The sequence below is a fragment of the Schistocerca cancellata genome, chromosome 9, assembly GCF_023864275.1.
Source record: "Schistocerca cancellata isolate TAMUIC-IGC-003103 chromosome 9, iqSchCanc2.1, whole genome shotgun sequence".
In the NCBI taxonomy this organism is placed as follows: Eukaryota; Metazoa; Arthropoda; class Insecta; order Orthoptera; family Acrididae; genus Schistocerca; species Schistocerca cancellata.
In genome coordinates, this window is record NC_064634.1 from 524,608,261 (window position 1) to 524,896,618 (window position 288,358).

Sequence of the window (288,358 nt, forward strand, 5' to 3'; positions counted from 1 at the left end):
TTTTTCATCCCATTCTATAATCTAGACTCACAGCTGCCCGAGGCAGCAATAGTCCCATAAAGACAAGTCGGCTAGTGGACGATGTACTGAATCGGGACGCAATTTGTGTGGTCCATCGTCATTAGGTGGCCCTGAATGTTACAAATCACTATCAGTTTTTCGTCCGATTCGAAAATCTTTGACACAGCAGAACGGCCCTAAAGTGCCCGAGGCAGCAATAGACCCATGAAGTCAAGTCTGCTGGAGGACGATGTATTGAATAAGGACGCAATTTGAGTGATCCATCGTCATTAGGTGGCCCTGAACGTTACAATTCACTATCAGTTTTTCGTCAAATTCGATAATCTAGACTCACAGCAGAACGGCCATAAGGTGCCCGAGGCAGCAATAGACCCATGGAGACAAGTCGGCTGGGGACGATGTATTGAATCGGGACGCAATTTAAATGATCCATCGTCATTAGGAGGCCCTGAACGTTACAATTCACTATCAGTTTTTCATCCCATTCTATAATCTAGACTCACAGCTGCCCGAGGCAGCAATAGTCCCATGGAGTCAAGTCGGCTAGTGGACGATGTATTGAATCGGGACGCAATTTGAGTGATCCATCGTCATTAGGTGGCCCTGAACGTTACAATTATCTATCAGTTTTTCGTCCGATTCGAAAATCTCTGACTCACAGCAGAACGGCCATAAGGTGCCCGAGGCAGCAATAGACGCATGGAGACAAGTCTGCTGGAGGACGATGTATTGAATCGGGACGCAATTTGAGTGTTCCATCGTCATTAGGAGGCCCTGAACGTTACAATTCACTATCAGTTTTTCGTCCGATTCGAAAATCTTTGAGTCACAGCAGGCCTGCCATAAGGTGCCCGAGGCAGCAATAGACCCATGGAGACAAGTCTGCTGGAGGACGATGTATTGAATCGGGACGCAATTTGAGTGATCCATCGTCATTAGGTGGCCCTGAACGTTACAATTCACTATCAGTTTTTCATCCCATTCTATATCTAGACTCACAGCAGAACGGCCATAAGGTGCCCGAGGCAGCAATAGTCCCATGGAGTCAAGTCGGCTAGTGGACGATGTACTGAATCGGGACGCAATTTGTGTGGTCCATCGTCATTAGGTGGCCCTGAATGTTACAAATCACTATCAGTTTTTCGTCCGATTCGAAAATCTTTGACTCACAGCAGAACGGCCATTAGGTGCCCGAGGCAGCAATCGACCCATGGAGACAAGTCTGCTGGAGGACGATGTATTGAATCGGGACGCAATTTGAGTGATCCATCGTCATTAGGTGGCCCTGAAAGTTACAATTCACTATCAGTTTTTCGTCCCATTCGATAATCTAGACTCGCAGCAGAAAGGCCATAAGGTGCCTTAGGCAGCAATAGACCCATGGAGACAAGTCGGCTGGGGACGATGTATTGAATCTGGACGCAATTTGAGTGATCCATCGTCATTAGGTGGCCCTGAACGTTACAATTCACTATCAGTTTTTCGTCCGATTCGAAAATCTTTGACTCACAGCAGAACGGCCATAAGGTGCCCGAGGCAGCAATAGACGCATGGAGACAAGAATGCTGGAGGACGATGTATTGAATCAGGACGCAATTTGAGTGTTCCATCGTCATTAGGAGGCCCTGAACGTTACAATTCACTATCAGTTTTTCGTCCGATTCGAAAATCTTTGAGTCACAGCAGGCCTGCCATAAGGTGACCGAGGCAGCAATCGACCCATGGAGACAAGTCTGCTGGAGGACGATGTATTGAATCGGGACGCAATTTGAGTGATCCATCGTCATTAGGTGGCCCTGAACGTTACAATTCACTATCAGTTTTTCATCCCATTCTATAATCTAGACTCACAGCTGCCCGAGGCAGCAATAGTCCCATGGAGTCAAGTCGGCTAGTGGACGATGTACTGAATCGGGACGCAATTTGTGTGGTCCATCGTCATTAGGTGGCCCTGAATGTTACAAATTACTATCAGTTTTTCGTCCGATTCGAAAATCTTTGACTCACAGCAGAACGGCCATTAGGTGCCCGAGGCAGCAATCGACCCATGGAGACAAGTCTGCTGGAGGACGATGTATTGAATCGGGACGCAATTTGAGTGTTCCATCGTCATTAGGAGGCCCTGAACGTTACAATTCACTATCTGTTTTTCGTCCGATTCGAAAATCTTTGAGTCACAGCAGGCCTGCCATAAGGTGACCGAGGCAGCAATAGACCCATGGAGACAATTCTGCTGGAGGACGATGTATTGAATCGGGACGCAATTTGAGTGATCCATCGTCATTAGGTGGCCCTGAACGTTACAATTCACTATCAGTTTTTCGTCCGATTCGAAAATCTTTGACTCACAGCAGAACGGCCATAAGGTGCCCGAGGCAGCAATAGACGCATGGAGACAAGTCTGCTGGAGGACGATGTATTGAATCGGGACGCAATTTGAGTGTTCCATCGTCATTAGGAGGCCCTGAACGTTACAATTCACTATCAGTTTTTCATCCCATTCTATATCTAGACTCACCGCAGACCGGCCATAAGGTGCCCGAGGCAGCAATAGTCCCATGGAGTCAAGTCGGCTAGTGGACGATGTACTGAATCGGGACGCAATTTGTGTGGTCCATCGTCATTAGGTGGCCCTGAATGTTACAAATTACCATCAGTTTTTCGTCCAATTCGAAAATCTTTGACTCACAGCAGAACGGCCATAAGGTGCCCGAGGCAGCAATAGACCCATGAAGTCAAGTCTGCTGGAGGACGATGTATTGAATCAGGACGCAATTTGAGTGTTCCATCGTCATTAGGTGGCCCTGAACGTTACAATTCACTATCAGTTTTTCGTCCCATTCGATAATCTAGACTCACAGCAGAACGGCCATAAGGTGCCCGAGGCAGAAATAGACCCATGGAGACAAGTCGCCTGGAACGATGTATTGAATCGGGTCGCAATTTGAGTGATCCATCGTCATTAGGTGGCCCTGAACGTTACAATTCACTATCAGTTTTTCGTCCCATTCGATAATCTAGATTCACAGCAGAACGGCCATAAGGTGCCCGAGGCAGCAATAGACCCATGGAGTCAACTCGGCTGGAGGACGATATATTGAATCGGGACGCAATTTGCGTGGTCCATCGTCATTAGGTGGCCCTGAATGTTACAATTCACTATCAGTTTTTCGTCCGATTCGAAAATCTTTGACTCACAGCAGAACGGCCATAAGGTGCCCGAGGCAGCAATAGACGCATGGAGACAAGTCTGCTGGAGGACGATGTATTGAATCGGGACGCAATTTGAGTGTTCCATCGTCATTAGGAGGCCCTGAACGTTACAATTCACTATCAGTTTTTCGTCCGATTCGAAAATCTTTGAGTCACAGCAGGCCTGCCATAAGGTGCCCGAGGCAGCAATAGACCCATGGAGACAAGTCTGCTGGAGGACGATGTATTGAATCGGGACGCAATTTGAGTGATCCATCGTCATTAGGTGGCCCTGAACGTTACAATTCACTATCAGTTTTTCATCCCATTCTATATCTAGACTCACAGCAGAACGGCCATAAGGTGCCCGAGGCAGCAATAGTCCCATGGAGTCAAGTCGGCTAGTGGACGATGTACTGAATCGGGACGCAATTTGTGTGGTCCATCGTCATTAGGTGGCCCTGAATGTTACAAATCACTATCAGTTTTTCGTCCGATTCGAAAATCTTTGACTCACAGCAGAACGGCCATTAGGTGCCCGAGGCAGCAATCGACCCATGGAGACAAGTCTGCTGGAGGACGATGTATTGAATCGGGACGCAATTTGAGTGATCCATCGTCATTAGGTGGCCCTGAAAGTTACAATTCACTATCAGTTTTTCGTCCCATTCGATAATCTAGACTCACAGCAGAAAGGCCATAAGGTGCCTTAGGCAGCAATAGACCCATGGAGACAAGTCGGCTGGGGACGATGTATTGAATCTGGACGCAATTTGAGTGATCCATCGTCATTAGGTGGCCCTGAACGTTACAATTCACTATCAGTTTTTCGTCCGATTCGAAAATCTTTGACTCACAGCAGAACGGCCATAAGGTGCCCGAGGCAGCAATAGACGCATGGAGACAAGAATGCTGGAGGACGATGTATTGAATCAGGACGCAATTTGAGTGTTCCATCGTCATTAGGAGGCCCTGAACGTTACAATTCACTATCAGTTTTTCGTCCGATTCGAAAATCTTTGAGTCACAGCAGGCCTGCCATAAGGTGACCGAGGCAGCAATAGACCCATGGAGACAAGTCTGCTGGAGGACGATGTATTGAATCGGGACGCAATTTGAGTGATCCATCGTCATTAGGTGGCCCTGAACGTTACAATTCACTATCAGTTTTTCATCCCATTCTATAATCTAGACTCACAGCTGCCCGAGGCAGCAATAGTCCCATGGAGTCAAGTCGGCTAGTGGACGATGTACTGAATCGGGACGCAATTTGTGTGGTCCATCGTCATTAGGTGGCCCTGAATGTTACAAATTACTATCAGTTTTTCGTCCGATTCGAAAATCTTTGACTCACAGCAGAACGGCCATAAGGTGCCCGAGGCAGCAATAGACCCATGAAGTCAAGTCTGCTGGAGGACGATGTATTGAATCAGGACGCAATTTGAGTGTTCCATCGTCATTAGGTGGCCCTGAACGTTACAATTCACTATCAGTTTTTCGTCCCATTCGATAATCTAGACTCACAGCAGAACGGCCATAAGGTGCCCGAGGCAGAAATAGACCCATGGAGACAAGTCGCCTGGGGACGATGTATTGAATCGGGTCGCAATTTGAGTGATCCATCGTCATTAGGTGGCCCTGAACGTTACAATTCACTATCAGTTTTTCGTCCCATTCGATAATCTAGATTCACAGCAGAACGGCCATAAGGTGCCCGAGGCAGCAATAGACCCATGGAGTCAACTCGGCTGGAGGACGATATATTGAATCGGGACGCAATTTGCGTGGTCCATTGTCATTAGGTGGCCCTGAATGTTACAATTCACTATCAGTTTTTCGTCCGATTCGAAAATTTTTGACTCACAGCAGAACGGCCATAAGGTGCCCGAGGCAGCAATAGACGCATGGAGACAAGTCTGCTGGAGGACGATGTATTGAATCGGGACGCAATTTGAGTGTTCCATCGTCATTAGGAGGCCCTGAACGTTACAATTCACTATCAGTTTTTCGTCCGATTCGAAAATCTTTGAGTCACAGCAGGCCTGCCATAAGGTGACCGAGGCAGCAATAGACCCATGGAGACAAGTCTGCTGGAGGACGATGTATTGAATCGGGACGCAATTTGAGTGATCCATCGTCATTAGGTGGCCCTGAACGTTACAATTCACTATCAGTTTTTCATCCCATTCTATAATCTAGACTCACAGCTGCCCCAGGCAGCAATAGTCCCATGGAGTCAAGTCGGCTAGTGGACGATGTACTGAATCGGGACGCAATTTGTGTGGTCCATCGTCATTAGGTGGCCCTGAATGAAACAAATCACTATCAGTTTTTCGTCCGATTCGAAAATCTTTGACACAGCAGAACGGCCATAAGTGCCCGAGGCAGCAATCGACCCATGGAGACAAGTCTGCTGGAGGACGATGTATTGAATCCGGACGCAATTTGAGTGATCCATCGTCATTAGGTGGCCCTGAAAGTTACAATTCACTATCAGTTTTTCGTCCGATTCGAAAATCTTTGACTCACAGCAGAACGGCCATAAGGTGCCCGAGGCAGCAATAGACCCATGAAGTCAAGTCTGCTGGAGGACGATGTATTGAATCAGGACGCAATTTGAGTGTTCCATCGTCATTAGGTGGCCCTGAACGTTACAATTCACTATCAGTTTTTCGTCCCATTCGATAATCTAGACTCACAGCAGAACGGCCATAAGGTGCCCGAGGCAGAAATAGACCCATGGAGACAAGTCGCCTGGGGACGATGTATTGAATCGGGTCGCAATTTGAGTGATCCATCGTCATTAGGTGGCCCTGAACGTTACAATTCACTATCAGTTTTTCGTCCCATTCGATAATCTAGATTCACAGCAGAACGGCCATAAGGTGCCCGAGGCAGCAATAGACCCATGGAGTCAACTCGGCTGGAGGACGATATATTGAATCGGGACGCAATTTGCGTGGTCCATCGTCATTAGGTGGCCCTGAATGTTACAATTCACTATCAGTTTTTCGTCCGATTCGAAAATCTTTGACTCACAGCAGAACGGCCATAAGGTGCCCGAGGCAGCAATAGACGCATGGAGACAAGTCTGCTGGAGGACGATGTATTGAATCGGGACGCAATTTGAGTGTTCCATCGTCATTAGGAGGCCCTGAACGTTACAATTCACTATCAGTTTTTCGTCCGATTCGAAAATCTTTGAGTCACAGCAGGCCTGCCATAAGGTGACCGAGGCAGCAATAGACCCATGGAGACAAGTCTGCTGGAGGACGATGTATTGAATCGGGACGCAATTTGAGTGATCCATCGTCATTAGGTGGCCCTGAACGTTACAATTCACTATCAGTTTTTCATCACATTCTATAATCTAGACTCACAGCTGCCCGAGGCAGCAATAGTCCCATGGAGTCAAGTCGGCTAGTGGACGATGTACTGAATCGGGACGCAATTTGTGTGGTCCATCGTCATTAGGTGGCCCTGAATGAAACAAATCACTATCAGTTTTTCGTCCGATTCGAAAATCTTTGACACAGCAGAACGGCCATAAGTGCCCGAGGCAGCAATCGACCCATGGAGACAAGTCTGCTGGAGGACGATGTATTGAATCCGGACGCAATTTGAGTGATCCATCGTCATTAGGTGGCCCTGAAAGTTACAATTCACTATCAGTTTTTCGTCCGATTCGAAAATCTTTGACTCACAGCAGAACGGCCATAAGGTGCCCGAGGCAGCAATAGACCCATGAAGTCAAGTCTGCTGGAGGACGATGTATTGAATCAGGACGCAATTTGAGTGTTCCATCGTCATTAGGTGGCCCTGAACGTTACAATTCACTATCAGTTTTTCGTCCCATTCGATAATCTAGACTCACAGCAGAACGGCCATAAGGTGCCCGAGGCAGCAATAGACCCATGGAGACAAGTCGGCTGGGGACGATGTATTGAATCGGGACGTAATTTGAGTGATCCATCGTCATTAGGTGGCCCTGAACGTTACAATTCACTATCAGTTTTTCGTCCCATTCGATAATCTAGATTCACAGCAGAACGGCCATAAGGTGCCCGAGGCAGCAATAGACCCATGGAGTCAACTCGGCTGGAGGACGATGTATTGAATCGGGACGCAATTTGCGTGGTCCATCGTCATTAGGTGGCCCTGAATGTTACAATTCACTATCAGTTTTTCGTCCGATTCGAAAATATTTGACTGACAGCAGAACGGCCATAAGGTGCCCGAGGCAGCAATAGACGCATGGAGACAAGTCTGCTGGAGGACGATGTATTGAATCGGGACGCAATTTGAGTGTTCCATCGTCATTAGGAGGCCCTGAACGTTACAATTCACTATCAGTTTTTCGTCCGAATCGAAAATCTTTGAGTCACAGCAGGCCTGCCCTAAGGTGACCGAGGCAGCAATAGACCCATGGAGACAAGTCTGCTGGAGGACGATGTTTTGAATCGGGACGCAATTTGAGTGATCCATCGTCATTAGGTGGCCCTGAACGTTACAATTCACTATCAGTTTTTCATCCCATTCTATAATCTAGACTCACAGCTGCCCGAGGCAGCAATAGTCCCATGGAGACAAGTCGGCTAGTGGACGATGTACTGAATCGGGACGCAATTTGTGTGGTCCATCGTCATTAGGTGGCCCTGAATGTTACAAATCACTATCAGTTTTTCGTCCGATTCGAAAATCTTTGACTCACAGCAGAACGGCTATAAGGTGCCCGAGGCAGCAATAGACGCATGGAGACAAGTCTGCTGGAGGACGATGTATTGAATCGGGACGCAATTTGAGTGTTCCATCGTCATTAGGAGGCCCTGAACGTTACAATTCACTATCAGTTTTTCGTCCGATTCGAAAATCTTTAAGTCACAGCATGCCTGCCATAAGGTGACCGAGGCAGCAATAGACCCATGGAGACAAGTCTGCTGGAGGACGATGTATTGAATCGGGACGCAATTTGAGTGATCCATCGTCATTAGGTGGCCCTGAACGTTACAATTCACTATCAGTTTTTCATCCCATTCTATAATCTAGACTCACAGCTGCCCGAGGCAGCAATAGTCCCATAAAGACAAGTCGGCTAGTGGACGATGTACTGAATCGGGACGCAATTTGTGTGGTCCATCGTCATTAGGTGGCCCTGAATGTTACAAATCACTATCAGTTTTTCGTCCGATTCGAAAATCTTTGACACAGCAGAACGGCCCTAAAGTGCCCGAGGCAGCAATAGACCCATGATGTCAAGTCTGCTGGAGAACGATGTATTGAATCAGGACGCAATTTGAGTGATCCATCGTCATTAGGTGGCACTGAACGTTACAATTCACTATCAGTTTTTCGTCCGATTCGAAAATCTTTGAGTCACAGCAGGCCTGCCATAAGGTGCCCGAGGCAGCAATAGACCCATGGAGACAAGTCTGCTGGAGGACGATGTATTGAATCGGGACGCAATTTGAGTGATCCATCGTCATTAGGTGGCCCTGAACGTTACAATTCACTATCAGTTTTTCATCCCATTCTATAATCTAGACTCACAGCTGCCCGAGGCAGCAATAGTCCCATGGAGTCAAGTCGGCTAGTGGACGATGTACTGAATCGGGACGCAATTTGTGTGGTCCATCGTCATTAGGTGGCCCTGAATGTTACAAATCACTATCAGTTTTTCGTCCGATTCGAAAATCTTTGACACAGCAGAACGGCCATAAGGTGCCCGAGGCAGCAATCGACCCATAGAGACAAGTCTGCTGGAGGACGATGTATTGAATCCGGACGCAATTTGAGTGATCCATCGTCATTAGGTGGCCCTGAAAGTTACAATTCACTATCAGTTTTTCGTCCGATTCGAAAATCTTTGACTCACAGCAGAACGGCCATAAGGTGCCCGAGGCAGCAATAGACCCATGAAGTCAAGTCTGCTGGAGGACGATGTATTGAATCAGGACGCAATTTGAGTGTTCCATCGTCATTAGGTGGCCCTGTACGTTACAATTCACTATCAGTTTTTCGTCCCATTCGATTATCTAGACTCACAGCAGAACGGCCATAAGGTGCCCGAGGCAGCAATAGACCAATGGAGACAAGTCGGCTGGGGACGATGTATTGAATCAGGACGCAATTTGAGTGATCCATCGTCATTAGGTGGCCCTGAACGTTACAATTCACTATCAGTTTTTCGTCCCATTCGATAATCTAGATTCACAGCAGAACGGCCTTAAGGTGCCCGAGGCAGCAATAGACCCATGGAGTCAACTCGGCTGGAGGACGATGTATTGAATCGGGACGCAATTTGCTCGGTCCATCGTCATTAGGTGGCCCTGAATGTTACAAATCACTATCAGTTTTTCGTCCGATTCGAAAATCTTTGACTCACAGCAGAACGGCAATAACGTGCCCGAGGCAGCAATAGACGCATGGAGACAAGTCTGCTGGAGGACGATGTATTGAATCGGGACGCAATTTGAGTGTTCCATCGTCATTAGGAGGCCCTGAACGTTACAATTCACTATCAGTTTTTCGTCCGATTCGAAAATCTTTGAGTCACAGCAGGCCTACCATAAGGTGACCGAGGCAGCAATAGACCCATGGAGACATGTCTGCTGGAGGACGATGTATTGAATCGGGACGCAATTTGAGTGATCCATCGTCATTAGGTGGCCCTGAACGTTACAATTCACTATCAGTTTTTCATCCCATTCTATAATCTAGACTCACAGCTGCCCGAGGCAGCAATAGTCCCATAAAGACAAGTAGGCTAGTGGACGATGTACTGAATCGGGACGCAATTTGTGTGGTCCATCGTCATTAGGTGGCCCTGAATGTTACAAATCACTATCAGTTTTTCGTCCGATTCGAAAATCTTTGACTCACAGCAGAACGGCCGTAAGGTGCCCGAGGCAGCAATAGACGCATGGAGACAAGTCTGCTGGAGGACGATGTATTGAATCGGGACGCAATTTGAGTGTTCCATCGTCATTAGGAGGCCCTGAACGTTACAATTAACTATCAGTTTTTCGTCCCATTCGATAATCTAGACTCACAGCAGAACGGCCATAAGGTGCCCGAGGCAGCAATAGACCCATGGAGTCAAGTCGGCTGGAGGACGATGTATTGAATCGGGACGCAATTTGAGTGATCCATCGTCATTATGAGGCCCTGAACGTTACAATTCACTATCAGTTTTTTGTCCCATTCGATAATCTAGACTCACAGCAGAACGGCCATAAGGTGCCCGAGGCAGCAATAGACCCATGGAGACAAGTGTGCTGGAGGACGATGTATTGAATCGGGACGCAATTTGAGTGATCCATCGTCATTAGGTGGCCCTGAACGTTACAATTCACTATCAGTTTTTCATCCCATTCTATAATCTAGACTCACAGCAGAACGGCCATAAGGTGCCCGAGGCAGCAATAGTCCCATGGAGTCAAGTCGGCTAGTGGACGATGTACTGAATCGGGACGCAATTTGTGTGGTCCATCGTCATTAGGAGGCGCTGAACGTTACAATTCACTATCAGTTTTTTGTCCCATTCGATAATCTAGACTCACAGCAGAACGGCCATAAGGTGCCCGAGGCAGCAATCGACCCATGGAGACAAGTCTGCTGGAGGACGATGTATTGAATCGGGACGCAATTTGAGTGATCCATCGTCATTAGGTGGCCCTGAAAGTTGCAATTCACTATCAGTTTTTCGTCCGATTCGAAAATCTTTGACTCACAGCAGAACGGCAATAAGGTGCCCGAAGCAGCATTAGACCCATGAAGTCAAGTCTGCTGGAGGACGATGTATTGAATCAGGACGCAATTTGAGTGATCCATCGTCATTAGGTGGCCCTGAACGTTACAATTCACTATCAGTTTTTCGTCCGATTCGAAAATCTTTGAGTCACAGCAGGCCTGTCATAAGGTGACCGAGGCAGCAATAGACCCATGGAGACAAGTCTGCTGGAGGACGATGTATTGAATCGGGACGCAATTTGAGTGATCCATCGTCATTAGGTGGCCCTGAACGTTACAATTCACTATCAGTTTTTCGTCCCATTCTATAATCTAGACTCACAGCTGCCCGAGGCAGCAATAGTCCCATGGAGTCAAGTCGGCTAGTGGACGATGTACTGAATCGGGACGCAATTTGTGTGGTCCATCGTCATTAGGTGGCCCTGAATGTTACAAATCACTATCAGTTTTTCGTCCGATTTGAAAATCTTTGACACAGCAGAACGGCCATAAGTGCCCGAGGCAGCAATCGACCCATGGAGACAAGTCTGCTGGAAGACGATGTATTGAATCAGGACGCAATTTGAGTGTTCCATCGTCATTAGGTGGCCCTGAACGTTACAATTCACTATCTGTTTTTCGTCCCATTCGATAATCTAGATTCACAGCAGAACGGCCATAAGGTGCCCGAGGCAGCAATAGACCCATGGAGTCAACTCGGCTGGAGGACGATGTACTGAATCGGGACGCAATTTGCTCGGTCCATCGTCATTAGGTGGCCCTGAATGTTACAATTCACTATCAGTTTTTCGTCCGATTCGAAAATCTTTGACTCACAGCAGAACGGCCATAAGGTGCCCGAGGCAGCAATAGACGCATGGAGACAAGTCTGCTGGAGGACGATGTATTGAATCGGGACGCAATTTGAGTGTTCCATCGTCATTAGGAGGCCCTGAACGTTACAATTCACTATCAGTTTTTCGTCCGATTCGAAAATCTTTGAGTCACAGCAGGCCTGCCATAAAGTGACCGAGGCGGCAATAGACCCATGGAGACAAGTCTGCTGGAGGACGATGTATTGAATCGGGACGCAATTTGAGTGATCCATCGTCATTAGGTGGCCCTGAACGTTACAATTCACTATCAGTTTTTCATCCCATTCTATAATCTAGACTCACAGCTGCCCGAGGCAGCAATAGTCCCATGGAGACAAGTCGGCTAGTGGACGATGTACTGAATCGGGACGCAATTTGTGTGGTCCATCGTCATTAGGTGGCCCTGAATGTTTCAAATCACTATCAGTTCTTCGTCCGATTCGAAAATCTTTGCCTCACAGCAGAACGGCCATAAGGTGCCCGAGGCAGCAATAGACGCATGGAGACAAGTCTGCTGGGGGACGATGTATTGAATCGGGACGCAATTTGAGTGTTCCATCGTCATCAGGACTCCCTGAACGTTACAATTCACTATCAGTTTTTCGTCCGATTCGAAAATCTTTGAGTCACAGCAGGCCTGCCATAAGGTGACCGAGGCAGCAATAGACCCATGGAGACAAGTCTGCTGGAGGACGATGTATTGAATCGGGACGCAATTTGAGTGATCCATCGTCATTAGGTGGCCCTGAACGTTACAATTCACTATCAGTTTTTCATCCCATTCTATAATCTAGACTCACAGCTGCCCGAGGCAGCAATAGTCCCATAAAGACAAGTCGGCTAGTGGACGATGTACTGAATCGGGACGCAATTTGTGTGGTCCATCGTCATTAGGTGGCCCTGAATGTTACAAATCACTATCGGTTTTTCGTCCGATTCGAAAATCTTTGACACAGCAGAACGGCCATAAGTGCCCGAGGCAGCAATAGACCCATGGAGACAAGTCTGCTGGAGGACGATGTATTGAATCGGGACGCAATTTGAGTGATCCATCGTCATTAGGAGGCCCTGAACGTTACAATTCACTATCAGTTTTTTGTCCCATTCGATAATCTAGACTCACAGCAGAACGGCCATAAGGTGCCCGAGGCAGCAATAGACCCATGGAGTCAAGTCGACTGGAGGACGATGTATTCAATCGGGACGTAATTTTAGTGATCCATCGTCATTAGGTGGCCCTGAACGTTACAACTCACTATCAGTTTTTCGTCCGATTCGAAAATCTTTGACTCACAGCAGAACGGCCATAAGGTGCCCGAGGCAGCAATAGACGCATGGAGACAAGTCTGCTGGAGGACGATGTATTGAATCGGGACGCAATTTGAGTGTTCCATCGTCATTAGGGGCCCCTGAACGTTACAATTAACTATCAGTTTTTCGTCCTATTCGATAATCTAGACTCACAGCAGAACGGCCATAAGGTGCCCGAGGCAGCAATAGACGCATGGAGACAAGTCTGCTGGAGGACGATGTATTGAATCGGGACGCAATTTGAGTGATCCATCGTCATTAGGTGGCCCTGAACGTTACAATTCACTATCAGTTTTTCATCCCATTCTATAATCTAGACTCACAGCTGCCCGAGGCAGCAATAGTCCCATAAAGACAAGTCGGCTAGTGGACGATGTACTGAATCGGGACGCAATTTGAGTGATCCATCGTCATTAGGTGGCCCTGAACGTTACAATTCACTATCAGTTTTTCATCCCATTCTATAATCTAGACTCACAGCTGCCCGAGGCAGCAATAGACCCATGGAGTCAAGTCGACTGGAGGACGATGTATTCAATCGGGACGCAATTTGAGTGATCCATCGTCATTAGGAGGCCCTGAACGTTACAATTCACTATCAGTTTTTTGTCCCATTCGATAATCTAGACTCACAGCAGAACGGCCATAAGGTGCCCGAGGCAGCAATCGACCCATGGAGACAAGTCTGCTGGAGGACGATGTATTGAATCGGGACGCAATTTGAGTGATCCATCGTCATTAGGTGGCCCTGAAAGTTACAATTCACTATCAGTTTTTCGTCCGATTCGAAAATCTTTGACTCACAGCAGAACGGCCTTAAGGTGCCCGAGGCAGCAATAGACCCATGAAGTCAAGTCTGCTGGAAGACGATGTATTGAATCAGGACGCAATTTGAGTGATCCATCGTCATTAGGTGGCCCTGAACGTTACAATTCACTATCAGTTTTTCGTCCCATTCGATAATCTAGACTCACAGCAGAACGGCCATAAGGTGCCCGAGGCAGCAATAGTCCCATGGAGACAAGTCGGCTGGGGACGATGTATTGAATCGGGACGCAATTTGAGTGATCCATCGTCATTAGGTGGCCCTGAACGTTACAATTCACTATCAGTTTTTCGTCCCATTCGATAATCTAGACTCACAGCTGAACGGCCGTAAGGTGCCCGAGGCAGCAATAGACCCATGGAGTCAACTCGGCTGGAGGACGATGTATTTAATCGGGACGCAATTTGCGTGGTCCATTGTCATTAGGTGGCCCTGAATGTTACAATTCACTATCAGTTTTTCGTCCGATTCGAAAATCTTTGACTCACAGCTGAACGGCCATAAGGTGCCCGAGGCAGCAATAGACCCATGGAGACAAGTCTGCTGGAGGACGATGTATTGAATCGGGACGCAATTTGAGTGATCCATCGTCATTAGGTGGCCCTGAACGTTACAATTCACTATCAGTTTTTTATCCCATTCTATAATCTAGACCCACAGCAGAACGGCCATAAGGTGCCCGAGGCAGCAAAGGTCCCATGAGGTCAAGTCGGCTAGTGGACGATGCACTGAATCGGGACGCAATTTGTGTGGTCCATCGTCATTAGGTGGCCCTGAATGTTACAAATCACTATCAGTTTTTCGTCCGATTCGAAAATCTTTGACTCACAGCAGAACGGCCATAAGGTGCCCGAGGCAGCAATCGACCCATGGAGACAAGTCTGCTGGAGGACGATGTATTGAATCGGGACGCAATTTGAGTGATCCATCGTCTTTAGGTGGCCCTGAAAGTTACAATTCACTATCAGTTTTTCGTCCGATTCGAAAATCTTTGACTCACAGCAGAACGGCCATAAGGTGCCCGAAGCAGCAATCGACCCATGGAGACAAGTCTGCTGGAGGACGATGTATTGAATCGGGACGCAATTTGAGTGATCCATCGTCATTAGGTGGCCCTGAAAGTTACAATTCACTATCAGTTTTTCGTCCGATTCGAAAATCTTTGACTCACAGCAGAACGGCCATAAGGTGCCCGAGGCAGCAATAGACCCATGAAGTCAAGTCTGCTGGAAGACGATGTATTGAATCAGGACGCAATTTGAGTGATCCATCGTCATTAGGTGGCCCTGAACGTTACAATTCACTATGAGTTTTTCGTCCCATTCGATAATCTAGATTCACAGCAGAACGGCCATAAGGTGCCCGAGGCAGCAATAGTCCCATGGAGACAAGTCGGCTGGGGACGATGTATTGAAGCGGGACGCAATTTGAGTGATCCATATTCATTAGGTGGCCCTGAACGTTACAATTCACTATCAGTTTTTCGTCCCATTCGATAATCTAGACTCACAGCAGAACGGCCATAAAGTGCCCGAGGCAGCAATAGACCCATGGAGTCAACTCGGCTGGAGGACGATGTATTTAATCGGGACGCAATTTGCGTGGTCCATTGTCATTAGGTGGCCCTGAATGTTACAATTCACTATCAGTTTTTCGTCCGATTCGAAAATCTTTGACTCACAGCTGAACGGCCATAAGGTGCCCGAGGCAGCAATAGACCCATGGAGACAAGTCTGCTGGAGGACGATGTATTGAATCGGGACGCAATTTGAGTGTTCCATCGTCATTAGGAGGCCCTGAACGTTACAATTCACTATCAGTTTTTCGTCCGATTCGAAAATCTTTGAGTCACAGCAGGCCTGACATAAGGTGCCCGAGGCAGCAATAGACCCATGGAGACAAGTCGGCTAGTGGACGATGCACTGAATCGGGACGCAATTTCAGTGATCCATCGTCATTAGGTGGCCCTGAACGTTACAATTCACTATCAGTTTTTTATCCCATTCTATAATCTAGACTCACAGCAGAACGGCCATAAGGTGCCCGAGGCAGCAATAGTCCCATGGAGTCAAGTCGGCTAGTGGACGATGCACTGAATCGGGACGCAATTTGTGTGGTCCATCGTCATTAGGTGGCCCTGAATGTTACAAATCACTATCAGTTTTTCGTCCGATTCGAAAATCTTTGACTCACAGCAGAACGGCCATAAGGTGCCCGAGGCAGCAATCGACCCATGGAGACAAGTCTGCTGGAGGACGATGTATTGAATCGGGACGCAATTTGAGTGATCCATCGTCATTAGGTGGCCCTGAAAGTTACAATTCACTATCAGTTTTTCGTCCGATTCGAAAATCTTTGACTCACAGCAGAACGGCCATAAGGTGCCCGAAGCAGCAATCGACCCATGGAGACAAGTCTGCTGGAGGACGATGTATTGAATCGGGACGCAATTTGAGTGATCCATCGTCATTAGGTGGCCCTGAAAGTTACAATTCACTATCAGTTTTTCGTCCGATTCGAAAATCTTTGACTCACAGCAGAACGGCCATAAGGTGCCCGAGGCAGCAATAGACCCATGAAGTCAAGTCTGCTGGAAGACGATGTATTGAATCAGGACGCAATTTGAGTGATCCATCGTCATTAGGTGGCCCTGAACGTTACAATTCACTATGAGTTTTTCGTCCTATTCGATAATCTAGACTCACAGCAGAACGGCCATAAGGTGCCCGAGGCAGCAATAGTCCCATGGAGACAAGTCGGCTGGGGACGATGTATTGAATCGGGACGCAATTTGAGTGATCCATCGTCATTAGGTGGCCCTGAACGTTACAATTCACTATCAGTTTTTCGTCCGATTCGAAAATCTTTGACTCACAGCTGAACGGCCATAAGGTGCCCGATGCAGCAATAGACCCATGGAGACAAGTCGGCTAGTGGACGATGCACTGAATCGGGACGCAATTTCAGTGATCCATCGTCATTAGGTGGCCCTGAACGTTACAATTCACTATCAGTTTTTTATCCCATTCTATAATCTAGACTCACAGCAGAACGGCCATAAGGTGCCCGAGGCAGCAATAGTCCCATGGAGTCAAGTCGGCTAGTGGACGATGCACTGAATCGGGACGCAATTTGTGTGGTCCATCGTCATTAGGTGGCCCTGAATGTTACAAATCACTATCAGTTTTTCGTCCGATTCGAAAATCTTTGACTCACAGCAGAACGGCCATAAGGTGCCCGAGGCAGCAATCGACCCATGGAGACAAGTCTGCTGGAGGACGATGTATTGAATCGGGACGCAATTTGAGCGATCCATCGTCATTAGGTGGCCCTGAAAGTTACAATTCACTATCAGTTTTTCGTCCGATTCGAAAATCTTTGACTCACAGCAGAACTGCCATAAGGTGCCCGAAGCAGCAATCGACCCATGAAGTCAAGTCTGCTGGAGGACGATGTATTGAATCAGAACGCAATTTGAGTGATCCATCGTCATTAGGTGGCCCTGAACGTTACAATTCACTATCAGTTTTTCGTCCCATTCGATAATCTAGACTCACAGCAGGCCTGACATAAGGTGCCCGAGGCAGCAATAGACCCATGGAGACAAGTCTGCTGGAGGACGATGTATTGAATCGGGACGCAATTTGAGTGTTCCATCGTCATTAGGAGGCCGTGAACGTTACAATTCACTATCAGTTTTTCGTCCGATTCGAAAATCTTTGAGTCACAGCAGGCTTGCCATAAGATGCCCGAGGCAGCAATAGACCCATGGAGACAAGTCTGCTGGAGGACGATGTATTGAATCGGGACGCAATTTGAGTGATCCATCGTCATTAGGTGGCCCTGAACGTTACAATTCACTATCAGTTTTTCATCCCATTCTATAATCTAGACTCACAGCAGAACGGCCATAAGGTGCCCGAGGCAGCAATCGACCCATGGAGACAAGTCTGCTGGAGGACGATGTATTGAATCGGGACGCAATTTGAGTGATCCATCGTAATTAGGTGGCCCTGAAAGTTGCAATTCACTATCAGTTTTTCGTCCGATTCGAAAATCTTTGACTCACAGCAGAACGGCAATAAGGTGCCCGAAGCAGCATTAGACCCATGAAGTCAAGTCTGCTGGAGGACGATGTATTGAATCAGGACGCAATTTGAGTGATCCATCGTCATTAGGTGGCCCTGAACGTTACAATTCACTATCAGTTTTTCGTCCGATTCGAAAATCTTTGAGTCACAGCAGGCCTGCCATAAGGTGACCGAGGCAGCAATAGACCCATGGAGACAAGTCTGCTGGAGGACGATGTATTGAATCGGGACGCAATTTGAGTGATCCATCGTCATTAGGTGGCACTGAACGTTACAATTCACTATCAGTTTTTCATCCCATTCTATAATCTAGACCTACAGCTGCCCGAGGCAGCAATAGTCCCATGGAGTCAAGTCTGCTACTGGACGATGTACTGAATCGGGACGCAATTTGTTTGGTCCATCGTCATTAGGTGGCCCTGAATGTTACAAATCACTATCAGTTTTTCGTCCGATTCGAAAATCTTTGACACAGCAGAACGGCCATAAGTGCCCGAGGCAGCAATCGACCCATGGAGACAAGTCTGCTGGAGGACGATGTATTGAATCCGGACGCAATTTGAGTGATCCATCGTCATTAGGTGGCCCTGAAAGTTACAATTCACTATCAGTTTTTCGTCCGATTCGAAAATCTTTGACTCACAGCAGAACGGCCATAAGGTGCCCGAGGCAGCAATAGACCCATGAAGTCAAGTCTGCTGGAGGACGATGTATTGAATCAGGACGCAATTTGAGTGTTCCATCGTCATTAGGTGGCCCTGAACGTTACAATTCACTATCAGTTTTTCGTCCCATTCGATTATCTAGACTCACAGCAGAACGGCCATAAGGTGCCCGAGGCAGCAATAGACCCATGGAGACAAGTCGGCTGGGGACGATGTATTGAATCGGGACGCAATTTGAGTGATCCATCGTCATTAGGTGGCCCTGAACGTTACAATTCACTATCAGTTTTTCGTCCCATTCGATAATCTAGATTCACAGCAGAACGGCCATAAGGTGCCCGAGGCAGCAATAGACCCATGGAGTCAACTCGGCTGGAGGACGATGTATTGAATCGGGACGCAATTTGCTCGGTCCATCGTCATTAGGTGGCCCTGAATGTTACAATTCACTATCAGTTTTTCGTCCGATTCGAAAATCTTTGACTCACAGCAGAACGGCCATAAGGTGCCCGAGGCAGCAATAGACGCATGGAGACAAGTCTGCTGGAGGATGATGTATTGAATCGGGACGCAATTTGAGTGTTCCATCGTCATTAGGAGGCCCTGAACGTTACAATTCACTATCAGTTTTTCGTCCGATTCGAAAATCTTTGAGTCACAGCAGGCCTGCCATAAGATGCCCGAGGCAGCAATAGACCCATGGAGACAAGTCTGCTGGAGGACGATGTATTGAATCGGGACGCAATTTGAGTGATCCATCGTCATTAGGTGGCCCTGAACGTTACAATTCACTATCAGTTTTTCATCCCATTCTATAATCTAGACTCACAGCAGAACGGCCATAAGGTGCCCGAGGCAGCAATCGACCCATGGAGACAAGTCTGCTGGAGGACGATGTATTGAATCGGGACGCAATTTGAGTGATCCATCGTAATTAGGTGGCCCTGAAAGTTGCAATTCACTATCAGTTTTTCGTCCGATTCGAAAATCTTTGACTCACAGCAGAACGGCAATAAGGTGCCCGAAGCAGCATTAGACCCATGAAGTCAAGTCTGCTGGAGGACGATGTATTGAATCAGGACGCAATTTGAGTGATCCATCGTCATTAGGTGGCCCTGAACGTTACAATTCACTATCAGTTTTTCGTCCGATTCGAAAATCTTTGAGTCACAGCAGGCCTGCCATAAGGTGACCGAGGCAGCAATAGACCCATGGAGACAAGTCTGCTGGAGGACGATGTATTGAATCGGGACGCAATTTGAGTGATCCATCGTCATTAGGTGGCACTGAACGTTACAATTCACTATCAGTTTTTCATCCCATTCTATAATCTAGACTCACAGCTGCCCGAGGCAGCAATAGTCCCATGGAGTCAAGTCGGCTACTGGACGATGTACTGAATCGGGACGCAATTTGTTTGGTCCATCGTCATTAGGTGGCCCTGAATGTTACAAATCACTATCAGTTTTTCGTCCGATTCGAAAATCTTTGACACAGCAGAACGGCCATAAGTGCCCGAGGCAGCAATCGACCCATGGAGACAAGTCTGCTGGAGGACGATGTATTGAATCCGGACGCAATTTGAGTGATCCATCGTCATTAGGTGGCCCTGAAAGTTACAATTCACTATCAGTTTATCGTCCGATTCGAAAATCTTTGACTCACAGCAGAACGGCCATAAGGTGCCCGAGGCAGCAATAGACCCATGAAGTCAAGTCTGCTGGAGGACGATGTATTGAATCAGGACGCAATTTGAGTGTTCCATCGTCATTAGGTGGCCCTGAACGTTACAATTCACTATCAGTTTTTCGTCCCATTCGATTATCTAGACTCACAGCAGAACGGCCATAAGGTGCCCGAGGCAGCAATAGACCCATGGAGACAAGTCGGCTGGGGACGATGTATTGAATCGGGACGCAATTTGAGTGATCCATCGTCATTAGGTGGCCCTGAACGTTACAATTCACTATCAGTTTTTCGTCCCATTCGATAATCTAGATTCACAGCAGAACGGCCATAAGGTGCCCGAGGCAGCAATAGACCCATGGAGTCAACTCGGCTGGAGGACGATGTATTGAATCGGGACGCAATTTGCTCGGTCCATCGTCATTAGGTGGCCCTGAATGTTACAATTCACTATCAGTTTTTCGTCCGATTCGAAAATCTTTGACTCACAGCAGAACGGCCATAAGGTGCCCGAGGTAGCAATAGACGCATGGAGACAAGTCTGCTGGAGGACGATGTATTGAATCGGGACGCAATTTGAGTGTTCCATCGTCATTAGGAGGCCCTGAACGTTACAATTCACTATCAGTTTTTCGTCCGATTCGAAAATCTTTGAGTCACAGCAGGCCTGCCATAAAGTGACCGAGGCAGCAATAGACCCATGGAGACAAGTCTGCTGGAGGACGATGTATTGAATCGGGACGCAATTTGAGTGATCCATCGTCATTAGGTGGCCCTGAAAGTTACAATTCACTATCAGTTTTTCGTCCGATTCGAAAATCTTTGACTCACAGCAGAACGGCCATAAGGTGCCCGAGGCAGCAATAGACCCATGAAGTCAAGTCTGCTGGAAGACGATGTATTGAATCAGGACGCAATTTGAGTGATCCATCGTCATTAGGTGGCCCTGAACGTTACAATTCACTATCAGTTTTTCGTCCCATTCGATAATCTAGACTCACAGCAGAACGGCCATAAGGTGCCCGAGGCAGCAATAGTCCCATGGAGACAAGTCGGCTGGGGACGATGTATTGAATCGGGACGCAATTTGAGTGATCCATCGTCATTAGGTGGCCCTGAACGTTACAATTCACTATCAGTTTTTCGTCCCATTCGATAATCTAGACTCACAGCAGAACGGCCATAAGGTGCCCGAGGCAGCAATAGACCCATGGAGTCAACTCGGCTGGAGGACGATGTATTTAATCGGGACGCAATTTGCGTGGTCCATTGTCATTAGGTGGCCCTGAATGTTACAATTCACTATCAGTTTTTCGTCCGATTCGAAAATCTTTGACTCACAGCTGAACGGCCATAAGGTGCCCGAGGCAGCAATAGACCCATGGAGACAAGTCTGCTGGAGGACGATGTATTGAATCGGGACGCAATTTGAGTGTTCCATCGTCATTAGGAGGCCCTGAACGTTACAATTCACTATCAGTTTTTCTCCGATTCGAAAATCTTTGAGTCCCAGCAGGCCTGACATAAGGTGCCCGAGGCAGCAATAGTCCCATGGAGACAAGTCTGCTGGAGGACGATGTATTGAATCGGGACGCAATTTCAGTGATCCATCGTCATTAGGTGGCCCTGAACGTTACAATTCACTATCAGTTTTTTATCCCATTCTATAATCTAGACTCACAGCAGAACGGCCATAAGGTGCCCGAGGCAGCAATAGTCCCATGGAGTCAAGTCGGCTAGTGGACGATGTACTGAATCGGGACGCAATTTGTGTGGTCCATCGTCATTAGGTGGCCCTGAATGTTACAAATCACTATCAGTTTTTCGTCCGATTCGAAAATCTTTGACTCACAGCAGAACGGCCATAAGGTGCCCGAGGCAGCAATCGACCCATGGAGACAAGTCTGCTGGAGGACGATGTATTGAATCGGGACGCAATTTGAGTGATCCATCGTCATTAGGTGGCCCTGAAAGTTACAATTCACTACCAGTTTTTCGTCCGATTCGAAAATCTTTGACTCACAGCAGAACGGCCATAAGGTGCCCGAGGCAGCAATAGACGCATGGAGACAAGTCTTCTGGAGGACGATGTATTGAATCGGGACGCAATTTGAGTGTTCCATCGTCATTAGGAGGCCCTGAACGTTACAATTCACTATCAGTTTTTCGTCCGATTCGAAAATCTTTGACTCACAGCAGAACGGCCATAAGGTGCCCGAGGCAGCAATCGACCCATGGAGACAAGTCTGCTGGAGGACGATGTATTGAATCGGGACGCAATTTGAGTGATCCATCGTCATGAGGTGGCCCTGAAAGTTACAATTCACTATCAGTTCTTCGTCCGATTCGAAAATCTTTGACTCACAGCAGAACGGCCATAAGGTGCCCGAAGCAGCAATCGACCCATGGAGACAAGTCTGCTGGAGGACGATGTATTGAATCGGGACGCAATTTGATTGATCCATCGTCATTAGGTGGCCCTGAAAGTTACAATTCACTATCAGTTTTTCGTCCGATTCGAAAATCTTTGACTCACAGCAGAACGGCCATAAGGTGCCCGAGGCAGCAATAGACGCATGGAGACAAGTCTGCTGGAGGACGATGTATTGAATCGGGACGCAATTTGAGTGTTCCATCGTCATTAGGAGGCTCTGAACGTTACAATTCACTATCAGTTTTTCGTCCGATTCGAAAATCTTTGAGTCACAACAGGCCTGCCATAAGATGCCCGAGGCAGCAATAGACCCATGGAGACAAGTCTGCTGGAGGACGATGTATTGAATCGGGACGCAATTTGAGTGATCCATCGTCATTAGGTGGCCCTGAACGTTACAATTCACTATCAGTTTTTCATCCCATTCTATAATCTAGACTCACAGCAGAACGGCCATAAGGTGCCCGAGGCAGCAATCGACCCATGGAGACAAGTCTGCTGGAGGACGATGTATTGAATCGGGACGCAATTTGAGTGATCCATCGTCATTAGGTGGCCCTGAAAGTTGCAATTCACTATCAGTTTTTCGTCCGATTCGAAAATCTTTGACTCACAGCAGAACGGCAATAAGGTGCACGAAGCAGCATTAGACCCATGAAGTCAAGTCTGCTGGAGGACGATGTATTGAATCAGGACGCAATTTGAGTGATCCATCGTCATTAGGTGGCCCTGAACGTTACAATTCACTATCAGTTTTTCGTCCGATTCGAAAATCTTTGAGTCACAGCAGGCCTGCCATAAGGTGACCGAGGCAGCAATAGACCCATGGAGACAAGTCTGCTGGAGGACGATGTATTGAATCGGGACGCAATTTGAGTGATCCATCGTCATTAGGTGGCCCTGAACGTTACAATTCACTATCAGTTTTTCATCCCATTCTATAATCTAGACTCACAGCTGCCCGAGGCAGTAATAGTCCCATGGAGTCAAGTCGGCTAGTGGACGATGTACTGAATCGAGACGCAATTTGTGTGGTCCATCGTCATTAGGTGGCCCTGAATGTTACAAATCACTATCAGTTTTTCGTCCGATTCGAAAATCTTTGACACAGCAGAACGGCCATAAGTGCCCGAGGCAGCAATCGACCCATGGAGACAAGTCTGCTGGAGGACGATGTATTGAATCCGGACGCAATTTGAGTGATCCATCGTCATTAGGTGGCCCTGAAAGTTACAATTCACTATCAGTTTTTCGTCCGATTCGAAAATCTTTGACTCACAGCAGAACGGCCATAAGGTGCCCGAGGCAGCAATAGACCCATGAAGTCAAGTCTGCTGGAGGACGATGTATTGAATCAGGACGCAATTTGAGTGTTCCATCGTCATTAGGTGGCCCTGAACGTTACAATTCACTATCAGTTTTTCGTCCCATTCGATTATCTAGACTCACAGCAGAACGGCCATAAGGTGCCCGAGGCAGCAATAGACCCATGGAGACAAGTCGGCTGGGGACGATGTATTGAATCGGGACGCAATTTGAGTGATCCATCGTCATTAGGTGGCCCTGAAAGTTACAATTCACTATCAGTTTTTCGTCCGATTCGAAAATCTTTGACTCACAGCAGAACGGCCATAAGGTGCCCGAGGCAGCAATAGACCCATGAAGTCAAGTCTGCTGGAAGACGATGTATTGAATCAGGACGCAATTTGAGTGATCCATCGTCATTAGGTGGCCCAGAACGTTACAATTCACTATGAGTTTTTCGTCCCATTCGATAATCTAGACTCACAGCAGAACGGCCATAAGGTGCCCGAGGCAGCAATAGTCCCATGGAGACAAGTCGGCTGGGGACGATGTATTGAATCGGGACGCAATTTGAGTGATCCATCGTCATTAGGTGGCCCTGAACGTTACAATTCACTATCAGTTTTTCGTCCGATTCGAAAATCTTTGACTCACAGCTGAACGGCCATAAGGTGCCCGAGGCAGCAATAGACCCATGGAGACAAGTCTGCTGGAGGACGATGTATTGAATCGGGACGCAATTTGAGTGTTCCATCGTCATTAGGAGGCCCTGAACGTTACAATTCACTATCAGTTTTTCGTCCGATTCGAAAATCTTTGAGTCACAGCAGGCCTGACATAAGGTGCCCGAGGCAGCAATAGACCCATGGAGACAAGTCGGCTAGTGGACGATGCACTGAATCGGGACGCAATTTCAGTGATCCATCGTCATTAGGTGGCCCTGAACGTTACAATTCACTATCAGTTTTTTATCCCATTCTATAATCTAGACTCACAGCAGAACGGCCATAAGGTGCCCGAGGCAGCAATAGTCCCATGGAGTCAAGTCGGCTAGTGGACGATGCACTGATTTGGGACGCAATTTGTGTGGTCCATCGTCATTAGGTGGCCCTGAATGTTACAAATCACTATCAGTTTTTCGTCCGATTCGAAAATCTTTGACTCACAGCAGAACGGCCATAAGGTGCCCGAGGCAGCAATCGACCCATGGAGACAAGTCTGCTGGAGGACGATGTATTGAATCGGGACGCAATTTGAGTGATCCATCGTCATTAGGTGGCCCTGAACGTTACAATTCACTATCAGTTTTTCGTCCCATTCGATAATCTAGACTCACAGCAGGCCTGACATAAGGTGCCCGAGGCAGCAATAGACCCATGGAGACAAGTCTGCTGGAGGACGATGTATTGAATCGGGACGCAATTTGAGTGTTCCATCGTCATTAGGAGGCCCTGAACGTTACAATTCACTATCAGTTTTTCGTCCGATTCGAAAATCTTTGAGTCACAGCAGGCTTGCCATAAGATGCCCGAGGCAGCAATAGACCCATGGAGACAAGTCTGCTGGAGGACGATGTATTGAATCGGGACGCAATTTGAGTGATCCATCGTCATTAGGTGGCCCTGAACGTTACAATTCACTATCAGTTTTTCATCCCATTCTATAATCTAGACTCACAGCAGAACGGCCATAAGGTGCCCGAGGCAGCAATCGACCCATGGAGACAAGTCTGCTGGAGGACGATGTATTGAATCGGGACGCAATTTGAGTGATCCATCGTAATTAGGTGGCCCTGAAAGTTGCAATTCACTATCAGTTTTTCGTCCGATTCGAAAATCTTTGACTCACAGCAGAACTACAATAAGGTGCCCGAAGCAGCATTAGACCCATGAAGTCAAGTCTGCTGGAGGACGATGTATTGAATCAGGACGCAATTTGAGTGATCCATCGTCATTAGGTGGCCCTGAACGTTACAATTCACTATCAGTTTTTCGTCCGATTCGAAAATCTTTGAGTCACAGCAGGCCTGCCATAAGGTGACCGAGGCAGCAATAGACCCATGGAGACAAGTCTGCTGGAGGACGATGTATTGAATCGGGACGCAATTTGAGTGATCCATCGTCATTAGGTGGCACTGAACGTTACAATTCACTATCAGTTTTTCATCCCATTCTATAATCTAGACTCACAGCTGCCCGAGGCAGCAATAGTCCCATGGAGTCAAGTCGGCTACTGGACGATGTACTGAATCGGGACGCAATTTGTTTGCTCCATCGTCATTAGGTGGCCCTGAATGTTACAAATCACTATCAGTTTTTCGTCCGATTCGAAAATCTTTGACACAGCAGAACGGCCATAAGTGCCCGAGGCAGCAATCGACCCATGGAGACAAGTCTGCTGGAGGACGATGTATTGAATCCGGATGCAATTTGAGTCATCCATCGTCATTAGGTGGCCCTGAAAGTTACAATTCACTATCAGTTTTTCGTCCGATTCGAAAATCTTTGACTCACAGCAGAACGGCCATAAGGTGCCCGAGGCAGCAATAGACCCATGAAGTCAAGTCTGCTGGAGGACGATGTATTGAATCAGGACGCAATTTGAGTGTTCCATCGTCATTAGGTGGCCCTGAACGTTACAATTCACTATCAGTTTTTCGTCCCATTCGATTATCTAGATTCACAGCAGAACGGCCATAAGGTGCCCGAGGCAGCAATAGACCCATGGAGTCAACTCGGCTGGAGGACGATGTATTGAATCGGGACGCAATTTGCTCGGTCCATCGTCATTAGGTTGCCCTGAATGTTACAATTCACTATCAGTTTTTCGTCCGATTCGAAAATCTTTGACTCACAGCAGAACGGCCATAAGGTGCCCGAGGCAGCAATATACGCATGGAGACAAGTCTGCTGGAGGACGATGTATTGAATCGGGACGCAATTTGAGTGTTCCATCGTCATTAGGAGGCCCTGAACGTTACAATTCACTATCTGTTTTTCGTCCGATTCGAAAATCTTTGAGTCACAGCAGGCCTGCCATAAGATGCCCGAGGCAGCAATAGACCCATGGAGACAAGTCTGCTGGAGGACGATGTATTGAATCGGGACGCAATTTGAGTGATCCATCGTCATTAGGTGGACCTGAACGTTACAATTCACTATCAGTTTTTCATCCCATTCTATAATCTAGACTCACAGCAGAACGGCCATAAGGTGCCCGAGGCAGCAATCGACCCATGGAGACAAGTCTGCTGGAGGACGATGTATTGAATCGGGACGCAATTTGAGTGATCCATCGTAATTAGGTGGCCCTGAAAGTTGCAATTCACTATCAGTTTTTCGTCCGATTCGAAAATCTTTGACTCACAGCAGAACGGCAATAAGGTGCCCGAAGCAGCATTAGACCCATGAAGTCAAGTCTGCTGGAGGACGATGTATTGAATCAGGACGCAATTTGAGTGATCCATCGTCATTAGGTGGCCCTGAACGTTACAATTCACTATCAGTTTTTCGTCCGATTCGAAAATCTTTGAGTCACAGCAGGCCTGCCATAAGGTGACCGAGGCAGCAATAGACCCATGGAGACAAGTCTGCTGGAGGACGATGTATTGAATCGGGACGCAATTTGAGTGATCCATCGTCATTAGGTGGCACTGAACGTTACAATTCACTATCAGTTTTTCATCCCATTCTATAATCTAGACTCACAGCTGCCCGAGGCAGCAATAGTCCCATGGAGTCAAGTCGGCTACTGGACGATGTACTGAATCGGGACGCAATTTGTTTGGTCCATCGTCATTAGGTGGCCCTGAATGTTACAAATCACTATCAGTTTTTCGTCCGATTCGAAAATCTTTGACACAGCAGAACGGCCATAAGTGCCCGAGGCAGCAATCGACCCATGGAGACAAGTCTGCTGGAGGACGATGTATTGAATCCGGACGCAATTTGAGTGATCCATCGTCATTAGGTGGCCCTGAAAGTTACAATTCACTATCAGTTTTTCGTCCGATTCGAAAATCTTTGACTCACAGCAGAACGGCCATAAGGTGCCCGAGGCAGCAATATACCCATGAAGTCAAGTCTGCTGGAGGACGATGTATTGAATCAGGACGCAATTTGAGTGTTCCATCGTCATTAGGTGGCCCTGAACGTTACAATTCACTATCAGTTTTTCGTCCCATTCGATTATCTAGACTCACAGCAGAACGGCCATAAGGTGCCCGAGGCAGCAATAGACCCATGGAGACAAGTCGGCTGGGGACGATGTATTGAATCGGGACGCAATTTGAGTGATCCATCGTCATTAGGTGGCCCTGAACGTTACAATTCACTATCAGTTTTTCGTCCCATTCGATAATCTAGATTCACAGCAGAACGGCCATAAGGTGCCCGAGGCAGCAATAGACCCATGGAGTCAACTCGGCTGGAGGACGATGTATTGAATCGGGACGCAATTTGCTCGGTCCATCGTCATTAGGTGGCCCTGAATGTTACAATTCACTATCAGTTTTTCGTCCGATTCGAAAATCTTTGACTCACAGCAGAACGGCCATAAGGTGCCCGAGGTAGCAATAGACGCATGGAGACAAGTCTGCTGGAGGACGATGTATTGAATCGGGACGCAATTTGAGTGTTCCATCGTCATTAGGAGGCCCTGAAAGTTACAATTCACTATCAGTTTTTCGTCCGATTCGAAAATCTTTGACTCACAGCAGAACGGCCATAAGGTGCCCGAGGCAGCAATAGACCCATGAAGTCAAGTCTGCTGGAAGACGATGTATTGAATCAGGACGCAATTTGAGTGATCCATCGTCATTAGGTGGCCCTGAACGTTACAATTCACTATCAGTTTTTCGTCCCATTCGATAATCTAGACTCACAGCAGAACGGCCATAAGGTGCCCGAGGCAGCAATAGACCCATGGAGTCAACTCGGCTGGAGGACGATGTATTTAATCGGGACGCAATTTGCGTGGTCCATTGTCATTAGGTGGCCCTGAATGTTACAATTCACTATCAGTTTTTCGTCCGATTCGAAAATCTTTGACTCACAGCTGAACGGCCATAAGGTGCCCGAGGCAGCAATAGACCCATGGAGACAAGTCTGCTGGAGGACGATGTATTGAATCGGGACGCAATTTGAGTGTTCCATCGTCATTAGGAGGCCCTGAACGTTACAATTCACTATCAGTTTTTCGTCCGATTCGAAAATCTTTGAGTCCCAGCAGGCCTGACATAAGGTGCCCGAGGCAGCAATAGACCCATGGAGACAAGTCTGCTGGAGGACGATGTATTGAATCGGGACGCAATTTCAGTGATCCATCGTCATTAGGTGGCCCTGAAAGTTACAATTCACTATCAGTTTTTTATCCCATTCTATAATCTAGACTCACAGCAGAACGGCCATAAGGTGCCCGAGGCAGCAATAGTCCCATGGGGTCAAGTCGGCTAGTGGACGATGTACTGAATCGGGACGCAATTTGTGTGGTCCATCGTCATTAGGTGGCCCTGAATGTTACAAATCACTATCAGTTTTTCGTCCGATTCGAAAATCTTTGACTCACAGCAGAACGGCCATAAGGTGCCCGAGGCAGCAATCGACCCATGGAGACAAGTCTGCTGGAGGACGATGTATTGAATCGGGACGCAATTTGAGTGATCCATCGTCATTAGGTGGCCCTGAAAGTTACAATTCACTATCAGTTTTTCGTCCGATTCGAAAATCTTTGACTCACAGCAGAACGGCCATAAGGTGCCCGAAGCAGCAATCGACCCATGGAGTCAAGTCTGCTGGAGGACGATGTATTGAATCGGGACGCAATTTGAGTGATCCATCGTCATTAGGTGGCCCTGAAAGTTACAATTCACTATCAGTTTTTCGTCCGATTCGAAAATCTTTGACTCACAGCAGAACGGCCATAAGGTGCCCGAGGCAGCAATCGACCCATGGAGACAAGTCTGCTGGAGGACGATGTATTGAATCGGGACGCAATTTGAGTGATCCATCGTCATTAGGTGGCCCTGAAAGTTACAATTCACTATCAGTTTTTCGTCCGATTCGAAAATCTTTGACTCACAGCAGAACTGCCATAAGGTGCCCGAAGCAGCAATCGACCCATGAAGTCAAGTCTGCTGGAGGACGATGTATTGAATCAGGACGCAATTTGAGTGATCCATCGTCATTAGGTGGCCCTGAACGTTACAATTCACTATCAGTTTTTCGTCCCATTCGATAATCTAGACTCACAGCAGGCCTGACATAAGGTGCCCGAGGCAGCAATAGACCCATGGAGACAAGTCTGCTGGAGGACGATGTATTGAATCGGGACGCAATTTGAGTGTTCCATCGTCATTAGGAGGCCCTGAACGTTACAATTCACTATCAGTTTTTCGTCCGATTCGAAAATCTTTGAGTCACAGCAGGCTTGCCATAAGATGCCCGAGGCAGCAATAGACCCATGGAGACAAGTCTGCTGGAGGACGATGTATTGAATCGGGACGCAATTTGAGTGATCCATCGTCATTAGGTGGCCCTGAACGTTACAATTCACTATCAGTTTTTCATCCCATTCTATAATCTAGACTCACAGCAGAACGGCCATAAGGTGCCCGAGGCAGCAATCGACCCATGGAGACAAGTCTGCTGGAGGACGATGTATTGAATCGGGACGCAATTTGAGTGATCCATCGTAATTAGGTGGCCCTGAAAGTTGCAATTCACTATCAGTTTTTCGTCCGATTCGAAAATCTTTGACTCACAGCAGAACGGCAATAAGGTGCCCGAAGCAGCATTAGACCCATGAAGTCAAGTCTGCTGGAGGACGATGTATTGAATCAGGACGCAATTTGAGTGATCCATCGTCATTAGGTGGCCCTGAACGTTACAATTCACTATCAGTTTTTCGTCCGATTCGAAAATCTTTGAGTCACAGCAGGCCTGCCATAAGGTGACCGAGGCAGCAATAGACCCATGGAGACAAGTCTGCTGGTGGACGATGTAATGAATCGGGACGCAATTTGAGTGATCCATCGTCATTAGGTGGCACTGAACGTTACAATTCACTATCAGTTTTTCATCCCATTCTATAATCTAGACTCACAGCTGCCCGAGGCAGCAATAGTCCCATGGAGTCAAGTCGGCTACTGGACGATGTACTGAATCGGGACGCACTTTGTTTGGTCCATCGTCATTAGGTGGCCCTGAATGTTACAAATCACTATCAGTTTTTCGTCCGATTCGAAAATCTTTGACACAGCAGAACGGCCATAAGTGCCCGAGGCAGCAATCGACCCATGGAGACAAGTCTGCTGGAGGACGATGTATTGAATCCGGACGCAATTTGAGTGATCCATCGTCATTAGGTGGCCCTGAAAGTTACAATTCACTATCAGTTTTTCGTCCGATTTGAAAATCTTTGACTCACAGCAGAACGGCCATAAGGTGCCCGAGGCAGCAATAGACCCATGAAGTCAAGTCTGCTGGAGGACGATGTATTGAATCAGGACGCAATGTGAGTGTTCCATCGTCATTAGGTGGCCCTGAACGTTACAATTCACTATCAGTTTTTCGTCCCATTCGATTATCTAGACTCACAGCAGAACGGCCATAAGGTGCCCGAGGCAGCAATAGACCCATGGAGACAAGTCGGCTGGGGACGATGTATTGAATCGGGACGCAATTTGAGTGATCCATCGTCATTAGGTGGCCCTGAACGTTACAATTCACCATCAGTTTTTCGTCCCATTCGATAATCTAGATTCACAGCAGAACGGCCATAAGGTGCCCGAGGCAGCAATAGACCCATGGAGTCAACTCGGCTGGAGGACGATGTATTGAATCGTGACGCAATTTGCTCGGTCCATCGTCATTAGGTGGCCCTGAGTGTTACAATTCACTATCAGTTTTTCGTCCGATTCGAAAATCTTTGACTCACAGCAGAACGGCCATAAGGTGCCCGAGGCAGCAATAGACGCATGGAGACAAGTCTGCTGGAGGACGATGTATTGAATCGGGACGCAATTTGAGTGTTCCATCGTCATTAGGAGGCCCTGAACGTTACAATTCACTATCAGTTTTTCGTCCGATTCGAAAATCTTTGAGTCACAGCAGGCCTGCCATAAGATGCCCGAGGCAGCAATAGACCCATGGAGACAAGTCTGCTGGAGGACGATGTATTGAATCGGGACGCAATTTGAGTGATCCATCGTCATTAGGTGGCCCTGAACGTTACAATTCACTATCAGTTTTTCATCCCATTCTATAATCTAGACTCACAGCAGAACGGCCATAAGGTGCCCGAGGCAGCAATCGACCCATGGAGACAAGTCTGCTGGAGGACGATGTATTGAATCGGGACGCAATTTGAGTGATCCATCGTAATTAGGTGGCCCTGAAAGTTGCAATTCACTATCAGTTTTTCGTCCGATTCGAAAATCTTTGACTCACAGCAGAACGGCAATAAGGTGCCCGAAGCAGCATTAGACCCATGAAGTCAAGTCTGCTGGAGGACGATGTATTGAATCAGGACGCAATTTGAGTGATCCATCGTCATTAGGTGGCCCTGAACGTTACAATTCACTATCAGTTTTTCGTCCGATTCGAAAATCTTTGAGTCACAGCAGGCCTGCCATAAGGTGACCGAGGCAGCAATAGACCCATGGAGACAAGTCTGCTGGAGGACGATGTATTGAATCGGGACGCAATTTGAGTGATCCATCGTCATTAGGTGGCACTGAACGTTACAATTCACTATCAGTTTTTCATCCCATTCTATAATCTAGACTCACAGCTGCCCGAGGCAGCAATAGTCCCATGGAGTCAAGTCGGCTACTGGACGATGTACTGAATCGGGACGCAATTTGTTTGGTCCATCGTCATTAGGTGGCCCTGAATGTTACAAATCACTATCAGTTTTTCGTCCGATTCGAAAATCTTTGACACAGCAGAACGGCCATAAGTGCCCGAGGCAGCAATCGACCCATGGAGACAAGTCTGCTGGAGGACGATGTATTGAATCCGGACGCAATTTGAGTGATCCATCGTCATTAGGTGGCCCTGAAAGTTACAATTCACTATCAGTTTTTCGTCCGATTCGAAAATCTTTGACTCACAGCAGAACGGCCATAAGGTGCCCGAGGCAGCAATAGACCCATGAAGTCAAGTCTGCTGGAGGACGATGTATTGAATCAGGACGCAATTTGAGTGTTCCATCGTCATTAGGTGGCCCTGAACGTTACAATTCACTATCAGTTTTTCGTCCCATTCGATTATCTAGACTCACAGCAGAACGGCCATAAGGTGCCCGAGGCAGCAATAGACCCATGGAGACAAGTCGGCTGGGGACGATGTATTGAATCGGGACGCAATTTGAGTGATCCATCGTCATTAGGTGGCCCTGAACGTTACAATTCACTATCAGTTTTTCGTCCCATTCGATAATCTAGATTCACAGCAGAACGGCCATAAGGTGCCCGAGGCAGCAATAGACCCATGGAGTCAACTCGGCTGGAGGACGATGTATTGAATCGGGACGCAATTTGCTCGGTCCATCGTCATTAGGTGGCCCTGAATGTTACAATTCACTATCAGTTTTTCGTCCGATTCGAAAATCTTTGACTCACAGCAGAACGGCCATAAGGTGCCCGAGGTAGCAATAGACGCATGGAGACAAGTCTGCTGGAGGACGATGTATTGAATCGGGACGCAATTTGAGTGTTCCATCGTCATTAGGAGGCCCTGAACGTTACAATTCACTATCAGTTTTTCGTCCGATTCGAAAATCTTTGAGTCACAGCAGGCCTGCCATAAAGTGACCGAGGCAGCAATAGACCCATGGAGACAAGTCTGCTGGAGGACGATGTATTGAATCGGGACGCAATTTGAGTGATCCATCGTCATTAGGTGGCCCTGAAAGTTACAATTCACTATCAGTTTTTCGTCCGATTCGAAAATCTTTGACTCACAGCAGAACGGCCATAAGGTGCCCGAGGCAGCAATAGACCCATGAAGTCAAGTCTGCTGGAAGACGATGTATTGAATCAGGACGCAATTTGAGTGATCCATCGTCATTAGGTGGCCCTGAACGTTACAATTCACTATCAGTTTTTCGTCCCATTCGATAATCTAGACTCACAGCAGAACGGCCATAAGGTGCCCGAGGCAGCAATAGTCCCATGGAGACAAGTCGGCTGGGGACGATGTATTGAATCGGGACGCAATTTGAGTGATCCATCGTCATTAGGTGGCCCTGAACGTTACAATTCACTATCAGTTTTTCGTCCCATTCGATAATCTAGACTCACAGCAGAACGGCCATAAGGTGCCCGAGGCAGCAATAGACCCATGGAGTCAACTCGGCTGGAGGACGATGTATTTAATCGGGACGCAATTTGCGTGGTCCATTGTCATTAGGTGGCCCTGAATGTTACAATTCACTATCAGTTTTTCGTCCGATTCGAAAATCTTTGACTCACAGCAGGCCTGACATAAGGTGCCCGAGGCAGCAATAGACCCATGGAGACAAGTCTGCTGGAGGACGATGTATTGAATCGGGACGCAATTTCAGTGATCCATCGTCATTAGGTGGCCCTGAACGTTACAATTCACTATCAGTTTTTTATCCCATTCTATAATCTAGACTCACAGCAGAACGGCCATAAGGTGCCCGAGGCAGCAATAGTCCCATGGAGTCAAGTCGGCTAGTGGACGATGTACTGAATCGGGACGCAATTTGTGTGGTCCATCGTCATTAGGTGGCCCTGAATGTTACAAATCACTATCAGTTTTTCGTCCGATTCGAAAATCTTTGACTCACAGCAGAACGGCCATAAGGTGCCCGAGGCAGCAATCGACCCATGGAGACAAGTCTGCTGGAGGACGATGTATTGAATCGGGACGCAATTTGAGTGATCCATCGTCATTAGGTGGCACTGAACGTTACAATTCACTATCAGTTTTTCATCCCATTCTATAATCTAGACTCACAGCTGCCCGAGGCAGCAATAGTCCCATGGAGTCAAGTCGGCTACTGGACGATGTACTGAATCGGGACGCAATTTGTTTGGTCCATCGTCATTAGGTGGCCCTGAATGTTACAAATCACTATCAGTTTTTCGTCCGATTCGAAAATCTTTGACACAGCAGAACGGCCATAAGTGCCCGAGGCAGCAATCGACCCATGGAGACAAGTCTGCTGGAGGACGATGTATTGAATCCGGACGCAATTTGAGTGATCCATCGTCATTAGGTGGCCCTGAGAGTTACAATTCACTATCAGTTTTTCGTCCGATTTGAAAATCTTTGACTCACAGCAGAACGGCCATAAGGTGCCCGAGGCAGCAATAGACCCATGAAGTCAAGTCTGCTGGAGGACGATGTATTGAATCAGGACGCAATGTGAGTGTTCCATCGTCATTAGGTGGCCCTGAACGTTACAATTCACTATCAGTTTTTCGTCCCATTCGATTATCTAGACTCACAGCAGAACGGCCATAAGGTGCCCGAGGCAGCAATAGACCCATGGAGACAAGTCGGCTGGGGACGATGTATTGAATCGGGACGCAATTTGAGTGATCCATCGTCATTAGGTGGCCCTGAACGTTACAATTCACCATCAGTTTTTCGTCCCATTCGATAATCTAGATTCACAGCAGAACGGCCATAAGGTGCCCGAGGCAGCAATAGACCCATGGAGTCAACTCGGCTGGAGGACGATGTATTGAATCGTGACGCAATTTGCTCGGTCCATCGTCATTAGGTGGCCCTGAGTGTTACAATTCACTATCAGTTTTTCGTCCGATTCGAAAATCTTTGACTCACAGCAGAACGGCCATAAGGTGCCCGAGGCAGCAATAGACGCATGGAGACAAGTCTGCTGGAGGACGATGTATTGAATCGGGACGCAATTTGAGTGTTCCATCGTCATTAGGAGGCCCTGAACGTTACAATTCACTATCAGTTTTTCGTCCGATTCGAAAATCTTTGAGTCACAGCAGGCCTGCCATAAGATGCCCGAGGCAGCAATAGACCCATGGAGACAAGTCTGCTGGAGGACGATGTATTGAATCGGGACGCAATTTGAGTGATCCATCGTCATTAGGTGGCCCTGAACGTTACAATTCACTATCAGTTTTTCATCCCATTCTATAATCTAGACTCACAGCAGAACGGCCATAAGGTGCCCGAGGCAGCAATCGACCCATGGAGACAAGTCTGCTGGAGGACGATGTATTGAATCGGGACGCAATTTGAGTGATCCATCGTAATTAGGTGGCCCTGAAAGTTGCAATTCACTATCAGTTTTTCGTCCGATTCGAAAATCTTTGACTCACAGCAGAACGGCAATAAGGTGCCCGAAGCAGCATTAGACCCATGAAGTCAAGTCTGCTGGAGGACGATGTATTGAATCAGGACGCAATTTGAGTGATCCATCGTCATTAGGTGGCCCTGAACGTTACAATTCACTATCAGTTTTTCGTCCGATTCGAAAATCTTTGAGTCACAGCAGGCCTGCCATAAGGTGACCGAGGCAGCAATAGACCCATGGAGACAAGTCTGCTGGAGGACGATGTATTGAATCGGGACGCAATTTGAGTGATCCATCGTCATTAGGTGGCACTGAACGTTACAATTCACTATCAGTTTTTCATCCCATTCTATAATCTAGACTCACAGCTGCCCGAGGCAGCAATAGTCCCATGGAGTCAAGTCGGCTACTGGACGATGTACTGAATCGGGACGCAATTTGTTTGGTCCATCGTCATTAGGTGGCCCTGAATGTTACAAATCACTATCAGTTTTTCGTCCGATTCGAAAATCTTTGACACAGCAGAACGGCCATAAGTGCCCGAGGCAGCAATCGACCCATGGAGACAAGTCTGCTGGAGGACGATGTATTGAATCCGGACGCAATTTGAGTGATCCATCGTCATTAGGTGGCCCTGAAAGTTACAATTCACTATCAGTTTTTCGTCCGATTCGAAAATCTTTGACTCACAGCAGAACGGCCATAAGGTGCCCGAGGCAGCAATAGACCCATGAAGTCAAGTCTGCTGGAGGACGATGTATTGAATCAGGACGCAATTTGAGTGTTCCATCGTCATTAGGTGGCCCTGAACGTTACAATTCACTATCAGTTTTTCGTCCCATTCGATTATCTAGACTCACAGCAGAACGGCCATAAGGTGCCCGAGGCAGCAATAGACCCATGGAGACAAGTCGGCTGGGGACGATGTATTGAATCGGGACGCAATTTGAGTGATCCATCGTCATTAGGTGGCCCTGAACGTTACAATTCACTATCAGTTTTTCGTCCCATTCGATAATCTAGATTCACAGCAGAACGGCCATAAGGTGCCCGAGGCAGCAATAGACCCATGGAGTCAACTCGGCTGGAGGACGATGTATTGAATCGGGACGCAATTTGCTCGGTCCATCGTCATTAGGTGGCCCTGAATGTTACAATTCACTATCAGTTTTTCGTCCGATTCGAAAATCTTTGACTCACAGCAGAACGGCCATAAGGTGCCCGAGGTAGCAATAGACGCATGGAGACAAGTCTGCTGGAGGACGATGTATTGAATCGGGACGCAATTTGAGTGTTCCATCGTCATTAGGAGGCCCTGAACGTTACAATTCACTATCAGTTTTTCGTCCGATTCGAAAATCTTTGAGTCACAGCAGGCCTGCCATAAAGTGACCGAGGCAGCAATAGACCCATGGAGACAAGTCTGCTGGAGGACGATGTATTGAATCGGGACGCAATTTGAGTGATCCATCGTCATTAGGTGGCCCTGAAAGTTACAATTCACTATCAGTTTTTCGTCCGATTCGAAAATCTTTGACTCACAGCAGAACGGCCATAAGGTGCCCGAGGCAGCAATAGACCCATGAAGTCAAGTCTGCTGGAAGACGATGTATTGAATCAGGACGCAATTTGAGTGATCCATCGTCATTAGGTGGCCCTGAACGTTACAATTCACTATCAGTTTTTCGTCCCATTCGATAATCTAGACTCACAGCAGAACGGCCATAAGGTGCCCGAGGCAGCAATAGTCCCATGGAGACAAGTCGGCTGGGGACGATGTATTGAATCGGGACGCAATTTGAGTGATCCATCGTCATTAGGTGGCCCTGAACGTTACAATTCACTATCAGTTTTTCGTCCCATTCGATAATCTAGACTCACAGCAGAACGGCCATAAGGTGCCCGAGGCAGCAATAGACCCATGGAGTCAACTCGGCTGGAGGACGATGTATTTAATCGGGACGCAATTTGCGTGGTCCATTGTCATTAGGTGGCCCTGAATGTTACAATTCACTATCAGTTTTTCGTCCGATTCGAAAATCTTTGACTCACAGCAGGCCTGACATAAGGTGCCCGAGGCAGCAATAGACCCATGGAGACAAGTCTGCTGGAGGACGATGTATTGAATCGGGACGCAATTTCAGTGATCCATCGTCATTAGGTGGCCCTGAACGTTACAATTCACTATCAGTTTTTTATCCCATTCTATAATCTAGACTCACAGCAGAACGGCCATAAGGTGCCCGAGGCAGCAATAGTCCCATGGAGTCAAGTCGGCTAGTGGACGATGTACTGAATCGGGACGCAATTTGTGTGGTCCATCGTCATTAGGTGGCCCTGAATGTTACAAATCACTATCAGTTTTTCGTCCGATTCGAAAATCTTTGACTCACAACAGAACGGCCATAAGGTGCCCGAGGCAGCAATCGACCCATGGAGACAAGTCTGCTGGAGGACGATGTATTGAATCGGGACGCAATTTGAGTGATCCATCGTCATTAGGTGGCACTGAACGTTACAATTCACTATCAGTTTTTCATCCCATTCTATAATCTAGACTCACAGCTGCCCGAGGCAGCAATAGTCCCATGGAGTCAAGTCGGCTACTGGACGATGTACTGAATCGGGACGCAATTTGTTTGGTCCATCGTCATTAGGTGGCCCTGAATGTTACAAATCACTATCAGTTTTTCGTCCGATTCGAAAATCTTTGACACAGCAGAACGGCCATAAGTGCCCGAGGCAGCAATCGACCCATGGAGACAAGTCTGCTGGAGGACGATGTATTGAATCCGGACGCAATTTGAGTGATCCATCGTCATTAGGTGGCCCTGAAAGTTACAATTCACTATCAGTTTTTCGTCCGATTCGAAAATCTTTGACTCACAGCAGAACGGCCATAAGGTGCCCGAGGCAGCAATAGACCCATGAAGTCAAGTCTGCTGGAGGACGATGTATTGAATCAGGACGCAATTTGAGTGTTCCATCGTCATTAGGTGGCCCTGAACGTTACAATTCACTATCAGTTTTTCGTCCCATTCGATTATCTAGACTCACAGCAGAACGGCCATAAGGTGCCCGAGGCAGCAATAGACCCATGGAGACAAGTCGGCTGGGGACGATGTATTGAATCGGGACGCAATTTGAGTGATCCATCGTCATTAGGTGGCCCTGACCGTTACAATTCACTATCAGTTTTTCGTCCCATTCGATAATCTAGATTCACAGCAGAACGGCCATAAGGTGCCCGAGGCAGCAATAGACCCATGGAGTCAACTCGGCTGGAGGACGATGTATTGAATCGGGACGCAATTTGCTCGGTCCATCGTCATTAGGTGGCCCTGAATGTTACAATTCACTATCAGTTTTTCGTCCGATTCGAAAATCTTTGACTCACAGCAGAACGGCCATAAGGTGCCCGAGGTAGCAATAGACGCATGGAGACAAGTCTGCTGGAGGACGATGTATTGAATCGGGACGCAATTTGAGTGTTCCATCGTCATTAGGAGGCCCTGAACGTTACAATTCACTATCAGTTTTTCGTCCGATTCGAAAATCTTTGAGTCACAGCAGGCCTGCCATAAAGTGACCGAGGCAGCAATAGACCCATGGAGACAAGTCTGCTGGAGGACGATGTATTGAATCGGGACGCAATTTGAGTGATCCATCGTCATTAGGTGGCCCTGAAAGTTACAATTCACTATCAGTTTTTCGTCCGATTCGAAAATCTTTGACTCACAGCAGAACGGCCATAAGGTGCCCGAGGCAGCAATAGACCCATGAAGTCAAGTCTGCTGGAAGACGATGTATTGAATCAGGACGCAATTTGAGTGATCCATCGTCATTAGGTGGCCCTGAACGTTACAATTCACTATCAGTTTTTCGTCCCATTCGATAATCTAGACTCACAGCAGAACGGCCATAAGGTGCCCGAGGCAGCAATAGTCCCATGGAGACAAGTCGGCTGGGGACGATGTATTGAATCGGGACGCAATTTGAGTGATCCATCGTCATTAGGTGGCCCTGAACGTTACAATTCACTATCAGTTTTTCGTCCCATTCGATAATCTAGACTCACAGCAGAACGGCCATAAGGTGCCCGAGGCAGCAATAGACCCATGGAGTCAACTCGGCTGGAGGACGATGTATTTAATCGGGACGCAATTTGCGTGGTCCATTGTCATTAGGTGGCCCTGAATGTTACAATTCACTATCAGTTTTTCGTCCGATTCGAAAATCTTTGACTCACAGCAGGCCTGACATAAGGTGCCCGAGGCAGCAATAGACCCATGGAGACAAGTCTGCTGGAGGACGATGTATTGAATCGGGACGCAATTTCAGTGATCCATCGTCATTAGGTGGCCCTGAACGTTACAATTCACTATCAGTTTTTTATCCCATTCTATAATCTAGACTCACAGCAGAACGGCCATAAGGTGCCCGAGGCAGCAATAGTCCCATGGAGTCAAGTCGGCTAGTGGACGATGTACTGAATCGGGACGCAATTTGTGTGGTCCATCGTCATTAGGTGGCCCTGAATGTTACAAATCACTATCAGTTTTTCGTCCGATTCGAAAATCTTTGACTCACAGCAGAACGGCCATAAGGTGCCCGAGGCAGCAATCGACCCATGGAGACAAGTCTGCTGGAGGACGATGTATTGAATCGGGACGCAATTTGAGTCATCCATCGTCATTAGGTGGCCCTGAAAGTTACAATTCACTATCAGTTTTTCGTCCGATTCGAAAATCTTTGACTCACAGCAGAACGGCCATAAGGTGCCCGAAGCAGCAATCGACCCATGGAGACAAGTCTGCTGGAGGACGATGTATTGAATCGGGACGCAATTTGAGTGATCCATCGTCATTAGGTGGCCCTGAAAGTTACAATTCACTATCAGTTTTTCGTCCGATTCGAAAATCTTTGACTCACAGCAGAACGGCCATAAGGTGCCCGAGGCAGCAATAGACGCATGGAGACAAGTCTGCTGGAGGACGATGTATTGAATCGGGACGCAATTTGATGTTCCATCGTCATTAGGAGGCCCTGAACGTTACAATTCACTATCAGTTTTTCGTCCGATTCGAGAATCTTTGACTCACAGCAGAACGGCCATAAGGTGCCCGAGGCAGCAATCGACCCATGGAGACAAGTCTGCTGGAGGACGATGTATTGAATCGGGACGCAATTTGAGTGATCCATCGTCATGAGGTGGCCCTGAAAGTTACAATTCACTATCAGTTCTTCGTCCGATTCGAAAATCTTTGACTCACAGCAGAACGGCCATAAGGTGCCCGAAGCAGCAATCGACCCATGGAGACAAGTCTGCTGGAGGACGATGTATTGAATCGGGACGCAATTTGATTGATCCATCGTCATTAGGTGGCCCTGAAAGTTACAATTCACTATCAGTTTTTCGTCCGATTCGAAAATCTTTGACTCACAGCAGAACGGCCATAAGGTGCCCGAGGCAGCAATAGACGCATGGAGACAAGTCTGCTGGAGGACGATGTATTGAATCGGGACGCAATTTGAGTGTTCCATCGTCATTAGGAGGCCCTGAACGTTACAATTCACTATCAGTTTTTCGTCCGATTCGAAAATCTTTGAGTCACAGCAGGCCTGCCATAGGATGCCCGAGGCAGCAATAGACCCATGGAGACAAGTCTGCTGGAGGACGATGTATTGAATCGGGACGCAATTTGAGTGATCCATCGTCATTAGGTGGCCCTGAACGTTACAATTCACTATCAGTTTTTCATCCCATTCTATAATCTAGACTCACAGCAGAACGGCCATAAGGTGCCCGAGGCAGCAATCGACCCATGGAGACAAGTCTGCTGGATGACGATGTATTGAATCGGGACGCAATTTGAGTGATCCATCGTCATTAGGTGGCCCTGAAAGTTGCAATTCACTATCAGTTTTTCGTCCGATTCGAAAATCTTTGACTCACAGCAGAACGGCAATAAGGTGCCCGAAGCAGCATTAGACCTATGAAGTCAAGTCTGCTGGAGGACGATGTATTGAATCAGGACGCAATTTGAGTGATCCATCGTCATTAGGTGGCCCTGAACGTTACAATCCACTATCAGTTTTTCGTCCGATTCGAAAATCTTTGAGTCACAGCAGGCCTGCCATAAGGTGACCGAGGCAGCAATAGACCCATGGAGACAAGTCTGCTGGAGGACGATGTATTGAATCGGGACGCAATTTGAGTGATCCATCGTCATTAGGTGGCCCTGAACGTTACAATTCACTATCAGTTTTTCATCCCATTCTATAATCTAGACTCACAGCTGCCCGAGGCAGCAATAGTCCCATGGAGTCAAGTCGGCTAGTGGACGATGTACTGAATCGAGACGCAATTTGTGTGGTCCATCGTCATTAGGTGGCCCTGAATGTTACAAATCACTATCAGTTTTTCGTCCGATTCGAAAATCTGTGACACAGCAGAACGGCCATAAGTGCCCGAGGCAGCAATCGACCCATGGAGACAAGTCTGCTGGAGGACGATGTATTGAATCCGGACGCAATTTGAGTGATCCATCGCCATTAGGTGGCCCTGAAAGTTACAATTCACTATCAGTTTTTCGTCCGATTCGAAAATCTTTGACTCACAGCAGAACGGCCATAAGGTGCCCGAGGCAGCAATAGACCCATGAAGTCAAGTCTGCTGGAGGACGATGTATTGAATCAGGACGCAATTTGAGTGTTCCATCGTCATTAGGTGGCCCTGAACGTTACAATTCACTATCAGTTTTTCGTCCCATTCGATTATCTAGACTCACAGCAGAACGGCCATAAGGTGCCCGAGGCAGCAATAGACCCATGGAGACAAGTCGGCTGGGGACGATGTATTGAATCGGGACGCAATTTGAGTGATCCATCGTCAATAGGTGGCCCTGAACGTTACAATTCACTATCAGTTTTTCGTCCCATTCGATAATCTAGATTCACAGCAGAACGGCCATAAGGTGCCCGAGGCAGCAATAGACCCATGGAGTCAACTCGGCTGGAGGACGATGTATTGAATCGGGACGCAATTTGCTCGGTCCATCGTCATTAGGTGGCCCTGAATGTTACAATTCACTATCAGTTTTTCGTCCGATTCGAAAATCTTTGACTCACAGCAGAACGGCCATAAGGTGCCCGAGGCAGCAATAGACGCATGGAGACAAGTCTGCTGGAGGACGATGTATTGAATCGGGACGCAATTTGAGTGTTCCATCGTCATTAGGAGGCCCTGAACGTTACAATTCACTATCAGTTTTTCGTCCGATGCGAAAATCTTTGAGTCACAGCAGGCCTGCCATAAAGTGACCGAGGCAGCAATAGACCCATGGAGACAAGTCTGCTGGAGGACGATGTATTGAATCGGGACGCAATTTGAGTGATCCATCGTCATTAGGTGGCCCTGAAAGTTACAATTCACTATCAGTTTTTCGTCCGATTCGAAAATCTTTGACTCACAGCAGAACGGCCATAAGGTGCCCGAGGCAGCAATAGACCCATGAAGTCAAGTCTGCTGGAAGACGATGTATTGAATCAGGACGCAATTTGAGTGATCCATCGTCACTAGGTGGCCCTGAACGTTACAATTCACTATCAGTTTTTCGTCCCATTCGATAATCTAGACTCACAGCAGAACGGCCATAAGGTGCCCGAGGCAGCAATAGTCCCATGGAGACAAGTCGGCTGGGGACGATGTATTGAATCGGGACGCAATTTGAGTGATCCATCGTCATTAGGTGGCCCTGAACGTTACAATTCACTATCAGTTTTTCGTCCCATTCGATAATCTAGACTCACAGCAGAACGGCCATAAGGTGCCCGAGGCAGCAATAGACCCATGGAGTCAACTCGGCTGGAGGACAATGTATTTAATCGGGACGCAATTTGCGTGGTCCATTGTCATTAGGTGGCCCTGAATGTTACAATTCACTATCAGTTTTTCGTCCGATTCGAAAATCTTTGACTCACAGCTGAACGGCCATAAGGTGCCCGAGGCAGCAATAGACCCATGGAGACAAGTCTGCTGGAGGACGATGTATTGAATCGGGACGCAATTTGAGTGTTCCATCGTCATTAGGAGGCCCTGAACGTTACAATTCACTATCAGTTTTTCGTCCGATTCGAAAATCTTTGAGTCACAGCAGGCCTGACATAAGGTGCCCGAGGCAGCAATAGAGCCATGGAGACAAGTCTGCTGGAGGACGATGTATTGAATCGGAACGCAATTTCTGTGATCCATCGTCATTAGGTGGCCCTGAACGTTACAATTCACTATCAGTTTTTTATCCCATTCTATAATCTAGACTCACAGCAGAACGGCCATAAGGTGCCCGAGGCAGCAATAGTCCCATGGAGTCAAGTCGGCTAGTGGACGATGTACTGAATCGGGACGCAATTTGTGTGGTCCATCGTCATTAGGTGGCCCTGAATGTTACAAATCACTATCAGTTTTTCGTCCGATTCGAAAATCTTTGACTCACAGCAGAACGGCCATAAGGTGCCCGAGGCAGCAATCGACCCATGGAGACAAGTCTGCTGGAGGACGATGTATTGAATCGGGACGCAATTTGAGTGATCCATCGTCATTAGGTGGCCCTGAAAGTTACAATTCACTATCAGTTTTTCGTCCGATTCGAAAATCTTTGACTCACAGCAGAACGGCCATAAGGTGCCCGAAGCAGCAATCGACCCATGGAGACAAGTCTGCTGGAGGACGATGTATTGAATCGGGACGCAATTTGAGTGATCCATCGTCATTAGGTGGCCCTGAAAGTTACAATTCACTATCAGTTTTTCGTCCGATTCGAAAATCTTTGACTCACAGCAGAACGGCCATAAGGTGCCTGAGGCAGCAATAGACGCATGGAGACAAGTCTGCTGGAGGACGATGTATTGAATCGGGACGCAATTTGAGTGTTCCATCGTCATTAGGAGGCCCTGAACGTTACAATTCACTATCAGTTATTCGTCCGATTCGAAAATCTTTGAGTCACAGCAGGCCTGCCATAAGGTGCCCGAGGCAGCAACAGACCCATGGAGACAAGTCTGCTGGAGGACGATGTATTGAATCGGGACGCAATTTGAGTGATCCATCGTCATGAGGTGGCCCTGAACGTTACAATTCACTATCAGTTTTTCGTCCGATTCGAAAATCTCTGAGTCACAGCAGGCCTGCCATGAGGTGACCGAGGCAGCAATAGACCCATGGAGACAAGTCTGCTGGAGGACGATGTATTGAATCGGGACGCAATTTGAATGATCCATCGTCATTAGGTGGCCCTGAACGTTACAATTCACTATCAGTTTTTCATCCCATTCTATAATCTAGACTCACAGCTGCCCGAGGCAGCAATAGTCCCATGGAGTCAAGTCGGCTAGTGGACGATGTACTGAATCGGGACGCAATTTGTGTGGTCCATCGTCATTAGGTGGCCCTGAAAGTTACAATTCACTATCAGTTTTTCGTCCGATTCGAAAATCTTTGACACAGCAGAACGGCCATAAGTGCCCGAGGCAGCAATCGACCCATGGAGACAAGTCTGCTGGAGGACGATGTATTGAATCCGGACGCAATTTGAGTGATCCATCGTCATTAGGTGGCCCTGAAAGTTACAATTCACTATCAGTTTTTCGTCCGATTCGAAAATCTTTGACTCACAGCAGAACGGCCATAAGGTGCCCGAGGCAGCAATAGACCCATGAAGTCAAGTCTGCTGGAGGACGATGTATTGAATCAGGACGCAATTTGAGTGTTCCATCGTCATTAGGTGGCCCTGAACGTTACAATTCACTATCAGTTTTTCGTCCCATTCGATAATCTAGACTCACAGCAGAACGGCCATAAGGTGCCCGAGGCAGCAATAGACTCATGGAAACAAGTCGGCTGGGGACGATGTATTGAATCGGGACGCAATTTGAGTGATCCATCGTCATTAGGTGGCCCTGAACGTTACAATTCACTATCTGTTTTTCGTCCCATTCGATAATCTAGATTCACAGCAGAACGGCCATAAGGTCCCCGAGGCAGCAATAGACCCATGGAGTAACTCGGCTGGAGGACGATGTATTGAATCGGGACGCAATTTGCGTGGTCCATCGTCATTAGGTGGCCCTGAATGTTACAATTCACTATCAGTTTTTCGTCCGATTCGAAAATCTTTGACTCACAGCAGAACGGCCATAAGGTGCCCGAGGCAGCAATAGACCCATGGAGACAAGTCTGCTGGAGGACGGTGTATTGAATGGGGACGCAATTTGAGTGATCCATCGTCATTAGGTGGCCCTGAACGTTACAATTCACTATCAGTTTTTCATCCCATTCTATAATCTAGACTCACAGCTGCCCGAGGCAGCAATAGTCCCATGGAGACAAGTCGGCTAGTGGACGATGTACTGAATCGGGACGCAATTTGTGTGGTCCATCGTCATTAGGTGGCCCTGAATGTTACAAATCACTATCAGTTCTTCGTCCGATTCGAAAATCTATGACTCACAGCAGAACGGCCATAAGGTGCCCGAGGCAGCAATAGACGCATGGAGACAAGTCTGCTGGAGGACGATGTATTGAATCGGGACGCAATTTGAGTGTTCCATCGTCATTAGGAGGCCCTGAACGTTACAATTCACTATCAGTTTTTCGTCCGATTCGAAAATCTTTGAGTCACAGCAGGCCTGCCATAAGGTGACCGAGGCGGCAATAGACCCATGGAGACAAGTCTGCTAGAGGACGATGTATTGAATCGGGACGCAATTTGAGTGATCCATCGTCATTAGGTGGCCCTGAACGTTACAATTCACTATCAGTTTTTCATCCCATTCTATAATCTAGACTCACAGCTGCCCGAGGCAGCAATAGTCCCATGGAGACAAGTCGGCTAGTGGACGATGTACTGAATCGGGACGCAATTTGTGTGGTCCATCGTCATTAGGTGGCCCTGAATGTTACAAATCACTATCAGTTCTTCGTACGATTCGAAAATCTTTGACTCACAGCAGAACGGCCATAAGGTGCCCGAGGCAGCAATAGACGCATGGAGACAAGTCTGCTGGAGGACGATGTATTGAATCGGGACGCAATTTGAGTGTTCCATCGTCATTAGGAGGCCCTGAACGTTACAATTCACTATCAGTTTTTCGTCCGATTCGAAAATCTTTGAGTCACAGCAGGCCTGCCATAAGGTGCCCGAGGCAAATATAGACCCATGGAGACAAGTGTGCTGGAGGACGATGTATTGAATCGGGACGCAATTTGAGTGACCCATCGTCATTAGGTGGCCCTGAACGTTACAATTCACTATCAGTTTTTCATCCCATTCTATAATCTAGACTCACAGCAGAACGGCCATAAGGTGCCCGAGGCAGCAATAGACCCATGAAGTCAAGTCTGCTGGAAGACGATGTATTGAATCGGGACGCAATTTGAGTGACCCATCGTCATTAGGAGGCCCTGAACGTTACAATTAACTATCACTTTTTCGTCCCATTCGATAATCTAGACTCACAGCAGAACGGCCATAAGGTGCCCGAGGCAGCAATAGACCCATGGAGTCAAGTCGGCTGGAGGACGATGTATTGAATCAAGACGCAATTTGAGTGATCCATCGTCATTAGGAGGCCCTGAACGTTACAATTCACTATCTGTTTTTTGTCCCATTCGATAATCTAGACTCACAGCAGAACGGCCATAAGGTGCCCGAGGCAGCAATAGACCCATGGAGTCAAGTCGACTGGAGGACGATGTATTGAATCGGGACGTAATTTGAGTGATCCATCGTCATTAGGTGGCCCTGATCGTTACAATTCACTATCAGTTTTTCGTCCGATTCGAAAATCTTTGACCACAGCAGAACGGCCATAAGGTGCCCGAGGCAGCAATAGACGCATGGAGACAAGTCTGCTGGAGGACGATGTATTGAATCGGGACGCAATTTGAGTGCTCCATCGTCATTAGGAGGCCCTGAACGTTACAATTCACTATCAGTTTTTCGTCCGATTCGAAAATCTTTGAGTCACAGCAGGCCTGCCATAAGGTGCCCGAGGCAAATATAGACCCATGGAGACAAGTGTGCTGGAGGACGATGTATTGAATCGGGACGCAATTTGAGTGACCCATCGTCATTAGGTGGCCCTGAACGTTACAATTCACTATCAGTTTTTCATCCCATTCTATAATCTAGACTCACAGCAGAACGGCCATAAGGTGCCCGAGGCAGCAATAGACCCATGAAGTCAAGTCTGCTGGAAGACGATGTATTGAATCAGGACGCAATTTGAGTGATCCATCGTCATTAGGTGGCCCTGAACGTTACAATTCACTATCAGTTTTTCGTCCCATTCGATAATCTAGACTCACAGCAGAACGGCCATAAGGTGCCCGAGGCCCCAATAGACCCAGGGAGACAAGTCGGCTGGGGACGATGTATTGAATCGGGACGCAATTTGAGTGATCCATCGTCATTAGGTGGCCCTGAACGTTACAATTCACTATCAGTTTTTCGTCCCATTCGTTAATCTAGACTCACAGCAGAACGGCCATAAGGTGCCCGAGGCAGCAATAGACCCATGGAGTCAACTCGGCTGGAGGACGATGTATTTAATCGGGACGCAATTTGCGTGGTCCATTGTCATTAGGTGGCCCTGAATGTTACAATTCACTATCAGTTTTTCGTCCGATTCGAAAATCTTAGACTCACAGCTGAACGGCCATAAGGTGCCCGAGGCAGCAATAGACCCATGGAGACAAGTCTGCTGGAGGACGATGTATTGAATCGGGACGCAATTTGAGGGTTCCATCGTCATTAGGAGGCCCTGAACGTTACAATTCACTATCAGTTTTTCGTCCGATTCGAAAATCTTTGAGTCACAGCAGGCCTGACATAAGGTGCCCGAGGCAGCAATAGACCCATGGAGAGAAGTCTGCTGGAGGACGATGTATTGAATCGGGTCGCAATTTCAGTGATCCATCGTCATTAGGTGGCCCTGAACGTTACAATTCACTATCAGTTTTTTATCCCATTCTATAATCTAGACTCACAGCAGAACGGCCATAAGGTGCCCGAGGCAGCAATAGTCCCATGGAGTCAAGTCGGCTAGTGGACGATGTACTGAATCGGGACGCAATTTGTGTGGTCCATCGTCATTAGGTGGCCCTGAATGTTACAAATCACTATCAGTTTTTCGTCCGATTCGAAAATCTTTGACTCACAGCAGAACGGCCATAAGGTGCCCGAGGCAGCAATCGACCCATGGAGACAAGTCTGCTGGAGGACGATGTATTGAATCGGGACGCAATTTGAGTGATCCATCGTCATTAGGTGGCCCTGAACGTTACAATTCACTATCAGTTTTTCGTCCGATTCGAAAATCTTTGAGTCACAGCAGGCCTGCCATAAGGTGCCCGAGGCAGCAATAGACCCATGGAGACAAGTCTGCTGGAGGACGATGTATTGAATCGGGACGCAATTTGAGTGGTCCATCGTCATTAGGTGGCCCTGAACGTTACAATTCACTATCAGTTTTTCATCCCATTCTATAATATAGACTCACAGCAGAACGGCCATAAGGTGCCCGAGGCAGCAATCGACCCATGGAGACAAGTCTGCTGGAGGACGATGTATTGAATCGGGACGCAATTTGAGTGATCCATCGTCATTAGGTGGCCCTGAAAGTTGCAATTCACTATCAGTTTTTCGTCCGATTCGAAAATCTTTGACTCACAGCAGAACGGCAATAAGGTGCCCGAGGCAGCAATAGACCCATGAAGTCAAGTCTGCTGGAGGACGATGTATTGAATCAGGACGCAATTTGAGTGATCCATCGTCATTAGGTGGCCCTGAACGTTACAATTCACTATCAGTTTTTCGTCCCATTCGATAATCTAGACTCACAGCAGAACGGCCATAAGGTGCCCGAGGCAGCAATAGACCCATGGAGACAAGTTGGCTGGGGACGATGTATTGAATCGGGACGCAATTTGAGTCATCCATCGTCATTAGGTGGCCCTTAACGTTACAATTCACTATCAGTTTTTCGTCCCATTCGATAATCTAGATTCACAGCAGAACGGCCATAAGGTGCCCGAGGCAGCAATAGACCCATGGAGTCAACTCGGCTGGAGGATAATGTATTGAATCGGGACGCAATTTGCGTGGTCCATCGTCATTAGGTGGCCCTGAATGTTACAATTCACTATCAGTTTTTCGTCCGATTCGAAAATCTTTGACTCACAGCAGAACGGCCATTAGGTGCCCGAGGCAGCAATCGACCCATGGAGACAAGTCTGCTGGAGGACGATGTATTGAATCGGGACGCAATTTGAGTGATCCATCGTCATTAGGAGGCCCTGAACGTTACAATTCACTATCAGTTTTTCGTCCCATTCGATAATCTAGACTCACAGCAGAACGGCCATGAGGTGCCCGAGGCAGCAATAGACCCATGGAGTCAAGTCGGCTGGAGGACGATGTATTGAATCGGGACGCAATTTCTGTGATCCATCGTCATTAGGAGGCCCTGAACGTTACAATTCACTATCAGTTTTTCGTCCCATTCGATAATCTAGACTCACAGCAGAACGGCCATAAGGTGTCCGAGGCAGCAATAGACCCATGGTGTCAAGTCGGCTGGAGGACGATGTATTGAATCGGGACGCAATTTGAGTGATCCATCGTCATTAGGAGGACCTGAATGTTACAATTCACTATCAGTTTTTTGTCCCATTCGATAATCTAGACTCACAGCAGAACGGCCATAAGGTGCCCGAGGCAGCAATAGTCCCATGGAGTCAAGTCGGCTAGTGGGCGATGTACTGAATCGGGACGCAATTTGTGTGGTCCATCGTCATTAGGTGGCCCTGAATGTTACAAATCACTATCAGTTTTTCGACCGATTCGAAAATCTTTGACTCACAGCACAACGGCCATAAGGTGCCCGAGGCAGCAATCGACCCATGGAGACAAGTCTGCTGGAGGACGATGTATTGAATCGGGACGCAATTTGAGTGATCCATCGTCATTAGGAGGACCTGAACGTTACAATTCACTATCAGTTTTTTGTCCCATTCGATAATCTAGACTCACAGCAGAACGGCCATAAGGTGCCCGAGGCAGCAATAGACCCATGGAGTCAACTCGGCTGGAGGACGATGTATTGAATCGGGACGCAATTTGCGTGGTCCATCGTCATTAGGTGGCCCTGAAAGTTGCAATTCACTATCAGTTTTTCGTCCGATTCGAAAATCTTTGACTCACAGCAGAACGGCAATAAGGTGCCCGAGGCAGCAATAGACCCATGAAGTCAAGTCTGCTGGAGGACGATGTATTGAATCAGGACGCAATTTGAGTGATCCATCGTCATTAGGTGGCCCTGAACGTTACAATTCACTATTAGTTTTTCGTCCCATTCGATAATCTAGACTCACAGCAGAACGGCCATAAGGTGCCCGAGGCAGCAATAGACCCATGGAGACAAGTCGGCTGGGGACGATGTATTGAATCGGGACGCAATTTGAGTGATCCATCGTCATTAGGTGGCCCTTATCGTTACAATTCACTATCAGTTTTTCGTCCCATTCGATAATCTAGATTCACAGCAGAACGGCCATAAGGTGCCCAAGGTTCAGTTTTTCGTCCGATTCGAAAATCTTTGACTCACAGCAGAACGGCCATTAGGTGCCCGAGGCAGCAATCGACCCATGGAGACAAGTCTGCTGGAGGACGATGTATTGAATCGGGACGCAATTTGAGTGATCCATCGTCATTAGGAGGCCCTGAACGTTACAATTCACTATCAGTTTTTCGTCCCATTCGATAATCTAGACTCACAGCAGAACGGCCATAAGGTGCCCGAGGCAGCAATAGACCCATGGAGTCAAGTCGGCTGGAGGACGATGTATTGAATCGGGACGCAATTTCAGTGATCCATCGTCATTAGGAGGCCCTGAACGTTACAATTCACTATCAGTTTTTCGTCCGATTCGAAAATCTTTGAGTCACAGCAGGCCTGACGTAAGGTGCCCGAGGCAGCAATAGACCCATGGAGACAAGTCTGCTGGAGGACGATGTATTGAATCGGGACGCAATTTCAGTGATCCATCGTCATTAGGTGGCCCTGAACGTTACAATTCACTATCAGTTTTTTATCCCATTCTATAATCTAGACTCACAGCAGAACGGCCATAAGGTGCCCGAGGCAGCAATCGACCCATGGAGACAAGTCTGCTGGAGGACGATGTATTGAATCGGGACGCAATTTGAGTGATCCATCGTCATTAGGTGGCCCTGAACGTTACAATTCACTATCAGTTTTTCATCCCATTCTATAATCTAGACTCACAGCAGAACGGCCATAAGGTGCCCGAGGCAGCAATCGACTTATGGAGACAAGTCTGCTGGATGACGATGTATTGAATCGGGACGCAATTTGCGTGGTCCATTGTCATTAGGTGGCCCTGAATGTTACAATTCACTATCAGTTTTTCGTCCGATTCGAAAATCTTAGACTCACAGCTGAACGGCCATAAGGTGCCCGAGGCAGCAATAGACCCATGGAGACAAGTCTGCTGGAGGACGATGTATTGAATCGGGACGCAATTTGAGGGTTCCATCGTCATTAGGAGGCCCTGAACGTTACAATTCACTATCAGTTTTTCGTCCGATTCGAAAATCTTTGAGTCACAGCAGGCCTGACATAAGGTGCCCGAGGCAGCAATAGACCCATGGAGAGAAGTCTGCTGGAGGACGATGTATTGAATCGGGTCGCAATTTCAGTGATCCATCGTCATTAGGTGGCCCTGAACGTTACAATTCACTATCAGTTTTTTATCCCATTCTATAATCTAGACTCACAGCAGAACGGCCATAAGGTGCCCGAGGCAGCAATAGTCCCATGGAGTCAAGTCGGCTAGTGGACGATGTACTGAATCGGGACGCAATTTGTGTGGTCCATCGTCATTAGGTGGCCCTGAATGTTACAAATCACTATCAGTTTTTCGTCCGATTCGAAAATCTTTGACTCACAGCAGAACGGCCATAAGGTGCCCGAGGCAGCAATCGACCCATGGAGACAAGTCTGCTGGAGGACGATGTATTGAATCGGGACGCAATTTGAGTGATCCATCGTCATTAGGTGGCCCTGAACGTTACAATTCACTATCAGTTTTTCGTCCGATTCGAAAATCTTTGAGTCACAGCAGGCCTGCCATAAGGTGCCCGAGGCAGCAATAGACCCATGGAGACAAGTCTGCTGGAGGACGATGTATTGAATCGGGACGCAATTTGAGTGGTCCATCGTCATTAGGTGGCCCTGAACGTTACAATTCACTATCAGTTTTTCATCCCATTCTATAATCTAGACTCACAGCAGAACGGCCATAAGGTGCCCGAGGCAGCAATCGACCCATGGAGACAAGTCTGCTGGAGGACGATGTATTGAATCGGGACGCAATTTGAGTGATCCATCGTCATTAGGTGGCCCTGAAAGTTGCAATTCACTATCAGTTTTTCGTCCGATTCGAAAATCTTTGACTCACAGCAGAACGGCAATAAGGTGCCCGAGGCAGCAATAGACCCATGAAGTCAAGTCTGCTGGAGGACGATGTATTGAATCAGGACGCAATTTGAGTGATCCATCGTCATTAGGTGGCCCTGAACGTTACAATTCACTATCAGTTTTTCGTCCCATTCGATAATCTAGACTCACAGCAGAACGGCCATAAGGTGCCCGAGGCAGCAATAGACCCATGGAGACAAGTTGGCTGGGGACGATGTATTGAATCGGGACGCAATTTGAGTCATCCATCGTCATTAGGTGGCCCTTAACGTTACAATTCACTATCAGTTTTTCGTCCCATTCGATAATCTAGATTCACAGCAGAACGGCCATAAGGTGCCCGAGGCAGCAATAGACCCATGGAGTCAACTCGGCTGGAGGATAATGTATTGAATCGGGACGCAATTAGCGTGGTCCATCGTCATTAGGTGGCCCTGAATGTTACAATTCACTATCAGTTTTTCGTCCGATTCGAAAATCTTTGACTCACAGCAGAACGACCATTAGGTGCCCGAGGCAGCAATCGACCCATGGAGACAAGTCTGCTGGAGGACGATGTATTGAATCGGGACGCAATTTGAGTGATCCATCGTCATTAGGAGGCCCTGAACGTTACAATTCACTATCAGTTTTTCGTCCCATTCGATAATCTAGACTCACAGCAGAACGGCCATGAGGTGCCCGAGGCAGCAATAGACCCATGGAGTCAAGTCGGCTGGAGGACGATGTATTGAATCGGGACGCAATTTCTGTGATCCATCGTCATTAGGAGGCCCTGAACGTTACAATTCACTATCAGTTTTTCGTCCCATTCGATAATCTAGACTCACAGCAGAACGGCCATAAGGTGTCCGAGGCAGCAATAGACCCATGGTGTCAAGTCGGCTGGAGGACGATGTATTGAATCGGGACGCAATTTGAGTGATCCATCGTCATTAGGAGGACCTGAATGTTACAATTCACTATCAGTTTTTTGTCCCATTCGATAATCTAGACTCACAGCAGAACGGCCATAAGGTGCCCGAGGCAGCAATAGTCCCATGGAGTCAAGTCGGCTAGTGGGCGATGTACTGAATCGGGACGCAATTTGTGTGGTCCATCGTCATTAGGTGGCCCTGAATGTTACAAATCACTATCAGTTTTTCGACCGATTCGAAAATCTTTGACTCACAGCACAACGGCCATAAGGTGCCCGAGGCAGCAATCGACCCATGGAGACAAGTCTGCTGGAGGACGATGTATTGAATCGGGACGCAATTTGAGTGATCCATCGTCATTAGGAGGACCTGAACGTTACAATTCACTATCAGTTTTTTGTCCCATTCGATAATCTAGACTCACAGCAGAACGGCCATAAGGTGCCCGAGGCAGCAATAGACCCATGGAGTCAACTCGGCTGGAGGACGATGTATTGAATCGGGACGCAATTTGCGTGGTCCATCGTCATTAGGTGGCCCTGAAAGTTGCAATTCACTATCAGTTTTTCGTCCGATTCGAAAATCTTTGACTCACAGCAGAACGGCAATAAGGTGCCCGAGGCAGCAATAGACCCATGAAGTCAAGTCTGCTGGAGGACGATGTATTGAATCAGGACGCAATTTGAGTGATCCATCGTCATTAGGTGGCCCTGAACGTTACAATTCACTATTAGTTTTTCGTCCCATTCGATAATCTAGACTCACAGCAGAACGGCCATAAGGTGCCCGAGGCAGCAATAGACCCATGGAGACAAGTCGGCTGGGGACGATGTATTGAATCGGGACGCAATTTGAGTGATCCATCGTCATTAGGTGGCCCTTATCGTTACAATTCACTATCAGTTTTTCGTCCCATTCGATAATCTAGATTCACAGCAGAACGGCCATAAGGTGCCCAAGGTTCAGTTTTTCGTCCGATTCGAAAATCTTTGACTCACAGCAGAACGGCCATTAGGTGCCCGAGGCAGCAATCGACCCATGGAGACAAGTCTGCTGGAGGACGATGTATTGAATCGGGACGCAATTTGAGTGATCCATCGTCATTAGGAGGCCCTGAACGTTACAATTCACTATCAGTTTTTCGTCCCATTCGATAATCTAGACTCACAGCAGAACGGCCATAAGGTGCCCGAGGCAGCAATAGACCCATGGAGTCAAGTCGGCTGGAGGACGATGTATTGAATCGGGACGCAATTTCAGTGATCCATCGTCATTAGGAGGCCCTGAACGTTACAATTCACTATCAGTTTTTCGTCCGATTCGAAAATCTTTGAGTCACAGCAGGCCTGACGTAAGGTGCCCGAGGCAGCAATAGACCCATGGAGACAAGTCTGCTGGAGGACGATGTATTGAATCGGGACGCAATTTCAGTGATCCATCGTCATTAGGTGGCCCTGAACGTTACAATTCACTATCAGTTTTTTATCCCATTCTATAATCTAGACTCACAGCAGAACGGCCATAAGGTGCCCGAGGCAGCAATCGACCCATGGAGACAAGTCTGCTGGAGGACGATGTATTGAATCGGGACGCAATTTGAGTGATCCATCGTCATTAGGTGGCCCTGAAAGTTACAATTCACTATCAGTTTTTCGTCCGATTCGAAAATCTTTGACTCACAGCAGAACGGCCATAAGGTGCCCGAGGCAGCAATCGACCCATGGAGACAAGTCTGCTGGAGGACGATGTATTGAATCGGGACGCAATTTGAGTGATCCATCGTCATTAGGTGGCCCTGAAAGTTACAATTCACTATCAGTTCTTCGTCCGATTCGAAAATCTTTGACTCACAGCAGAACGGCCATAAGGTGCCCGAAGCAGCAATCGACCCATGGAGACAAGTGTGCTGGAGGACGATGTATTGAATCGGGACGCAATTTGAGTGATCCATCGTCATTAGGTGGCCCTGAAAGTTACAATTCACTATCAGTTTTTCGTCCGATTCGAAAATCTTTGACTCACAAGCAGAACGGCCATAAGGTGCCCGAGGCAGCAATAGACGCATGGAGACAAGTCTGCTGGAGGACGATGTATTGAATCGGGACGCAATTTGAGTGTTCCATCGTCATTAGGAGGCCCTGAACGTTACAATTCACTATCAGTTTTTCGTCCGATTCGAAAATCTTTGAGTCACAGCAGTCCTGCCATAAGATGCCCGAGGCAGCAATAGACCCATGGAGACAAGTCTGCTGGAGGACGAGGTATTGATTCGGGACGCAATTTGAGTGATCCATCGTCATTAGGTGGCCCTGAACGTTACAATTCACTATCAGTTTTTCATCCCATTCTATAATCTAGACTCACAGCAGAACGGCCATAAGGTGCCCGAGGCAGCAATCGACCCATGGAGACAAGTCTGCTGGAGGACGATGTATTGAATCGGGACGCAATTTGAGTGATCCATCGTCATTAGGTGGCCCTGAAAGTTGCAATTCACTACCAGTTTTTCGTCCGATTCGAAAATCTTTGACTCACAGCAGAACGGCAATAAGGTGCCCGAAGCAGCATTAGACCCATGAAGTCAAGTCTGCTGGAGGACGAAGTATTGAATCAGGACGCAATTTGAGTGATCTATCGTCATTAGGTGGCCCTGAACGTTACAATTCACTATCAGTTTTTCGTCCGATTCGAAAATCTTTGAGTCACAGCAGGCCTGCCATAAGGTGCCCGAGGCAGCAATAGACCCATGGAGTCAAGTCGGCTGGAGGACGATGTATTGAATCGGGACGCAATTTCAGTGATCCATCGTCATTAGGAGGCCCTGAACGTTACAATTCACTATCAGTTTTTCGTCCCATTCGATAATCTAGACTCACAGCAGAACGGCCATAAGGTGTCTGAGGCAGCAATAGACCCATGGTGTCAAGTCGGCTGGAGGACGATGTATTGAATCGGGACGCAATTTGAGTGATCCATCGTCATTAGGTGGCCCTGAACGTTACAATTCACTATCAGTTTTTCGTCCCATTCGATAATCTAGACTCACAGCAGAACGGCCATAAGGTGCCCAAGGCAGCAATAGACCCATGGAGACAAGTCTGCTGGAGGACGATGTATTGAATCGGGACGCAATTTGAGTGATCCATCGTCATTAGGAGGACCTGAACGTTACAATTCACTATCAGTTTTTTGTCCCATTCGATAATCTAGACTCACAGCAGAACGGCCATAAGGTGCCCGAGGCAGCAATAGTCCCATGGAGTCAAGTCGGCTAGTGGGCGATGTACTGAATCGGGACGCAATTTGTGTGGTCCATCGTCATTAGGTGGCCCTGAATGTTACAAATCACTATCAGTTTTTCGTCCGATTCGAAAATCTTTGACTCACAGCACAACGGCCATAAGTTGCCCGAGGCAGCAATCGACCCATGGAGACAAGTCTGCTGGAGGACGATGTATTGAATCGGGACGCAATTTGAGTGATCCATCGTCATTAGGAGGACCTGAACGTTACAATTCACTATCAGTTTTTTGTCCCATTCGATAATCTAGACTCACAGCAGAACGGCCATAAGGTGCCCGAGGCAGCAATAGACCCATGGAGTCAACTCGGCTGGAGGACGATGTATTGAATCGGGACGCAATTTGCGTGGTCCATCGTCATTAGGTGGCCCTGAAAGTTGCAATTCACTATCAGTTTTTCGTCCGATTCGAAAATCTTTGACTCACAGCAGAACGGCCATAAGGTGCCCGAGGCAGCAATAGACCCATGGAGTCAGGTCGGCTGGAGGACGATGTATTGAATCAGGACGCAATTTGAGTGATCCATCGTCATTAGGTGGCCCTGAACGTTACAATTCACTATTAGCTTTTCGTCCGATTCGATAATCTAGACTCACAGCAGAACGGCCATAAGGTGCCCGAGGCAGCAATAGACCCATGGAGACAAGTCGGCTGGGGACGATGTATTGAATCGGGACGCAATTTGAGTGATCCATCGTCATTAGGTGGCCCTTAACGTTACAATTCACTATCAGTTTTTCGTCCCATTCGATAATCTAGATTCACAGCAGAACGGCCATAAGGTGCCCGAGGTTCAGTTTTTCGTCCGATTCGAAAATCTTTGACTCACAGCAGAACGGCCATTAGGTGCCCGAGGCAGCAATCGACCCATGGAGACAAGTCTGCTGGAGGACGATGTATTGAATCGGGACGCAATTTCAGTGATCCATCGTCATTAGGAGGCCCTGAACGTTACAATTCACTATCAGTTTTTCGTCCGATTCGAAAATCTTTGAGTCACAGCAGGCCTGACATAAGGTGTCCGAGGCAGCAATAGACCCATGGAGACAAGTCTGCTGGTGGACGATGTATTGAATCGGGACGCAATTTCAGTGATCCATCGTCATTAGGTGGCCCTGAACGTTACAATTCACTATCAGTTTTTTATCCCATTCTATAATCTAGACTCACAGCAGAACGGCCATAAGGTGCCCGAGGCAGCAATAGTCCCATGGAGTCAAGTCGGCTAGTGGACGATGTACTGAATCGGGACGCAATTTGTGTGGTCCATCGTCATTAGGTGGCCCTGAATGTTACAAATCACTATCAGTTTTTCGTCCGATTCGAAAATCTTTGACTCACAGCAGAACGGCCATAAGATGCCCGAGGCAGCAATCGACCCATGGAGACAAGTCTGCTGGAGGACGATGTATTGAATCGGGACGCAATTTGAGTGATCCATCGTCATTAGGTGGCCCTGAAAGTTACAATTCACTATCAGTTTTTCGTCCGATTCGAAAATCTTTGACTCACAGCAGAACGGCCATAAGGTGCCCGAGGCAGCAATAGACGCATGGAGACAAGTCTGCTGGAGGACGATGTATTGAATCGGGACGCAATTTGAGTGTTCCATCGTCATTAGGAGGCCCTGAACGTTACAATTCACTATCAGTTTTTCGTCCCATTCGATAATCTAGACTCACAGCAGAACGGCCATAAGGTGCCCGAGGCAGCAATAGACCCATGGAGTCAAGTCGGCTGGAGGACGATGTATTGAATCGGGACGCAATTTCAGTGATCCATCGTCATTAGGAGGCCCTGAACGTTACAATTCACTATCAGTTTTTCGTCCGATTCGAAAATCTTTGAGTCACAGCAGGCCTGACGTAAGGTGCCCGAGGCAGCAATAGACCCATGGAGACAAGTCTGCTGGAGGACGATGTATTGAATCGGGACGCAATTTCAGTGATCCATCGTCATTAGGTGGCCCTGAACGTTACAATTCACTATCAGTTTTTTATCCCATTCTATAATCTAGACTCACAGCAGAACGGCCATAAGGTGCCCGAGGCAGCAATCGACCCATGGAGACAAGTCTGCTGGAGGACGATGTATTGAATCGGGACGCAATTTGAGTGATCCATCGTCATTAGGTGGCCCTGAAAGTTACAATTCACTATCAGTTTTTCGTCCGATTCGAAAATCTTTGACTCACAGCAGAACGGCCATAAGGTGCCCGAGGCAGCAATCGACCCATGGAGACAAGTCTGCTGGAGGACGATGTATTGAATCGGGACGCAATTTGAGTGATCCATCGTCATTAGGTGGCCCTGAAAGTTACAATTCACTATCAGTTCTTCGTCCGATTCGAAAATCTTTGACTCACAGCAGAACGGCCATAAGGTGCCCGAAGCAGCAATCGACCCATGGAGACAAGTGTGCTGGAGGACGATGTATTGAATCGGGACGCAATTTGAGTGATCCATCGTCATTAGGTGGCCCTGAAAGTTACAATTCACTATCAGTTTTTCGTCCGATTCGAAAATCTTTGACTCACAAGCAGAACGGCCATAAGGTGCCCGAGGCAGCAATAGACGCATGGAGACAAGTCTGCTGGAGGACGATGTATTGAATCGGGACGCAATTTGAGTGTTCCATCGTCATTAGGAGGCCCTGAACGTTACAATTCACTATCAGTTTTTCGTCCGATTCGAAAATCTTTGAGTCACAGCAGTCCTGCCATAAGATGCCCGAGGCAGCAATAGACCCATGGAGACAAGTCTGCTGGAGGACGAGGTATTGATTCGGGACGCAATTTGAGTGATCCATCGTCATTAGGTGGCCCTGAACGTTACAATTCACTATCAGTTTTTCATCCCATTCTATAATCTAGACTCACAGCAGAACGGCCATAAGGTGCCCGAGGCAGCAATCGACCCATGGAGACAAGTCTGCTGGAGGACGATGTATTGAATCGGGACGCAATTTGAGTGATCCATCGTCATTAGGTGGCCCTGAAAGTTGCAATTCACTACCAGTTTTTCGTCCGATTCGAAAATCTTTGACTCACAGCAGAACGGCAATAAGGTGCCCGAAGCAGCATTAGACCCATGAAGTCAAGTCTGCTGGAGGACGAAGTATTGAATCAGGACGCAATTTGAGTGATCTATCGTCATTAGGTGGCCCTGAACGTTACAATTCACTATCAGTTTTTCGTCCGATTCGAAAATCTTTGAGTCACAGCAGGCCTGCCATAAGGTGCCCGAGGCAGCAATAGACCCATGGAGTCAAGTCGGCTGGAGGACGATGTATTGAATCGGGACGCAATTTCAGTGATCCATCGTCATTAGGAGGCCCTGAACGTTACAATTCACTATCAGTTTTTCGTCCCATTCGATAATCTAGACTCACAGCAGAACGGCCATAAGGTGTCTGAGGCAGCAATAGACCCATGGTGTCAAGTCGGCTGGAGGACGATGTATTGAATCGGGACGCAATTTGAGTGATCCATCGTCATTAGGTGGCCCTGAACGTTACAATTCACTATCAGTTTTTCGTCCCATTCGATAATCTAGACTCACAGCAGAACGGCCATAAGGTGCCCAAGGCAGCAATAGACCCATGGAGACAAGTCTGCTGGAGGACGATGTATTGAATCGGGACGCAATTTGAGTGATCCATCGTCATTAGGAGGACCTGAACGTTACAATTCACTATCAGTTTTTTGTCCCATTCGATAATCTAGACTCACAGCAGAACGGCCATAAGGTGCCCGAGGCAGCAATAGTCCCATGGAGTCAAGTCGGCTAGTGGGCGATGTACTGAATCGGGACGCAATTTGTGTGGTCCATCGTCATTAGGTGGCCCTGAATGTTACAAATCACTATCAGTTTTTCGTCCGATTCGAAAATCTTTGACTCACAGCACAACGGCCATAAGTTGCCCGAGGCAGCAATCGACCCATGGAGACAAGTCTGCTGGAGGACGATGTATTGAATCGGGACGCAATTTGAGTGATCCATCGTCATTAGGAGGACCTGAACGTTACAATTCACTATCAGTTTTTTGTCCCATTCGATAATCTAGACTCACAGCAGAACGGCCATAAGGTGCCCGAGGCAGCAATAGACCCATGGAGTCAACTCGGCTGGAGGACGATGTATTGAATCGGGACGCAATTTGCGTGGTCCATCGTCATTAGGTGGCCCTGAAAGTTGCAATTCACTATCAGTTTTTCGTCCGATTCGAAAATCTTTGACTCACAGCAGAACGGCCATAAGGTGCCCGAGGCAGCAATAGACCCATGGAGTCAGGTCGGCTGGAGGACGATGTATTGAATCAGGACGCAATTTGAGTGATCCATCGTCATTAGGTGGCCCTGAACGTTACAATTCACTATTAGCTTTTCGTCCGATTCGATAATCTAGACTCACAGCAGAACGGCCATAAGGTGCCCGAGGCAGCAATAGACCCATGGAGACAAGTCGGCTGGGGACGATGTATTGAATCGGGACGCAATTTGAGTGATCCATCGTCATTAGGTGGCCCTTAACGTTACAATTCACTATCAGTTTTTCGTCCCATTCGATAATCTAGATTCACAGCAGAACGGCCATAAGGTGCCCGAGGTTCAGTTTTTCGTCCGATTCGAAAATCTTTGACTCACAGCAGAACGGCCATTAGGTGCCCGAGGCAGCAATCGACCCATGGAGACAAGTCTGCTGGAGGACGATGTATTGAATCGGGACGCAATTTCAGTGATCCATCGTCATTAGGAGGCCCTGAACGTTACAATTCACTATCAGTTTTTCGTCCGATTCGAAAATCTTTGAGTCACAGCAGGCCTGACATAAGGTGTCCGAGGCAGCAATAGACCCATGGAGACAAGTCTGCTGGTGGACGATGTATTGAATCGGGACGCAATTTCAGTGATCCATCGTCATTAGGTGGCCCTGAACGTTACAATTCACTATCAGTTTTTTATCCCATTCTATAATCTAGACTCACAGCAGAACGGCCATAAGGTGCCCGAGGCAGCAATAGTCCCATGGAGTCAAGTCGGCTAGTGGACGATGTACTGAATCGGGACGCAATTTGTGTGGTCCATCGTCATTAGGTGGCCCTGAATGTTACAAATCACTATCAGTTTTTCGTCCGATTCGAAAATCTTTGACTCACAGCAGAACGGCCATAAGATGCCCGAGGCAGCAATCGACCCATGGAGACAAGTCTGCTGGAGGACGATGTATTGAATCGGGACGCAATTTGAGTGATCCATCGTCATTAGGTGGCCCTGAAAGTTACAATTCACTATCAGTTTTTCGTCCGATTCGAAAATCTTTGACTCACAGCAGAACGGCCATAAGGTGCCCGAGGCAGCAATAGACGCATGGAGACAAGTCTGCTGGAGGACGATGTATTGAATCGGGACGCAATTTGAGTGTTCCATCGTCATTAGGAGGCCCTGAACGTTACAATTCACTATCAGTTTTTCGTCCGATTCGAAAATCTTTGACTCACAGCAGAACGGCCATAAGGTGCCCGAGGCAGCAATCGACCCATGGAGACAAGTCTGCTGGAGGGCGATGTATTGAATCGGGACGCAATTTGAGTGATCCATCGTCATTAGGTGGCCCTGAAAGTTACAATTCACTATCAGTTCTTCGTCCGATTCGAAAATCTTTGACTCACAGCAGAACGGCCATAAGGTGCCCGAAGCAGCAATCGACCCATGGAGACAAGTCTGCTGGAGGACGATGTATTGAATCGGGACGCAATTTGAGTGATCCATCGTCATTAGGTGGCCCTGAAAGTTACAATTCACTATCAATTTTTCGTCCGATTCGAAAATCTTTGACTCACAAGCAGAACGGCCATAAGGTGCCCGAGGCAGCAATAGACGCATGGAGACAAGTCTGCTGGAGGACGATGTATTGAATCTGGACGCAATTTGAGTGATCCATCGTCATTAGGTGGCCCTGAACGTTACAATTCACTATCAGTTTTTCGTCCGATTCGAAAATCTTTGAGTCACAGCAGGCCTGCCATAAGGTGACCGAGGCAGCAATAGACCCATGGAGACAAGTCTGCTGGAGGACGATGTATTGAATCTGGACGCAATTTGAGTGATCCATCGTCATTAGGTGGCCCTGAACGTTACAATTCACTATCAGTTTTTCATCCCATTCTATAATCTAGACTCACAGCTGCCCGAGGCAGCAATAGTCCCATGGAGTCAAGTCGGCTAGTGGACGATGTACTGAATCGGGACGCAATTTGTGTGGTCCATCGTCATTAGGTGGAACTGAATGTTACAAATCACTATCAGTTTTTCGTCCGATTCGAAAATCTTTGACACAGCAGAACGGCCATAAGTGCCCGAGGCAGCAATCGACCCATGGAGACAAGTCTGCTGGAGGACGATGTATTGAATCCGGACGCAATTTGAGTGATCCATCGTCATTAGGTGGCCCTGAAAGTTACAATTCACTATCAGTTTTTCGTCCGATTCGAAAATCTTTGACTCACAGCAGAACGGCCATAAGGTGCCCGAGGCAGCAATAGACCCATGAAGTCAAGTCTGCTGGAGGACGATGTATTGAATCAGGACGCAATTTGAGTGTTCCATCGTCATTAGGTGGCCCTGAACGTTACAATTCACTATCAGTTTTTCGTCCCATTCGATTATCTAGACTCACAGCAGAACGGCCATAAGGTGCCCGAGGCAGCAATAGTCCCATGGAGACAAGTCGGCTGGGGACGATGTATTGAATCGGGACGCAATTTGAGTGATCCATCGTCATTAGGTGGCCCTGAACGTTACAATTCACTATCAGTTTTTCGTCCCATTCGATAATCTAGATTCACAGCAGAACGGCCATAAGGTGCCCGAGGCAGCAATAGACCCATGGAGTCAACTCGGCTGGAGGACGATGTATTGAATCGGGACGCAATTTGCTCGGTCCATCGTCATTAGGTGGCCCTGAATGTTACAATTCACTATCAGTTTTTCGTCCGATTCGTAAATCTTTGACTCACAGCAGAACGGCCATAAGGTGCCCGAGGCAGCAATAGACGCATGGAGACAAGTCTGCTGGAGGACGATGTATTGAATCGGGACGCAATTTGAGTGTTCCATCGTCATTAGGAGGCCCTGAACGTTACAATTCACTATCAGTTTTTCGTCCGATTCGAAAATCTTTGAGTCACAGCAGGCCTGCCATAAAGTGACCGAGGCAGCAATAGACCCATGGAGACAAGTCTGCTGGAGGACGATGTATTGAATCGGGACGCAATTTGAGTGATCCATCGTCATTAGGTGGCCCTGAAAGTTACAATTCACTATCAGTTTTTCGTCCGATTCGAAAATCTTTGACTCACAGCAGAACGGCCATAAGGTGCCCGAGGCAGCAATAGACCCATGAAGTCAAGTCTGCTGGAAGACGATGTATTGAATCAGGACGCAATTTGAGTGATCCATCGTCATTAGGTGGCCCTGAACGTTACAATTCACTATCAGTTTTTCGTCCCATTCGATAATCTAGACTCACAGCAGAACGGCCATAAGGTGCCCGAGGCAGCAATAGTCCCATGGAGACAAGTCGGCTGGGGACGATGTATTGAATCGGGACGCAATTTGAGTGATCCATCGTCATTAGGTGGCCCTGAACGTTACAATTCACTATCAGTTTTTCGTCCCATTCGATAATCTAGACTCACAGCAGAACGGCCATAAGGTGCCCGAGGCAGCAATAGACCCATGGAGTCAACTCGGCTGGAGGACGATGTATTTAATCGGGACGCAATTTGCATGGTCCATTGTCATTAGGTGGCCCTGAATGTTACAATTCACTATCAGTTTTTCGTCCGATTCGAAAATCTTTGACTCACAGCTGAACGGCCATAAGGTGCCCGAGGCAGCAATAGACCCATGGAGACAAGTCTGCTGGAGGACGATGTATTGAATCGGGACGCAATAAGAGTGTTCCATCGTCATTAGGAGGCCCTGAACGTTACAATTCACTATCAGTTTTTCGTCCGATTCGAAAATCTTTGAGTCACAGCAGGCCTGACATAAGGTGCCCGAGGCAGCAATAGACCCATGGAGACAAGTCTGCTGGAGGACGATGTATTGAATCGGGACGCAATTTCAGTGATCCATCGTCATTAGGTGGCCCTGAACGTTACAATTCACTATCAGTTTTTTATCCCATTCTATAATCTAGACTCACAGCAGAACGGCCATAAGGTGCCCGAGGCAGCAATAGTCCCATGGAGTCAAGTCGGCTAGTGGACGATGTACTGAATCGGGACGCAATTTGTGTGGTCCATCGTCATTAGGTGGCCCTGAATGTTACAAATCACTATCAGTTTTTCGTCCGATTCGAAAATCTTTGACTCACAGCAGAACGGCCATAAGGTGCCCGAGGCAGCAATCGACCCATGGAGACAAGTCTGCTGGAGGACGATGTATTGAATCGGGACGCAATTTGAGTGATCCATCGTCATTAGGTGGCCCTGAACGTTACAATTCACTATCAGTTTTTCATCCCATTCTATAATCTAGACTCACAGCTGCCCGAGGCAGCAATAGTCCCATGGAGCCAAGTCGGCTAGTGGACGATGTACTGAATCGGGACGCAATTTGTGTGGTCCATCGTCATTAGGTGGCCCTGAAAGTTACAATTCACTATCAGTTTTTCGTCCGATTCGAAAATCTTTGACACAGCAGAACGGCCATAAGTGCCCGAGGCAGCAATCGACCCATGGAGACAAGTCTGCTGGAGGACGATGTATTGAATCCGGACGCAATTTGAGTGATCCATCGTCATTAGGTGGCCCTGAAAGTTACAATTCACTATCAGTTTTTCGTCCGATTCGAAAATCTTTGACTCACAGCAGAGCGGCCATAAGGTGCCCGAGGCAGCAATAGACCCATGAAGTCAAGTCTGCTGGAGGACGATGTATTGAATCAGGACGCAATTTGAGTGTTCCATCGTCATTAGGTGGCCCTGAACGTTACAATTCACTATCAGTTTTTCGTCCCATTCGATAATCTAGACTCACAGCAGAACGGCCATAAGGTGCCCGAGGCAGCAATAGACCCATGGAGTCAAGTCGGCTGGAGGACGATGTATTGAATCGGGACGCAATTTCAGTGATCCATCGTCATTAGGAGGCCCTGAACGTTACAATTCACTATCAGTTTTTCGTCCCATTCGATAATCTAGACTCACAGCAGAACGGCCATAAGGTGTCCGAGGCAGCAATAGACCCATGGTGTCAAGTCGGCTGGAGGACGATGTATTGAATCGGGACGCAATTTGAGTGATCCATCGTCATTAGGTGGCCCTGAACGTTACAATTCACTATCAGTTTTTCGTCCCATTCGATAATCTAGACTCACAGCAGAACGGCCATAAGGTGTCCAAGGCAGCAATAGACCCATGGAGACAAGTCTGCTGGAGGACGATGTATTGAATCGGGACGCAATTTGAGTGATCCATCGTCATTAGGAGGACCTGAACGTTACAATTCACTATCAGTTTTTTGTCCCATTCGATAATCTAGACTCACAGCAGAACGGCCATAAGGTGCCCGAGGCAGCAATAGACCCATGGAGACAAGTCGGCTGGGGACGATGTATTGAATCGGGACGCAATTTGAGTGATCCATCGTCATTAGGTGGCCCTTAACGTTACAATTCACTATCAGTTTTTCGTCCCATTCGATAATCTAGATTGACAGCAGAACGGCCATAAGGTGCCCGAGGTTCAGTTTTTCGTCCGATTCGAAAATCTTTGACTCACAGCAGAACGGCCATTAGGTGCCCGAGGCAGCAATCGACCCATGGAGACAAGTCTGCTGGAGGACGATGTATTGAATCGGGACGCAATTTAAGTGATCCATCGTCATTAGGAGGCCCTGAACGTTACAATTCACTATCAGTTTTTCGTCCCATTCGATAATCTAGACTCACAGCAGAACGGCCATAAGGTGCCCGAGGCAGCAATAGACCCATGGAGTCAAGTCGGCTGGAGGACGATGTATTGAATCGGGACGCAATTTCAGTGATCCATCGTCATTAGGAGGCCCTGAACGTTACAATTCACTATCAGTTTTTCGTCCGATTCGAAAATCTTTGAGTCACAGCCGGCCTGACATAAGGTGTCCGAGGCAGCAATAGACCCATGGAGACAAGTCTGCTGGAGGACGATGTATTGAATCGGGACGCAATTTCAGTGATCCATCGTCATTAGGTGGCCCTGAACGTTACAATTCACTATCAGTTTTTTATCCCATTCTATAATCTAGACTCACAGCAGAACGGCCATAAGGTGCCCGAGGCAGCAATAGTCCCATGGAGTCAAGTCGGCTAGTGGACGATGTACTGAATCGGGACGCAATTTGTGTGGTCCATCGTCATTAGGTGGCCCTGAATGTTACAAATCACTATCAGTTTTTCGTCCGATTCGAAAATCTTTGACTCACAGCAGAACGGCCATAAGATGCCCGAGGCAGCAATCGACCCATGGAGACAAGTCTGCTGGAGGACGATGTATTGAATCGGGACGCAATTTGAGTGATCCATCGTCATTAGGTGGCCCTGAAAGTTACAATTCACTATCAGTTTTTCGTCCGATTCGAAAATCTTTGACTCACAGCAGAACGGCCATAAGGTGCCCGAAGCAGCAATCGACCCATGGAGACAAGTCTGCTGGAGGACGATGTATTGAATCGGGACGCAATTTGAGTGATCCATCGTCATTAGGTGGCCCTGAAAGTTACAATTCACTATCAGTTTTTCGTCCGATTCGAAAATCTTTGACTCACAGCAGAACGGCCATAAGGTGCCCGAGGCAGCAGTAGACGCATGGAGACAAGTCTGCTGGAGGACGATGTATTGAATCGGGACGCAATTTGAGTGTTCCATCGTCATTAGGAGGCCCTGAACGTTACAATTCACTATCAGTTTTTCGTCCGATTCGAAAATCTTTGACTCACAGCAGAACGGCCATAAGGTGCCCGAGGCAGCAATCGACCCATGGAGACAAGTCTGCTGGAGGGCGATGTATTGAATCGGGACGCAATTTGAGTGATCCATCGTCATTAGGTGGCCCTGAAAGTTACAATTCACTATCAGTTCTTCGTCCGATTCGAAAATCTTTGACTCACAGCAGAACGGCCATAAGGTGCCCGAAGCAGCAATCGACCCATGGAGACAAGTCTGCTGGAGGACGATGTATTGAATCGGGACGCAATTTGAGTGATCCATCGTCATTAGGTGGCCCTGAAAGTTACAATTCACAATCAGTTTTTCGTCCGATTCGAAAATCTTTGACTCACAAGCAGAACGGCCATAAGGTGCCCGAGGCAGCAATAGACGCATGGAGACAAGTCTGCTGGAGGACGATGTATTGAATCGGGACGCAATTTGAGTGTTCCATCGTCATTAGGAGGCCCTGAACGTTACAATTCACTATCAGTTTTTCGTCCGATTCGAAAATCTTTGAGTCACAGCAGGCCTGCCATAAGATGCCCGAGGCAGCAATAGACCCATGGAGACAAGTCTGCTGGAGGACGAGGTATTGATTCGGGACGCAATTTGAGTGATCCATCGTCATTAGGTGGCCCTGAACGTTACAATTCACTACCAGTTTTTCATCCCATTCTATAATCTAGACTCACAGCAGAACGGCCATAAGGTGCCCGAGGCAGCAATCGACCCATGGAGACAAGTCTGCTGGAGGACGATGTATTGAATCGGGACGCAATTTGAGTGATCCATCGTCATTAGGTGGCCCTGAAAGTTGCAATTCACTATCAGTTTTTCGTCCGATTCGAAAATCTTTGACTCACAGCAGAACGGCAATAAGGTGCCCGATACAGCATTACACCCATGAAGTCAAGTCTGCTGGAGGACGATGTATTGAATCAGGACGCAATTTGAGTGATCCATCGTCATTAGGTGGCCCTGAACGTTACAATTCACTATCAGTTTTTCGTCCGATTCGAAAATCTTTGAGTCACAGCAGGCCTGCCATAAGGTGACCGAGGCAGCAATAGACCCATGGAGACAAGTCTGCTGGAGGACGATGTATTGAATCGGGACGCAATTTGAGTGATCCATCGTCATTAGGTGGCCCTGAACGTTACAATTCACTATCAGTTTTTCATCCCATTCTATAATCTAGACTCACAGCTGCCCGAGGCAGCAATAGTCCCATGGAGTCAAGTCGGCTAGTGGACGATGTACTGAATCGGGACGCAATTTGTGTGGTCCATCGTCATTAGGTGGAACTGAATGTTACAAATCACTATCAGTTTTTCGTCCGATTCGTAAATCTTTGACACAGCAGAACGGCCATAAGTGCCCGAGGCAGCAATCGACCCATGGAGACAAGTCTGCTGGAGGACGATGTATTGAATCCGGACGCAATTTGAGTGATCCATCGTCATTAGGTGGCCCTGAAAGTTACAATTCACTATCAGTTTTTCGTCCGATTCGAAAATCTTTGACTCACAGCAGAACGGCCATAAGGTGCCCGAGGCAGCAATAGACCCATGAAGTCAAGTCTGCTGGAGGACGATGTATTGAATCAGGACGCAATTTGAGTGTTCCATCGTCATTAGGTGGCCCTGAACGTTACAATTCACTATCAGTTTTTCGTCCCATTCGATTATCTAGACTCACAGCAGAACGGCCATAAGGTGCCCGAGGCAGCAATAGACCCATGGAGACAAGTCGGCTGGGGACGATGTATTGAATCGGGACGCAATTTGAGTGATCCATCGTCATTAGGTGGCCCTGAACGTTACAATTCACTATCAGTTTTTCGTCCCATTCGATAATCTAGATTCACAGCAGAACGGCCATAAGGTGCCCGAGGCAGCAATAGACCCATGGAGTCAACTCGGCTGGAGGACGATGTATTGAATCGGGACGCAATTTGCTCGGTCCATCGTCATTAGGTGGCCCTGAATGTTACAATTCACTATCAGTTTTTCGTCCGATTCGTAAATCTTTGACTCACAGCAGAACGGCCATAAGGTGCCCGAGGCAGCAATAGACGCATTGAGACAAGTCTGCTGGAGGACGATGTATTGAATCGGGACGCAATTTGAGTGTTCCATCGTCATTAGGAGGCCCTGAACGTTACAATTCACTATCAGTTTTTCGTCCGATTCGAAAATCTTTGAGTCACAGCAGGCCTGCCATAAAGTGACCGAGGCAGCAATAGACCCATGGAGACAAGTCTGCTGGAGGACGATGTATTGAATCGGGACGCAATTTGAGTGATCCATCGTCATTAGGTGGCCCTGAAAGTTACAATTCACTATCAGTTTTTCGTCCGATTCGAAAATCTTTGACTCACAGCAGAACGGCCATAAGGTGCCCGAGGCAGCAATAGACCCATGAAGTCAAGTCTGCTGGAAGACGATGTATTGAATCAGGACGCAATTTGAGTGATCCATCGTCATTAGGTGGCCCTGAACGTTACAATTCACTATCAGTTTTTCGTCCCATTCGATAATCTAGACTCACAGCAGAACGGCCATAAGGTGCCCGAGGCAGCAATAGTCCCATGGAGACAAGTCGGCTGGGGACGATGTATTGAATCGGGACGCAATTTGAGTGATCCATCGTCATTAGGTGGCCCTGAACGTTACAATTCACTATCAGTTTTTCGTCCCATTCGATAATCTAGACTCACAGCAGAACGGCCATAAGGTGCCCGAGGCAGCAATAGACCCATGGAGTCAACTCGGCTGGAGGACGATGTATTTAATCGGGACGCAATTTGCATGGTCCATTGTCATTAGGTGGCCCTGAATGTTACAATTCACTATCAGTTTTTCGTCCGATTCGAAAATCTTTGACTCACAGCTGAACGGCCATAAGGTGCCCGAGGCAGCAATAGACCCATGGAGACAAGTCTGCTGGAGGACGATGTATTGAATCGGGACGCAATAAGAGTGTTCCATCGTCATTAGGAGGCCCTGAACGTTACAATTCACTATCAGTTTTTCGTCCGATTCGAAAATCTTTGAGTCACAGCAGGCCTGACATAAGGTGCCCGAGGCAGCAATAGACCCATGGAGACAAGTCTGCTGGAGGACGATGTATTGAATCGGGACGCAATTTCAGTGATCCATCGTCATTAGGTGGCCCTGAACGTTACAATTCACTATCAGTTTTTTATCCCATTCTATAATCTAGACTCACAGCAGAACGGCCATAAGGTGCCCGAGGCAGCAATAGTCCCATGGAGTCAAGTCGGCTAGTGGACGATGTACTGAATCGGGACGCAATTTGTGTGGTCCATCGTCATTAGGTGGCCCTGAAAGTTACAATTCACTATCAGTTTTTCGTCCGATTCGAAAATCTTTGACTCACAGCAGAACGGCCATAAGGTGCCCGAGGCAGCAATAGACGCATGGAGACAAGTCTGCTGGAGGACGATGTATTGAATCGGGACGCAATTTGAGTGTTCCATCGTCATTAGGAGGCCCTGAACGTTACAATACACTATCAGTTTTTCGTCCGATTCGAAAACCTTTGAGTCACAGCAGGCCTGCCATAAGGTGCCCGAGGCAGCAATAGACCCATGGAGACAAGTCTGCTGGAGGACGATGTATTGAATCGGGACGCAATTTGAGTGATCCATCGTCATTAGGTGGCCCTGAACGTTACAATTCACTATCAGTTTTTCGTCCGATTCGAAAATCTTTGAGTCACAGCAGGCCTGCCATGAGGTGACCGAGGCAGCAATAGACCCATGGAGACAAGTCTGCTGGAGGACGATGTATTGAATCGGGACGCAATTTGAATGATCCATCGTCATTAGGTGGCCCTGAACGTTACAATTCACTATCAGTTTTTCATCCCATTCTATAATCTAGACTCACAGCTGCCCGAGGCAGCAATAGTCCCATGGAGTCAAGTCGGCTAGTGGACGATGTACTGAATCGGGACGCAATTTGTGTGGTCCATCGTCATTACGTGGCCCTGAAAGTTACAATTCACTATCAGTTTTTCGTCCGATTCGAAAATCTTTGACACAGCAGAACGGCCATAAGTGCCCGAGGCAGCAATCGACCCATGGAGACAAGTCTGCTGGAGGACGATGTATTGAATCCGGACGCAATTTGAGTGATCCATCGTCATTAGGTGGCCCTGAAAGTTACAATTCACTATCAGTTTTTCGTCCGATTCGAAAATCTTTGACTCACAGCAGAGCGGCCATAAGGTGCCCGAGGCAGCAATAGACCCATGAAGTCAAGTCTGCTGGAGGACGATGTATTGAATCAGGACGCAATTTGAGTGTTCCATCGTCATTAGGTGGCCCTGAACGTTACAATTCACTATCAGTTTTTCGTCCCATTCGATAATCTAGACTCACAGCAGAACGGCCATAAGGTGCCCGAGGCAGCAATAGACCCATGGAGTCAAGTCGGCTGGAGGACGATGTATTGAATCGGGACGCAATTTCAGTGATCCATCGTCATTAGGAGGCCCTGAACGTTACAATTCACTATCAGTTTTTCGTCCCATTCGATAATCTAGACTCACAGCAGAACGGCCATAAGGTGTCCGAGGCAGCAATAGACCCATGGTGTCAAGTCGGCTGGAGGACGATGTATTGAATCGGGACGCAATTTGAGTGATCCATCGTCATTAGGTGGCCCTGAACGTTACAATTCACTATCAGTTTTTCGTCCCATTCGATAATCTAGACTCACAGCAGAACGGCCATAAGGTGTCCAAGGCAGCAATAGACCCATGGAGACAAGTCTGCTGGAGGACGATGTATTGAATCGGGACGCAATTTGAGTGATCCATCGGCATTAGGAGGACCTGAACGTTACAATTCACTATCAGTTTTTTGTCCCATTCGATAATCTAGACTCACAGCAGAACGGCCATAAGGTGCCCGAGGCAGCAATAGACCCATGGAGACAAGTCGGCTGGGGACGATGTATTGAATCGGGACGCAATTTGAGTGATCCATCGTCATTAGGTGGCCCTTAACGTTACAATTCACTATCAGTTTTTCGTCCCATTCGATAATCTAGATTCACAGCAGAACGGCCATAAGGTGCCCGAGGTTCAGTTTTTCGTCCGATTCGAAAATCTTTGACTCACAGCAGAACGGCCATTAGGTGCCCGAGGCAGCAATCGACCCATGGAGACAAGTCTGCTGGAGGACGATGTATTGAATCGGGACGCAATTTGAGTGATCCATCGTCATTAGGAGGCCCTGAACGTTACAATTCACTATCAGTTTTTCGTCCCATTCGATAATCTAGACTCACAGCAGAACGGCCATAAGGTGCCCGAGGCAGCAATAGACCCATGGAGTCAAGTCGGCTGGAGGACGATGTATTGAATCGGGACGCAATTTCAGTGATCCATCGTCATTAGGAGGCCCTGAACGTTACAATTCACTATCAGTTTTTCGTCCGATTCGAAAATCTTTGAGTCACAGCAGGCCTGACATAAGGTGTCCGAGGCAGCAATAGACCCATGGAGACAAGTCTGCTGGAGGACGATGTATTGAATCGGGACGCAATTTCAGTGATCCATCGTCATTAGGTGGCCCTGAACGTTACAATTCACTATCAGTTTTTTATCCCATTCTATAATCTAGACTCACAGCAGAACGGCCATAAGGTGCCCGAGGCAGCAATAGTCCCATGGAGTCAAGTCGGCTAGTGGACGATGTACTGAATCGGGACGCAATTTGTGTGGTCCATCGTCATTAGGTGGCCCTGAATGTTACAAATCACTATCAGTTTTTCGTCCGATTCGAAAATCTTTGACTCACAGCAGAACGGCCATAAGATGCCCGAGGCAGCAATCGACCCATGGAGACAAGTCTGCTGGAGGACGATGTATTGAATCGGGACGCAATTTGAGTGATCCATCGTCATTAGGTGGCCCTGAAAGTTACAATTCACTATCAGTTTTTCGTCCGATTCGAAAATCTTTGACTCACAGCAGAACGGCCATAAGGTGCCCGAAGCAGCAATCGACCCATGGAGACAAGTCTGCTGGAGGACGATGTATTGAATCGGGACGCAATTTGAGTGATCCATCGTCATTAGGTGGCCCTGAAAGTTACAATTCACTATCAGTTTTTCGTCCGATTCGAAAATCTTTGACTCACAGCAGAACGGCCATAAGGTGCCCGAGGCAGCAATAGACGCATGGAGACAAGTCTGCTGGAGGACGATGTATTGAATCGGGACGCAATTTGAGTGTTCCATCGTCATTAGGAGGCCCTGAACGTTACAATTCACTATCAGTTTTTCGTCCGATTCGAAAATCTTTGACTCACAGCAGAACGGCCATAAGGTGCCCGAGGCAGTAATCGACCCATGGAGACAAGTCTGCTGGAGGGCGATGTATTGAATCGGGACGCAATTTGAGTGATCCATCGTCATTAGGTGGCCCTGAAAGTTACAATTCACTATCAGTTCTTCGTCCGATTCGAAAATCTTTGACTCACAGCAGAACGGCCATAAGGTGCCCGAAGCAGCAATCGACCCATGGAGACAAGTCTGCTGGAGGACGATGTATTGAATCGGGACGCAATTTGAGTGATCCATCGTCATTAGGTGGCCCTGAAAGTTACAATTCACTATCAGTTTTTCGTCCGATTCGAAAATCTTTGACTCACAAGCAGAACGGCCATAAGGTGCCCGAGGCAGCAATAGACGCATGGAGACAAGTCTGCTGGAGGACGATGTATTGAATCGGGACGCAATTTCAGTGATCCATCGTCATTAGGTGGCCCTGAACGTTACAATTCACTATCAGTTTTTTATCCCATTCTATAATCTAGACTCACAGCAGAACGGCCATAAGGTGCCCGAGGCAGCAATAGTCCCATGGAGTCAAGTCGGCTAGTGGACGATGTACTGAATCGGGACGCAATTTGTGTGGTCCATCGTCATTAGGTGGCCCTGAATGTTACAAATCACTATCAGTTTTTCGTCCGATTCGAAAATCTTTGACTCACAGCAGAACGGCCATAAGGTGCCCGAGGCAGCAATCGACCCATGGAGACAAGTCTGCTGGAGGACGATGTATTGAATCGGGACGCAATTTGAGTGATCCATCGTCATTAGGTGGCCCTGAAAGTTACAATTCACTATCAGTTTTTCGTCCGATTCGAAAATCTTTGACTCACAGCAGAACGGCCATAAGGTACCCGAGGCAGCAATAGACGCATGGAGACAAGTCTGCTGGAGGACGATGTATTGAATCGGGACGCAATTTGAGTGTTCCATCGTCATTAGGAGGCCCTGAACGTTACAATACACTATCAGTTTTTCGTCCGATTCGAAAATCTTTGAGTCACAGCAGGCCTGCCATAAGGTGCCCGAGGCAGCAATAGACCCATGGAGACAAGTCTGCTGGAGGACGATGTATTGAATCGGGACGCAATTTGAGTGATCCATCGTCATTAGGTGGCCCTGAACGTTACAATTCACTATCAGTTTTTCGTCCGATTCGAAAATCTTTGAGTCACAGCAGGCCTGCCATGAGGTGACCGAGGCAGCAATAGACCCATGGAGACAAGTCTGCTGGAGGACGATGTATTGAATCGGGACGCAATTTGAATGATCCATCGTCATTAGGTGGCCCTGAACGTTACAATTCACTATCAGTTTTTCATCCCATTCTATAATCTAGACTCACAGCTGCCCGAGGCAGCAATAGTCCCATGGAGTCAAGTCGGCTAGTGGACGATGTACTGAATCGGGACGCAATTTGTGTGGTCCATCGTCATTAGGTGGCCCTGAAAGTTACAATTCACTATCAGTTTTTCGTCCGATTCGAAAATCTTTGACACAGCAGAACGGCCATAAGTGCCCGAGGCAGCAATCGACCCATGGAGACAAGTCTGCTGGAGGACGATGTATTGAATCCGGACGCAATTTGAGTGATCCATCGTCATTAGGTGGCTCTGAAAGTTACAATTCACTATCAGTTTTTCGTCCGATTCGAAAATCTTTGACTCACAGCAGAGCGGCCATAAGGTGCCCGAGGCAGCAATAGACCCATGAAGTCAAGTCTGCTGGAGGACGATGTATTGAATCAGGACGCAATTTGAGTGTTCCATCGTCATTAGGTGGCCCTGAACGTTACAATTCACTATCAGTTTTTCGTCCCATTCGATAATCTAGACTCACAGCAGAACGGCCATAAGGTGCCCGAGGCAGCAATAGACCCATGGAGTCAAGTCGGCTGGAGGACGATGTATTGAATCGGGACGCAATTTCAGTGATCCATCGTCATTAGGAGGCCCTGAACGTTACAATTCACTATCAGTTTTTCGTCCCATTCGATAATCTAGACTCACAGCAGAACGGCCATAAGGTGTCCGAGGCAGCAATAGACCCATGGTGTCAAGTCGGCTGGAGGACGATGTATTGAATCGGGACGCAATTTGAGTGATCCATCGTCATTAGGTGGCCCTGAACGTTACAATTCACTATCAGTTTTTCGTCCCATTCGATAATCTAGACTCACAGCAGAACGGCCATAAGGTGTCCAAGGCAGCAATAGACCCATGGAGACAAGTCTGCTGGAGGACGATGTATTGAATCGGGACGCAATTTGAGTGATCCATCGTCATTAGGAGGACCTGAACGTTACAATTCACTATCAGTTTTTTGTCCCATTCGATAATCTAGACTCACAGCAGAACGGCCATAAGGTGCCCGAGGCAGCAATAGTCCCATGGAGTCAAGTCGGCTAGTGGGCGATGTACTGAATCGGGACGCAATTTGTGTGGTCCATCGTCATTAGGTGGCCCTGAATGTTACAAATCACTATCAGTTTTTCGTCCGATTCGAAAATCTTTGACTCACAGCACAACGGCCATAAGGTGCCCGAGGCAGCAATCGACCCATGGAGACAAGTCTGCTGGAGGACGATGTATTGAATCGGGACGCAATTTGAGTGATCCATCGTCATTAGGAGGACCTGAACGTTACAATTCACTATCAGTTTTTTGTCCCATTCGATAATCTAGACTCACAGCAGAACGGCCATAAGGTGCCCGAGGCAGCAATAGACCCATGGAGTCAACTCGGCTGGAGGACGATGTATTGAATCGGGACGCAATTTGCGTGGTCCATCGTCATTAGGTGGCCCTGAAAGTTGCAATTCACTATCAGTTTTTCGTCCGATTCGAAAATCTTTGACTCACAGCAGAACGGCCATAAGGTGCCCGAGGCAGCAATAGACCCATGGAGTCAGGTCGGCTGGAGGACGATGTATTGAATCAGGACGCAATTTGAGTGATCCATCGTCATTAGGTGGCCCTGAACGTTACAATTCACTATTAGCTTTTCGTCCGATTCGATAATCTAGACTCACAGCAGAACGGCCATAAGGTGCCCGAGGCAGCAATAGGCCCATGGAGACAAGTCGGCTGGGGACGATGTATTGAATCGGGACGCAATTTGAGTGATCCATCGTCATTAGGTGGCCCTTAACGTTACAATTCACTATCAGTTTTTCGTCCCATTCGATAATCTAGATTCACAGCAGAACGGCCATAAGGTGCCCGAGGTTCAGTTTTTCGTCCGATTCGAAAATCTTTGACTCACAGCAGAACGGCCATTAGGTGCCCGAGGCAGCAATCGACCCATGGAGACAAGTCTGCTGGAGGACGAGGTATTGATTCGGGACGCAATTTGAGTGATCCATCGTCATTAGGAGGCCCTGAACGTTACAATTCACTATCAGTTTTTCGTCCCATTCGATAATCTAGACTCACAGCAGAACGGCCATAAGGTGCCCGAGGCAGCAATAGACCCATGGAGACAAGTCTGCTGGAGGACGATGTATTGAATCGGGACGCAATTTCAGTGATCCATCGTCATTAGGTGGCCCTGAACGTTACAATTCACTATCAGTTTTTTATCCCATTCTATAATCTAGACTCACAGCAGAACGGCCATAAGGTGCCCGAGGCAGCAATAGTCCCATGGAGTCAAGTCGGCTAGTGGACGATGTACTGAATCGGGACGCAATTTGTGTGGTCCATCGTCATTAGGTGGCCCTGAATGTTACAAATCACTATCAGTTTTTCGTCCGATTCGAAAATCTTTGACTCACAGCAGAACGGCCATAAGATGCCCGAGGCAGCAATCGACCCATGGAGACAAGTCTGCTGGAGGACGATGTATTGAATCGGGACGCAATTTGAGTGATCCATCGTCATTTGGTGGCCCTGAAAGTTACAATTCACTATCAGTTTTTCGTCCGATTCGAAAATCTTTGACTCACAGCAGAACGGCCATAAGGTGCCCGAAGCAGCAATCGACCCATGGAGACAAGTCTGCTGGAGGACGATGTATTGAATCGGGACGCAATTTGAGTGATCCATCGTCATTAGGTGGCCCTGAAAGTTACAATTCACTATCAGTTTTTCGTCCGATTCGAAAATCTTTGACTCACAGCAGAACGGCCATAAGGTGCCCGAGGCAGCAATAGACGCATGGAGACAAGTCTGCTGGAGGACGATGTATTGAATCGGGACGCAATTTGAGTGTTCCATCGTCATTAGGAGGCCCTGAACGTTACAATTCACTATCAGTTTTTCGTCCGATTCGAAAATCTTTGACTCACAGCAGAACGGCCATAAGGTGCCCGAGGCAGCAATCGACCCATGTAGACAAGTCTGCTGGAGGGCGATGTATTGAATCGGGACGCAATTTGAGTGATCCATCGTCATTAGGTGGCCCTGAAAGTTACAATTCACTATCAGTTTTTCGTCCGATTCGAAAATCTTTGACTCACAAGCAGAACGGCCATAAGGTGCCCGAGGCAGCAATAGACGCATGGAGACAAGTCTGCTGGAGGACGATGTATTGAATCGGGACGCAATTTGAGTGTTCCATCGTCATTAGGAGGCCCTGAACGTTACAATTCACTATCAGTTTTTCGTCCGATTCGAAAATCTTTGAGTCACAGCAGGCCTGCCATAAGATGCCCGAGGCAGCAATAGACCCATGGAGACAAGTCTGCTGGAGGACGAGGTATTGATTCGGGACGCAATTTGAGTGATCCATCGTCATTAGGTGGCCCTGAACGTTACAATTCACTATCAGTTTTTCATCCCATTCTATAATCTAGACTCACAGCAGAACGGCCATAAGGTGCCCGAGGCAGCAATCGACCCATGGAGACAAGTCTGCTGGAGGACGATGTATTGAATCGGGACGCAATTTGAGTGATCCATCGTCATTAGGTGGCCCTGAAAGTTGCAATTCACTATCAGTTTTTCGTCCGATTCGAAAATCTTTGACTCACAGCAGAACGGCAATAAGGTGCCCGATACAGCATTACACCCATGAAGTCAAGTCTGCTGGAGGACGATGTATTGAATCAGGACGCAATTTGAGTGATCCATCGTCATTAGGTGGCCCTGAACGTTACAATTCACTATCAGTTTTTCGTCCGATTCGAAAATCTTTGAGTCACAGCAGGCCTGCCATAAGGTGACCGAGGCAGCAATAGACCCATGGAGACAAGTCTGCTGGAGGACGATGTATTGAATCGGGACGCAATTTGAGTGATCCATCGTCATTAGGTGGCCCTGAACGTTACAATTCACTATCAGTTTTTCATCCCATTCTATAATCTAGACTCACAGCTGCCCGAGGCAGCAATAGTCCCATGGAGTCAAGTCGGCTAGTGGACGATGTACTGAATCGGGACGCAATTTGTGTGGTCCATCGTCATTAGGTGGAACTGAATGTTACAAATCACTATCAGTTTTTCGTCCGATTCGAAAATCTTTGACACAGCAGAACGGCCATAAGTGCCCGAGGCAGCAATCGACCCATGGAGACAAGTCTGCTGGAGGACGATGTATTGAATCCGGACGCAATTTGAGTGATCCATCGTCATTAGGTGGCCCTGAAAGTTACAATTCACTATCAGTTTTTCGTCCGATTCGAAAATCTTTGACTCACAGCAGAACGGCCATAAGGTGCCCGAGGCAGCAATAGACCCATGAATCAAGTCTGCTGGAGGACGATGTATTGAATCAGGACGCAATTTGAGTGTTCCATCGTCATTAGGTGGCCCTGAACGTTACAATTCACTATCAGTTTTTCGTCCCATTCGATTATCTAGACTCACAGCAGAACGGCCATAAGGTGCCCGAGGCAGCAATAGACCCATGGAGACAAGTCGGCTGGGGACGATGTATTGAATCGGGACGCAATTTGAGTGATCCATCGTCATTAGGTGGCCCTGAACGTTACAATTCACTATCAGTTTTTCGTCCCATTCGATAATCTAGATTCACAGCAGAACGGCCATAAGGTGCCCGAGGCAGCAATAGACCCATGGAGTCAACTCGGCTGGAGGACGATGTATTGAATCGGGACGCAATTTGCTCGGTCCATCGTCATTAGGTGGCCCTGAATGTTACAATTCACTATCAGTTTTTCGTCCGATTCGTAAATCTTTGACTCACAGCAGAACGGCCATAAGGTGCCCGAGGCAGCAATAGACGCATGGAGACAAGTCTGCTGGAGGACGATGTATTGAATCGGGACGCAATTTGAGTGTTCCATCGTCATTAGGAGGCCCTCAACGTTACAATTCACTATCAGTTTTTCGTCCGATTCGAAAATCTTTGAGTCACAGGAGGCCTGCCATAAAGTGACCGAGGCAGCAATAGACCCATGGAGACAAGTCTGCTGGAGGACGATGTATTGAATCGGGACGCAATTTGAGTGATCCATCGTCATTAGGTGGCCCTGAAAGTTACAATTCACTATCAGTTTTTCGTCCGATTCGAAAATCTGTGACTCACAGCAGAACGGCCATAAGGTGCCCGAGGCAGCAATAGACCCATGAAGTCAAGTCTGCTGGAAGACGATGTATTGAATCAGGACGCAATTTGAGTGATCCATCGTCATTAGGTGGCCCTGAACGTTACAATTCACTATCAGTTTTTCGTCCCATTCGATATTCTAGACTCACAGCAGAACGGCCATAAGGTGCCCGAGGCAGCAATAGTCCCATGGAGACAAGTCGGCTGGGGACGATGTATTGAATCGGGACGCAATTTGAGTGATCCATCGTCATTAGGTGGCCCTGAACGTTACAATTCACTATCAGTTTTTCGTCCCATTCGATAATCTAGACTCACAGCAGAACGGCCATAAGGTGCCCGAGGCAGCAATAGACCCATGGAGTCAACTCGGCTGGAGGACGATGTATTTAATCGGGACGCAATTTGCATGGTCCATTGTCATTAGGTGGCTCTGAATGTTACAATTCACTATCAGTTTTTCGTCCGATTCGAAAATCTTTGACTCACAGCTGAACGGCCATAAGGTGCCCGAGGCAGCAATAGACCCATGGAGACAAGTCTGCTGGAGGACGATGTATTGAATCGGGACGCAATAAGAGTGTTCCATCGTCATTAGGAGGCCCTGAACGTTACAATTCACTATCAGTTTTTCGTCCGATTCGAAAATCTTTGAGTCACAGCAGGCCTGACATAAGGTGCCCGAGGCAGCAATAGACCCATGGAGACAAGTCTGCTGGAGGACGATGTATTGAATCGGGACGCAATTTGAGTGATCCATCGTCATTAGGTGGCCCTGAAAGTTACAATTCACTATCAGTTTTTCGTCCGATTCGAAAATCTTTGACTCACAGCAGAACGGCCATAAGGTGCCCGAGGCAGCAATAGACGCATGGAGACAAGTCTGCTGGAGGACGATGTATTGAATCGGGACGCAATTTGAGTGTTCCATCGTCATTAGGAGGCCCTGAACGTTACAATACACTATCAGTTTTTCGTCCGATTCGAAAATCTTTGAGTCACAGCAGGCCTGCCATAAGGTGCCCGAGGCAGCAATAGACCCATTTAGACAAGTCTGCTGGAGGACGATGTATTGAATCGGGACGCAATTTGAGTGATCCATCGTCATTAGGTGGCCCTGAACGTTACAATTCACTATCAGTTTTTCGTCCGATTCGAAAATCTTTGAGCCACAGCAGGCCTGCCATGAGGTGACCGAGGCAGCAATAGACCCATGGAGACAAGTCTGCTGGAGGACGATGTATTGAATCGGGACGCAATTTGAATGATCCATCGTCATTAGGAGGCCCTGAACGTTACAATTGACTATCAGTTTTTCAATCCATTCTATAATCTAGACTCACAGCTGCCCGAGGCAGCAATAGTCCCATGGAGTCAAGTCGGCTAGTGGACGATGTACTGAATCGGGACGCAATTTGTGTGGTCCATCGTCATTAGGTGGCCCTGAAAGTTACAATTCACTATCAGTTTTTCGTCCGATTCGAAAATCTTTGACACAGCAGAACGGCCATAAGTGCCCGAGGCAGCAATCGACCCATGGAGACAAGTCTGCTGGAGGACGATGTATTGAATCCGGACGCAATTTGAGTGATCCATCGTCATTAGGTGGCCCTGAAAGTTACAATTCACTATCAGTTTTTCGTCCGATTCGAAAATCTTTGACTCACAGCAGAGCGGCCATAAGGTGCCCGAGGCAGCAATAGACCCATGAAGTCAAGTCTGCTGGAGGACGATGTATTGAATCAGGACGCAATTTGAGTGTTCCATCGTCATTAGGTGGCCCTGAACGTTACAATTCACTATCAGTTTTTCGTCCCATTCGATAATCTAGACTCACAGCAGAACGGCCATAAGGTGCCCGAGGCAGCAATAGACTCATGGAAACAAGTCGGCTGGGGACGATGTATTGAATCGGGACGCAATTTGAGTGATCCATCGTCATTAGGTGGCCCTGAACGTTACAATTCACTATCAGTTTTTCGTCCGATTCGAAAATCTTTGACTCACAAGCAGAACGGCCATAAGGTGCCCGAGGCAGCAATAGACGCATGGAGACAAGTCTGCTGGAGGACGATGTATTGAATCGGGACGCAATTTGAGTGTTCCATCGTCATTAGGAGGCCCTGAACGTTACAATTCACTATCAGTTTTTCGTCCGATTCGAAAATCTTTGAGTCACAGCAGGCCTGCCATAAGATGCGCGAGGCAGCAATAGACCCATGGAGACAAGTCTGCTGGAGGACGAGGTATTGATTCGGGACGCAATTTGAGTGATCCATCGTCATTAGAAGGCCCTGAACCTTACAATGCACTATCAGTTTTTCATCCCATTCTATAATCTAGACTCACAGCAGAACGGCCATAAGGTGCCCGAGGCAGCAATCGACCCATGGAGACAAGTCTGCTGGAGGACGATGTATTGAATCGGGACGCAATTTGAGTGATCCATCGTCATTAGGTGGCCCTGAAAGTTGCAATTCACTATCAGTTTTTCGTCCGATTCGAAAATCTTTGACTCACAGCAGAACGGCAATAAGGTGCCCGAAGCAGCATTAGACCCATGAAGTCAAGTCTGCTGGAGGACGATGTATTGAATCAGGACGCAATTTGAGTGATCCATCGTCATTAGGTGGCCCTGAACGTTACAATTCACTATCAGTTTTTCGTCCGATTCGAAAATCTTTGAGTCACAGCAGGCCTGCCATAAGGTGACCGAGGCAGCAATTGACCCATGGAGACAAGTCTGCTGGAGGACGATGTATTGAATCGGGACGCAATTTGAGTGATCCATCGTCATTAGGTGGCCCTGAACGTTACAATTCACTATCAGTTTTTCATCCCATTCTATAATCTAGACTCACAGCTGCCCGAGGCAGCAATAGTCCCATGGAGTCAAGTCGGCTAGTGGACGATGTACTGAATCGGGACGCAATTTGTGTGGTCCATCGTCATTAGGTGGAACTGAATGTTACAAATCACTATCAGTTTTTCGTCCGATTCGAAAATCTTTGACACAGCAGAACGGCCGTAAGTGCCCGAGGCAGCAATCGACCCATGGAGACAAGTCTGCTGGAGGACGATGTATTGAATCCGGACGCAATTTGAGTGATCCATCGTCATTAGGTGGCCCTGAAAGTTACAATTCACTATCAGTTTTTCGTCCGATTCGAAAATCTTTGACTCACAGCAGAACGGCCATAAGGTGCCCGAGGCAGCAATAGACCCATGAAGTCAAGTCTGCTGGAGGACGATGTATTGAATCAGGACGCAATTAGAGTGTTCCATCGTCATTAGGTGGCCCTGAACGTTACAATTCACTATCAGTTTTTCGTCCCATTCGATTATCTAGACTCACAGCAGAACGGCCATAAGGTGCCCGAGGCAGCAATAGACCCATGGAGACAAGTCGGCTGGGGACGATGTATTGAATCGGGACGCAATTTGAGTGATCCATCGTCATTAGGTGGCCCTGAACGTTACAATTCACTATCAGTTTTTCGTCCCATTCGATAATCTAGATTCACAGCAGAACGGCCATAAGGTGCCCGAGGCAGCAATAGACCCATGGAGTCAACTCGGCTGGAGGACGATGTATTGAATCGGGACGCAATTTGCTCGGTCCATCGTCATTAGGTGGCCCTGAATGTTACAATTCACTATCAGTTTTTCGTCCGATTCGTAAATCTTTGACTCACAGCAGAACGGCCATAAGGTGCCCGAGGCAGTAATAGACGCATGGAGACAAGTCTGCTGGAGGACGATGTATTGAATCGGGACGCAATTTGAGTGTTCCATCGTCATTAGGAGGCCCTGAACGTTACAATTCACTATCAGTTTTTCGTCCGATTCGAAAATCTTTGAGTCACAGCAGGCCTGCCATAAAGTGACCGAGGCAGCAATAGACCCATGGAGACAAGTCTGCTGGAGGACGATGTTTTGAATCGGGACGCAATTTGAGTGATCCATCGTCATTAGGTGGCCCTGAAAGTTACAATTCACTATCAGTTTTTCGTCCGATTCGAAAATCTTTGACTCACAGCAGAACGGCCATAAGGTGCCCGAGGCAGCAATAGACCCATGAAGTCAAGTCTGCTGGAAGACGATGTATTGAATCAGGACGCAATTTGAGTGATCCATCGTCATTAGGTGGCCCTGAACGTTACAATTCACTATCAGTTTTTCGTCCCATTCGATAATCTAGACTCACAGCAGAACGGCCATAAGGTGCCCGAGGCAGCAATAGTCCCATGGAGACAAGTTGGCTGGGGACGATGTATTGAATCGGGACGCAATTTGAGTGATCCATCGTCATTAGGTGGCCCTGAACGTTACAATTCACTATCAGTTTTTCGTCCCATTCGATAATCTAGACTCACAGCAGAACGGCCATAAGGTGCCCGAGGCAGCAATAGACCCATGGAGTCAACTCGGCTGGAGGACGATGTATTTAATCGGGACGCAATTTGCATGGTCCATTGTCATTAGGTGGCCCTGAATGTTACAATTCACTATCAGTTTTTCGTCCGATTCGAAAATCTTTGACTCACAGCTGAACGGCCATAAGGTGCCCGAGGCAGCAATAGACCCATGGAGACAAGTCTGCTGGAGGACGATGTATTGAATCGGGACGCAATAAGAGTGTTCCATCGTCATTAGGAGGCCCTGAACGTTACAATTCACTATCAGTTTTTCGTCCGATTCGAAAATCTTTGAGTCACAGCAGGCCTGACATAAGGTGCCCGAGGCAGCTATAGACCCATGGAGACAAGTCTGCTGGAGGACGATGTATTGAATCGGGACGCAATTTCAGTGATCCATCGTCATTAGGTGGCCCTGAACGTTACAATTCACTATCAGTTTTTTATCCCATTCTATAATCTAGACTCACAGCAGAACGGCCATAAGGTGCCCGAGGCAGCAATAGTCCCATGGAGTCAAGTCGGCTAGTGGACGATGTACTGAATCGGGACGCAATTTGTGTGGTCCATCGTCATTAGGTGGCCCTGAATGTTACAAATCACTATCAGTTTTTCGTCCGATTCGAAAATCTTTGACTCACAGCAGAACGGCCATAAGGTGCCCGAGGCAGCAATCGACCCATGGAGACAAGTCTGCTGGAGGACGATGTATTGAATCGGGACGCAATTTGAGTGATCCATCGTCATTAGGTGGCCCTGAAAGTTACAATTCACTATCAGTTTTTCGTCCGATTCGAAAATCTTTGACTCACAGCAGAACGGCCATAAGGTGCCCGAGGCAGCAATAGACGCATGGAGACAAGTCTGCTGGAGGACGATGTATTGAATCGGGACGCAATTTGAGTGTTCCATCGTCATTAGGAGGCCCTGAACGTTACAATACACTATCAGTTTTTCGTCCGATTCGAAAATCTTTGAGTCACAGCAGGCCTGCCATAAGGTGCCCGAGGCAGCAATAGACCCATGGAGACAAGTCTGCTGGAGGACGATGTATTGAATCGGGACGCAATTTGAGTGATCCATCGTCATTAGGTGGCCCTGAACGTTACAATTCACTATCAGTTTTTCGTCCGATTCGAAAATCTTTGAGTCACAGCAGGCCTGCCATGAGGTGACCGAGGCAGCAATAGACCCATGGAGACAAGTCTGCTGGAGGACGATGTATTGAATCGGGACGCAATTTGAATGATCCATCGTCATTAGGTGGCCCTGAACGTTACAATTCACTATCAGTTTTTCATCCCATTCTATAATCTAGACTCACAGCTGCCCGAGGCAGCAATAGTCCCATGGAGTCAAGTCGGCTAGTGGACGATGTACTGAATCGGGACGCAATTTGTGTGGTCCATCGTCATTAGGTGGCCCTGAAAGTTACAATTCACTATCAGTTTTTCGTCCGATTCGAAAATCTTTGACACAGCAGAACGGCCATAAGTGCCCGAGGAAGCAATCGACCCATGGAGACAAGTCTGCTGGAGGACGATGTATTGAATCCGGACGCAATTTGAGTGATCCATCGTCATTAGGTGGCCCTGAAAGTTACAATTCACTATCAGTTTTTCGTCCGATTCGAAAATCTTTGACTCACAGCAGAGCGGCCATAAGGTGCCCGAGGCAGCAATAGACCCATGAAGTCAAGTCTGCTGGAGGACGATGTATTGAATCAGGACGCAATTTGAGTGTTCCATCGTCATTAGGTGGCCCTGAACGTTACAATTCACTATCAGTTTTTCGTCCCATTCGATAATCTAGACTCACAGCAGAACGGCCATAAGGTGCCCGAGGCAGCAATAGACTCATGGAAACAAGTCGGCTGGGGACGATGTATTGAATCGGGACGCAATTTGAGTGATCCATCGTCATTAGGTGGCCCTGAACGTTACAATTCACTATCAGTTTTTCGTCCCATTCGATAATCTAGATTCACAACAGAACGGCCATAAGGTGCCCGAGGCAGCAATAGACCCATGGAGTCAACTCGGCTGGAGGACGATGTATTGAATCGGGACGCAATTTGCGTGGTCCATCGTCATTAGGTGGCCCTGAATGTTACAATTCACTATCAGTTTTTCGTCCGATTCGAAAATCTTTGACTCACAGCAGAACGGCCATAAGGTGCCCGAGGCAGCAATAGACGCATGGAGACAAGTCTGCTGGAGGACGATGTATTGAATCGGGACGCAATTTGAGTGTTCCATCGTCATTAGGAGGCCCTGAACGTTACAATTCACTATCAGTTTTTCGTCCGATACGAAAATCTTTGAGTCACAGCAGGCCTGCCATAAGGTGACCGAGGCAGCAATAGACCCATGGAGACAAGTCTGCTGGAGGACGATGTATTGAATGGGGACGCAATTTGAGTGATCCATCGTCATTAGGTGGCCCTGAACGTTACAATTCACTATCAGTTTTTCATCCCATTCTATAATCTAGACTCACAGCTGCCCGAGGCAGCAATAGTCGCATGGAGACAAGTCGGCTAGTGGACGATGTACTGAATCGGGACGCAATTTGTGTGGTCCATCGTCATTAGGTGGCCCTGAATGTTACAAATCACTATCAGTTCTTCGTCCGATTCGAAAATCTATGACTCACAGCAGAACGGCCATAAGGTGCCCGAGGCAGCAATAGACGCATGGAGACAAGTCTGCTGGAGGACGATGTATTGAATCGGGACGCAATTTGAGTGTTCCATCGTCATTAGGAGGCCCTGAACGTTACAATTCACTATCAGTTTTTCGTCCGATTCGAAAATCTTTGAGTCACAGCAGGCCTGCCATAAGGTGACCGAGGCAGCAATAGACCCATGGAGACAAGTCTGCTAGAGGACGATGTATTGAATCGGGACGCAATTTGAGTGATCCATCGTCATTAGGTGGCCCTGAACGTTACAATTCACTATCAGTTTTTCATCCCATTCTATAATCTAGACTCACAGCTGCCCGAGGCAGCAATAGTCCCATGGAGACAAGTCGGCTAGTGGACGATGTACTGAATCGGGACGCAATTTGTGTGGTCCATCGTCATTAGGTGGCCCTGAAAGTTACAATTCACTATCAGTTTTTCGTCCGATTCGAAAATCTTTGACACAGCAGAACGGCCATAAGTGCCCGAGGAAGCAATCGACCCATGGAGACAAGTCTGCTGGAGGACGATGTATTGAATCCGGACGCAATTTGAGTGATCCATCGTCATTAGGTGGCCCTGAAAGTTACAATTCACTATCAGTTTTTCGTCCGATTCGAAAATCTTTGACTCACAGCAGAGCGGCCATAAGGTGCCCGAGGCAGCAATAGACCCATGAAGTCAAGTCTGCTGGAGGACGATGTATTGAATCAGGACGCAATTTGAGTGTTCCATCGTCATTAGGTGGCCCTGAACGTTACAATTCACTATCAGTTTTTCGTCCCATTCGATAATCTAGACTCACAGCAGAACGGCCATAAGGTGCCCGAGGCAGCAATAGACTCATGGAAACAAGTCGGCTGGGGACGATGTATTGAATCGGGACGCAATTTGAGTGATCCATCGTCATTAGGTGGCCCTGAACGTTACAATTCACTATCAGTTTTTCGTCCCATTCGATAATCTAGATTCACAACAGAACGGCCATAAGGTGCCCGAGGCAGCAATAGACCCATGGAGTCAACTCGGCTGGAGGACGATGTATTGAATCGGGACGCAATTTGCGTGGTCCATCGTCATTAGGTGGCCCTGAATGTTACAATTCACTATCAGTTTTTCGTCCGATTCGAAAATCTTTGACTCACAGCAGAACGGCCATAAGGTGCCCGAGGCAGCAATAGACGCATGGAGACAAGTCTGCTGGAGGACGATGTATTGAATCGGGACGCAATTTGAGTGTTCCATCGTCATTAGGAGGCCCTGAACGTTACAATTCACTATCAGTTTTTCGTCCGATACGAAAATCTTTGAGTCACAGCAGGCCTGCCATAAGGTGACCGAGGCAGCAATAGACCCATGGAGACAAGTCTGCTGGAGGACGATGTATTGAATGGGGACGCAATTTGAGTGATCCATCGTCATTAGGTGGCCCTGAACGTTACAATTCACTATCAGTTTTTCATCCCATTCTATAATCTAGACTCACAGCTGCCCGAGGCAGCAATAGTCGCATGGAGACAAGTCGGCTAGTGGACGATGTACTGAATCGGGACGCAATTTGTGTGGTCCATCGTCATTAGGTGGCCCTGAATGTTACAAATCACTATCAGTTCTTCGTCCGATTCGAAAATCTATGACTCACAGCAGAACGGCCATAAGGTGCCCGAGGCAGCAATAGACGCATGGAGACAAGTCTGCTGGAGGACGATGTATTGAATCGGGACGCAATTTGAGTGTTCCATCGTCATTAGGAGGCCCTGAACGTTACAATTCACTATCAGTTTTTCGTCCGATTCGAAAATCTTTGAGTCACAGCAGGCCTGCCATAAGGTGACCGAGGCAGCAATAGACCCATGGAGACAAGTCTGCTAGAGGACGATGTATTGAATCGGGACGCAATTTGAGTGATCCATCGTCATTAGGTGGCCCTGAACGTTACAATTCACTATCAGTTTTTCATCCCATTCTATAATCTAGACTCACAGCTGCCCGAGGCAGCAATAGTCCCATGGAGACAAGTCGGCTAGTGGACGATGTACTGAATCGGGACGCAATTTGTGTGGTCCATCGTCATTAGGTGGCCCTGAATGTTACAAATCACTATCAGTTCTTCGTCCGATTCAAAAATCTTTGACTCACAGCAGAACGGCCATAAGGTGCCCGAGGCAGCAATAGACGCATGGAGACAAGTGTGCTGGAGGACGAAGTATTGAATCGGGACGAAATTTGAGTGTTCCATCGTCATTAGGTGGCCCTGAACGTTACAATTCACTATCAGTTTTTCGTCCGATTCGAAAATCTTTGAGTCACAGCAGGCCTGCCATAAGGTGACCGAGGCAGCAATAGACCCATGGAGACAAGTCTGCTGGAGGACGATGTATTGAATCGGGACGTAATTTGAGTGATCCATCGTCATTAGGTGGCCCTGAACGTTACAATTCACTATCAGTTTTTCATCCCATTCTATAATCTAGACTCACAGCTGCCCGAGGCAGCAATAGTCCCATAAAGACAAGTCGGCTAGTGGACGATGTACTGAATCGGGACGCAATTTGTCTGGTCCATCGTCATTAGGAGGCCCTGAATGTTACAAATCACTATCAGTTTTTCGTCCGATTCGCAAATCTTTGACACAGCAGAACGGCCATAAGTGCCCGAGGCAGCAATCGACCCATGGAGACAAGTCTGCTGGAGGACGATGTATTGAATCGGGACGCAATTTGAGTGACCCATCGTCATTAGGAGGCCCTGAACGTTACAATTAACTATCACTTTTTCGTCCCATTCGATAATCTAGACTGACAGCAGAACGGCCATAAGGTGCCCGAGGCAGCAATACACCCATGGAGACAAGTGGGCTGGGGACGATGTATTGAATCGGGACGCAATTTGAGTGATCCATCGTCATTAGGTGGCCCTTAACGTTACAATTCACTATCAGTTTTTCGTCCCATTCGATAATCTAGATTCACAGCAGAACGGCCATAAGGTGCCCGAGGCAGCAATAGACCCATGGAGTCAACTCGGCTGGAGGATAATGTATTGAATCGGGACGCAATTTGCGTGGTCCATCGTCATTAGGTGGCCCTGAATGTTACAATTCACTATCAGTTTTTCGTCCGATTCGAAAATCTTTGACTCACAGCAGAACGGCCATTAGGTGCCCGAGGCAGCAATCGACCCATGGAGACAAGTCTGCTGGAGGACGATGTATTGAATCGGGACGCAATTTGAGTGATCCATCGTCATTAGGAGGCCCTGAACGTTACAATTCACTATCAGTTTTTCGTCCCATTCGATAATCTAGACTCACAGCAGAACGGCCATAAGGTGCCCGAGGCAGCAATAGACCCATGGAGTCAAGTCGGCTGGAGGACGATGTATTGAATCGGGACGCAATTTCAGTGATCCATCGTCATTAGGAGGCCCTGAACGTTACAATTCACTATCAGTTTTTCGTCCCATTCGATAATCTAGACTCACAGCAGAACGGCCATAAGGTGCCCGAGGCAGCAATAGACCCATGGTGTCAAGTCGGCTGGAGGACGATGTATTGAATCGGGACGCAATTTGAGTGATCCATCGTCATTAGGTGGCCCTGAACGTTACAATTCACTATCAGTTTTTCGTCCCATTCGATAATCTAGACTCACAGCAGAACGGCCATAAGGTGCCCAAGGCAGCAATAGACCCATGGAGACAAGTCTGCTGGAGGACGATGTATTGAATCGGGACGCAATTTGAGTGATCCATCGTCATTAGGAGGACCTGAACGTTACAATTCACTATCAGTTTTTTGTCCCATTCGATAATCTAGACTCACAGCAGAACGGCCATAAGGTGCCCGAGGCAGCAATAGTCCCATGGAGTCAAGTCGGCTAGTGGGCGATGTACTGAATCGGGACGCAATTTGTGTGGTCCATCGTCATTAGGTGGCCCTGAATGTTACAAATCACTATCAGTTTTTCGTCCGATTCGAAAATCTTTGACTCACAGCACAACGGCCATAAGGTGCCCGAGGCAGCAATCGACCCATGGAGACAAGTCTGCTGGAGGACGATGTATTGAATCGGGACGCAATTTGAGTGATGCATCGTCATTAGGAGGACCTGAACGTTACAATTCACTATCAGTTTTTTGTCCCATTCGATAATCTAGACTCACAGCAGAACGGCCATAAGGTGCCCGAGGCAGCAATAGACCCATGGAGTCAACTCGGCTGGAGGACGATGTATTGAATCGGGACGCAATTTGCGTGGTCCATCGTCATTAGGTGGCCCTGAAAGTTGCAATTCACTATCAGTTTTTCGTCCGATTCGAAAATCTTTGACTCACAGCAGAACGGCAATAAGGTGCCCGAGGCAGCAATAGACCCATGAAGTCAAGTCTGCTGGAGGACGATGTATTGAATCAGGACGCAATTTGAGTGATCCATCGTCATTAGGTGGCCCTGAACGTTACAATTCACTATTAGTTTTTCGTCCCATTCGATAATCTAGACTCACAGCAGAACGGCCATAAGGTGCCCGAGGCAGCAATAGACCCATGGTGTCAAGTCGGCTGGAGGACGATGTATTGAATCGGGACGCAATTTGAGTGATCCATCGTCATTAGGTGGCCCTGAACGTTACAATTCACTATCAGTTTTTCGTCCCATTCGATAATCTAGACTCACAGCAGAACGGCCATAAGGTGCCCAAGGCAGAAATAGACCCATGGAGACAAGTCTGCTGGAGGACGATGTATTGAATCGGGACGCAATTTGAGTGATCCAACGTCATTAGGAGGACCTGAACGTTACAATTCACTATCAGTTTTTTGTCCCATTCGATAATCTAGACTCACAGCAGAACGGCCATAAGGTGCCCGAGGCAGCAATAGTCCCATGGAGTCAAGTCGGCTAGTGGGCGATGTACTGAATCGGGACGCGATTTGTGTGGTCCATCGTCATTAGGTGGCCCTGAATGTTACAAATCACTATCAGTTTTTCGTCCGATTCGAAAATCTTTGACTCACAGCACAACGGCCATAAGGTGCCCGAGGCAGCAATCGACCCATGGAGACAAGTCTGCTGGAGGACGATGTATTGAATCGGGACGCAATTTGCGTGGTCCATCGTCATTAGGTGGCCCTGAATGTTACAATTCACTATCAGTTTTTCGTCCGATTCGAAAATCTTTGACTCACAGCAGAACGGCCATAAGGTGCCCGAGGCAGCAATAGACGCAAGGAGACAAGTCTGCTGGAGGACGATGTATTGAATCGGGACGCAATTTGAGTGTTCCATCGTCATTAGGAGGCCCTGAACGTTACAATTCACTATCAGTTTTTCGTCCGATTCGAAAATCTTTGAGTCACAGCAGGCCTGCCATAAGGTGACCGAGGCAGCAATAGACCCATGGAGACAAGTCTGCTGGAGGACGATGTATTGAATGGGGACGCAATTTGAGTGATCCATCGTCATTAGGTGGCCCTGAACGTTACAATTCACTATCAGTTTTTCATCCCATTCTATAATCTAGACTCACAGCTGCCCGAGGCAGCAATAGTCCCATGGAGACAAGTCGGCTAGTGGACGATGTACTGAATCGGGACGCAATTTGTGTGGTCCATCGTCATTAGGTGGCCCTGAATGTTACAAATCACTATCAGTTCTTCGTCCGATTCGAAAATCTATGACTCACAGCAGAACGGCCATAAGGTGCCCGAGGCATCAATAGACGCATGGAGACAAGTCTGCTGGAGGACGATGTATTGAATCGGGACGCAATTTGAGTGTTCCATCGTCATTAGGAGGCCCTGAACGTTACAATTCACTATCAGTTTTTCGTCCGATTCGAAAATCTTTGAGTCACAGCAGGCCTGCCATAAGGTGACCGAGGCAGCAATAGACCCATGGAGACAAGTCTGCTAGAGGACGATGTATTGAATCGGGACGCAATTTGAGTGATCCATCGTCATTAGGTGGCCCTGAACGTTACAATTCACTATCAGTTTTTCATCCCATTCTATAATCTAGACTCACAGCTGCCCGAGGCAGCAATAGTCCCATGGAGACAAGTCGGCTAGTGGACGATGTACTGAATCGGAAGCAATTTGTGTGGTCCATCGTCATTAGGTGGCCCTGAATGTTACAAATCACTATCAGTTTTTCGTCCGATTCGCAAATCTTTGACACAGCAGAACGGCCATAAGTGCCCGAGGCAGCAATCGACCCATGGAGACAAGTCTGCTGGAGGACGATGTATTGAATCGGGACGCAATTTGAGTGACCCATCGTCATTAGGAGGCCCTGAACGTTACAATTAACTATCACTTTTTCGTCCCATTCGATAATCTAGACTCACAGCAGAACGGCCATAAGGTGCCCGAGGCAGCAATAGACCCATGGAGACAAGTCGGCTGGGGACGATGTATTGAATCGGGACGCAATTTGAGTGATCCATCGTCATTAGGTGGCCCTTAACGTTACAATTCACTATCAGTTTTTCGTCCCATTCGATAATCTAGATTCACAGCAGAACGGCCATAAGGTGCCCGAGGCAGCAATAGACCCATGGAGTCAACTCGCCTGGAGGATAATGTATTGAATCGGGACGCAATTTGCGTGGTCCATCGTCATTAGGTGGCCCTGAATGTTACAATTCACTATCAGTTTTTCGTCCGATTCGAAAATCTTTGACTCACAGCAGAACGGCCATTAGGTGCCCGAGGCAGCAATCGACCCATGGAGACAAGTCTGCTGGAGGACGATGTATTGAATCGGGACGCAATTTGAGTGATCCATCGTCATTAGGAGGCCCTGAACGTTACAATTCACTATCAGTTTTTCGTCCCATTCGATAATCTAGACTCACAGCAGAACGGCCATAAGGTGCCCGAGGCAGCAATAGACCCATGGAGTCAAGTCGGCTGGAGGACGATGTATTGAATCGGGACGCAATTTCAGTGATCCATCGTCATTAGGAGGCCCTGAACGTTACAATTCACTATCAGTTTTTCGTCCCATTCGATAATCTAGACTCACAGCAGAACGGCCATAAGGTGCCCGAGGCAGCAATAGACCCATGGTGTCAAGTCGGCTGGAGGACGATGTATTGAATCGGGACGCAATTTGAGTGATCCATCGTCATTAGGTGGCCCTGAACGTTACAATTCACTATCAGTTTTTCGTCCCATTCGATAATCTAGACTCACAGCAGAACGGCCATAAGGTGCCCAAGGCAGCAATAGACCCATGGAGACAAGTCTGCTGGAGGACGATGTATTGAATCGGGACGCAATTTGAGTGATCCATCGTCATTAGGAGGACCTGAACGTTACAATTCACTATCAGTTTTTTGTCCCATTCGATAATCTAGACTCACAGCAGAACGGCCATAAGGTGCCCGAGGCAGCAATAGTCCCATGGAGTCAAGTCGGCTAGTGGGCGATGTACTGAATCGGGACGCAATTTGTGTGGTCCATCGTCATTAGGTGGCCCTGAATGTTACAAATCACTATCAGTTTTTCGTCCGATTCGAAAATCTTTGACTCACAGCACAACGGCCATAAGGTGCCCGAGGCAGCAATCGACCCATGGAGACAAGTCTGCTGGAGGACGATGTATTGAATCGGGACGCAATTTGAGTGATCCATCGTCATTAGGAGGACCTGAACGTTACAATTCACTATCAGTTTTTTGTCCCATTCGATAATCTAGACTCACAGCAGAACGGCCATAAGGTGCCCGAGGCAGCAATAGACCCATGGAGTCAACTCGGCTGGAGGACGATGTATTGAATCGGGACGCAATTTGCGTGGTCCATCGTCATTAGGTGGCCCTGAAAGTTGCAATTCACTATCAGTTTTTCGTCCGATTCGAAAATCTTTGACTCACAGCAGAACGGCAATAAGGTGCCCGAGGCAGCAATAGACCCATGAAGTCAAGTCTGCTGGAGGACGATGTATTGAATCAGGACGCAATTTGAGTGATCCATCGTCATTAGGTGGCTCTGAACGTTACAATTCACTATTAGTTTTTCGTCCCATTCGATAATCTTGACTCACAGCAGAACGGCCATAAGGTGCCCGAGGCAGCAATAGACCGACCCATGGAGACAAGTCGGCTGGGGACGATGTATTGAATCGGGACGCAATTTGAGTGATCCATCGTCATTAGGTGGCCCTTAACGTTACAATTCACTATCAGTTTTTCGTCCCATTCGATAATCTAGATTCACAGCAGAACGGCCATAAGGTGCCCGAGGATCAGTTTTTCGTCCGATTCGAAAATCTTTGACTCACAGCAGAACGGCCATTAGGTGCCCGAGGCAGCAATCGACCCATGGAGACAAGTCTGCTGGAGGACGATGTATTGAATCGGGACGCAATTTGAGTGATCCATCGTCATTAGGAGGCCCTGAACGTTACAATTCACTATCAGTTTTTCGTCCCATTCGATAATCTAGACTCACAGCAGAACGGCCATAAGGTGCCCGAGGCAGCAATAGACCCATGGAGTCAAGTCGGCTGGAGGACGATGTATTGAATCGGGACGCAATTTCAGTGATCCATCGTCATTAGGAGGCCCTGAACGTTACAATTCACTATCAGTTTTTCGTCCGATTCGAAAATCTTTGAGTCACAGCAGGCCTGACATAAGGTGCCCGAGGCAGCAATAGACCCATGGAGACAAGTCTGCTGGAGGACGATGTATTGAATCGGGACGCAATTTCAGTGATCCATCGTCATTAGGTGGCCCTGAACGTTACAATTCACTATCAGTTTTTTATCCCATTCTATAATCTAGACTCACAGCAGAACGGCCATAAGGTGCCCGAGGCAGCAATAGTCCCATGGAGTAAAGTCGGCTAGTGGACGATGTACTGAATCGGGACGCAATTTGTGTGGTCCATCGTCATTAGGTGGCCCTGAATGTTACAAATCACTATCAGTTTTTCGTCCGATTCGAAAATCTTTGACTCACAGCAGAACGGCCATAAGGTGCCCGAGGCAGCAATCGACCCATGGAGACAAGTCTGCTGGAGGACGATGTATTGAATCGGGACGCAATTTGCGTGATCCATCGTCATTAGGTGGCCCTGAAAGTTCCAATTCACTATCAGTTTTTCGTCCGATTCGAAAATCTTTGACTCACAGCTGAACGGCCATAAGGTGCCCGAAGCAGCAATCGACCCATGGAGACAAGTCTGCTGGAGGACGATGTATTGAATCGGGACGCAATTTGAGTGATCCATCGTCATTAGGTGGCCCTGAAAGTTACAATTCACTATCAGTTTTTCGTCCGATTCGAAAATCTTTGACTCACAGCAGAACGGCCATAAGGTGCCCGAGGCAGCAATAGACGCATGGAGACAAGTCTGCTGGAGGACGATGTATTGAATCGGGACGCAATTTGAGTGTTCCATCGTCATTAGGAGGCCCTGAACGTTACAATTCACTATCAGTTTTTCGTCCGATTCGAAAATCTTTGACTCACAGCAGAACGGCCATAAGGTGCCCGAGGCAGCAATCGACCCATGGAGACAAGTCTGCTGGAGGACGATGTATTGAATCGGGACGCAATTTGAGTGATCCATCGTCATTAGGTGGCCCTGAAAGTTACAATTCACTATCAGTTCTTCGTCCGATTCGAAAATCTTTGACTCACAGCAGAACGGCCATAAGGTGCCCGAAGCAGCAATCGACCCATGGAGACAAGTCTGCTGGAGGACGATGTATTGAATCGGGACGCAATTTGAGTGATCCATCGTCATTAGGTGGCCCTGAAAGTTACAATTCACTATCAGTTTTTCGTCCGATTCGAAAATCTTTGACTCACAGCAGAACGGCCATAAGGTGCCCGAGGCAGCAATAGACGCATGGAGACAAGTCTGCTGGAGGACGATGTATTGAATCGGGACGCAATTTGAGTGTTCCATCGTCATTAGGAGGCCCTGAACGTTACAATTCACTATCAGTTTTTCGTCCGATTCGAAAATCTTTGAGTCACAGCAGGCCTGCCATAAGATGCCCGAGGCAGCAATAGACCCATGGAGACAAGTCTGCTGGAGGACGATGTATTGAATCGGGACGCAATTTGAGTGATCCATCGTCATTAGGTGGCCCTGAACGTTACAATTCACTATCAGTTTTTCATCCCATTCTATAATCTAGACTCACAGCAGAACGGCCATAAGGTGCCCGAGGCAGCAATCGACCCATGGAGACAAGTCTGCTGGAGGACGATGTATTGAATCGGGACGCAATTTGAGTGATCCATCGTCATTAGGTGGCCCTGAAAGTTGCAATTCACTATCAGTTTTTCGTCCGATTCGAAAATCTTTGACTCACAGCAGAACGGCAATAAGGTGCCCGAAGCAGCATTAGACCCATGAAGTCAAGTCTGCTGGAGGACGATGTATTGAATCAGGACGCAATTTGAGTGATCCATCGTCATTAGGTGGCCCTGAACGTTACAATTCACTATCAGTTTTTCGTCCGATTCGAAAATCTTTGAGTCACAGCAGGCCTGCCATAAGGTGACCGAGGCAGCAATAGACCCATGGAGACAAGTCTGCTGGAGGACGATGTATTGAATCGGGACGCAATTTGAGTGATCCATCGTCATTAGGTGGCCCTGAACGTTACAATTCACTATCAGTTTTTCATCCCATTCTATAATCTAGACTCACAGCTGCCCGAGGCAGCAATAGTCCCATGGAGTCAAGTCGGCTAGTGGACGATGTACTGAATCGGGACGCAATTTGTGTGGTCCATCGTCATTAGGTGGAACTGAATGTTACAAATCACTATCAGTTTTTCGTCCGATTCGAAAATCTTTGACACAGCAGAACGGCCATAAGTGCCCGAGGCAGCAATCGACCCATGGAGACAAGTTTGCTGGAGGACGATGTATTGAATCCGGACGCAATTTGAGTGATCCATCGTCATTAGGTGGCCCTGAAAGTTACAATTCACTATCAGTTTTTCGTCCGATTCGAAAATCTTTGACTCACAGCAGAACGGCCATAAGGTGCCCGAGGCAGCAATAGACCCATGAAGTCAAGTCTGCTGGAGGACGATGTATTGAATCAGGACGCAATTTGAGTGTTCCATCGTCATTAGGTGGCCCTGAACGTTACAATTCACTATCAGTTTTTCGTCCCATTCGATTATCTAGACTCACAGCAGAACGGCCATAAGGTGCCCGAGGCAGCATTAGACCCATGGAGACAAGTCGGCTGGGGACGATGTATTGAATCGGGACGCAATTTGAGTGATCCATCGTCATTAGGTGGCCCTGAACGTTACAATTCACTATCAGTTTTTCGTCCCATTCGATAATCTAGATTCACAGCAGAACGGCCATAAGGTGCCCGAGGAAGCAATAGACCCATGGAGTCAACTCGGCTGGAGGACGATGTATTGAATCGGGACGCAATTTGCTCGGTCCATCGTCATTAGGTGGCCCTGAATGTTACAATTCACTATCAGTTTTTCGTCCGATTCGAAAATCTTTGACTCACAGCAGAACGGCCATAAGGTGCCCGAGGCAGCAATAGACGCATGGAGACAAGTCTGCTGGAGGACGATGTATTGAATCGGGACGCAATTTGAGTGTTCCATCGTCATTAGGAGGCCCTGAACGTTACAATTCACTATCAGTTTTTCGTCCGATTCGAAAATCTTTGAGTCACAGCAGGCCTGCCATAAAGTGACCGAGGCAGCAATAGACCCATGGAGACAAGTCTGCTGGAGGACGATGTATTGAATCGGGACGCAATTTGAGTGATCCATCGTCATTAGGTGGCCCTGAAAGTTACAATTCACTATCAATTTTTCGTCCGATTCGAAAATCTTTGACTCACAGCAGAACGGCCATAAGGTGCCCGAGGCAGCAATAGACCCATGAAGTCAAGTCTGCTGTAAGACGATGTATTGAATCAGGACGCAATTTGAGTGATCCATCGTCATTAGGTGGCCCTGAACGTTACAATTCACTATCAGTTTTTCGTCCCATTCGATAATCTAGACTCACAGCAGAACGGCCATAAGGTGCCCGAGGCAGCAATAGTCCCATGGAGACAAGTCGGCTGGGGACGATGTATTGAATCGGGACGCAATTTGAGTGATCCATCGTCATTAGGTGGCCCTGAACGTTACAATTCACTATCAGTTTTTCGTCCCATTCCATAATCTAGACTCACAGCAGAACGGCCATAAGGTGCCCGAGGCAGCAATAGACCCATGGAGTCAACTCGGCTGGAGGACGATGTATTTAATCGGGACGCAATTTGCGTGGTCCATTGTCATTAGGTGGCCCTGAATGTTACAATTCACTATCAGTTTTTCGTCCGATTCGAAAATCTTTGACTCACAGCTGAACGGCCATAAGGTGCCCGAGGCAGCAATAGACCCATGGAGACAAGTCTGCTGGAGGACGATGTATTGAATCGGGACGCAATAAGAGTGTTCCATCGTCATTAGGAGGCCCTGAACGTTACAATTCACTATCAGTTTTTCGTCCGATTCGAAAATCTTTGAGTCACAGCAGGCCTGACATAAGGTGCCCGAGGCAGCAATAGACCCATGGAGACAAGTCTGCTGGAGGACGATGTATTGAATCGGGACGCAATTTCAGTGATCCATCGTCATTAGGTGGCCCTGAACGTTACAATTCACTATCAGTTTTTTATCCCATTCTATAATCTAGACTCACAGCAGAACGGCCATAAGGTGCCCGAGGCAGCAATAGTCCCATGGAGTCAAGTCGGCTAGTGGACGATGTACTGAATCGGGACGCAATTTGTGTGGTCCATCGTCATTAGGTGGCCCTGAATGTTACAAATCACTATCACTTTTTCGTATGATTCGAAAATCTTTGACTCACAGCAGAACGGCCATAAGGTGCCCGAGGCAGCAATCGACCCATGGAGACAAGTCTGCTGGAGGACGATGTATTGAATCGGGACGCAATTTGAGTGATCCATCGTCATTAGGTGGCCCTGAAAGTTACAATTCACTATCAGTTTTTCGTCCGATTCGAAAATCTTTGACTCACAGCAGAACGGCCATAAGGTGACCGAAGCAGCAATCGACCCATGGAGACAAGTCTGCTGGAGGACGATGTATTGAATCGGGACGCAATTTCAGTGATCCATCGTCATTAGGTGGCCCTGAAAGTTACAATTCACTATCAGTTTTTCGTCCGATTCGAAAATCTTTGACTCACAGCAGAACGGCCATAAGGTGCCCGAGGCAGCAATAGACGCATGGAGACAAGTCTGCTGGAGGACGATGTATTGAATCGGGACGCAATTTGAGTGTTCCATCGTCATTAGGAGGCCCTGAACGTTACAATACACTATCAGTTTTTCGTCCGATTCGAAAATCTTTGAGTCACAGCAGGCCTGATATAAGGTGCCCGAGGCAGCAATAGACCCATGGAGACAAGTCTGCTGGAGGACGATGTATTGAATCGGGACGCAATTTGAGTGATCCATCGTCATTAGGTGGCCCTGAACGTTACAATTCACTATCAGTTTTTCGTCCGATTCGAAAATCTTTGAGTCACAGCAGGCCTGCCATGAGGTGACCGAGGCAGCAATAGACCCATGGAGACAAGTCTGCTGGAGGACGATGTATTGAATCGGGACGCAATTTGAATGATCCATCGTCATTAGGTGGCCCTGAACGTTACAATTCACTATCAGTTTTTCATCCCATTCCTTAATCTAGGCTCACAGCTGCCCGAGGCAGCAATAGTCCCATGGAGTCAAGTCGGCTAGTGGACGATGTACTGAATCGGGACGCAATTTGTGTGGTCCATCGTCATTAGGTGGCCCTGAAAGTTACAATTCACTATCAGTTTTTCGTCCGATTCGAAAATCTTTGACACAGCAGAACGGCCATAAGTGCCCGAGGCAGCAATCGACCCATGGAGACAAGTCTGCTGGAGGACGATGTATTGAATCCGGACGCAATTTGAGTGATCCATCGTCATTAGGTGGCCCTGAAAGTTACAATTCACTATCAGTTTTTCGTCCGATTCGAAAATCTTTGACTCACAGCAGAGCGGCCATAAGGTGCCCGAGGCAGCAATAGACTCATGCAAACAAGTCGGCTGGGGACGATGTATTGAATCGGGACGCAATTTGAGTGATCCATCGTCATTAGGTGGCCCTGAACGTTACAATTCACTATCAGTTTTTCGTCCCATTCGATAATCTAGATTCACAGCAGAACGGCCATAAGGTGCCCGAGGCAGCAATAGACCCATGGAGTCAACTCGGCTGGAGGACGATGTATTGAATCGGGACGCAATTTGCGTGGTCCATCGTCATTAGGTGGCCCTGAATGTTACAATTCACTATCAGTTTTTCGTCCGATTCGAAAATCTTTGACTCACAGCAGAACGGCCATAAGGTGCCCGAGGCAGCAATAGACGCATGGAGACAAGTCTGCTGGAGGACGATGTATTGAATCGGGACGCAATTTGAGTGTTCCATCGTCATTAGGAGGCCCTGAACGTTACAATTCACTATCAGTTTTTCGTCCGATTCGAAAATCTTTGAGTCACAGCAGGCCTGCCATAAGGTGACCGAGGCAGCAATAGACCCATGGAGACAAGTCTGCTGGAGGACGATGTATTGAATGGGGACGCAATTTGAGTGATCCATCGTCATTAGGTGGCCCTGAACGTTACAATTCACTATCAGTTTTTCATCCCATTCTATAATCTAGACTCACAGCTGCCCGAGGCAGCAATAGTCCCATGGAGACAAGTCGGCTAGTGGACGATGTACTGAATCGGGACGCAATTTGTGTGGTCCATCGTCATTAGGTGGCCCTGAATGTTACAAATCACTATCAGTTCTTCGTCCGATTCGAAAATCTATGACTCACAGCAGAACGGCCATAAGGTGCCCGAGGCAGCAATAGACGCATGGAGACAAGTCTGCTGGAGGACGATGTATTGAATCGGGACGCAATTTGAGTGTTCCATCGTCATTAGGAGGCCCTGAACGTTACAATTCACTATCAGTTTTTCGTCCGATTCGAAAATCTTTGAGTCACAGCAGGCCTGCCATAAGGTGACCGAGGCAGCAATAGACCCATGGAGACAAGTCTGCTAGAGGACGATGTATTGAATCGGGACGCAATTTGAGTGATCCATCGTCATTAGGTGGCCCTGAACGTTACAATTCACTATCAGTTTTTCATCCCATTCTATAATCTAGACTCACAGCTGCCCGAGGCAGCAATAGTCCCATGGAGACAAGTCGGCTAGTGGACGATGTACTGAATCGGGACGCAATTTGTGTGGTCCATCGTCATTAGGTGGCCCTGAATGTTACAAATCACTATCAGTTCTTCGTCCGTTTCAAAAATCTTTGACTCACAGCAGAACGGCCATAATGTGCCTGAGGCAGCAATAGACGCATGGAGACAAGTGTGCTGGAGGACGATGTATTGAATCGGGACGCAATTTGAGTGTTCCATCGTCATTAGGAGGCCCTGAACGTTACAATTCACTATCAGTTTTTCGTCCGATTCGAAAATCTTTGAGTCACAGCAGGCCTGCCATAAGGTGACCGAGGCAGCAATAGACCCATGGAGACAAGTCTGCTGGAGGACCATGTATTGAATCGGGACGTAATTTGAGTGATCCATCGTCATTAGGTGGCTCTGAACGTTACAATTCACTATCAGTTTTTCATCCCATTCTATAATCTAGACTCACAGCTGCCCGAGGCAGCAATAGTCCCATAAAGACAAGTCGGCTAGTGGACGATGTACTGAATCGGGACGCAATTTGTGTGGTCCATCGTCATTAGGAGGCCCTGAATGTTACAAATCACTATCAGTTTTTCGTCCGATTCGCAAATCTTTGACACAGCAGAACGGCCATAAGTGCCCGAGGCAGCAATCGACCCATGGAGACAAGTCTGCTGGAGGACGATGTATTGGATCGGGACGCAATTTGAGTGACCCATCGTCATTAGGAGGCCCTGAACGTTACAATTAACTATCACTTTTTCGTCCCATTCGATAATCTAGACTCACAGCAGAACGGCCATAAGGTGCCCGAGGCAGCAATAGACCCATGGAGTCAAGTCGGCTGGAGGACGATGTATTGAATCGGGACGCAATTTGAGTGATCCATCGTCATTAGGAGGCCCTGAACGTTACAATTCACTATCTGTTTTTTGTCCCATTCGATAATCTAGACTCACAGCAGAACGGCCATAAGGTGCCCGAGGCAGCAATAGACCCATGGAGTCAAGTCGACTGGAGGACGGAGTATTGAATCGGGACGTAATTTGAGTGATCCATCGTCATTAGGTGGCCCTGATCGTTACAATTCACTATCAGTTTTTCATCCCATTCTATAATCTAGACTCACAGCTGCCCGAGGCAGCAATAGTCCCATGGAGACAAGTCGGCTAGTGGACGATGTACTGAATCGGGACGCAATTTGTGTGGTCCATCGTCATTAGGTGGCCCTGAATGTTACAAATCACTATCAGTTCTTCGTCCGTTTCAAAAATCTTTGACTCACAGCAGAACGGCCATAATGTGCCTGAGGCAGCAATAGACGCATGGAGACAAGTGTGCTGGAGGACGATGTATTGAATCGGGACGCAATTTGAGTGTTCCATCGTCATTAGGAGGCCCTGAACGTTACAATTCACTATCAGTTTTTCGTCCGATTCGAAAATCTTTGAGTCACAGCAGGCCTGCCATAAGGTGACCGAGGCAGCAATAGACCCATGGAGACAAGTCTGCTGGAGGACCATGTATTGAATCGGGACGTAATTTGAGTGATCCATCGTCATTAGGTGGCTCTGAACGTTACAATTCACTATCAGTTTTTCATCCCATTCTATAATCTAGACTCACAGCTGCCCGAGGCAGCAATAGTCCCATAAAGACAAGTCGGCTAGTGGACGATGTACTGAATCGGGACGCAATTTGTGTGGTCCATCGTCATTAGGAGGCCCTGAATGTTACAAATCACTATCAGTTTTTCGTCCGATTCGCAAATCTTTGACACAGCAGAACGGCCATAAGTGCCCGAGGCAGCAATCGACCCATGGAGACAAGTCTGCTGGAGGACGATGTATTGGATCGGGACGCAATTTGAGTGACCCATCGTCATTAGGAGGCCCTGAACGTTACAATTAACTATCACTTTTTCGTCCCATTCGATAATCTAGACTCACAGCAGAACGGCCATAAGGTGCCCGAGGCAGCAATAGACCCATGGAGTCAAGTCGGCTGGAGGACGATGTATTGAATCGGGACGCAATTTGAGTGATCCATCGTCATTAGGAGGCCCTGAACGTTACAATTCACTATCTGTTTTTTGTCCCATTCGATAATCTAGACTCACAGCAGAACGGCCATAAGGTGCCCGAGGCAGCAATAGACCCATGGAGTCAAGTCGACTGGAGGACGGAGTATTGAATCGGGACGTAATTTGAGTGATCCATCGTCATTAGGTGGCCCTGATCGTTACAATTCACTATCAGTTTTTCATCCCATTCTATATTCTAGACTCACAGCAGAACGGCCATAAGGTGCCCGAGGCATCAATAGTCCCATGGAGTCAAGTCGGCTAGTGGACGATGTACTGAATCGGGACGCAATTTGTGTGGTCCATCGTCATTAGGTGGCCCTGAATGTTACAATTCACTATCAGTTTTTCATCCCATTCTATAATCTTGACTCACAGCAGAACGGCCATAAGGTGCCCGAGGCAGCAATAGTCCCATGGAGTCAAGTCGGCTAGTGGACGATGTACTGAATCGGGACGCAATTTGTGTGGTCCATCGTCATTAGGTGGCCCTGAATGTTACAAATCACAATCAGTTTTTCGTCCGATTCGAAAATCTTTGACTCACAGCAGAACGGCCATAAGGTGCCCGAGGCAGCAATCGACCCATGGAGACAAGTCTGCTGGAGGACGATGTATTGAATCGGGACGGAATTTGAGTGATCCATCGTCATTAGGTGGCCCTGAAAGTTACAATTCACTATCAGTTTTACGTCCGATTCGAAAAACTTTGACTCACAGCAGAACGGCCATAAGGTGCCCGAGGCAGCAATAGACCCATGAAGTCAAGTCTGCTGGAAGACGATGTATTGAATCAGGACGCAATTTGAGTGATCCATCGTAAGTAGGTGGCCCTGAACGTTACAATTCACTATCAGTTTTTCGTCCCATTCGATAATCTAGACTCACAGCAGAACGGCCATAAGGTGCCCGAGGCAGCAATAGACCCATGGAGTCAACTCGGCTGGAGGACGATGTATTTAATCGGGACGCAATTTGCGTGGTCCATTGTCATTAGGTGGCCCTGAATGTTACAATTCACTATCAGTTTTTCGTCCGATTCGAAAATCTTAGACTCACAGCTGAACGGCCATAAGGTGCCCGAGGCAGCAATAGACCCATGGAGACAAGTCTGCTGGAGGACGATGTATTGAATCGGGACGCAACTTGAGGGTTCCATCGTCATTAGGAGGCCCTGAACGTTACAATTCACTATCAGTTTTTCGTCCGATTCGAAAATCTTTGAGTCACAGCAGGCCTGACATAAGGTGCCCGAGGCAGCAATAGACCCATGGAGACAAGTCTGCTGGAGGACGATGTATTGAATCGGGACGCAATTTCAGTGATCCATCGTCATTAGGTGGCCCTGAACGTTACAATTCACTATCAGTTTTTTATCCCATTCTATAATCTAGACTCACAGCAGAACGGCCATAAGGTGCCCGAGGCAGCAATAGTCCCATGGAGTCAAGTCGGCTAGTGGACGATGTACTGAATCGGGACGCAATTTGTGTGGTCCATCGTCATTAGGTGGCCCTGAATGTTACAAATCACTATCAGTTTTTCGTCCGATTCGAAAATCTTTGACTCACAGCAGAACGGCCATAAGGTGCCCGAGGCAGCAATCGACCCATGGAGACAAGTCTGCTGGAGGACGATGTATTGAATCGGGACGCAATTTGAGTGATCCATCGTCATTAGGTGGCCCTGAACGTTACAATTCACTATCAGTTTTTCGTCCGATTCGAAAATCTTTGAGTCACAGCAGGCCTGCCATAAGATGCCCGAGGCAGCAATAGACCCATGGAGACAAGTCTGCTGGAGGACGATGTATTGAATCGGGACGCAATTTGAGTGATCCATCGTCATTAGGTGGCCCAGAACGTTACAATTCACTATCAGTTTTTCATCCCATTCTATAATCTAGACTCACAGCAGAACGGCCATAAGGTGCCCGAGGCAGCAATCGACCCATGGAGACAAGTCTGCTGGAGGATGATGTATTGAATCGGGACGCAATTTGAGTGATCCATCGTCATTAGGTGGCCCTTAACGTTACAATTCACTATCAGTTTTTCGTCCCATTCGATAATCTAGATTCACAGCAGAACGGCCATAAGGTGCCCGAGGCAGCAATAGACCCATGGAGTCAACTCGGCTGGAGGACAATGTATTGAATCGGGACGCAATTTGCGTGGTCCATCGTCATTAGGTGGCCCTGAATGTTACAATTCACTATCAGTTTTTCGTCCGATTCGAAAATCTTTGACTCACAGCAGAACGGCCATTAGGTGCCCGAGGCAGCAATCGACCCATGGAGACAAGTCTGCTGGAGGACGATGTATTGAATCGGGACGCAATTTGAGTGATCCATCGTCATTAGGAGGCCCTGAACGTTACAATTCACTATCAGTTTTTCGTCCCATTCGATAATCTAGACTCACAGCAGAACGGCCATAAGGTGCCCGAGGCAGCAATAGACCCATGGAGTCAAGTCGGCTGGAGGACGATGTATTGAATCGGGACGCAATTTCAGTGATCCATCGTCATTAGGAGGCCCTGAACGTTACAATTCACTATCAGTTTCTCGTCCCATTCGATAATCTAGACTCACAGCAGTACGGCCATAAGGTGCCCGAGGCAGCAATAGACCCATGGTGTCAAGTCGGCTGGAGGACGATGTATTGAATCGGGACGCAATTTGAGTGATCCATCGTCATTAGGTGGCCCTGAACGTTACAATTCACTATCAGTTTTTCGTCCCATTCGATAATCTAGACTCACAGCAGAACGGCCATAAGGTGCCCAAGGCAGCAATAGACCCATGGAGACAAGTCTGCTGGAGGACGATGTATTGAATCGGGACGCAATTTTAGTGATCCATCGTCATTAGGAGGACCTGAACGTTACAATTCACTATCAGTTTTTTGTCCCATTCGATAATCTAGACTCACAGCAGAACGGCCATAAGGTGCCCGAGGCAGCAATAGTCCCATGGAGTCAAGTCGGCTAGTGGACGATGTACTGAATCGGGACGCAGTTTGTGTGGTCCATCGTCATTAGGTGGCCGTGAATGTTACAAATCACTATCAATTTTTCGTCCGATTCGAAAATCTTTGACTCACAGCACAACGGCCATAAGGTGCCCGAGGCAGCAATCGACCCATGGAGACAAGTCTGCTGGAGGACGATGTATTGAATCGGGACGCAATTTGAGTGATCCATCGTCATTAGGTGGCCCTGAAAGTTACAATTCACTATCAGTTTTTCGTCCGATTCGAAAATCTTTGACTCACAGCAGAACGGCCATAAGGTGCCCGAGGCAGCAATAGACCCATGAAGTCAAGTCTGCTGGAGGACGATGTATTGAATCAGGACGCAATTTGAGTGATCCATCGTCATTAGGTGGCCCTGAACGTTACAATTCACTATCAGTTTTTCGTCCCATTCGATAATCTAGACTCACAGCAGAACGGCCATAAGGTGCCCGAGGCAGCAATAGACTCATGCAAACAAGTCGGCTGGGGACGATGTATTGAATCGGGACGCAATTTGAGTGATCCATCGTCATTAGGTGGCCCTGAACGTTACAATTCACTATCAGTTTTTCGTCCCATTCGATAATCTAGATTCACAGCAGAACGGCCATAAGGTGCCCGAGGCAGCAATAGACCCATGGAGTCAACTCGGCTGGAGGACGATGTATTGAATCGGGACGCAATTTGCGTGGTCCATCGTCATTAGGTGGCCCTGAATGTTACAATTCACTATCAGTTTTTCGTCCGACTCGAAAATCTTTGACTCACAGCAGAACGGCCATAAGGTGCCCGAGGCAGCAATAGACGCATGGAGACAAGTCTGCTGGAGGACGATGTATTGAATCGGGACGCAATTTGAGTGTTCCATCGTCATTAGGAGGCCCTGAACGTTACAATTCACTATCAGTTTTTCGTCCGATTCGAAAATCTTTGAGTCACAGCAGGCCTGCCATAAGGTGACCGAGGCAGCAATAGACCCATGGAGACAAGTCTGCTAGAGGACGATGTATTGAATCGGGACGCAATTTGAGTGATCCATCGTCATTAGGTGGCCCTGAACGTTACAATTCACTATCAGTTTTTCATCCCATTCTATAATCTAGACTCACAGCTGCCCGAGGCAGCAATAGTCCCATGGAGACAAGTCGGCTAGTGGACGATGTACTGAATCGGGACGCAATTTGTGTGATCCATCGTCATTAGGTGGCCCTGAATGTTACAAATCACTATCAGTTCTTCGTCCGTTTCAAAAATCTTTGACTCACAGCAGAACGGCCATAATGTGCCTGAGGCAGCAATAGACGCATGGAGACAAGTGTGCTGGAGGACGATGTATTGAATCGGGACGCAATTTGAGTGTTCCATCGTCATTAGGAGGCCCTGAACGTTACAATTCACTATCAGTTTTTCGTCCGATTCGAAAATCTTTGAGTCACAGCAGGCCTGCCATAAGGTGACCGAGGCAGCAATAGACCCATGGAGACAAGTCTGCTGGAGGACCATGTATTGAATCGGGACGTAATTTGAGTGATCCATCGTCATTAGGTGGCTCTGAACGTTACAATTCACTATCAGTTTTTCATCCCATTCTATAATCTAGACTCACAGCTGCCCGAGGCAGCAATAGTCCCATAAAGACAAGTCGGCTAGTGGACGATGTACTGAATCGGGACGCAATTTGTGTGGTCCATCGTCATTAGGAGGCCCTGAATGTTACAAATCACTATCAGTTTTTCGTCCGATTCGCAAATCTTTGACACAGCAGAACGGCCATAAGTGCCCGAGGCAGCAATCGACCCATGGAGACAAGTCTGCTGGAGGACGATGTATTGGATCGGGACGCAATTTGAGTGACCCATCGTCATTAGGAGGCCCTGAACGTTACAATTAACTATCACTTTTTCGTCCCATTCGATAATCTAGACTCACAGCAGAACGGCCATAAGGTGCCCGAGGCAGCAATAGACCCATGGAGTCAAGTCGGCTGGAGGACGATGTATTGAATCGGGACGCAATTTGAGTGATCCATCGTCATTAGGAGGCCCTGAACGTTACAATTCACTATCTGTTTTTTGTCCCATTCGATAATCTAGACTCACAGCAGAACGGCCATAAGGTGCCCGAGGCAGCAATAGACCCATGGAGACAAGTCGGCTGGGGACGATGTATTGAATCGGGACGCAATTTGAGTGATCCATCATCATTAGGTGGCCCTGAACGTTACAATTCACTATCAGTTTTTCGTCCCATTCGATAATCTAGACTCACAGCAGAACGGCCATAAGGTGCCCGAGGCAGCAATAGACCCATGGAGACAAGTCTGCTGGAGGACGATGTATTGAATCGGGACGCAATTTGAGTGATCCATCGTCATTAGGTGGCCCTGAACGTTACAATTCACTATCAGTTTTTCGTCCGATTCGAAAATCTTTGAGTCACAGCAGGCCTGCCATAAGATGCCCGAGGCAGCAATAGACCCATGGAGACAAGTCTGCTGGAGGACGATGTATTGAATCGGGACGCAATTTGAGTGATCCATCGTCATTAGGTGGCCCAGAACGTTACAATTCACTATCAGTTTTTCATCCCATTCTATAATCTAGACTCACAGCAGAACGGCCATAAGGTGCCCGAGGCAGCAATCGACCCATGGAGACAAGTCTGCTGGAGGATGATGTATTGAATCGGGACGCAATTTGAGTGATCCATCGTCATTAGGTGGCCCTGAAAGTTGCAATTCACTATCAGTTTTTCGTCCGATTCGAAAATCTTTGACTCACAGCAGAACGGCAATAAGGTGCCCGAGGCAGCAATAGATCCATGAAGTCAAGTCTGCTGGAGGACGATGTATTGAATCAGGACGCAATTTGAGTGATCCATCGTCATTAGGTGGCCCTGAACGTTACAATTCACTATCAGTTTTTCGTCCCATTCGATAATCTAGACTCACAGCAGAACGGCCATAAGGTGCCAGAGGCAGCAATAGACCCATGGAGACAAGTCGGCTGGGGACGATGTATTGAATCGGGACGCAATTTGAGTGATCCATCGTCATTAGGTGGCCCTTAACGTTACAATTCACTATCAGTTTTTCGTCCCATTCGATAATCTAGATTCACAGCAGAACGGCCATAAGGTGCCCGAGGCAGCAATAGACCCATGGAGTCAACTCGGCTGGAGGACAATGTATTGAATCGGGACGCAATTTGCGTGGTCCATCGTCATTAGGTGGCCCTGAATGTTACAATTCACTATCAGTTTTTCGTCCGATTCGAAAATCTTTGACTCACAGCAGAACGGCCATTAGGTGCCCGAGGCAGCAATCGACCCATGGAGACAAGTCTGCTGGAGGACGATGTATTGAATCGGGACGCAATTTGAGTGATCCATCGTCATTAGGAGGCCCTGAACGTTACAATTCACTATCAGTTTTTCGTCCCATTCGATAATCTAGACTCACAGCAGAACGGCCATAAGGTGCCCGAGGCAGCAATAGACCCATGGAGTCAAGTCGGCTGGAGGACGATGTATTGAATCGGGACGCAATTTCAGTGATCCATCGTCATTAGGAGGCCCTGAACGTTACAATTCACTATCAGTTTTTCGTCCCATTCGATAATCTAGACTCACAGCAGTACGGCCATAAGGTGCCCGAGGCAGCAATAGACCCATGGTGTCAAGTCGGCTGGAGGACGATGTATTGAATCGGGACGCAATTTGAGTGATCCATCGTCATTAGGTGGCCCTGAACGTTACAATTCACTATCAGTTTTTCGTCCCATTCGATAATCTAGACTCACAGCAGAACGGCCATAAGGTGCCCAAGGCAGCAATAGACCCATGGAGACAAGTCTGCTGGAGGACGATGTATTGAATCGGGACGCAATTTTAGTGATCCATCGTCATTAGGAGGACCTGAACGTTACAATTCACTATCAGTTTTTTGTCCCATTCGATAATCTAGACTCACAGCAGAACGGCCATAAGGTGCCCGAGGCAGCAATAGTCCCATGGAGTCAAGTCGGCTAGTGGACGATGTACTGAATCGGGACGCAGTTTGTGTGGTCCATCGTCATTAGGTGGCCGTGAATGTTACAAATCACTATCAATTTTTCGTCCGATTCGAAAATCTTTGACTCACAGCACAACGGCCATAAGGTGCCCGAGGCAGCAATCGACCCATGGAGACAAGTCTGCTGGAGGACGATGTATTGAATCGGGACGCAATTTGAGTGATCCATCGTCATTAGGTGGCCCTGAAAGTTACAATTCACTATCAGTTTTTCGTCCGATTCGAAAATCTTTGACTCACAGCAGAACGGCCATAAGGTGCCCGAGGCAGCAATAGACCCATGAAGTCAAGTCTGCTGGAGGACGATGTATTGAATCAGGACGCAATTTGAGTGATCCATCGTCATTAGGTGGCCCTGAACGTTACAATTCACTATCAGTTTTTCGTCCCATTCGATAATCTAGACTCACAGCAGAACGGCCATAAGGTGCCCGAGGCAGCAATAGACTCATGCAAACAAGTCGGCTGGGGACGATGTATTGAATCGGGACGCAATTTGAGTGATCCATCGTCATTAGGTGGCCCTGAACGTTACAATTCACTATCAGTTTTTCGTCCCATTCGATAATCTAGATTCACAGCAGAACGGCCATAAGGTGCCCGAGGCAGCAATAGACCCATGGAGTCAACTCGGCTGGAGGACGATGTATTGAATCGGGACGCAATTTGCGTGGTCCATCGTCATTAGGTGGCCCTGAATGTTACAATTCACTATCAGTTTTTCGTCCGACTCGAAAATCTTTGACTCACAGCAGAACGGCCATAAGGTGCCCGAGGCAGCAATAGACGCATGGAGACAAGTCTGCTGGAGGACGATGTATTGAATCGGGACGCAATTTGAGTGTTCCATCGTCATTAGGAGGCCCTGAACGTTACAATTCACTATCAGTTTTTCATCCCATTCTATAATCTAGACTCACAGCTGCCCGAGGCAGCAATAGTCCCATGGAGACAAGTCGGCTAGTGGACGATGTACTGAATCGGGACGCAATTTGTGTGATCCATCGTCATTAGGTGGCCCTGAATGTTACAAATCACTATCAGTTCTTCGTCCGTTTCAAAATTCTTTGACTCACAGCAGAACGGCCATAATGTGCCTGAGGCAGCAATAGACGCATGGAGACAAGTGTGCTGGAGGACGATGTATTGAATCGGGACGCAATTTGAGTGTTCCATCGTCATTAGGAGGCCCTGAACGTTACAATTCACTATCAGTTTTTCGTCCGATTCGAAAATCTTTGAGTCACAGCAGGCCTGCCATAAGGTGACCGAGGCAGCAATAGACCCATGGAGACAAGTCTGCTGGAGGACCATGTATTGAATCGGGACGTAATTTGAGTGATCCATCGTCATTAGGTGGCTCTGAACGTTACAATTCACTATCAGTTTTTCATCCCATTCTATAATCTAGACTCACAGCTGCCCGAGGCAGCAATAGTCCCATAAAGACAAGTCGGCTAGTGGACGATGTACTGAATCGGGACGCAATTTGTGTGGTCCATCGTCATTAGGAGGCCCTGAATGTTACAAATCACTATCAGTTTTTCGTCCGATTCGCAAATCTTTGACACAGCAGAACGGCCATAAGTGCCCGAGGCAGCAATCGACCCATGGAGACAAGTCTGCTGGAGGACGATGTATTGGATCGGGACGCAATTTGAGTGACCCATCGTCATTAGGAGGCCCTGAACGTTACAATTAACTATCACTTTTTCGTCCCATTCGATAATCTAGACTCACAGCAGAACGGCCATAAGGTGCCCGAGGCAGCAATAGACCCATGGAGTCAAGTCGGCTGGAGGACGATGTATTGAATCGGGACGCAATTTGAGTGATCCATCGTCATTAGGAGGCCCTGAACGTTACAATTCACTATCTGTTTTTTGTCCCATTCGATAATCTAGACTCACAGCAGAACGGCCATAAGGTGCCCGAGGCAGCAATAGACCCATGGAGACAAGTCGGCTGGGGACGATGTATTGAATCGGGACGCAATTTGAGTGATCCATCATCATTAGGTGGCCCTGAACGTTACAATTCACTATCAGTTTTTCGTCCCATTCGATAATCTAGACTCACAGCAGAACGGCCATAAGGTGCCCGAGGCAGCAATAGACCCATGGAGTCAACTCGGCTGGAGGACGATGTATTTAATCGGGACGCAATTTGCGTGGTCCATTGTCATTAGGTGGCCCTGAATGTTACAATTCACTATCAGTTTTTCGTCCGATTCGAAAATCTTAGACTCACAGCTGAACGGCCATAAGGTGCCCGAGGCAGCAATCGACCCATGGAGACAAGTCTGCTGGAGGACGATGTATTGAATCGGGACGCAATTTGAGTGATCCATCGTCATTAGGAGGCCCTGAACGTTACAATTCACTATCAGTTTTTCGTCCCATTCGATAATCTAGACTCACAGCAGAACGGCCATAAGGTGCCCGAGGCAGCAATAGACCCATGGTGTCAAGTCGGCTGGAGGACGATGTATTGAATCGGGACGCAATTTGAGTGATCCATCGTCATTAGGTGGCCCTGAACGTTACAATTCACTATCAGTTTTTCGTCCCATTCGATAATCTAGACTCACAGCAGAACGGCCATAAGGTGCCCAAGGCAGCAATAGACCCATGGAGACAAGTCTGCTGGAGGACGATGTATTGAATCGGGACGCAATTTTAGTGATCCATCGTCATTAGGAGGACCTGAACGTTACAATTCACTATCAGTTTTTTGTCCCATTCGATAATCTAGACTCACAGCAGAACGGCCATAAGGTGCCCGAGGCAGCAATAGTCCCATGGAGTCAAGTCGGCTAGTGGACGATGTACTGAATCGGGACGCAGTTTGTGTGGTCCATCGTCATTAGGTGGCCGTGAATGTTACAAATCACTATCAATTTTTCGTCCGATTCGAAAATCTTTGACTCACAGCACAACGGCCATAAGGTGCCCGAGGCAGCAATCGACCCATGGAGACAAGTCTGCTGGAGGACGATGTATTGAATCGGGACGCAATTTGAGTGATCCATCGTCATTAGGTGGCCCTGAAAGTTACAATTCACTATCAGTTTTTCGTCCGATTCGAAAATCTTTGACTCACAGCAGAACGGCCATAAGGTGCCCGAGGCAGCAATAGACCCATGAAGTCAAGTCTGCTGGAGGACGATGTATTGAATCAGGACGCAATTTGAGTGATCCATCGTCATTAGGTGGCCCTGAACGTTACAATTCACTATCAGTTTTTCGTCCCATTCGATAATCTAGACTCACAGCAGAACGGCCATAAGGTGCCCGAGGCAGCAATAGACCCATGGAGACAAGTCGGCTGGGGACGATGTATTGAATCGGGTCGCAATTTGAGTGATGCATCGTCATTAGGTGGCCCTTAACGTTACAATTCACTATCAGTTTTTCGTCCCATTCGATAATCTAGATTCACAGCAGAACGGCCATAAGGTGCCCGAGGCAGCAATAGACCCATGGAGTCAACTCGGCTGGAGGACAATGTATTGAATCGGGACGCAATTTGCGTGGTCCATCGTCATTAGGTGGCCCTGAATGTTACAATTCACTATCAGTTTTTCGTCCGATTCGAAAATCTTTGACTCACAGCAGAACGGCCATTAGGTGCCCGAGGCAGCAATCGACCCATGGAGACAAGTCTGCTGGAGGACGATGTATTGAATCGGGACGCAATTTGAGTGATCTATCGTCATTAGGTGGCCCTGAACGTTACAATTCACTATCAGTTTTTCATCCCATTCTATAATCTAGACTCACAGCAGAACGGCCATAAGGTGCCCCAGGCAGCAATAGTCCCATGGAGTCAAGTCGGCTAGTGGACGATGTACTGAATCGGGACGCAATTTCTGTGGTCCATCGTCATTAGGTGGCCCTGAATGTTACAAATCACTATCAGTTTTTCGTCCGATTCGAAAATCTTTGACTCACAGCACAACGGCCATAAGGTGCCCGAGGCAGCAATCGACCCATGGAGACAAGTCTGCTGGAGGACGATGTATTGAATCGGGACGCAATTTGAGTGATCCATCGTCATTAGGTGGCCCTGAAAGTTACAATTCACTATCAGTTTTTCGTCCGATTCGAAAATCTTTGACTCACAGCAGAACGGCCATAAGATGCCAGAGGCAGCAATAGACCCATGGAGACAATTCGGCTGGGGACGATGTATTGAATCGGGACGCAATTTGAGTGATCCATCGTCATTAGGTGGCCCTGAACGTTACAATTCGCTATAAGTTTTTCGTCCCATTCGATAATCAAGACTCACAGCAGAACGGCCATAAGGTGCCCGAGGCAGCAATAGACCCATGGAGTCAACTCGGCTGGAGGACCATGTATTGAATCGGGACGCAATTTGCGTGGTCCATTGTCATTAGGTGGCCCTGAATGTTACAATTCACTATCAGTTTTTCGTCCGATTCGAAAATCTTTGACTCACAGCTGAACGGCCATAAGGTGCCCGAGGCAGCAATAGACCCATGGAGACAAGTCTGCTGGAGGACGATGTATTGAATCGGGACGCAATTTGAGTGTTCCATCGTCATTAGGAGGCCCTGAACGTTACAATTCACTATCAGTTTTTCGTCCGATTCGAAAATCTTTGAGTCACAGCAGGCCTGACATAAGGTGCCCGAGGCAGCAATAGACCCATGGACACAAGTCTGCTGGAGGACGATGTATTGAATCGGGACGCAATTTCAGTGATCCATCGTCATTAGGTGGCCCTGAACGTTACAATTCACTATCAGTTTTTTATCCCATTCTATAATCTAGACTCACAGCAGAACGGCCATAAGGTGCCCGAGGCAGCAATAATCCCATGGAGTCAATTCGGCTAGTGGACGATGTACTGAATCGGGACGCAATTTGTGTGGTCCATTGTCATTAGGTGGCCATGAATGTTACAAATCACTATCAGTTTTTCGTCCGATTCGAAAATCTTTGACTCACAGCAGAACGGCCATGAGGTGCCCGAGGCAGCAATCGACCCATGGAGACAAGTCTGCTGGAGGACGATGTATTGAATCGGGACGCAGTTTGAGTGATCCATCGTCATTAGGAGGCCCTGAACGTTACAATTAACTATCAGTTTTTCGACCCATTCGATAATCTAGACTCACAGCAGAACGGCCATAAGGTGCCCGAGGCAGCAATAGACCCATGAAGTCAAGTCTGCTGGAAGACGATGTATTGAATCAGGACGCAATTTGAGTGATCCATCGTCATTAGGTGGCCCTGAACGTTACAATTCACTAGAAGTTTTTCGTCCCATTCGATAATCTAGACTCACAGCAGAACGGCCATAAGGTGCCCGAGGCAGCAATAGACCCATGGAGACAAGTCGGCTGGGGACGATGTATTGAATCGGGACGCAATTTGAGTGATCCATCGTCATTAGGTGGCCCTGAACGTTACAATTCACTATCAGTTTTTCGTCCCATTCGATAATCTAGACTCACAGCAGAACGGCCATAAGGTGCCCGAGGCAGCAATAGACCCATGGAGTCAACTCGGCTGGAGGACGATGTATTTAATCGGGACGCAATTTGCGTGGTCCATTGTCATTAGGTGGCCCTGAATGTTACAATTCACTATCAGTTTTTCGTCCGATTCGAAAATCTTAGACTCACAGCTGAACGGCCATAAGGTGCCCGAGGCAGCAATAGACCCATGGAGACAAGTCTGCTGGAGGACGATGTATTGAATCGGGACGCAATTTGAGTGATCCATCGTCATTAGGTGGCCCTGAAAGTTACAATTCACTATCAGTTTTTCGTCCGATTCGAAAATCTTTGACTCACAGCAGAACGGCCATAAGGTGCCCGAGGCAGCAATAGACCCATGAAGTCAAGTCTGCTGGAGGACGATGTATTGAATCAGGACGCAATTTGAGTGATCCATCGTCATTAGGTGGCCCTGAACGTTACAATTCACTATCAGTTTTTCGTCCCATTCGATAATCTAGACTCACAGCAGAACGGCCATAAGGTGCCCGAGGCAGCAATAGACCCATGGAGACAAGTCGGCTGGGGACGATGTATTGAATCGGGACGCAATTTGAGTGATCCATCGTCATTAAGTGGCCCTTAACGTTACAATTCACTATCAGTTTTTCGTCCCATTCGATAATCTAGATTCACAGCAGAACGGCCATAAGGTGCCCGAGGCAGCAATAGACCCATGGAGTCAACTCGGCTGGAGGACAATGTATTGAATCGGGACGCAATTTGCGTGGTCCATCGTTATTAGGTGGCCCTGAATGTTACAATTCACTATCAGTTTTTCGTCCGATTCGAAAATCTTTGACTCACAGCAGAACGGCCATTAGGTGCCCGAGGCAGCAATCGACCCATGGAGACAAGTCTGCTGGAGGACGATGTATTGAATCGGGACGCAATTTGAGTGATCCATCGTCATTAGGTGGCCCTGAACGTTACAATTCACTATCAGTTTTTCATCCCATTCTATAATCTAGACTCACAGCAGAACGGCCATAAGGTGCCCGAGGCAGCAATAGTCCCATGGAGTCAAGTCGGCTAGTGGACGATGTACTGAATCGGGACGCAATTTCTGTGGTCCATCGTCATTAGGTGGCCCTGAATGTTACAAATCACAATCAGTTTTTCGTCCGATTCGAAAATCTTTGACTCACAGCACAACGGCCATAAGGTGCCCGAGGCAGCAATCGACCCATGGAGACAAGTCTGCTGGAGGACGATGTATTGAATCGGGACGCAATTTGAGTGATCCATCGTCATTAGGTGGCCCTGAAAGTTACAATTCACTATCAGTTTTTCGTCCGATTCGAAAATCTTTGACTCACAGCAGAACGGCCATAAGGTGCCCGAGGCAGCAATAGACCCATGGAGACAATTCGGCTGGGGACGATGTATTGAATCGGGACGCAATTTGAGTGATCCATCGTCATTAGGTGGCCCTGAACGTTACAATTCGCTATAAGTTTTTCGTCCCATTCGATAATCAAGACTCACAGCAGAACGGCCATAAGGTGCCCGAGGCAGCAATAGACCCATGGAGTCAACTCGGCTGGAGGACCATGTATTGAATCGGGACGCAATTTGCGTGGTCCATTGTCATTAGGTGGCCCTGAATGTTACAATTCACTATCAGTTTTTCGTCCGATTCGAAAATCTTTGACTCACAGCTGAACGGCCATAAGGTGCCCGAGGCAGCAATAGACCCATGGAGACAAGTCTGCTGGAGGACGATGTATTGAATCGGGACGCAATTTGAGTGTTCCATCGTCATTAGGAGGCCCTGAACGTTACAATTCACTATCAGTTTTTCGTCCGATTCGAAAATCTTTGACTCACAGCTGAACGGCCATAAGGTGCCCGAGGCAGCAATAGACCCATGGACACAAGTCTGCTGGAGGACGATGTATTGAATCGGGACGCAAATTCAGTGATCCATCGTCATTAGGTGGCCCTGAACGTTACAATTCACTATCAGTTTTTTATCCCATTCTATAATCTAGACTCACAGCAGAACGGCCATAAGGTGCCAGAGGCAGCAATAATCCCATGGAGTCAATTCGGCTAGTGGACGATGTACTGAATCGGGACGCAATTTGTGTGGTCCATTGTCATTTGGTGGCCATGAATGTTACAAATCACTATCAGTTTTTCGTCCGATTCGAAAATCTTTGACTCACAGCAGAACGGCCATAAGGTGCCCGAGGCAGCAATCGACCCATGGAGACAAGTCTGCTGGAGGACGATGTATTGAATCGGGACGCAGTTTGAGTGATCCATCGTCATTAGGAGGCCCTGAACGTTACAATTCACTATCAGTTTTTTAACCCATTCTATAATCTAGACTCACAGCAGAACGGCCATAAGGTGCCCGAGGCAGCAATAGTCCCATGGAGTCAAGTCGGATTGTGGACGATGTACTGAATCGGGACGCAATTTGTGTGGTCCATCGTCATTTGGTGGCCCTGAATGTTACAAATCACTATCAGTTTTTCGTCCGATTCGAAAATCTTTGACTCACAGCAGAACGGCCATAAGGTGCCCGAGGCAGCAATTGACACATGGAGACAAGTCTGCTGGAGGACGATGTATTGAATCGGGACGCAATTTGAGTGATCCATCGTCATTAGGTGGCCCTGAACGTTACAATTCACTATCAGTTCTTCATCCAATTCTTTAATCTAGACTCACAGCAGAACGGCCATAAGGTGCCCGAGGCAGCAATCGACCCATGGAGACAAGTCTGCTGGAGGACGATGTATTGAATCGGGACGCAATTTGAGTGATCCATCGTCATTAGGTGGCCCTGAAAGTTGCAATTCACTATCAGTTTTTCGTCCGATTCGAAAATCTTTGACTCACAGCAGAACGGCAATAAGGTGCCCGAGGCAGCAATAGACCCATGAAGTCAAGTCTGCTGGAGGACGATGTATTGAATCAGGACGCAATTTGAGTGATCCATCGTCATTAGGTGGCCCTGAACGTTACAATTCACTATCAGTTTTTCGTCCCATTCGATAATCTAGACTCACAGCAGAACGGCCATAAGGTGCCCGAGGCAGCAATCGACCCATGGAGACAAGTCTGCTGGAGGACGATGTATTGAATCGGGACGCAATTTGAGTGATCCATCGTCATTAGGAGGCCCTGAACGTTACAATTCACTATCAGTTTTTCGTCCCATTCGATAATCTAGACTCACAGCAGAACGGCCATAAGGTGCCCGAGGCAGCAATAGACCCATGGAGTCAAGTCGGCTGGAGGACGATGTATTGAATCGGGACGCAATTTCAGTGATCCATCGTCATTAGGAGGCCCTGAACGTTACAATTCACTATCAGTTTTTCGTCCGACTCACAGCAGAACCGCCATAAGGTGCCCGAGGCAGCAATAGACCCATGGTGTCAAGTTGGCTGGAGGACGATGTATTGAATCGGGACGCAATTTGCGTGATCCATCGTCATTAGGTGGCCCTGAACGTTACAATTCACTATCAGTTTTTCGTCCCATTCGATAATCTAGACTCACAGCAGAACGGCCATAAGGTGCCCAAGGCAGCAATAGACCCATGGAGACAAGTCTGCTGGAGGACGATGTATTGAATCGGGACGCAATTTGAGTGATCCATCGTCATTAGGAGGACCTGAACGTTACCATTCACTATCAGTTTTTTGTCCCATTCGATAATCTAGACTCACAGCAGAACGGCCATAAGGTGCGCGAGGCAGCAATAGTCCCATGGAGTCAAGTCGGCTAGTGGACGATGTACTGAATCGGGACGCAATTTGTGTGGTCCATCGTCATTAGGTGGCCCTGAATGTTACAAATCACTATCAGTTTTTCGTCCGATTCGAAAATCTTTGACTCACAGCACAACGGCCATAAGGTGCCCGAGGCAGCAATCGACCCATGGAGACAAGTCTGCTGGAGGACGATGTATTGAATCGGGACGCAATTTGAGTGATCCATCGTCATTAGGTGGCCCTGAAAGTTACAATTCACTATCAGTTTTTCGTCCGATTCGAAAATCTTTGACTCACAGCACAACGGCCATAAGGTGCCCGAGGCAGCAATAGACCCATGAAGTCAAGTCTGCTGGAGGACGATGTATTGAATCAGGACGCAATTTGAGTGATCCATCGTCATTAGGTGGCCCTGAACGTTACAATTCACTATCAGTTTTTCGTCCCATTCGATAAAATTGACTCACAGCAGAACGGCCATAAGGTGCCCGAGGCAGCAATAGACCCCTGGAGACAATTCGGCTGGGGACGATGTTTTGAATCGGGACGCAATTTGAGTGATCCATCGTCATTAGGTGGCCCTGAACGTTACAATTCACTATAAGTTTTTCGTCCCATTCGACAATCAAGACTCAAAGCAGAACGGCCATAAGGTGCCCGAGGCAGCAATAGACCCATGGAGTCAACTCGGCTGGAGGACGATGTATTGAATCGGGACGCAATTTGCGTGGTCCATTGTCATTAGGTGACCCTGAATGTTACAATTCACTATCAGTTTTTCGTCCGATTCGAAAATCTTTGACTCACAGCTGAACGGCCATAAGGTGCCCGAGGCAGCAATAGACCCATGGAGACAAGTCTGCTGGAGGACGATGTATTGAATCGGGACGCAATTTGAGTGTTCCATCGTCATTAGGAGGCCCTGAACGTTACAATTCACTATCAGTTTTTCGTCCGATTCGAAAATCTTTGAGTCACAGCAGGCCTGACATAAGGTGCCCGAGGCAGCAATAGACCCATGGAGACAAGTCTGCTGGAGGACGATGTATTGAATCAGGACGCAATTTGAGTGATCCATCGTCATTAGGTGGCCCTGAACGTTACAATTCACTATCAGTTTTTCGTCCCATTCGATAATCTAGACTCACAGCAGAACGGCCATAAGGTGCCCGAGGCAGCAATAGACCCATGGAGACAAGTCGGCTGGGGACGATGTATTGAATCGGGACGCAATTTGAGTGATCCATCGTCATTAGGTGGCCCTTAACGTTACAATTCACTATCAGTTTTTCGTCCCATTCGATAATCTAGATTCACAGCAGAACGGCCATAAGGTGCCCGAGGCAGCAATAGACCCATGGAGTCAACTCGGCTGGAGGACAATGTATTGAATCGGGACGCAATTTGCGTGGTCCATCGTCATTAGGTGGCCCTGAATGTTACAATTCACTATCAGTTTTTCGTCCGATTCGAAAATCTTTGACTCACAGCAGAACGGCCATAAGGTGCCCGAGGCAGCAATAGACCCATGGAGACAAGTAGGCTGGGGACGATGTATTGAATCGGGACGCAATTTGAGTGATCCATCGTCATTAGGTGGCCCTTAACGTAACAATTCACTATCAGTTTTTCGTCCCATTCGATAATCTAGATTCACAGCAGAACGGCCATAAGGTGCCCGAGGCAGCAATAGACCCATGGAGTCAACTCGGCTGGAGGACAATGTATTGAATCGGGACGCAATTTGCGTGGTCCATCGTCTTTAGGTGGCCCTGAATGTTTCAATTCACTATCAGTTTTTCGTCCGATTCGAAAATCTTTGACTCACAGCAGAACGGCCATTAGGTGCCCGAGGCAGCAATCGACCCATGGAGACAAGTCTGCTGGAGGACGATGTATTGAATCGGGACGCAATTTGAGTGATCCATCGTCATTAGGAGGCCCTGAACGTTACAATTCACTATCAGTTTTTCGTCCCATTCGATAATCTAGGCTCACTGCAGAACGGCCATAAGGTGCCCGAGGCAGCAATAGACCCATGGAGTCAAGTCGGCTGGAGGACGATGTATTGAATCGGGACGCAATTTCAGTGATCCATCGTCATTAGGAGGCCCTGAACGTTACAATTCACTATCAGTTTTTCGTCCGACTCACAGCAGAACCGCCATAAGGTGCCCGAGGCAGCAATAGACCCATGGTGTCAAGTCGGCTGGAGGACGATGTATTGAATCGGGACGCAATTTGCGTGATCCATCGTCATTAGGTGGCCCTGAACGTTACAATTCACTATCAGTTTTTCGTCCCATTCGATAATCTAGACTCACAGCAGAACGGCCATAAGGTGCCCAAGGCAGCAATAGACCCATGGAGACAAGTCTGCTGGAGGACGATGTATTGAATCGGGACGCAATTTGAGTGATCCATCGTCATTAGGAGGACCTGAACGTTACAATTCACTATCAGTTTTTTGTCCCATTCGATAATCTAGACTCACAGCAGAACGGCCATAAGGTGCGCGAGGCAGCAATAGTCCCATGGAGTCAAGTCGGCTAGTGGACGATGTACTGAATCGGGACGCAATTTGTGTGGTCCATCGTCATTAGGTGGCCCTGAATGTTACAAATCACTATCAGTTTTTCGTCCGATTCGAAAATCTTTGACTCACAGCACAACGGCCATAAGGTGCCCGAGGCAGCAATCGACCCATGGAGACAAGTCTGCTGGAGGACGATGTATTGAATCGGGACGCAATTTGAGTGATCCATCGTCATTAGGTGGCCCTGAAAGTTACAATTCACTATCAGTTTTTCGTCCGATTCGAAAATCTTTGACTCACAGCACAACGGCCATAAGGTGCCCGAGGCAGCAATAGACCCATGAAGTCAAGTCTGCTGGAGGACGATGTATTGAATCAGGACGCAATTTGAGTGATCCATCGTCATTAGGTGGCCCTGAACGTTACAATTCACTATCAGTTTTTCGTCCCATTCGATAAAATTGACTCACAGCAGAACGGCCATAAGGTGCCCGAGGCAGCAATAGACCCCTGGAGACAATTCGGCTGGGGACGATGTTTTGAATCGGGACGCAATTTGAGTGATCCATCGTCATTAGGTGGCCCTGAACGTTACAATTCACTATAAGTTTTTCGTCCCATTCGACAATCAAGACTCAAAGCAGAACGGCCATAAGGTGCCCGAGGCAGCAATAGACCCATGGAGTCAACTCGGCTGGAGGACGATGTATTGAATCGGGACGCAATTTGCGTGGTCCATTGTCATTAGGTGGCCCTGAATGTTACAATTCACTATCAGTTTTTCGTCCGATTCGAAAATCTTTGACTCACAGCTGAACGGCCATAAGGTGCCCGAGGCAGCAATAGACCCATGGAGACAAGTCTGCTGGAGGACGATGTATTGAATCGGGACGCAATTTGAGTGTTCCATCGTCATTAGGAGGCCCTGAACGTTACAATTCACTATCAGTTTTTCGTCCGATTCGAAAATCTTTGAGTCACAGCAGGCCTGACATAAGGTGCCCGAGGCAGCAATAGACCCATGGAGACAAGTCTGCTGGAGGACGATGTATTGAATCAGGACGCAATTTGAGTGATCCATCGTCATTAGGTGGCCCTGAACGTTACAATTCACTATCAGTTTTTCGTCCGATTCGATAATCTAGACTCACAGCAGAACGGCCATAAGGTGCCCGAGGCAGCAATAGACCCATGGAGACAAGTCGGCTGGGGACGATGTATTGAATCGGGACGCAATTTGAGTGATCCATCGTCATTAGGTGGCCCTTAACGTTACAATTCACTATCAGTTTTTCGTCCCATTCGATAATCTAGATTCACAGCAGAACGGCCATAAGGTGCCCGAGGCAGCAATAGACCCATGGAGTCAACTCGGCTGGAGGACAATGTATTGAATCGGGACGCAATTTGCGTGGTCCATCGTCATTAGGTGGCCCTGAATGTTACAATTCACTATCAGTTTTTCGTCCGATTCGAAAATCTTTGACTCACAGCAGAACGGCCATTAGGTGCCCGAGGCAGCAATCGACCCATGGAGACAAGTCTGCTGGAGGACGATGTATTGAATCGGGACGCAATTTGAGTGATCCATCGTCATTAGGAGGCCCTGAACGTTACAATTCACTATCAGTTTTTCGTCCCATTCGATAATCTAGACTAACAGCAGAACGGCCATAAGGTGCCCGAGGCAGCAATAGAACCATGGAGTCAAGTCGGCTGGAGGACGATGTATTGAATCGGGACGCAATTTCAGTGATCCATCGTCATTAGGAGGCCCTGAACGTTACAATTCACTATCAGTTTTTCGTCCCATTCGATAATCTAGACTCACAGCAGAACGGCCATAAGGTGCCCGAGGCAGCAATATACCAATGGTGTCAAGTCGGCTGGAGGACGATGTATTGAATCGGGACGCAATTTGAGTGATCCATCGTCATTAGGTGGCCCTGAACGTTTCAATTCACTATCAGTTTTTCGTCCCATTCGATAATCTAGACTCACAGCAGAACGGCCATAAGGTGCCCAAGGCAGCAATAGACCCATGGAGACAAGTCTCCTGGAGGACGATGTATTGAATCGGGACGCAATTTGAGTGATCCATCGTCATTAGGAGGACCTGAACGTTACAATTCACTATCAGTTTTTTGTCCCATTCGATAATCTAGACTCACAGCAGAACGGCCATAAGGTGCCCGAGGCAGCAACAGACCCATGGAGACAAGTGTGCTGGAGGACGATGTATTGAATCGGGACGCAATTTGAGTGATCCATCGTCATTAGGTGGCCCTGAACGTTACAATTCACTATCAGTTTTTCATCCCATTCTATAATCTAGACTCACAGCAGAACGGCCATAAGGTGCCCGAGGCAGCAATAGTCCCATGGAGTCAAGTCGGCTAGTGGACGATGTACTGAATCGGGACGCAATTTGTGTGGTCCATCGTCATTAGGTGGCCCTGAATGTTACAAATCACTATCAGTTTTTCGTCCGATTCGAAAATCTTTGACTCACAGCACAACGGCCATAAGGTGCCCGAGGCAGCAATCGACCCATGGAGACAAGTCTGCTGGAGGACGATGTATTGAATCGGGACGCAATTTGAGTGATCCATCGTCATTAGGTGGCCCTGAAAGTTACAATTCACTATCAGTTTTTCGTCCGATTCGAAAATCTTTGACTCACAGCAGAACGGCCATAAGGTGCCCGAGGCAGCAATAGACCCATGGAGACAATTCGGCTGGGGACGATGTATTGAATCGGGACGCAATTTGAGTGATTTATCGTCATTAGGTGGCCCTGAACGTTACAATTCGCTATAAGTTTTTCGTCCCATTCGATAATCAAGACTCACAGCAGAACGGCCATAAGGTGCCCGAGGCAGCAATAGACCCATGGAGTCAACTCGGCTGGAGGACGATGTATTGAATCGGGACGCAATTTGCGTGGTCCATTGTCATTAGGTGGCCCTGAATGTTACAATTCACTATCAGTTTTTCGTCCGATTCGAAAATCTTTGACTCACAGCTGAACGGCCATAAGGTGCCCGAGGCAGCAATAGACCCATGGAGACAAGTCTGCTGGAGGACGATGTATTGAATCGGGACGCAATTTGAGTGTTCCATCGTCATTAGGAGGCCCTGAACGTAACAATTCACTATCAGTTTTTCGTCCGATTCGAAAATCTTTGAGTCACAGCAGGCCTGACATAAGGTGCCCGAGGCAGCAATAGACCCATGGAGACAAGTCTGCTGGAGGACGATGTATTGAATCGGGACGCAATTTCAGTGATCCATCGTCATTAGGTGGCCCTGAACGTTACAATTCACTATCAGTTTTTTATCCCATTCTATAATCTAGACTCACAGCAGAACGGCCATAAGGTGCCCGAGGCAGCAATAATCCCATGGAGTCAATTCGGCTAGTGGACGATGTACTGAATCGGGACGCAATTTGTGTGGTCCATCGTCATTAGGTGGCCATGAATGTTACAAATCACTATCAGTTTTTCGTCCGATTCGAAAATCTTTGACTCACAGCAGAACGGCCATAAGGTGCCCGAGGCAGCAATCGACCCATGGAGACAAGTCTGCTCGAGGACGATGTATTGAATCGGGACGCAGTTTGAGTGATCCATCGTCATTAGGAGGCCCTGAACGTTACAATTAACTATCAGTTTTTCGACCCATTCGATAATCTAGACTCACAGCAGAACGGCCATAAGGTGCCCGAGGCAGCAATGGACCCATGAAGTCAAGTCTGCTGGAAGACGATGTATTGAATCAGGACGCAATTTGAGTGATCCATCGTCATTAGGTGGCCCTGAACGTTACAATTCACTATCAGTTTTTCGTCCCATTCGATAATCTAGACTCACAGCAGAACGGCCATAAGGTGCCCGAGGCAGCAATAGACCCATGGAGTCAACTCGGCTGGAGGACGATGTATTTAATCGGGACGCAATTATACGTGGTCCATTGTCATTAGGTGGCCCTGAATGTTACAATTCACTATCAGTTTTTCGTCCGATTCGAAAATCTTAGACTCACAGCTGAACGGCCATAAGGTGCCCGAGGCAGCAATAGACCCATGGAGACAAGAATGCTGGAGGACGATGTATTGAATCGGGACGCAATTTGAGTGTTCCATCGTCATTAGGAGGCCCTGAACGTTACAATTCACTATCAGTTTTTCGTCCGATTCGAAAATCTTTGAGTCACAGCAGGCCTGACATAAGGTGCCCGAGGCAGCAATAGACCCATGGAGACAAGTCTGCTGGAGGACGATGTATTGAATCGGGACGCAATTTCAGTGATCCATCGTCATTAGGTGGCCCTGAACGTTACAATTCACTATCAGTTTTTTATCCCATTCTATAATCTAGACTCGCAGCAGAACGGCCATAAGGTGCCCGAGGCAGCAATAGTCCCATGGAGTCAAGTCGGCTAGTGGACGATGTACTGAATCGGGACGCAATTTGTGTGGTCCATCGTCATTTGGTGGCCCTGAATGTTACAAATCACTATCAGTTTTTCGTCCGATTCGAAAATCTTTGACTCACAGCAGAACGGAAATAAGGTGCCCGAGGCAGCAATCGGCCCATGGAGACAAGTCTGCTGGAGGACGATGTATTGAATCGGGACGCAATTTGAGTGATCCATCGTCATTAGGTGGCCCTGAACGTTACAGTTACAATTCACTATCAGTTTTTCATCCAATTCTATAATCTAGACTCACAGCAGAACGGCCATAAGGTGCCCGAGGCAGCAATCGACCCATGGAGACAAGTCTGCTGGAGGACGATGTATTGAATCGGGACGCAATTTGAGTGATCCATCGTCATTAGGTGGCCCTTAACGTTACAATTCACTATCAGTTTTTCGTCCCATTCGATAATCTAGATTCACAGCAGAACGGCCATAAGGTGCCCGAGGCAGCAATAGACCCATGGAGTCAACTCGGCTGGAGGACAATGTATTGAATCGGGACGCAATTTGCGTGGTCCATCGTCATTAGGTGGCCCTGAATGTTACAATTCACCATCAGTTTTTCGCCCGATTCGAAAATCTTTGACTCACAGCAGAACGGCCATTAGGTGCCCGAGGCAGCAATCGACCCATGGAGACAAGTCTGCTGGAGGACGATGTATTGAATCGGGACGCAATTTGAGTGATCCATCGTCATTAGGAGGCCCTGAACGTTACAATTCACTATAAGTTTTTCGTCCCATTCGATAATCTAGACTCACAGCAGAACGGCCATAAGGTGCCCGAGGCAGCAATAGACCCATGGAGTCAAGTCGGCTGGAGGACGATGTATTGAATCGGGACGCAATTTCAGTGATCCATCGTCATTAGGAGGCCCTGAACGTTACAATTCACTATCAGTTTTTCGTCCCATTCGATAATCTAGACTCACAGCAGAACCGCCATAAGGTGCCCGAGGCAGCAATAGACCCATGGTGTCAAGTCGGCTGGAGGACGATGTATTGAATCGGGACGCAATTTGAGTGATCCATCGTCATTAGGTGGCCCTGAACGTTACAATTCACTATCACTTTTTCGTCCCATTCGATAATCTAGACTCACAGCAGAACGGCCATAAGGTGCCCAAGGCAGCAATAGACCCATGGAGACAAGTCTGCTGGAGGACGATGTATTGAATCGGGACGCAATTTGAGTGATCCATCGTCATTAGGAGGACCTGAACGTTACAATTCACTATCAGTTTTTTGTCCCATTCGATAATCTAGACTCACAGCAGAACGGCCATAAGGTGCCCGAGGCAGCAATAGTCCCATGGAGTCAAGTCGGCTAGTGTACGATGTACTGAATCGGGACGCAATTTGTGTGGTCCATCGTCATTAGGTGGCCCTGAATGTTACAAATCACTATCAGTTTTTCGTCCGATTCGAAAATCTTTGACTCACAGCACAACGGCCATAAGGTGCCCGAGGCAGCAATCGACCCATGGAGACAAGTCTGCTGGAGGACGATGTATTGAATCGGGACGCAATTTGAGTGATCCATCGTCATTAGGTGGCCCTGAAAGTTGCAATTCACTATCAGTTTTTCGTCCGATTCGAAAATCTTTGACTCACAGCAGAACGGCAATAAGGTGCCCGAGGCAGCAATAGACCCATGAAGTCAAGTCTGCTGGAGGACGATGTATTGAATCAGGACGCAATTTGAGTGATCCATCGTCATTAGGTGGCCCTGAACGTTACAATTCACTATCAGTTTTTCATCCCATTCTATAATCTAGACTCACAGCAGAACGGCCATAAGGTGCCCGAGGCAGCAATAGTCCCATGGAGTCAAGTCGGCTAGTGGACGATGTACTGAATCGGGACGCAATTTGTGTGGTCCATCGTCATTAGGTGGCCCTGAATGTTACAAATCACTATCAGTTTTTCGTCCGATTCGAAAATCTTTGACTCACAGCACAACGGCCATAAGGTGCCCGAGGCAGCAATCGACCCATGGAGACAAGTCTGCTGGAGGACGATGTATTGAATCGGGACGCAATTTGAGTGATCCATCGTCATTAGGTGGCCCTGAAAGTTACAATTCACTATCAGTTTTTCGTCCGATTCGAAAATCTTTGACTCACAGCAGAACGGCCATAAGGTGCCCGAGGCAGCAATCGACCCATGGAGACAAGTCTGCTGGAGGACGATGTATTGAATCGGGACGCAATTTGAGTGATCCATCGTCATTAGGTGGCCCTTAACGTTACAATTCACTATCAGTTTTTCGTCCCATTCGATAATCTAGATTCACAGCAGAACGGCCATAAGGTGCCCGAGGCAGCAGTAGACCCATGGAGTCAACTCGGCTGGAGGACAATGTATTGAATCGGGACGCAATTTGCGTGGTCCATCGTCATTAGGTGGCCCTGAATGTTACAATTCACCATCAGTTTTTCGCCCGATTCGAAAATCTTTGACTCACAGCAGAACGGCCATTAGGTGCCCGAGGCAGCAATCGACCCATGGAGACAAGTCTGCTGGAGGACGATGTATTGAATCGGGACGCAATTTGAGTGATCCATCGTCATTAGGAGGCCCTGAACGTTACAATTCACTATAAGTTTTTCGTCCCATTCGATAATCTAGACTCACAGCAGAACGGCCATAAGGTGCCCGAGGCAGCAATAGACCCATGGAGTCAAGTCGGCTGGAGGACGATGTATTGAATCGGGACGCAATTTCAGTGATCCATCGTCATTAGGAGGCCCTGAACGTTACAATTCCCTATCAGTTTTTCGTCCCATTCGATAATCTAGACTCACAGCAGAACCGCCATAAGGTGCCCGAGGCAGCAATAGACCCATGGTGTCAAGTCTGCTGGAGGACGATGTATTGAATCGGGACGCAATTTGAGTGATCCATCGTCATTAGGTGGCCCTGAACGTTACAATTCACTATCACTTTTTCGTCCCATTCGATAATCTAGACTCACAGCAGAACGGCCATAAGGTGCCCAAGGCAGCAATAGACCCATGGAGACAAGTCTGCTGGAGGACGATGTATTGAATCGGGACGCAATTTGAGTGATCCATCGTCATTAGGAGGACCTGAACGTTACAATTCACTATCAGTTTTTTGTCCCATTCGATAATCTAGACTCACAGCAGAACGGCCATAAGGTGCCCGAGGCAGCAATAGTCCCATGGAGTCAAGTCGGCTAGTGTACGATGTACTGAATCGGGACGCAATTTGTGTGGTCCATCGTCATTAGGTGGCCCTGAATGTTACAAATCACTATCAGTTTTTCGTCCGATTCGAAAATCTTTGACTCACAGCACAACGGCCATAAGGTGCCCGAGGCAGCAATCGACCCATGGAGACAAGTCTGCTGGAGGACGATGTATTGAATCGGGACGCAATTTGAGTGATCCATCGTCATTAGGTGGCCCTGAAAGTTACAATTCACTATCAGTTTTTCGTCCGATTCGAAAATCTTTGACTCACAGCACAACGGCCATAAGGTGCCCGAGGCAGCAATAGGCCCATGAAGTCAAGTCTGCTGGAGGACGATGTATTGAATCAGGACGCAATTTGAGTGATCCATCGTCATTAGGTGGCCCTGAACGTTACAATTCACTATAAGTTTTTCGTCCCATTCGACAATCAAGACTCACAGCAGAACGGCCATAAGGTGCCCGAGGCAGCAATAGACCCATGGAGTCAACTCGGCTGGAGGACGATGTATTGAATCGGGACGCAATTTGCGTGGTCCATTGTCATTAGGTGGCCCTGAATGTTACAATTCACTATCAGTTTTTCGTCCGATTCGAAAATCTTTGACTCACAGCTGAACGGCCATAAGGTGCCCGAGGCAGCAATAGACCCATGGAGACAAGTCTGCTGGAGGACGATGTATTGAATCGGGACGCAATTTGAGTGTTCCATCGTCATTAGGAGGCCCTGAACGTTACAATTCACTATCAGTTTTTCGTCCGATTCGAAAATCTTTGAGTCACAGCAGGCCTGACATAAGGTGCCCGAGGCAGCAATAGACCCATGGAGACAAGTCTGCTGGAGGACGATGTATTGAATCAGGACGCAATTTGAGTGATCCATCGTCATTAGGTGGCCCTGAACGTTACAATTCACTATCAGTTTTTCGTCCCATTCGATAATCTAGACTCACAGCAGAACGGCCATAAGGTGCCCGAGGCAGCAATAGACCCATGGAGTCAAGTCGGCTGGGGACGATGTATTGAATCGGGACGCAATTTGAGTGATCCATCGTCATTAGGTGGCCCTTAACGTTACAATTCACTATCAGTTTTTCGTCCCATTCGATAATCTAGATTCACAGCAGAACGGCCATAAGGTGCCCGAGGCAGCAATAGACCCATGGAGTCAACTCGGCTGGAGGACAATGTATTGAATCGGGACGCAATTTGCGTGGTCCATCGTCATTAGGTGGCCCTGAATGTTACAATTCACTATCAGTTTTTCGTCCGATTCGAAAATCTTTGACTCACAGCAGAACGGCCATAAGGTGCCCGAGGCAGCAATAGACCCATGGAGACAAGTCGGCTGGGGACGATGTATTGAATCGGGACGCAATTTGAGTGATCCATCGTCATTAGGTGGCCCTGAACGTTACAATTCACTATCAGTTTTTCGTCCCATTCGATAATCTAGACTCACAGCAGAACGGCCATAAGGTGCCCGAGGCAGCAATAGAGCCATGGAGTCAACTCGGCTGGAGGACGATGTATTTAATCGGGACGCAATTTGCGTGGTCCATTGTCATTAGGTGGCCCTGAATGTTACAATTCACTATCAGTTTTTCGTCCGATTCGAAAATCTTAGACTCACAGCTGAACGGCCATAAGGTGCCCGAGGCAGCAATAGACCCATGGAGACAAGTCTGCTGGAGGACGATGTATTGAATCGGGACGCAATTTGAGTGTTCCATCGTCATTAGGAGGCCCTGAACGTTACAATTCACTATCAGTTTTTCGTCCGATTCGAAAATCTTTGAGTCACAGCAGGCCTGACATAAGGTGCCCGAGGCAGCAATAGACCCATGGAGACAAGTCTGCTGGAGGACGATGTATTGAATCGGGACGCAATTTCAGTGATCCATCGTCATTAGGTGGGCCTGAACGTTACAATTCACTATCAGTTTTTTATCCCATTCTATAATCTAGACTCACAGCAGAACGGCCATAAGGTGCCCGAGGCAGCAATAATCCCATGGAGTCAATTCGGCTAGTGGACGATGTACTGAATCGGGACGCAATTTGTGTGGTCCATCGTCATTAGGTGGCCATGAATGTTACAAATCACTATCAGTTTTTCGTCCGATTCGAAAATCTTTGACTCACAGCAGAACGGCCATAAGGTGCCCGAGGCAGCAATCGACCCATGGAGACAAGTCTGCTGGAGGACGATGTATTGAATCGGGACGCAGTTTGAGTGATCCATCGTCATTAGGAGGCCCTGAACGTTACAATTAACTATCAGTTTTTCGACCCATTCGATAATCTAGACTCACAGCAGAACGGCCATAAGGTGCCCGAGGCAGCAATGGACCCATGAAGTCAAGTCTGCTGGAAGACGATGTATTGAATCAGGACGCAATTTGAGTGATCCATCGTCATTAGGTGGCCCTGAACGTTACAATTCACTATCAGTTTTTCGTCCCATTCGATAATCTAGACTCACAGCAGAACGGCCATAAGGTGCCCGAGGCAGCAATAGACCCATGGAGACAAGTCGGCTGGGGACGATGTATTGAATCGGGACGCAATTTGAGTGATCCATCGTCATTAGGTGGCCCTGAACGTTACAATTCACTATCAGTTTTTCGTCCCATTCGATAATCTAGACTCACAGCAGAACGGCCATAAGGTGCCCGAGGCAGCAATAGACCCATGGAGTCAACTCGGCTGGAGGACGATGTATTTAATCGGGACGCAATTTGCGTGGTCCATTGTCATTAGGTGGCCCTGAATGTTACAATTCACTATCAGTTTTTCGTCCGATTCGAAAATCTTAGACTCACAGCTGAACGGCCATAAGGTGCCCGAGGCAGCAATAGACCCATGGAGACAAGTCTGCTGGAGGACGATGTATTGAATCGGGACGCAATTTGAGTGTTCCATCGTCATTAGGAGGCCCTGAACGTTACAATTCACTATCAGTTTTTCGTCCGATTCGAAAATCTTTGAGTCACAGCAGGCCTGACATAAGGTGCCCGAGGCAGCAATAGACCCATGGAGACAAGTCTGCTGGAGGACGATGTATTGAATCGGGACGCAATTTCAGTGATCCATCGTCATTAGGTGGCCCTGAACGTTACAATTCACTATCAGTTTTTTATCCCATTCTATAATCTAGACTCACAGCAGAACGGCCATAAGGTGCCCGAGGCAGCAATAGTCCCATGGAGTCAAGTCGGCTAGTGGACGATGTACTGAATCGGGACGCAATTTGTGTGGTCCATCGTCATTTGGTGGCCCTGAATGTTACAAATCACTATCAGTTTTTCGTCCGATTCGAAAATCTTTGACTCACAGCAGAACGGAAATAAGGTGCCCGAGGCAGCAATCGACCCATGGAGACAAGTCTGCTGGAGGACGATGTATTGAATCGGGACGCAATTTGAGTGATCCATTGTCATTAGGTGGCCCTGAAAGTTGCAATTCACTATCAGTTTTTCGTCCGATTCGAAAATCTTTGACTCACAGCAGAACGGCAATAAGGTGCCCGAGGCAGCAATAGACCCATGAAGTCAAGTCTGCTGGAGGACGATGTATTGAATCAGGACGCAATTTGAGTGATCCATCGTCATTAGGTGGCCCTGAACGTTACAATTCACTATCAGTTTTTCATCCCATTCTATAATCTAGACTCACAGCAGAACGGCCATAAGGTGCCCGAGGCAGCAATAGTCCCATGGAGTCAAGTCGGCTAGTGGACGATGTACTGAATCGGGACGCAATTTGTGTGGTCCATCGTCATTAGGTGGCCCTGAATGTTACAAATCACTATCAGTTTTTCGTCCGATTCGAAAATCTTTGACTCACAGCACAACGGCCATAAGGTGCCCGAGGCAGCAATCGACCCATGGAGACAAGTCTGCTGGAGGACGATGTATTGAATCGGGACGCAATTTGAGTGATCCATCGTCATTAGGTGGCCCTGAAAGTTACAATTCACTATCAGTTTTTCGTCCGATTCGAAAATCTTTGACTCACAGCAGAACGGCCATAAGGTGCCCGAGGCAGCAATCGACCCATGGAGACAAGTCTGCTGGAGGACGATGTATTGAATCGGGACGCAATTTGAGTGATCCATCGTCATTAGGTGGCCCTTAACGTTACAATTCACTATCAGTTTTTCGTCCCATTCGATAATCTAGATTCACAGCAGAACGGCCATAAGGTGCCCGAGGCAGCAATAGACCCATGGAGTCAACTCGGCTGGAGGACAATGTATTGAATCGGGACGCAATTTGCGTGGTCCATCGTCATTAGGTGGCCCTGAATGTTACAATTCACCATCAGTTTTTCGCCCGATTCGAAAATCTTTGACTCACAGCAGAACGGCCATTAGGTGCCCGAGGCAGCAATCGACCCTTGGAGACAAGTCTGCTGGAGGACGATGTATTGAATCGGGACGCAATTTGAGTGATCCATCGTCATTAGGAGGCCCTGAACGTTACAATTCACTATAAGTTTTTCGTCCCATTCGATAATCTAGACTCACAGCAGAACGGCCATAAGGTGCCCGAGGCAGCAATAGACCCATGGAGTCAAGTCGGCTAGAGGACGATGTATTGAATCGGGACGCAATTTCAGTGATCCATCGTCATTAGGAGGCCCTGAACGTTACAATTCACTATCAGTTTTTCGTCCCATTCGATAATCTAGACTCACAGCAGAACCGCCATAAGGTGCCCGAGGCAGCAATAGACCCATGGTGTCAAGTCGGCTGGAGGACGATGTATTGAATCGGGACGCAATTTGAGTGATCCATCGTCATTAGGTGGCCCTGAACGTTACAATTCACTATCACTTTTTCGTCCCATTCGATAATCTAGACTCACAGCAGAACGGCCATAAGGTGCCCAAGGCAGCAATAGACCCATGGAGACAAGTCTGCTGGAGGACGATGTATTGAATCGGGACGCAATTTGAGTGATCCATCGTCATTAGGAGGACCTGAACGTTACAATTCACTATCAGTTTTTTGTCCCATTCGATAATCTAGACTCACAGCAGAACGGCCATAAGGTGCCCGAGGCAGCAATAGTCCCATGGAGTCAAGTCGGCTAGTGTACGATGTACTGAATCGGGACGCAATTTGTGTGGTCCATCGTCATTAGGTGGCCCTGAATGTTACAAATCACTATCAGTTTTTCGTCCGATTCGAAAATCTTTGACTCACAGCACAACGGCCATAAGGTGCCCGAGGCAGCAATCGACCCATGGAGACAAGTCTGCTGGAGGACGATGTATTGAATCGGGACGCAATTTGAGTGATCCATCGTCATTAGGTGGCCCTGAAAGTTGCAATTCACTATCAGTTTTTCGTCCGATTCGAAAATCTTTGACTCACAGCAGAACGGCAATAAGGTGCCCGAGGCAGCAATAGACCCATGAAGTCAAGTCTGCTGGAGGACGATGTATTGAATCAGGACGCAATTTGAGTGATCCATCGTCATTAGGTGGCCCTGAACGTTACAATTCACTATCAGTTTTTCATCCCATTCTATAATCTAGACTCACAGCAGAACGGCCATAAGGTGCCCGAGGCAGCAATAGTCCCATGGAGTCAAGTCGGCTAGTGGACGATGTACTGAATCGGGACGCAATTTGTGTGGTCCATCGTCATTAGGTGGCCCTGAATGTTACAAATCACTATCAGTTTTTCGTCCGATTCGAAAATCTTTGACTCACAGCACAACGGCCATAAGGTGCCCGAGGCAGCAATCGACCCATGGAGACAAGTCTGCTGGAGGACGATGTATTGAATCGGGACGCAATTTGAGTGATCCATCGTCATTAGGTGGCCCTGAAAGTTACAATTCACTATCAGTTTTTCGTCCGATTCGAAAATCTTTGACTCACAGCAGAACGGCCATAAGGTGCCCGAGGCAGCAATCGACCCATGGAGACAAGTCTGCTGGAGGACGATGTATTGAATCGGGACGCAATTTGAGTGATCCATCGTCATTAGGTGGCCCTGAACGTTACAATTCACTATCAGTTTTTCGTCCCATTCGATAATCTAGATTCACAGCAGAACGGCCATAAGGTGCCCGAGGCAGCAGTAGACCCATGGAGTCAACTCGGCTGGAGGACAATGTATTGAATCGGGACGCAATTTGCGTGGTCCATCGTCATTAGGTGGCCCTGAATGTTACAATTCACCATCAGTTTTTCGCCCGATTCGAAAATCTTTGACTCACAGCAGAACGGCCATTAGGTGCCCGAGGCAGCAATCGACCCATGGAGACATGTCTGCTGGAGGACGATGTATTGAATCGGGACGCAATTTGAGTGATCCATCGTCATTAGGAGGCCCTGAACGTTACAATTCACTATAAGTTTTTCGTCCCATTCGATAATCTAGACTCACAGCAGAACGGCCATAAGGTGCCCGAGGCAGCAATAGACCCATGGAGTCAAGTCGGCTGGAGGACGATGTATTGAATCGGGACGCAATTTCAGTGATCCATCGTCATTAGGAGGCCCTGAACGTTACAATTCACTATCAGTTTTTCGTCCCATTCGATAATCTAGACTCACAGCAGAACCGCCATAAGGTGCCCGAGGCAGCAATAGACCCATGGTGTCAAGTCGGCTGGAGGACGATGTATTGAATCGGGACGCAATTTGAGTGATCCATCGTCATTAGGTGGCCCTGAACGTTACAATTCACTATCACTTTTTCGTCCCATTCGATAATCTAGACTCACAGCAGAACGGCCATAAGGTGCCCAAGGCAGCAATAGACCCATGGAGACAAGTCTGCTGGAGGACGATGTATTGAATCGGGACGCAATTTGAGTGATCCATCGTCATTAGGAGGACCTGAACGTTACAATTCACTATCAGTTTTTTGTCCCATTCGATAATCTAGACTCACAGCAGAACGGCCATAAGGTGCCCGAGGCAGCAATAGTCCCATGGAGTCAAGTCGGCTAGTGTACGATGTACTGAATCGGGACGCAATTTGTGTGGTCCATCGTCATTAGGTGGCCCTGAATGTTACAAATCACTATCAGTTTTTCGTCCGATTCGAAAATCTTTGACTCACAGCACAACGGCCATAAGGTGCCCGAGGCAGCAATCGACCCATGGAGACAAGTCTGCTGGAGGACGATGTATTGAATCGGGACGCAATTTGAGTGATCCATCGTCATTAGGTGGCCCTGAAAGTTACAATTCACTATCAGTTTTTCGTCCGATTCGAAAATCTTTGACTCACAGCACAACGGCCATAAGGTGCCCGAGGCAGCAATAGACCCATGAAGTCAAGTCTGCTGGAGGACGATGTATTGAATCAGGACGCAATTTGAGTGATCCATCGTCATTAGGTGGCCCTGAACGTTACAATTCACTATAAGTTTTTCGTCCCATTCGACAATCAAGACTCACAGCAGAACGGCCATAAGGTGCCCGAGGCAGCAATAGACCCATGGAGTCAACTCGGCTGGAGGACGATGTATTGAATCGGGACGCAATTTGCGTGGTCCATTGTCATTAGGTGGCCCTGAATGTTACAATTCACTATCAGTTTTTCGTCCGATTCGAAAATCTTTGACTCACAGCTGAACGGCCATAAGGTGCCCGAGGCAGCAATAGACCCATGGAGACAAGTCTGCTGGAGGACGATGTATTGAATCGGGACGCAATTTGAGTGTTCCATCGTCATTAGGAGGCCCTGAACGTTACAATTCACTATCAGTTTTTCGTCCGATTCGAAAATCTTTGAGTCACAGCAGGCCTGACATAAGGTGCCCGAGGCAGCAATAGACCCATGGAGACAAGTCTGCTGGAGGACGATGTATTGAATCAGGTCGCAATTTGAGTGATCCATCGTCATTAGGTGGCCCTGAACGTTACAATTCACTATCAGTTTTTCGTCCCATTCGATAATCTAGACTCACAGCAGAACGGCCATAAGGTGCACGAGGCAGCAATAGACCCATGGAGACAAGTCGGCTGGGGACGATGTATTGAATCGGGACGCAATTTGAGTGATCCATCGTCATTAGGTGGCCCTTAACGTTACAATTCACTATCAGTTTTTCGTCCCATTCGATAATCTAGATTCACAGCAGAACGGCCATAAGGTGCCCGAGGCAGCAATAGACCCATGGAGTCAACTCGGCTGGAGGACAATGTATTGAATCGGGACGCAATTTGCGTGGTCCATCGTCATTAGGTGGCCCTGAATGTTACAATTCACTATCAGTTTTTCGTCCGATTCGAAAATCTTTGAGTCACAGCAGGCCTGACATAAGGTGCCCGAGGCAGCAATAGACCCATGGAGACAAGTCTGCTGGAGGACGATGTATTGAATCGGGACGCAATTTCAGTGATCCATCGTCATTAGGTGGCCCTGAACGTTACAATTCACTATCAGTTTTTTATCCCATTCTATAATCTAGACTCACAGCAGAACGGCCATAAGGTGCCCGAGGCAGCAATAGTCCCATGGAGTCAAGTCGGCTAGTGGACGATGTACTGAATCGGGACGCAATTTGTGTGGTCCATCGTCATTTGGTGGCCCTGAATGTTACAAATCACTATCAGTTTTTCGTCCGATTCGAAAATCTTTGACTCACAGCAGAACGGCCATAAGGTGCCCGAGGCAGCAATCGACCCATGGAGACAAGTCTGCTGGAGGACGATGTATTGAATCGGGACGCAATTTGAGTGATCCATCGTCATTAGGTGGCCCTGAACGTTACAATTCACTATCAGTTTTTCATCCAATTCTATAATCTAGACTCACAGCAGAACGGTCATAAGGTGCCCGAGGCAGCAATCGACCCATGGAGACAAGTCTGCTGGAGGACGATGTATTGAATCGGGACGCAATTTGAGTGATCCATCGTCATTAGGTGGCCCTGAACGTTACAATTCACTATCAGTTTTTCATCCAATTCTATAATCTAGACTCACAGCAGAACGGCCATAAGGTGCCCGAGGCAGCAATCGACCCATGGAGACAAGTCTGCTGGAGGACGATGTATTGAATCGGGACGCAATTTGAGTGATCCATCGTCATTAGGTGGCCCTGAACGTTACAATTCACTATCAGTTTTTTATCCCATTCTATAATCTAGACTCACAGCAGAACCGCCATAAGGTGCCCGAGGCAGCAATAGACCCATGGTGTCAAGTCGGCTGGAGGACGATGTATTGAATCGGGACGCAATTTGAGTGATCCATCGTCATTAGGTGGCCCTGAACGTTACAATTCACTATCACTTTTTCGTCCCATTCGATAATCTAGACTCACAGCAGAACGGCCATAAGGTGCCCAAGGCAGCAATAGACCCATGGAGACAAGTCTGCTGGAGGACGATGTATTGAATCGGGACGCAATTTGAGTGATCCATCGTCATTAGGAGGACCTGAACGTTACAATTCACTATCAGTTTTTTGTCCCATTCGATAATCTAGACTCACAGCAGAACGGCCATAAGGTGCCCGAGGCAGCAATAGTCCCATGGAGTCAAGTCGGCTAGTGTACGATGTACTGAACCGGGACGCAATTTGTGTGGTCCATCGTCATTAGGTGGCCCTGAATGTTACATATCACTATCAGTTTTTCGTCCGATTCGAAAATCTTTGACTCACAGCACAACGGCCATAAGGTGCCCGAGGCAGCAATCGACCCATGGAGACAAGTCTGCTGGAGGACGATGTATTGAATCGGGACGCAATTTGAGTGATCCATCGTCATTAGGTGGCCCTGAAAGTTACAATTCACTATCAGTTTTTCGTCCGATTCGAAAATCTTTGACTCACAGCACAACGGCCATAAGGTGCCCGAGGCAGCAATAGACCCATGAAGTCAAGTCTGCTGGAGGACGATGTATTGAATCAGGACGCAATTTGAGTGATCCATCGTCATTAGGTGGCCCTGAACGTTACAATTCACTATAAGTTTTTCGTCCCATTCGACAATCAAGACTCACAGCAGAACGGCCATAAGGTGCCCGAGGCAGCAATAGACCCATGGAGTCAACTCGGCTGGAGGACGATGTATTGAATCGGGACGCAATTTGCGTGGTCCATTGTCATTAGGTGGCCCTGAATGTTACAATTCACTATCAGTTTTTCGTCCGATTCGAAAATCTTTGACTCACAGCTGAACGGCCATAAGGTGCCCGAGGCAGCAATAGACCCATGGAGACAAGTCTGCTGGAGGACGATGTATTGAATCGGGACGCAATTTGAGTGTTCCATCGTCATTAGGAGGCCCTGAACGTTACAACTCACTATCAGTTTTTCGTCCGATTCGAAAATCTTTGAGTCACAGCAGGCCTGACATAAGGTGCCCGAGGCAGCAATAGACCCATGGAGACAAGTCTGCTGGAGGACGATGTATTGAATCAGGACGCAATTTGAGTGATCCATCGTCATTAGGTGGCCCTGAACGTTACAATTCACTATCAGTTTTTCGTCCCATTCGATAATCTAGACTCACAGCAGAACGGCCATAAGGTGCCCGAGGCAGCAATAGACCCATGGAGACAAGTCGGCTGGGGACGATGTATTGAATCGGGACGCAATTTGAGTGATCCATCGTCATTAGGTGGCCCTTAACGTTACAATTCACTATCAGTTTTTCGTCACATTCGATAATCTAGATTCACAGCAGAACGGCCATAAGGTGCCCGAGGCAGCAATAGACCCATGGAGTCAACTCGGCTGGAGGACAATGTATTGAATCGGGACGCAATTTGCGTGGTCCATCGTCATTAGGTGGCCCTGAATGTTACAATTCACTATCAGTTTTTCGTCCGATTCGAAAATCTTTGACTCACAGCAGAACGGCCATTAGGTGCCCGAGGCAGCAATCGACCCATGGAGACAAGTCTGCTGGAGGACGATGTATTGAATCGGGACGCAATTTGAGTGATCCATCGTCATTAGGAGGCCCTGAACGTTACAATTCACTATCAGTTTTTCGTCCCATTCGATAATCTAGACTAACAGCAGAACGGCCATAAGGTGCCCGAGGCAGCAATAGAACCATGGAGTCAAGTCGGCTGGAGGACGATGTATTGAATCGGGACGCAATTTCAGTGATCCATCGTCATTAGGAGGCCCTGAACGTTACAATTCACTATCAGTTTTTCGGCCCATTCGATAATCTAGACTCACAGCAGAACGGCCATAAGGTGCCCGAGGCAGCAATATACCAATGGTGTCAAGTCGGCTGGAGGACGATGTATTGAATCGGGACGCAATTTGAGTGATCCATCGTCTTTAGGTGGCCCTGAACGTTACAATTCACTATCAGTTTTTCGTCCCATTCGATAATCTAGACTCACAGCAGAACGGCCATAAGGTGCCCAAGGCAGCAATAGACCCATGGAGACAAGTCTGCTGGAGGACGATGTATTGAATCGGGACGCAATTTGAGTGATCCATCGTCATTAGGAGGACCTGAACGTTACAATTCACTATCAGTTTTTTGTCCCATTCGATAATCTAGACTCACAGCAGAACGGCCATAAGGTGCCCGAGGCAGCAATAGACCCATGGAGTCAAGTCGGCTGGAGGACGATGTATTGAATCGGGACGTAATTTGAGTGATCCATCGTCATTAGGTGGCCCTGAACGTTACAATTCACTATCAGTTTTTCGTCCGATTCGAATATCTTTGACTCACAGCAGAACGGCCATAAGGTGCCCGAGGCAGCAATAGACGCATGGAGACAAGTCTGCTGTAGGACCATGTATTGAATCGGGACGCAATTTGAGTGTTCCATCGTCATTAGGAGGCCCTGAACGTTACAATTCACTATCAGTTTTTCGTCCGATTCGAAAATCTTTGAGTCACAGCAGGCCTGCCATAAGGTGCCCGAGGCAGCAATAGACCCATGGAGACAAGTGTGCTGGAGGACGATGTATTGAATCGGGACGCAATTTGAGTGATCCATCGTCATTAGGTGGCCCTGAACGTTACAATTCACTATCAGTTTTTCATCCCATTCTATAATCTAGACTCACAGCAGAACGGCCATAAGGTGCCCGAGGCAGCAATAGTCCCATGGAGTCAAGTCGGCTAGTGGACGATGTACTGAATCGGGACGCAATTTGTGTGGTCCATCGTCATTAGGTGGCCCTGAATGTTACAAATCACTATCAGTTTTTCGTCCGATTCGAAAATCTTTGACTCACAGCACAACGGCCATAAGGAGCCCGAGGCAGCAATCGACCCATGGAGACAAGTCTGCTGGAGGACGATGTATTGAATCGGGACGCAATTTGAGTGATCCATCGTCATTAGGTGGCCCTGAAAGTTACAATTCACTATCAGTTTTTCGTCCGATTCGAAAATCTTTGACTCACAGCCGAACGGCCATAAGGTGCCCGAGGCAGCAATAGACCCATGAAGTCAAGTCTGCTGGAGGACGATGTATTGAATCAGGACGCAATTTGAGTGATCCATCGTCATTAGGTGGCCCTGAACGTTACAATTCACTATCAGTTTTTCATCCCATTCTATAATCTAGACTCACAGCAGAACGGCCATAAGGTGCCCGAGGCAGCAATAGACCCATGGAGACAAGTCGGCTGGGGACGATGTATTGAACCGGGACCCAATTTGAGTGATCCATCGTCATTAGGTGGCCCTGAACGTTACAATTCACTATCAGTTTTTCGTCCCATTCGATAATCTAGACTCACAGCAGAACGGCCATAAGGTGCCCGAGGCAGCAATAGACCCATGGAGTCAACTCGGCTGGAGGACGATGTATTTAATCGGGACGCAATTTGCGTGGTCCATTGTCATTAGGTGGCCCTGAATGTTACAATTCACTATCAGTTTTTCGTCCGATTCGAAAATCTTAGACTCACAGCTGAACGGCCATTAGGTGCCCGAGGCAGCAATAGACCCATGGAGACAAGTCTGCTGGAGGACGATGTATTGAATCGGGACGCAATTTGAGTGTTCCATCGTCATTAGGAGGCCCTGAACGTTACAATTCACTATCAGTTTTTCGTCCGATTCGAAAATCTTTGAGTCACAGCAGGCCTGACATAAGGTGCCCGAGGCAGCAATAGACCCATGGAGACAAGTCTGCTGGAGGACGATGTATTGAATCGGGACGCAATTTGAGTGATCCATCGTCATTAGGAGGACCTGAACGTTACAATTCACTATCAGTTTTTTGTCCCATTCGATAATCTAGACTCACAGCAGAACGGCCATAAGGTGCCCGAGGCAGCAATAGTCCCATGGAGTCAAGTCGGCTAGTGGACGATGTACTGAATCGGGACGCAATTTGTGTGGTCCATCGTCATTAGGTGGCCCTGAATGTTACAAATCACTATCAGTTTTTCGTCCGATTCGAAAATCTTTGACTCACAGCACAACGGCCATAAGGTGCCCGAGGCAGCAATCGACCCATGGAGACAAGTCTGCTGGAGGACGATGTATTGAATCGGGACGCAATTTGAGTGATCCATCGTCATTAGGTGGCCCTGAAAGTTACAATTCACTATCAGTTTTTCGTCCGATTCGAAAATCTTTGACTCACAGCACAACGGCCATAAGGTGCCCGAGGCAGCAATAGACCCCTGGAGACAATTCGGCTGGGGACGATGTATTGAATCGGGACGCAATTTGAGTGATCCATCGTCATTAGGTGGCCCTGAACGTTACAATTCACTATAAGTTTTTCGTCCCATTCGACAATCAAGACTCACAGCAGAACGGCCATAAGGTGCCCGAGGCAGCAATAGACCCATGGAGTCAACTCGGCTGGAGGACGATGTATTGAATCGGGACGCAATTTGCGTGGTCCATTGTCATTAGGTGGCCCTGAATGTTACAATTCACTATCAGTTTTTCGTCCGATTCGAAAATCTTTGACTCACAGCTGAACGGCCATAAGGTGCCCGAGGCAGCAATAGACCCATGGAGTCAACTCGGCTGGAGGACAATGTATTGAATCGGGACGCAATTTGCGTGGTCCATCGTCATTAGGTGGCCCTGAATGTTACAATTCACTATCAGTTTTTCGTCCGATTCGAAAATCTTTGACTCACAGCAGAACGGCCGTTAGGTGCCCGAGGCAGCAATCGACCCATGGAGACAAGTCTGCTGGAGGACGATGTATTGAATCGGGACGCAATTTGAGTGATCCATCGTCATTAGGAGGCCCTGAACGTTACAATTCACTATCAGTTTTTCGTCCCATTCGATAATCTACACTAACAGCAGAACGGCCATAAGGTGCCCGAGGCAGCAATAGAACCATGGAGTCAAGTCGGCTGGAGGACGATGTATTGAATCGGGACGCAATTTCAGTGATCCATCGTCATTAGGAGGCCCTGAACGTTACAATTCACTATCAGTTTTTCGGCCCATTCGATAATCTAGACTCACAGCAGAACGGCCATAAGGTGCCCGAGGCAGCAATATACCAATGGTGTCAAGTCGGCTGGAGGACGATGTATTGAATCGGGACGCAATTTGAGTGATCCATCGTCATTAGGTGGCCCTGAACGTTACAATTCACTATCAGTTTTTCGTCCCATTCGATAATCTAGACTCACAGCAGAACGGCCATAAGGTGCCCAAGGCAGCAATAGACCCATGGAGACAAGTCTGCTGGAGGACGATGTATTGAATCGGGACGCAATTTGAGTGATCCATCGTCATTAGGAGGACCTGAACGTTACAATTCACTATCAGTTTTTTGTCCCATTCGATAATCTAGACTCACAGCAGAACGGCCATAAGGTGCCCGAGGCAGCAATAGACCCATGGAGTCAAGTCGGCTGGAGGACGATGTATTGAATCGGGACGTAATTTGAGTGATCCATCGTCATTAGGTGGCCCTGAACGTTACAATTCACTATCAGTTTTTCGTCCGATTCGAAAATCTTTGACTCACAGCAGAACGGCCATAAGGTGCCGAGGCAGCAATAGACGCATGGAGACAAGTCTGCTGTAGGACCATGTATTGAATCGGGACGCAATTTGAGTGTTCCATCGTCATTAGGAGGCCCTGAACGTTACAATTCACTATCAGTTTTTCGTCCGATTCGAAAATCTTTGAGTAACAGCAGGCCTGCCATAAGGTGCCCGAGGCAGCAATAGACCCATGGAGACAAGTGTGCTGGAGGACGATGTATTGAATCGGGACGCAATTTGAGTGATCCATCGTCATTAGGTGGCCCTGAACGTTACAATTCACTATCAGTTTTTCATCCCATTCTATAATCTAGACTCACAGCAGAACGGCCATAAGGTGCCCGAGGCAGCAATAGTCCCATGGAGTCAAGTCGGCTAGTGGACGATGTACTGAATCGGGACGCAATTTGTGTGGTCCATCGTCATTAGGTGGCCCTGAATGTTACAAATCACTATCAGTTTTTCGTCCGATTCGAAAATCTTTGACTCACAGCACAACGGCCATAAGGAGCCCGAGGCAGCAATCGACCCATGGAGACAAGTCTGCTGGAGGACGATGTATTGAATCGGGACGCAATTTGAGTGATCCATCGTCATTAGGTGGCCCTGAAAGTTACAATTCACTATCAGTTTTTCGTCCGATTCGAAAATCTTTGACTCACAGCCGAACGGCCATAAGGTGCCCGAGGCAGCAATAGACCCATGAAGTCAAGTCTGCTGGAGGACGATGTATTGAATCAGGACGCAATTTGAGTGATCCATCGTCATTAGGTGGCCCTGAACGTTACAATTCACTATCAGTTTTTCATCCCATTCTATAATCTAGACTCACAGCAGAACGGCCATAAGGTGCCCGAGGCAGCAATAGACCCATGGAGACAAGTCGGCTGGGGACGATGTATTGAATCGGGACGCAATTTGAGTGATCCATCGTCATTAGGTGGCCCTGAACGTTACAATTCACTATCAGTTTTTCGTCCCATTCGATAATCTAGACTCACAGCAGAACGGCCATAAGGTGCCCGAGGCAGCAATAGACCCATGGAGTCAACTCGGCTGGAGGACGATGTATTTAATCGGGACGCAATTTGCGTGGTCCATTGTCATTAGGTGGCCCTGAATGTTACAATTCACTATCAGTTTTTCGTCCGATTCGAAAATCTTAGACTCACAGCTGAACGGCCATTAGGTGCCCGAGGCAGCAATAGACCCATGGAGACAAGTCTGCTGGAGGACGATGTATTGAATCGGGACGCAATTTGAGTGTTCCATCGTCATTAGGAGGCCCTGAACGTTACAATTCACTATCAGTTTTTCGTCCGATTCGAAAATCTTTGAGTCACAGCAGGCCTGACATAAGGTGCCCGAGGCAGCAATAGACCCATGGAGACAAGTCTGCTGGAGGACGATGTATTGAATCGGGACGCAATTTCAGTGATCCATCGTCATTAGGTGGCCCTGAACGTTACAATTCACTATCAGTTTTTTATCCCATTCTATAATCTAGACTCACAGCAGAACGGCCATAAGGTACCCGAGGCAGCAATAGTCCCATGGAGTCAAGTCGGCTAGTGGACGATGTACTGAATCGGGACGCAATTTGTGTGGTCCATCGTCATTTGGTGGCCCTGAATGTTACAAATCACTATCAGTTTTTCGTCCGATTCGAAAATCTTTGACTCACAGCAGAACGGCCATAAGGTGCCCGAGGCAGCAATCGACCCATGGAGACAAGTCTGCTGGAGGACGATGTATTGAATCGGGACGCAATTTGAGTGATCCATCGTCATTAGGTGGCCCTGAACGTTACAATTCACTATCAGTTTTTCGTCCCATTCGACAATCAAGACTCACAGCAGAACGGCCATAAGGTGCCCGAGGCAGCAATAGACCCATGGAGTCAACTCGGCTGGAGGACGATGTATTGAATCGGGACGCAATTTGCGTGGTCCATTGTCATTAGGTGGCCCTGAATGTTACAATTCACTATCAGTTTTTCGTCCGATTCGAAAATCTTTGACTCACAGCTGAACGGCCATAAGGTGCCCGAGGCAGCAATAGACCCATGGAGACAAGTCTGCTGGAGGACGATGTATTGAATCGGGACGCAATTTGAGTGTTCCATCGTCATTAGGAGGCCCTGAACGTTACAATTCACTATCAGTTTTTCGTCCCATTCGATAATCTAGATTCACAGCAGAACGGCCATAAGGTGCCCGAGGCAGCAATAGACCCATGGAGTCAACTCGGCTGGAGGACAATGTATTGAATCGGGACGCAATTTGCGTGGTCCATCGTCATTAGGTGGCCCTGAATGTTACAATTCACTATCAGTTTTTCGTCCGATTCGAAAATCTTTGACTCACATCAGAACGGCCATTAGGTGCCCGAGGCAGCAATCGACCCATGGAGACAAGTCTGCTGGAGGACGATGTATTGAATCGGGACGCAATTTGAGTGATCCATCGTCATTAGGAGGCCCTGAACGTTACAATTCACTATCAGTTTTTCGTCCCATTCGATAATCTAGACTAACAGCAGAACGGCCATAAGGTGCCCGAGGCAGCAATAGACCCATGGAGTCAAGTCCGCTGGAGGACGATGTATTGAATCGGGACGCAATTTCAGTGATCCATCGTCATTAGGAGGCCCTGAACGTTACAATTCACTATCAGTTTTTCGGCCCATTCGATAATCTAGACTCACAGCAGAACGGCCATAAGGTGCCCGAGGCAGCAATATACCAATGGTGTCAAGTCGGCTGGAGGACGATGTATTGAATCGGGACGCAATTTGAGTGATCCATCGTCATTAGGTGGCCCTGAACGTTACAATTCACTATCAGTTTTTCGTCCCATTCGATAATCTAGACTCACAGCAGAACGGCCATAAGGTGCCCAAGGCAGCAATAGACCCATGGAGACAAGTCTGCTGGAGGACGATGTATTGAATCGGGACGCAATTTGAGTGATCCATCGTCATTAGGAGGACCTGAACGTTACAATTCACTATCAGTTTTTTGTCCCATTCGATAATCTAGACTCACAGCAGAACGGCCATACGGTGCCCGAGGCAGCAATAGACCCATGGAGTCAAGTCGGCTGGAGGACGATGTATTGAATCGGGACGTAATTTGAGTGATCCATCGTCATTAGGTGGCCCTGAACGTTACAATTCACTATCAGTTTTTCGTCCGATTCGAAAATCTTTGACTCACAGCAGAACGGCCATAAGGTGCCCGAGGCAGCAATAGACGCATGGAGACAAGTCTGCTGTAGGACCATGTATTGAATCGGGACGCAATTTGAGTGTTCCATCGTCATTAGGAGGCCCTGAACGTTACAATTCACTATCAGTTTTTCGTCCGATTCGAAAATCTTTGAGTCACAGCAGGCCTGCCATAAGGTGCCCGAGGCAGCAATAGACCCATGGAGACAAGTGTGCTGGAGGACGATGTATTGAATCGGGACGCAATTTGAGTGATCCATCGTCATTAGGTGGCCCTGAACGTTACAATTCACTATCAGTTTTTCATCCCATTCTATAATCTAGACTCACAGCAGAACGGCCATAAGGTGCCCGAGGCAGCAATAGTCCCATGGAGTCAAGTCGGCTAGTGGACGATGTACTGAATCGGGACGCAATTTGTGTGGTCCATCGTCATTAGGTGGCCCTGAATGTTACAAATCACTATCAGTTTTTCGTCCGATTCGAAAATCTTTGACTCACAGCACAACGGCCATAAGGAGCCCGAGGCAGCAATCGACCCATGGAGACAAGTCTGCTGGAGGACGATGTATTGAATCGGGACGCAATTTGAGTGATCCATCGTCATTAGGTGGCCCTGAAAGTTACAATTCACTATCAGTTTTTCGTCCGATTCGAAAATCTTTGACTCACAGCCGAACGGCCATAAGGTGCCCGAGGCAGCAATAGACCCATGGAGACAAGTCTGCTGGAGGACGATGTATTGAATCGGGACGCTATTTGAGTGTTCCATCGTCATTAGGAGGCCCTGAACGTTACAATTCACTATCAGTTTTTCGTCCGATTCGAAAATCTTTGAGTCACAGCAGGCCTGACATTAGGTGATCGAGGCAGCAATAGACCCATGGAGACAAGTCTGCTGGAGGACGATGTATTGAATCGGGACGCAATTTCAGTGATCCATCGTCATTAGGTGGCCCTGAACGTTACAATTCACTATCAGTTTTTTATCCCATTCTATAATCTAGACTCACAGCAGAACGGCCTTAAGGTGCCCGAGGCAGCAATAGTCCCATGGAGTCAAGTCGGCTAGTGGACGATGTACTGAATCGGGACGCAATTTGTGTGGTCCATCGTCATTAGGTGGCCCTGAATGTTACAAATCACTACCAGTTTTTCGTCCGATTCGAAAATCTTTGACTCACAGCAGAACGGCCATAAGGTGCCCGAGGCAGCAATCGACCCATGGAGACAAGTCTGCTGGAGGACGATGTATTGAATCGGGACGCAATTTGAGTGATCCATCGTCATTAGGTGGCCCTGAAAGTTACAATTCACTATCAGTTTTTCGTCCGATTCGAAAATCTTTGACTCACAGCAGAACGGCCATAAGGTGCCCGAGGCAGCAATCGACCCATGGAGACAAGTCTGCTGGAGGACGATGTATTGAATCGGGACGCAATTTGAGTGATCCATCGTCATTAGGTGGCCCTGAAAGTTACAATTCACTATCAGTTTTTCGTCCGATTCGAAAATCTTTGACTCACAGCAGAACGGCCATAAGGTGCCCGAGGCAGCAATAGACGCATGGAGACAAGTCTGCTGGAGGACGATGTATTGAATCGGGACGCAATTTGAGTGTTCCATAGTCATTAGGAGGCCCTGAACGTTACAATTCACTATCAGTTTTTCGTCCGATTCGAAAATCTTTGAGTCACAGCAGGCCTGCCATAAGGTGCCCGAGGCAGCAATGGACCCATGGAGACAAGTCTGCTGGAGGACGATGTATTGAATCGGGACGCAATTTGAGTGATCCATCGTCATTAGGTGGCCCTGAACGTTACAATTCACTATCAGTTTTTCATCCCATTCGATAATCTAGACTCACAGCAGAACGGCCATAAGGTGCCCGAGGCAGCAATAGACCCATGGAGTCAAGTCGGCTGGAGGACGATGTATTGAATCGGGACGCAATTTCAGTGATCCATCGTCATTAGGAGGCCCTGAACGTTACAATTCACTATCAGTCTTTCGTCCCATTCGATAATCTAGACTCACAGCAGAACAGCCATAAGGTGCCCGAGGCAGCAATAGACCCATGGTGTCAAGTCGGCTGGAGGACGATGTATTGAATCGGGACGCAATTTGAGTGATCCATCGTCATTAGGTGGCCCTGAACGTTACAATTCACTATCACTTTTTCGTCCCATTCGATAATCTAGACTCACAGCAGAACGGCCATAAGGTGCCCAAGGCAGCAATAGACCCATGGAGACAAGTCTGCTGGAGGACGATGTATTGAATCGGGACGCAATTTGAGTGATCCATCGTCATTAGGAGGACCTGAACGTTACAATTCACTATCAGTTTTTTGTCCCATTCGATAATCTAGACTCACAGCAGAACGGCCATAAGGTGCCCGAGGCAGCAATAGTCCCATGGAGTCAAGTCGGCTAGTGGACGATGTACTGAATCGGGACGCAATTTGTGTGGTCCATCGTCATTAGGTGGCCCTGAACGTTACAAATCACTATCAGTTTTTCGTCCGATTCGAAAATCTTTGACTCACAGCAGAACGGCCATAAGGTGCCCGAGGCAGCAATCGACCCATGGAGACAAGTCTGCTGGAGGACGATGTATTGAATCGGGACGCAATTTGAGTGATCCATCGACATTAGGTGGCCCTGAAAGTTACAATTCACTATCAGTTTTTCGTCCGATTCGAAAATCTTTGACTCACAGCAGAACGGCCATAAGGTGCCCGAGGCAGCAATAGACGCATGGAGACAAGTCTGCTGGAGGACGATGTATTGAATCGGGACGCAATTTGAGTGTTCCATAGTCATTAGGAGGCCCTGAACGTTACAATTCACTATCAGTTTTTCGTCCGATTCGAAAATCTTTGAGTCACAGCAGGCCTGCCATAAGGTGCCCGAGGCAGCAATAGACCCATGGAGACAAGTCTGCTGGAGGACGATGTATTGAATCGGGACTCAATTTGAGTGATCCATCGTCATTAGGTGGCCCTGAACGTTACAATTCACTATCAGTTTTTCATCCCATTCGATAATCTAGACTCACAGCAGAACGGCCATAAGGTGCCCGAGGCAGCAATAGACCCATGGAGTCAAGTCGGCTGGAGGACGATGTATTGAATCGGGACGCAATTTCAGTGATCCATCGTCATTAGGAGGCCCTGAACGTTACAATTCACTATCAGTCTTTCGTCCCATTCGATAATCTAGACTCACAGCAGAACGGCCATAAGGTGCCCGAGGCAGCAATAGACCCATGGTGTCAAGTCGGCTGGAGGACGATGTATTGAATCGGGACGCAATTTGAGTGATCCATCGTCATTAGGTGGCCCTGAACGTTACAATTCACTATCAGTTTTTCGTCCCATTCGATAATCTAGACTCACAGCAGAACGGCCATAAGGTGCCCAAGGCAGCAATAGACCCATGGAGACAAGTCTGCTGGAGGACGATGTATTGAATCGGGACGCAATTTGAGTGATCCATCGTCATTAGGAGGACCTGAACGTTACAATTCACTATCAGTTTTTTGTCCCATTCGATAATCTAGACTCACAGCAGAACGGCCATAAGGTGCCCGAGGCAGCAATAGTCCCATGGAGTCAAGTCGGCTAGTGGACGATGTACTGAATCGGGACGCTATTTGTGTGGTCCATCGTCATTAGGTGGCCCTGAATGTTACAAATCACTATCAGTTTTTCGTCCGATTCGACAATCTTTGACTCACAGCACAACGGCCATAAGGTGCCCGAGGCAGCAATCGACCCATGGAGACAAATCTTCTGGAGGACGATGTATTGAATCGGGACGCAATTTGAGTGATCCATCGTCATTAGGTGGCCCTGAAAGTTACAATTCACTATCAGTTTTTCGTCCGATTCGAAAATCTTTGACTCACAGTTCAACGGCCATAAGGTGCCCGAGGCAGCAATAGACCCATGAAGTCAAGTCTGCTGGAGGACGATGTATTGAATCAGGACGCAATTTGAGTGATCCATCGTCATTAGGTGGCCCTGAACGTTACAATTCACTATCAGTTTTTCGTCCCATTCGATAATCTAGACTCACAGCAGAACGGCCATAAGGTGCCCGAGGCAGCAATAGACTCATGGAGACAATTCGGCTGGGGACGATGTATTGAATCGGGACGCAATTTGAGTGATCCATCGTCATTAGGTGGCCCTGAATGTTACAATTCACTATCAGTTTTTCGTCCGATTCGAAAATCTTTGACTCACAGCTGAACGGCCATAAGGTGCCCGAGGCAGCAATAGACCCATGGAGACAAGTCTGCTGGAGGACGATGTATTGAATCGGGACGCAATTTGAGTGTTCCATCGTCATTAGGTGGCCCTGAATGTTACAAATCACTATCAGTTTTTCGTCCGATTCGAAAATCTTTGACTCACAGCAGAACGGCCATAAGGTGCCCGAGGCAGCAATCGACCCATGGAGACAAGTCTGCTGGAGGACGATGTATTGAATCGGGACGCAATTTGAGTGATCCATCGTCATTAGGAGGACCTGAACGTTACAATTCACTATCAGTTTTTTGTCCCATTCGATAATCTAGACTCACAGCAGAACGGCCATAAGGTGCCCGAGGCAGCAATAGTCCCATGGAGTCAAGTCGGCTAGTGGACGATGTACTGAATCGGGACGCAATTTGTGTGGTCCATCGTCATTAGGTGGCCCTGAATGTTACAAATCACTATCAGTTTTTCGTCCGATTCGAAAATCTTTGACTCACAGCAGAACGGCCATAAGGTGCCCGAGGCAGCAATCGACCCATGGAGACAAGTCTGCTGGAGGACGATTTATTGAATCGGGACGCAATTTGAGTGATCCATCGTCATTAGGTGGCCCTGAAAGTTACAATTCACTATCAGTTTTTCGTCCGATTCGAAAATCTTTGACTCACAGCAGAACGGCCATAAGGTGCCCGAGGCAGCAATAGGCGCATGGAGACAAGTCTGCTGGAGGACGATGTATTGAATCGGGACGCAATTTGAGTGTTCCATAGTCATTAGGAGGCCCTGAACGTTACAATTCACTATCAGTTTTTCGTCCGATTCGAAAATCTTTGAGTCACAGCAGGCCTGCCATAAGGTGCCCGAGGCAGCAATAGACCCATGGAGACAAGTCTGCTGGAGGACGATGTATTGAATCGGGACTCAATTTGAGTGATCCATCGTCATTAGGTGGCCCTGAACGTTACAATTCACTATCAGTTTTTCATCCCATTCGATAATCTAGACTCACAGCAGAACGGCCATAAGGTGCCCGAGGCAGCAATAGACCCATGGAGTCAAGTCGGCTGGAGGACGATGTATTGAATCGGGACGCAATTTCAGTGATCCATCGTCATTAGGAGGCCCTGAACGTTACAATTCACTATCAGTCTTTCGTCCCATTCGATAATCTAGACTCACAGCAGAACGGCCATAAGGTGCCCGAGGCAGCAATAGACCCATGGTGTCAAGTCGGCTGGAGGACGATGTATTGAATCGGGACGCAATTTGAGTGATCCATCGTCATTAGGTGGCCCTGAACGTTACAATTCACTATCAGTTTTTCGTCCCATTCGATAATCTAGACTCACAGCAGAACGGCCATAAGGTGCCCAAGGCAGCAATAGACCCATGGAGACAAGTCTGCTGGAGGACGATGTATTGAATCGGGACGCAATTTGAGTGATCCATCGTCATTAGGAGGACCTGAACGTTACAATTCACTATCAGTTTTTTGTCCCATTCGATAATCTAGACTCACAGCAGAACGGCCATAAGGTGCCCGAGGCAGCAATAGTCCCATGGAGTCAAGTCGGCTAGTGGACGATGTACTGAATCGGGACGCTATTTGTGTGGTCCATCGTCATTAGGTGGCCCTGAATGTTACAAATCACTATCAGTTTTTCGTCCGATTCGACAATCTTTGACTCACAGCACAACGGCCATAAGGTGCCCGAGGCAGCAATCGACCCATGGAGACAAATCTGCTGGAGGACGATGTATTGAATCGGGACGCAATTTGAGTGATCCATCGTCATTAGGTGGCCCTGAAAGTTACAATTCACTATCAGTTTTTCGTCCGATTCGAAAATCTTTGACTCACAGCACAACGGCCATAAGGTGCCCGAGGCAGCAATAGACCCATGAAGTCAAGTCTGCTGGAGGACGATGTATTGAATCAGGACGCAATTTGAGTGATCCATCGTCATTAGGTGGCCCTGAACGTTACAATTCACTATCAGTTTTTCGTCCCATTCGATAATCTAGACTCACAGCAGAACGGCCATAAGGTGCCCGAGGCAGCAATAGACCCATGGAGACAATTCGGCTGGGGACGATGTATTGAATCGGGACGCAATTTGAGTGATCCATCGTCATTAGGTGGCCCTGAATGTTACAATTCACTATCAGTTTTTCGTCCGATTCGAAAATCTTTGACTCACAGCTGAACGGCCATAAGGTGCCCGAGGCAACAATAGACCCATGGAGACAAGTCTGCTGGAGGACGATGTATTGAATCGGGACGCAATTTGAGTGTTCCATCGACATTAGGAGGCCCTGAACGTTACAATTCACAATCAGTTTTTCGTCCGATTCGAAAATCTTTGAGTCACAGCAGGCCTGACATAAGGTACCCGAGGCAGCAATAGACCCATGGAGACAAGTCTGCTGGAGGACGATGTATTGAATCAGGACGCAATTTGAGTGATCCATCGTCATTAGGTGGCCCTGAACGTTACAATTCACTATCAGTTTTTCGTCCCATTCGATAATCTAGACTCACAGCAGAACGGCCATAAGGTGCCCGAGGCAGCAATAGACCCATGGAGACAAGTCGGCTGGGGACGTTGTAATGAATCGGGACGCAATTTGAGTGATCCATCGTCATTAGGTGGCCCTTAACGTTACAATTCACTATCAGTTTTTCGTCCCATTCGATAATCTAGATTCACAGCAGAACGGCCATAAGGTGCCCGAGGCAGCAATAGACCCATGGAGTCAACTCGGCTGGAGGACAATGTATTGAATCGGGACGCAATTTGCGTGGTCCATCGTCATTAGGTGGCCCTGAATGTTACAATTCACTATCAGTTTTTCGTCCGATTCGAAAATCTTTGACTCACAGCAGAACGGCCATTAGGTGCCCGAGGCAGCAATCGACCCATGGAGACAAGTCTGCTGGAGGACGATGTATTGAATCGGGACGCAATTTGAGTGATCCATCGTCATTAGGAGGCCCTGAACGTTACAATTCACTATCAGTTTTTCGGCCCATTCGATAATCTAGACTCACAGCAGAACGGCCATAAGGTGCCCGAGGCAGCAATATACCCATGGTGTCAAGTCGGCTGGAGGACGATGTAATGAATCGGGACGCAATTTGAGTGATCCATCGTCATTAGGTGGCCCTGAACGTTACAATTCACTATCAGTTTTTCGTCCCATTCGATAATCTAGACTCACAGCAGAACGGCCATAAGGTGCCCAAGGCAGCAATAGACCCATGGAGACAAGTCTGCTGGAGGACGATGTATTGAATCGGGACGCAATTTGAGTGATCCATCGTCATTCGGAGGACCTGAACGTTACAATTCACTATCAGTTTTTTGTCCCATTCGATAATCTAGACTCACAGCAGAACGGCCATAAGGTGCCCGAGGCAGCAATAGTCCCATGGAGTCAAGTCGGCTAGTGGACGATGTACTGAATCGGGACGCTATTTGTGTGGTCCATCGTCATTAGGTGGCCCTGAATGTTACAAATCACTATCAGTTTTTCGTCCGATTCGACAATCTTTGACTCACAGCACAACGGCCATAAGGTGCCCGAGGCAGCAATCGACCCATGGAGACAAATCTGCTGGAGGACGATGTATTGAATCGGGACGCAATTTGAGTGATCCATCGTCATTAGGTGGCCCTGAAAGTTACAATTCACTATCAGTTTTTCGTCCGATTCGAAAATCTTTGACTCACAGCACAACGGCCATAAGGTGCCCGAGGCAGCAATAGACCCATGAAGTCAAGTCTGCTGGAGGACGATGTATTGAATCAGGACGCAATTTGAGTGATCCATCGTCATTAGGTGGCCCTGAACGTTACAATTCACTATCAGTTTTTCGTCCCATTCGATAATCTAGACTCACAGCAGAACGGCCATAAGGTGCCCGAGGCAGCAATAGACCCATGGAGACAATTCGGCTGGGGACGATGTATTGAATCGGGACGCAATTTGAGTGATCCATCGTCATTAGGTGGCCCTGAATGTTACAATTCACTATCAGTTTTTCGTCCGATTCGAAAATCTTTGACTCACAGCTGAACGGCCATAAGGTGCCCGAGGCAGCAATAGACCCATGGAGACAAGTCTGCTGGAGGACGATGTATTGAATCGGGACGCAATTTGAGTGTTCCATCGTCATTAGGTGGCCCTGAATGTTACAAATCACTATCAGTTTAACGTCCGATTCGAAAATCTTTGACTCACAGCAGAACGGCCATAAGGTGCCCGAGGCAGCAATCGACCCATGGAGACAAGTCTGCTGGAGGACGATGTATTGAATCGGGACGCAATTTGAGTGATCCATCGTCATTAGGAGGACCTGAACGTTACAATTCACTATCAGTTTTTTGTCCCATTCGATAATCTAGACTCACAGCAGAACGGCCATAAGGTGCCCGAGGCAGCAATAGTCCCATGGAGTCAAGTCGGCTAGTGGACGATGTACTGAATCGGGACGCAATTTGTGTGGTCCATCGTCATTAGGTGGCCCTGAATGTTACAAATCACTATCAGTTTTTCGTCCGATTCGAAAATCTTTGACTCACAGCAGAACGGCCATAAGGTGCCCGAGGCAGCAATCGACCCATGGAGACAAGTCTGCTGGAGGACGATTTATTGAATCGGGACGCAATTTGAGTGATCCATCGTCATTAGGTGGCCCTGAAAGTTACAATTCACTATCAGTTTTTCGTCCGATTCGAAAATCTTTGACTCACAGCAGAACGGCCATAAGGTGCCCGAGGCAGCAATATACCCATGGTGTCAAGTCGGCTGGAGGACGATGTAATGAATCGGGACGCAATTTGAGTGATCCATCGTCATTAGGTGGCCCTGAACGTTACAATTCACTATCAGTTTTTCGTCCCATTCGATAATCTAGACTCACAGCAGAACGGCCATAAGGTGCCCAAGGCAGCAATAGACCCATGGAGACAAGTCTGCTGGAGGACGATGTATTGAATCGGGACGCAATTTGAGTGATCCATCGTCATTCGGAGGACCTGAACGTTACAATTCACTATCAGTTTTTTGTCCCATTCGATAATCTAGACTCACAGCAGAACGGCCATAAGGTGCCCGAGGCAGCAATAGTCCCATGGAGTCAAGTCGGCTAGTGGACGATGTACTGAATCGGGACGCTATTTGTGTGGTCCATCGTCATTAGGTGGCCCTGAATGTTACAAATCACTATCAGTTTTTCGTCCGATTCGACAATCTTTGACTCACAGCACAACGGCCATAAGGTGCCCGAGGCAGCAATCGACCCATGGAGACAAATCTGCTGGAGGACGATGTATTGAATCGGGACGCAATTTGAGTGATCCATCGTCATTAGGTGGCCCTGAAAGTTACAATTCACTATCAGTTTTTCGTCCGATTCGAAAATCTTTGACTCACAGCACAACGGCCATAAGGTGCCCGAGGCAGCAATAGACCCATGAAGTCAAGTCTGCTGGAGGACGATGTATTGAATCAGGACGCAATTTGAGTGATCCATCGTCATTAGGTGGCCCTGAACGTTACAATTCACTATCAGTTTTTCGTCCCATTCGATAATCTAGACTCACAGCAGAACGGCCATAAGGTGCCCGAGGCAGCAATAGACCCATGGAGACAATTCGGCTGGGGACGATGTATTGAATCGGGACGCAATTTGAGTGATCCATCGTCATTAGGTGGCCCTGAATGTTACAATTCACTATCAGTTTTTCGTCCGATTCGAAAATCTTTGACTCACAGCTGAACGGCCATAAGGTGCCCGAGGCAGCAATAGACCCATGGAGACAAGTCTGCTGGAGGACGATGTATTGAATCGGGACGCAATTTGAGTGTTCCATCGTCATTAGGTGGCCCTGAATGTTACAAATCACTATCAGTTTAACGTCCGATTCGAAAATCTTTGACTCACAGCAGAACGGCCATAAGGTGCCCGAGGCAGCAATCGACCCATGGAGACAAGTCTGCTGGAGGACGATGTATTGAATCGGGACGCAATTTGAGTGATCCATCGTCATTAGGAGGACCTGAACGTTACAATTCACTATCAGTTTTTTGTCCCATTCGATAATCTAGACTCACAGCAGAACGGCCATAAGGTGCCCGAGGCAGCAATAGTCCCATGGAGTCAAGTCGGCTAGTGGACGATGTACTGAATCGGGACGCAATTTGTGTGGTCCATCGTCATTAGGTGGCCCTGAATGTTACAAATCACTATCAGTTTTTCGTCCGATTCGAAAATCTTTGACTCACAGCAGAACGGCCATAAGGTGCCCGAGGCAGCAATCGACCCATGGAGACAAGTCTGCTGGAGGACGATTTATTGAATCGGGACGCAATTTGAGTGATCCATCGTCATTAGGTGGCCCTGAAAGTTACAATTCACTATCAGTTTTTCGTCCGATTCGAAAATCTTTGACTCACAGCAGAACGGCCATAAGGTGCCCGAGGCAGCAATAGGCGCATGGAGACAAGTCTGCTGGAGGACGATGTATTGAATCGGGACGCAATTTGAGTGTTCCATAGTCATTAGGAGGCCCTGAACGTTACAATTCACTATCAGTTTTTCATCCCATTCGATAATCTAGACTCACAGCAGAACGGCCATAAGGTGCCCGAGGCAGCGATAGACCCATGGAGTCAAGTCGGCTGGAGGACGATGTATTGAATCGGGACGCAATTTCAGTGATCCATCGTCATTAGGAGGCCCTGAACGTTACAATTCACTATCAGTCTTTCGTCCCATTCGATAATCTAGACTCACAGCAGAACGGCCATAAGGTGCCCGAGGCAGCAATAGACCCATGGTGTCAAGTCGGCTGGAGGACGATGTATTGAATCGGGACGCAATTTGAGTGATCCATCGTCATTAGGTGGCCCTGAACGTTACAATTCACTATCAGTTTTTCGTCCCATTCGATAATCTAGACTCACAGCAGAACGGCCATAAGGTGCCCAAGGCAGCAATAGACCCATGGAGACAAGTCTGCTGGAGGACGATGTATTGAATCGGGACGCAATTTGAGTGATCCATCGTCATTAGGAGGACCTGAACGTTACAATTCACTATCAGTTTTTTGTCCCATTCGATAATCTAGACTCACAGCAGAACGGCCATAAGGTGCCCGAGGCAGCAATAGTCCCATGGAGTCAAGTCGGCTAGTGGACGATGTACTGAATCGGGACGCTATTTGTGTGGTCCATCGTCATTAGGTGGCCCTGAATGTTACAAATCACTATCAGTTTTTCGTCCGATTCGACAATCTTTGACTCACAGCACAACGGCCATAAGGTGCCCGAGGCAGCCATCGACCCATGGAGACAAATCTGCTGGAGGACGATGTATTGAATCGGGACGCAATTTGAGTGATCCATCGTCATTAGGTGGCCCTGAAAGTTACAATTCACTATCAGTTTTTCGTCCGATTCGAAAATCTTTGACTCACAGCACAACGGCCATAAGGTGCCCGAGGCAGCAATAGACCCATGAAGTCAAGTCTGCTGGAGGACGATGTATTGAATCAGGACGCAATTTGAGTGATCCATCGTCATTAGGTGGCCCTGAACGTTACAATTCACTATCAGTTTTTCGTCCCATTCGATAATCTAGACTCACAGCAGAACGGCCATAAGGTGCCCGAGGCAGCAATAGACCCATGGAGACAATTCGGCTGGGGACGATGTATTGAATCGGGACGCAATTTGAGTGATCCATCGTCATTAGGTGGCCCTGAATGTTACAATTCACTATCAGTTTTTCGTCCGATTCGAAAATCTTTGACTCACAGCTGAACGGCCATAAGGTGCCCGAGGCAACAATAGACCCATGGAGACAAGTCTGCTGGAGGACGATGTATTGAATCGGGACGCAATTTGAGTGTTCCATCGACATTAGGAGGCCCTGAACGTTACAATTCACAATCAGTTTTTCGTCCGATTCGAAAATCTTTGAGTCACAGCAGGCCTGACATAAGGTGCCCGAGGCAGCAATAGACCCATGGAGACATGTCTGCTGGAGGACGATGTATTGAATCAGGACGCAATTTGAGTGATCCATCGTCATTAGGTGGCCCTGAACGTTACAATTCACTATCAGTTTTTCGTCCCATTCGATAATCTAGACTCACAGCAGAACGGCCATAAGGTGCCCGAGGCAGCAATAGACCCATGGAGACAAGTCGGCTGGGGACGTTGTAATGAATCGGGACGCAATTTGAGTGATCCATCGTCATTAGGTGGCCCTTAACGTTACAATTCACTATCAGTTTTTCGTCCCATTCGATAATCTAGATTCACAGCAGAACGGCCATAAGGTGCCCGAGGCAGCAATAGACCCATGGAGTCAACTCGGCTGGAGGACAATGTATTGAATCGGGACGCAATTTGCGTGGTCCATCGTCATTAGGTGGCCCTGAATGTTACAATTCACTATCAGTTTTTCGTCCGATTCGAAAATCTTTGACTCACAGCAGAACGGCCATTAGGTGCCCGAGGCAGCAATCGACCCATGGAGACAAGTCTGCTGGAGGACGATGTATTGAATCGGGACGCAATTTGAGTGATCCATCGTCATTAGGAGGCCCTGAACGTTACAATTCACTATCAGTTTTTCGTCCCATTCGATAATCTAGACTCACAGCAGAACGGCCATAAGGTGCCCGAGGCAGCAATAGACCCATGGAGTCAAGTCGGCTGGAGGACGATGTATTGAATCGGGACGCAATTTCAGTGATCCATCGTCATTAGGAGGCCCTGAACGTTACAATTCACTATCAGTTTTTCGGCCCATTCGATAATCTAGACTCACAGCAGAACGGCCATAAGGTGCCCGAGGCAGCAATATACCCATGGTGTCAAGTCGGCTGGAGGACGATGTAATGAATCGGGACGCAATTTGAGTGATCCATCGTCATTAGGTGGCCCTGAACGTTACAATTCACTATCAGTTTTTCGTCCCATTCGATAATCTAGACTCACAGCAGAACGGCCATAAGGTGCCCAAGGCAGCAATAGACCCATGGAGACAAGTCTGCTGGAGGACGATGTATTGAATCGGAACGCAATTTGAGTGATCCATCGTCATTAGGAGGCCCTGAACGTTACAATTCACTATCAGTTTTTTGTCCCATTCGATAATCTAGACTCACAGCAGAACGGCCATAAGGTGCCCGAGGCAGCAATAGACCCATGGAGTCAAGTCGGCTGGAGGACGATGTATTGAATCGGGACGTAATTTGAGTGATCCATCGTCATTAGGTGGCTCTGAACGTTACAATTCACTATCAGTTTTTCGTCCGATTCGAAAATCTTTGACTCACAGCAGAACGGCCATAAGGTGCCCGAGGCAGCAATAGACGCATGGAGACAAGTCTGCTGTAGGACCATGTATTGAATCGGGACGCAATTTGAGTGTTCCATCGTCATTAGGAGGCCCTGAACGTTACAATTCACTATCAGTTTTTCGTCCGATTCGAAAATCTTTGAGTCACAGCAGGCCTGCCATAAGGTGCCCGAGGCAGCAATAGACCCATGGAGACAAGTGTGCTGGAGGACGATGTATTGAATCGGGACGCAATTTGAGTGATCCATCGTCATTAGGTGGCCCTGAACGTTACAATTCACTATTAGTTTTTCATCCCATTCTATAATCTAGACTCACAGCAGAACGGCCATAAGGTGCCCGAGGCAGCAATAGTCCCATGGAGTCAAGTCGGCTAGTGGACGATGTACTGAATCGGGACGCAATTTGTGTGGTCCATCGTCATTAGGTGGCCCTGAATGTTACAAATCACTATCAGTTTTTCGTCCGATTCGAAAATATTTGACTCACAGCACAACGGCCATAAGGTGCCCGAGGCAGCAATCGACCCATGGAGACAAGTCTGCTGGAGGACGATGTATTGAATCGGGACGCAATTTGAGTGATCCATCGTCATTAGGTGGCCCTGAAAGTTACAATTCACTATCAGTTTTTCGTCCGATTCGAAAATCTTTGACTCACAGCAGAACGGCCATAAGGTGCCCGAGGCAGCAATAGACCCATGAAGTCAAGTCTGCTGGAGGACGATGTATTGAATCAGGACGCAATTTGAGTGATCCATCGTCATTAGGTGGCCCTGAACGTTACAATTCACTATCAGTTTTTCATCCCATTCTATAATCTAGACTCACAGCAGAACGGCCATAAGGTGCCCGAGGCAGCAATAATCCCATGGAGTCAATTCGGCTAGTGGACGATGTACTGAATCGGGACGCAATTTGTGTGGTCCATCGTCATTAGGTGGCCCTGAATGTTACAAATCACTATCAGTTTTTCGTCCGATTCGAAAATCTTTGACTCACAGCAGAACGGCCATAAGGTGCCCGAGGCAGCAATTGACCCATGGAGACAAGTCTGCTGGAGGACGATGTATTGAATCGGGACGCAATTTGAGTGATCCATCGTCATTAGGAGGCCCTGAACGTTACAATTAACTATCAGTTTTTCGTCCCATTCGATAATCTAGACTCACAGCAGAACTGCCATAAGGTGCCCGAGGCAGCAATAGACCCATGGAGACAAGTCGGCTGGGGACGATGTATTGAATCGGGACGCAATTTGAGTGATCCATCGTCATTAGGTGGCCCTGAACGTTACAATTCACTATCAGTTTTTCGTCCCATTCGATAATCTAGACTCACAGCAGAACGGCCATAAGGTGCCCGAGGCAGCAATAGACCCATGGAGTCAACTCGGCTGGAGGACGATGTATTTAATCGGGACGCAATTTGCGTGGTCCATTGTCATTAGGTGGCCCTGAATGTTACAATTCACTATCAGTTTTTCGTCCGATTCGAAAATCTTAGACTCACAGCTGAACGGCCATAAGGTGCCCGAGGCAGCAATAGACCCATGGAGACAAGTCTGCTGGAGGACGATGTATTGAATCGGGACGCAATTTGAGTGTTCCATCGTCATTAGGAGGCCCTGAACGTTACAATTCACTATCAGTTTTTCGTCCGATTGGAAAATCTTTGAGTCACAGCAGGCCTGACATAAGGTGCCCGAGGCAGCAATAGACCCATGGAGACAAGTCTGCTGGAGGACGATGTATTGAATCGGGACACAATTTCAGTGATCCATCGTCCTTAGGTGGCCCTGAACGTTACAATTCACTATCAGTTTTTTATCCCATTCTATAATCTAGACTCACAGCAGAACGGCCTTAAGGTGCCCGAGGCAGCAATAGTCCCATGGAGTCAAGTCGGCTAGTGGACGATGTACTGAATCGGGACGCAATTTGTGTGGTCCATCGTCATTAGGTGGCCCTGAATGTTACAAATCACTATCAGTTTTTCGTCCGATTCGAAAATCTTTGACTCACAGCAGAACGGCCATAAGGAGCCCGAGGCAGCAATCGACCCATGGAGACAAGTCTACTGCAGGACGATGTATTGAATCGGGACGCAATTTGAGTGATCCATCGTCATTAGGTGGCCCTGAAAGTTACAATTCACTATCAGTTTTTCGTCCGATTCGAAAATCTTTGACTCACAGCAGAACGGCCATAAGGTGCCCGAGGCAGCAATCGACCCATGGAGACAAGTCTGCTGGAGGACGATGTATTGAATCGGGACGCAATTTGTGTGATCCATCGTCATTAGGTGGCCCTGAAAGTTGCAATTCACTATCAGTTTTTCGTCCGATTCGAAAATCTTTGACTCACAGCAGAACGGCCATAAGGTGCCCGAGGCAGCAATAGACCCATGAAGTCAAGTCTGCTGGAGGACGATGTATTGAATCAGGACGCAATTTGAGTGATCCATCGTCATTAGGTGGCCCTGAACGTTACAATTCACTATCCGTTTTTCATCCCATTCTATAATCTAGACTCACAGCAGAACGGCCATAAGGTGCCCGAGGCAGCAATAATCCCATGGAGTCAATTCGGCTAGTGGACGATGTACTGAATCGGGACGCAATTTGTGTGGTCCATCGTCATTAGGTGGCCCTGAATGTTACAAATCACTATCAGTTTTTCGTCCGATTCGAAAATCTTTGACTCACAGCAGAACGGCCATAAGGTGCCCGAGGCAGCAATCGACCCATGAAGTCAAGTCTGCTGGAGGACGATGTATTGAATCAGGACGCAATTTGAGTGATCCATCGTCATTAGGTGGCCCTGAACGTTACAATTCACTATCAGTTTTTCGTCCCATTCGATAATCTAGATTCACAGCAGAACGGCCATAAGGTGCCCGTGGCTGCAATAGACCCATGGAGTCAACTCGGCTGGAGGACAATGTATTGAATCGGGACGCAATTTGCGTGGTCCATCGTCATTAGGTGGCCCTGATTGTTACAATTCACTTCAGTTTTTCGTCCGATTCGAAAATCTTTGACTCACAGCAGAACGGCCATTGGGTGCCCGAGGCAGCAATCGACCCATGGAGACAAGTCTGCTGGAGGACGATGTATTGAATCGGGACGCAATTTGAGTGATCCATCGTCATTAGGAGGCCCTGAACGTTACAATTCACTATCAGTTTTTCGTCCCATTCGATAATCTAGACTCACAGCAGAACGGCCATAAGGTGCCCGAGGCAGCAATAGACCCATGGAGTCAAGTCGGTTGGAGGACGATGTATTGAATCGGGACGCAATTTGAGTGATCCATCGTCATTAGGAGGCCCTGAACGTTACAATTCACTATCAGTTTTTCGTCCCATTCGATAATCTAGACTCACAGCAGAACGGCCATAAGGTGCCCGAGGCAGCAATAGACCCATAGTGTCAAGTCGGCTGGAGGACGATGTATTGAATCGGGACGCAATTTGAGTGATCCATCGTCATTAGGTGGCCCTGAACGTTACAATTCACTATCAGTTTTTCGTCCCATTCGATAATCTAGACTCACAGCAGAACGGCCATAAGGTGCCCAAGGCAGCAATAGACCCATGCAGACAAGTCTGCTGGAGGACGATGTATTGAATCGGGACGCAATTTGAGTGATCCATCGCCATTAGGAGGACCTGAACGTTACAATTCACTATCAGTTTTTTGTCCCATTAGATAATCTAGACTCACAGCAGAACGGCCATAAGGTGCCCGAGGCAGCAATAGACCCATGGAGTCAAGTCGGCTGGAGGACGATGTATTGAATCGGGACGTAATTTGAGTGATCCATCGTCATTAGGTGGCCCTGAACGTTACAATTCACTATCAGTTTTTCGTCCGATTCGAAAATCTTTGACTCACAGCAGAACGGCCATAAGGTGCCCGAGGCAGCAATAGAAGCATGGAGACAAGTCTGCTGTAGGACCATGTATTGAATCGGGACGCAATTTGAGTGTTCCATCGTCATTAGGAGGCCCTGAACGTTACAATTCACTATCAGTTTTTCGTCCGATTCGAAAATCTTTGAGTCACAGCAGGCCGGCCGTAAGGTGCCCGAGGCAGCAATAGACCCATGGAGACAAGTGTGCTGGAGGACGATGTATTGAATCGGGACGCAATTTGAGTGATCCATCGTCATTAGGTGGCCCTGAACGTTACAATTCACTATCAGTTTTTCATCCCATTCTATAATCTAGACTCACAGCATAACGGCCATAAGGTGCCCGAGGCAGCAATAGTCCCATGGAGTCAAGTCGGCTAGTGGACGATGTACTGAATCGGGACGCAATTTGTGTGGTCCATCGTCATTAGGTGGCCCTGAATGTTACAAATCACTATCAGTTTTTCGTCCGACTCGAAAATCTTTGACTCACAGCAGAACGGCCATAAGGTGCCCGAGGCAGCAATCGACCCATGGAGACAAGTCTGCTGGAGGACGATGTATTGAATCGGGACGCAATTTGAGTGATCCATCGTCATTGGGTGGCCCTGAAAGTTACAATTCACTATCACTTTTTCGTCCGATTCGAAAATCTTTGACTCACAGCAGAACGGCCATAAGGTGCCCGAGGCAGCAATAGACCCATGAAGTCAAGTCTGCTGGAGGACGATGTATTGAATCAGGACGCAATTTGAGTGATCCATCGTCATTAGGTGGCCCTGAACGTTACAATTCACTATCAGTTTTTCGTCCCATTCGATAATCTAGACTCACAGCAGAACGGCCATAAGGTGCCCGAGGCAGCAATAGACCCATGGAGACAATTCGGCTGGGGACGATGTATTGAATCGGGACGCAATTTGAGTGATCCATCGTCATTAGGTGGCCCTGAACGTTACAATTCACTATAAGTTTTTCGTCCAATTCGATAATCAAGACTCACAGCAGAACGGCCATAAGGTGCCCGAGGCAGCAATAGACCCATGGAGTCAACTCGGCTGTGGACGATGTATTGAATCGGGACGCAATTTGCGTGGTCCATTGTCATTAGGTGGCTCTGAAAGTTACAATTCACTATCAGTTTTTCGTCCGATTCGAAAATCTTTGACTCACAGCAGAACGGCCATAAGGTGCCCGAGGCAGCAATAGACCCATGAAGTCAAGTCTGCTGGAAGACGATGTATTGAATCAGGACGCAATTTGAGTGATCCATCGTCATTAGGTGGCCCTGAACGTTACAATTCACTATCAGTTTTTCGTCCCATTCGATAATCTAGACTCACAGCAGAACGGCCATAAGGTGCCCGAGGCAGCAATAGACCCATGGAGTCAAGTCGGCTGGGGACGATGTATTGAATCGGGACGCAATTTGAGTGATCCATTGTCATTAGGTGGCCCTGAATGTTACAATTCACTATCAGTTTTTCGTCCGATTCGAAAATCTTAGACTCACAGCTGAACGGCCATAAGGTGCCCGAGGCAGCAATAGACCCATGGAGACAAGTCTGCTGGAGGACGATGTATTGAATCGGGACGCAATTTGAGTGTTCCATCGTCATTAGGAGGCCCTGAACGTTACAATTCACTATCAGTTTTTCGTCCGATTCGAAAATCTTTGAGTCACAGCAGGCCTGACATAAGGTGCCCGAGGCAGCAATAGACCCATGGAGACAAGTCTGCTGGAGGACGATGTATTGAATCGGGACGCAATTTCAGTGATCCATCGTCATTAGGTGGCCCTGAACGTTACAATTCACTATCAGTTTTTTATCCCATTCTATAATCTAGACTCACAGCAGAACGGCCATAAGGTGCCCGAGGCAGCAATAGTCCCATGGAGTCAAGTCGGCTAGTGGACGATGTACTGAATCGGGACGCAATTTGTGTGGTCCATCGTCATTAGGTGGCCCTGAAAGTTACAATTCACTATCAGTTTTTCGTCCGATTCGAAAATCTTTGACTCACAGCAGAACGGCCATAAGGTGCCCGAGGCAGCAATAGACGCATGGAGACAAGTCTGCTGGAGGACGATGTATTGAATCGGGACGCAATTTGAGTGTTCCATCGTCATTAGGAGGCCCTGAACGTTACAATTCACTATCAGTTTTTCGTCCGATTCGAAAATCTTTGAGTCACAGCAGGCCTGCCATCAGGTGCCCGAGGCAGCAATAGTCCCATGGAGACAAGTCTGCTGGAGGACGATGTATTGAATCGGGACGCAATTTGAGTGATCCATCGTCATTAGGTGGCCCTGAACGTTACAATTCACTATCAGTTTTTCATCCCATTCTATAATCTAGACTCACAGCAGAACGGCCATAAGGTGCCCGAGGAAGCAATCGACCCATGGAGACAAGTCTGCTGGAGGACGATGTATTGAATCGGGACGCAATTTGAGTGATCCATCGTCATTAGGTGGCCCTGAAAGTTGCAATTCACTATCAGTTTTTCGTCCGATTCGAAAATCTTTGACTCACAGCAGAACGGCAATAAGGTGCCCGAGGCAGCAATAGACCCATGGTGTCAAGTCGGCTGGAGGACGATGTATTGAATCGGGACGCAATTTGAGTGATCCATCGTCATTAGGTGGCCCTGAACGTTACAATTCACTATCAGTTTTTCGTCCGATTCGAAAATCTTTGACTCACAGCAGAACGGCCATTGGGTGCCCGAGGCAGCAATCGACCCATGGAGACAAGTCTGCTGGAGGACGATGTATTGAATCGGGACGCAATTTGAGTGATCCATCGTCATTAGGAGGCCCTGAACGTTACAATTCACTATCAGTTTTTCGTCCCATTCGATAATCTAGATTCACAGCAGAACGGCCATAAGGTGCCCGTGGCTGCAATAGACCCATGGAGTCAACTCGGCTGGAGGACAATGTATTGAATTGGGACGCAATTTGCGTGGTCCATCGTCATTAGGTGGCCCTGATTGTTACAATTCACTATCAGTTTTTCGTCCGATTCGAAAATCTTTGACTCACAGCAGAACGGCCATTGGGTGCCCGAGGCAGCAATCGACCCATGGAGACAAGTCTGCTGGAGGACGATGTATTGAATCGGGACGCAATTTGAGTGATCCATCGTCATTAGGAGGCCCTGAACGTTACAATTCACTATCAGTTTTTCGTCCCATTCGATAATCTAGACTCACAGCAGAACGGCCATAAGGTGCCCGAGGCAGCAATAGACCCATGGAGTCAAGTCGGTTGGAGGACGATGTATTGAATCGGGACGCAATTTGAGTGATCCATCGTCATTAGGAGGCCCTGAACGTTACAATTCACTATCAGTTTTTCGTCCCATTCGATAATCGAGACTCACAGCAGAACGGCCATAAGGTGCCCGAGGCAGCAATAGACCCATAGTGTCAAGTCGGCTGGAGGACGATGTATTGAATCGGGACGCAATTTGAGTGATCCATCGTCATTAGGTGGCCCTGAACGTTACAATTCACTATCAGTTTTTCGTCCCAATCGATAATCTAGACTCATAGCAGAACGGCCATAAGGTGCCCAAGGCAGCAATAGACCCATGCAGACAAGTCTGCTGGAGGACGATGTATTGAATCGGGACGCAATTTGAGTGATCCATCGCCATTAGGAGGACCTGAACGTTACAATTCACTATCAGTTTTTTGTCCCATTAGATAATCTAGACTCACAGCAGAACGGCCATAAGGTGCCCGAGGCAGCAATAGACCCATGGAGTCAAGTCGGCTGGAGGACGATGTATTGAATCGGGACGTAATTTGAGTGATCCATCGTCATTAGGTGGCCCTGAACGTTACAATTCACTATCAGTTTTTCGTCCGATTCGAAAATCTTTGACTCACAGCAGAACGGCCATAAGGTGCCCGACGCAGCAATAGAAGCATGGAGACAAGTCTGCTGTAGGACCATGTATTGAATCGGGACGCAATTTGAGTGTTCCATCGTCATTAGGAGGCCCTGAACGTTACAATTCACTATCAGTTTTTCGTCCGATTCGAAAATCTTTGAGTCACAGCAGGCCTGACATAAGGTGCCCGAGGCAGCAATAGACCCATGGAGACAAGTCTGCTGGAGGACGATGTATTGAATCGGGACGCAATTTCAGTGATCCATCGTCATTAGGTGGCCCTGAACGTTACAATTCACTATCAGTTTTTTATCCCATTCTATAATCTAGACTCACAGCAGAACGGCCATAAGGTGCCCGAGGCAGCAATAGTCCCATGGAGTCAAGTCGGCTAGTGGACGATGTACTGAATCGGGACGCAATTTGTGTGGTCCATCGTCATTAGGTGGCCCTGAAAGTTACAATTCACTATCAGTTTTTCGTCCGATTCGAAAATCTTTGACTCACAGCAGAACGGCCATAAGGTGCCCGAGGCAGCAATAGACGCATGGAGACAAGTCTGCTGGAGGACGATGTATTGAATCGGGACGCAATTTGAGTGTTCCATCGTCATTAGGAGGCCCTGAACGTTACAATTCACTATCAGTTTTTCGTCCGATTCGAAAATCTTTGAGTCACAGCAGGCCTGCCATCAGGTGCCCGAGGCAGCAATAGTCCCATGGAGACAAGTCTGCTGGAGGACGATGTATTGAATCGGGACGCAATTTGAGTGATCCATCGTCATTAGGTGGCCCTGAACGTTACAATTCACTATCAGTTTTTCATCCCATTCTATAATCTAGACTCACAGCAGAACGGCCATAAGGTGCCCGAGGAAGCAATCGACCCATGGAGACAAGTCTGCTGGAGGACGATGTATTGAATCGGGACGCAATTTGAGTGATCCATCGTCATTAGGTGGCCCTGAAAGTTGCAATTCACTATCAGTTTTTCGTCCGATTCGAAAATCTTTGACTCACAGCAGAACGGCAATAAGGTGCCCGAGGCAGCAATAGACCCATGGTGTCAAGTCGGCTGGAGGACGATGTATTGAATCGGGACGCAATTTGAGTGATCCATCGTCATTAGGTGGCCCTGAACGTTACAATTCACTATCAGTTTTTCGTCCCATTCGATAATCTAGACTCACAGCAGAACGGCCATAAGGTGCCCGAGGCAGCAATAGACCCATGGAGACAAGTCTGCTGGAGGACGATGTATTGAATCGGGACGCAATTTGAGTGATCCATCGTCATTAGGTTGCCCTGAACGTTACAATTCACTATCAGTTTTTCATCCCATTCTATAATCTAGACTCACAGCAGAACGGCCATAAGGTGCCCGAGGCAGCAATAGTCCCATGGAGTCAAGTCGGCTAGTGGACGATGTACTGAATCGGGACGCAATTTGTGTGGTCCATCGTCATTAGGTGGCCCTGAATGTTACAAATCACTATCAGTTTTTCGTCCGATTCGAAAATCTTTGACTCACAGCACAACGGCCATAAGGTGCCCGAGGCAGCAATCGACCCATGGAGACAAGTCTGCTGGAGGACGATGTATTGAATCGGGACGCAATTTGAGTGATCCATCGTCATTAGGTGGCCCTGAAAGTTACAATTCACTATCAGTTTTTCGTCCGATTCGAATATCTTTGACTCACAGCGGAACGGCCATAAGGTGCCCTAGGCAGCAATAGACCCATGGAGACAATTCGGCTGGGGACGATGTATTGAATCGGGACGCAATTTGAGTGATCCATCGTCATTAGGTGGCCCTGAACGTTACAATTCACTATAAGTTTTTCGTCCCATTCGATAATCAAGACTCACAGCAGAACGGCCATAAGGTGCCCGAGGCAGCAATAGACCCATGGAGTCAACTCGGCTGGAGGACGATGTATTGAATCGGGACGCAATTTGCGTGGTCCATTGTCATTAGGTGGCCCTGAATGTTACAATTCACTATCAGTTTTTCGTCCGATTCGAAAATCTTTGACTCACAGCTGAACGGCCATAAGGTGCCCGAGGCAGCAATAGACCCATGGTGTCAAGTCGGCTGGAGGACGATGTATTGAATCGGGACGCAATTTGAGTGATCCATCGTCATTAGGTGGCCCTGAACGTTACAATTCACTATCAGTTTTTCGTCCGATTCGAAAATCTTTGACTCACAGCAGAACGGCCATTGGGTGCCCGAGGCAGCAATCGACCCATGGAGACAAGTCTGCTGGAGGACGATGTATTGAATCGGGACGCAATTTGAGTGATCCATCGTCATTAGGAGGCCCTGAACGTTACAATTCACTATCAGTTTTTCGTCCCATTCGATAATCTAGATTCACAGCAGAACGGCCATAAGGTGCCCGTGGCTGCAATAGACCCATGGAGTCAACTCGGCTGGAGGACAATGTATTGAATTGGGACGCAATTTGCGTGGTCCATCGTCATTAGGTGGCCCTGATTGTTACAATTCACTATCAGTTTTTCGTCCGATTCGAAAATCTTTGACTCACAGCAGAACGGCCATTGGGTGCCCGAGGCAGCAATCGACCCATGGAGACAAGTCTGCTGGAGGACGATGTATTGAATCGGGACGCAATTTGAGTGATCCATCGTCATTAGGAGGCCCTGAACGTTACAATTCACTATCAGTTTTTCGTCCCATTCGATAATCTAGACTCACAGCAGAACGGCCATAAGGTGCCCGAGGCAGCAATAGACCCATGGAGTCAAGTCGGTTGGAGGACGATGTATTGAATCGGGACGCAATTTGAGTGATCCATCGTCATTAGGAGGCCCTGAACGTTACAATTCACTATCAGTTTTTCGTCCCATTCGATAATCGAGACTCACAGCAGAACGGCCATAAGGTGCCCGAGGCAGCAATAGACCCATAGTGTCAAGTCGGCTGGAGGACGATGTATTGAATCGGGACGCAATTTGAGTGATCCATCGTCATTAGGTGGCCCTGAACGTTACAATTCACTATCAGTTTTTCGTCCCAATCGATAATCTAGACTCATAGCAGAACGGCCATAAGGTGCCCAAGGCAGCAATAGACCCATGCAGACAAGTCTGCTGGAGGACGATGTATTGAATCGGGACGCAATTTGAGTGATCCATCGCCATTAGGAGGACCTGAACGTTACAATTCACTATCAGTTTTTTGTCCCATTAGATAATCTAGACTCACAGCAGAACGGCCATAAGGTGCCCGAGGCAGCAATAGACCCATGGAGTCAAGTCGGCTGGAGGACGATGTATTGAATCGGGACGTAATTTGAGTGATCCATCGTCATTAGGTGGCCCTGAACGTTACAATTCACTATCAGTTTTTCGTCCGATTCGAAAATCTTTGACTCACAGCAGAACGGCCATAAGGTGCCCGACGCAGCAATAGAAGCATGGAGACAAGTCTGCTGTAGGACCATGTATTGAATCGGGACGCAATTTGAGTGTTCCATCGTCATTAGGAGGCCCTGAACGTTACAATTCACTATCAGTTTTTCGTCCGATTCGAAAATCTTTGAGTCACAGCAGGCCTGACATAAGGTGCCCGAGGCAGCAATAGACCCATGGAGACAAGTCTGCTGGAGGACGATGTATTGAATCGGGACGCAATTTCAGTGATCCATCGTCATTAGGTGGCCCTGAACGTTACAATTCACTATCAGTTTTTTATCCCATTCTATAATCTAGACTCACAGCAGAACGGCCATAAGGTGCCCGAGGCAGCAATAGTCCCATGGAGTCAAGTCGGCTAGTGGACGATGTACTGAATCGGGACGCAATTTGTGTGGTCCATCGTCATTAGGTGGCCCTGAACGTTACAATTCACTATCAGTTTTTCGTCCGATTCGAAAATCTTTGACTCACAGCAGAACGGCCATAAGGTGCCCGAGGCAGCAATAGACGCATGGAGACAAGTCTGCTGGAGGACGATGTATTGAATCGGGACGCAATTTGAGTGTTCCATCGTCATTAGGAGGCCCTGAACGTTACAATTCACTATCAGTTTTTCGTCCGATTAGAAAATCTTTGAGTCACAGCAGGCCTGCCATCAGGTGCCCGAGGCAGCAATAGTCCCATGGAGACAAGTCTGCTGGAGGACGATGTATTGAATCGGGACGCAATTTGAGTGATCCATCGTCATTAGGTGGCCCTGAACGTTACAATTCACTATCAGTTTTTCATCCCATTCTATAATCTAGACTCACAGCAGAACGGCCATAAGGTGCCCGAGGAAGCAATCGACCCATGGAGACAAGTCTGCTGGAGGACGATGTATTGAATCGGGACGCAATTTGAGTGATCCATCGTCATTAGGTGGCCCTGAAAGTTGCAATTCACTATCAGTTTTTCGTCCGATTCGAAAATCTTTGACTCACAGCAGAACGGCAATAAGGTGCCCGAGGCAGCAATAGACCCATGGTGTCAAGTCGGCTGGAGGACGATGTATTGAATCGGGATGCAATTTGAGTGATCCATCGTCATTAGGTGGCCCTGAACGTTACAATTCACTATCAGTTTTTCGTCCCATTCGATAATCTAGACTCACAGCAGAACGGCCATAAGGTGCCCGAGGCAGCAATAGACCCATGGAGACAAGTCTGCTGGAGGACGATGTATTGAATCGGGACGCAATTTGAGTGATCCATCGTCATTAGGTTGCCCTGAACGTTACAATTCACTATCAGTTTTTCATCCCATTCTATAATCTAGACTCACAGCAGAACGGCCATAAGGTGCCCGAGGCAGCAATAGTCCCATGGAGTCAAGTCGGCTAGTGGACGATGTACTGAATCGGGACGCAATTTGTGTGGTCCATCGTCATTAGGTGGCCCTGAATGTTACAAATCACTATCAGTTTTTCGTCCGATTCGAAAATCTTTGACTCACAGCACAACGGCCATAAGGTGCCCGAGGCAGCAATCGACCCATGGAGACAAGTCTGCTGGAGGACGATGTATTGAATCGGGACGCAATTTGAGTGATCCATCGTCATTAGGTGGCCCTGAAAGTTACAATTCACTATCAGTTTTTCGTCCGATTCGAATATCTTTGACTCACAGCGGAACGGCCATAAGGTGCCCTAGGCAGCAATAGACCCATGGAGACAATTCGGCTGGGGACGATGTATTGAATCGGGACGCAATTTGAGTGATCCATCGTCATTAGGTGGCCCTGAACGTTACAATTCACTATAAGTTTTTCGTCCCATTCGATAATCAAGACTCACAGCAGAACGGCCATAAGGTGCCCGAGGCAGCAATAGACCCATGGAGTCAACTCGGCTGGAGGACGATGTATTGAATCGGGACGCAATTTGCGTGGTCCATTGTCATTAGGTGGCCCTGAATGTTACAATTCACTATCAGTTTTTCGTCCGATTCGAAAATCTTTGACTCACAGCTGAACGGCCATAAGGTGCCCGAGGCAGCAATAGACCCATGGAGACATGTCTGCTGGAGGACGATGTATTGAATCGGGACGCAATTTGAGTGTTCCATCGTCATTAGGAGGCCCTGAACGTTACAATTCACTATCTGTTTTTCGTCCGATTCGAAAATCTTAGACTCACAGCTGAACGGCCATAAGGTGCCCGAGGCAGCAATAGACCCATGGAGACAAGTCTGCTGGAGGACGATGTATTGAATCGGGACGCAATTTGAGTGTTCCATTGTCATTAGGAGGCCCTGAACGTTACAATTCACTATCAGTTTTTCGTCCGATTCGAAAATCTTTGAGTCACAGCAGGCCTGACATAAGGTGCCCGAGGCAGCAATAGACCCATGGAGACAAGTCTGCTGGAGGACGATGTATTGAATCGGGACGCAATTTCAGTGATCCATCGCCATTAGGTGGCCCTGAACGTTACAATTCACTATCAGTTTTTTATCCCATTCTATAATCTAGACTCACAGCAGAACGGCCATAAGGTGCCCGAGACAGCAATAGTCCCATGGAGTCAAGTCGGCTAGTGGACGATGTACTGAATCGGGACGCAATTTGTGTGGTCCATCGTCATTAGGTGGCCCTGAATGTTACAAATCACTATCAGTTTTTCGTCCGATTCGAAAATCTTTGACTCACAGCAGAACGGCCATAAGAGGCCCGAGGCAGCAATCGACCCATGGAGACAAGTCTGCTGGAGGACGATGTATTGAATCGGGACGCAATTTGAGTGATCCATCGTCATGAGGTGGCCCTGAAAGTTACAATTCACTATCAGTTTTTCGTCCGATTCGAAAATCTTTGACTCACAGCAGAACGGCCATAAGGTGCCCGAGGCAGCAATCGACCCATGGAGACAAGTCTGCTGGAGGACGATGTATTGAATCGGGACGCAATTTGAGTGATCCATCGTCATTAGGTGGCCCTGAAAGTTACAATTCACTATCAGTTTTTCGTCCGATTCGAAAATCTTTGACTCACAGCAGAACGGCCATAAGGTGCCCGAGGCAGCAATAGACGCATGGAGACAAGTCTGCTGGAGGACAATGTATTGAATCGGGACGCAATTTGAGTGTTCCATCATCATTAGGAGGCCCTGAACGTTACAATTCACTATCAGTTTTTCGTCCGATTCGAAAATCTTTGAGTCACAGCAGGCCTTCCATAAGGTGCCCGAGGCAGCAATAGACCCATGGAGACAAGTCTGATGGAGGACGATGTATTGAATCGGGACGCAATTTGAGTGATCCATCGTCATTAGGTGGCCCTGAACGTTACAATTCACTATCAGTTTTTCATCCCATTCTATAATCTAGACTCACAGCAGAACGGCCATAAGGTGCCCGAGGCAGCAATCGACCCATGGAGACAAGTCTGCTGGAGGACGATGTATTGAATCGGGACGCAATTTGAGTGATCCATCGTCATTAGGTGGCCCTGAAAGTTGCAATTCACTATCAGTTTTTCGTCCGATTCGAAAATCTTTGACTCACAGCAGAACGGCAATAAGGTGCCCGAGGCAGCAATAGACCCATGAAGTCAAGTCTGCTGGAGGACGATGTATTGAATCAGGACGCAATTTGAGTGATCCATCGTCATTAGGTGGCCCTGAACGTTACAATTCACTATCAGTTTTTCGTCCCATTCGATAATCTAGACTCACAGCAGAACGGCCATAAGGTGCCCGAGGCAGCAATAGACCCATGGAGACAATTCGGCTGGGGACGATGTATTGAATCGGGACGCAATTTGAGTGATCCATCGTCATTAGGTGGCCCTGAACGTTACAATTCACTATCAGTTTTTCGTCCCATTCGATAATCTAGACTCACAGCAGAACGGCCATAAGGTGCCCGAGGCAGCAATAGACCCATGGAGTCAAGTCGGCTGGAGGACGATGTATTGAATCGGGACGTAATTTGAGTGATCCATCGTCATTAGGTGGCCCTGAACGTTACAATTCACTATCAGTTTTTCGTCCGATTCGAAAATCTTTGACTCACAGCAGAACGGCCATAAGGTGCCCGAGGCAGCAATAGACGCATGGAGACAAGTCTGCTGTAGGACCATGTATTGAATCGGGACGCAATTTGAGTGTTCCATCGTCATTAGGAGGCCCTGAACGTTACAATTCACTATCAGTTTTTCGTCCGATTCGAAAATCTTTGAGTCACAGCAGGCCTGCCATAAGGTGCCCGAGGCAGCAATAGACCCATGGAGACAAGTGTGCTGGAGGACGATGTATTGAATCGGGACGCAATTTGAGTGATCCATCGTCGTTAGGTGGCCCTGAACGTTACAATTCACTGTCAGTTTTTCATCCCATTCTATAATCTAGACTCACAGCAGAACGGCCATAAGGTGCCCGAGGCAGCAATAGTCCCATGGAGTCAAGTAGGCTAGTGGACGATGTACTGAATCGGGACGCAATTTGTGTGGTCCATCGTCATTAGGTGGCCCTGAATGTTACAAATTACTATCAGTTTTTCGTCCGACTCGAAAATCTTTGACTCACAGCAGAACGGCCAATAAGGTGCCCGAGGCAGCAATCGACCCATGGAGACAAGTCTGCTGGAGGACGATGTATTGAATCGGGACGCAATTTGAGTGATCCATCGTCATTAGGTGGCCCTGAAAGTTACAATTCACTATCAGTTTTTCGTCCGATTCGAATATCTTTGACTCACAGCAGAACGGCCATAAGGTGCCCGAGGCAGCAATAGACCCATGAAGTCAAGTCTGCTGGAGGACGATGTATTGAATCAGGACGCAATTTGAGTGATCCATCGTCATTAGGTGGCCCTGAACGTTACAATTCACTATCAGTTTTTCGTCCCATTCGATAATCTAGACTCACAGCAGAACGGCCATAAGGTGCCCGAGGCAGCAATAGACCCATGGAGACAATTCGGCTGGGGACGATGTATTGAATCGGGACGCAATTTGAGTGATCCATCGTCATTAGGAGGCCCTGAACGTTACAATTCACTATAAGTTTTTCGTCCCATTCGATAATCAAGACTCACAGCAGAACGGCCATAAGGTGCCCGAGGCAGCAATAGACCCATGGAGTCAACTCGGCTGGAGGACGATGTATTGAATCGGGACGCAATTTGCGTGGTCCATTGTCATTAGGTGGCCCTGAAAGTTACAATTCACTATCAGTTTTTCGTCCGATTCGAAAATCTTTGACTCACAGCAGAACGGCCATAAGGTGCCCGAGGCAGCAATAGACCCATGAAGTCAAGTCTGCTGGAAGACGATGTATTGAATCAGGACGCAATTTGAGTGATCCATCGTCATTAGGTGGCCCTGAACGTTACAATTCACTATCAGTTTTTCGTCCCATTCGATAATCTAGACTCACAGCAGAACGGCCATAAGGTGCCCGAGGCAGCAATAGACCCATGGAGACAAGTCGGCTGGGGACGATGTATTGAATCGGGACGCAATTTGAGTGATCCATCGTCATTAGGTGACTCTGAAAGTTACAATTCACTATCAGTTTTTCGTCCCATTCGATGATCTTAGACTCACAGCTGAACGGCCATAAGGTGCCCGAGGCAGCAATAGACCCATGGAGACAAGTCTGCTGGAGGACGATGTATTGAATCGGGACGCAATTTGAGTGTTCCATCGTCAATAGGAGGCCCTGAACGTTACAATTCACGATCAGTTTTTCGTCCGATTCGAAAATCTTTGAGTCACAGCAGGCCTGACATAAGGTGCCCGAGGCAGCAATAGACCCATGGAGACAAGTCTGCTGGAGGACGATGTATTGAATCGGGACGCAATTTCAGTGATCCATCGTCATTAGGTGGCCCTGAACGTTACAATTCACTATCAGTTTTTTATCCCATTCTATAATCTAGACTCACAGCAGAACGGCCATAAGGTGCCCGAGGCAGCAATAGTCCCATGGAGTCAAGTCGGCTAGTGGACGATGTACTGAATCGGGACGCAATTTGTGTGGTCCATCGTCATTAGGTGGCCCTGAAAGTTACAATTCACTATCAGTTTTTCGTCCGATTCGAAAATCTTTGACTCACAGCAGAACGGCCATTAGGTGCCCGAGGCAGCAATCGACCCATGGAGACAAGTCTGCTGGAGGACGATGTATTGAATCGGGACGCAATTTGAGTGATCCATCGTCATTAGGTGGCCCTGAAAGTTACAATTCACTATCAGTTTTTCGTCCGATTCGAAAATCTTTGACTCACAGCAGAACGGCCATAAGGTGCCCGAGGCAGCAATAGACCCATGGAGTCAAGTCTGCTGGAGGACGATGTATTGAATCAGGACGCAATTTGAGTGATCCATCGTCATTAGGTGGCCCTGAACGTTACAATTCACTATCAGTTTTTCGTCCCATTCGATAATCTAGACTCACAGCAGAACGGCCATAAGGTGCCCGAGGCAGCAATAGACCCATGGAGACAAGTCGGCTGGGGACGATGTATTGAATCGGGACGCAATTTGAGTGATCCATCGTCATTAGGTGGCCCTTAACGGTACAATTCACTATCAGTTTTTCGTCCCATTCGATAATCTAAATTCACAGCAGAACGGCCATAAGGTGCCCGAGGCTGCAATAGACCCATGGAGTCAACTCGGCTGGAGGACAATGTATTGAATCGGGACGCAATTTGCGTGGTCCATCGTCATTAGGTGGCCCTGAATGTTACAATTCACTATCAGTTTTTCGTCCGATTCGAAAATCTTTGACTCACAGCAGAACGGCCATTAGGTGCCCGAGGCAGCAATCGACCCATGGAGACAAGTCTGCTGGAGGACGATGTATTGAATCGGGACGCAATTTGAGTGATCCATCGTCATTAGGAGGCCCTGAACGTTACAATTCACTATCAGTTTTTCGTCCCATTCGATAATCTAGACTCACAGCAGAACGGCCATTAGGTGCCCGAGGCAGCAATCGACCCATGGAGACAAGTCTGCTGGAGGACGATGTATTGAATCGGGACGCAATTTGAGTGATCCATCGTCATTAGGAGGCCCTGAACGTTACAATTCACTATCAGTTTTTCGTCCCATTCGATAATCTAGACGCACAGCAGAACGGCCATAAGGTGCCCGAGGCAGCAATAGACCCATGGAGTCAAGTCGGTTGGAGGACGATGTATTGAATCGGGACGCAATTTGAGTGATCCATCGTCATTAGGAGGCCCTGAACGTTACAATTCACTATCAGTTTTTCGTCCGATTCGAAAATCTTAGACTCACAGCTGAACGGCCATAAGGTGCCCGAGGCAGCAATAGACCCATGGAGACAAGTCTGCTGGAGGACGATGTATTGAATCGGGACGCAATTTGAGTGTTCCATTGTCATTAGGAGGCCCTGAACGTTACAATTCACTATCAGTTTTTCGTCCGATTCGAAAATCTTTGAGTCACAGCAGGCCTGACATAAGGTGCCCGAGGCAGCAATAGACCCATGGAGACAAGTCTGCTGGAGGACGATGTATTGAATCGGGACGCAATTTCAGTGATCCATCGTCATTAGGTGGCCTTGAACGTTACAATTCACTATCAGTTTTTTATCCCATTCTATAATCTAGACTCACAGCAGAACGGCCATAAGGTGCCCGAGGCAGCAATAGTCCCATGGAGTCAAGTCGGCTAGTGGACGATGTACTGAATCGGGACGCAATTTGTGTGGTCCATCGTCATTAGGTGGCCCTGAATGTTACAAATCACTATCAGTTTTTCGTCCGATTCGAAAATCTTTGACTCACAGCAGAACGGCCATAAGGTGCCCGAGGCAGCAATCGACCCATGGAGACAAGTCTGCTGGAGGACGATGTATTGAATCGGGACGCAATTTGAGTGATCCATCGTCATTAGGTGGCCCTGAAAGTTACAATTCACTATCAGTTTTTCGTCCGATTCGAAAATCTTTGACTCACAGCAGAACGGCCATAAGGTGCCCGAGGCAGCAATCGACCCATGGAGACAAGTCTGCTGGAGGACGATGTATTGAATCGGGACGCAATTTGAGTGATCCATCGTCATTAGGTGGCCCTGAAAGTTACAATTCACTATCAGTTTTTCGTCCGATTCGAAAATCTTTGACTCACAGCAGAACGGCCATAAGGTGCCCGAGGCAGCAATAGACGCATGCAGACAAGTCTGCTGGAGGACGATGTATTGAATCGGGACGCAATTTGAGTGTTCCATCGTCATTAGGAGGCCCTGAACGTTACAATTCACTATCAGTTTTTCGTCCGATTCGAAAATCTTTGACTCACAGCAGAACGGCCATTAGGTGCCCGAGGCAGCAATCGACCCATGGAGACAAGTCTGCTGGAGGACGATGTATTGAATCGGGACGCAATTTGAGTGATCCATCGTCATTAGGTGGCCCTGAAAGTTACAATTCACTATCAGTTTTTCGTCCGATTCGAAAATCTTTGACTCACAGCAGAACGGCCATAAGGTGCCCGAGGCAGCAATAGACCCATGGAGTCAAGTCTGCTGGAGGACGATGTATTGAATCAGGACGCAATTTGAGTGATCCATCGTCATTAGGTGGCCCTGAACGTTACAATTCACTATCAGTTTTTCGTCCCATTCGATAATCTAGATTCACAGCAGAACGGCCATAAGGTGCCCGAGGCAGCAATAGACCCATGGAGACAAGTCGGCTGGGGACGATGTATTGAATCGGGACGCAATTTGAGTGATCCATCGTCATTAGGTGGCCCTTAACGGTACAATTCACTATCAGTTTTTCGTCCCATAGACTCACAGCAGAACGGCCATAAGGTGCCCGAGGCTGCAATAGACCCATGGAGTCAACTCGGCTGGAGGACAATGTATTGAATCGGGACGCAATTTGCGTGGTCCATCGTCATTAGGTGGCCCTGAATGTTACAATTCACTATCAGTTTTTCGTCCGATTCGAAAATCTTTGACTCACAGCAGAACGGCCATTAGGTGCCCGAGGCAGCAATCGACCCATGGAGACAAGTCTGCTGGAGGACGATGTATTGAATCGGGACGCAATTTGAGTGATCCATCGTCATTAGGAGGCCCTGAACGTTACAATTCACTATCAGTTTTTCGTCCCATTCGATAATCTAGACTCACAGCAGAACGGCCATTAGGTGCCCGAGGCAGCAATCGACCCATGGAGACAAGTCTGCTGGAGGACGATGTATTGAATCGGGACGCAATTTGAGTGATCCATCGTCATTAGGAGGCCCTGAACGTTACAATTCACTATCAGTTTTTCGTCCCATTCGATAATCTAGACGCACAGCAGAACGGCCATAAGGTGCCCGAGGCAGCAATAGACCCATGGAGTCAAGTCGGTTGGAGGACGATGTATTGAATCGGGACGCAATTTGAGTGATCCATCGTCATTAGGAGGCCCTGAACGTTACAATTCACTATCAGTTTTTCGTCCGATTCGAAAATCTTAGACTCACAGCTGAACGGCCATAAGGTGCCCGAGGCAGCAATAGACCCATGGAGACAAGTCTGCTGGAGGACGATGTATTGAATCGGGACGCAATTTGAGTGTTCCATTGTCATTAGGAGGCCCTGAACGTTACAATTCACTATCAGTTTTTCGTCCGATTCGAAAATCTTTGAGTCACAGCAGGCCTGACATAAGGTGCCCGAGGCAGCAATAGACCCATGGAGACAAGTCTGCTGGAGGACGATGTATTGAATCGGGACGCAATTTCAGTGATCCATCGTCATTAGGTGGCCCTGAACGTTACAATTCACTATCAGTTTTTTATCCCATTCTATAATCTAGACTCACAGCAGAACGGCCATAAGGTGCCCGAGGCAGCAATAGTCCCATGGAGTCAAGTCGGCTAGTGGACGATGTACTGAATCGGGACGCAATTTGTGTGGTCCATCGTCATTAGGTGGCCCTGAATGTTACAAATCACTATCAGTTTTTCGTCCGATTCGAAAATCTTTGACTCACAGCAGAACGGCCATAAGGTGCCCGAGGCAGCAATCGACCCATGGAGACAAGTCTGCTGGAGGACGATGTATTGAATCGGGACGCAATTTGAGTGATCCATCGTCATTAGGTGGCCCTGAAAGTTACAATTCACTATCAGTTTTTCGTCCGATTCGAAAATCTTTGACTCACAGCAGAACGGCCATAAGGTGCCCGAGGCAGCAATCGACCCATGGAGACAAGTCTGCTGGAGGACGATGTATTGAATCGGGACGCAATTTGAGTGATCCATCGTCATTAGGTGGCCCTGAAAGTTACAATTCACTATCAGTTTTTCGTCCGATTCGAAAATCTTTGACTCACAGCAGAACGGCCATAAGGTGCCCGAGGCAGCAATAGACGCATGCAGACAAGTCTGCTGGAGGACGATGTATTGAATCGGGACGCAATTTGAGTGTTCCATCGTCATTAGGAGGCCCTGAACGTTACAATTCACTATCAGTTTTTCGTCCGATTCGAAAATCTTTGAGTCACAGCAGGCCTGCCATAAGGTGCCCGAGGCAGCAATAGACCCATGGAGACAAGTCTGATGGAGGACGATGTATTGAATCGGGAAGCAATTTGAGTGATCCATCGTCATTAGGTGGCCCTGAACGTTACAATTCACTATCAGTTTTTCATCCCATTCTATAATCTAGACTCACAGCAGAACGGCCATAAGGTGCCCGAGGCAGCAATCGACCCATGGAGACAAGTCTGCTGGAGGACGATGTATTGAATCGGGACGCAATTTGAGTGATCCATCGTCATTAGGTGGCCCTGAAAGTTACAATTCACTATCAGTTTTTCGTCCGATTCGAATATCTTTGACTCACAGCAGAACGGCCATAAGGTGCCCGAGGCAGCAATAGACCCATGAAGTCAAGTCTGCTGGAGGACGATGTATTGAATCAGGACGCAATTTGAGTGATCCATCGTCATTAGGTGGCCCTGAACGTTACAATTCACTATCAGTTTTTCGTCCCATTCGATAATCTAGACTCACAGCAGAACGGCCATAAGGTGCCCGAGGCAGCAATAGACCCATGGAGACAATTCGGCTGGGGACGATGTATTGAATCGGGACGCAATTTGAGTGATCCATCGTCATTAGGTGGCCCTGAACGTTACAATTCACTATCAGTTTTTCGTCCCATTCGATAATCAAGACTCACAGCAGAACGGCCATAAGGTGCCCGAGGCAGCAATAGACCCATGGAGTCAACTCGGCTGGAGGACGATGTATTGAATCGGGACGCAATTTGCGTGGTCCATTGTCATTAGGTGGCCCTGAAAGTTACAATTCACTATCAGTTTTTCGTCCGATTCGAAAATCTTAGACTCACAGCAGAACGGCCATAAGGTGCCCGAGGCAGCAATAGACCCATGAAGTCAAGTCTGCTGGAAGACCATGTATTGAATCAGGACGCAATTTGAGTGATCCATCGTCATTAGGTGGCCCTGAACGTTACAATTCACTATCAGTTTTTCGTCCCATTCGATAATCTAGACTCACAGCAGAACGGCCATAAGGTGCCCGAGGCAGCAATAGACCCATGGAGACAAGTCGGCTGGGGACGATGTATTGAATCGGGACGCAATTTGAGTGATCCATCGTCATTAGGTGACCCTGAAAGTTACAATTCACTATCAGTTTTTCGTCCCATTCGATAATCTTAGACTCACAGCTGAACGGCCATAAGGTGCCCGAGGCAGCAATAGACCCATGGAGACAAGTCTGCTGGAGGACGATGTATTGAATCGGGACGCAATTTCAGTGATCCATCGTCATTAGGTGGCCCTGAACGTTACAATTCACTATCAGTTTTTTATCCCATTCTATAATCTAGACTCACAGCAGAACGGCCATAAGGTGCCCGAGGCAGCAATAGTCCCATGGAGTCAAGTCGGCTAGTGGACGATGTACTGAATCGGGACGCAATTTGTGTGGTCCATCGTCATTAGGTGGCCCTGAAAGTTACAATTCACTATCAGTTTTTCGTCCGATTCGAAAATCTTTGACTCACAGCAGAACGGCCATAAGGTGCCCGAGGCAGCAATCGACCCATGGAGACAAGTATGCTGGAGGACGATGTATTGAATCGGGACGCAATTTGAGTGATCCATCGTCATTAGGTGGCCCTGAAAGTTACAATTCACTATCAGTTTTTCGTCCGATTCGAAAATCTTTGACTCACAGCAGAACGGCCATAAGGTGCCCGAGGCAGCAATAGACCCATGGAGTCAAGTCTGCTGGAGGACGATGTATTGAATCGGGACGCAATTTGAGTGATCCATCGTCATTAGGTGGCCCTGAACGTTACAATTCACTATCAGTTTTTCGTCCCATTCGATAATCTAGACTCACAGCAGAACGGCCATAAGGTGCCCGAGGCAGCAATAGACCCATGGAGACAAGTCGGCTGGGGACGATGTATTGAATCGGGACGCAATTTGAGTGATCCATCGTCATTAGGAGGCCCTGAACGTTACAATTCACTATCAGTTTTTCGTCCCATTCGATAATCTAGACTCACAGCAGAACGGCCATAAGGTGCCCGAGGCAGCAATAGACCCATGGAGTCAAGTCGGTTGGAGGACGATGTATTGAATCGGGACGCAATTTGAGTGATCCATCGTCATTAGGAGGCCCTGAACGTTACAATTCACTATCAGTTTTTCGTCCCATTCGATAATCTAGACTCACAGCAGAACGGCCATAAGGTGCCCGAGGCAGCAATAGACCCATGAAGTCAAGTCTGCTGGAGGACGATGTATTGAATCAGGACGCAATTTGAGTGATCCATCGTCATTAGGTGGCCCTGAACGTTACAATTCACTATCAGTTTTTCGTCCCATTCGATAATCTAGACTCACAGCAGAACGGCCATAAGGTGCCCGAGGCAGCAATAGACCCATGGAGACAATTCGGCTGGGGACGATGTATTGAATCGGGACGCAATTTGAGTGATCCATCGTCATTAGGAGGCCCTGAACGTTACAATTCACTATAAGTTTTTCGTCCCATTCGATAATCAAGACTCACAGCAGAACGGCCATAAGGTGCCCGAGGCAGCAATAGACCCATGGAGTCAACTCGGCTGGAGGACGATGTATTGAATCGGGACGCAATTTGCGTGGTCCATTGTCATTAGGTGGCCCTGAAAGTTACAATTCACTATCAGTTTTTCGTCCGATTCGAAAATCTTTGACTCACAGCAGAACGGCCATAAGGTGCCCGAGGCAGCAATAGACCCATGAAGTCAAGTCTGCTGGAAGACGATGTATTGAATCAGGACGCAATTTGAGTGATCCATCGTCATTAGGTGGCCCTGAACGTTACAATTCACTATCAGTTTTTCGTCCCATTCGATAATCTAGACTCACAGCAGAACGGCCATAAGGTGCCCGAGGCAGCAATAGACCCATGGAGACAAGTCGGCTGGGGACGATGTATTGAATCGGGACGCAATTTGAGTGATCCATCGTCATTAGGTGACTCTGAAAGTTACAATTCACTATCAGTTTTTCGTCCCATTCGATGATCTTAGACTCACAGCTGAACGGCCATAAGGTGCCCGAGGCAGCAATAGACCCATGGAGACAAGTCTGCTGGAGGACGATGTATTGAATCGGGACGCAATTTGAGTGTTCCATCGTCAATAGGAGGCCCTGAACGTTACAATTCACTATCAGTTTTTCGTCCGATTCGAAAATCTTTGAGTCACAGCAGGCCTGACATAAGGTGCCCGAGGCAGCAATAGACCCATGGAGACAAGTCTGCTGGAGGACGATGTATTGAATCGGGACGCAATTTCAGTGATCCATCGTCATTAGGTGGCCCTGAACGTTACAATTCACTATCAGTTTTTTATCCCATTCTATAATCTAGACTCACAGCAGAACGGCCATAAGGTGCCCGAGGCAGCAATAGTCCCATGGAGTCAAGTCGGCTAGTGGACGATGTACTGAATCGGGACGCAATTTGTGTGGTCCATCGTCATTAGGTGGCCCTGAAAGTTACAATTCACTATCAGTTTTTCGTCCGATTCGAAAATCTTTGACTCACAGCAGAACGGCCATTAGGTGCCCGAGGCAGCAATCGACCCATGGAGACAAGTCTGCTGGAGGACGATGTATTGAATCGGGACGCAATTTGAGTGATCCATCGTCATTAGGTGGCCCTGAAAGTTACAATTCACTATCAGTTTTTCGTCCGATTCGAAAATCTTTGACTCACAGCAGAACGGCCATAAGGTGCCCGAGGCAGCAATAGACCCATGGAGTCAAGTCTGCTGGAGGACGATGTATTGAATCAGGACGCAATTTGAGTGATCCATCGTCATTAGGTGGCCCTGAACGTTACAATTCACTATCAGTTTTTCGTCCCATTCGATAATCTAGACTCACAGCAGAACGGCCATAAGGTGCCCGAGGCAGCAATAGACCCATGGAGACAAGTCGGCTGGGGACGATGTATTGAATCGGGACGCAATTTGAGTGATCCATCGTCATTAGGTGGCCCTTAACGGTACAATTCACTATCAGTTTTTCGTCCCATTCGATAATCTAGATTCACAGCAGAACGGCCATAAGGTGCCCGAGGCTGCAATAGACCCATGGAGTCAACTCGGCTGGAGGACAATGTATTGAATCGGGACGCAATTTGCGTGGTCCATCGTCATTAGGTGGCCCTGAATGTTACAATTCACTATCAGTTTTTCGTCCGATTCGAAAATCTTTGACTCACAGCAGAACGGCCATTAGGTGCCCGAGGCAGCAATCGACCCATGGAGACAAGTCTGCTGGAGGACGATGTATTGAATCGGGACGCAATTTGAGTGATCCATCGTCATTAGGAGGCCCTGAACGTTACAATTCACTATCAGTTTTTCGTCCCATTCGATAATCTAGACTCACAGCAGAACGGCCATTAGGTGCCCGAGGCAGCAATCGACCCATGGAGACAAGTCTGCTGGAGGACGATGTATTGAATCGGGACGCAATTTGAGTGATCCATCGTCATTAGGAGGCCCTGAACGTTACAATTCACTATCAGTTTTTCGTCCCATTCGATAATCTAGACGCACAGCAGAACGGCCATAAGGTGCCCGAGGCAGCAATAGACCCATGGAGTCAAGTCGGTTGGAGGACGATGTATTGAATCGGGACGCAATTTGAGTGATCCATCGTCATTAGGAGGCCCTGAACGTTACAATTCACTATCAGTTTTTCGTCCGATTCGAAAATCTTAGACTCACAGCTGAACGGCCATAAGGTGCCCGAGGCAGCAATAGACCCATGGAGACAAGTCTGCTGGAGGACGATGTATTGAATCGGGACGCAATTTGAGTGTTCCATTGTCATTAGGAGGCCCTGAACGTTACAATTCACTATCAGTTTTTCGTCCGATTCGAAAATCTTTGAGTCACAGCAGGCCTGACATAAGGTGCCCGAGGCAGCAATAGACCCATGGAGACAAGTCTGCTGGAGGACGATGTATTGAATCGGGACGCAATTTCAGTGATCCATCGTCATTAGGTGGCCCTGAACGTTACAATTCACTATCAGTTTTTTATCCCATTCTATAATCTAGACTCACAGCAGAACGGCCATAAGGTGCCCGAGGCAGCAATAGTCCCATGGAGTCAAGTCGGCTAGTGGACGATGTACTGAATCGGGACGCAATTTGTGTGGTCCATCGTCATTAGGTGGCCCTGAATGTTACAAATCACTATCAGTTTTTCGTCCGATTCGAAAATCTTTGACTCACAGCAGAACGGCCATAAGGTGCCCGAGGCAGCAATCGACCCATGGAGACAAGTCTGCTGGAGGACGATGTATTGAATCGGGACGCAATTTGAGTGATCCATCGTCATTAGGTGGCCCTGAAAGTTACAATTCACTATCAGTTTTTCGTCCGATTCGAAAATCTTTGACTCACAGCAGAACGGCCATAAGGTGCCCGAGGCAGCAATCGACCCATGGAGACAAGTCTGCTGGAGGACGATGTATTGAATCGGGACGCAATTTGAGTGATCCATCGTCATTAGGTGGCCCTGAAAGTTACAATTCACTATCAGTTTTTCGTCCGATTCGAAAATCTTTGACTCACAGCAGAACGGCCATAAGGTGCCCGAGGCAGCAATAGACGCATGCAGACAAGTCTGCTGGAGGACGATGTATTGAATCGGGACGCAATTTGAGTGTTCCATCGTCATTAGGAGGCCCTGAACGTTACAATTCACTATCAGTTTTTCGTCCGATTCGAAAATCTTTGAGTCACAGCAGGCCTGCCATAAGGTGCCCGAGGCAGCAATAGACCCATGGAGACAAGTCTGATGGAGGACGATGTATTGAATCGGGACGCAATTTGAGTGATCCATCGTCATTAGGTGGCCCTGAACGTTACAATTCACTATCAGTTTTTCATCCCATTCTATAATCTAGACTCACAGCAGAACGGCCATAAGGTGCCCGAGGCAGCAATCGACCCATGGAGACAAGTCTGCTGGAGGACGATGTATTGAATCGGGACGCAATTTGAGTGATCCATCGTCATTAGGTGGCCCTGAAAGTTACAATTCACTATCAGTTTTTCGTCCGATTCGAATATCTTTGACTCACAGCAGAACGGCCATAAGGTGCCCGAGGCAGCAATAGACCCATGAAGTCAAGTCTGCTGGAGGACGATGTATTGAATCAGGACGCAATTTGAGTGATCCATCGTCATTAGGTGGCCCTGAACGTTACAATTCACTATCAGTTTTTCGTCCCATTCGATAATCTAGACTCACAGCAGAACGGCCATAAGGTGCCCGAGGCAGCAATAGACCCATGGAGACAATTCGGCTGGGGACGATGTATTGAATCGGGACGCAATTTGAGTGATCCATCGTCATTAGGTGGCCCTGAACGTTACAATTCACTATCAGTTTTTCGTCCCATTCGATAATCAAGACTCACAGCAGAACGGCCATAAGGTGCCCGAGGCAGCAATAGACCCATGGAGTCAACTCGGCTGGAGGACGATGTATTGAATCGGGACGCAATTTGCGTGGTCCATTGTCATTAGGTGGCCCTGAAAGTTACAATTCACTATCAGTTTTTCGTCCGATTCGAAAATCTTAGACTCACAGCAGAACGGCCATAAGGTGCCCGAGGCAGCAATAGACCCATGAAGTCAAGTCTGCTGGAAGACCATGTATTGAATCAGGACGCAATTTGAGTGATCCATCGTCATTAGGTGGCCCTGAACGTTACAATTCACTATCAGTTTTTCGTCCCATTCGATAATCTAGACTCACAGCAGAACGGCCATAAGGTGCCCGAGGCAGCAATAGACCCATGGAGACAAGTCGGCTGGGGACGATGTATTGAATCGGGACGCAATTTGAGTGATCCATCGTCATTAGGTGACCCTGAAAGTTACAATTCACTATCAGTTTTTCGTCCCATTCGATAATCTTAGACTCACAGCTGAACGGCCATAAGGTGCCCGAGGCAGCAATAGACCCATGGAGACAAGTCTGCTGGAGGACGATGTATTGAATCGGGACGCAATTTCAGTGATCCATCGTCATTAGGTGGCCCTGAACGTTACAATTCACTATCAGATTTTTATCCCATTCTATAATCTAGACTCACAGCAGAACGGCCATAAGGTGCCCGAGGCAGCAATAGTCCCATGGAGTCAAGTCGGCTAGTGGACGATGTACTGAATCGGGACGCAATTTGTGTGGTCCATCGTCATTAGGTGGCCCTGAAAGTTACAATTCACTATCAGTTTTTCGTCCGATTCGAAAATCTTTGACTCACAGCAGAACGGCCATTAGGTGCCCGAGGCAGCAATCGACCCATGGAGACAAGTATGCTGGAGGACGATGTATTGAATCGGGACGCAATTTGAGTGATCCATCGTCATTAGGTGGCCCTGAAAGTTACAATTCACTATCAGTTTTTCGTCCGATTCGAAAATCTTTGACTCACAGCAGAACGGCCATAAGGTGCCCGAGGCAGCAATAGACCCATGGAGTCAAGTCTGCTGGAGGACGATGTATTGAATCGGGACGCAATTTGAGTGATCCATCGTCATTAGGTGGCCCTGAACGTTACAATTCACTATCAGTTTTTCGTCCCATTCGATAATCTAGACTCACAGCAGAACGGCCATAAGGTGCCCGAGGCAGCAATAGACCCATGGAGACAAGTCGGCTGGGGACGATGTATTGAATCGGGACGCAATTTGAGTGATCCATCGTCATTAGGAGGCCCTGAACGTTACAATTCACTATCAGTTTTTCGTCCCATTCGATAATCTAGACTCACAGCAGAACGGCCATAAGGTGCCCGAGGCAGCAATAGACCCATGGAGTCAAGTCGGTTGGAGGACGATGTATTGAATCGGGACGCAATTTGAGTGATCCATCGTCATTAGGAGGCCCTGAACGTTACAATTCACTATCAGTTTTTCGTCCCATTCGATAATCTAGACTCACAGCAGAACGGCCATAAGGTGCCCGAGGCAGCAATAGACCCATGGTGTCAAGTCGGCTGGAGGACGATGTATTGAATCGGGACGCAATTTGAGTGATCCATCGTCATTAGGTGGCCCTGAACGTTACAATTCACTATCAGTTTTTCGTCCCATTCGATAATCTAGACTCACAGCAGAACGGCCATAAGGTGCCCGAGGCAGCAATAGACCCATGGAGTCACGTCGGCTGGAGGACGATGTATTGAATCGGGACGTAATTTGAGTGATCCATCGTCATTAGGTGGCCCTGAACGTTACAATTCACTATCAGTTTTTCGTCCGATTCGAAAATCTTTGACTCACAGCAGAACGGCCATAAGGTGCCCGAGGCAGCAATAGACGCATGGAGACAAGTCTGCTGTAGGACCATGTATTGAATCGGGACGCAATTTGAGTGTTCCATCGTCATTAGGAGGCCCTGAACGTTACAATTCACTATCAGTTTTTCGTCCGATTCGAAAATCTTTGAGTCACAGCAGGCCTGCCATAAGGTGCCCGAGGCAGCAATAGACCCATGGAGACAATTCGGCTGGGGACGATGTATTGAATCGGGACGCAATTTGAGTGATCCATCGTCATTAGGTGACCCTGAAAGTTACAATTCACTATCAGTTTTTCGTCCCATTCGATAATCTTAGACTCACAGCTGAACGGCCATAAGGTGCCCGAGGCAGCAATAGACCCATGGAGACAAGTCTGCTGGAGGACGATGTATTGAATCGGGACGCAATTTGAGTGTTCCATCGTCAATAGGAGGCCCTGAACGTTACAATTCACTATCAGTTTTTCGTCCGATTCGAAAATCTTTGAGTCACAGCAGGCCTGACATAAGGTGCCCGAGGCAGCAATAGACCCATGGAGACAAGTCTGCTGGAGGACGATGTATTGAATCGGGACGCAATTTCAGTGATCCATCGTCATTAGGTGGCCCTGAACGTTACAATTCACTATCAGTTTTTTATCCCATTCTATAATCTAGACTCACAGCAGAACGGCCATAAGGTGCCCGAGGCAGCAATAGTCCCATGGAGTCAAGTCGGCTAGTGGACGATGTACTGAATCGGGACGCAATTTGTGTGGTCCATCGTCATTAGGTGGCCCTGAAAGTTACAATTCACTATCAGTTTTTCGTCCGATTCGAAAATCTTTGACTCACAGCAGAACGGCCATTAGGTGCCCGAGGCAGCAATCGACCCATGGAGACAAGTCTGCTGGAGGACGATGTATTGAATCGGGACGCAATTTGAGTGATCCATCGTCATTAGGTGGCCCTGAAAGTTACAATTCACTATCAGTTTTTCGTCCGATTCGAAAATCTTTGACTCACAGCAGAACGGCCATAAGGTGCCCGAGGCAGCAATAGACGCATGGAGACAAGTCTGCTGGAGGACGATGTATTGAATCGGGACGCAATTTGAGTGTTCCATCGTCATTAGGAGGATCTGAACGTTACAATTCACTATCAGTTTTTCGTCCGATTCGGAAATCTTTGAGTCACAGCAGGCCTGCCATAAGGTGCCAGAGGCAGCAATAGACCCATGGAGACAAGTCTGCTGGAGGACGATGTATTGAATCGGGACGCAATTTGAGTGATCCATCGTCATTAGGTGGCCCTGAACGTTACAATTAACTATCAGTTTTTCATCCCATTCTATAATCTAGACTCACAGCAGAACGGCCATAAGGTGCCCGAGGCAGCAATCGACCCATGGAGACAAGTCTGCTGGAGGACGATATATTGAATCGGGACGCAATTTGAGTGATCCATCGTCATTAGGTGGCCCTGAAAGTTGCAATTCACTATCAGTTTTTCGTCCGATTCGAAAATCTTTGACTCACAGCAGAACGGCTATAAGGTGCCCGAGGCAGCAATAGACCCATGAAGTCAAGTCTGCTGGAGGACGATGTATTGAATCAGGACGCAATTTGAGTGATCCATCGTCATTAGGTGGCCCTGAACGTTACAATTCACTATCAGTTTTTCGTCCCATTCGATAATCTAGACTCACATAAGGTGCCCGAGGCAGTTATAGACCCATGGAGACAAGTCGGCTGGGGACGATGTATTGAATCGGGACGCAATTTCAGTGATCCATCGTCATTAGGTGGCCCTTAACGTTACAATTCACTATCAGTTTTTCGTCCCATTCGATAATCTAGATTCACAGCAGAACGGTCATAAGGTGCCCGAGGCAGCAATAGACACATGGAGTCAACTCGGCTGGAGGACAATGTATTGAATCGAGACGCAATATGCGTGGTCCATCGTCATTAGGTGGCCCTGAATGTTACAATTCACTATCAGTTTTTCGTCCCATTCGATAATCTAGACTCACAGCAGAACGGCCATAAGGTGCCCGAGGCAGCAATAGACCCATGGAGTCAAGTCGGCTGGAGGACGATGTATTGAATCGGGACGCAATTTGAGTGATCCATCGTCATTAGGTGGCCCTTAACGGTACAATTCACTATCAGTTTTTCGTCCCATTCGATAATCTAGATTCACAGCAGAACGGCCATAAGGTGCCCGAGGCTGCAATAGACCCATGGAGTCAACTCGGCTGGAGGACAATGTATTGAATCGGGACGCAATTTGCGTGGTCCATCGTCATTAGGTGGCCCTGAATGTTACAATTCACTATCAGTTTTTCGTCCGATTCGAAAAACTTTGACTCACAGCAGAACGGCCATTAGGTGCCCGAGGCAGCAATCGACCCATGGAGACAAGTCTGCTGGAGGACGATGTATTGAATCGGGACGCAATTTGAGTGATCCATCGTCATTAGGAGGCCCTGAACGTTACAATTCACTATCAGTTTTTCGTCCCATTCGATAATCTAGACTCACAGCAGAACGGCCATTAGGTGCCCGAGGCAGCAATCGACCCATGGAGACAAGTCTGCTGGAGGACGATGTATTGAATCGGGACGCAATTTGAGTGATCCATCGTCATTAGGAGGCCCTGAACGTCACAATTCACTATCAGTTTTTCGTCCCATTCGATAATCTAGACTCACAGCAGAACGGCCATAAGGTGCCCGAGGCAGCAATAGACCCATGGAGTCAAGTCGGTTGGAGGACGATGTATTGAATCGGGACGCAATTTGAGTGATCCATCGTCATTAGGAGGCCCTGAACGTTACAATTCACTATCAGTTTTTCGTCCCATTCGATAATCTAGACTCACAGCAGAACGGCCATAAGGTGCCCGAGGCAGCAATAGACCCATGGTGTCAAGTCGGCTGGAGGACGATGTATTGAATCGGGACGCAATTTGAGTGATCCATCGTCATTAGGTGGCCCTGAACGTTACAATTCACTATCAGTTTTTCGTCCCATTCGATAATCTAGACTCACAGCAGAACGGCCATAAGGTGCCCGAGGCAGCAATAGACCCATGGAGTCAAGTCGGCTGGAGGACGATGTATTGAATCGGGACGTAATTTGAGTGATCCATCGTCATTAGGTGGCCCTGAACGTTACAATTCACTATCAGTTTATCGTCCGATTCGAAAATCTTTGACTCACAGCAGAACGGCCATAAGGTGCCCGAGGCAGCAATAGACGCATGGAGACAAGTCTGCTGTAGGACCATGTATTGAATCGGGACGCAATTTGAGTGTTCCATCGTCATTAGGAGGCCCTGAACGTTACAATTCACTATCAGTTTTTCGTCCGATTCGAAAATCTTTGAGTCACAGCAGGCCTGCCATAAGGTGCCCGAGGCAGCAATAGACCCATGGAGACAAGGGTGCTGGAGGACGATGTATTGAATCGGGACGCAATTTGAGTGATCCATCGTCATTAGGAGGCCCTGAACGTTACAATTCACTATCAGTTTTTCGTCCCATTCGATAATCTAGACTCACAGCAGAACGGCCATTAGGTGCCCGAGGCAGCAATCGACCCATGGAGACAAGTCTGCTGGAGGACGATGTATTGAATCGGGACGCAATTTGAGTGATCCATCGTCATTAGGAGGCCCTGAACGTTACAATTCACTATCAGTTTTTCGTCCCATTCGATAATCTAGACTCACAGCAGAACGGCCATAAGGTGCCCGAGGCAGCAATAGACCCATGGTGTCAAGTCGGCTGGAGGACGATGTATTGAATCGGGACGCAATTTGAGTGATCCATCGTCATTAGGTGGCCCTGAACGTTACAATTCACTGTCAGTTTTTCATCCCATTCTATAATCTAGACTCACAGCAGAACGGCCATAAGGTGCCCGAGGCAGCAATAGTCCCATGGAGTCAAGTAGGCTAGTGGACGATGTACTGAATCGTTACGCAATTTGTGTGGTCCATCGTCATTAGGTGGCCCTGAATGTTACAAATTACTATCAGTTTTTCGTCCGACTCGAAAATCTTTGACTCACAGCAGAACGGCCATAAGGTGCCCGAGGCAGCAATCGACCCATGGAGACAAGTCTGCTGGAGGACGATGTATTGAATCGGGACGCAATTTGAGTGATCCATCGTCATTAGGTGGCCCTGAAAGTTACAATTCACTATCAGTTTTTCGTCCGATTCGAATATCTTTGACTCACAGCAGAACGGCCATAAGGTGCCCGAGGCAGCAATAGACCCATGAAGTCAAGTCTGCTGGAGGACGATGTATTGAATCAGGACGCAATTTGAGTGATCCATCGTCATTAGGTGGCCCTGACCGTTACAATTCACTATCAGTTTTTCGTCCCATTCGATAATCTAGACTCACAGCAGAACGGCCATAAGGTGCCCGAGGCAGCAATAGACCCATGGAGACAATTCGGCTGGGGACGATGTATTGAATCGGGACGCAATTTGAGTGATCCATCGTCATTAGGTGGCCCTGAACATTACAATTCACTATAAGTTTTTCGTCCCATTCGATAATCAAGACTCACAGCAGAACGGCCATAAGGTGCCCGAGGCAGCAATAGACCCATGGAGTCAACTCGGCTGGAGGACGATGTATTGAATCGGGACGCAATTTGCGTGGTCCATTGTCATTAGGTGGCCCTGAAAGTTACAATTCACTATCAGTTTTTCGTCCGATTCGAAAATCTTTGACTCACAGCAGAACGGCCATAAGGTGCCCGAGGCAGCAATAGACCCATGAAGTCAAGTCTGCTGGAAGACGATGTATTGAATCAGGACGCAATTTGAGTGATCCATCGTCATTAGGTGGCCCTGAACGTTACAATTCACTATCAGTTTTTCGTCCCATTCGATAATCTAGACTCACAGCAGAACGGCCATAAGGTGCCCGAGGCAGCAATAGACCCATGGAGACAAGTCGGCTGGGGACGATGTATTGAATCGGGACGCAATTTGAGTGATCCATCGTCATTAGGTGACCCTGAAAGTTACAATTCACTATCAGTTTTTCGTCCCATTCGATAATCTTAGACTCACAGCTGAACGGCCATAAGGTGCCCGAGGCAGCAATAGACCCATGGAGACAAGTCTGCTGGAGGACGATGTATTGAATCGGGACGCAATTTGAGTGTTCCATCGTCAATAGGAGGCCCTGAACGTTACAATTCACTATCAGTTTTTCGTCCGATTCGAAAATCTTTGAGTCACAGCAGGCCTGACATAAGGTGCCCGAGGCAGCAATAGACCCATGGAGACAAGTCTGCTGGAGGACGATGTATTGAATCGGGACGCAATTTCAGTGATCCATCGTCATTAGGTGGCCCTGAACGTTACAATTCACTATCAGTTTTTTATCCCATTCTATAATCTAGACTCACAGCAGAACGGCCATAAGGTGCCCGAGGCAGCAATAGTCCCATGGAGTCAAGTCGGCTAGTGGACGATGTACTGAATCGGGACGCAATTTGTGTGGTCCATCGTCATTAGGTGGCCCTGAAAGTTACAATTCACTATCAGTTTTTCGTCCGATTCGAAAATCTTTGACTCACAGGAGAACGGCCATTAGGTGCCCGAGGCAGCAATCGACCCATGGAGACAAGTCTGCTGGAGGACGATGTATTGAATCGGGACGCAATTTGAGTGATCCATCGTCATTAGGTGGCCCTGAAAGTTACAATTCACTATCAGTTTTTCGTCCGATTCGAAAATCTTTGACTCACAGCAGAACGGCCATAAGGTGCCCGAGGCAGCAATAGACGCATGGAGACAAGTCTGCTGGAGGACGATGTATTGAATCGGGACGCAATTTGAGTGTTCCATCGTCATTAGGAGGCCCTGAACGTTACAATTCACTATCAGTTTTTCGTCCGATTCGAAAATCTTTGAGTCACAGCAGGCCTGCCATAAGGTGCCCGAGGCAGCAATAGACCCATGGAGACAAGTCTGCTGGAGGACGATGTATTGAATCGGGACGCAATTTGAGTGATCCATCGTCATTAGGTGGCCCTGAACGTTACAATTAACTATCAGTTTTTCATCCCATTCTATAATCTAGACTCACAGCAGAACGGCCATAAGGTGCCCGAGGCAGCAATCGACCCATGGAGACAAGTCTGCTGGAGGACGATGTATTGAATCGGGACGCAATTTGAGTGATCCATCGTCATTAGGTGGCCCTGAAAGTTGCAATTCACTATCAGTTTTTCGTCCGATTCGAAAATCTTTGACTCACAGCAGAACGGCTATAAGGTGCCCGAGGCAGCAATAGACCCATGAAGTCAAGTCTGCTGGAGGACGATGTATTGAATCAGGACGCAATTTGAGTGATCCATCGTCATTAGGTGGCCCTGAACGTTACAATTCACTATCAGTTTTTCGTCCCATTCGATAATCTAGACTCACAGCAGAACGGCCATAAGGTGCCCGAGGCAGTAATAGACCCATGGAGACAAGTCGGCTGGGGACGATGTATTGAATCGGGACGCAATTTCAGTGATCCATCGTCATTAGGTGGCCCTTAACGTTACAATTCACTATCAGTTTTTCGTCCCATTCGATAATCTAGATTCACAGCAGAACGGGAATAAGGTGCCCGAGGCAGCAATAGACACATGGAGTCAACTCGGCTGGAGGACAATGTATTGAATCGAGACGCAATTTGCGTGGTCCATCGTCATTAGGTGGCCCTGAATGTTACAATTCACTATAAGTTTTTCGTCCGATTCGAAAATCTTTGACTCACAGCAGAACGGCCATTAGGTGCCCGAGGCAGCAATCGACCCATGGAGACAAGTCTGCTGGAGGACGATGTATTGAATCGGGACGCAATTTGAGTGATCCATCGTCATTAGGAGGCCCTGAACGTTACAATTCACTATCAGTTTTTCGTCCCATTCGATAATCTAGACTCACAGCAGAACGGCCATAAGGTGCCCGAGGCAGCAATAGACCCATGGAGTCAAGTCGGCTGGAGGACGATGTATTGAATCGGGACCCAATTTGAGTGATCCATCGTCATTAGGTGGCCCTGAACGTTACAATTCACTATCAGTTTTTCGTCCCATTCGATAATCTAGACTCACAGCAGAACGGCCATAAGGTGCCCAAGGCAGCAATAAACCCATGGAGACAAGTCTGCTGGAGGACGATGTATTGAATCGGGACGCAATTTGAGTGATCCATCGTCATTAGGAGGACCTGAACGTTACAATTCACTATCAGTTTTTTGTCCCATTCGATAATCTAGACTCACAGCAGAACGGCCATAAGGTGCCCGAGGCAGCAATAGACCCATGGAGTCAAGTCGGCTGGAGGACGATGTATTGAATTGGGACGTAATTTGAGTGATCCATCGTCATTAGGTGGCCCTGAACGTTACAATTCACTATCAGTTTTTCGTCTGATTCGAAAATCTTTGACTCACAGCAGAACGGCCATAAGGTGCCCGAGGCAGCAATAGACGCATGGAGACAAGTCTGCTGTAGGACCATGTATTGAATCGGGACGCAATTTGAGTGTTCCATCGTCATTAGGAGGCCCTGAACGTTACAATTCACTATCAGTTTTTCGTCCGATTCGAAAATCTTTGAGTCACAGCAGGCCTGCCATAAGGTGCCCGAGGCAGCAATAGACCCATGGAGACAAGTGTGCTGGAGGACGATGTATTGAATCGGGTCGCAATTTGAGTGATCCATCGTCATTAGGTGGCCCTGAACGTTACAATTCACTATCAGTTTTTCATCCCATTCTATAATCTAGACTCACAGCAGAACGGCCATAAGGTGCCCGAGGCAGCAATAGTCCCATGGAGTCAAGTCGGCTAGTGGACGATGTACTGAATCGGGACGCAATTTGTGTGGTCCATCGTCATTAGGTGGCCCTGAATGTTACAAATCACTATCAGTTTTTCGTCCGACTCAAAATCTTTGACTCCCAGCAGAACGGCCATAAGGTGCCCGAGGCAGCAATCGACCCATGGAGACAAGTCTGCTGGAGGACGATGTATTGAATCGGGACGCAATTTGAGTGATCCATCGTCATTAGGTGGCCCTGAAAGTTACAATTCACTATCAGTTTTTCGTCCGATTCGAAAATCTTTGACTCACAGCAGAACGGCCATAAGGTGCCCGAGGCAGCAATAGACCCATGAAGTCAAGTCTGCTGGAGGACGATGTATTGAATCGGGACGCAATTTGAGTGTTCCATCGTCATTAGGAGGCCCTGAACGTTACAATTCACTATCAGTTTTTCGTCCGATTCGAAAATCTTTGAGTCACAGCAGGCCTGACATAAGGTACCCGAGGCAGCAATAGACCCATGGAGACAAGTCTGCTGGAGGACGATGTATTGAATCGGGATGAAATTTCAGTGATCCATCGTCATTAGGTGGCCCTGAACGTTACAATTCACTATCAGTTTTTCATCCCATTCTATAATCTAGACTCACAGCAGAACGGCCATAAGGTGCCCGAGGCAGCAATAATCCCATGGAGTCAAGTCGGCTAGTGGACGATGTACTGAATCGGGACGCAATTTGTGTGGTCCATCGTCATTAGGTGGCCCTGAATGTTACAAATCACTATCAGTTTTTCGTCCGATTCGAAAATCTTTGACTCACAGCAGAACGGCCATAAGGTGCCCGAGGCAGCAATCGACCCATGGAGACAAGTCTGCTGGAGGACGATGTATTGAATCGGGACGCAATTTGAGTGATCCATCGTCATTAGGTGGCCCTGAAAGTTGCAATTCACTATCAGTTTTTCGTCCGATTCGAAAATCTTTGACTCACAGCAGAACGGCAATAAGGTGCCCGAGGCAGCAATAGAACCATGGAGACAAGTCTGCTGGAGGACGATGTATTGAATCAGGACGCGATTTGAGTGATCCATCGTCATTAGGTGGCCCTGAACGTTACAATTCACTATCAGTTTTTCGTCCCATTCGATAATCTAGACTCACAGCAGAACGGCCATAAGGTGCCCGAGGCAGTAATAGACCCATGGAGACAAGTCGGCTGGGGACGATGTATTGAATCGGGACGCAATTTGAGTGATCCATCGTCATTAGGTGGCCCTGAACGTTACAATTCACTATCAGTTTTTCGTCCCATTCGATAATCTAGATTCACAGCAGAACGGCCATAAGGTGCCCGAGGCAGATAGAGACCCATGGAGTCAACTCGGCTGGAGGACGATGTATTGAATCGGGACGCAATTTGCGTGGTCCATCGTCATTAGGTGGCCCTGAATGTTACAATTCACAATCAGTTTTTCGTCCGATTCGAAAATCTTTGACTCACAGCAGAACGGCCATAAGGTGCCCGAGGCAGCAATAGACCCATGGAGACAAGTCTGCTGGAGGACGATGTATTGAATCGGTACGCAATTTGAGTGATTCATCGTCATTAGGTGGCCCTGAACGTTACAATTCACTATCAGTTTTTCGTCCCATTCGATAATCTAGACTCACAGCAGAACGGCCATAAGGTGCCCGAGGCAGCAATAGACCCATGGAGTCAGGTCGGCTGGAGGACGATGTATTGAATCGGGACGCAATTTGTGTGGTCCATCGTCATTAGGTGGCCCTGAATGTTACAATTCACTATCAGTTTTTCGTCCGATTCGAAAATCTTTGACTCACAGCAGAACGGCCATAAGGTGCCCGAGGCAGCAATAGACCCATGGAGACAAGTCTGCTGGAGGACGATGTATTGAATCGGGACGCAATTTGAGTGATTCATCGTCATTAGGTGGCTCTGAACGTTACAATTCACTATCAGTTTTTCGTCCCATTCGATAATCTAGATTCACAGCAGAACGGCCATAAGGTGCCCGAGGCAGCAATAGACCCATGGAGTCAACTCGGCTGGAGGACGATGTATTGAATCGGGACGCAATTTGCGTGGTCCATCGTCATTAGGTGGCCCTGAATGTTACAATTCACTATCAGTTTTTCGTCCGATTCGAAAATCTTTGACTCACAGCAGAACGGCCATAGGGTGCCCGAGGCAGCAATAGACGCATGGAGACAAGTCTGCTGGAGGACGATGTATTGAATCGGGGCGCAATTTCAGTGTTCCATCGTCATTAGGAGGCCCTGAACGTTACAATTCACTATCAGTTTTTCGTCCGATTCGAAAATCTTTGAGTCACAGCAGGCCTGCCATAAGGTGCCCGAGGCAGCAATAGACCCATGGAGACAAGTGTGCTGGAGGACGATGTATTGAATCGGGACGCAATTTGAGTGATCCATCGTCATTAGGAGGCCCTGAACGTTACAATTCACTATCAGTTTTTCGTCCCATTCGATAATCTAGACTCACAGCAGAACGGCCATTAGGTGCCCGAGGCAGCAATCGACCCATGGAGACAAGTCTGCTGGAGGACGATGTATTGAATCGGGACGCAATTTGAGTGATCCATCGTCATTAGGAGGCCCTGAACGTTACAATTCACTATCAGTTTTTCGTCCCATTCGATAATCTAGACTCACAGCAGAACGGCCATAAGGTGCCCGAGGCAGCAATAGACCCATGGTGTCAAGTCGGCTGGAGGACGATGTATTGAATCGGGACGCAATTTGAGTGATCCATCGTCATTAGGTGGCCCTGAACGTTACAATTCACTGTCAGTTTTTCATCCCATTCTATAATCTAGACTCACAGCAGAACGGCCATAAGGTGCCCGAGGCAGCAATAGTCCCATGGAGTCAAGTAGGCTAGTGGACGATGTACTGAATCGTTACGCAATTTGTGTGGTCCATCGTCATTAGGTGGCCCTGAATGTTACAAATTACTATCAGTTTTTCGTCCGACTCGAAAATCTTTGACTCACAGCAGAACGGCCATAAGGTGCCCGAGGCAGCAATCGACCCATGGAGACAAGTCTGCTGGAGGACGATGTATTGAATCGGGACGCAATTTGAGTGATCCATCGTCATTAGGTGGCCCTGAAAGTTACAATTCACTATCAGTTTTTCGTCCGATTCGAATATCTTTGACTCACAGCAGAACGGCCATAAGGTGCCCGAGGCAGCAATAGACCCATGAAGTCAAGTCTGCTGGAGGACGATGTATTGAATCAGGACGCAATTTGAGTGATCCATCGTCATTAGGTGGCCCTGACCGTTACAATTCACTATCAGTTTTTCGTCCCATTCGATAATCTAGACTCACAGCAGAACGGCCATAAGGTGCCCGAGGCAGCAATAGACCCATGGAGACAATTCGGCTGGGGACGATGTATTGAATCGGGACGCAATTTGAGGGATCCATCGTCATTAGGTGGCCCTGAACATTACAATTCACTATAAGTTTTTCGTCCCATTCGATAATCAAGACTCACAGCAGAACGGCCATAAGGTGCCCGAGGCAGCAATAGACCCATGGAGTCAACTCGGCTGGAGGACGATGTATTGAATCGGGACGCAATTTGCGTGGTCCATTGTCATTAGGTGGCCCTGAAAGTTACAATTCACTATCAGTTTTTCGTCCGATTCGAAAATCTTTGACTCACAGCAGAACGGCCATAAGGTGCCCGAGGCAGCAATAGACCCATGAAGTCAAGTCTGCTGGAAGACGATGTATTGAATCAGGACGCAATTTGAGTGATCCATCGTCATTAGGTGGCCCTGAACGTTACAATTCACTATCAGTTTTTCGTCCCATTCGATAATCTAGACTCACAGCAGAACGGCCATAAGGTGCCCGAGGCAGCAATAGACCCATGGAGACAAGTCGGCTGGGGACGATGTATTGAATCGGGACGCAATTTGAGTGATCCATCGTCATTAGGTGACCCTGAAAGTTACAATTCACTATCAGTTTTTCGTCCCATTCGATAATCTTAGACTCACAGCTGAACGGCCATAAGGTGCCCGAGGCAGCAATAGACCCATGGAGACAAGTCTGCTGGAGGACGATGTATTGAATCGGGACGCAATTTGAGTGTTCCATCGTCAATAGGAGCCCTTAACGTTACAATTCACTATCAGTTTTTCGTCCGATTCGAAAATCTTTGAGTCACAGCAGGCCTGACATAAGGTGCCCGAGGCAGCAATAGACCCATGGAGACAAGTCTGCTGGAGGACGATGTATTGAATCGGGACGCAATTTCAGTGATCCATCGTCATTAGGTGGCCCTGAACGTTACAATTCACTATCAGTTTTTTATCCCATTCTATAATCTAGACTCACAGCAGAACGGCCATAAGGTGCCCGAGGCAGCAATAGTCCCATGGAGTCAAGTCGGCTAGTGGACGATGTACTGAATCGGGACGCAATTTGTGTGGTCCATCGTCATTAGGTGGCCCTGAAAGTTACAATTCACTATCAGTTTTTCGTCCGATTCGAAAATCTTTGACTCACAGCAGAACGGCCATTAGGTGCCCGAGGCAGCAATCGACCCATGGAGACAAGTCTGCTGGAGGACGATGTATTGAATCGGGACGCAATTTGAGTGATCCATCGTCATTAGGTGGCCCTGAAAGTTGCAATTCACTATCAGTTTTTCGTCCGATTCGAAAATCTTTGACTCACAGCAGAACGGCAATAAGGTGCCCGAGGCAGCAATAGAACCATGAAGTCAAGTCTGCTGGAGGACGATGTATTGAATCAGGACGCAATTTGAGTGATCCATCGTCATTAGGTTGCCCTGAACGTTACAATTCACTATCAGTTTTTCGTCCCATTCGATAATCTAGACTCACAGCAGAACGGCCATAAGGTGCCCGAGGTAGCAATAGACCCATGGAGACAAGTCGGCTGAGGACGATGTATTGAATCGGGACGCAATTTGAGTGATCCATCGTCATTAGGTGGCCCTGAACGTTACAATTCACTATCAGTTTTTCGTCCCATTCGATAATCTAGATTCACAGCAGAACGGCCATAAGGTGCCCGAGGCAGCAATAGACCCATGGAGTCAACTCGGCTGGAGGACGATGTATTGAATCGGGACGCAATTTGCGTGGTCCATCGTCATTAGGTGGCCCTGAATGTTACAATTCACAATCAGTTTTTCGTCCGATTCGAAAATCTTTGACTCACAGCAGAACGGCCATAAGGTGCCCGAGGCAGCAATAGACGCATGGAGACAAGTCTGCTGGAGGACGATGTATTGAATCGGGGCGCAATTTCAGTGTTCCATCGTCATTAGGAGGCCCTGAACGTTACAATTCACTATCAGTTTTTCGTCCGATTCGAAAATCTTTGACTCACAGCAGGCCTGCCATAAGGTGCCCGAGGCAGCAATAGACCCATGGAGACGTCTGCTGGAGGACGATGTATTGAATCGGGACGCAATTTGAGTGATCCATCGTCATTAGGTGGCCCTGAACGTTACAATTCACTATCAGTTTTTCATCCCATTCTATAATCTAGACTCACAGCAGAACGGCCATAAGGTGCCCGAGGCAGCAATAGACCCATGGAGTCAACTCGGCTGGAGGACGATGTATTGAATCGGGACGCAATTTGCGTGGTCCATCGTCATTAGGTGGCCCTGAATGTTACAATTCACTATCAGTTTTTCGTCCGATTCGAAAATCTTTGACTCACAGCAGAACGGCCATAAGGTGCCCGAGGCAGCAATAGACGCATGGAGACAAGTCTGCTGGAGGACGATGTATTGAATCGGGACGCAATTTGAGTGTTCCATCGTCATTAGGAGGCCCTGAACGTTACAATTCACTATCAGTTTTTCGTCCGATTCGAAAATCTTTGAGTCACAGCAGGCCTGCCATAAGGTGACCGAGGCAGCAATAGACCCATGGAGACAAGTCTGCTGGAGGACGATGTATTGAATCGGGACGCAATTTGAGTGATCCATCGTCATTAGGTGGCCCTGAACGTTACAATTCACTATCAGTTTTTCATCCCATTCTATAATCTAGACTCCCAGCTGCCCGAGGCAGCAATAGTCCCATGGAGTCAAGTCGGCTAGTGGACGATGTACTGAATCGGGACGCAATTTGTGTGGTCCATCGTCATTAGGTGGCCCTGAATGTTACAATTCACAATCAGTTTTTCGTCCGATTCGAAAATCTTTGACTCACAGCAGAACGGCCATAAGGTGCCCGAGGCAGCAATAGACCCATCGAGACAAGTCTGCTGGAGGACGATGTATTGAATCGGTACGCAATTTGAGTGATTCATCGTCATTAGGTGGCCCTGAACGTTACAATTCACTATCAGTTTTTCGTCCCATTCGATAATCTAGACTCACAGCAGAACGGCCATAAGGTGCCCGAGGCAGCAATAGACCCATGGAGTCAGGTCGGCTGGAGGACGATGTATTGAATCGGGACGCAATTTGTGTGGTCCATCGTCATTAGGTGGCCCTGAATGTTACAATTCACTATCAGTTTTTCGTCCGATTCGAAAATCTTTGACTCACAGCAGAACGGCCATAAGGTGCCCGAGGCAGCAATAGACCCATGGAGACAAGTCTGCTGGAGGACGATGTATTGAATCGGGACGCAATTTGAGTGATTCATCGTCATTAGGTGGCCCTGAACGTTACAATTCACTATCAGTTTTTCGTCCCATTCGATAATCTAGACTCACAGCAGAACGGCCATAAGGTGCCCGAGGCAGCAATAGACCCATGGAGTCAGGTCGGCTGGAGGACGATGTATTGAATCGGGACGCAATTTGTGTGGTCCATCGTCATTAGGTGGCCCTGAATGTTACAATTCACTATCAGTTTTTCGTCCGATTCGAAAATCTTTGACTCACAGCAGAACGGCCATAGGGTGCCCGAGGCAGCAATTGACGCATGGAGACAAGTCTGCTGGAGGACGATGTATTGAATCGGGGCGCAATTTCAGTGTTCCATCGTCATTAGGAGGCCCTGAACGTTACAATTCACTATCAGTTTTTCGTCCGATTCGAAAATCTTTGAGTCACAGCAGGCCTGCCATAAGGTGCCCGAGGCAGCAATAGACCCTTGGAGACGTCTGCTGGAGGACGATGTATTGAATCGGGACGCAATTTGAGTGATCCATCGTCATTAGGTGGCCCTGAACGTTACAATTCACTATCAGTTTTTCATCCCATTCTATAATCTAGACTCACAGCAGAACGACCATAAGGTGCCCGAGGCAGCAATCGACCCATGGAGACAAGTCTGCTGGAGGACGATGTATTGAATCGGGACGCAATTTAAGTGATCCATCGTCATTACCTGGCCCTGAAAGTTGCAATTCACTATCAGTTTTTCGTCCGATTCGAAAATCTTTGACTCACAGCAGAACGGCAATAAGGTGCCCGAGGCAGCAATAGACCCATGAAGTCAAGTCTGCTGGAGGACGATGTATTGAATGAGGACGCAATTTGAGTGATCCATCGTCATTAGGTGGCCCTGAACGTTACAATTCACTATCAGTTTTTCGTCCCATTCGATAATCTAGACTCACAGCAGAACGGCCATAAGGTGCCCGAGGCAGCAATAGACCCATGGAGACAAGTCGGCTGGGGACGATGTATTGAATCGGGACGCAATTTGAGTGATCCATCGTCATTAGGTGGCCCTGAACGTTACAATTCACTATCAGTATTTCGTCCCATTCGATAATCTAGATTCACAGCAGAACGGCCATAAGGTGCCCGAGGCAGCAATAGACCCATGGAGTCAACTCGGCTGGAGGACGATGTATTGAATCGGGACGCAATTTGCGTGGTCCATCGTCATTAGGTGGCCCTGAATGTTACAATTCACAATCAGTTTTTCGTCCGATTCGAAAATCTTTGACTCACAGCAGAACGGCCATAAGGTGCCCGAGGCAGCAATAGACGCATGGAGACAAGTCTGCTGGAGGACGATGTATTGAATCGGGACGCAATTTGAGTGTTCCATCGTCATTAGGAGGCCCTGAACGTTACAATTCACTATCAGTTTTTCGTCCGATTCGAAAATCTTTGACTCACAGCTGAAAGGCCATAAGGTGCCCGAGGCAGCAATAGACCCATGGAGACAAGTCGGCTAGTGGACGATGTATTGAATCGGGACGCAATTTGAGTGATCCATCGTCATTAGGTGGCCCTGAAAGTTACAATTCACTATCAGTTTTTCGTCCGATTCGAAAATCTTTGACTCACAGCAGAACGGCCATAAGGTGCCCGAGGCAGCAATAGACCCATGGAGACAAGTCTCCTGGAGGACGATGTATTGAATCGGGACGCAATTTGAGTGTTCCATCGTCATTAGGAGGCCTTGAACGTTACAATTCACTATCAGTTTTTCGTCCGATTCGAAAATCTTTGACTCACAGCAGAACGGCCATAAGGTGCCCGAGGCAGCAATAGACCCATGAAGTCAAGTCTGCTTGAGGACGATGTATTGAATCAGGACGCAATTTGAGTAATCCATCGTCATTAGGTGGCCCTGAACGTTACAATTCACTATCAGTTATTCGTCCCATTCGATAATCTAGATTCACAGCAGAACGGCCATAAGGTGCCCGAGGCAGCAATAGACCCATGGAGTCAACTCGGCTGGAGGACGATGTATTGAATCGGGACGCAATTTGCGTGGTCCATCGTCATTAGGTGGCCCTGAATGTTACAATTCACTATCAGTTTTTCGTCCGATTCGAAAATCTTTGACTCACAGCAGTACGGCCATAAGGTGCCCGAGGCAGCAATAGACGCATGGAGACAAGTCTGCTGGAGGACGATGTATTGAATCGGGACGCAATTTGAGTGTTCCATCGTCATTAGGAGGCCCTGAACGTTACAATTCACTATCAGTTTTTCGTCCGATTCGAAAATCTTTGAGTCACAGCAGGCCTGCCATAAGGTGACCGAGGCAGCAATAGACCCATGGAGACAAGTCTGCTGGAGGACGATGTATTGAATCGGGACGCAATTTGAGTGATCCATCGTCATTAGGTGGCCCTGAACGTTACAATTCACTATCAGTTTTTCATCCCATTCTATAATCTAGACTCCCAGCTGCCCGAGGCAGCAATAGTCCCATGGAGTCAAGTCGGCTAGTGGACGATGTACTGAATCGGGACGCAATTTGTGTGGTCCATCGTCATTAGGTGGCCCTGAATGTTACAATTCACTATCAATTTTCGTCCCATTCGATAATCTAGACTCACAGCAGAACGGCCATAAGGTGCACGAGGCAGCAATAATCCCATGGAGTCAAGTCGGCTAGTGGACGATGTACTGAATCGGGACGCAATTTGTGTGGTCCATCGTCATTAGGTGGCCCTGAATGTTACAAATCACTATCAGTTTTTCGTCCGATTCGAAAATCTTTGACTCACAGCAGAACGGCCATAAGGTGCCCGAGGCAGCAATCGACCCATTGAGACAAGTCTGCTGGAGGACGATGTATTGAATCGGGACGCAATTTGAGTGATCCATCGTCATTAGGTGGCCCTGAAAGTTACAATTCACTATCAGTTTTTCGTCCGATTCGAAAATCTTTGACTCACAGCAGAACGGCCATAAGGTGCCCGAGGCAGCAATAGACGCATGGAGACAAGTCTGCTGGAGGACGATGTATTGAATCGGGGCGCAATTTCAGTGTTCCATCGTCATTAGGAGGCCCTGAACGTTACAATTCACTATCAGTTTTTCATCCCATTCTATAATCTAGACTCACAGCAGAACGGCCATAAGGTGCCCGAGGCAGCAATCGACCCATGGAGACAAGTCTGCTGGAGGACGATGTATTGAATCGGGACGCAATTTGAGTGATCCATCGTCATTAGGTGGCCCTGAAAGTTGCAATTCACTATCAGTTTTTCGTCCGATTCGAAAATCTTTGACTCACAGCAGAACGGCAATAAGGTGCCCGAGGCAGCAATAGACCCATGAAGTCAAGTCTGCTGGAGGACGATGTATTGAATCAGGACGCAATTTGAGTGATCCATCGTCATTAGGTGGCCCTGAACGTTACAATTCACTATCAGTTTTTCGTCCCATTCGATAATCTAGACTCACAGCAGAACGGCCATAAGGTGCCCGAGGCAGCAATAGACCCATGGAGACAAGTCGGCTGGGGACGATGTATTGAATCGGGACGCAATTTGAGTGATCCATCGTCATTAGGTGGCCCTGAACGTTACAATTCACTATCAGTTTTTCGTCCCATTCGATAATCTAGATTCACAGCAGAACGGCCATAAGGAGCCCGAGGCAGCAATAGACCCATGGAGTCACCTCGGCTGGAGGACGATGTATTGAATCGGGACGCAATTTGCGTGGTCCATCGTCATTACGTGGCCCTGAATGTTACAATTCACAATCAGTTTTTCGTCCGATTCGAAAATCTTTGACTCACAGCAGAACGGCCATAAGGTGCCCGAGGCAGCAATAGACGCATGGTGACAAGTCGCTGGAGGACGATGTATTGAATCGGGACGCAATTTGAGTGTTCCATCGTCATTAGGAGGCCCTGAACGTTACAATTCACTATCAGTTTTTCGTCCGATTCGAAAATCTTTGACTCACAGCTGAACGGCCATAAGGTGCCCGAGGCAGCAATAGACCCATGGATTCAACTCGGCTGGAGGACGATGTATTGAATCGGGACGCAATTTGCGTGGTCCATCGTCATTAGGTGGCCCTGAATGTTACAATTCACTATCAGTTTTTCGTCCGATTCGAAAATCTTTGACTCACAGCAGAACGGCCATAAAGTGCCCGAGGCAGCAATAGACGCATGGAGACAAGTCTGCTGGAGGACGATGTATTGAATCGGGACGCAATTTGAGTGTTCCATCGTCATTAGGAGGCCCTGAACGTTACAATTCACTATCAGTTTTTCGTCCGATTCGAAAATCTTTGAGTCACAGCAGGCCTGCCATAAGGTGACCGAGGCAGCAATAGACCCATGGAGACAAGTCTGCTGGAGGACGATGTATTGAATCGGGACGCAATTTGAGTGATCCATCGTCATTAGGTGGCCCTGAACGTTACAATTCTCTATCAGTTTTTCATCCCATTCCATAATCTAGACTCCCAGCTGCCCGAGGCAGCAATAGTCCCATGGAGTCAAGTCGGCTAGTGGACGATGTACTGAATCGGGACGCAATTTGTGTGGTCCATGGTCATTAGGTGGCCCTGAATGTTACAATTCACTATCAGTTTTTCGTCCCGTTCGATAATCTAGACTCACAGCAGAACGGCCATAAGGTGCCCGAGGCAGCAATAGACCCATGGTGTCAAGTCGGCTGGAGGACGATGTATAGAATCGTTACGCAATTTGAGTGATCCATCGTCATTAGGTGGCCCTGAACGTTACAATTCTCTATCAGTTTTTCATCCCATTCTATAATCTAGACTCCCAGCTGCCCGAGGCAGCAATAGTCCCATGGAGTCAAGTCGGCTAGTGGACGATGTACTGAATCGGGACGCAATTTGTGTGGTCCATGGTCATTAGGTGGCCCTGAATGTTACAATTCACTATCAGTTTTTCGTCCCGTTCGATAATCTAGACTCACAGCAGAACGGCCATAAGGTGCCCGAGGCAGCAATAGACCCATGGTGTCAAGTCGGCTGGAGGACGATGTATTGAATCGGGACGCAATTTGAGCGATCCATCGTCATTAGATGGCCCTGAACGTTACAATTCACTATCAGTTTTTCGTCCCATTCGATAATCTAGACTCACAGCAGAACGGCCATAAGGTGCCCAAGGCAGCAATAGACCCATGGAGACAAGTCTGCTGGAGGACGATGTATTGAATCGGGACGCAATTTGAGTGTTCCATCGTCATTAGGAGGCCCTGAACAGTACAATTCACCATCAGTTTTTCCTCCGATTCGAAAATCTAGATTCACAGCAGAACGGCCATAAGGAGCCCGAGGCAGCAATAGACCCATGGAGTCAACTCGGCTGGAGGACGATGTATTGAATCGGGACGCAATTTGCGTGGTCCATCGTCATTACGTGGCCCTGAATGTTACAATTCACAATCAGTTTTTCGTCCGATTCGAAAATCTTTGACTCACAGCAGCACCGCCATAAGGTGCCCGAGGCAGCAATAGACGCATGGTGACAAGTCTGCTGGAGGACGATGTATTGAATCGGGACGCAATTTGAGTGTTCCATCGTCATTAGGAGGCCCTGAACGTTACAATTCACTATCAGTTTTTCGTCCGATTCGAAAATCTTTGACTCACAGCTGAACGGCCATAAGGTGCCCGAGGCAGCAATAGACCCATGGAGTCAACTCGGCTGGAGGACGATGTATTGAATCGGGACGCAATTTGCGTGGTCCATCGTCATTAGGTGGCCCTGAATGTTACAATTCACTATCAGTTTTTCGTCCGATTCGAAAATCTTTGACTCACAGCAGAACGGCCATAAGGTGCCCGAGGCAGCAATAGACGCATGGAGACAAGTCTGCTGGAGGACGATGTATTGAATCGGGACGCAATTTGAGTGTTCCATCGTCATTAGGAGGCCCTGAACGTTACAATTCACTATCAGTTTTTCGTCCGATTCGAAAATCTTTGAGTCACAGCAGGCCTGCCATAAGGTGACCGAGGCAGCAATAGACCCATGGAGACAAGTCTGCTGGAGGACGATGTATTGAATCGGGACGCAATTTGAGTGATCCATCGTCATTAGGTGGCCCTGAACGTTACAATTCTCTATCAGTTTTTCATCCCATTCTAAAATCTAGACTCACAGCTGCCCGAGGCAGCAATAGTCCCATGGAGTCAAGTCGGCTAGTGGACGATGTACTGAATCGGGACGCAATTTGTGTGGTCCATGGTCATTAGGTGGCCCTGAATGTTACAATTCACTAGCAGTTTTTCGTCCCGTTCGATAATCTAGACTCACAGCAGAACGGCCATAAGGTGCCCGAGGCAGCAATAGACCCATGGTGTCAAGTCGGCTGGAGGACGATGTATTGAATCGGGACGCAATTTGAGTGATCCATCGTCATTAGGTGGCCCTGAACGTTACAATTCACTATCAGTTTTTCGTCCCATTCGATAATCTAGACTCACAGCAGAACGGCCATAAGGTGCCCAAGGCAGCAATAGACCCATGGAGACAAGTCTGCTGGAGGACGATGTTTTGAATCGGGACGCAATTTGAGTGTTCCATCGTCATTAGGAGGCCCTGAACGTTACAATTCACCATCAGTTTTTCGTCCGATTCGAAAATCTTTGACTCACAGCAGAACGGCCATAAGGTGCCCGAGGCAGCAATCGACCCATGGAGACAAGTCGGCTGGTGGACGATGTATTGAATCGGGACGCAATTTGAGTGTTCCATCGTCATTAGGAGGCCCTGAACGTTACAATTCACTATCAGTTTTTCATCCGATTCGAAAATCTTTGAGTCACAGCAGGACTGCCATAAGGTGCCCGAGGCAGCAATAGACCCATGGAGACAAGTCTACTGGAGGACGATGTATTGAATCGGTACGCAATTTGAATGATCCATCGTCATTAGGTGGCCCTGAACGTTACAATTCACTATCAGTTTTTCATCCCATTCGATAATCTAGACTCACAGCAGAACGGCCATAAGGTGCCCGAGGCACCAATCGACCCATGGAGACAAGTCTGCTGGAGGACGATGTATTCAATCGGGACGCAATTTGAGTGATCCATCGTCATTAGGTGGCCCTGAAAGTTACAATTCACAATCAGTTTTTCGTCCCATTCGAAAATCTAGACTCACAGCAGAACGGCCATAAGGTGCCCGAGGCAGCAATAGACCCATGGAGACAAGTCGGCTGGAGGACGATGTATTGAATCTGGACGCAATTTGAGTGATCCATCGTCATTAGGTGGCCCTGAACGTTGCAATTCACTACCAGTTTTTCGTCCCATTCGATAATCTAGATTCACAGCAGAACGGCCATAAGGTGCCCGAGGCAGCAATAGACCCATGGAGTCAACTCGGCTGGAGGACGATGTATTGAATCGGGACGCAATTTGCGTGGTCCATCGTCATTAGGTGGCCCTGAATGTTACAATTCACTATCAGTTTTTCGTCCGATTCGAAAATCTTTGACTCACAGCAGAACGGCCATAAGGTGCCCGAGGCAGCAATAGACGCATGGAGACAAGTCTGCTGGAGGACGATGTATTGAATCGGGACGCAATTTGAGTGTTCCATCGTCATTAGGAGGCCCTGAACGTTACAATTCACTATCAGTTTTTCGTCCGATTCGAAAATCTTTGAGTCACAGCAGGCCTGCCATAAGGTGACCGAGGCAGCAATAGACCCATGGAGACAAGTCTGCTGGAGGACGATGTATTGAATCGGGACGCAATTTGAGTGATCCATCGTCATTAGGTGGCCCTGAACGTTACAATTCTCTATCAGTTTTTCATCCCATTCTATAATCTAGACTCCCAGCTGCCCGAGGCAGCAATAGTCCCATGGAGTCAAGTCGGCTAGTGGACGATGTACTGAATCGGGACGCAATTTGTGTGGTCCATGGTCATTAGGTGGCCCTGAATGTTACAATTCACTATCAGTTTTTCGTCCCGTTCGATAATCTAGACTCACAGCAGAACGGCCATAAGGTGCCCGAGGCAGCAATAGACCCATGGTGTCAAGTCGGCTGGAGGACGATGTATTGAATCGGGACGCAATTTGAGTGATCCATCGTCATTAGGTGGCCCTGAACGTTACAATTCTCTATCAGTTTTTCATCCCATTCTATAATCTAGACTCCCAGCTGCCCGAGGCAGCAATAGTCCCATGGAGTCAAGTCGGCTAGTGGACGATGTACTGAATCGGGACGCAATTTGTGTGGTCCATGGTCATTAGGTGGCCCTGAATGTTACAATTCACTATCAGTTTTTCGTCCCGTTCGATAATCTAGACTCACAGCAGAACGGCCATAAGGTGCCCGAGGCAGCAATAGACCCATGGTGTCAAGTCGGCTGGAGGACGATGTATTGAATCGGGACGCAATTTGAGTGATCCATCGTCATTAGGTGGCCCTGAACGTTACAATTCACTATCAGTTTTTCGTCCCATTCGATAATCTAGACTCACAGCAGAACGGCCATAAGGTGCCCAAGGCAGCAATAGACCCATGGAGACAAGTCTGCTGGAGGACGATGTATTGAATCGGGACGCAATTTGAGTGTTCCATCGTCATTAGGAGGCCCTGAACAGTACAATTCACCATCAGTTTTTCCTCCGATTCGAAAATCTAGATTCACAGCAGAACGGTTATAAGGAGCCCGAGGCAGCAATAGACCCATGGAGTCAACTCGGCTGGAGGACGATGTATTGAATCGGGACGCAATTTGCGTGGTCCATCGTCATTACGTGGCCCTGAATGTTACAATTCACAATCAGTTTTTCGTCCGATTCGAAAATCTTTGACTCACAGCAGCACGGCCTTAAGGTGCCCGAGGCAGCAATAGACGCATGGTGACAAGTCTGCTGGAGGACGATGTATTGAATCGGGACGCAATTTGAGTGTTCCATCGTCATTAGGAGGCCCTGAACGTTACAATTCACTATCAGTTTTTCGTCCGATTCGAAAATCTTTGACTCACAGCTGAACGGCCATAAGGTGCCCAAGGCAGCAATAGACCCATGGAGTCAACTCGGCTGGAGGACGATGTATTGAATCGGGACGCAATTTGCGTGGTCCATCGTCATTAGGTGGCCCTGAATGTTACAATTCACTATCAGTTTTTCGTCCGATTCGAAAATCTTTGACTCACAGCAGAACGGCCATAAGGTGCCCGAGGCAGCAATAGACGCATGGAGACAAGTCTGCTGGAGGACGATGTATTGAATCGGGACGCAATTTGAGTGTTCCATCGTCATTAGGAGGCCCTGAACGTTACAATTCACTATCAGTTTTTCGTCCGATTCGAAAATCTTTGAGTCACAGCAGGCCTGCCATAAGGTGACCGAGGCAGCAATAGACCCATGGAGACAAGTCTGCTGGAGGACGATGTATTGAATCGGGACGCAATTTGAGTGATCCATCGTCATTAGGTGGCCCTGAACGTTACAATTCTCTATCAGTTTTTCATCCCATTCTATAATCTAGACTCACAGCTGCCCGAGGCAGCAATAGTCCCATGGAGTCAAGTCGGCTAGTGGACGATGTACTGAATCGGGACGCAATTTGTGTGGTCCATGGTCATTAGGTGGACCTGAATGTTACAATTCACTATCAGTTTTTCGTCCCGTTCGATAATCTAGACTCACAGCAGAACGGCCATAAGGTGCCCGAGGCAGCAATAGACCCATGGTGTCAAGTCGGCTGGAGGACGATGTATTGAATCGGGACGCAATTTGAGTGATCCATCGTCATTAGGTGGCCCTGAACGTTACAATTCACTATCAGTTTTTCGTCCCATTCGATAATCTAGACTCACAGCAGAACGGCCATAAGGTGCCCAAGGCAGCAATAGACCCATGGAGACAAGTCTGCTGGAGGACGATGTTTTGAATCGGGACGCAATTTGAGTGTTCCATCGTCATTAGGAGGCCCTGAACGTTACAATTCACCATCAGTTTTTCGTCCGATTCGAAAATCTTTGACTCACAGCAGAACGGCCATAAGGTGCCCGAGGCAGCAATCGACCCATGGAGACAAGTCGGCTGGTGGACGATGTATTGAATCGGGACGCAATTTGAGTGTTCCATCGTCATTAGGAGGCCCTGAACGTTACAATTCACTATCAGTTTTTCATCCGATTCGAAAATCTTTGAGTCACAGCAGGACTGCCATAAGGTGCCCGAGGCAGCAATAGACCCATGGAGTCAACTCGGCTGGAGGACGATGTATTGAATCGGGACGCAATTTGAGTGTTCCATCGTCATTAGGAGGCCCTGAACGTTACAATTCACAATCAGTTTTTCGACCGATTCGAAAATCTTTGACTCACAGCTGAACGGCCATAAGGTGCCCGAGGCAGCAATAGACCCATGAAGACAAGTCGGCTAGTGGACGATGTATTGAATCGGGACGCAATTTGAGTGATCCATCGTCATTAGGTGGCCCTGAAAGTTACAATTCACTATCAGTTTTTCGTCCGATTCGAAAATCTTTGACTCACAGCAGAACGGCCATAAGGTGCCCGAGGCAGCAATAGACCCATGGAGACAAGTCTGCTGGAGGACGATGTATTGAATCGGGACGCAATTTGAGTGATTCATCGTCATTAGGTGGCCCTGAACGTTACAATTCACTATCAGTTTTTCGTCCCATTCGATAATCTAGACTCACAGCAGAACGGCCATAAGGTGCCCGAGGCAGCAGTAGACCCATGGAGTCAGGTCGGCTGGAGGACGATGTATTGAATCGGGACGCAATTTGTGTGGTCCATCGTCATTAGGTGGCCCTGAATGTTACAATTCACTATCAGTTTTTCGTCCGATTCGAAAATCTTTGACTCACAGCAGAACGGCCATAAGGTGCCCGAGGCAGCAATAGACCCATGGAGACAAGTCTGCTGGAGGACGATGTATTGAATCGGGACGCAATTTGAGTGATTCATCGTCATTAGGTGGCCCTGAACGTTACAATTCACTATCAGTTTTTCGTCCCATTCGATAATCTAGACTCACAGCAGAACGGCCATAAGGTGCCCGAGGCAGCAATAGACCCATGGAGTCAGGTCGGCTGGAGGACGATGTATTGAATCGGGACGCAATTTGTGTGGTCCATCGACATTAGGTGGCCCTGAATGTTACAATTCACTATCAGTTTTTCGTCCGATTCGAAAATCTTTGACTCACAGCAGAACGGCCATAAGGTGCCCGAGGCAGCAATAGACGCATGGAGACAAGTCTGCAGGAGGACGATGTATTGAATCGGGACGCAATTTGAGTGTTCCATCGTCATTAGGTGGCCCTGAACGTTACAATTCACTATCTGTTTTTCGTCCGATTCGAAAATCTTTGACTCACAGCTGAACGGCCATAAGGTGCCCGAGGAAGCAATAGACCCATGGAGACAAGTCGGCTAGTGGACGATGTATTGAATCGGGACGCAATTTGAGTGATCCATCGTCATTAGGTGGCCCTGAAAGTTACAATTCACTATCAGTTTTTCGTCCGATTCAAAAATCTTTGACTCACAGCAGAACGGCCATAAGGTGCCCGAGGCAGCAATAGACCCATGGAGACAAGTCTGCTGGAGGACGATGTATTGAATCGGGACGCAATTTGAGTGATTCATCGTCATTAGGTGGCCCTGAACGTTACAATTCACTATCAGTTTTTCTTCCCATTCTATAATCTAGACTCACAGCAGAACGGCCATAAGGTGCCCGAGGCAGCAATCGACCCATGGAGACAAGTCTGCTGGAGGACGATGTATTGAATCGGGACGCAATTTGAGTGATCCATCGTCATTAGGTGGCCCTGAACGTTACAATTCACTATCAGTTTTTCGTCCGATTCGAAAATCTTTGACTCACAGCAGAACGGCAATAAGGTGCCCGAGGCAGCAATAGACCCATGAAGTCAAGTCTGCTGGAGGACGATGTATTGAATCAGGACGCAATTTGAGTGATCCATCGTCATTAGGTGGCCCTGAACGTTACAATTCACTATCAGTTTTTCGTCCCATTCGATAATCTAGACTCACAGCAGAACGGCCATAAGGTGCCCGAGGCAGCAATAGACCCATGAAGACAAGTCGGCTGGGACGATGTATTGAATCGGGACGCAATTTGAGTGATCCATCGTCATTAGGTGGCCCTGAACGTTACAATTCACTATTAGTTTTTCGTCCCATTCGATAATCTAGATTCACAGCAGAACGGCCATAAGGTGCCCGAGGCAGCAATAGACCCATGGAGTCAACTCGGCTGGAGGACGATGTATTGAATCGGGACGCAATTTGCGTGGTCCATCGTCATTAGGTGACCCTGAATGTTACAATTCACTATCAGTTTTTCGTCCGATTCGAAAATCTTTGACTCACAGCAGAACGGCCATAAGGTGCCCGAGGCAGCAATAGACGCATGGAGACAAGTCTGCTGGAGGACGATGTATTGAATCGGGACGCAATTTGAGTGTTCCATCGTCATTAGGAGGCCCTGAACGTTACAATTCACTATCAGTTTTTCGTCCGATTCGAAAACAGCAGGCCTGCCATAAGGTGCCCGAGGCAGCAATAGACCCATGGAGACAAGTCTGCTGGAGGACGATGTATTGAATCGGGACGCAATATGAGTGATCCATCGTCATTAGGTGGCCCTGAACGTTACAATTCACTATCAGTTTTTCATCCCATTCTATAATCTAGACTCACAGCAGAACGGCCATAAGGTGCCCGAGGCAGCAATCGACCCATGGAAACAAGTCTGCTGGAGGACGATGTATTGAATCGGGACGCAATTTGAGTGATCCATCGTCATTAGGTGGCCCTGAAAGTTGCAATTTACTATCAGTTTTTCGTCCGATTCGAAAATCTTTGACTCACAGCAGAACGGCAATAAGGTGCCCGAGGCAGCAATAGACCCATGAAGTCAAGTCTGCTGGAGGACGATGTATTGAATCAGGACGCAATTTGAGTGATCCATCGTCATTAGGTGGCCCTGAACGTTACAATTCACTATCAGTTTTTCGTCCCATTCGATAATCTAGACTCACAGCAGAACGGCCATAAGGTGCCCGAAGCGGCAATAGACCCATGGAGACAAGTCGGCTGGGGACGATGTATTGAATCGGGACGCAATTTGAGTGATCCATCGTCATTAGGTGGCCCTGAACGTTACAATTCACTATCAGTTTTTCGTCCCATTCGATAATATAGATTCACAGCAGAACGGCCATAAGGTGCCCGAGGCAGCAATAGACTCATGGAGTCAACTCGGCTGGAGGACGATGTATTGAATCGGGACGCAATTTGAGTGTTCCATCGTCATTAGGAGGCCCTGAACGTTACAATTCACTATCAGTTTTTCGTCCGATTCGAAAATCTTTGACTCACAGCTGAACGGCCATAAGGTGCCCGAGGCAGCAATAGACCCATGGAGACAAGTCGGCTAGTGGACGATGTATTGAATCGGGACGCAATTTGAGTGATCCATCGTCATTAGGTGGCCCTGAAAGTTACAATTCACTATCAGTTTTTCGTCCGATTCGAAAATCTTTTGACTCGCAGCAGAACGGCCATAAGGTGCCCGAGGCAGCAATAGACCCATGGAGACAAGTCTGCTGGAGGACGATGTATTGAATCGGGACGCAATTTGAGTGATTCATCGTCATTAGGTGGCCCTGAACGTTACAATTCACTATCAGTTTTTCGTCCCATTCGATAATCTAGACTCACAGCAGAACGGCCATAAGGTGCCCGAGGCAGCAATAGACCCATGGAGTCAAGTCGGCTGGAGGACGATGTATTGAATCGGGACGCAATTTGTGTGGTCCATCGTAATTAGGTGGCCCTGAATGTTACAATTCACTATCAGTTTTTCGTCCGATTCGAAAATCTTTGACTCACAGCAGAACGGCAATAAGGTGCCCGAGGCAGCAATAGACCCATGAAGTCAAGTCTGCTGGAGGACGATGTATTGAATCAGGACGCAATTTGAGTGATCCATCGTCATTAGGTGGCCCTGAACGTTACAATTCACTATCAGTTTTTCGTCCGATTCGAAAATCTTTGAGTCACAGCAGGCCTGCCATAAGGTGCCCGAGGCAGCAATAGACTCATTGAGACAAGTCTGCTGGAGGACGATGTATTGAATCGGGACGCAATTTGAGTGATCCATCGTCATTAGGTGGCCCTGAACGTTACAATTCACTATCAGTTTTTCATCCCATTCTATAATCTAGACTCACAGCAGAACGGCCATAAGGTGCCCGAGGCAGCAATCGACCCATGGAGACAAGTCTGCTGGAGGACGATGTATTGAATCGGGACGCAATTTAAGAGATCCATCGTCATTAGGTGGCCCTGAAAGTTGCAATTCACTATCAGTTTTTCGTCCGATTCGAAAATCTTTGACTCACAGCAGAACGGCAATAAGGTGCCCGAGGCAGCAATAGACCCATGAAGTCAAGTCTGCTGGAGGACGATGTATTGAATCAGGACGCAATTTGAGTGATCCATCGACATTAGGTGGCCCTGAACGTTACAATTCACTATCAGTTTTTCGTCCCATTCGATAATCTAGACTCACAGCAGAACGGCCATAAGGTGCCCGAGGCAGCAATAGACCCATGGAGACAAGTCGGCTGGGGACGATGTATTGAATCGGGACGCAATTTGAGTGATCCATCGTCATTAGGTGGCCCTGAACGTTACAATTCACTATCAGTTTTTCGTCCCATTCGATAATCTAGATTCACAGCAGAACGGCCATAAGGTGCCCGAGGCAGCAATAGACCCATGGAGTCAACTCGGCTGGAGGACGATGTATTGAATCGGGACGCAATTTGCGTGGTCCATCGTCATTAGGTGGCCCTGAATGTTACAATTCACAATCAGTTTTTCGTCCGATTCGAAAATCTTTGACTCACAGCAGAACGGCCATAAGGTGCCCGAGGCAGCAATAGACGCATGGAGACAAGTCTGCTGGAGGACGATGTATTGAATCGGGACGCGATTTGAGTGTTCCATCGTCATTAGGAGGCCCTGAACGTTACAATTCACTATCAGTATTTTGTCCGATTCGAAAATCTTTGAGTCACAGCAGGCCTGCCATAAGATGACCGAGGCAGCAATAGACCCATGGAGACAAGTCTGCTGGAGGACGATGTATTGAATCGGGACGCAATTTGAGTGTTCCATCGTCATTAGGAGGCCCTGAACGTTACAATTCACTATCAGTTTTTCGTCCGATTCGAAAATCTTTGAGTCACAGCAGGCCTGCCATAAGATGACCGAGGCAGCAATAGACCCATGGAGACAAGTCTGCTGGAGGACGATGTATTGAATCGGGACGCAATTTGAGTGATCCATCGTCATTAGGTGGCCCTGAACGTTACAATTCACTATCAGTTTTTCATCCCATGCTATAATCTAGACTCCCAGCTGCCCGAGGCAGCAATAGTCCCATGGAGTCTAGTCGGCTAGTGGACGATGTACTGAATCGGGACGCAATTTGTGTGGTCCATCGTCATTAGGTGGCCCTGAATGTTACAATTCACTATCAGTTTTTCGTCCCATTCGATAATCTAGACTCACAGCAGAACGGCCATAAGGTGCCCGAGGCAGCAATCGACCCATGGAGACAAGTCTGCTGGAGGACGATGTATTGAATCGGGACGCAATTTGAGTGATTCATCGTCATTAGGTGGCCCTGAACGTTACAATTCACTATCAGTTTTTCATCCCATTCTATAATCTAGACTCACAGCAGAACGGCCATAAGGTGCCCGAGGCAGCAATCGACCCATGGAGACAAGTCTGCTGGAGGACGATGTATTGAATCGGGACGCAATTTGAGTGATCCATCGTCATTAGGTGGCCCTGAACGTTACAATTCACTATCAGTTTTTCGTCCGATTCGAAAATCTTTGACTCACAGCAGAACGGCAATAAGGTGCCCGAGGCAGCAATAGACCCATGAAGTCAAGTCTGCTGGAGGACGATGTATTGAATCAGGACGCAATTTGAGTGATCCATCGTCTTTAGGTGGCCCTGAACGTTACAATTCACTATCAGTTTTTCGTCCCATTCGATAATCTAGACTCACAACAGAACGGCCATAAGGTGCCCGAGGCAGCAATAGACCCATGGAGACAAGTCGGCTGGGGACGATGTATTGAATCGGGACGCAATTTGAGTGATCCATCGTCATTAGGTGGCCCTGAACGTTACAATTCACTATTAGTTTTTCGTCCCATTCGATAATCTAGATTCACAGCAGAACGGCCATAAGGTGCCCGAGGCAGCAATAGACCCATGGAGTCAACTCGGCTGGAGGACGATGTATTGAATCGGGACGCAATTTGCGTGGTCCATCGTCATTAGGTGACCCTGAATGTTACAATTCACTATCAGTTTTTCGTCCGAATCGAAAATCTTTGACTCACAGCAGAACGGCCATAAGGTGCCCGAGGCAGCAATAGACGCATGGAGACAAGTCTGCTGGAGGACGATGTATTGAATCGGGACGCAATTTGAGTGTTCCATCGTCATTAGGAGGCCCTGAACGTTACAATTCACTATCAGTTTTTCGTCCGATTCGAAAATCTTTGAGTCACAGCAGGCCTGCCATAAGGTGCCCGAGACAGCAATAGACCCATGGAGACAAGTCTGCTGGAGGACGATGTATTGAATCGGGACGCAATATGAGTGATCCATCGTCATTAGGTGGCCCTGAACGTTACAATTCACTATCAGTTTTTCATCCCATTCTATAATCTAGACTCACAGCAGAACGGCCATAAGGTGCCCGAGGCAGCAATCGACCCATGGAGACAAGTCTGCTGGAGGACGATGTATTGAATCGGGACGCAATTTGAGTGATCCATCGTCATTAGGTGGCCCTGAAAGTTGCAATTCACTATCAGTTTTTCGTCCGATTCGAAAATCTTTGACTCACAGCAGAACGGCAATAAGGTGCCCGAGGCAGCAATAGACCCATGAAGTCAAGTCTGCTGGAGGACGATGTATTGAATCAGGACGCAATTTGAGTGATCCATCGTCATTAGGTGGCCCTGAACGTTACAATTCACTATCAGTTTTTCGTCCCATTCGATATTCTAGACTCACAGCAGAACGGCCATAAGGTGCCCGAAGCAGCAATAGACCCATGGAGACAAGTCGGCTGGGGACGATGTATTGAATCAGGACGCAATTTGAGTGATCCATCGTCATTAGGAGGCCCTGAACGTTACAATTCACTATCAGTTTTTCGTCCCATTCGATAATCTAGATTCACAGCAGAACGGCCATAAGGTGCCCGAGGCAGCAATAGACCCATGGAGTCAACTCGGCTGGAGGACGATGTATTGAATCGGGACGCAATTTCAGTGTTCCATCGTCATTAGGAGGCCCTGAACGTTACAATTCACTATCAGTTTTTCGTCCGATTCGAAAACAGCAGGCCTGCCATAAGGTGCCCGAGGCAGCAATAGACCCATGGAGACAAGTCTGCTGGAGGACGATGTATTGAATCGGGACGCAATATGAGTGATCCATCGTCATTAGGTGGCCCTGAACGTTACAATTCACTATCAGTTTTTCATCCCATTCTATAATCTAGACTCACAGCAGAACGGCCATAAGGTGCCCGAGGCAGCAATCGACCCATGGAAACAAGTCTGCTGGAGGACGATGTATTGAATCGGGACGCAATTTGAGTGATCCATCGTCATTAGGTGGCCCTGAAAGTTGCAATTCACTATCAGTTTTTCGTCCGATTCGAAAATCTTTGACTCACAGCAGAACGGCAATAAGGTGCCCGAGGCAGCAATATACCCATGAAGTCAAGTCTGCTGGAGGACGATGTATTGAATCAGGACGCAATTTGAGTGATCCATCGTCATTAGGTGGCCCTGAACGTTACAATTCACTATCAGTTTTTCGTCCCATTCGATAATCTAGACTCACAGCAGAACGGCCATAAGGTGCCCGAAGCAGCAATAGACCCATGGAGACAAGTCGGCTGGGGACGATGTATTGAATCGGGACGCAATTTGAGTGATCCATCGTCATTAGGTGGCCCTGAACGTTACAATTCACTATCAGTTTTTCGTCCCATTCGATAATATAGATTCACAGCAGAACGGCCATAAGGTGCCCGAGGCAGCAATAGACCCATGGAGTCAACTCGGCTGGAGGACGATGTATTGAATCGGGACGCAATTTGAGTGTTCCATCGTCATTAGGAGGCCCTGAACGTTACAATTCACTATCAGTTTTTCGTCCGATTCGAAAATCTTTGACTCACAGCTGAACGGCCATAAGGTGCCCGAGGCAGCAATAGACCCATGGAGACAAGTCGGCTAGTGGACGATGTATTGAATCGGGACGCAATTTGAGTGATCCATCGTCATTAGGTGGCCCTGAAAGTTACAATTCACTATCAGTTTTTCGTCCGATTCGAAAATCTTTTGACTCGCAGCAGAACGGCCATAAGGTGCCCGAGGCAGCAATAGACCCATGGAGACAAGTCTGCTGGAGGACGATGTATTGAATCGGGACGCAATTTGAGTGATTCATCGTCATTAGGTGGCCCTGAACGTTACAATTCACTATCAGTTTTTCGTCCCATTCGATAATCTAGACTCACAGCAGAACGGCCATAAGGTGCCCGAGGCAGCAATAGACCCATGGAGTCAAGTCGGCTGGAGGACGATGTATTGAATCGGGACGCAATTTGTGTGGTCCATCGTAATTAGGTGGCCCTCAATGTTACAATTCACTATCAGTTTTTCGTCCGATTCGAAAATCTTTGACTCACAGCAGAACGGCCATAAGGTGCCCGAGGCAGCAATAGACGCATGGAGACAAGTCTGCTGGAGGACGATGTATTGAATCGGGGCGCAATTTCAGTGTTCCATCGTCATTAGGAGGCCCTGAACGTTACAATTCACTATCAGTTTTTCGTCCGATTCGAAAATCTTTGAGTCACAGCAGGCCTGCCATAAGGTGCCCGAGGCAGCAATAGACTCAAGGAGACAAGTCTGCTGGAGGACGATGTATTGAATCGGGACGCAATTTGAGTGATCCATCGTCATTAGGTGGCCCTGAACGTTACAATTCACTATCAGTTTTTCATCCCATTCTATAATCTAGACTCACAGCAGAACGGCCATAAGGTGCCCGAGGCAGCAATCGACCCATGGAGACAAGTCTGCTGGAGGACGATGTATTGAATCGGGACGCAATTTAAGAGATCCATCGTCATTAGGTGGCCCTGAAAGTTGCAATTCACTATCAGTTTTTCGTCCGATTCGAAAATCTTTGACTCACAGCAGAACGCCAATAAGGTGCCCGAGGCAGCAATAGACCCATGAAGTCAAGTCTGCTGGAGGACGATGTATTGAATCAGGACGCAATTTGAGTGATCCATCGTCATTAGGTGGCCCTGAACGTTACAATTCACTATCAGTTTTTCGTCCCATTCGATAATCTAGACTCACAGCAGAACGGCCATAAGGTGCCCGAGGCAGCAATAGACCCATGGAGACAAGTCGGCTGGGGACGATGTATTGAATCGGGACGCAATTTGAGTGATCCATCGTCATTAGGTGGCCCTGAACGTTACAATTCACTATCAGTTTTTCGTCCCATTCGATAATCTAGATTCACAGCAGAACGGCCATAAGGTGCCCGAGGCAGCAATAGACCCATGGAGTCAACTCGGCTGGAGGACGATGTATTGAATCGGGACGCAATTTGCGTGGTCCATCGTCATTAGGTGGCCCTGAATGTTACAATTCACAATCAGTTTTTCGTCCGATTCGAAAATCTTTGACTCACAGCAGAACGGCCATAAGGTGCCCGAGGCAGCAATAGACGCATGGAGACAAGTCTGCTGGAGGACGATGTATTGAATCGGGACGCGATTTGAGTGTTCCATCGTCATTAGGAGGCCCTGAACGTTACAATTCACTATCAGTTTTTTGTCCGATTCGAAAACTTTTGACTCGCAGCAGAACGGCCATAAGGTGCCCGAGGCAGCAATAGACCCATGGAGACAAGTCTGCTGGAGGACGATGTATTGAATCGGGACGCAATTTGAGTGATTCATCGTCATTAGGTGGCCCTGAACGTTACAATTCACTATCAGTTTTTCGTCCCATTCGATAATCTAGACTCACAGCAGAACGGCCATAAGGTGCCCGAGGCAGCAATAGACCCATGGAGTCAAGTCGGCTGGAGGACGATGTATTGAATCGGGACGCAATTTGTGTGGTCCATCGTAATTAGGTGGCCCTCAATGTTACAATTCACTATCAGTTTTTCGTCCGATTCGAAAATCTTTGACTCACAGCAGAACGGCCATAAGGTGCCCGAGGCAGCAATAGACGCATGGAGACAAGTCTGCTGGAGGACGATGTATTGAATCGGGGCGCAATTTCAGTGTTCCATCGTCATTAGGAGGCCCTGAACGTTACAATTCACTATCAGTTTTTCGTCCGATTCGAAAATCTTTGAGTCACAGCAGGCCTGCCATAAGGTGCCCGAGGCAGCAATAGACTCAAGGAGACAAGTCTGCTGGAGGACGATGTATTGAATCGGGACGCAATTTGAGTGATCCATCGTCATTAGGTGGCCCTGAACGTTACAATTCACTATCAGTTTTTCATCCCATTCTATAATCTAGACTCACAGCAGAACGGCCATAAGGTGCCCGAGGCAGCAATCGACCCATGGAGACAAGTCTGCTGGAGGACGATGTATTGAATCGGGACGCAATTTAAGAGATCCATCGTCATTAGGTGGCCCTGAAAGTTGCAATTCACTATCAGTTTTTCGTCCGATTCGAAAATCTTTGACTCACAGCAGAACGCCAATAAGGTGCCCGAGGCAGCAATAGACCCATGAAGTCAAGTCTGCTGGAGGACGATGTATTGAATCAGGACGCAATTTGAGTGATCCATCGTCATTAGGTGGCCCTGAACGTTACAATTCACTATCAGTTTTTCGTCCCATTCGATAATCTAGACTCACAGCAGAACGGCCATAAGGTGCCCGAGGCAGCAATAGACCCATGGAGACAAGTCGGCTGGGGACGATGTATTGAATCGGGACGCAATTTGAGTGATCCATCGTCATTAGGTGGCCCTGAACGTTACAATTCACTATCAGTTTTTCGTCCCATTCGATAATCTAGATTCACAGCAGAACGGCCATAAGGTGCCCGAGGCAGCAATAGACCCATGGAGTCAACTCGGCTGGAGGACGATGTATTGAATCGGGACGCAATTTGCGTGGTCCATCGTCATTAGGTGGCCCTGAATGTTACAATTCACAATCAGTTTTTCGTCCGATTCGAAAATCTTTGACTCACAGCAGAACGGCCATAAGGTGCCCGAGGCAGCAATAGACGCATGGAGACAAGTCTGCTGGAGGACGATGTATTGAATCGGGACGCGATTTGAGTGTTCCATCGTCATTAGGAGGCCCTGAACGTTACAATTCACTATCAGTTTTTTGTCCGATTCGAAAATCTTTGAGTCACAGCAGGCCTGCCATAAGATGACCGAGGCAGCAATAGACCCATGGAGACAAGTCTGCTGGAGGACGATGTATTGAATCGGGACGCAATTTGAGTGTTCCATCGTCATTAGGAGGCCCTGAACGTTACAATTCACTATCAGTTTTTCGTCCGATTCGAAAATCTTTGAGTCACAGCAGGCCTGCCATAAGATGACCGAGGCAGCAATAGACCCATGGAGACAAGTCTGCTGGAGGACGATGTATTGAATCGGGACGCAATTTGAGTGATCCATCGTCATTAGGTGGCCCTGAACGTTACAATTCACTATCAGTTTTTCATCCCATTCTATAATCTAGACTCCCAGCTGCCCGAGGCAGCAATAGTCCCATGGAGTCAAGTCGGCTAGTGGACGATGTACTGAATAGGGACGCAATTTGTGTGGTCCATCGTCATTAGGTGGCCCTGAATGTTACAATTCACTATCAGTTTTTCGTCCCATTCGATAATCTAGACTCACAGCAGAACGGCCATAAGGTGCCCGAGGCAGCAATCGACCCATGGAGACAAGTCTGCTGGAGGACGATGTATTGAATCGGGACGCAATTTGAGTGATTCATCGTCATTAGGTGGCCCTGAACGTTACAATTCACTATCAGTTTTTCATCCCATTCTATAATCTAGACTCACAGCAGAACGGACATAAGGTGCCCGAGGCAGCAATCGACCCATGGAGACAAGTCTGCTGGAGGACGATGTATTGAATCGGGACGCAATTTGAGTGATCCATCGTCATTAGGTGGCCCTGAACGTTACAATTCACTATCAGTTTTTCGTCCGATTCGAAAATCTTTGACTCACAGCAGAACGGCAATAAGGTGCCCGAGGCAGCAATAGACCCGTGAAGTCAAGTCTGCTGGAGGACGATGTATTGAATCAGGACGCAATTTGAGTGATCCATCGTCTTTAGGTGGCCCTGAACGTTACAATTCACTATCAGTTTTTCGTCCCATTCGATAATCTAGACTCACAGCAGAACGGCCATAAGGTGCCCGAGGCAGCAATAGACCCATGGAGACAAGTCGGCTGGGGACGATGTATTGAATCGGGACGCAATTTGAGTGATCCATCGTCATTAGGTGGCCCTGAACGTTACAATTCACTATTAGTTTTTCGTCCCATTCGATAATCTAGATTCACAGCAGAACGGCCATAAGGTGCCCGAGGCAGCAATAGACGCATGGAGACAAGTCTGCTGGAGGACGATGTATTGAATCGGGACGCAATTTGCGTGGTCCATCGTCATTAGGTGGCCCTGAATGTTACAATTCACAATCAGTTTTTCGTCCGATTCGAAAATCTTTGACTCACAGCAGAACGGCCATAAGGTGCCCGAGGCAGCAATAGACGCATGGAGACAAGTCTGCTGGAGGACGATGTATTGAATCGGGACGCGATTTGAGTGTTCCATCGTCATTAGGAGGCCCTGAACGTTACAATTCACTATCAGTTTTTTGTCCGATTCGAAAATCTTTTGACTCGCAGCAGAACGGCCATAAGGTGCCCGAGGCAGCAATAGACCCATGGAGACAAGTCTGCTGGAGGACGATGTATTGAATCGGGACGCAATTTGAGTGATTCATCGTCATTAGGTGGCCCTGAAAGTTACAATTCACTATCAGTTTTTCGTCCCATTCGATAATCTAGACTCACAGCAGAACGGCCATAAGGTGCCCGAGGCAGCAATAGACCCATGGAGTCAAGTCGGCTGGAGGACGATGTATTGAATCGGGACGCAATTTGTGTGGTCCATCGTAATTAGGTGGCCCTCAATGTTACAATTCACTATCAGTTTTTCGTCCGATTCGAAAATCTTTGACTCACAGCAGAACGGCCATAAGGTGCCCGAGGCAGCAATAGACGCATGGAGACAAGTCTGCTGGAGGACGATGTATTGAATCGGGGCGCAATTTCAGTGTTCCATCGTCATTAGGAGGCCCTGAACGTTACAATTCACTATCAGTTTTTCGTCCGATTCGAAAATCTTTGAGTCACAGCAGGCCTGCCATAAGGTGCCCGAGGCAGCAATAGACTCAAGGAGACAAGTCTGCTGGAGGACGATGTATTGAATCGGGACGCAATTTGAGTGATCCATCGTCATTAGGTGGCCCTGAACGTTACAATTCACTATCAGTTTTTCATCCCATTCTATAATCTAGACTCACAGCAGAACGGCCATAAGGTGCCCGAGGCAGCAATCGACCCATGGAGACAAGTCTGCTGGAGGACGATGTATTGAATCGGGACGCAATTTAAGAGATCCATCGTCATTAGGTGGCCCTGAAAGTTGCAATTCACTATCAGTTTTTCGTCCGATTCGAAAATCTTTGACTCACAGCAGAACGCCAATAAGGTGCCCGAGGCAGCAATAGACCCATGAAGTCAAGTCTGCTGGAGGACGATGTATTGAATCAGGACGCAATTTGAGTGATCCATCGTCATTAGGTGGCCCTGAACGTTACAATTCACTATCAGTTTTTCGTCCCATTCGATAATCTAGACTCACAGCAGAACGGCCATAAGGTGCCCGAGGCAGCAATAGACCCATGGAGACAAGTCGGCTGGGGACGATGTATTGAATCGGGACGCAATTTGAGTGATCCATCGTCATTAGGTGGCCCTGAACGTTACAATTCACTATCAGTTTTTCGTCCCATTCGATAATCTAGATTCACAGCAGAACGGCCATAAGGTGCCCGAGGCAGCAATAGACCCATGGAGTCAACTCGGCTGGAGGACGATGTATTGAATCGGGACGCAATTTGCGTGGTCCATCGTCATTAGGTGGCCCTGAATGTTACAATTCACAATCAGTTTTTCGTCCGATTCGAAAATCTTTGACTCACAGCAGAACGGCCATAAGGTGCCCGAGGCAGCAATAGACGCATGGAGACAAGTCTGCTGGAGGACGATGTATTGAATCGGGACGCGATTTGAGTGTTCCATCGTCATTAGGAGGCCCTGAACGTTACAATTCACTATCAGTTTTTTGTCCGATTCGAAAATCTTTGAGTCACAGCAGGCCTGCCATAAGATGACCGAGGCAGCAATAGACCCATGGAGACAAGTCTGCTGGAGGACGATGTATTGAATCGGGACGCAATTTGAGTGTTCCATCGTCATTAGGAGGCCCTGAACGTTACAATTCACTATCAGTTTTTCGTCCGATTCGAAAATCTTTGAGTCACAGCAGGCCTGCCATAAGATGACCGAGGCAGCAATAGACCCATGGAGACAAGTCTGCTGGAGGACGATGTATTGAATCGGGACGCAATTTGAGTGATCCATCGTCATTAGGTGGCCCTGAACGTTACAATTCACTATCAGTTTTTCATCCCATTCTATAATCTAGACTCCCAGCTGCCCGAGGCAGCAATAGTCCCATGGAGTCAAGTCGGCTAGTGGACGATGTACTGAATAGGGACGCAATTTGTGTGGTCCATCGTCATTAGGTGGCCCTGAATGTTACAATTCACTATCAGTTTTTCGTCCCATTCGATAATCTAGACTCACAGCAGAACGGCCATAAGGTGCCCGAGGCAGCAATCGACCCATGGAGACAAGTCTGCTGGAGGACGATGTATTGAATCGGGACGCAATTTGAGTGATTCATCGTCATTAGGTGGCCCTGAACGTTACAATTCACTATCAGTTTTTCATCCCATTCTATAATCTAGACTCACAGCAGAACGGACATAAGGTGCCCGAGGCAGCAATCGACCCATGGAGACAAGTCTGCTGGAGGACGATGTATTGAATCGGGACGCAATTTGAGTGATCCATCGTCATTAGGTGGCCCTGAACGTTACAATTCACTATCAGTTTTTCGTCCGATTCGAAAATCTTTGACTCACAGCAGAACGGCAATAAGGTGCCCGAGGCAGCAATATACCCGTGAAGTCAAGTCTGCTGGAGGACGATGTATTGAATCAGGACGCAATTTGAGTGATCCATCGTCTTTAGGTGGCCCTGAACGTTACAATTCACTATCAGTTTTTCGTCCCATTCGATAATCTAGACTCACAGCAGAACGGCCATAAGGTGCCCGAGGCAGCAATAGACCCATGGAGACAAGTCGGCTGGGGACGATGTATTGAATCGGGACGCAATTTGAGTGATCCATCGTCATTAGGTGGCCCTGAACGTTACAATTCACTATTAGTTTTTCGTCCCATTCGATAATCTAGATTCACAGCAGAACGGCCATAAGGTGCCCGAGGCAGCAATAGACGCATGGAGACAAGTCTGCTGGAGGACGATGTATTGAATCGGGACGCAATTTGAGTGTTCCATCGTCATTAGGAGGCCCTGAACGTTACAATTCACTATCAGTTTTTCGTCCGATTCGAAAATCTTTGAGTCACAGCAGGCCTGCCATAAGGTGCCCGAGACAGCAATAGACCCATGGAGACAAGTCTGCTGGAGGACGATGTATTGAATCGGGACGCAATATGAGTGATCCATCGTCATTAGGTGGCCCTGAACGTTACAATTCACTATCAGTTTTTCATCCCATTCTATAATCTAGACTCACAGCAGAACGGCCATAAGGTGCCCGAGGCAGCAATAGACGCATGGAGACAAGTCTGCTGGAGGACGATGTATTGAATCGGGACGCAATTTGAGTGATCCATCGTCATTAGGTGGCCCTGAAAGTTACAATTCACTATCAGTTTTTCGTCCGATTCGAAAATCTTTTGACTCGCAGCAGAACGGCCATACGGTGCCCGAGGCAGCAATAGACCCATGGAGACAAGTCTGCTGGAGGACGATGTATTGAATCGGGACGCAATTTGAGTGATTCATCGTCATTAGGTGGCCCTGAACGTTACAATTCACTATCAGTTTTTCGTCCCATTCGATAATCTAGACTCACAGCAGAACGGCCATAAGGTGCCCGAGGCAGCAATCGACCCATGGAGACAAGTCTGCTGGAGGACGATGTATTGAATCGGGACGCAATTTGAGTGATTCATCGTCATTAGGTGGCCCTGAACGTTACAATTCACTATCAGTTTTTCATCCCATTCTATAATCTAGACTCACAGCAGAACGGCCATAAGGTGCCCGAGGCAGCAATCGACCCATGGAGACAAGTCTGCTGGAGGACGATGTATTGAATCGGGACGCAATTTGAGTGATCCATCGTCATTAGGTGGCCCTGAACGTTACAATTCACTATCAGTTTTTCGTCCGATTCGAAAATCTTTGACTCACAGCAGAACGGCAATAAGGTGCCCGAGGCAGCAATAGACCCATGAAGTCAAGTCTGCTGGAGGACGATGTATTGAATCAGGACGCAATTTGAGTGATCCATCGTCTTTAGGTGGCCCTGAACGTTACAATTCACTATCAGTTTTTCGTCCCATTCGATAATCTAGACTCACAACAGAACGGCCATAAGGTGCCCCAGGCAGCAATAGACCCATGGAGACAAGTCGGCTGGGGACGATGTATTGAATCGGGACGCAATTTGAGTGATCCATCGTCATTAGGTGGCCCTGAACGTTACAATTCACTATTAGTTTTTCGTCCCATTCGATAATCTAGATTCACAGCAGAACGGCCATAAGGTGCCCGAGGCAGCAATAGACCCATGGAGTCAACTCGGCTGGAGGACGATGTATTGAATCGGGACGCAATTTGCGTGGTCCATCGTCATTAGGTGACCCTGAATGTTACAATTCACTATCAGTTTTTCGTCCGAATCGAAAATCTTTGACTCACAGCAGAACGGCCATAAGGTGCCCGAGGCAGCAATAGACGCATGGAGACAAGTCTGCTGGAGGACGATGTATTGAATCGGGACGCAATTTGAGTGTTCCATCGTCATTAGGAGGCCCTGAACGTTACAATTCACTATCAGTTTTTCGTCCGATTCGAAAATCTTTGAGTCACAGCAGGCCTGCCATAAGGTGCCCGAGACAGCAATAGACCCATGGAGACAAGTCTGCTGGAGGACGATGTATTGAATCGGGACGCAATATGAGTGATCCATCGTCATTAGGTGGCCCTGAACGTTACAATTCACTATCAGTTTTTCATCCCATTCTATAATCTAGACTCACAGCAGAACGGCCATAAGGTGCCCGAGGCAGCAATCGACCCATGGAGACAAGTCTGCTGGAGGACGATGTATTGAATCGGGACGCAATTTGAGTGATCCATCGTCATTAGGTGGCCCTGAAAGTTGCAATTCACTATCAGTTTTTCGTCCGATTCGAAAATCTTTGACTCACAGCAGAACGGCAATAAGGTGCCCGAGGCAGCAATAGACCCATGAAGTCAAGTCTGCTGGAGGACGATGTATTGAATCAGGACGCAATTTGAGTGATCCATCGTCATTAGGTGGCCCTGAACGTTACAATTCACTATCAGTTTTTCGTCCCATTCGATAATCTAGATTCACAGCAGAACGGCCATAAGGTGCCCGAGGCAGCAATAGACCCATGGAGTCAACTCGGCTGGAGGACGATGTATTGAATCGGGACGCAATTTCAGTGTTCCATCGTCATTAGGAGGCCCTGAACGTTACAATTCACTATCAGTTTTTCGTCCGATTCGAAAACAGCAGGCCTGCCATAAGGTGCCCGAGGCAGCAATAGACCCATGGAGACAAGTCTGCTGGAGGACGATGTATTGAATCGGGACGCAATATGAGTGATCCATCGTCATTAGGTGGCCCTGAACGTTACAATTCACTATCAGTTTTTCATCCCATTCTATAATCTAGACTCACAGCAGAACGGCCATAAGGTGCCCGAGGCAGCAATCGACCCATGGAAACAAGTCTGCTGGAGGACGATGTATTGAATCGGGACGCAATTTGAGTGATCCATCGTCATTAGGTGGCCCTGAAAGTTGCAATTCACTATCAGTTTTTCGTCCGATTCGAAAATCTTTGACTCACAGCAGAACGGCAATAAGGTGCCCGAGGCAGCAATAGACCCATGAAGTCAAGTCTGCTGGAGGACGATGTATTGAATCAGGACGCAATTTGAGTGATCCATCGTCATTAGGTGGCCCTGAACGTTACAATTCACTATCAGTTTTTCGTCCCATTCGATAATCTAGACTCACAGCAGAACGGCCATAAGGTGCCCGAAGCAGCAATAGACCCATGGAGACAAGTCGGCTGGGGACGATGTATTGAATCGGGACGCAATTTGAGTGATCCATCGTCATTAGGTGGCCCTGAACGTTACAATTCACTATCAGTTTTTCGTCCCATTCGATAATATAGATTCACAGCAGAACGGCCATAAGGTGCCCGAGGCAGCAATAGACCCATGGAGTCAACTCGGCTGGAGGACGATGTATTGAATCGGGACGCAATTTGAGTGTTCCATCGTCATTAGGAGGCCCTGAACGTTACAATTCACTATCAGTTTTTCGTCCGATTCGAAAATCTTTGACTCACAGCTGAACGGCCATAAGGTGCCCGAGGCAGCAATAGACCCATGGAGACAAGTCGGCTAGTGGACGATGTATTGAATCGGGACGCAATTTGAGTGATCCATCGTCATTAGGTGGCCCTGAAAGTTACAATTCACTATCAGTTTTTCGTCCGATTCGAAAATCTTTTGACTCGCAGCAGAACGGCCATAAGGTGCCCGAGGCAGCAATAGACCCATGGAGACAAGTCTGCTGGAGGACGATGTATTGAATCGGGACGCAATTTGAGTGATTCATCGTCATTAGGTGGCCCTGAACGTTACAATTCACTATCAGTTTTTCGTCCCATTCGATAATCTAGACTCACAGCAGAACGGCCATAAGGTGCCCGAGGCAGCAATAGACCCATGGAGTCAAGTCGGCTGGAGGACGATGTATTGAATCGGGACGCAATTTGTGTGGTCCATCGTAATTAGGTGGCCCTCAATGTTACAATTCACTATCAGTTTTTCGTCCGATTCGAAAATCTTTGACTCACAGCAGAACGGCCATAAGGTGCCCGAGGCAGCAATAGACGCATGGAGACAAGTCTGCTGGAGGACGATGTATTGAATCGGGGCGCAATTTCAGTGTTCCATCGTCATTAGGAGGCCCTGAACGTTACAATTCACTATCAGTTTTTCGTCCGATTCGAAAATCTTTGAGTCACAGCAGGCCTGCCATAAGGTGCCCGAGGCAGCAATAGACTCAAGGAGACAAGTCTGCTGGAGGACGATGTATTGAATCGGGACGCAATTTGAGTGATCCATCGTCATTAGGTGGCCCTGAACGTTACAATTCACTATCAGTTTTTCATCCCATTCTATAATCTAGACTCACAGCAGAACGGCCATAAGGTGCCCGAGGCAGCAATCGACCCATGGAGACAAGTCTGCTGGAGGACGATGTATTGAATCGGGACGCAATTTAAGAGATCCATCGTCATTAGGTGGCCCTGAAAGTTGCAATTCACTATCAGTTTTTCGTACGATTCGAAAATCTTTGAGTCACAGCAGAACGCCAATAAGGTGCCCGAGGCAGCAATAGACCCATGAAGTCAAGTCTGCTGGAGGACGATGTATTGAATCAGGTCGCAATTTGAGTGATCCATCGTCATTAGGTGGCCCTGAACGTTACAATTCACTATCAGTTTTTCGTCCCATTCGATAATCTAGACTCACAGCAGAACGGCCATAAGGTGCCCGAGGCAGCAATAGACCCATGGAGACAAGTCGGCTGGGGACGATGTATTGAATCGGGACGCAATTTGAGTGATCCATCGTCATTAGGTGGCCCTGAACGTTACAATTCACTATCAGTTTTTCGTCCCATTCGATAATCTAGATTCACAGCAGAACGGCCATAAGGTGCCCGAGGCAGCAATAGACCCATGGAGCCAACTCGGCTGGAGGACGATGTATTGAATCGGGACGCAATTTGCGTGGTCCATCGTCATTAGGTGGCCCTGAATGTTACAATTCACAATCAGTTTTTCGTCCGATTCGAAAATCTTTGACTCACAGCAGAACGGCCATAAGGTGCCCGAGGCAGCAATAGACGCATGGAGACAAGTCTGCTGGAGGACGATGTATTGAATCGGGACGCGATTTGAGTGTTCCATCGTCATTAGGAGGCCCTGAACGTTACAATTCACTATCAGTTTTTTGTCCGATTCGAAAATCTTTGAGTCACAGCAGGCCTGCCATAAGATGACCGAGGCAGCAATAGACCCATGGAGACAAGTCTGCTGGAGGACGATGTATTGAATCGGGACGCAATTTGAGTGTTCCATCGTCATTAGGAGGCCCTGAACGTTACAATTCACTATCAGTTTTTCGTCCGATTCGAAAATCTTTGAGTCACAGCAGGCCTGCCATAAGATGACCGAGGCAGCAATAGACCCATGGAGACAAGTCTGCTGGAGGACGATGTATTGAATCGGGACGCAATTTGAGTGATCCATCGTCATTAGGTGGCCCTGAACGTTACAATTCACTATCAGTTTTTCATCCCATTCTATAATCTAGACTCCCAGCTGCCCGAGGCAGCAATAGTCCCATGGAGTCAAGTCGGCTAGTGGACGATGTACTGAATAGGGACGCAATTTGTGTGGTCCATCGTCATTAGGTGGCCCTGAATGTTACAATTCACTATCAGTTTTTCGTCCCATTCGATAATCTAGACTCACAGCAGAACGGCCATAAGGTGCCCGAGGCAGCAATCGACCCATGGAGACAAGTCTGCTGGAGGACGATGTATTGAATCGGGACGCAATTTGAGTGATTCATCGTCATTAGGTGGCCCTGAACGTTACAATTCACTATCAGTTTTTCATCCCATTCTATAATCTAGACTCACAGCAGAACGGACATAAGGTGCCCGAGGCAGCAATCGACCCATGGAGACAAGTCTGCTGGAGGACGATGTATTGAATCGGGACGCAATTTGAGTGATCCATCGTCATTAGGTGGCTCTGAACGTTACAATTCACTATCAGTTTTTCGTCCGATTCGAAAATCTTTGACTCACAGCAGAACGGCAATAAGGTGCCCGAGGCAGCAATAGACCCGTGAAGTCAAGTCTGCTGGAGGACGATGTATTGAATCAGGACGCAATTTGAGTGATCCATCGTCTTTAGGTGGCCCTGAACGTTACAATTCACTATCAGTTTTTCGTCCCATTCGATAATCTAGACTCACAGCAGAACGGCCATAAGGTGCCCGAGGCAGCAATAGACCCATGGAGACAAGTCGGCTGGGGACGATGTATTGAATCGGGACGCAATTTGAGTGATCCATCGTCATTAGGTGGCCCTGAACGTTACAATTCACTATTAGTTTTTCGTCCCATTCGATAATCTAGATTCACAGCAGAACGGCCATAAGGTGCCCGAGGCAGCAATAGACGCATGGAGACAAGTCTGCTGGAGGACGATGTATTGAATCGGGACGCAATTTGAGTGTTCCATCGTCATTAGGAGGCCCTGAACGTTACAATTCACTATCAGTTTTTCGTCCGATTCGAAAATCTTTGAGTCACAGCAGGCCTGCCATAAGGTGCCCGAGACAGCAATAGACCCATGGAGACAAGTCTGCTGGAGGACGATGTATTGAATCGGGACGCAATATGAGTGATCCATCGTCATTAGGTGGCCCTGAACGTTACAATTCACTATCAGTTTTTCATCCCATTCTATAATCTAGACTCACAGCAGAACGGCCATAAGGTGCCCGAGGCAGCAATAGACGCATGGAGACAAGTCTGCTGGAGGACGATGTATTGAATCGGGACGCAATTTGAGTGATCCATCGTCATTAGGTGGCCCTGAAAGTTACAATTCACTATCAGTTTTTCGTCCGATTCGAAAATCTTTTGACTCGCAGCAGAACGGCCATAAGGTGCCCGAGGCAGCAATAGACCCATGGAGACAAGTCTGCTGGAGGACGATGTATTGAATCGGGACGCAATTTGAGTGATTCATCGTCATTAGGTGGCCCTGAACGTTACAATTCACTATCAGTTTTTCGTCCCATTCGATAATCTAGACTCACAGCAGAACGGCCATAAGGTGCCCGAGGCAGCAATAGACCCATGGAGTCAGGTCGGCTGGAGGACGATGTATTGAATCGGGACGCAATTTGTGTGGTCCATCGTCATTAGGTGCCCTGAATGTTACAATTCACTATCAGTTTTTCGTCCGATTGGAAAATCTTTGACTCACAGCAGAACGGCCATAAGGTGCCCGAGGCAGCAATAGACGCATGGAGACAAGTCTGCTGGAGGACGATGTAATGAATCGGGGCGCAATTTCAGTGTTCCATCGTCATTAGGAGGCCCTGAACGTTACAATTCACTATCAGTTTTTCGTCCGATTCGAAAATCTTTGAGTCACAGCAGGCCTGCCATAAGATGACCGAGGCAGCAATAGACCCATGGAGACAAGTCTGCTGGAGGACGATGTATTGAATCGGGACGCAATTTGAGTGATCCATCGTCATTAGGTGGCCCTGAACGTTACAATTCACTATCAGCTTTTCGACCGATTCGAAAATCTTTGACTCACAGCAGAACGGCAATAAGGTGCCCGAGGCAGCAATAGACCCATGAAGTCAAGTCTGCTGGAGGACGATGTATTGAATCAGGACGCAATTTGAGTGATCCATCGTCATTAGGTGGCCCTGAACGTTACAATTCACTATCAGTTTTTCGTCCGATTCGAAAATCTTTGACTCACAGCAGAACGGCCATAAGGTGCCCGAGGCAGCAATAGACGCATGGAGACAAGTCTGCTGGAGGACGATGTATTGAATCGGGACGCAATTTGAGTGTTCCATCGTCATTAGGAGGCCCTGAACGTTACAATTCACTATCAGTTTTTCGTCCGATTCGAAAACAGCAGGCCTGCCATAAGGTGCCCGAGGCAGCAATAGACCCATGGAGACAAGTCTGCTGGAGGACGATGTATTGAATCGGGACGCAATATGAGTGATCCATCGTCATTAGGTGGCCCTGAACGTTACAATTCACTATCAGTTTTTCATCCCATTCTATAATCTAGACTCACAGCAGAACGGCCAGAAGGTGCCCGAGGCAGCAATCGACCCATGGAAACAAGTCTGCTGGAGGACGATGTATTGAATCGGGACGCAATTTGAGTGATCCATCGTCATTAGGTGGCCCTGAAAGTTGCAATTCACTATCAGTTTTTCGTCCGATTCGAAAATCTTTGACTCACAGCAGAACGGCAATAAGGTGCCCGAGGCAGCAATAGACCCATGAAGTCAAGTCTGCTGGAGGACGATGTATTGAATCAGGACGCAATTTGAGTGATCCATTACGTTACAATTCACTATCACTTTTTCGTCCCATTCGATAATCTAGACTCACAGCAGAACGGCCATAAGGTGCCCGAAGCAGCAATAGACCCATGGAGACAAGTCGGCTGGGGACGATGTATTGAATCGGGACGCAATTTGAGTGATCCATCGTCATTAGGTGGCCCTGAACGTTACAATTCACTATCAGTTTTTCGTCCCATTCGATAATCTAGATTCACAGCAGAACGGCCATAAGGTGCCCGAGGCAGCAATAGACCCATGGAGTCAACTCGGCTGGAGGACGATGTATTGAATCGGGACGCAATTTGAGTGTTCCATCGTCATTAGGAGGCCCTGAACGTTACAATTCACTATCAGTTTTTCGTCCGATTCGAAAATCTTTGACTCACAGCTGAACGGCCATAAGGTGCCCGAGACAGCAATAGACCCATGGAGACAAGTCGGCTAGTGGACGATGTATTGAATCGGGACGCAATTTGAGTGATCCATCGTCATTAGGTGGCCCTGAAAGTTACAATTCACTATCAGTTTTTCGTCCGATTCGAAAATCTTTTGACTCGCAGCAGAACGGCCATAAGGTGCCCGAGGCAGCAATAGACCCATGGAGACAAGTCTGCTGGAGGACGATGTATTGAATCGGGACGCAATTTGAGTGATTCATCGTCATTAGGTGGCCCTGAACGTTACAATTCACTATCAGTTTTTCGTCCCATTCGATAATCTAGACTCACAGCAGAACGGCCATAAGGTGCCCGAGGCAGCAATAGACCCATGGAGTCAAGTCGGCTGGAGGACGATGTATTGAATCGGGACGCAATTTGTGTGGTCCATCGTAATTAGGTGGCCCTGAATGTTACAATTCACTATCAGTTTTTCGTCCGATTCGAAAATCTTTGACTCACAGCAGAACGGCCATAAGGTGCCCGAGGCAGCCATAGACGCATGGAGACAAGTCTGCTGGAGGACGATGTATTGAATCGGGGCGCAATTTCAGTGTTCCATCGTCATTAGGAGGCCCTGAACGTTACAATTCACTATCAGTTTTTCGTCCGATTCGAAAATCTTTGAGTCACAGCAGGCCTCTCATAAGGTGCCCGAGGCAGCAATAGACTCATGGAGACAAGTCTGCTGGAGGACGATGTATTGAATCGGGACGCAATTTGAGTGATCCATCGTCATTAGGTGGCCCTGAACGTTACAATTCACCATCAGTTTTTCATCCCATTCTATAATCTAGACTCACAGCAGAACGGCCATAAGGTGCCCGAGGCAGCAATCGACCCATGGAGACAAGTCTGCTGGAGGACGATGTATTGAATCGGGACGCAATTTAAGTGATCCATCGTCATTAGGTGGCCCTGAAAGTTGCAATTCACTATCAGTTTTTCGTCCGATTCGAAAATCTTTGACTCACAGCAGAACGGCAATAAGGTGCCCGAGGCAGCAATAGACCCAAGAAGTCAAGTCTGCTGGAGGACGATGTATTGAATCAGGACGCAATTTGAGTGATCCATCGTCATTAGGTGGCCCTGAACGTTACAATTCACTATCAGTTTTTCGTCCCATTCGATAATCTAGATTCACAGCAGAACGGCCATAAGGTGCCCGAGGCAGCAATAGACCCATGGAGTCAACTCGGCTGGAGGACGATGTATTGAATCGGGACGCAATTTGCGTGGTCCATCGTCATTAGGTGGCCCTGAATGTTACAATTCACAATCAGTTTTTCGTCCGATTCGAAAATCTTTGACTCACAGCAGAACGGCCATAAGGTGCCCGAGGCAGCAATAGACGCATGGAGACAAGTCTGCTGGAGGACGATGTATTGAATCGGGACGCGATTTGAGTGTTCCATCGTCATTAGGAGGCCCTGAACGTTACAATTCACTATCAGTTTTTTGTCCGATTCGAAAATCTTTGAGTCACAGCAGGCCTGCCATAAGATGACCGAGGCAGCAATAGACCCATGGAGACAAGTCTGCTGGAGGACGATGTATTGAATCGGGACGCAATTTGAGTGTTCCATCGTCATTAGGAGGCCCTGAACGTTACAATTCACTATCAGTTTTTCGTCCGATTCGAAAATCTTTGAGTCACAGCAGGCCTGCCATAAGATGACCGAGGCAGCAATAGACCCATGGAGTCAACTCGGCTGGAGGACGATGTATTGAATCGGGACGCAATTTGCGTGGTCCATCGTCATTAGGTGACCCTGAATGTTACAATTCACTATCAGTTTTTCGTCCGAATCGAAAATCTTTGACTCACAGCAGAACGGCCATAAGGTGCCCGAGGCAGCAATAGACGCATGGAGACAAGTCTGCTGGAGGACGATGTATTGAATCGGGACGCAATTTGAGTGTTCCATCGTCATTAGGAGGACCTGAACGTTACAATTCACTATCAGTTTTTCGTCCGATTCGAAAATCTTTGAGTCACAGCAGGCCTGCCATAAGGTGCCCGAGACAGCAATAGACCCTTGGAGACAAGTCTGCTGGAGGACGATGTATTGAATCGGGACGCAATATGAGTGATCCATCGTCATTAGGTGGCCCTGAACGTTACAATTCACTATCAGTTTTTCATCCCATTCTATAATCTAGACTCACAGCAGAACGGCCATAAGGTGCCCGAGGCAGCAATCGACCCATGGAGACAAGTCTGCTGGAGGACGATGTATTGAATCGGGACGCAATTTGAGTGATCCATCGTCATTAGGTGGCCCTGAAAGTTGCAATTCACTATCAGTTTTTCGTCCGATTCGAAAATCTTTGACTCACAGCAGAACGGCAATAAGGTGCCCGAGGCAGCAATAGACCCATGAAGTCAAGTCTGCTGGAGGACGATGTATTGAATCAGGACGCAATTTGAGTGATCCATCGTCATTAGGTGGCCCTGAACGTTACAATTCACTATCAGTTTTTCGTCCCATTCGATAATCTAGACTCACAGCAGAACGGCCATAAGGTGCCCGAAGCAGCAATAGACCCATGGAGACAAGTCGGCTGGGGACGATGTATTGAATCGGGACGCAATTTGAGTGATCCATCGTCATTAGGTGGCCCTGAACGTTACAATTCACTATCAGTTTTTCGTCCCATTCGATAATCTAGATTCACAGCAGAACGGCCATAAGGTGCCCGAGGCAGCAATAGACCCATGGAGTCAACTCGGCTGGAGGACGATGTATTGAATCGGGACGCAATTTGTGTGGTCCATCGTCATTAGGTGGCCCTGAATGTTACAATTCACTATCAGTTTTTCGTCCGATTCGAAAATCTTTGACTCACAGCAGAACGGCCATAAGGTGCCCGAGGCAGCAATAGACGCATGGAGACAAGTCTGCTGGAGGACGATGTATTGAATCGGGGCGCAATTTCAGTGTTCCATCGTCATTAGGAGGCCCTGAACGTTACAATTCACTATCAGTTTTTCGTCCGATTCGAAAATCTTTGAGTCACAGCAGGCCTGCCATAAGATGACCGAGGCAGCAATAGACCCATGGAGACAAGTCTGCTGGAGGACGATGTATTGAATCGGGACGCAATTTGAGTGATCCATCGTCATTAGGTGGCCCTGAACGTTACAATTCACTATCAGTTTTTCATCCCATTCTATAATCTAGACTCCCAGCTGCCCGAGGCAGCAATAGTCCCATGGAGTCAAGTCGGCTAGTGGACGATGTACTGAATCGGGACGCAATTTGTGTGGTCCATCGTCATTAGGTGGCCCTGAATGTTACAATTCACTATCAGTTTTTCGTCCCATTCGATAATCTAGACTCACAGCAGAACGGCCATAAGGTGCCCGAGGCAGCAATCGACCCATGGAGACAAGTCTGCTGGAGGACGATGTATTGAATCGGGACGCAATTTGAGTGATTCATCGTCATTAGGTGGCCCTGAACGTTACAATTCACTATCAGTTTTTCATCCCATTCTATAATCTAGACTCACAGCAGAACGGCCATAAGGTGCCCGAGGCAGCAATCGACCCATGGAGACAAGTCTGCTGGAGGACGATGTATTGAATCGGGACGCAATTTGAGTGATCCATCGTCATTAGGTGGCCCTGAACGTTACAATTAACTATCAGTTTTTCGTCCGATTCGAAAATCTTTGACTCACAGCAGAACGGCAATAAGGTGCCCGAGGCAGCAATAGACCCATGAAGTCAAGTCTGCTGGAGGACGATGTATTGAATCAGGACGCAATTTGAGTGATCCATCGTCATTAGGTGGCCCTGAACGTTACAATTCACTATCAGTTTTTCGTCCCATTCGATAATCTAGACTCACAGCAGAACGGCCATAAGGTGCCCGAGGCAGCAATAGACCCATGGAGACAAGTCGGCTGGGGACGATGTATTGAATCGGGACGCAATTTGAGTGATCCATCGTCATTAGGTGGCCCTGAACGTTACAATTCACTATTAGTTTTTCGTCCCATTCGATAATCTAGATTCACAGCAGAACGGCCATAAGGTGCCCGAGGCAGCAATAGACCCATGGAGTCAACTCGGCTGGAGGACGATGTATTGAATCGGGACGCAATTTGCGTGGTCCATCGTCATTAGGTGACCCTGAACGTTACAATTCACTATCAGTTTTTCGTCCGATTCGAAAATCTTTGACTCACAGCAGAACGGCCATAAGGTGCCCGAGGCAGCAATAGACGCATGGAGACAAGTCTGCTGGAGGACGATGTATTGAATCGGGGCGCAATTTCAGTGTTCCATCGTCATTAGGAGGCCCTGAACGTTACAATTCACTATCAGTTTTTCGTCCGATTCGAAAATCTTTGAGTCACAGCAGGCCTCTCATAAGGTGCCCGAGGCAGCAATAGACTCATGGAGACAAGTCTGCTGGAGGACGATGTATTGAATCGGGACGCAATTTGAGTGATCCATCGTCATTAGGTGGCCCTGAACGTTACAATTCACTATCAGTTTTTCATCCCATTCTATAATCTAGACTCACAGCAGAACGGCCATAAGGTGCCCGAGGCAGCAATCGACCCATGGAGACAAGTCTGCTGGAGGACGATGTATTGAATCGGGACGCAATTTAAGTGATCCATCGTCATTAGGTGGCCCTGAAAGTTGCAATTCACTATCAGTTTTTCGTCCGATTCGAAAATCTTTGACTCACAGCAGAACGGCAATAAGGTGCCCGAGGCAGCAATAGACCCAAGAAGTCAAGTCTGCTGGAGGACGATGTATTGAATCAGGACGCAATTTGAGTGATCCATCGTCATTAGGTGGCCCTGAACGTTACAATTCACTATCAGTTTTTCGTCCCATTCGATAATCTAGATTCACAGCAGAACGGCCATAAGGTGCCCGAGGCAGCAATAGACCCATGGAGTCAACTCGGCTGGAGGACGATGTATTGAATCGGGACGCAATTTGCGTGGTCCATCGTCATTAGGTGGCCCTGAATGTTACAATTCACAATCAGTTTTTCGTCCGATTCGAAAATCTTTGACTCACAGCAGAACGGCCATAAGGTGCCCGAGGCAGCAATAGACGCATGGAGACAAGTCTGCTGGAGGACGATGTATTGAATCGGGACGCGATTTGAGTGTTCCATCGTCATTAGGAGGCCCTGAACGTTACAATTCACTATCAGTTTTTTGTCCGATTCGAAAATCTTTGAGTCACAGCAGGCCTGCCATAAGATGACCGAGGCAGCAATAGACCCATGGAGACAAGTCTGCTGGAGGACGATGTATTGAATCGGGACGCAATTTGAGTGTTCCATCGTCATTAGGAGGCCCTGAACGTTACAATTCACTATCAGTTTTTCGTCCGATTCGAAAATCTTTGAGTCACAGCAGGCCTGCCATAAGATGACCGAGGCAGCAATAGACCCATGGAGTCAACTCGGCTGGAGGACGATGTATTGAATCGGGACGCAATTTGCGTGGTCCATCGTCATTAGGTGACCCTGAATGTTACAATTCACTATCAGTTTTTCGTCCGAATCGAAAATCTTTGACTCACAGCAGAACGGCCATAAGGTGCCCGAGGCAGCAATAGACGCATGGAGACAAGTCTGCTGGAGGACGATGTATTGAATCGGGACGCAATTTGAGTGTTCCATCGTCATTAGGAGGACCTGAACGTTACAATTCACTATCAGTTTTTCGTCCGATTCGAAAATCTTTGAGTCACAGCAGGCCTGCCATAAGGTGCCCGAGACAGCAATAGACCCTTGGAGACAAGTCTGCTGGAGGACGATGTATTGAATCGGGACGCAATATGAGTGATCCATCGTCATTAGGTGGCCCTGAACGTTACAATTCACTATCAGTTTTTCATCCCATTCTATAATCTAGACTCACAGCAGAACGGCCATAAGGTGCCCGAGGCAGCAATCGACCCATGGAGACAAGTCTGCTGGAGGACGATGTATTGAATCGGGACGCAATTTGAGTGATCCATCGTCATTAGGTGGCCCTGAAAGTTGCAATTCACTATCAGTTTTTCGTCCGATTCGAAAATCTTTGACTCACAGCAGAACGGCAATAAGGTGCCCGAGGCAGCAATAGACCCATGAAGTCAAGTCTGCTGGAGGACGATGTATTGAATCAGGACGCAATTTGAGTGATCCATCGTCATTAGGTGGCCCTGAACGTTACAATTCACTATCAGTTTTTCGTCCCATTCGATAATCTAGACTCACAGCAGAACGGCCATAAGGTGCCCGAAGCAGCAATAGACCCATGGAGACAAGTCGGCTGGGGACGATGTATTGAATCGGGACGCAATTTGAGTGATCCATCGTCATTAGGTGGCCCTGAACGTTACAATTCACTATCAGTTTTTCGTCCCATTCGATAATCTAGATTCACAGCAGAACGGCCATAAGGTGCCCGAGGCAGCAATAGACCCATGGAGTCAACTCGGCTGGAGGACGATGTATTGAATCGGGACGCAATTTGTGTGGTCCATCGTCATTAGGTGGCCCTGAATGTTACAATTCACTATCAGTTTTTCGTCCGATTCGAAAATCTTTGACTCACAGCAGAACGGCCATAAGGTGCCCGAGGCAGCAATAGACGCATGGAGACAAGTCTGCTGGAGGACGATGTATTGAATCGGGGCGCAATTTCAGTGTTCCATCGTCATTAGGAGGCCCTGAACGTTACAATTCACTATCAGTTTTTCGTCCGATTCGAAAATCTTTGAGTCACAGCAGGCCTGCCATAAGATGACCGAGGCAGCAATAGACCCATGGAGACAAGTCTGCTGGAGGACGATGTATTGAATCGGGACGCAATTTGAGTGATCCATCGTCATTAGGTGGCCCTGAACGTTACAATTCACTATCAGTTTTTCATCCCATTCTATAATCTAGACTCCCAGCTGCCCGAGGCAGCAATAGTCCCATGGAGTCAAGTCGGCTAGTGGACGATGTACTGAATCGGGACGCAATTTGTGTGGTCCATCGTCATTAGGTGGCCCTGAATGTTACAATTCACTATCAGTTTTTCGTCCCATTCGATAATCTAGACTCACAGCAGAACGGCCATAAGGTGCCCGAGGCAGCAATCGACCCATGGAGACAAGTCTGCTGGAGGACGATGTATTGAATCGGGACGCAATTTGAGTGATTCATCGTCATTAGGTGGCCCTGAACGTTACAATTCACTATCAGTTTTTCATCCCATTCTATAATCTAGACTCACAGCAGAACGGCCATAAGGTGCCCGAGGCAGCAATCGACCCATGGAGACAAGTCTGCTGGAGGACGATGTATTGAATCGGGACGCAATTTGAGTGATCCATCGTCATTAGGTGGCCCTGAACGTTACAATTAACTATCAGTTTTTCGTCCGATTCGAAAATCTTTGACTCACAGCAGAACGGCAATAAGGTGCCCGAGGCAGCAATAGACCCATGAAGTCAAGTCTGCTGGAGGACGATGTATTGAATCAGGACGCAATTTGAGTGATCCATCGTCATTAGGTGGCCCTGAACGTTACAATTCACTATCAGTTTTTCGTCCCATTCGATAATCTAGACTCACAGCAGAACGGCCATAAGGTGCCCGAGGCAGCAATAGACCCATGGAGACAAGTCGGCTGGGGACGATGTATTGAATCGGGACGCAATTTGAGTGATCCATCGTCATTAGGTGGCCCTGAACGTTACAATTCACTATTAGTTTTTCGTCCCATTCGATAATCTAGATTCACAGCAGAACGGCCATAAGGTGCCCGAGGCAGCAATAGACCCATGGAGTCAACTCGGCTGGAGGACGATGTATTGAATCGGGACGCAATTTGCGTGGTCCATCGTCATTAGGTGACCCTGAACGTTACAATTCACTATCAGTTTTTCGTCCGATTCGAAAATCTTTGACTCACAGCAGAACGGCCATAAGGTGCCCGAGGCAGCAATAGACGCATGGAGACAAGTCTGCTGGAGGACGATGTATTGAATCGGGACGCAATTTGAGTGTTCCATCGTCATTAGGAGGCCCTGAACGTTACAATTCACTATCAGTTTTTCGTCCGATTCGAAAATCTTTGAGTCACAGCTGAACGGCCATAAGGTGCCCGAGGCAGCAATAGACCCATGGAGACAAGTCGGCTAGTGGACGATGTATTGAATCGGGACGCAATTTGAGTGATCCATCGTCATTAGGTGGCCCTGAAAGTTACAATTCACTATCAGTTTTTCGTCCGATTCGAAAATCTTTTGACTCGCAGCAGAACGGCCATAAGGTGCCCGAGGCAGCAATAGACCCATGGAGACAAGTCTGCTGGAGGACGATGTATTGAATCGGGACGCAATTTGAGTGATTCATCGTCATTAGGTGGCCCTGAACGTTACAATTCACTATCAGTTTTTCGTCCCATTCGATAATCTAGACTCACAGCAGAACGGCCACAAGGTGCCCGAGGCAGCAATAGACCCATTTAGTCAGGTCGGCTGGAGGACGATGTATTGAATCGGGACGCAATTTGTGTGGTCCATCGTCATTAGGTGGCCCTGAATGTTACAATTCACTATCAGTTTTTCGTCCGATTCGAAAATCTTTGACTCACAGCAGAACGGCCATAAGGTGCCCGAGGCAGCAATAGACGCATGGAGACAAGTCTGCTGGAGGACGATGTATTGAATCGGGGCGCAATTTCAGTGTTCCATCGTCATTAGGAGGCCCTGAACGTTACAATTCACTATCAGTTTTTCGTCCGATTCGAAAATCTTTGAGTCACAGCAGGCCTGCCATAAGATGACCGAGGCAGCAATAGACCCATGGAGACAAGTCTGCTGGAGGACGATGTATTGAATCGGGACGCAATTTGAGTGATTCATCGTCATTAGGTGGCCCTGAACGTTACAATTCACTATCAGTTTTTCATCCCATTCTATAATCTAGACTCACAGCAGAACGGCCATAAGGTGCCCGAGGCAGCAATCGACCCATGGAGACAAGTCTGCTGGAGGACGATGTATTGAATCGGGACGCAATTTGAGTGATCCATCGTCATTAGGTGGCCCTGAACGTTACAATTCACTATCAGTTTTTCGTCCGATTCGAAAATCTTTGACTCACAGCAGAACGGCAATAATGTGCACGAGGCAGCAATAGACCCATGAAGTCAAGTCTGCTGGAGGACGATGTATTGAATCAGGACGCAATTTGAGTGATCCATCGTCATTAGGTGGCCCTGAACGTTACAATTCACTATCAGTTTTTCGTCCCATTCGATAATCTAGACTCACAGCAGAACGGCCATAAGGTGCCCGAGGCAGCAATAGACCCATGGAGACAAGTCGGCTGGGGACGATGTATTGAATCGGGACGCAATTTGAGTGATCCATCGTCATTAGGTGGCCATGAACGTTACAATTCACTATTAGTTTTTCGTCCCATTCGATAATCTAGATTCACAGCAGAACGGCCATAATGTGCCCGAGGCAGCAATAGACCCATGGAGTCAACTCGGCTGGAGGACGATGTTTTGAATCGGGACGCAATTTGCGTGGTCCATCGTCATTAGGTGACCCTGAATGTTACAATTCACTATCAGTTTTTCGTCCGATTCGAAAATCTTTGACTCACAGCAGAACGGCCATAAGGTGCCCGAGGCAGCAATAGACGCATGGAGACAAGTCTGCTGGAGGACGATGTATTGAATCGGGACGCAATTTGAGTGTTCCATCGTCATTAGGAGGCCCTGAACGTTACAATTCACTATCAGTTTTTCGTCCGATTCGAAAATCTTTGAGTCACAGCAGGCCTGCCATAAGGTGCCCGAGACAGCAATAGACCCATGGAGACAAGTCTGCTGGAGGACGATGTATTGAATCGGGACGCAAAATGAGTGATCCATCGTCATTAGGTGGCCCTGAACGTTACAATTCACTATCAGTTTTTCATCCCATTCTATAATCTAGACTCACAGCAGAACGGCCATAAGGTGCCCGAGGCAGCAATCGACCCATGGAGACAAGTCTGCTGGAGGACGATGTATTGAATCGGGACGCAATTTGAGTGATCCATCGTCATTAGGTGGCCCTGAAAGTTGCAATTCACTATCAGTTTTTCGTCCGATTCGAAAATCTTTGACTCACAGCAGAACGGCAATAAGGTGCCCGAGGCAGCAATAGACCCATGAAGTCAAGTCTGCTGGAGGACGATGTATTGAATCAGGACGCAATTTGAGTGATCCATCGTCATTAGGTGGCCCTGAACGTTACAATTCACTATCAGTTTTTCGTCTCATTCGATAATCTAGACTCACAGCAGAACGGCCATAAGGTGCCCGAAGCTGCAATAGACCCATGGAGACAAGTCGGCTGGGGACGATGTATTGAATCGGGACGCAATTTGAGTGATCCATCGTCATTAGGTGGCCCTGAACGTTACAATTCACTATCAGTTTTTCGTCCCATTCGATAATCTAGATTCACAGCAGAACGGCCATAAGGTGCCGAGGCAGCAATAGACCCATGGAGTCAACTCGGCTGGAGGACGATGTATTGAATCGGGACGCAATTTGAGTGTTCCATCGTCATTAGGAGGCCCTGAACGTTACAATTCACTATCAGTTTTTCGTCCGATTCGAAAATCTTTGACTCACAGCTGAACGGCCATAAGGTGCCCGAGGCAGCAATAGACCCATGGAGACAAGTCGGCTAGTGGACGATGTATTGAATCGGGACGCAATTTGAGTGATCCATCGTCATTAGGTGGCCCTGAAAGTTACAATTCACTATCAGTTTTTCGTCCGATTCGAAAATCTTTTGACTCGCAGCAGAACGGCCATAAGGTGCCCGAGGCAGCAATAGACGCATGGAGACAAGTCTGCTGGAGGACGATGTATTGAATCGGGGCGCAATTTCAGTGTTCCATCGTCATTAGGAGGCCCTGAACGTTACAATTCACTATCAGTTTTTCGTCCGATTCGAAAATCTTTGAGTCACAGCAGGCCTGCCATAAGATGACCGAGGCAGCAATAGACCCATGGAGACAAGTCTGCTGGAGGACGATGTATTGAATCGGGACGCAATTTGAGTGATCCATCGTCATTAGGTGGCCCTGAACGTTACAACTCACTATCAGTTTTTCATCCCATTCTATAATCTAGACTCCCAGCTGCCCGAGGCAGCAATAGTCCCATGGAGTCAAGTCGGCTAGTGGACGATGTACTGAATCGGGACGCAATTTGTGTGGTCCATCGTCATTAGGTGGCCCTGAATGTTACAATTCACTATCAGTTTTTCGTCCCATTCGATAATCTAGACTCACAGCAGAACGGCCATAAGGTGCCCGAGGCAGCAATCGACCCATGGAGACAAGTCTGCTGGAGGACGATGTATTGAATCGGGACGCAATTTGAGTGATTCATCGTCATTAGGTGGCCCTGAACGTTACAATTCACTATCAGTTTTTCATCCCATTCTATAATCTAGACTCACAGCAGAACGGCCATAAGGTGCCCGAGGCAGCAATCGACCCATGGAGACAAGTCTGCTGGAGGACGATGTATTGAATCGGGACGCAATTTGAGTGATCCATCGTCATTAGGTGGCCCTGAACGTTACAATTAACTATCAGTTTTTCGTCCGATTCGAAAATCTTTGACTCACAGCAGAACGGCAATAAGGTGCCCGAGGCAGCAATAGACCCATGAAGTCAAGTCTGCTGGAGGACGATGTATTGAATCAGGACGCAATTTGAGTGATCCATCGTCATTAGGTGGCCCTGAACGTTACAATTCACTATCAGTTTTTCGTCCCATTCGATAATCTAGACTCACAGCAGAACGGCCATAAGGTGCCCGAGGCAGCAATAGACCCATGGAGACAAGTCGGCTGGGGACGATGTATTGAATCGGGACGCAATTTGAGTGAACCATCGTCATTAGGTGGCCCTGAACGTTACAATTCACTATTAGTTTTTCGTCCCATTCGATAATCTAGATTCACAGCAGAACGGCCATAAGGTGCCCGAGGCAGCATAGACCCATGGAGTCAACTCGGCTGGAGGACGATGTATTGAATCGGGACGCAATTTGCGTGGTCCATCGTCATTAGGTGACCCTGAACGTTACAATTCACTATCAGTTTTTCGTCCGATTCGAAAATCTTTGACTCACAGCAGAACGGCCATAAGGTGCCCGAGGCAGCAATAGACGCATGGAGACAAGTCTGCTGGAGGACGATGTATTGAATCGGGACGCAATTTGAGTGTTCCATCGTCATTAGGAGGCCCTGAACGTTACAATTCACTATCAGTTTTTCGTCCGATTCGAAAATCTTTGAGTCACAGCTGAACGGCCATAAGGTGCCCGAGGCAGCAATAGACCCATGGAGACAAGTCGGCTAGTGGACGATGTATTGAATCGGGACGCAATTTGAGTGATCCATCGTCATTAGGTGGCCCTGAAAGTTACAATTCACTATCAGTTTTTCGTCCGATTCGAAAATCTTTTGACTCGCAGCAGAACGGCCATAAGGTGCCCGAGGCAGCAATAGACCCATGGAGACAAGTCTGCTGGAGGACGATGTATTGAATCGGGACGCAATTTGAGTGATTCATCGTCATTAGGTGGCCCTGAACGTTACAATTCACTATCAGTTTTTCGTCCCATTCGATAATCTAGACTCACAGCAGAACGGCCACAAGGTGCCCGAGGCAGCAATAGACCCATTTAGTCAGGTCGGCTGGAGGACGATGTATTGAATCGGGACGCAATTTGTGTGGTCCATCGTCATTAGGTGGCCCTGAATGTTACAATTCACTATCAGTTTTTCATCCCATTCTATAATCTAGACTCACAGCAGAACGGCCATAAGGTGCCCGAGGCAGCAATCGACCCATGGAGACAAGTCTGCTGGAGGACGATGTATTGAATCGGGACGCAATTTGAGTGATCCATCGTCATTAGGTGGCCCTGAAAGTTGCAATTCACTATCAGTTTTTCGTCCGATTCGAAAATCTTTGACTCACAGCAGAACGGCAATAAGGTGCCCGAGGCAGCAATAGACCCATGAAGTCAAGTCTGCTGGAGGACGATGTATTGAATCAGGACGCAATTTGAGTGATCCATCGTCATTAGGTGGCCCTGAACGTTACAATTCACTATCAGTTTTTCGTCCCATTCGATAATCTAGACTCACAGCAGAACGGCCATAAGGTGCCCGAAGCTGCAATAGACCCATGGAGACAAGTCGGCTGGGGACGATGTATTGAATCGGGTCGCAATTTGAGTGATCCATCGTCATTAGGTGGCCCTGAACGTTACAATTCACTATCAGTTTTTCGTCCCATTCGATAATCTAGATTCACAGCAGAACGGCCATAAGGTGCCGAGGCAGCAATAGACCCATGGAGTCAACTCGGCTGGAGGACGATGTATTGAATCGGGACGCAATTTGAGTGTTCCATCGTCATTAGGAGGCCCTGAACGTTACAATTCACTATCAGTTTTTCGTCCGATTCGAAAATCTTTGACTCACAGCTGAACGGCCATAAGGTGCCCGAGGCAGCAATAGACCCATGGAGACAAGTCGGCTAGTGGACGATGTATTGAATCGGGACGCAATTTGAGTGATCCATCGTCATTAGGTGGCCCTGAAAGTTACAATTCACTATCAGTTTTTCGTCCGATTCGAAAATCTTTTGACTCGCAGCAGAACGGCCATAAGGTGCCCGAGGCAGCAATAGACCCATGGAGACAAGTCTGCTGGAGGACGATGTATTGAATCGGGACGCAATTTGAGTGATTCATCGTCATTAGGTGGCCCTGAACGTTACAATTCACTATCAGTTTTTCGTCCCATTCGATAATCTAGATTCACAGCAGAACGGCCATAAGGTGCCCGAGGCAGCAATAGACCCATGGAGTCAACTCGGCTGGAGGACGATGTATTGAATCGGGACGCAATTTGCGTGGTCCATCGTCATTAGGTGGCCCTGAATGTTACAATTCACAATCAGTTTTTCGTCCGATTCGAAAATCTTTGACTCACAGCAGAACGGCCATAAGGTGCCCGAGGCAGCAATAGACCCATGGAGACAAGTCTGCTGGAGGACGATGTATTGAATCGGGACGCAATTTGAGTGTTCCATCGTCATTAGGAGGCCCTGAACGTTACAATTCACTATCAGTTATTTGTCCGATTCGAAAATCTTTGACTCACAGCTGAACGACAATAAGGTGCCCGAGGAAGCAATAGACCCATGGAGACAAGTCGGCTAGTGGACGATGTATTGAATCGGGACGCAATTTGAGTGATCCATCGTCATTAGGTGGCCCTGAAAGTTACAATTCACTATCAGTTTTTCGTCCGATTCGAAAATCTTTGACTCCTTGCAGAACGGCCATAAGGTGCCCGAGGCAGCAATAGACCCATGGAGACAAGTCTGCTGCAGGACGATGTATTGAATCGGGACGCAATTTGTGTGATTCATCGTCATTAGGTGGCCCTGAACGTTACAATTCACTATCAGTTTTTCGTCCCATTCGATAATCTAGACTCACAGCAGAACGGCCATAAGTGCCCGAGGCAGCAATAGACCCATGGAGTCAGGTCGGCTGGAGGACGATGTATTGAATCGGGACGCAATTTGTGTGGTCCATCGTCATTAGGTGGCCCTGAATGTTACAATTCACTATCAGTTTTTCGTCCGATTCGAAAATCTTTTGACTCGCAGCAGAACGGCCATAAGGTGCCCGAGGCAGCAATAGACCCATGGAGACAAGTCTGCTGGAGGACGATGTATTGAATCGGGACGCAATTTGAGTGTTCCATCGTCATTAGGAGGCCCTGAACGTTACAATTCACTATCAGTTATTCGTCCGATTCGAAAATCTTTGACTCACAGCTGAACGGCCATAAGGTGCCCGAGGCAGCAATAGACCCATGGAGACAAGTCGGCTAGTGGACGATGTATTGAATCGGGACGCAATTTGAGTGATCCATCGTCATTAGGTGGCCCTGAAAGTTACAATTCACTATCAGTTTTTCGTCCGATTCGAAAATCTTTTGACTCGCAGCAGAACGGCCATAAGGTGCCCGAGGCAGCAATAGACCCATGGAGACAAGTCTGCTGGAGGACGATGTATTGAATCGGGACGCATTTTGAGTGATTCATCGTCATTAGGTGGCCCTGAACGTTACAATTCACTATCAGTTTTTCGTCCCATTCGATAATCTAGACTCACAGCAGAACGGCCATAAGGTGCCCGAGGCAGCAATAGACCCATGGAGTCAGGTCGGCTGGAGGACGATGTATTGAATCGGGACGCAATTTGTGTGGTCCATCGTCATTAGGTGGCCCTGAATGTTACAATTCACTATCAGTTTTTCGTCCGATTCGAAAATCTTTGACTCACTGCAGAACGGCCATAAGACGATGTATTGAATCGGGACGCAATTTAAGTGATCCATCGTCATTAGGTGGCCCTGAAAGTTGCAATTCACTATCAGTTTTTCGTCCGATTCGAAAATCTTTGACTCACAGCAGAACGGCAATAAGGTGCCCGAGGCAGCAATAGACCCATGAAGTCAAGTCTGCTGGAGGACGATGTATTGAATCAGGACGCAATTTGAGTGATCCATCGTCATTAGGTGGCCCTGAACGTTACAATTCACTATCAGTTTTTCGTCCCATTCGATAATCTAGACTCACAGCAGAACGGCCATAAGGTGCCCGAGGCAGCAATAGACCCATGGAGACAAGTCGGATGGGGACGATGTATTGAATCGGGACGCAATTTGAGTGATCCATCGTCATTAGGTGGCCCTGAACGTTACAATTCACTATCAGTTTTTCGTCCCATTCGATAATCTAGATTCACAGCAGAACGGCCATAAGGTGCCCGAGGCAGCAATAGACCCATGGAGTCAACTCGGCTGGAGGACGATGTATTGAATCGGGACGCAATTTGCGTGGTCCATCGTCATTAGGTGGCCCTGAATGTTACAATTCACAATCAGTTTTTCGTCCGATTCGAAAATCTTTGACTCACAGCAGAACGGCCATAAGGTGCCCGAGGCAGCAATAGACCCATGGAGACAAGTCTGCTGGAGGACGATGTATTGAATCGGGACGCAATTTGAGTGTTCCATCGTCATTAGGAGGCCCTGAACGTTACAATTCACTATCAGTTATTTGTCCGATTCGAAAATCTTTGACTCACAGCTGAACGACAATAAGGTGCCCGAGGAAGCAATAGACCCATGGAGACAAGTCGGCTAGTGGACGATGTATTGAATCGGGACGCAATTTGAGTGATCCATCGTCATTAGGTGGCCCTGAAAGTTACAATTCACTATCAGTTTTTCGTCCGATTCGAAAACCTTTGACTCCTTGCAGAACGGCCATAAGGTGCCCGAGGCAGCAATAGACCCATGGAGACAAGTCTGCTGCAGGACGATGTATTGAATCGGGACGCAATTTGTGTGATTCATCGTCATTAGGTGGCCCTGAACGTTACAATTCACTATCAGTTTTTCGTCCCATTCGATAATCTAGACTCACAGCAGAACGGCCATAAGTGCCCGAGGCAGCAATAGACCCATGGAGTCAGGTCGGCTGGAGTACGATGTATTGAATCGGGACGCAATTTGTGTGGTCCATCGTCATTAGGTGGCCCTGAATGTTACAATTCACTATCAGTTTTTCGTCCGATTCGAAAATCTTTGACTCACAGCAGAACGGCCATAAGGTGCCCGAGGCAGCAATAGACCCATGGAGACAAGTCTGCTGGAGGACGATGTATTGAATCGGGACGCAATTTGAGTGTTCCATCGTCATTAGGAGGCCCTGAACGTTACAATTCACTATCAGTTTTTCGTCCGATTCGAAAATCTTTGACTCACAGCAGAACGGCCATAAGGTGCCCGAGGCAGCAACAGACCCATGAAGTCAAGTCTGCTTGAGGACGATGTATTGAATCAGGACGCAATTTGAGTGTTCCATCGTCATTAGGTGGCACTGAACGTTACAATTCACTATCAGTTTTTCGTCCCATTCGATAATCTAGACTCACAGCAGAACGGCCATAAGGTGCCCCAGGCAGCAATTGACCCATGGAGACAAGTCGGCTGGGGACGATGTATTGAATCGGGACGCAATTTGAGTGATCCATCGTCATTAGGTGGCCCTGAACGTTACAATTCACTATCAGTTATTCGTCCCATTCGATAATCTAGATTCACAGCAGAACGGCCATAAGGTGCCCGAGGCAGCAATAGACGCATGGAGACAAGTCTGCTGGAGGACGTTGTATTGAATCGGGACGCAATTTGAGTGTTCCATCGTCATTAGGAGGCCCTGAACGTTACAATTCACTATTAGTTTTTCGTCCGATTCGAAAATCTTTGAGTCACAGCAGGCCTGCCATAAGATGACCGAGGCAGCAATAGACCCATGGAGACAAGTCTGCTGGAGGACGATGTATTGAATCGGGACGCAATTTGAGTGATCCATCGTCATTAGGTGGCCCTGAACGTTACAATTCACTATCAGTTTTTCATCCCATTCTATAATCTAGACTCCCAGCTGCCCGAGGCAGCAATAGTCCCATGGAGTCAAGTCGGCTAGTGGACGATGTACTGAATCGGGACGCAATTTGTGTGGTCCATCGTCATTAGGTGGCCCTGAATGTTACAATTCACTATCAGTTTTTCGTCCCATTCGATAATCTAGACTCACAGCAGAACGGCCATAAGGTGCCCGAGGCAGCAATCGTCCCATGGAGACAAGTCTGCTGGAGGACGATGTATTGAATCGGGACGCAATTTGAGTGATCCATCGTCATTAGGTGGCCCTGAAAGCTACAATTCACTATCAGTTTTTCGTCCGATTCGAAAATCTTTGACTCACAGCAGAACGGCCATAAGGTGCCCGAGGCAGCAATAGACGCATGGAGACAAGTCTGCTGGAGGACGATGTATTGAATCGGGGCGCAATTTCAGTGTTCCATCGTCATTAGGAGGCCCTGAACGTTACAATTCACTATCAGTTTTTCGTCCGATTTGAAAATCTTTGAGTCACAGCAGGCCTGCCCTAAGGTGCCCGAGGCAGCAATAGACCCATGGAGACAAACGGCTGGAGGACGATGTATTGAATCTGGACGCAATTTGAGTGATCCATCGTCATTAGGTGGCCCTGAACGTTGCAATTCACTACCAGTTTTTCGTCCCATTCGATAATCTAGATTCACAGCAGAACGGCCATAAGGTGCCCGAGGCAGCAATAGACCCATGGAGTCAACTCGGCTGGAGGACGATGCATTGAATCGGGACGCAATTTGCGTGGTCCATCGTCATTAGGTGACCCTGAATGTTACAATTCACTATCAGTTTTTCGTCCGATTCGAAAATCTTTGACTCACAGCTGAACGGCCATAAGGTGCGCGAGGCAGCAATAGACCCATGGAGACAAGTCTGCTGGAGGACGATGTATTGAATCGGGACGCAATTTGAGTGATTCATCGTCATTAGGTGGCCCTGAACGTTACAATTCACTATCAGTTTTTCATCCCATTCTATAATCTAGACTCACAGCAGAACGGCCATAAGGTGCCCGAGGCAGCAATCGACCCATGGAGACAAGTCTGCTGGAGGACGATGTATTGAATCGGGACGCAATTTGAGTGATCCATCGTCATTAGGTGGCCCTGAACGTTACAATTCACTATCAGTTTTTCGTCCGATTCGAAAATCTTTGACTCACAGCAGAACGGCAATAATGTGCCCGAGGCAGCAATAGACCCATGAAGTCAAGTCTGCTGGAGGACGATGTATTGAATCAGGACGCAATTTGAGTGATCCATCGTCATTAGGTGGCCCTGAACGTTACAATTCACTATCAGTTTTTCGTCCCATTCGATAATCTAGACCCACAGCAGAACGGCCATAAGGTGCCCGAGGCAGCAATAGACCCATGGAGACAAGTCGGCTGGGGACGATGTATTGAATCGGGACGCAATTTGAGTGATCCATCGTCATTAGGTGGCCATGAACGTTACAATTCACTATTAGTTTTTCGTCCCATTCGATAATCTAGATTCACAGCAGAACGGCCATAAGGTGCCCGAGGCAGTAATAGACCCATGGAGTCAACTCGGCTGGAAGACGATGTATTGAATCGGGACGCAATTTGCGTGGTCCATCGTCATTAGGTGACCCTGAATGTTACAATTCACTATCAGTTTTTCGTCCGATTCGAAAATCTTTGACTCACAGCAGAACGGCCATAAGGTGCCCAAGGCAGCAATAGACGCATGGAGACAAGTCTGCTGGAGGACGATGTATTGAATCGGGACGCAATTTGAGTGATTCATCGTCATTAGGTGGCCCTGAACGTTACAATTCACTATCAGTTTTTCATCCCATTCTATAATCTAGACTCACAGCAGAACGGCCATAAGGTGCCCGAGGCAGCAATCGACCCATGGAGACAAGTCTGCTGGAGGACGATGTATTGAATCGGGACGCAATTTGAGTGGTCCATCGTCATTAGGTGGCCCTGAACGTTACAATTCACTATCAGTTTTTCGTCCGATTCGAAAATCTTTGACTCACAGCAGAACGGCAATAATGTGCCCGAGGCAGCAATAGACCCATGAAGTCAAGTCTGCTGGAGGACGATGTATTGAATCAGGACGCAATTTGAGTGATCCATCGTCATTAGGTGGCCCTGAACGTTACAATTCACTATCAGTTTTTCGTCCCATTCGATAATCTAGACTCACAGCAGAACGGCCATAAGGTGCCCGAGGCAGCAATAGACCCATGGAGACAAGTCGGCTGGGGACGATGTATTGAATCGGGACGCAATTTGAGTGATCCATCGTCATTAGGTGGCCATGAACGTTACAATTCACTATTAGTTTTTCGTCCCATTCGATAATCTAGATTCACAGCAGAACGGCCATAAGGTGCCCGAGGCAGCAATAGACCCATGGAGTCAACTCGGCTGGAGGACGATGTATTTAATCGGGACGCAATTTGCGTGGTCCATCGTCATTAGGTGACCCTGAATGTTACAATTCACTATCAGTTTTTCGTCCGATTCGAAAATCTTTGACTCACAGCAGAACGGCCATAAGGTGCCCGAGGCAGCAATAGACGCATGGAGACAAGTCTGCTGGAGGACGATGTATTGAATCGGGACGCAATTTGAGTGTTCCATCGTCATTAGGAGGCCCTGAACGTTACAATTCACTATCAGTTTTTCGTCCGATTCGAAAATCTTTGAGTCACAGCAGGCCTGCCATAAGGTGCCCGAGTCAGCAATAGACCCATGGAGACAAGTCTGCTGGAGGACGATGTATTGAATCGGGACGCAATATGAGTGATCCATCGTCATTAGGTGGCCCTGAACGTTACAATTCACTATCAGTTTTTCATCCCATTCTATAATCTAGACTCACAGCAGAACGGCCATAAGGTGCCCGAGGCAGCAATCGACCCATGGAGACAAGTCTGCTGGAGGACGATGTATTGAATCGGGACGCAATTTGAGTGATCCATCGTCATTAGGTGGCTCTGAAAGTTGCAATTCACTATCAGTTTTTCGTCCGATTCGAAAATCTTTGACTCACAGCAGAACGGCAATAAGGTGCCCGAGGCAGCAATAGACCCATGAAGTCAAGTCTGCTGGAGGACGATGTATTGAATCAGGACGCAATTTGAGTGATCCATCGTCATTAGGTGGCCGTGAACGTTACAATTCACTATCAGTTTTTCGTCCCATTCGATAATCTAGACTCACAGCAGAACGGCCATAAGGTGCCCGAAGCTGCAATAGACCCATGGAGACAAGTCGGCTGGGGACGATGTATTGAATCGGGACGCAATTTGAGTGATCCATCGTCATTAGGTGGCCCTGAACGTTACAATTCACTATCAGTTTTTCGTCCCATTCGATAATCTAGACTCACAGCAGAACGGCCATAAGGTGCCCGAGGCAGCAATAGACCCATGGAGTCAGGTCGGCTGGAGGACGATGTATTGAATCGGGACGCAATTTGTGTGGTCCATCGTCATTAGGTGGCCCTGAATGTTACAATTCACTATCAGTTTTTCGTCCGATTCGAAAATCTTTGACTCACTGCAGAACGGCCATAAGACGATGTATTGAATCGGGACGCAATTTAAGTGATCCATCGTCATTAGGTGGCCCTGAAAGTAGCAATTCACTATCAGTATTTCGTCCGATTCGAAAATCTTTGACTCACAGCAGAACGGCAATAAGGTGCCCGAGGCAGCAATAGACCCATGAAGTCAAGTCTGCTGGAGGACGATGTATTGAATCAGGACGCAATTTGAGTGATCCATCGTCATTAGGTGGCCCTGAACGTTACAATTCACTATCAGTTTTTCGTCCCATTCGATAATCTAGACTCACAGCAGAACGGCCATAAGGTGCCCGAGGCAGCAATAGACCCATGGAGACAAGTCGGATGGGGACGATGTATTGAATCGGGACGCAATTTGAGTGATCCATCGTCATTAGGTGGCCCTGAACGTTACAATTCACTATCAGTTTTTCGTCCCATTCGATAATCTAGATTCACAGCAGAACGGCCATAAGGTGCCCGAGGCAGCAATAGACCCATGGAGTCAACTCGGCTGGAGGACGATGTATTGAATCGGGACGCAATTTGCGTGGTCCATCGTCATTAGGTGGCCCTGAATGTTACAATTCACAATCAGTTTTTCGTCCGATTCGAAAATCTTTGACTCACAGCAGAACGGCCATAAGGTGCCCGAGGCAGCAATAGACGCATGGAGACAAGTCTGCTGGAGGACGATGTATTGAATCGGGACGCGATTTGTGTGTTCCATCGTCATTAGGAGGCCCTGAACGTTACAATTCACTATCAGTTATTTGTCCGATTCGAAAATCTTTGACTCACAGCTGAACGACAATAAGGTGCCCGAGGAAGCAATAGACCCATGGAGACAAGTCGGCTAGTGGACGATGTATTGAATCGGGACGCAATTTGAGTGATCCATCGTCATTAGGTGGCCCTGAAAGTTACAATTCACTATCAGTTTTTCGTCCGATTCGAAAATCTTTGACTCACAGCAGAACGGCCATAAGGTGCCCGAGGCAGCAATAGACCCATGGAGACAAGTCTGCTGGAGGACGATGTATTGAATCGGGACGCAATTTGAGTGATTCATCGTCATTAGGTGGCCCTGAACGTTACAATTCACTATCAGTTTTTCGTCCCATTCGATAATCTAGACTCACAGCAGTACGGCCATAAGTGCCCGAGGCAGCAATAGACCCATGGAGTCAGGTCGGCTGGAGGACGATGTATTGAATCGGGACGCAATTTGTGTGGTCCATCGTCATTAGGTGGCCCTGAATGTTACAATTCACTATCAGTTTTTCGTCCGATTCGAAAATCTTTGACTCACAGCAGAACGGCCATAAGGTGCCCGAGGCAGCAATAGACCCATGGAGACAAGTCTGCTGGAGGACGATGTATTGAATCGGGACGCAATTTGAGTGTTCCATCGTCATTAGGAGGCCCTGAACGTTACAATTCACTATCAGTTTTTCGTCCGATTCGAAAATCTTTGAGTCACAGCAGGCCTGCCATAAGATGACCGAGGCAGCAATAGACCCATGGAGACAAGTCTGCTGGAGGACGATGTATTGAATCGGGACGCAATTTGAGTGATCCATCGTCATTAGGTGGCCCTGAACGTTACAATTCACTATCAGTTTTTCATCCCATTCTATAATCTAGACTCACAGCAGAACGGCCATAAGGTGCCCGAGGCAGCAATCGACCCATGGCGACAAGTCTGCTGGAGGACGATGTATTGAATCGGGACGCAATTTGAGTGATCCATCGTCATTAGGTGGCCCTGAACGTTACAATTCACTATCAGTTTTTCGTCCGATTCGAAAATCTTTGACTCACAGCAGAACGGCAATAAGGTGCCCGAGGCAGCAATAGACCCATGAAGTCAAGTCTGCTGGAGGACGATGTATTGAATCAGGACGCAATTTGAGTGATCCATCGTCATTAGGTGGCCCTGAACGTTACAATTCACTATCAGTTTTTCGTCCCATTCGATAATCTAGACTCACAGCAGAACGGCCATAAGGTGCCCGAGACAGCAATAGACACATGGAGACAAGTCGGCTGGGGACGATGTATTGAATCGGGACGCAATTTGAGTGATCCATCGTCATTAGGTGGCCCTGAACGTTACAATTCACTATCAGTTTTTCGTTCGATTCGAAAATCTAGATTCACAGCAGAACGGCCATAAGGTGCCCGAGGCAGCAATAGACCCATGGAGACAAGTCGGCTGGTGGACGATGTATTGAATCGGGACGCAATTTGAGTGATCCATCGTCATTAGGTGGCCCTGAAAGTTACAATTCACCATCAGTTTTTCGTCCGATTCGAAAATCTTTGACTCACAGCAGAACGGCCATAAGGTGCCCGAGGCAGCAATAGACCCATGGAGACAAGTCTGCTGGAGGACGATGTATTGAATCGGGACGCAATTTGAGTGATCCATCGTCATTAGGTGGCCCAGAACGTTACAATTCACTATCAGTTTTTCGTCCCATTCGATAATCTAGATTCACAGCAGAACGGCCATAAGGTGCCCGAGGCAGCAATAGACCCAAGGAGTCAGGTCGGCTGGAGGACGATGTACTGAATCGGGACGCAATTTGTGTGGTCCATCGTCATTAGGTGGCCCTGAACGTTACAATTCACTATCAGTTTTTCGTCCGATTCGAAAATCTTTGAGTCACAGCAGGACTGCCATAAGGTGCCCGAGGCAGCAATAGACCCATGGAGACAAGTCTGCTGGAGGACGATGTATTGAATCGGGACGCAATTTGAGTGATCCATCGTCATTAGGTGGCCCTGAACGTTATAATTCACTATCAGTTTTTCATCCCATTCTATAATCTAGACTCACAGCAGAACGGCCATAAGGTGCCCGAGGCAGCAATAGACCCATGGAGTCAACTCGGCTGGAGGACGATGTATTGAATCGGGACGCAATTTGCGTGGTCCATTGTCATTAGGTGGCCCTCAATGATACAATTCACTATCAGTTTTTCGTCCGATTCGAAAATCTTTGACTCACAGCTGAACGGCCATAAGGTGCCCGAGGCAGCAATAGACCCGTGGAGACAGTCTGCTGGAGGACGATGTATTGAATCGGGACGCAATTTGAGTGTTCCATCGTCATTAGGAGGCCCTGAACGTTACAATTCACTATCAGTTTTTCGTCCGATTCGAAAATCTTTGAGTCACAGCAGGCCTGACATAAGGTGCCCGAGGCAGCAATAGACCCATGGAGACAAGTCTGCTGGAGGACGATGTATTGAATCGGGACGCAATTTGAGTGATCCATCGTCATTAGGTGGCCCTGAACGTTACAATTCACTATCAGTTTTTCATCCCATTCTATAATCTAGACTCACAGCAGAACGGCCATAAGTGCCCGAGGCAGCAATAGTCCAATGGAGTCAAGTCGGCTAGTGGACGATGTACTGAATCGGGACGCAATTTGTGTGGTCCATCGTCATTAGGTGGCCCTGAATGTTACAAATCGCTATCAGTTTTTCGTCCGATTCGAAAATCTTTGACTCACAGCAGAACGGCCATAAGGTGCCCGAGGCAGCAATCGACCCATGGAGACAAGTCTGCTGGAGGACGATGTATTGAATCGGGACGCAATTTGAGTGATCCATCGTCATTAGGTGGCCCTGAAAGTTACAATTCACTATCAGTTTTTAGTCCGATTCGAAAATCTTTGACTCACAGCAGAACGGCCATAAGGTGCCCGAGGCAGCAATCGACCCATGGAGACAAGTCTGCTGGAGGACGATGTATTGAATCGGGACGCAATTTGAGTAATCCATCGTCATTAGGTGGCCCTGAAAGTTACAATTCACTATCAGTTTTTCGTCCGATTCAGAAAATCTTTGACTCACAGCAGAATCTCCATAAGGTGCCCGAGGCAGCAATAGACGCATGGAGACAAGTCTGCTGGAGGACAATGTATTGAATCGGGACGCAATTTGAGTGTTCCATCGTCATTAGGAGGCCCTGAACGTTACAATTCACTATCAGTTTTTCGTCCCATTCGATAATCTAGACTCACAGCAGAACGGCCATAAGGTGCCCGAGGCAGCAATAGACCCATGGAGACAAGTCGGCTGGGGACAATGTATTGAATCGGGACGCAATTTGAGTGATCCATCGTCATTAGGTGGCCCTGAACGTTACAATTCACTATCAGTTTCTCGTCCCATTCGATAATCTAGATTCACAGCAGAACGGCAATAAGGTGCACAAGGCAGCAATAGACCCATGGAGTCAACTCGGCTGGAGGACGATGTATTGAATCGGGACGCAATTTGCGTGGTCCATCGTCATTAGGTGACCCTGAATGTTACAATTCACTATCAGTTTTTCGTCCGATTCGAAAATCTTTGACTCACAGCAGAACGGCCATAAGGTGCCCGAGGCAGCAATAGACGCATGGAGACAAGTCTGCTGGAGGACGATGTATTGAATCGGGAAGCAATTTGAGTGTTCCATTGTCATTAGGAGGCCCTGAACGTTACAATTCACTATCAGTTTTTCGTCCGATCGAAAATCTTTGACTCACAGCAGAACGGCCATAAGGTGGCCGAGGCAGCAATAGACCCATGGAGACAAGTCGGCTGGTGGACGATGTATTGAATCGGGACGCAATTTGAGTGATCCATCGTCATTAGGTGGCCCTGAAAGTTACAATTCACCATCAGTTTTTCGTCCGATTCGAAAATCTTTGACTCACAGCAGAACGGCCATAAGGTGCCCGAGGCAGCAATAGACCCATGGAGACAAGTCTGCTGGAGGACGATGTATTGAATCGGGACGCAATTTGAGTGATCCATCGTCATTAGGTGGCCCTGAACGTTACAATTCACTATCAGTTTTTCGTCCCATTCGATAATCTAGACTCACAGCAGAACGGCCATAAGGTGCCCGAGGCAGCAATCGACCCATGGAGACAAGTCTGCTGGAGGACGATGTATTGAATCGGGACGCAATTTGAGTAATCCATCGTCATTAGGTGGCCCTGAAAGTTACAATTCACTATCAGTTTTTCGTCCGATTCAGAAAATCTTTGACTCACAGCAGAATGGCCATAAGGTGCCCGAGGCAGCAATAGACGCATGGAGACAAGTCTGCTGGAGGACAATGTATTGAATCGGGACGCAATTTGAGTGTTCCATCGTCATTAGGAGGCCCTGAACGTTACAATTCACTATCAGTTTTTCGTCCCATTCGATAATCTAGACTCACAGCAGAACGGCCATAAGGTGCCCGAGGCAGCAATAGACCCATGGAGACAAGTCGGCTGGGGACAATGTATTGAATCGGGACGCAATTTGAGTGATCCATCGTCATTAGGTGGCCCTGAACGTTACAATTCACTATCAGTTTTTCGTCCCATTCGATAATCTAGATTCACAGCAGAACGGCCATAAGGTGCACAAGGCAGCAATGGACCCATGGAGTCAACTCGGCTGGAGGACGATGTATTGAATCGGGACGCAATTTGCGTGGTCCATCGTCATTAGGTGACCCTGAATGTTACAATTCACTATCAGTTTTTCGTCCGATTCGAAAATCTTTGACTCACAGCAGAACGGCCATAAGGTGCCCGAGGCAGCAATAGACGCATGGAGACAAGTCTGCTGGAGGACGATGTATTGAATCGGGAAGCAATTTGAGTGTTCCATCGTCATTAGGAGGCCCTGAACGTTACAATTCACAATCAGGTTTTCGTCCGATCGAAAATCTTTGACTCACAGCAGAATGGCCATAAGGTGGCCGAGGCAGCAATAGACCCATGGAGACAAGTCGGCTGGTGGACGATGTATTGAATCGGGACGCAATTTGAGTGATCCATCGTCATTAGGTGGCCCTGAACGTTACAATTCACCATCAGTTTTTCGTCCGATTCGAAAATCTTTGACTCACAGCAGAACGGCCATAAGGTGCCCGAGGCAGCAATAGACCCATGGAGACAAGTCTGCTGGAGGACGATGTATTGAATCGTGACGCAATTTGAGTGATCCATCGTCATTAGGTGGCCCTGAACGTTACAATTCACTATCAGTTTTTCGTCCCATTCGATAATCTAGACTCACAGCAGAACGGCCATAAGGTGCCCGAGGCAGCAATAGACCCATGGAGTCAGGTCGGCTGGAGGACGATGTACTGAATCGGGACGCAATTTGTGTGGTCCATCGTTAATAGGTGGCCCTGAATGTTACAATTCACTATCAGTTTTTCCTCCGATTCGAAAATCTTTGACTCACAGCAGAACGGCCATAAGGTGCCCGAGGCAGCAATAGACCCATGGTGACAAGTCTGCTGGAGGACGATGTATTGAATCGGGACGCAATTTGAGTGTTCCATCGTCATTAGGTTGCCCTGAACGTTACAATTCACTATCAGTTTTTCGTCCGATTCGAAAATCTTTGAGTCACAGCAGGAGTGCCATAAGGTGCCCGAGGAAGCAATAGACCCATGGAGACAAGTCTGCTGGAGGACGATGTATTGAATCGGGACGCAATTTGAGTGATCCATCGTTATTAGGTGGCCCTGAACGATACAATTCACTATCAGTTTTTCATCCCATTCGATAATCTAGACTCACAGCAGAACGGCCATAAGGTGCCCGAGGCAACAATAGCCCCATGGAGTCAAGTCGGCTAGTGGACGATGTACTGAATCGGGACGCAATTTGTGTGGTGGCCCTGAATGTTACAATTCACTATCAGTTTTTCGTCCGATTCGAAAATCTTTGAGTCACAGCAGGCGTGCCATAAGGTGCCCGAGGCAGCAATAGACCCATGGAGACAAGTCTGCAGGAGGACGATGTATTGAATCGGGAAGCAATTTGAGTGATCCATCGTCATTAGGTGGCCCTGAACGTTACAATTCACTATCAGTTTTTCATCCCATTCTATAATCTAGACTCACAGCAGAACGGCCATAAGGTGCCCGAGGCAGCAATAGTCCCATGGAGTCAAGTCGGCTAATGGACGATGTATTGAATCGGGACGCAATTTGTGTGGTCCATCGTCATTAGGTGGCCCAGAATGTTACAAATCGCTATCAGTTTTTCGTCCGATTCGAAAATCTTTGACTCACAGCAGAACGGCCATAAGGTGCCCGAGGCAGCAATCGACCCATGGAGACAAGTCTGCTGGAGGACGATGTATTGAATCGGGACGCAATTTGAGTGATCCATCGTCATTAGGTGGCCCTGAACGTTACAATTCACTATCAGTTTTTCGTCCCATTCGATAATCTAGACTCACAGCTGAACGGCCATAAGGTGCCCGAGGCAGCAATAGACCCATGGAGACAAGTCGGCTGGGGACGATGTATTGAATCGGGACGCAATTTGAGTGATCCATCGTCATTAGGTGGCCCTTAACGTTACAATTCACTATCAGTTTTTCGTCCCATTCGATAATCTAGATTCAGAGCAGAACGGCCATAAGGTGCCCGAGGCAGCAATAGACCCATGGAGTCAACTCGGCTGGAGGACAATGTATTGAATCGGGACGCAATTTGCGTGGTCCATCGTCATTAGGTGGCCCTGAACGTTACAATTCACTATCAGTTTTTCGTCCGATTCGAAATCTTTGAGTCACAGCAGGACTGCCATAAGGTGCCCGAGGCAGCAATAGACCCATGGAGACAAGTCTGCTGGAGGACGATGTATTGAATCGGGACGCAATTTGAGTGATCCATCGTCATTAGGTGGCCCTGAACGTTACAATTCACTATCAGTTTTTCGTCCCATTCGATAATCTAGACTCACAGCAGAACGGCCATAAGGTGCCCGAGGCAGCAATAGACCCAAGGAGTCAGGTCGGCTGGAGGACGATGTACTGAATCGGGACGCAATTTGTGTGGTCCATCGTCATTAGGTGGCCCTGAATGTTACAATTCACTATCAGTTTTTCGTCCGATTCGAAAATCTTTGAGTCACAGCAGGACTGCCATAAGGTGCCCGAGGCAGCAATAGACCCATGGAGACAAGTCTGCTGGAGGACGATGTATTGAATCGGGACGCAATTTGAGTGATCCATCGTCATTAGGTGGCCCTGAACGTTATAATTCACTATCAGTTTTTCATCCCATTCTATAATCTAGACTCACAGCAGAACGGCCATAAGGTGCCCGAGGCAGCAATAGACCCATGGAGTCAACTCGGCTGGAGGACGATGTATTGAATCGGGACGCAATTTGCGTGGTCCGTTGTCATTAGGCGGCCCTGAATGATACAATTCACTATCAGTTTTTCGTCCGATTCGAAAATCTTTGACTCACAGCTGAACGGCCATAAGGTGCCCGAGGCAGCAATAGACCCGTGGAGACAAGTCTGCTGGAGGACGATGTATTGAATCGGGACGCAATTTGAGTGTTCCATCGTCATTAGGAGGCCCTGAACGTTACAATTCACTATCAGTTTTTCGTCCGATTCGAAAATCTTTGAGTCACAGCAGGCCTGACATAAGGTGCCCGAGGCAGCAATAGACCCATGGAGACAAGTCTGCTGGAGGACGATGTATTGAATCGGGACGCAATTTCAGTGATCCATCGTCATTAGGTGGCCCTGAACGTTACAATTCACTATCAGTTTTTCATCCCATTCTATAATCTAGACTCACAGCAGAACGGCCATAAGTGGCCGAGGCAGCAATAGTCCCATGGAGTCAAGTCGGCTAGTGGACGATGTACTGAATCGGGACGCAATTTGTGTGGTCCATCGTCATTAGGTGGCCCTGAATGTTACAAATCACTATCAGTTTTACGTCCGATTCGAAAATCCTTGACTCACAGCAGAACGGCCATAAGGTGCCCGAGGCAGCAATCGACCCATGGAGACAAGTCTGCTGGAGGACGATGTATTGAATCGGGACGCAATTTGAGTGATCCATCGTCATTAGGTGGCCCTGAAAGTTACAATTCACTATCAGTTTTTAGTCCGATTCGAAAATCTTTGACTCACAGCAGAACGGCCATAAGGTGCCCGAGGCAGCAATCGACCCATGGAGACAAGTCTGCTGGAGGACGATGTATTGAATCGGGACGCAATTTGAGTAATCCATCGTCATTAGGTGGCCCTGAAAGTTACAATTCACTATCAGTTTTTCGTCCGATTCAGAAAATCTTTGACTCACAGCAGAATGGCCATAAGGTGCCCGAGGCAGCAATAGACGCATGGAGACAAGTCTGCTGGAGGACAATGTATTGAATCGGGACGCAATTTGAGTGTTCCATCGTCATTAGGAGGCCCTGAACGTTACAATTCACTATCAGTTTTTCGTCCCATTCGATAATCTAGACTCACAGCAGAACGGCCATAAGGTGCCCGAGGCAGCAATAGACCCATGGAGACAAGTCGGCTGGGGACAATGTATTGAATCGGGACGCAATTTGAGTGATCCATCGTCATTAGGTGGCCCTGAACGTTACAATTCACTATCAGTTTTTCGTCCCATTCGATAATCTAGATTCACAGCAGAACAGCCATAAGGTGCACAAGGCAGCAATAGACCCATGGACTCAACTCGGCTGGAGGACGATGTATTGAATCGGGACGCAATTTGCGTGGTCCATCGTCATTAGGTGACCCTGAATGTTACAATTCACTATCAGTTTTTCGTCCGATTCGAAAATCTTTGACTCACAGCAGAACGGCCATAAGGTGCCCGAGGCAGCAATAGACGCATGGAGACAAGTCTGCTGGAGGACGATGTATCGAATCGGGAAGCAATTTGAGTGTTCCATCGTCATTAGGAGGCCCTGAACGTTACAATTCACTATCAGTTTTTCGTCCGATCGAAAATCTTTGACTCACAGCAGAACGGCCATAAGGTGGCCGAGGCAGCAATAGACCCATGGAGACAAGTCGGCTGGTGGACGATGTATTGAATCGGGACGCAATTTGAGTGATCCATCGTCATTAGGTGGCCCTGAAAGTTACAATTCACCATCAGTTTTTCGTCCGATTCGAAAATCTTTGACTCACAGCAGAACGGCCATAAGGTGCCCGAGGCAGCAATAGACCCATGGAGACAAGTCTGCTGGAGGACGATGTATTGAATCGGGACGCAATTTGAGTGATCCATCGTCATTAGGTGGCCCTGAACGTTACAATTCACTATCAGTTTTTCGACCCATTCGATAATCTAGACTCACAGCAGAACGGCCATAAGGTGCCCGAGGCAGCAATAGACCCATGGAGTCAGGTCGGCTGGAGGACGATGTACTGAATCGGGACGCAATTTGTGTGGTCCATCGTCATTAGGTGGCCCTGAATGTTACAATTCACTATCAGTTTTTCCTCCGATTCGAAAATCTTTGACTCACAGCAGAACGGCCATAAGGTGCCCGAGGCAGCAATAGACCCATGGTGACAAGTCTGCTGGAGGACGATGTATTGAATCGGGACGCAATTTGAGTGTTCCATCGTCATTAGGTTGCCCTGAACGTTACAATTCACTATCAGTTTTTCGTCCGATTCGAAAATCTTTGAGTCACAGCAGGAGTGCCATAAGGTGCCCGAGGAAGCAATAGACCCATGGAGACAAGTCTGCTGGAGGACGATGTATTGAATCGGGACGCAATTTGAGTGATCCATCGTTATTAGGTGGCCCTGAACGATACAATTCACTATCAGTTTTTCATCCCATTCGATAATCTAGACTCACAGCAGAACGGCCATAAGGTGCCCGAGGCAACAATAGCCCCATGGAGTCAAGTCGGCTAGTGGACGATGTACTGAATCGGGACGCAATTTGTGTGGTCCATCGTCATTAGGTGGCCCTGAATGTTACAATTCACTATCAGTTTTTCGTCCGATTCGAAAATCTTTGAGTCACAGCAGGCCTGCCATAAGGTGCCCGAGGCAGCAATAAGACCCATGGAGACAAGTCTGCAGGAGGACGATGTATTGAATCGGGACGCAATTTGAGTGATCCATCGTCATTAGGTGGCCCTGAACGTTACAATTCACTATCAGTTTTTCATCCCATTCTATAATCTAGACTCACAGCAGAACGGCCATAAGGTGCCCGAGGCAGCAATAGTCCCATGGAGTCAAGTCGGCTAATGGACGATGTATTGAATCGGGACGCAATTTGTGTGGTCCATCGTCATTAGGTGGCCCAGAATGTTACAAATCGCTATCAGTTTTTCGTCCGATTCGAAAATCTTTGACTCACAGCAGAACGGCCATAAGGTGCCCGAGGCAGCAATCGACCCATGGAGACAAGTCTGCTGGAGGACGATGTATTGAATCGGGACGCAATTTGAGTGATCCATCGTCATTAGGTGGCCCTGAACGTTACAATTCACTATCAGTTTTTCGTCCCATTCGATAATCTAGACTCACAGCTGAACGGCCATAAGGTGCCCGAGGCAGCAATAGACCCATGGGGACAAGTCGGCTGGGGACGATGTATTGAATCGGGACGCAATTTGAGTGATCCATCGTCATTATGTGGCCCTTAACGTTACAATTCACTATCAGTTTTTCGTCCCATTCGATAATCTAGATTCAGAGCAGAACGGCCATAAGGTGCCCGAGGCAGCAATAGACCCATGGAGTCAACTCGGCTGGAGGACAATGTATTGAATCGGGACGCAATTTGCGTGGTCCATCGTCATTAGGTGGCCCTGAATGTTACAATTCACTATCAGTTTTTCGTCCGATTCGAAAATCTTAGACTCACAGCAAAACGGCCATTAGGTGCCCGAGGCAGCAATCGACCCAAGGAGACAAGTCTGCTGGAGGGCGATGTATTGAATCGGGACGCAATTTGAGTGATCCATCGTCATTAGGTGGCCCTGAACGTTACAATTCACTATCAGTTTTTCGTCCCATTCGATAATCTAGACTCACAGCAGAACGGCCATAAGGTGCCCGAGGCAGCAATAGACCCAAGGAGTCAGGTCGGCTGGAGGACGATGTACTGAATCGGGACGCAATTTGTGTGGTCCATCGTCATTAGGTGGCCCTGAACGTTACAATTCACTATCAGTTTTTCGTCCGATTCGAAAATCTTTGAGTCACAGCAGGACTGCCATAAGGTGCCCGAGGCAGCAATAGACCCATGGAGACAAGTCTGCTGGAGGACGATGTATTGAATCGGGACGCAATTTGAGTGATCCATCGTCATTAGGTGGCCCTGAACGTTATAATTCACTATCAGTTTTTCATCCCATTCTATAATCTAGACTCACAGCAGAACGGCCATAAGCTGCCCGAGGCAGCAATAGACCCATGGAGGCAAGTCTGCTGGAGGACGATGTATTGAATCGGGACGCAATTTGAGTGATCCATCGTCATTAGGTGGCCCTGAACGTTACAATTCACTATCAGTTTTTCGTCCCATTCGATAATCTAGACTCACAGCAGAACGGCCATAAGGTGCCCGAGGCAGCAATAGACCCAAGGAGTCAGGTCGGCTGGAGGACGATGTACTGAATCGGGACGCAATTTGTGTGGTCCATCGTCATTAGGTGGCCCTGAACGTTACAATTCACTATCAGTTTTTCGTCCGATTCGAAAATCTTTGAGTCACAGCAGGACTGCCATAAGGTGCCCGAGGCAGCAATAGACCCATGGAGACAAGTCTGCTGGAGGACGATGTATTGAATCGGGACGCAATTTGAGTGATCCATCGTCATTAGGTGGCCCTGAACGTTATAATTCACTATCAGTTTTTCATCCCATTCTATAATCTAGACTCACAGCAGAACGGCCATAAGGTGCCCGAGGCAGCAATAGACCCATGGAGTCAACTCGGCTGGAGGACGATGTATTGAATCGGGACGCAATTTGCGTGGTCCATTGTCATTAGGTGGCCCTGAATGATACAATTCACTATCAGTTTTTCGTCCGATTCGAAAATCTTTGACTCACAGCAGAACGGCCATAAGGTGCCCGAGGCAGCAATAGACCCGTGGAGACAAGTCTGCTGGAGGACGATGTATTGAATCGGGACGCAATTTGAGTGTTCCATCGTCATTAGGAGGCCCTGAACGTTACAATTCACTATCAGTTTTTCGTCCGATTCGAAAATCTTTGAGTCACAGCAGGCCTGACATAAGGTGCCCGAGGCAGCAATAGACCCATGGAGACAAGTCTGCTGGAGGACGATGTATTGAATCGGGACGCAATTTCAGTGATCCATCGTCATTAGGTGGCCCTGAACGTTACAATTCACTATCAGTTTTTCATCCCATTCTATAATCTAGACTCACAGCAGAACGGCCATAAGTGCCCGAGGCAGCAATAGTCCCATGGAGTCAAGTCGGCTAGTGGACGATGTACTGAATCGGGACGCAATTTGTGTGGTCCATCGTCATTAGGTGGCCCTGAATGTTACAAATCACTATCAGTTTTTCGTCCGATTCGAAAATCTTTGACTCACAGCAGAACGGCCATAAGGTGCCCGAGGCAGCAATCGACCCATGGAGACAAGTCTGCTGGAGGACGATGTATTGAATCGGGACGCAATTTGAGTGATCCATCGTCATTAGGAGGCCCTGAATGTTACAATTCACTATCAGTTTTTCGTCCCATTCGATAATCTAGACTCACAGCAGAACGGCCATAAGGTGCCCGAGGCAGCAATAGACCCATGGAGACAAGTCGGCTGGGGACAATGTATTGAATCGGGACGCAATTTGAGTGATCCATCGTCATTAGGTGGCCCTGAACGTTACAATTCACTATCAGTTTTTCGTCCCATTCGATAATCTAGATTCACAGCAGAACGGCCATAAGGTGCACAAGGCAGCAATAGACCCATGGAGTCAACTCGGCTGGAGGACGATGTATTGAATCGGGACGCAATTTGCGTGGTCCATCGTCATTAGGTGACCCTGAATGTTACAATTCACTATCAGTTTTTCGTCCGATTCGAAAATCTTTGACTCACAGCAGAACGGCCATAAGGTGCCCGAGGCAGCAATAGACGCATGGAGACAAGTCTGCTGGAGGACGATGTATTGAATCGGGAAGCAATTTGAGTGTTCCATCGTCATTAGGAGGCCCTGAACGTTACAATTCACTATCAGTTTTTCGTCCGATCGAAAATCTTTGACTCACAGCAGAACGGCCATAAGGTGGCCGAGGCAGCAATAGACCCATGGAGACAAGTCGGCTGGTGGACGATGTATTGAATCGGGACGCAATTTGAGTGATCGATCGTCATTAGGTGGCCCTGAAAGTTACAATTCACCATCAGTTTTTCGTCCGATTCGAAAATCTTTGACTCACAGCAGAACGGCCATAAGGTGCCCGAGGCAGCAATAGACCCATGGAGACAAGTCTGCTGGAGGACGATGTATTGAATCGGGACGCAATTTGAGTGATCCATCGTCATTAGGTGGCGCTGAACGTTACAATTCACTATCAGTTTTTCGACCCATTCGATAATCTAGACTCACAGCAGAACGGCCATAAGGTGCCCGAGGCAGCAATAGACCCATGGAGTCAGGTCGGCTGGAGGACGATGTACTGAATCGGGACGCAATTTGTGTGGTCCATCGTCATTAGGTGGCCCTGAATGTTACAATTCACTATCAGTTTTTCCTCCGATTCGAAAATCTTTGACTCACAGCAGAACGGCCATAAGGTGCCCGAGGCAGCAATAGACCCATGGTGACAAGTCTGCTGGAGGACGATGTATTGAATCGGGACGCAATTTGAGTGTTCCATCGTCATTAGGTTGCCCTGAACGTTACAATTCACTATCAGTTTTTCGTCCGATTCGAAAATCTTTGAGTCACAGCAGGAGTGCCATAAGGTGCCCGAGGAAGCAATCGACCCATGGAGACAAGTCTGCTGGAGGACGATGTATTGAATCGGGACGCAATTTGAGTGATCCATCGTCATTAGGTGGCCCTGAACGTTACAATTCACTATCAGTTTTTCGTCCCATTCGATAATCTAGACTCACAGCTGAACGGCCATAAGGTGCCCGAGGCAGCAATAGACCCATGGAGACAAGTCGGCTGGGGACGATGTATTGAATCGGGACGCAATTTGAGTGATCCATCGTCATTAGGTGGCCCTTAACGTTACAATTCACTATCAGTTTTTCGTCCCATTCGATAATCTAGATTCAGAGCAGAACGGCCATAAGGTGCCCGAGGCAGCAATAGACCCATGGAGTCAACTCGGCTGGAGGACAATGTATTGAATCGGGACGCAATTTGCGTGGTCCATCGTCATTAGGTGGCCCTGAATGTTACAATTCACTATCAGTTTTTCGTCCGATTCGAAAATCTTAGACTCACAGCAAAACGGCCATTAGGTGCCCGAGGCAGCAATCGACCCATGGAGACAAGTCTGCTGGAAGACGATGTATTGAATCGGGACGCAATTTGAGTGATCCATCGTCATTAGGAGGCCCTGAACGTTACAATTCACTATCAGTTTTTCGTCCCCTTCGATAATCTAGACTCACAGCAGAACGGCCATAAGGTGCCCGAGGCAGCAATAGACCCATGGAGTCAAGTCGGCTGGAGGACGATGTACTGAATCGGGACGCAATTTGTGTGGTCCATCGTCATTAGGTGGCCCTGAATGTTACAATTCACTATCAGTATTTCGTCCGATTCGAAAATCTTTGAGTCACAGCAGGCCTGCCATAAGGTGCCCGAGGCAGCAATAGACCCATGGAGACAAATCTGCAGGAGGACGATGTATTGAATCGGGACGCAATTTGAGTGATCCATCGTCATTAGGTGGCCCTGAACGTTACAATTCACTATCAGTTTTTCATCCCATTCTATAATCTAGACTCACAGCAGAACGGCCATAAGGTGCCCGAGGCAGCAATAGACTCGTGGAGACAAGTCTGCTGGAGGACGATGTATTGAATCGGGACGCAATTTGAGTGTTCCATCGTCATTAGGAGGCCCTGAACGTTACAATTCACTATCAGTTTTTCGTCCGATTCGAAAATCTTTGAGTCACAGCAGGCCTGACATAAGGTGCCCGAGGCAGCAATAGACCCATGGAGACAAGTCTGCTGGAGGACGATGTATTGAATCGGGACGCAATTTCAGTGATCCATCGTCATTAGGTGGCCCTGAACGTTACAATTCACTATCAGTTTTTCATCCCATTCTATAATCTAGACTCACAGCAGAACGGCCATAAGTGCCCGAGGCAGCAATAGTCCCATGGAGTCAAGTCGGCTAGTGGACGATGTACTGAATCGGGACGCAATTTGTGTGGTCCATCGTCATTAGGTGGCCCTGAATGTTACAAATCACTATCAGTTTTTCGTCCGATTCGAAAATCTTTGACTCACAGCAGAACGGCCATAAGGTGCCCGAGGCAGCAATCGACCCATGGAGACAAGTCTGCTGGAGGACGATGTATTGAATCGGGACGCAATTTGAGTGATCCATCGTTATTAGGTGGCCCTGAAAGTTACAATTCACTATCAGTTTTTCGTCCGATTCGAAAATCTTTGACTCACAGCAGAACGGCCATAAGGTGCCCGAGGCAGCAATCGACCCATGGAGACAAGTCTGCTGGAGGACGATGTATGGAATCGGGACGCAATTTGAGTAATCCATCGTCATTAGGTGGCCCTGAAAGTTACAATTCACTATCAGTTTTTCGTCCGATTCGAAAATCTTTGACTCACAGCAGAATGGCCATAAGGTGCCCGAGGCAGCAATAGACGCATGGAGACAAGTCTGCTGGAGGACAATGTATTGAATCGGGACGCAATTTGAGTGTTCCATCGTCATTAGGAGGCCCTGAACGTAACAATTCACTATCAGTTTTTCGTCCGATTCGAAAATCTTTGAGTCACAGCAGGCCTGCCATAAGGTGCCCGAGGCAGCAATAGACCCATGGAGACAAGTCTGCTGGAGGACGATGTATTGAATCGGGACGCAATTTGAGTGATCCATCGTCATTAGGTGGCCCTGAACGTTACAATTCACTATCAGTTTTTCATCCCATTCTATAATCTAGACTCACAGCAGAACGGCCATAAGGTGCCCGAGGCAGCAATCGACCCATGGAGACAAGTCTGCTGGAGGACGATGTATTGAATCGGGACGCAATTTGAGTGATCCATCGTCATTAGGTGGCCCTGAAAGTTACAATTCACTATCAGTTTTTCGTCCGATTCGAAAATCTTTGACTCACAGCAGAACGGCAATAAGGTGCCCGAGGCAGCAATAGACCCATGAAGTCAAGTCTGCTGGAGGACGATGTATTGAATCAGGACGCAATTTGAGTGATCCATCGTCATTAGGTGGCCCTGAACGTTACAATTCACTATCAGTTTTTCGTCCCATTCGATAATCTAGACTCACAGCAGAACGGCCATAAGGTGCCCGAGGCAGCAATAGACCCATGGAGACAAGTCTGCTGGGGACGATGTATTGAATCGGTACGCAATTTGAGTGATCCATCGTCATTAGGTGGCCCTGAACGTTACAATTCACTATCAGTTTTTCGTCCCATTCGATAATCTAGATTCACAGGAGAACGGCCATAAGGTGCACGAGGCAGCAATAGACCCATGGAGTCAACTCGGCTGGAAGACGATGTATTGAATCGGGACGCAATTTGCGTGGTCCATCGTCATTAGGTGACCCTGAATGTTACAATTCACTATCAGTTTTTCGTCCGATTCGAAAATCTTTGACTCACAGCAGAACGGCCATAAGGTGCCCGAGGCAGCAATAGACGAATGGAGACAAGTCTGCTGGAGGACGATGTATTGAATCGGGACGCAATTTGAGTGTTCCATCTTCATTAGGAGGCCCTGAACGTTACAATTCACTATCAGTTTTTCGTCCGATCGAAAATCTTTGACTCACAGCAGAACGGCCATAAGGTGCCCGAGGCAGCAATAGCCCCATGGAGACAAGTCGGCTGGTGGACGATGTATTGAATCGGGACGCAATTTGAGTGTTCCATCGTCATTAGGTGGCCCTGAAAGTTACAATTCACCATCAGTTTTTCGTCCGATTGGAAAATCTTTGACTCACAGCAGAACGGCCATAAGGTGCCCGAGGCAGCAATAGACCCATGGAGACAAGTCTGCTGGAGGACGATGTATTGAATCGGGACGCAATTTGAATGATCCATCGTCATTAGGTGGCCCTGAACGTTACAATTCACTATCAGTTTTTCGTCCCATTCGATAATCTAGACTCACAGCAGAACGGCCATAAGGTGCCCGAGGCAGCAATAGACCCATGGAGTCAGGTCGGCTGGAGGACGATGTATTGAATCGGGACGCAATTTGAGTGTTCCATCGTCATTAGGTTGCCCTGAACGTTACAATTCACTATCAGTTTTTCGTCCGATTCGAAAATCTTTGAGTCACAGCAGGACTGCCATAAGGTGCCCGAGGCAGCAATAGACCCATGGAGACAAGTCTGCTGGAGGACGATGTATTGAATCGGGACGCAATTTGAGTGATCCATCGTTATTAGGTGGCCCTGAACGTTACAATTCACTATCAGTTTTTCATCCCATTCGATAATCTAGACTCACAGCAGAATGGCCATAAGGTGCCCGAGGCAGCAATAGTCCCATGGAGTCAACTCGGCTGGAGGACGATGTATTGAATCGGGACGCAATTTGCGTGGTCCATCGTCATTAGGTGGCCCTGAATGTTACAAATCGCTATCAGTTTTTCGTCCGATTCGAAAATCTTTGACTCACAGCAGAACGGCCATAAGGTGCCCGGGGCAGCACTCGACCCATTGAGACAAGTCTGCTGGAGGACGATGTATTGAATCGGGATGCAATTTGAGTGATCCATCGTCATTAGGTGGCCCTGAACGTTACAATTCACTATCAGTTTTTCGTCCCATTCGATAATCTAGACTCACAGCAGAACGGCCATAAGGTGCCCGAGGCAGCAATAGACCCATGGAGACAAGTCGGCTGGGGACGATGTATTGAATCGGGACGCAATTTGAGTGATCCATCGTCATTAGGTGGCCCTTAACGTTACAATTCACTATCAGTTTTTCGTCCCATTCGATAATCTAGATTCACAGCAGAACGGCCATAAGGTGCCCGAGGCAGCAATAGACCCATGGAGTCAACTCGGCTGGAGGACAATGTATTGAATCGGGACGCAATTTGCGTGGTCCATCGCCATTAGGTGGCCCTGAATGTTACAATTCACTATCAGTTTTTCGTCCGATTCGAAAATCTTAGACTCACAGCAAAACGGCCATTAGGTGCCCGAGGCAGCAATCGACCCATGGAGACAAGTCTGCTGGAGGACGATGTATTGAATCGGGACGCAATTTTAGTGATCCATCGTCATTAGGAGGCCCTGAACGTTACAATTCACTATCAGTTTTTCGTCCCCTTCGATAATCTAGACTCACAGCAGAACGGCCATAAGGTGCCCGAGGCAGCAATAGACCCATGGAGTCAAGTCGGCTGGAGGACGATGTATTGAATCGGGACGCAATTTGAGTGATCCATCGTCATTAGGAGGCCCTGAACGTTACAATTCACTATCAGTTTTTCGTCCCATTCGATAATCTAGACTCACAGCAGAATGGCCATAAGGTGCCCGAGGCAGCAATAGACCCATGGTGTCAAGTCGGCTGGAGGACGATGTATTCAATCGGGACGCAATTTGAGTGATCCTTCGTCATTAGGTGGCCCTGAACGTTACAATTCACTATCAGTTTTTCGTCCCATTCGATAATCTAGACTCACAGCAGAACGGCCATAAGGTGCCCAAGGCAGCAATAGACTCATGGAGACAAGTCTGCTGGAGGACGATGTATTGAATCGGGACGCAATTTGAGTGTTCCATCGTCATTACGAGGCCCTGAACGTTACAATTCACTATCAGTTTTTCGTCCGATTCGAAAATCTTTGACTCACAGCAGAACGGCCATAAGGTGCCCGAGGCAGCAATAGACCCATGCAGACAAGTCGGCTGGTGGACGATGTATTGAATCGGGACGCAATTTGAGTGATCCATCGTCATTAGGTGGCCCAGAAAGTTACAATTCACTATCAGCTTTTCGTCCGATTCGAAAATCTTTGACTCACAGCAGAACGGCCATAAGGTGCCCGAGGCAGCAATAGACCCATGGAGACAAGTCTGCTGGTGGACGATGTATTGAATCGGGACGCAATTTGAGTGTTCCATCGTCATTAGGAGGCCCTGAACGTTACAATTCACTATCAGTTTTTCGTCCGATTCGAAAATCTTTGAATCACAGCAGGACTGCCATAAGGTGCCCGAGGCAGCAATAGACCCATGGAGACAAGTCTACTGGAGGACGATGTATTGAATCGGGACGCAATTTGAATGATCCATCGTCATTAGGTGGCCCTGAACGCTACAATTCACTATCAGTTTTTCATCCCATTCGATAATGTAGACTCACCGCAGAACGGCCATAAGGTGCCCGAGGCCGCAATAGTCCCATGGAGTCAAGTCGGCTAGTGGACGATGTACTGAATCGGGACGCAATTTGTGTGGTCCATCGTCATTAGGTGGCCCTGAATGTTACAAATCACTATCAGGATTTTCGTCCGATTCGAAAATCTTTGACTCACAGCAGAACGGCCATAAGGTGCCCGAGGCACCAATCGACCCATGGAGGCAAGTCTGCTGGAGGACGATGTATTGAATCGGGACGCAATTTGAGTGATCCATCGTCATTAGGTGGCCCTGAAAGTTACAATTCACTATCAGTTTTTCGTCCCATTCGAGAATCTAGACTCACAGCAGAACGGCAATAAGGTGCCCGAGGCAGCAATAGACCCATGGAGACAAGTCGGCTGGAGGACGATGTATTGAATCGGGACGCAATTTGAGTGATCCATCGTCATTAGGTGGCCTTGAACGTTGCAATTCACTACCAGTTTTTCGTCCCATTCGATATTCTAGATTCACAGCAGAACGGCCATAAGGTGCCCGAGGCAGCAATAGACCCATGGAGACAAGTCTGCTGGAGGACGATGTATTGAATCGGGACGCAATTTGAGTGATCCATCGTCATTAGGTGGCCCTGAACGTTACAATTCACTATCAGTTTTTCGTCCCATTCGATAATCTAGACTCACAGCAGAACGGCCATAAGGTGCCCAAGGCAGCAATAGACCCATGGAGACAAGTCTGCTGGAGGACGATGTATTGAATCGGGACGCAATTTGAGTGTTCTATCGTCATTAGGAGGCCCTGAACGTTACAAGTCACTATCAGTTTTTCGTCCGATTCGAAAATCTTTGACTCACAGCAGAACGGCCATAAGTTGCCCGAGGCAGCAATAGACCCATCTAGACAAGTCGGCTGGTGGACAATGTATTGAATCGGGACGCAATTTGAGTGATCCATCGTTATTAGGTGGCAATGAAAGTTACAATTCACTATCAGTTTTTCGTCCGATTCGAAAATCTTTGACTCACTGCAGAACGGCCATAAGGTGCCCGAGGCAGCAATAGACCCATGGAGACAAGTCTGCTGGAGGACGATGTATTGAATCGGGACGCAATTTGAGTGATCCATCGTCATTAGGTGGCCCTGAACGTTACAATTCACTATAAGTTTTTCGTCCCATACGATAATCTAGACTCACAGCAGAACGGCCATAAGGTGCCCGAGGCAGCAATAGACCCATGGAGTCAGGTCGGCTGGAGGACGATGTACTGAATCGGGACGCAATTTGTGTGGTCCATCGTCATTAGGTGGCCCTGAATGTTACAATTCACTATCAGTTTTTCGTCCGATTCGAAAATCTTTGACTCACAGCAGAACGGCCATAAGGTGCCCGAGGCAGCAATAGACCCATGGAGACAAGTCTGCTGGTGGACGATGTATTGAATCGGGACGCAATTTGAGTGTTCCACCGTCATTAGGAGGCCCTGAACGTTACAATTCACTATCAGTTTTTCGTCCGATTCGAAAATCTTGAGTCACAGCAGGACTGCCATAAGGTGCCCGAGGCAGCAATAGACCCATGGAGACAAGTCTGCAGGAGGACGATGTATTGAATCGGGACGCAATTTGAGTGATCCATCGTCATTAGGTGGCCCTGAACGTTACAATTCACTATCAGTTTTTCATCCCATTCTATAATCTAGACTCACAGCAGAACGGCCATAAGGTGCCCGAGGCAGCAATAGTCCCATGGAGTCAAGTCGGCTAATGGACGATGTATTGAATCGGGACGCAATTTGTGTGGTCCATCGTCATTAGGTGGCCCAGAATGTTACAAATCGCTATCAGTTTTTCGTCCGATTCGAAAATCTTTGACTCACAGCAGAACGGCCATAAGGTGCCCGAGGCAGCAATCGACCCATGGAGACAAGTCTGCTGGAGGACGATGTATTGAATCGGGACGCAATTTGAGTGATCCATCGTCATTAGGTGGCCCTGAACGTTACAATTCACTATCAGTTTTTCGTCCCATTCGATAATCTAGACTCACAGCAGAACGGCCATAAGGTGCCCGAGGCAGCAATAGACCCATGGAGACAAGTCGGCTGGGGACGATGTATTGAATCGGGACGCAATTTGAGTGATCCATCGTCATTAGGAGGCCCTGAACGTTACAATTCACTATCAGTTTTTCGTCCCCTTCGATAATCTAGACTCACAGCAGAACGGCCATAAGGTGCCCGAGGCAGCAATAGACCCATGGAGTCAAGTCGGCTGGAGGACGATGTATTGAATCGGGACGCAATTTGAGTGATCCATCGTCATTAGGAGGCCCTGAACGTTACAATTCACTATCAGTTTTTCATCCCATTCGATAATCTAGACTCACAGCAGAACGGCCATAAGGTGCCCGAGGCAGCAATAGTCCCATGGAGTCAAGTCGGCTAGTGGACGATGTACTGAATCGGGACGCAATTTGTGTGGTCCATCGTCATTAGGTGGCCCTGAATGTTACAATTCACTATCAGTATTTCGTCCGATTCGAAAATCTTTGAGTCACAGCAGGCCTGCCATAAGGTGCCCGAGGCAGCAATAGACCCATGGAGACAAGTCTGCAGGAGGACGATGTATTGAATCGGGACGCAATTTGAGTGATCCATCGTCATTAGGTGGCCCTGAACGTTACAATTCACTATCAGTTTTTCATCCCATTCTATAATCTAGACTCACAGCAGAACGGCCATAAGGTGCCCGAGGCAGCAATAGACTCGTGGAGACAAGTCTGCTGGAGGACGATGTATTGAATCGGGACGCAATTTGAGTGTTCCATCGTCATTAGGAGGCCCTGAACGTTACAATTCACTATCAGTTTTTCGTCCGATTCGAAAAT